At 37.7% G+C, this 288,358-nt stretch overlaps 1 protein-coding gene and 2 long non-coding RNA genes across 3 annotated transcripts; 2 read left to right on the top strand and 1 right to left on the bottom strand.

The window, feature by feature from the left end:
- The first annotated feature begins 64,148 nt into the window (after positions 1–64,148).
- Positions 64,149–217,585, top strand: LOC145543239 (uncharacterized). The gene is made up of 3 exons (XR_014080571.1): positions 64,149–64,243; positions 78,461–78,565; positions 214,809–217,585. It is a non-coding gene; the product is annotated as an uncharacterized LOC145543239 (long non-coding RNA).
- Positions 68,627–73,043, bottom strand: GK2 (glycerol kinase 2). The gene has a single exon (XM_081584010.1). The coding sequence runs from the start codon at positions 70,609–70,611 to the stop codon at positions 68,821–68,823; it is 1,791 nt and encodes a 596-aa protein (XP_081440136.1). The 5' UTR covers positions 70,612–73,043; the 3' UTR covers positions 68,627–68,820.
- Positions 98,725–104,366, top strand: LOC145543240 (uncharacterized). Its single transcript, XR_014080572.1, has 2 exons — positions 98,725–100,386; positions 101,343–104,366. It is a non-coding gene; the product is annotated as an uncharacterized LOC145543240 (long non-coding RNA).
- Positions 217,586–288,358: the final 70,773 nt, after the last annotated feature.

Below are 288,358 nucleotides of genomic sequence, written 5' to 3'. Positions count from 1 at the left end.
TGGGTGTTCTTTGGAAAGACTGATGTTGAAGCTGAAATCCAATACTTTGGCCACCTGATGCGAAGAGCTGACTCATTGGAAAAGACCCTGATGCTGGGAAAGATTGAAGGCAGGAGGAGAGGGGGATGACAGAGGATGAGATGGCTGTTTGGCATCACTGACTCAATGGAAATGGGTTTGGGTGGACTTAGGGAGTTAGTGATGGACAGGGAGGCTGGCGAGCTGTGGTTCATGGGGTCGCAAAGAGTCAGACACGACTGAGCGACTGAACTGAACTTTAATAATGCAAAAAGTCACATTTTATTAGTACCACTTGGCATGTAACATGACTATAAGCCTTACAATTATCTGTGTACCTTATACAATCTTCCTTTCCCATTTCCTGGCATATTATTACCTGGAACCTCAAACATCAGAATGTATTCTGTTGTGAATAGGTAGTCTCTTTTCTTATAGGTCATGGTTATACTCTAACTCATCTAGAAAATGTGTGCAGCATTCTTTCCAATAAGGATTCACACTCCTTTACTAGTTAAAGTAATCTAGAGCCATGTGGTTTGTGTAACATAGCTTGAAAAGCTACTATTTTTTGTTGTAATTTAATTATTAATTGTGCTTTATTGATGAATTTTTAAGGTTTATTATAATATTTTAGGTCTTTGATGTTTTAAATGACCCTATGCATTGAAAAATTACTCCTTGGTATTACTTCTGCTCAGAAATTTCTCTTTTATGTTATACCTCAATCTGTGAACAGGGATATGTGTTTTTAGACGACATGACTCTAAAAGCATAATGCAGAGAGTCATATGGTTCTTTACAATAGGTTCTTCCTAAAAAACATGGACTACCAGAATTTGAGTTCCTTGTGTTCTTCTGTAGGAACACTGTATCTTTACTGGACTTGCTAAAGTATAGGCTTGAAAAATGGGGCAGGTGTGACAAAATAGACCAACTAAGAAGAACTCAAAACTCACATGTCAATTATATATCTATCACTTGTATTGTCATTACTTTGTTTGGGGCTTCCTTGCTGGCTCAGTGGTAAAGAATCTGCCTGCCAATGCAGGAGTTGCGGGTTAGATCCCTGGGTCAGAAGATCCCCTGGAGAAGGAAATGGCAACCCATTCCAGTATTCTTGCTTGAGAAATCCCATGGACAGAGGAGCGTGGTGGGTTACAGTCCATAGAGTTGCAAAGAGTCAGACACAACTTAGCAACTGAGCACACATATACATACTTTCATTTACCTTTTTCATTCCACTGGCCATGAAAGCAAGAAGAAGATCTTTGGGCCCGTACAAATGTGAGAAGAGGAGGCACCCTATGAGTCAGTAAATTTTGTTTGTTATTTTGTTTAATCTTGAATCTGAGAGATAACAACACAAAGTGTTCAGAGGCAACTAGTTGGACTCAGAAAGGGAGAGTGGCAGTTGCTTTGGCTATAGTGTGAGCCAAAGCATTTCCCTGTGTAAGTCATTTAGAGAACAAAACCCTTTATGGCAGCAATAAGATAATGTATAGTAATAGCAGTAGTAGTAATGTTCAGTTGTGTTTGAATCTTTGGGACCCCCATGGACTGTAGCCTGCCGGGTTCTTCTGTCCATGCGATTTCCCAGGTAAGAATATGGGAGTGTGTTGCCATTTCTGCCTCCTCCAGAGGATCTTCCAGACCCAGGTGTCACAACTGCATCTCTTGCATTGGTGGGCAGATTCTTTACCACTAGCGCCACTTGGGAAGCCATGATAATATATAACAGATCATAAATGAACAAATAAATGTTTTTATACTTACTGAGGTGATGAACTCTTGTTTCCTTCATTGTCCATAACAATAAATAAGACCAGAAATGATCAATTCAGTCATGTGGGTAAGCAAGAATAGACAGTATGGAAGAATTTTTACTTTCCCATATTGCTGCGTATTCTAAACCCACCTTTTCCTGGCCATTGACAGGGCATATCTACCTAAAGTATGAGGTCAATAATTTTTGGAAAATAAGGTTTTGCAGTTAATACTGGGTTTGAACAATGGGCAGGGACTGTAGGACACTCATGAAACTCCACTTGTATTGAAATGGTAACAAAGAGATTGAGTTTAGTATGAGTCCAGCCTTCTCTATTTGCAGAGAAGAATAAAATTGCATGTTTTGTTAGACTAACATTAGAACGTGTCTTTAGAAATGCTGTGACTGTGTGGGGAACAGCTAAGTCAAAGAGATCTGGGCAGAACTGACTCATTCTAATGAGTGGGCCATTCTTTGTCTTCATGAAGCTGTATTCACACCTAAAATAGTTTCTTTTTCCTCACAACAAAAAATATATAGACTTATCATTACCAAGAAGACAGTTCTAGGGTTCTCTATAAGATCTGTTTAAAGCAGGAAAAAGACTATTTGGCTTCTTGTGACAAAGGTCATGGCTCTGGGATGTATATTTAATCAGGATGCAGTAGAAGCTTTGGGCTTCCCAGGTGGCACAGTGGTAAAGAATCCACCTGCCAATGCAGGAGATGCGAGAGATGTGGGTTTGATCCCTGGGTCGGGAAGATCCCCTGGAGGAGGAAATGGCAACTCACTCCAGTATTCTTGCCTGAGAAATCCCATGGATAGAGGAGACTGGTGGACTACAGTCCATGGGGGCACAAAGAGTTGGACATGACTGAACACTCAGGTACACACAAATAGAAGATTTGTATAGAAGCATATTCGATATGCTATGTAAGCAATAGCTAGCTATATCTAAGAGGGTGGACATTTGTGAAATTCAAGTGAGTCTTGGGACACTGAGATTAGTTTTTATCCTAAAAGATGATCTCACTCCTATTGGTATAAATATGTCATGTCCTAAGTAATGCATCTGAGACAGGTGTCACCATGCATTTTTAAAGGCTTTGTAACATACGGTCTACAAAAGTGGTAAGATTTCAGTGAAGGAGTGGCTAACAGGTCATCAACATCTTGAATAAGGGCAGAGTTTCCAGTATATAAAATGTTATCCAAATCCCTTTCCGAATGTGGAAGATCAAACAAAACCTTTCAACATCGTCTCAAGGAATTTGGGCCAATGTGAATTGCAGGTCTATATGGTTCTTGGCTTATACTGTAAAAGAAAGCAAATTAGAATAAAGTTCCACAGCTGTAAAATATTCACTAGTATGTAGGAAGCAGGACAGGATAGCAAGGGGAAAGGGTTGGGAATGATGGAAAAAGTGCTTGAAGATCTGTAACATTAAGACTATTTCAGTTAGGTTTCTTGCAATGCCAAGTGGACAGAAATGTTAGGGATTCTTTTTAGGCATTTTCTTAAAGTAAGCAGATGATTCAGCATTGTAATTGATTTGAACTGTGATATGTAAGCAATGCTTGTAATGATAGATGTGTATACAGGCAAGAAGCCTGGGAAGACTTCAGACAAACATAGCACTTGCTTTGATTTTTTCTCATCTTTTCAGATTTGGCTCAAATATCCTCTCTTTTATCGATTCCTATCCTCCTGGAAAAATGAACTACTTTCTTATTTGTGTGCTCCTCTCAATCTTATCTATGTTTTATGTGTATCATTTATTTTTAGTTTCTGTCTTCTTTGTTTCTCAAGGACATGACCCTGTCTTATGGAAATAGTTTTCTAGGAACTAGCAAATTATCTGCCGCATAGTAGGTCTTGAGTGGATGCTTATATAATGAATATGTAATTAGAGGTATAAATATATTAAGACAGGCTAAGTAAATCTTTTCTTTGTGCAGTCTAAATAAATTGTATGATTATAGTACATATTTTTGTGTAATGACATCCATTATTGTTGCTTAAGTGTGTAATGAGAAAATATGACAGTACTTATGCTGCATCAGTTTCTATACTTAGCATTATTTTCTCTAACCAACTACATTATGTAACAAATGCTCTAATGTCTAGGCTACTCAGAGATATGCAGATCACTTTCATTATGTAAAAGAAAAGTAAATTGAACATAATTTAGCAATCAGTTTACAGCTCTAGATTTCTCTTTCATGCTTTGGGAAGTGGGTTGGTCATTGTCTATTGTACTAATATTCATCTTGACCCCTTACCCATAAACCATGTGTCTCAGACTTACTTTCCATCTAGCTTCCAGATAGATTTGGTCCATAGGTGACCTGGAAAGGGGTAGGTGGAGGGAGGTGGGAGAGAGGAAGGATAGGAGAAGCCAGGGTATTTTTCCCCTACTAGCTGATCCTTGGGTGCCATCTTCCTGCAGTAGCTGGTTTCCTCTGGGCTTTCAGCTCCCTGCTAGACAGCCTCTGATCTTCTATCAGGCAATCATGGCTTCTAGTCTAGGGTAATAAGACTTCCCTCTTTATCCCTCCAGCTCCAGAATTGGTAGTGGTTTCTTGCCTTTGCTGATCTTTTGATTGCTTCACCATCCCCTGTTGGCTTCTCAGCTCTTCCCATTACTCACTACCATGCATTGAATCACCTCAACTTAAATTACCTGGAGTGGTTTGCTGGCTGGTCCCTGACTGACAGAAATTGTAGCAATCGACTATGTTTTTAATGTAAATTTAAATTTTATGTTATTTTTCTCAGTCTGACATGTATTAGCTAAATACTGAAGCCACTTAGAATGTTAATAAGGTGAAATACTCGGGGATAGTCATGGATTCACTGTTCTCAGATATGAGATGGGAGGACCTCTTTAGATTAATAGAATTCCTGCTGGCAGAGGTACTAGAAACTTATTCTATTGGTTCCATATTATTACCATGTAAGTGTCCCAGTTGTCTCTAAGTACCATTAGGAAGTCAAGCACTATAAGGGTTTGGAGATTGTCAGACGTCGCTTGTAGTTAGTATTGTGTCAGCAGCAATTTGTATGCAAACTCATAAACATCATTCGATGGAAATAGAAGTAGGAGTGAAGAGTGGCAGTAGAGAAGGAGTAATGACTAGAGACTAGCAGATTCATCTGAAGAAAAGAACTCTTTAAGAAATCATGCTGGACATAGTGAGAAGAAGCTTGACTTTCATTCTTGATTCAAATATTTCTTTAGCTGTGATTTTGGTCAGGCCACAGGAGATTTTTCTATTCTCCTCTAGAGGATAGAAATCTGTATATCAACCCTGTTACTTTATTTTGAGAATGAAATGGGATAATGTATGTGAGACCTTCTTGCAGTAGAGTATATGAAATAAGTTATTTTGAAGCCCTGAAAGTCCTGGCTGATAGATACACTTGAGGATAACAAAAATTTGAGGCAGGATGAAGGAAATACAGCAGATGCAGAATGGCAGACATTATGAATAGGTTTCAAAATAATTAGAATAAGAAAAGTAATACTGGACTGACAAAAAAAAAAAGCATGGGAATACTAGTCTGTAGGTTTTGAAAGGATACAAGAGAAAAATCTAATTTATCTCACATTTTCCCATTTAAATCTAGTAATATGTTCCATTGTTCATTATAGAACTAGCCTTTTTTAAAACCTCACTGACATATTTTATTCCTTGATCCCTTTGGAGCAGTGGATGCAACAAAATGCTCTCATCTGTATTGTGAAGCAGGAAGTAGAGTGATTAAGTAAGAGAAATAAAACTACTTGAGAAATTAGTCATAGAATTTTACAGAGAACTGAGGATGCCAAACTCCTACATAAATTGCTTTTGGTTTCCTGGTATACAACTTGTTGCCAACATTTATAAATGTCATCGCTTTGTAATCTCCATGCTGCATGGTTTGGTAACTTTGAAAGTAGCTGATTTAATTATTATTGTGTGTATTGTGTGTATGTGTGCATGCAAGAATTCAGCTATTTAAAGATGGAGTTCTTCCACAAACTCAAAGGCTAATAAGCCTTCTCAGTAATTATCTATGGGGACATCTCAGTTTTATTTTTCTAATGTTTCTTTCAAAAAGAAATTTTAACAACCATGCCAAGTGTAGTTTTATCATTAGGTTGAGCCACATGGTATGTTGAATCTTGTCTAGTTCTAAAATTCTGTGACTTTTAGTCTAGTACAGATGAGTTTTGCTGGTGGAGTAGGCTAGCGGGAGTCAAAGAGAAGAGGGATGATGTGGTGACATGAAATTGTGATATGAAATGAATTCATTAAATGAAAATAATTTCTTCCAACCTATCAGCAATAACTATTCAAATGTCTGCACCGAAAGGGGAAAACTGATAGATTCTCTTTTTCTCCGTGTTAGTGAAAATTCTTTGTAGTAAATAATCTGCTGTATTTTTCAAACCACAGCAGTAACATATAAACAGTACCACCCTATTTACAACCATTTCTGTAGTTCTAGGCTACAATTAATTTGTGAAGTAGAATATGTTAGAAGTGTTCAATAATTTAGGAATTCTTTCTAACTGATTATGATAATTAACACTTTGTGAAATCTGATTAAACATCACTTTGTTATAAGTGATGAGTGTGTAAGAGACATGAGTATATCTACACAAAGCCTTACTGAAAAGTGTTGTTCCCAATATAACTCTAGGACTAATAATTGGCTTTAGATACTGTTGTCATCAAATTCAAGACTAGCTTTGGAGGAGCAGAATTAGATTTGGAAAAACTAGTGTAAAATCAGAGAACTGGCTTACCTTTCAATATTTCACCAGCAAAAATCATAATTTCAGGTTTGATGAAGCTTCTCAGGACTCTTTGGTAATTTCCCTGATCCACCATTCAAGATGTGTAAGCAAAACAGCTCAATATTAGGAACATAGGTTGTATGTTTCAACTGGACAAATAATTCATCCATAATCAATTACAAGTTTAACAATGGTTTATGATTCAGTTTCTCATTAATTCAAGAAATGTGAAGCATATTTAGAATTTTTTCTCTCCCTCAACTTTCTACCTCTGTGTCTTCCTCTCTCACTGTTATTAGCACTTGGGTTTTCTTGGCTTCACTCCCCCAACACAGCACAGATTGAACATGCAAAGCACACAACACAGAAGAAAGATGACACCTGGGTCACTAGTCTCCTGGCTCACTTTGCTGATCTGCCTCAACTGCCATCACTAATTAGGTTGAAGAGATGATGACGGCCATAGCTGTTACTGCTGTTGCTGTATTTAAATGCACTTGGAGAGCCATACATAATTTTTTTCCACTTGATGAAATTATTACTCAATTTCTAATCTAGGAAGACAAGAGATTAACTTTCTAGAATTTGGGCATCTTTTTAAAGGATTATGTACTCAATAGTGAGTTATGTCTTTCATTATAAAGGAGTGTTTATAACATATCTGCAGTTTGATAGATAACAAGATAAACACTCAGGTACTCACTGCAGAATCTAAGAAATAGGCTAATGCTAATACCATTGAAACCACTTTTACAGCCCTCTCAAACATCTTCCTTCCCCAGAAGCAATCTCAACCTTAAGTATATAACATGAACAATTCCTCATTGATATCTGTCCTTAAATGACATATTATTTGATTTTTCCTATTTTAATAATTGTATTAGTAAAGTAGTAGTGTGTATACTTCTGATTTGCAATTTTTTTGCTCAACAAGTTTTTGAGACTCATCCGTGCTGGTGTATTTTATTTAATTTTATCATGGTCTACTGTAATAGGCTTCCCTGGTGGCTCAGATGGTAAAGAATCCACCTGCAATGCAGGAGACCCAGGTTCGATCCCTGGGTCAGAAAGACCCCTAGGAGAAGAGAATGGCAACCCACTCCAGTATTCTTGCCTGGAGAATTCCATGGACAGCGGAGCCTGGCTGGGTCCCATATCTTTTGGGACCATGGGATCCCAAAGAGTCGGACATGACTGAGCGACTAACACTTTCACTTTTTCACACTGTAACATTGTAAATTGTAACAAAGCATTAATTTATTAATTCATTTGCATTAATTTATTCATTTGCCACCCATGGACATTTGAGTTATTTCAAGATTTTTGTTGTTTCTTGCTATTACAAGCTGTTATTTTTCTACAACTGCGTAAGAAATGTCCACAAACTTAGAGATGTAAAACAGCATAATTTGTCACAGTTTGTGAGCCTGAAGTCTGGGCACAGCCTGGCCCAGTTGGTTTTCTTTGCTTAGGATCTCATAAAGGCAAAATAAAGATGTAGGTGATAGCTGCAGTCTCGGAGGCACACTGTCCTCTTCCAAGCTCATTTCAGTTGTTACAATCTAGTTCTTTGCAGTTGTTAGACTGAGGTCTCCACTTTCTTGCTGCCTGCGAACTACAGACCTTTATCAGGTACAAGGACCACCCCCCTTTCCCTGGGATGTGAACCGTTCAACAATATGGCATTTTGCTTGTTTAAAGCCAGCGAAATTAATATCTTTAGTTTTGAATCTTTTCTACCTCTTGTCAAGGCTCCCTGATTAGGTCAGACTTACCAAGAGTGGCATTCATTTGGATTAACTCAAAGTTAAATAATCAGAGACATTAATTACTTCTGTGAAAGACTTTCTGTCATATCACATAACATAACCATGGAAGTGATATATCATCATATTCACTAGTTCTACTCACACTTAAGGTAAGTGCTTTATACAGGAAACCAGAGAATGGAAATCTTGGGGGCCATTTTAGAATTCTGCCTACCACACAAACAATTCTGTACATGAATCATCTTGAATATGTCTCCTTGAATATTTTCTACAGAAAAATAAATTTTCTGTAATTGTAGACTTTTTTTTATGTTTTCTAACTCTTCTAAGTTTAGCTGAACTGTTTCAAAATGGTTTTACCATATGGGGCTCCATTAAGAGAATTTCTTTTTGTATACATGCTCAGTAATAATTCAAATTTACCAACTGAGCTATCAGAGTTATGTTTTGGTTTTTTGGCCCCAAGACATGTGAGATCTTAGCTCCCTGACCAGCGATCGAATCTATACCCTCTGCATGGGAAGGCAAAGTCTTAACCCCTGAACCACCAGGGAAGACCCCCTAGATCATTTTTTTAATTGATATTATAATTCATAAATTACATTTACTAAATCTTTCTTACTAAAAACTTTTATGTATTAATAATATTCAGTGAACTCACTAGATTATCTTACTCTTTTAGTAATTTGTAGGTTTAAAAATTTTTTCTATGAGGACAAATGTGTCATTTAACTAATAAAGACAAAATTTCCCCCTTTTCTGTTCTGTTTGATATTGCCTTTTCATATCTTATTGAGCAGGGTAGGTCCTCCATACAATGTTGAGTAGAAGTAGTAATAAGCATTATCTTTATGATTTTGGAAGTCAAGCTTTTTTTAACACTGAGCCATCGAATATGATGCTTACTATATTTGGGTGGATATCCTTTATCCTTGTCCTTGTCTTCACAAACTGATGTAAAATTTTAAAGAAATTCTAACAAAACTTCAATAGGGACTTGGAGGAATTTGACAAGATGATTGTTAAATGTATGTGAACAAACAAAAGATTCAGAATAACCAAGGTACCACTGAAGAAAAAGAAAAATATGGGGGAACATGACTTACTAGATACCAAAACTACTCATCAGAGATAAGGAGGGCCACTTTATAATGATAAAAGATCAATTCATCAATAGGACAACAAAACAGAATTTCACAGGTTTATGCAACTAACAACAGAGCTCCAAAATACACGAAGCAAAAACTGATAGAGAACTGAGATAGTTCTGTTATAACTGAAGATTCACTGTCTGATCTCAGTAACTGATGAAACATACAGACAGCAAATCAGTAAGTATATAGAACACTTGAACAACTGCTGCTAGCAATCAATTTTAATTAATTTATAGAACAATTTATCCTCAAACAGCAGAATTATAGTGTACATGGTATAGTTACCAAAATAGGCCATGTTCTGGGCCATAAAACAACTCAATACATTTAAGAAGATTTAAATTGTACAATGTATATTCTCCGACCATAGTCAAATTAAGGCAGAAATAAGTCACAGAAGATAACTAGAAAATACCCAAATATTTGGAAACTGTACAGGATATTTCTAAATGTCTTATGGGTCAAGGAAAATATTACAAAGGCCATTAGGTAGTATTTTGAATTGAAAGTTTTGCTACTTAAAAAAACAGAGATGTCAATGATATTTGTAATGTTATTGCTAGATTGGGTGGTGGGTTCACAAGTATTTGCTTTGTAATTCGTTAAGGCTTTAACATATGTTACATATATACTTAAGTTTATTAAAATTTTACAATTAAATGATAAATGTAAGCTTGTCTAAAATAAACATGTGGAGGATACTCTGAAGAAAGACTGTATAGACACAATTTAAAGTGAATTTGGGCTAGATATATCCATACGATAAATTCCAAGCTTTAAATAAAAGAGAACGTTAAATCGCAGGCTACATTACATGAAATCACTTGGTTGTTAATTGTTGCTGCTTTACTTCTAGAAACATTTGACCTTGAATAACATTTAAGAACATACCACATCCCATGTTGCAAGTTCAGGTTCTCTATAGCCTTTGTTAAAGAATAGAAAAGGAACATATGTGCTCTGTGCAGTTGCTTGTATCATTAGAAAAAAAAAAAAATCCACAGCATCTGCAATTCCTTGTTTAATTAGATCCTGAAGCAATGGCTGCAGCTGAGCCATTTATTGCTTCTGCAAACCGAAGCCAAAATAGGGAAGATGTTTTTCTGGAGATCACTTTTGAAAGGGAAATATGATGGTAACAGCATAGGTGGGACAACTCTGAGTAAAGAACTTAGACTGACCTCTGCTGTAAGGGAAACAATTACAGAGAGATGGCAAGTTCAACATCTGGTAGCAAGGCATATGGGAGTGGGGACCAAAACTTACAGTGACATAAAAGCAGGAAAAATTCAGATTTTACTACAGTGACCAAATTATCAGTAAATGTCAGCTCCTGTTTCAGTTTTTATCTTAATGTGAATAAACACTTTCATTCTTAAGCCATATTTCAATTTAATATAAGCTATTTTTTGGAATCGTGTGTATAAAAAATTTTCCTGAGATATGCTCAATACAGGCTTCCCAGGTAGTGCTAGTGGTAAAGAACCTGCCTGCCAGTGCAGGAGACATAAGAGATGTGGGTTCGATCCCTGGGTGGGGAAGACCCTCTGGAGAACGAGATGGATAACCCACTCCAGTATTCTTGCCTGGAGAATCCCATGGACAGAGGAGCCTGGAGAGCTATGGTCCATGGGATCCCAAAGAGTCGTACTCGACTGAAGGGACTTAGGACAGACAGATGCTCAATACAAACACAGATTGAATCATTGTGAGTTTATTAGATTTTCCCCTTGAAATTAATGGTTACATGTTTTCTGTTATTAATAATTTAAAATTATTTTTGGATAAAAAATACAGTCTTCAAATCTAGGTTGGCCCAAAATTTCATTGAGATTTTTCTGTAAGGACAAACAAAAAACCTGAACAAACATTTTGGCCAACCCAAGAGCTACTCTTTCCCCAGGCAACTATTTACCATAACAAAATGTTTGTTGCTCAAAGTTGTTATATGCATTTTCTCAGTCCTTGAAGATTAAAGTGTAAATAATCCTTCCTTCTCAATGTTGACAAGCTTGTTTCTTAGATTCAAAGCTTGCTTTTTAGAAAAGATTATATCATAAAGATCGTACAGAGTGTTTTCACTATTGGCTGTAAAATATGTCTTTAAAAACTTTTAATTTTCACGGTCCCTCAGAAAAACGACACTTTTATAATATTAAATGGGACCAGGAAAGCATGTCAGATTTATAAAACTGTTTGTTCCCACAAAACTATAAGAGTGGAAGGCTTTTAAAAAGGGCTGGCATAAGGCACTTCATTATTTTGAATGCCCGATTAACGTTCATAGTTTTCCGTTGCTCACTTTTATGTGGGGGTTGGTCTGAAAAGCAGTATATTATGCAATGGTTTTGTCATGTATCAGGGATGATATTAACAGTCTAATGCTAAACAGGTTCTGAGGAAATGAAGAGGGAAAAAAATGACTTACTATATTTACCCTGAAACAAGATTCAATCTGCCACTGTATTTAATGCTATATTTTTCATTATCTCACAAGCATATGTTGAAACCGCTACAGATGATGAAGTTAGCTGCTGGGCAGAGTTATCATCAATGCTTTCCATCTTTATTTTAATAAGAGGAAGGAGCAAATTGTTTGTGACCTTTGTCAAGGGCTTCCTGGAAGATAGGATACCTAGCCGCAAAATCACTAGCCTGGAGCCCTACTGAATATTCAAAACCACCGTTCCTAGAATAACACGTCTTATAACAAAGCTGCGTGTTGTCTCTGATAGAGTCTTGTCTTGAACAAAAGGTCCAGAAGCTAAAGGTAAAATATCTTTTCTTTTTTCCTTCTTTAAAAATAATACAAGTGTAATATTTGTTAGTGGTTTTGTTGGGTCTGTAAGGAGAACCCATTTCCCTAAGGTCAACACATCCTTAAAAATCATGATGCCTGCTACCACTCAGGACACTGGAATCTTATTTAACCTTGACACGTTTTTAAAGCCAAGCCTCTGAGGTTAGATGGAATCACCATATCTAAATAGCAATACATAGTAGCATCTATTGAGGGCTTACCATGGTTGCTGTGCTAAGCTCTTTACTTGGTTATCTCATATAATCCTTACTCTGGAGATAAATCCTGTGCTTATCTCTGTTTTATAGATTGGTAAACTGGACAGAGAAAGACCAAGTAAACTTGCCTAAGGTTACCCAGTCATTGTTGGAGATCAGACAATGAAGCTGAGACTCAGGGCATCTGATTCTGGGTGCCTCATTACTATGCTACTGGAGAAGGAAATGGCAACCCACTCCAGTGCTCTTGCCTGGAGAATCCCAGGGACGACGGAGCCTGGTGGGCTGCCGTCTATGGAGTCACACAGAGTCGGACATGACTGTAGTGACTTAGCAGCAGCAGCAGCAGCATTACTATGCTATACTGAAGGCACCTGAATTTCCTAAATTGCTGTCTTTTAGGATGATCACAGTTATTATTTAAACAATATATGTGGTGTTTCTGTCAATTAAAGGATCAAAGAGTGTGAGGAGTCTTTGGCTTCTGTGGCATACACCCAATAATCCCACTAAATTTGAAAGAGCAATGGATAACCTATGTTTCCATGTAGGACTACTGCATTGCCATCGTATAGTTATCATAACCCACCTCTATCTTGACGATGTTTTAGTCGTATATTTAGTCCTATCTGGAGACCAAAATATCTTAAAAAATGACATTCATTTTATTGCCATGGACTAAATGTCTCCTCATCTTTGGGAAGTGATTAGATTTGATGAGGTCATGAGAGTAGAATCCTTATGATGAAATTATTGTCCTTGTGAACTAAGTCTCTGTGTTTCTCCCTCCCTCTCTCTCTCTCTCTCTCTCTCTGTATCATGTAAGGAGGCAGCTGTCTGCAAGACAAAAAGATGACCCTCACTAGACAATGAATCTACTAGCACATTGATTTTAGACTTCTCAGCCTCCAGAACTAAGAGAAATAAATGTTTGCTCTTTGAGCCACACATCCTATGTTATTCTGTTATAGCAGTCTGAACTGAATAAGACAAATGCCATTCACTTTATTGTCATCACACAAGCGAGAAAGTCTGAGCTAATATAAGCAGGAATTTACAGAACTGACTCATTGGAAAAGACCCTGATGCTGGGACAGATTGAAGGCAAAAGGAGAAGAGGATAGCAGAGGATGAGATGGTTGGATAGCTTCACCAACTCAATGCACATGAACTTGGGCAAACTCTGGGAGAAAGTGAGGGACAGGGAGGCCTGGCGTGCTGCAGTCCATGGGATCGCAAAGAGTCAGACACAACTGAGCAACTGAACAACAACCACAGGCTAACACTAAGAGCTCTGAATGAGGCGTCCCTAAGACATGACTTGGTTTCTTCTTTCATTGAAGAGCCATGTATTGCTTACTCAATTTCCTTATGAATTGATTTCTTAAAAAACCAAAGAAGATCACTTTTCATTTAGAGAGGAAATCATAGTAATTTCTTTTTTAAATATTCACATAAAATATCCTTTTAAATGCGCTAAACACTTCCATATCACTATTTCATAGAAACTCCACTCTCTCATTATTAAATAGATATTTCAAGAATTATATTATGAACCAGTGCCTTGAATTTGCCCAAACTAAATGACTAAAGCCCCTGACACTGAATTTCAATCATATAATTTTATGTACGTACATCTGTTAGTTGAAAAATTGAATATACACTGTCAAAATTTTTTAAACTGAAAGCTGTTTTGTAACATATTTTAAATGGAAAAAATGGAATACAGTGTTATTCTCCTAGCTTGTTTCATTCTTGTTTGTTTTTTTTTTTAGCTTTAGCAAAGAATTCTTGTCACAACATTAAAGAAATATGGACAGTCTTCAGCAATGAAATTGATAATGAACAAAAATGAAAATAAAACCATGGTTAATCATAAAAGATAGAGTGAGAAGAGCAAAATTAGGGTTTGGAAGTGATGAAAATCTTTAAGCAGCAACTTTTTAAGAGTTATATAATTAGAACAACATTGTCTAGTCCAACATGACAATCCTTTAAGTGATGACATATCAATGCTGCCTACTGATTCAGGTCCTCTTTTCAGGGTTAGTCCTGAATGGCTTGACCTAATTTGAACATGGCATTGCTTTTTAGCTGTCAAATATCTCAGATCAATTTTTTTTTTATTGATAATTTATTCAGTTCTGAACTGGCCTGGCCTCTTAGGGGCTACACACGAATTTTTCTTCCAGTGACCTCACTCTCAGGAGCACATTCGTGGAAGAACAGGAAAAATATCTGCCCTGATATGAACTGGCTTGTAGGGTGGCATGCGCACATGCTTTGCCTTGGACTGATGATCAGGACTCAAACAGATGTGATAGGAATTCTCATTACTGTTTCATCAATTGATGTTGATTGATTTAATACTGTGTGGCTGCTATAAGAAGTTTGCAAGGGAAAATATGTTTTTGAAGATAATAATATTCATAGACTCAAAACTTTCTTAAGAAAAATTTGAGAGAAGAAATGTTACCTGAAAGTGGTCTCCTACTTGTATGTCTTCTTTTTTTTTTAAATTGAAGTATAGTTGACTTACAATATCAGTTTTAGTTGTGTGTGTGTATACAAATATATGTGTGTATATATATATATGTGTCTGTGTGTGTATATATATATCACAATGTTTTATACATTCATCTGCCTTCTTGTGTTATCATATACTTAACTAACTCTGTCTTTTGCTGTTGGGATTGTAGTCTGTTGACACTATGTTAGAAACCATTATTAAAGAAGTAAAAGTGATGTAAAGGAAAAGGAGTGGAATTTGGAGTGAGGAAGACTGATTCCAGGCTATCCAATGGGAAAGCACAGAAAAACCTCTCTCTGAGATATTCATGGTTAGATGTCTGCAAAACAGAGCTCTTAATCCCTATTTCACAACATACTTTTTAACATTAGAAAAAAATACATTAAAGACAGCATAGATTTTAATAGACATTGAGTAATCAACTAATGCTTGAGAATGTTTTAATCTAGATACAAATGTATTTATTCTTATTTTATACATGTAATTCTGACTTCCTGTAATATACTGAAACCATTGCTAATCCTAAAATGAGGGTCACACCTATTCATTCATTCATTCACATTTCATATTCAGAATATATGAAAAGTATGCATAGGAACACCCACATCCATATTTGCCTCTAAATTAAGATGCTTTATGGAGTCCCTGATCCCTTTAGTTTTTTTCTCTTCTATGTCCACAAATTCTAGGATAAGACATTTTGATTCAGAGCCTCTATTCCATGACATTTGTTTGGATGATTAAATTGGTATAGCAGCACTAATAATGCTATCTGCCAAATGGTTCTGCATTCCTTTGTCTTCTCTGATTATGCCATTGTTGGCTAAAGAATCAGGGAAGAAACTTCTAAAATTCGATTTTCTTTTGTAGAAGCTGATTGGCTGTATTCCAAGGGAACAAAGCCAGATTGTCTTTGGAAATTGAAACCAAAACCCTGGACTTGAGATCAGAGACCTTAGTGCTACCATTCATTAATACTGTTTTGATATCCAGCTCTTGAAAAATCCTCTGTATGAACAATTGGGGAGTCTAGCAAAATAGTTTTGACATTTTGCTAACATTAGTGCTTCAACACTGAACCATCTGCTGGAGAGTTCTGAGTCTGAATGAAAGGTGTAAACCTGGATTAGCATCGATATGGTTTTCTATCAAGTTTGGCTTATTCTCATCTCACTGGATGTTTTCCAGCTCCCTTTGGAAGCCAAGATTGCCACTGTAGAGTGTAATGCCATATGTTAAGATTCATATGACATATTACCTAAAAGTCATGAATTATCATACCGTGTCTCTTTATGGAGCTGTGATTAGAAATGTTTATGTAAATGCACCTCCAAAGAAAAATGGTACCCACTGTTAGGTAACATAATGCATGGTAAAAATGACAAGATTCTCTGACTCAGTATATCTTGAAAATAGTCTAATCCTGAGATAATGAAATATCAAAATCACAGTCTTATCCTAAATGTACTGATCTTAAAGGGGAGAGGATAGATCAGAGAAGTCCTTGGGAATAAGCCAGAAACTTCTCTGCAACAATAGAATCACCAAGAATAATGATTCTAAATGACTCTAAAAGCTAAATTACATGTCTGGTGTGTGTGTGTGTGTGTATGCACGTGCTCCATTGGTGTGTGTGTGTGTGTGTATGTGTGTGTGTGTGTGTGTGTGTGTGTATGCACGTGCCCCATTGTGTCCGAAAATTCTTTGCAACCCCCTGGACTGTAGCCTGCCAGGTTTCTCTGCCCACGTGATTCTCCAGGGCAGAATACTGGAGTGGATCACCATATCCTACTCCAGGGGATCTTCTCAAGACGGGGATCAAACCCAAGTTTCTTGCATCTCCTGCATTGGCAGGCTGATTCTTTACCATTGTGCCACCTGGGAAGCCTTAGCTTTATGTCTGAGGGCAAGTTAAAAATTTCAGAACATACTGTGTTACACAAGAAAACATAAAGATGAATGTTTTGTTCTGTTAAATATTTCAAAATGTTATATTTATATATGTGTGTGTATATATATATACACACATATTTATCCACACATACAAATGTACACATAGTATTTTCTAGTTGTTAATAAAAGATTCTGCATGTTATAAGTAGACCTTGGCACTTTTCTCTAATGCTATTCAAGAAATGGACAAATGGAGCTCATCTTCGGATCTAAAAATATGACACATTATTTTGACTTCTAAGACTTTGGAGCTAATAGCTGTGTATTTCTTTGTGCACAATTAGAAAGTAACTATGTCAAACTACTATTGCTACTAGTAGAAACAACAAACTTGGAAAGCTTCAATCATATCTCCTATTCTAGTCCCTTGCGGTGAAACTTGTTAAGACATAAGGATTAGACTAACTTTGGGCATAGAGAATGCTTCTATATTCTAACCAATGTTCTATATTTTATATTTTAACTAATTAATGTTCATAGACATTTACTGACAGACCTACATTTATACTTTTCTTAGGGCATCTGGAATAGTATAGTTTTTTGATTAATGCCAAATGTTAAAATACCAATCATTGTAAGAGACAAAGATAAGTCTTTGAGAACAAAAAATCAGGCTTGTTTAACCTCTGGATGTATGACATTAATTTTTTTTCTATACATGAATTAATCATGAAGGATTAATTAAGGTTGGTAATTCTCTATATCAGCTGTAGGAGAGAGATACATTTCTGAGGAGTTGGTCGCTCAGTTGTGTCTGACTTTTTGCAACCCTATGGACTATAGCCCACCAGGCTCCTCTGTTCATGGAGTTCTCTAGGCAAGAATACTGGAGTGGGTAGCCAATACCCTTCTTCAGGGGATCTTCCCAACCCAGGGATTGAACCCAGGTATCCTGCATTGCAGGCAAATTCTTAACCATTTGAGCCAGCTGTAGGAGAAATACACATTTCTATACATAACAATAAGTAGTTAATTTTGTCCATAACATTTTCTAGGTATATTTTAAGTGACCTAATATATTTGACATTCAAATGTAAGGAATGTTCCCACATATAAGTAGTCCAAATTATAAAAGTCCCAAATCTTTAGGGAATTGTATGGAGCAAGATATTCGTATACAAACATGCATAAAAATACGCGCATTTTACGTAGTTACAAAATGAATAGCTACCCCAAAACTTGCTGGCCCATATTTTCTTCGCTCCAGTCAGACTTAGTGGGCATATACTCAAGGTTCAGTGTCACTGTGGGATCAGCATGATCGGCTGTCACTGGTTTCCCTGACATCTGTCCCTACAGTGAGACAAGCTGCAGCATGAATTATTGAAGACATACGCATGCAGATCTGTGTCATGATCACGCCAAATAATACACGTTGCCACACTCAAGAGCTGAAAGTAGTCATGGTCGACATCGTCTTTAACCTTTTTGACAATCTGCTACTGGGTTTCAAATTTAAAAGAGAATCACATCATTACGTTTCATGATTGGCTTTTCAGGTTAAAAAAAAAAAAATCATCTCCCCCGCCCCACCAAAGAGTTTTTATCTGCTCTCTTCAGCAGATATTTGCCAAATAGTTCGAACACGCACATTTTGTGAAATCTTTCTGTTTCATCAGATGATTAATATTCTATAGTTAAATGATAAAAACAGAATTAGTCTCCTCATTTGTAAAGAGATTTCAATTTGGCAGATTAGTAGATGTTTCTTCACTAACAAGGTGTCTTTAATAGGGGGATCTTGAAGCAGCTTACAAAAAATAATGCCTGTATCGGTCAGCTTTTCTAAAATTAATGTGGAATTTAAACAAGAACTTGGTTGATATGCTTATCCAACATGAAATATACTCCAGAATAACAGCTCAAGGGTCCATCAGTTGAATATTTTGTACTACCGTGAGGCAGTGCTATTATAATACAACTCCCCAAATCCTCACAAAATTATATCTAGCACTCAAATTTTTATCTATTATTTGTTATAGCTTTATGTTTATCTATTAAAGGCTGAATGATATATAAATATTTACAATTCTGGAGCAAATGTTATTGCTATATTACTAATGATTTTACTGTTTAATTGAATGATTCAAATATAACTCATGTTATATTTGAACAAGTTGCTTAATCCCTCTGTGTCTGTTTCATTGTTATTAAATGGCATACTTGCCTGCTCGGCAGAGTTGTTATATAGGTAGAATAAACCAGTAGATATAAAAATGCACTTCACAAACTGAGAACACTGCTATTATATTTAATATTTATAATAGCTGTTTATAAGCTAAAGCTGTTATGACGTTCCTCCAGAGATATTTATTTGCATTTCAAAAAGAGGATCTCGGAAATGTCCCAATAATTCTAGCTACTCTGTCTTACTTTCTACTCCATTCTTATTTCTGTTTCTAAGTTGATTGTCAACCACTCAGGAACTTGTATGGTGTCTGTGGCTCTCAGAAATAAATTTCTGGAATGGTGCTTGCGTGCGTGCGTGCTTAGCAACTTCAGTCGTGTCCGACTCTCTGCGACCCTATGGGCCATGGCCTGCCAGGCTCCTCTGTCCATGGGATTCTCCAGGCAAGAATACTGGAGTGGGGTGCCATTTCCTTCTCCTGGAATGGTGCTTAGAAGAATGGAATTGGATATCATTGGGAGAAAATTCCTATTGGTTCTCTCATGTTTCTGCACATCTTTTGAGAAGAAGAACTGACTGCCTTTCTTCTGAACTATTATTCAAAATATGTTTCCACAGTGAACAGACTTGGAAGATAACATTTTCCTCCAGAGCAGTGGACATACATACTAACTGTCCAGTGTGAAATATTTGGGTTTTCTGAGCTCAGAATTCCTATCTATAATGTGTCACACTGCACATGAAGGTATCATCTGGCCCTTTTGTTGTGGTCCCACTGGAACTGGGGTTCAGCACAAATGATAATTCTATGACTACTGCTGTTGTTGTAATAAACCATCCTTTGTCTTTGACCTAGGATTCTTTTGCTAGTATGCCTGAAATTGTAGTGAGCTAACTTGTTAGACTGTAAGGACAGTAAAATCTCAGACCCTTCACAATGCTTGGTAGATACTTCTAGGAAAAAATCCCTACTGTGTCCCTGTTCCAAAGTATTTATCTCTTTCATGATGAGAGATTGAGCGGCCAGGGGAACAGGTAAGCAGGGAAACTGACTTTGAAATAAAGGAATTACAAGGCAAGAAAGAAAGAATGGAGACAAGTCCACTACTCATTCCTGCTGATGCCAGGTTGTCAATAAAGGAAAGCTTAAATGTAGTGTAAACCTGATGATATTGGAAATAGCTGTTTCTTGTGGACAGATATGGATAATAAATTCCTGAATCTGTACCTTTAACCTGTCTTCACCCATCACACAGCCATGCCTTCTGACCATAAACCAAAACAGCTCCGATACAGTTCACAGCTGTTGTCCTGAAAGTTGTTTGTTCCCCTTACAACTTTCTAACATCCAGTTCCTAGATCTTGACATTATTATCTAGTAAATTCCCTGTTTCTTCAGTTTGAACTTGGTATTTCTGACTGTGAACATCAGCATACTTTGGTTAAGAAGGGATCTTTCATTTCTTTCTTGGATAAAAGGGTAAAAATTGTTGAGTTTTGTTGTGTTTTCTTGTTTTGTTTTTTGATAGCTGGTATATTTTTCTTTCTCTCTGCGATTCTCTCTCTCTCTCCCTTTTTAATGGTAAAAATACCACAAAGTTTCTTTGGACAAATCATTTTCCCCTTATTATCGACATCATGGATGCATCAGATCAATTCGTTCCAAGTTCCTTTGGTGAAGTTAATAAGCATATTTTACCCTTCTCTCCACACAGGGGTTTCCTTTGTGGCTCAGCTGGTAAAGAATCCGTCTGCAATGCAGGAATCCTGGGTTTGATCGCTGGGTTGGGAAGATCCCCTGGAGAAGGGGAAGGCTACCCACTCCAGTATTCTGGCCTGGAGAATTCCATGAACTGTATAGTCCATGGGATCACAAAGAGTCGGGCATGACTGAGTGACTTGCACTTTCACTTTCTTTCACCCTTCTCTACACTGATTTCCAGATGGACACATAACTTAACCTGTCCATTAATCTCAAGTATTTTACTGGTTAGTCTAAGTAGGATCTTGATGGATCTGAACAAGGAGACGCAGTTTTGGTTGCTGCAGCAGCCGTAAACAGACATGAAGGGACAGAGGAGACAAATAGAAAGAGGTTTCTTGTCACGTAATTTTTCATTCCGGATCAAGGCTGATTGTTTGATGCTATTGATGGACTTTTCATTCAAATAATATCATAGCATTCCTTTTTGGGGCGATTAGGTTCTCTGATAAAAGCAATGGAAAGTATCCTAGGAAAGAAAATATATACTGCCCTGGATTAAATCCTTTAGGACTCGGTTGTTAATATTGGCAGAATCATTGTTCTGGTTGTGCTTATATAGATCCTTCTAAAGTGGTATTTACAATATTCTGGAGAAAGATTTTTTTAAAAAATGGAAATAAAAAAAGAATGTTGGTAAAAACTTGTTTGGGAATGCAAGTTGACCCAGGCAATTCATGGTGCCTCTGCCTGGTTTGAGTAAAATTTTGAGGCCAATTAAGTTGGTCCTATGAATTCAGTATCTTTTTTTATGTGTTCTCTTTGTCTGTTAGAATTATGGAACATTTGTCTCCTGATATCTTGCTTAGTTGCCAGGAACCTTATATGCTTTCTTTTCAGATCCCTGTCCAATCCTGTTTCAAAAATTTCACTCACACTGAAGTGTTGGTTTGTGTGTGTGTGTGTGTGCGCGTGCATGAACTCCTTGGAGAATATGCCAAAAATCGATGAGTCCTTTGCCCCCAAATGTTCACACAAATGCATTTAAACAAAAATGAGCATATAGTTTAAGAGGGTTTATTATTTTTCTAAATTTTGTCTAGATTCAGGGGTCCTAGGTTAAGGGTCCATTCATTAAGTTATAAATAACAGATAATAGCTTTATGTGTTAACCCCTACCCCAAATACTTTTATGAAGCAACAGTTAAAAATCTTAAATAAAAGGTACGGTTCTAATTGTGTGACTCTGTGCACTAGTGGTTGGTTTTAGGTAATTTGGGTGAAGGCATCTTCCTGTCTTTCCTGAAACTGCATTGGGCCAAGACCTTATGTACTTTATTCTCACTGGTCTAGCTGAATAAACTGAGCATTAATGGGAATCAGGGAGCTAGTTTCTAATCATTATACTAGAGTAATAGTCTAGTAATAGTAGTAATAGTAATGCAGTAATGTAATAATGTGCTACATTAAGAATGTAATAATGCTGCCTCTGCAGCCAGCAGGTTTGACAGTTGTCTACAGGGAGTAACTATCTCATTGTGCTCCATTATTCCCAGGGCTAGTTTCAGACTGAATAAACATTGGAGAAGGTTAGTTTCCTCTCAAGCTCAAAGAGCTGAGGCACACAGTTAATTAAATTAAAAAAATCATAATGCACTTCTAAGTACTTGACTGGAGTGTGTGAATTACCAAAATCACATTAAGTAAGGTTACTAAGATTGCAAAAAACTGTTTTGTGCCAGGATAAGAGAAAAAGATTTGGATCTACCTTACTCTATATGTCTTCATATGTCTTATAATCCAGGGTGCTGTGCTGTGCTTAGTCATTCAGTCGTGTCTGACTCATTGCAGCCCTGTGGACTGCAGCCTGCCAGGCTCTTCTGTCCATAGGGATTCTTCAGGCAAGAATGTTGGAGTGGGTTGCCATTTCCTTCTCCAGGGAATCTTCCTGACCCAGGGGTCAAACCTGAGTTTCCCACATTGCAGGCAAACTCTTTACCATCTGAGCCACCAGGAAATCCCTGAACTACCAGGGGAGCCCATAATCCAGGGTATGCATCTGCAACTATAAAATTTCTTTTTGAGTCTATCATATATGGCTCACTTTCAATATTATTTACACACAGCTCCAGTGTAGTTCATTTCTGAATATTGAGGCAATTTGGGCTACGTTTGGATTTCTGAGGGCAGGATAAAGAAAACTGAGAGGGAAAAATATTTATAAAGAATTCATAGTCTCATTTAAAGGTGACTGAATGAGGAAAGCATTGTTTTTCAAAAAATCTGTAGTTCTCTGCTCTAAGCCAATTATAAAAAGGACATATAGAAAATACTTGCATTGTTTGCAGTTGATATACTTGTCCCCCCAATGTTAACTTATTTATGAGTATGCAAATTTTATGCAAAATTAGGATACTCCCTGGGGGTATAGCATTCTTCTGTCAGCAAGCTATTCCAAAAACAGATGTTTTAATATAGTTCTTTAGGATTTGATGAGGGAAATTATGAAGTGCTATGTGAAGTCAGTTTTTGTAATTTGAAAAATTTTCAAAAGCATATTGATGTAGTCTTCCTTAGAGCAGATAAACAAGTCCTCTTTTACTAGTAGCCAGAACACAAAAGGATTTAGTATGGAAAAAAATAATAATAAAGATGTGCCATCTGAAAGGACTTTTCAGAATTCAGGCATTTCTTTTCTTTTACAACTATGATTATATTCAGCTTTTGGGGTGTTCTGTACCAAAATTCCGTACTAATTTGAGCTTTGTGAGAATGGATTATTTGTTAAACATACTCCAGACAATAGTTTAGCTTGCATAAAGAAAGTTAGAATTACAGATTCTTCATAATTTTCAGAGATTGAGAATGTTTGTATAATTACTGTTAGTTTAACAATAGAATAAAATCATTTCTTTAAAATGGAACAGAAAGCCCACTGATTTGATATCTCTTTCTCTAGACCTCACTTAATTATGAAAATAAACAAAAAGCTTTTCTCATTTCATCTTACAGAAATTTGTGAAGTAGTGGCTTGACATATGGCATGTCAGGTGTGAGGGACAGTTGCCACTTCACCTTCTATTCCCATTTCCCACCCATCCATTCCCTACTTCTCCAGCTAATTTCTTAAAGGTACAGAAATATGTTTGTTCAATAAGAAGAATTAGGTCAAATACACCAAAGTTGCTAATTTTTGTGAGCTTCTTTGGCATGAAATATATAACGTTGTATTGGTATCATTTGTAGCCATAAATCCTGATAAAACAATGAAGACTCTTTTCAAGAGCTATAGCACAGTAGGCTTGTGAGAAGGACCTTTTCCCCCCAATGATATATTTCTGTTTAAAAAGAAAAAAATCTGGGCTTTTGGCTCTCAATACCAATTTGCATACTGTTTTGCATATATTTACATATGACATTCCCGAGCCCCTAATTCCAAATATGCAAAATAAAATAAAATTAAATAGGGTGCATGACTACAGTTGAATTCCAACTCGATGGGAAAGGCATGGCACACATACACACACACACACACACAATATGTAACAGATTTAAAAATCAATCATTCTAATTTCATTCCAGATGAAGAGGAAGTAACCCTGAAGCTGAAGATGGCTATGCCTCAGCTCTTCTTGGCAAAGGGTTTGCCTGGGACTCCTTTGGCTTATCTTGCCTTTCTGGTCCTCCTAGTCACACCTATTAGAGGTCACATCATTATCATTATCATCAGTCTGCATTTTTAACATTTGTACATCTACATAGGTGATGCCTTTTGATGTTCACATAAACCCTCTAAGGGAAACAAAAAGAAATTGTTCTTAATTCAGAAATGTAGAACCTGAGGGCAGGAGAGGTTAAATCATTTCCCTAGAAGTATATTTACAGCAAGCTGCAGTGAAAGTGAAAGTCGTTCAATCATGTCCCACTCTGGGACCCCATGGATCATAGCCTGTCAGGCTCCCCTGTCCATGGGATTCTGCAGGCAAGAATACTGGAGTGGGTAGCCATTTCGTTCTCCAGGGGATCTCCCTAACCCAAGGATCGAACCCAGGTCTTCCACTTTGCAGGTGGATTCTTTACCAGCTGAGCAAGCAGCAGAGTTGGAGGGGTGGAAATCTGAGATAGTCTATAGTTTACTCCAAATTTAATGTTCTTTCCTCTACTCCAAGATGCTTTCCTTGTCTCCTCTATCCTAGTTTTATAAATTAGATCATAGCTGCTTAGTCTTTCTTTTTGTATTTATTATCCCTTTCCCCAGGCTCTTCTGGGGCTCTCTTATCTAGCCTTTTTTCCTCCATCACCTCAGATCCTTAATATTTTAATTTTTTCTCCATTTCACTTCTTTGACTTGTTTTAAGAAAAAGAGCTTATAAACTCATCTGTGTTTCAATGTTGGAAGTTCTATGATTTAACTACACTACAAAGTAATCTTACTTCAGCAAACCTAACTAACACGTATTTGTAAATTTATTGAGAATCTATTATAGGCCAAGCACTTCTCTAGATTATGGGTACAAGAGCACAGAACAGAAGAACAAAAATGTATTGCCCTCGTGGAACTTAAATTTCGGGGTCAGGTGAAGTGGAGATGGAGAAGGAAAAGGCAACCCACTCCACTATTTTGCCTGAAGAATCCCACAGACAGAGGAACCTGGAGAGCTACAGTCCATGGGATTGCAAAGAGTCAGACACGACTGAGCAATTTAGGCAATAAATAAATTATACAGCATATTAAATGATTATAATGCTATAGAAAAAAAGAAAGAAGAAAGAAGATAGGGAATACCAGATTTTGGTTGGGAGAGATTGGTTCAATTTTAAATAAGGTATTCAAGGAATGCCTTAATGAGCAAGTGACATTTAAGTGATGACATGGGGAGGTTGGAAGTGAGCTTTCTGAACATCTGGGTGAAGATTCTTCTGGTCAGATACAAGAGCAAACAAAATTTCTGAAACAGGAGTAAAACTAGCATATTTAAAGAACAACAAGGAAACCATGGTGGCCATTGAGAGGACTCGTGCTTTTACTCTGAGATGGAAAGCTATTGGAGAACGGAATAAAGGGGTATAATGACTTGTCTTACCACTTATGCCAGATTGAAAAAAAAACTGGCCACAGCATGCTGTAAGACCTCCCAGCTAGAGGTGGAATCTTGTCAGTCAGGGTCTTGTGAGGAGACAGAAATCATATTAGTTACTTGAAAGAACTGTATATGATGAAATGCTTATAATCAGGTACAAAAGCGTAACATAGTCACTGAAAGGATAAAGAAGATAATTTTAAATTGTCACCCAAAGAGGAAAGCATCTGTACCCTGTAGGGCTGGGGAAAAAAGGAAGAGGTTGGAATATTTCAACTACTTCAAAGTTAGAGGAGGTATATCATGGAGTTGAAAAAAATCGGACCTCTAGATTGAGAACTGGTATCTCTGAGGGAGATACTGGAGATAACAGAGATAGCTGGTATCTCTGAGGGATCATGACAAGACTGGTGATAAATACTGTGAAAACTGCTCATTGGATTGGGTTCCTCTTATGGGAAAGAGCTGCTTCCAGGGGTGAAGAAGTGATGATGGGGTGATGCTTACATGGACCACAAGCAGGGAGGACCCAAGTATGGAGAAGCTACTTCCTTCTTCCTCTGGCTTTGCAGTCTCGCTCTAGCAACCTCTCTCCCCTATTGACCAAATCCAGCATCATCATCTGGTAGATTCCAACTCCATCATCACAATGTGGAGTATACAAGAATGAGCTTGAATCTGAGAAAAAAACTGCCATCAACACAACTCTCTTTCTTCATCCTTGAAGCAGGGCTGGCTACCTGACTTTCTTGACTGATAAAATTTAGCGAGTTGCATTATTTGATCTTCGAGGGTAATCTCAAGAGGCAGCTTTTGCTTTTACTCACTTCGGTTGCTACATGGAGATCACCATGTACTGAAGCCACTCTAAAGTCTTGGAGGATGAGAAGCCACATGAAGGAGAGCCAAGACATCACAGAGCCCATCTTGGATCTGTCAGATCCCATTGGGAACGAGAGGTATGTGCTCAGCTATATTGCCAGATTGCTACAAATGAGGCCTGCTACACACTTTCTGTTATCCCTCTAATGAAGAGTAGTGTCTAATGCAGTGGTCTTGTCTCTAGCTCACCATCATATGATGGGTGCAGGAGAAACAGATATCTTAATAACATGAATAATTTGTCTTTTTAGTAAACAGATCTCTGGATCACAAGGAATGCAGCTAAGGAGTCATGTCTATACCTGGACCAGGTGCATATTGTAATGCAGTGGAGTTTGAGCCTGTTGCTATAACAGGATGAGAACTGGAGGAGAGGGGTGAGCAATTTATTGTTTTTTTTACCTATGTAAGGAATGGAAATCACTGTAACCAGAAGGTAAACTGTGATCAACTGAAAAACATGGCTGCATTATTTTGTATCTTTTTTCATTGAAATGTGTGGTCTAGCTAGTCCAGACTACTGGAGAATGAAAGGCTGTGTAGAAAACTGAGGTTCTCTAGTCAATAGCCATGTCAGACCTATAAGTAAGGCTCTCTTGGATCTTCTAGCCCAACTTAGCCTCCAGACAAATGCAGCTGCAGGAGTAAGCCCAGATGAAACCATCAGAGGAGCAGCTCAGCTAACCTGCAGAACCAGGAGAAATAAATAATTCATCATTGTTTTAAGTCACTAAGTTTTGGGATGATTTGATTCACAATGGCAGCTCTAGCTATTTTGTTCAAGGTTGTCTATAAGCGGCAAGAGTGGGGAAAATGGTGGCTCAGACAGTAAAGGATCCTCCTGCAATGAGGGAGACCCAGGTTCGATCTCTGGGTTGGGGAGATTCCCTAGAGAAGGGAATGGCTACTCACTCCAGTATTCTTGTCTGGAGAATTCTATGGACAGAGGAGCCCAGCAGGTTATAGTCCATGGGGTTGCAAAGAATCGGACATTACTGAGTGACTAACACACAACACAGCCACTGGAGAAGGTAGACAGCTTCCAGGTGCTTCCGTGGTAAAGAACCTACATGCCAGTGCAGAAGACGCAGAAGAGGAAGGAGATGTGGGTTCGATCTCTGGGTTGGGAAGATCCCTGGAGGAGGAAATGGCAACCCACTCGGGTATTCTTGCCTGAAGAATCCCATGGGCGAAAGAGCCTGGTGGGCCACAGTCCATGGGGGTCTCAAAAGAGTCAGACACTACTAAGTGACTGAGTGCTCACGCATGCACTGAGAAGGTAGAGAAGCCTAAAGACAAACCAAACATAATGTCTTCCCTCAAGCTGAAACTACACATTTATTTTGAAAGATGTAGACCAGACTTCGACTTTCCTGGTGGTACAGTGAAAAAGAATCTGCTTGCCAATGCAGGGGACACGGATTTGATCCCTGGTCTGGGAAGATTCCACATGCTGTAGGCAACTAAAGCCTGTGCTCCACAACTACTGAGCCCATGCTATAGGGCCCAGGAGCCACAACTCCTGAGACCTGCGTACCCTAGAGCCAGTACTCAGCATCAAGAGAAGCCACTTCAGTGAGAGGCCCACGCAGCATAACGAAGTGTAGCTGCCGCTTTTTGCAAGTAGAAAAAGCTTGTGTACAGCAATGAAGACCCAGCGCAACCAAGTATATATAAGTAATTTAATTAAAAATATATATATATACAAGACTTACAGCAAAGAAACAAATCTATGATGGTAAATATTAAGGCGACAAAATATGAATAAGAAAAGGTGATTTTTAAAGCCAGGATCATTACCAATGACTCAAAATCATACAATGCATAAACTATGCCTATAGCCTGCAGAATAATAACATAATAATAATATCACTTATAAAGAATACAAATAAAGTATAAGCATTCCAAAAAATCAAAGCAAAATATGTGTCATTTAAATGTATTAACTCATTTAATCCTCACAATAACCTTATATGAATGAATATACTATTATTCCCATTTTATAAGTGAAGAAATATGAGGTTAACTAACTATATCATAGCTAGTAAGAGTTGGAGCTGGAGTTCAGACTCAAGTAGGCATGAAATTATAGAGTCTATGCTCTGAACCACTCACTATGCTATATACTCTAAAACCAAAGATCAAGTTTGGGGAAAGTCTCAGTTGAGTAACTGACTTTTATTGAATTTTTATTTTTATTGGATTTCTATTAAGCATATTACATTTTATTGGATTCTTGATGTATAGTTACAATCTCTTTATTTATTGTCCTTAAAAATTGTCATTTTATATAGTTAAATCTTAAGTTCAGTCTACCTATGATGGATTGAAAAAGTGAGGAAAATTTTTCTAAAGCAGATGATACTTGAGTTAGGTATTATAGAAAGAACAAGAGAAAAATATCTCTCAAACCTCTGTGCATGTCCAAATCCTATCTAGATTTTAAATCCAATATAGAGATTCTTTTCCATAAAGAAGTTCTGATTTTTTCCACGTTAAAGTAAATGCTTTTCCTCTGAATTTCCTGAACAATTAATATGTCTCTTAGAGTATATTTGCTGTCATATCCAACATTTATTTGCTTAGAGATATGCTGTATCTCTTTCTGAATGGAATCCAGGTCTGATTTATGTTTGTATTTCTTTTGTTGACAGTGGGATGAGTGGATAGATGGGTGGGAGAATGAATGTATGATTGGATGGATGGCTGGTTGAATGAACAAATCTCATGCCTTTGAATGAATTCACACCCTTAACCCATGTTTTCAACATCCCTAAGGGAATATTTTCTGTGAAAATGTTTTCCTAATGTGTTAAGATAAATTATTCTCTTAGTCTTGTCTGACTCTTTGTGATCCTGTGGACTGTGGCCCTCTAGGGTCCTCTGTCCATGGAATTCTCCAGGGAAGAATACTGGAATGGGTAGCCATTCCCTTCTCCAGGCAATCTTCCCAAAGCAAGGATCAAATCTGGGTCTTCTCCACTGCAGGTGGATTCTTTACCATCTGAGCCACCAGAGAAGCCCAAGATGAATTAATGGGAAGTTACTGAAACGTATCCTAAGATTTTGCATGTAGAAGGAATATGCCATATTATTTGGCTTGATTACTTATCTTTTCACAGTAACTACTTAGTAATTATTCTCTTCTATTTCAAAATTAAGCTTCCCTCATAGCTCAGTCAGTAAAGAATCTACCTGAAATGCAGGAGATCTGGGTTTTATTCCTGGGTCAGGAAGATCCTCTGGAGAAGGAGATGGCTACCCATTCCAGTATTCTTGCCTGGAGAATCCCATGGACAGAGGAGCCTGGCAGGCTACAGTCCATAGGGTAGCAAGAGTTGGACACAACTTAGCGATTAAACCACTGCCCATATCAAAATTGCCATTACTTATCCATAATGGCAATTTTGATAAGTAACGACAATATTATATACATATGTGTGTGTGTATATATATATATATATATATATATACATATACATATGTTATATATATATATAGTCAGTTTGTTTTTTGGCATCTATTTGAGTGCCCATATGTAAGGCACTATTTTACTGAAAGGCAAGGGATTATTTCTTCCTAATTTCTAAGTGTAGATACCACTTCAGATATTTTAAAAAGGTAAAAGAGTTACCCAGGACTATCATATAATTTTCAGGGTCCATTATAAAATGAAAATATGAGCCACTTGTTAAAAAATTATTAATTTTTCCAGATGGTGACAGGAGAGCTTTCAACCAAGTTTAGGGCCCTCCTAAGTGAATATGTAAGGGTACAGGTGGTTTCATACTCATGAAGCCGGCCCTGGCATTACCCATAGTCTTTTCATTTGTAGCCTCAACAAACAGCTCTTTTATCACATAGGAAGAGTGAAAGATCTATCTTCCCAGTTAGGGGAAGAAACTTTCCCACTTCCCACTTCCCACTGAGGGGAAGAAACATTTGATGATAATCACAAAGTGTCACCAAACATGCACGTTGGGGGTGATTGCATATATGCTCTGGTTTGAAATATTAGGACTTTACCAAATTCATTTCTATTGAGTTGATGCCAGGGACTGGAGTTGCTAAGTCATGGGTATTCTTATATTCAGCTCCAATAGATATTGTCAAATGGTTTTTCAGAGTCATACAAATTTATACTTCCCAGCAGCATGTGAGAGTTCTGATTGCTCCATATCCTTGCCAACACTTGATATTAAAGCCTTTTTCATTTTAGCTGTTCTGATATGTGTGTATTAGTATCACATTGTGGTTTTAATGTTCATTTCTTAGATGACTTATACAATTGAACATTTCTCCACATGTTTGGGCTTTCAGTCTTTTTGTTGAAGTGTCTGTATAAGTCTTTTGAACACTATTCTACTGTGTTGCCAATATTTTTCTTATTTACTTATAAGAAGTCTTTATATATCTGTAGATATGGGCCCTTTCTTGGATATATGTGTTAATATCTTCTCCTCTCTTTGGGTTGCCTTTTTATTCTCTTAATGGTGCTTTTTGATGAATACTCATTCATATTTTTAAAACATATCTTTTTAATGATTTTTATTTAAAAAGTCATTTATTTTTAATTGGAGGATAATTGCCTTACAATATTGTGTTGGTTTCTGCCATACATCAACATAAATAAGCCATAAGTATACATATGTCCTCTCCCTCTTGAACCTCCCTCCCACCTCCCACCCCCATCCCACCCTGGTAGGTTGTCACAGAGCACCAGTCTGAGCTCCCTGTGTCATACAGAAAATTTCCACTGGCTATCTATTTTACATATGGTAATGTATGTGTTTCTATTCTGCTCTCTTGATTCATCGCATCCTTTCCTTCCCCCACTGTGTCCACAAGTCTGTTCTCTGTATCTGTGTCTCCATTGCTGCCCTGCAAATATATTCATCAGTTCCATCTTTCTAGATTCTACATATATATGCATTAATATATGTTTGTGTGACTAACTTCTCTCTGTATAATAGGCTCTAGGTTCATCCACATCATTAGAACTGACTCCAATGCATTCCTTTTTATGGCTGAATAATATTCATATATATATATGTACCATATCTTTACCCATTCATCTCTCGATGGACATCTAGGTTGCTTCCATGTCCTAGCTATTGTAAATAGTGCTGCAATGAACATTGGGTTACATGTGTCTTTTTCAACTATGATTTCCTCAGGGTATAGGACCAGTGGTGGGACTGTTGGGTCATATGGTAGTTTTATTCCTAGTTTTTTAAGGAATCTCTATACTACAGTTTCTATAGTGGTTTCTACAGTAGTTAAATCAATTTACATTCCCTCCAACTCCAGTGTTTATTGTTTGTAGATTTTTTGATGATGGTCATTCTGACTTGTGTAAGGTGATACCTCATTGTAGTTTTGATTTGCATTTCTCTGATAATGAGCGATGCTGAGCATCTTTTCATAAAACATATCTCCTAATGGAATATTATATATAAAAAAGAACCTAAAAGGACAAAAAGACTACAAAAACATAAATTAATATTTGTGCAAATGATACTGAATGATGAAGCTAAAAGTAATAGAAATGTATAGCTAAACAGCAAGAATAATACTGATCATTCATTAAAAGCAAAATCGAAGAATTCTCTATGGAAATTGTGGAACTCTGACTATTTGCACATGTAAGCACAGTAGGAGCTTTGTGATGTTGCCAAATGCTGTGTGACAGCAGACTTCTTAGCAGCATACTAAACTATCAGTAAATTCTAATAACACTCTACATGAATACTAAAGTTTAATAACACTTATTTTTTTTTTTGAATGTGGGATGCTTGAATCTCAAGCCAGTTTATTGCCATTTCTAGTGGTTCTACTTATTAAGAAGGTTATTAATATTTAGACCTTTTCATTCTTACGAGTCTCTAAGACAGGTCTGATTAATTCTGGATAATGAATAACAAATGCAAGTTTCTTTCTGGCTTTTTATCTACATTCAAATTTGCCTGTGGTCAACTATAACTCTCAGACTTTTTTCTTCTACAAAAACTTGTGTTAACCAGTCTCCTCTAAATATATTTGTATTATCGCTTATTGTCCCCTAACATAATACAAACTTATATACCTTTCATAGACATCTATATTTTGTCTTCAAAGGGTATAATTTTGTTTTCTGGCTGTTTGTCTTCATTTATTCATTTTTTCATCTATTCATTCTATAAATTCTATAAATATAAAACATTTTATAAATATTAGTTGTGCATCTGCTAGATATTAGGAAATCAGCTGTGAACCAAATAGACAAAAATCCTTGCTTACATGAAGTTTGCATTCCAATGGAAGAGAGACAGATAGGATTGTATCTATCTACCTACCTACTACCTACCTATCTGTCTACCTACCATCTATATAGAGAGCATTGAATGATAAGAGATATCATGGAGAAAAATAATTTGGGGAATGGGGATGGATAGTAGGAATTGTTTGCAGTTTTCATTATTGTGGTCAGAAAAGACCTCATTGGGAAGGTAATTTTTCCGTAGAGTCCTGAGAAATGAGGGAGGAATCCTAGTTACATACAGACAAGGGGACTGAGAGTGCACAGACCTGGAGACAGGGGAGCACTTAGACGGAGCTGGCATCAATGTTGTTGTTGTTTTTGATGACTGCAAGTTGACACTGAGATATAGCATCCTTGTAATCAAAGTCACAATTTGGCAGTTAGCAGGCGTGACCCAGGAACTATGACTGGAAATAGGTCTGAAAATAAAATCACTTACCTGAGAGACATATTGTGCAGCTCTGATCATTAGAAATTAAAGACAGCACATTTATTAGATGTTGAAAGAGTTCTATGATGATTTTGAGATAATTTGAGATTGTAGGCAAAGTTGTGACCTGTGATTGGAAATGAGAAATAAATTGTATCTGCCTTTATATACACACACGCAGATTGGGGGATTACTTTATTTCCTGGGCATTGAGTTATTCATCGTCTAAAATTAAGAAAGTAATTGTATCAAGGACTGTTAAGAATTCATTGCATTAATATCCCAAAGTGCACAAAGGAGGCAAAAAGCCCTATGCTGACTGTGGTGACCTAGACACAGACAGATGGATGTTACCAGACATTTTAGATCCCAAAGTTCTTCTCTTAGTGTTATTTTTCATATCTTTATTATTTGGATAAACGGATAAACTATTAACAAAATTAAGTATTTATTCAATTGATATAATTGAGTATGTTAACAAATATGACATTCATAAAGAAAGAATAAGACTATTGGTCAGGACTCTATAAATGACTTATATCACCTTGAAGTTGAGATTTTTGAAAATTATCATGTCCATATCACTGATATTAATCTAGCTCACAGCAACTTTTCACTATTCTTCTAAAAGCATAATGATTTTCTGAGAATTTCAAAAAAATATTTCCATAAATGTTTGCAGGAGTGATTATGAAAAATGTCAGAAGTACTACAGTGATTACTTAAATATACCATGATGAAAATCAGTTAGCAAGAGTTATTAGAACAGTTTGGAAAAAATCCACCTGCCTAAACAGAAAAACAAGGCATCAGATTCACTAAAGTCATTGTTCTTTTCTTTATTGAATTCATTGAATATTGAATTCTTATTTTATTAATAGTCCAATAATTCTCAACAAATTGTATGTGTTGTCATTTACCTATGAAGGTATATTTTTTACTGCTAGTATTTTTCTAGATTCTGCCTTCCTTCTTTTTTCCCCTCCTATTCTCCCTCCCAGCCTCATTTCTTTCTTTTCTGCCTTTTTCTATTATGTGTTTATATCTTTATCTTTGCAACACACCTGATTTGTCTAACCTCCAGGAGAGTTGGACCATAAACTAGGCTGAGCACTGAAGAATTGATGCTTTCAAATTGTGGTGCTAGAGATGACTCTTGAGAGTCCCTTAGACAAAAGGAGAGCAAACCAGTCAATCCTAAAGGAAATCAACCCTGAATATTCATTGGAAGGACTGATGCTAAAGCTGAAGCTCCAATACTTTGGCAACCTGATGCAAAGAGCCGACTCATTGGAAGAGACGCTGATGCTGGGAAAGATCGAAAGCGGGAGGAGAAAGGGACAACAGAGGATGAGATGGTTGGATGGCATCACCGACAATCGATATGAGTTTGAGCAAACTCTGGGAGACAGTGAAGGACAGGGACGTCTGGCCTGCTGCAGTCCATCAGGTTGCAAATAGTCAGACATGACTTAACAATTAAACAACAACCATCAGGGCAGCTATATGAATACCGGTCTCTTAACATACACACACTTCAGCATTGTGTGCTTAGCAATATTATATGATATCCCAAGAGCAGTATCCCACAGGAGGTGGCTAGGCAGTTAGTATCCTTTAACTAACTGATAATTGTGTGAACAATAAATTTCACTTTTTTTTTCCATCCCAAACAATAAGTTTACCTTTCTACTTGATCAGACATGACAGCTTCTTTTAAGCTACTATGAACCTTCTCAAAATTAAATCTGAGTTTTGATGATAAAATTTCTTGTTTTTGGAATATGAAAAAATATCTTGCCAAGCAGAATAATATTTGGTGTATGATGTTAACAGTTTTCAAAGTGATTTCTCTTTTAATATTCTTAGTTATTTACATGCAATTTTATTATTTGGAGTTACTTTTGAAAATCAAATTAACTTTCCATTATGTTTATTCGATTACACGGTATATCCCTAACACTTTAAATGAAAATACAAACAAACAAAACAACCCAGGGATTTGGATGCTTATACATTAATAAAAAAGTAGATTTAACTAGCTTATTCATTTAACAAATTTTTATTGAGCACCTATGTTGTGGTCTTTTAATGGACTGGAACTTGGGGGTACAGAGTCGACCGATAAGAAAAGAAGGAAGAAAAGGCTGATATTCCCTGGTTTACACAGTATGCCAATATAACTCTAGGACAAAGAGCTAACACCGTCTACATAGGCTCAGGGCGCCCTCTCGAAGAGGTCTTGAAAGCCCGGGCAAATAAGTAGACACGGTGGACACCTGTGCTCCGTGGAAACAGCCTGAAACGGAGAGAGCGAGAGCAAGAGGGAGAGTGAGAGAGAGAGAGAGAGAGAGAGAATGAGGAAATGAGGAAAGACACGGTGACCATTGCTCTGGTGGAACAAAGGCATTTATTCAACATATGGTGGCATATATATACTCTCTTACCAGATAGCCCTTTTTAGCAGAGATAGGGATCAAAAGTCTAACAAGTCATCTAGAAAGCCGGAGGTTAGAATTATTCTCTAGAGAGGGGGTTGTAACAGTTACTTTACATATCAGAAAGGAGGAGACTTGTAAATGGCTGCTGTTCACCACATGGAATTTCCATATGAATGAGATACATGAATTTCTACTATCCCCGAAAGCTGGCTTGCCAGCTCTCTGGCACCTGTATTCAGGTGCCGTTAAGGAACATAGAATTCATGCAAGACTGAAAACAGCACGCAGGAAGCCTCCTATTAAATGTATCCTGACACACCTACAGACATGATTCTTGTCCTCCTTGAACTTACAATAGCGTATGGAGAAACAGACTGCTGTGATATGAGCAAAGACACAAATATATAATCACAAATTGTGCTGTGTGGTGGGAGGGAAAAGAAAAAGCTTCTTTTTCTATGGGTTGGAGAGGACTTCTTTTAAATCTAATGGGTGAAAGTCTCCAAAGAGCTGAGACCTGAAGCCAGTCACTCTGAAGAATATTCCAGGCAAAGGACCAGGGTCTGCAGAGACCCCAAGGCAAGAAAAATCTTACAACATTTTGCAACATTAGCAAGGAAGATTCACATTTCTATTTCACCCATGATGTTAGACATATCTGAAGTAGCTAAAGGACTAATTTGCCTTCATGAATCCTTTTTTTCATGGCTGATACTATTTAAAAAGTCAGTGTGGCCTCCAGTGTTGGTGACTCTAGTTCATGACTTCATACTTGTTTTAGATATTTTCCACCACTGATATTGGGGCATCCCAGGTGGCTCAGTGGTAGAGAACCTGCCTGCCAATGCAGGAGATGTGGGTTCGATCCCTGGGTCGGGAAGATTTCCTGGAGAAGGAAATGGCTACCCACTCCAGTATTCTTGCCTGGAAAATCTCATGGACAGAAGGAGTCTGGTGGACTACAGTCCATAGGGTTGCAAAAAAGTAGGACATGACTTAGCAACTAAAAGAACAACTACCATTGATATTAAGTTAAACTAAATGAAATCACCATTTTCAGTGATTCAAATCAGATGACTGCTGGCAATTTCACTTGGTTTGGTTTGCATATTACCATTTGTTATGTGGATCCTCAAAGATCTCTAGTAGTAACTAGATTTTTTGGAGAATATATTGAAGATCATAGATTTATTTTGGATATTATTTGCAATCTCAGTTTTTGAAAGTATTGATGTTTCAGAGAAAAGGCTCTCTATGGAAATATTTTTACCTAATTGCAGATCATGAAATTACGGAAGGGAATTATGCATACTTTTCATATTTTTGTTACACCAGTGCATCAAAATTCCAGCATTAAAACATTTAAAAAACATAGACTGTTTTGAAATATTTTTACTATTTCCAAATATGATATTTTTAATGCAGTATAAAATATTTTTGAAGTTCTATGGTATTAATTAGTTCAAAATTATTATTTTCCTTCATTTCTCTCCTATTTCCACTATATGTTATTATTTCCTTATTTATACCCTAGAAATCGTCTCACTATAAGTATACCGTAATCATGTAGGGAGCTATTGAAAGATAGATTTTGAATTTCAGTTTCATATAATTGGTATCAACTGAATCAGAATCTTTAAAGCTTGAAAAAACTTCTTCGGCCGTAAAAAAGAACGAAATAATGTCATTTGCAGCAACATGGATTGACCTAGAGATTGTTATACTAAGTGAAGTAAGTCAGAAAAAGTAAAACAAATACCATATGATATCACTTATATGTGGAACATAAAATATAACACAAATGTACTTATCTATGAAGCAGAGATCAGACTTGTTGTTACCAAGTGGGAGGGGCTATGGAGGAGAGATGGATTGGAAGGTTGGGATTAGCAGATGCAAGCTATTATATATAAAATTAATAAACAATAAGATCCTACTGTATAGCACAGGGAACTATATTCATAGCCTATTATAAACCATAATGGAAAAGAATATGAAAAGTATACATAATGTATATATGCATAAACAAATCACTTTGCTGTGTAGTAGAAATCAACACAACATTGTAAATCAGCTATACTTCAAAAAAAGAAGTTGAAAAACAAACACAAAAAAATTTCTCCAACCAAATAAATCATAGATATCTGTATATTGGCTTTTATTTATTTACATATTTAACACTTCTGCTCTGTCACTGAAGAATTTATGCAAGATAGGATTACAAACAATAGCAGCTATAGATGACAGCAAAAAAGCTTGCTTTACCACCTCAAAATGTAAAGATATTTGTATGTTTGCATTTATAAAAATAAAAACATGCTATATTATGGAATGTATATTTCTAAAACTAAGTGCCTGAAAGTTAAATTCTCAAAAAAAAAAAAGGAATAATTCTTCCCAAACAGAGAAATTCTTTGCAGTCAATTTTACTGTTATATACCAACAATTAAAAAAAAAAAACTGGAATACAATTATAGCAATAATTGTAGTGTGGTTTGTAGTGGATGCACTTTGTAAAGTTTGTAGTGGATGCACATTGCAAAGTGCTTTCATGTACATTCTTGGATTTTTGTTGCATTATTTACATTTAGACTAATTCTTGTTTGTATTCAGTTTACTTTCTTATTTGCTTATGAAATCATTCATAGTTTTATTAAACTTATGTTCATATTAAATTTCTTTGGCTAACAGACATTGTTAACGTTTGACCAAATCTCAACTGAGAAAATGAGTTTTAGGTTAAAGTAGATAAAGGATATTGTGATTTCTACTTCTGACTATAGAAAACTTAACCTTTATTTGCAGTCTCTATGTTTGGCTGGGGAAGGCCATGTTGTCAATGAAAACATTCAGAATTCACCTAAAATGAATTCTCAGAAAGCTGTAACTTTGGAATGTGATGGCCACCTTTCATCAGCCAAGAAAAGCGCAACAGCTAAGGTTTTTATAATGATTAACATAAGCAAACAAACAAAAAACCAAAAAAGTATAAACCTATGATTGCATCTTCTCTCAGGAAGTCCTGGTGGTAATACATGAATCATGGGTACAAGACTCATTGATTCACGTGTTGTTGTTGTTCAGCCGCTAAGTCATGTCTGACTCTTTGTGACCCCATGGACTGTAGACTGCCAGGCTCCTCTGTCATCCTCTACCTCTCGCAGTTTGCTCAAATTCATGTCCATTGAGTTGGTGATGCTATCAAACCATCTCATCCTTTCCACCTCCTTCTCCTTTTGCCCTCAACATTTCCTGGCATCAGGGTCTTTTCCAATGAGTTGATTCTTTGCATCAGGTGGTCAAAGTACTAATAGAGATTTATAATAATAGGGAGTTCCACCTCACCAACTTTTTCTTAAGACACGATCTTTCCTTTCTTTAGGGATCATTTCCAGTGGCAGTTGAATCAGCAGTGCAAGTCAGTCTTAGGATTTAGTTGATCCTGCACCATAGAGATTTTTTTCTGAAAGGTACTCAAGACTTTCATTGTCTTAACAAATGTCTTCCCCTCATTTTAGTTTCATATGTTGTGGGCTCTCTTAATGAGAATATCTTTTCCTTGTAATAGTTATTCACTTAAAAAGCCTTCAAAATATTAACCAGTCGCTGAAGGTTCTTTGAGGAAAAATATGACTGCTCGTGTAAACAATTAATGGTTGTTAAGCATGGCAGTGTATATTATGACAAACAACACATGCTACATTATGCCAGCTGGTGTAATGATGTGATAATGGCTGACTCATTAACTCTGGCACACAGTTTACGATGCCCTTCTATGACAGGATTAATTGATTCACACATACATTAAAACAAAAATAACTACACTGAAATTCAGCTGGAAGCCTGGCTCCTCATTTGTCATAAACCCTGCCATTGGTGACAGCTGACAATGACCCTAATGCTGAATGGGTTGAGGTTCCCTTACTGACCTCACCTTTGATTCTGACCAAGAGCAAGGGCCTTGGAAGCACACCAGAATGCTTTAAGGTACAGGCTTTCCCTAGAAAAGAGTTCATGTAAGAGCAGAATATGTACACGCACATGGTATAACAGTGAAATGGTTCAATATATTTTTTCTAAAGCAAATTGAGCAACAAAACAACCATTATTAAAGGGTGTCTTATCTATTAGAAATCTAGTTTTGACGCTTCTCTCAAATTATTAGATATTTAAAGAATTTCTTTCAGATACTTAATCAAATACTTCTCAGAGTGCTTTCTGGAACTGTAATGAATTCTGACTTATATTAGGCAGCAATAAACAGAGCACTCACCAGGGTGCTAACTTTTCTCCTTTCCTCAGCTGTCAATTTTATGTCTTCATTGAATGTGAGAATTGGCAATGCTTAAAAATTGAGCCAAGGCAAGTCTTCTCACCTAAAAGCTGTAAATGTAGTAACAGTCTTATTAAATTAGAAGGCTCACTCATTTTAATGTAAAATCTACATTTATTATTATTTGAGGGCACTTTCAACTCAGAACTAAATTATTTCACTAAATGATTTTTTTTTTCAACTGAGACTTTATATACTCAATTTAATTATTTCTAGTTGGGGTGTTCCTGGTAACTCAGATGGTAAAGAATCTGCTTGCAATGCGGGAGACCTGGGTTTCATTAAATTAAAACTAAATTGTATAATATAATTCTCATTTCAGAAGTGCCTTAGACATACTGCATTTATTATTATTATTGGTATTGTTATTATTTCTAGCAATTATGGCATAAATGTTGGAGGATATAGAAAACGCAGGAGTTTACCTGCATATATTTTATCCAGTATACTGAAACCTAAAATGTAATAGAGGAAAAATGTGCTAACTTAAAGAATTATAATTCCTCTGATTATTTTCATTAATTTTATTCATTTTGCCATTTTTGTTTTCAGACATAAAGGAGGCATGTCCCATCTTTACATTGAGACTAAATAATCTTCTAGCTGGTCAAGTAACAAAGTGATTGGTTAAGGTTAATGAGAGTTAAAGCCTAAAGAGATGCCCAGGAGTCATTTTGGAAGAAAAAAATGGCACAATCAACTTACCTTTCCTTTTACCTTGCTAATTTCCTTTATAGACTTAAGGCAGTAATTCCAAACTTTTTCATTATCAAGGGCTATGTTTTTTCCATAGATCACTTTTTATAAATTTTTGTATCTTTATTATAAAACCCATGTCTAATGGCAACAACTTAGAAGATTCAATGAAAACATAAAGAAAAAAATTAGGGATTATCCATAATTTCACAACCCAGAGATAACCACAATTAACAAACTAACATATTTCTTGTCAGAGTTGCTTTATATATAGATTATACATTTTTTCTAAAATTGAGATATTATAAATATGATTTTGTATCTATTTTTCTTTCTTCTTACAATTACATCCTGAACACTTTATATTTTATTAAATGTTTCAAAACCAATATTTTTCATGGCTTTTAACATTTGCTTCAGTACCTCAGTATTGCTGGACGTTTACATTGATTTTAAACTTTCTTTATAATAAGATATGCTGTAGTGAATATAGGTCCTATTTTTTGAAAAGTTTGGTCTATAAAACAAATTAAATTTGTCAACAAATAATTTAGATGCTACACCATTTGAAAGTTAATCAAAGTCATAGTAATTGTGGTCCAGATTTTTGTTCCCCCAAATTAGTAACATTTCATCCAAAGTAGACAGGAAAGGTTATGTTTATTTGTTACTACATAATTTGTCAGGAAAGCTCATGATCTACCTTTCATGTGTTGATGTAAGAAAAACTTCCCTGAGATCTACAAACTGACAACTACCATGCTAGCTGATTAACACTTAGTCACACTTTACAGGATAAGTAGAATTGATAGCTAGTTTTATTTATTCTCTGTACCTTAAGATTAAGAAAATATGTTCTTCCAAAGAGGTGAGTATGATTATGTAAATCGCAGCAGTAAGAAGAGAATTCACTGAAGAATTTTTTTAATGATAAGTAGATAGGTAGATATAAAGACAGGTAGATTATTGGCTGTGCCTTTCAAACTGGGATATTTATTTTGTGGCAAGAACTGTGGCTAGCTCGAGGTCAGAAATGTGCTGACTTGCATCTTTGTGTGCTGTTTCTGCTTCTTGAAGCTTCTCAGTGTTTGGTTGGTATGCTTAGTAGTCTGTAGTATATCAGTGGTACCTTTCTTATTTCATTGAGATCAGTGTGTTTTCTCTGTATTTCATACTTTTAGTTTATGATTTTGTTTTGTGTGTATGTGTATGTCATTTGTCTTTTTGTTTGTAACTGTTATTTCTAGTGGAGTTTGACTAATAAAATTGAGCAAAATGTCTTAATATATAATCTTTAAAATACTTTTTTAAATGTAAAAGATAGATTGGCTTATCAAAGCTGGTATAGTTGTAATGTCTATGTTTCTGGTCCTTCAGTTTGCAATTCCTGGTCTAAAATAGATCTTGGTTGAGAAAAGAAGGGTGAGTGATGAAGTTGTCACTGCTAGAAATGTGAAAGAGTAAGGGGGAAGAAGAAATCCATGAGGACCAAGTTGCGATGGATATACAGTGATTTCCTGCGTGCCACAGGCTGCAAGGACACCAAAGGGAAATGTTGCCACCATATGAGAAAATCTATATTAAGGGAAAGTTTTGGGGCCAACAAGCTCAGTAGAATCTGTTGGCAACTTCAGCTTCTCTGCAATTCCCTCATGGCCACAACACTTTACAATCTCCTGTAAATGACCTGTCCCATTTCTTCAAACTTGATTAATAATCAAAAAGAAATGTGAAGGAAGAAGGAGAAGGAGAAGATGGATAAGGAGAAGAATAATAAGTAGTAGAAGAAGGAGGAGGAGGGGGAGGGGGAGGGGGACAGAAACATATACAAAGCAAATGAAGCACTAACATTAAATGAGATAATTAGCATCAAGGGCTTAGAACTATGTCTGCAAATAACAAATATTCACCAAGTGTTAGACATACATTGCAAAGTGAGTATGCAAAAATCACAGACAACCCTCTGACAAACAATCATCTATACTCTCTCTCAAATAGAGAGATAGATAGATAGATAGATATTGCTTCTATGGCCTTTGTGTTTGTGTTCCATTAAAAAATTCATATATTGAAATCCTATTGCCCAGTGTGGTGGTATTAGGAGGCAGGGCCTTTGGGACCTCATATTGCTGTGGTTTTTCAGTCGCTCATTCGTGTCCGACTCTTTGCAATCCCATGGACTGCAGCACGCCAGGCTTCCCTGTCCTTCACCATCTCCCAGAGCTTGATCAAACTCATGTCCATTGAGTTGGTGATGCCATCCAACCATCTCATCCCCTTCTCATTGTCCCCTTCTCCTCCTGCCTTCAATCTCTCCCAGCATCAGGGTCTTTTCTAATGAGTCGGTTCTTTACATCAAGTGGCCAAAGTATTGGACCTTCAGCTTTAGCATCAGTCCTTCCAATGGATATTCAGAGTTGATTTCCTTTAGGATTTACTGGTTTGATCTCCTTGCAGTCCAAGGGACTCTCAAGAATCTTATCCAACACCACAATTAGAAAGCATCAATTCTTCAGTGCTCAGCCTTCTTTATGGCTCAGCTTTCACATCCATGCATGACTACTGGAAAAGCAATAGCTTTGATTATATGGATCTTTGCTGGCAAAATAATGTCTCTGATATTTAATATGCTGTCTACGTTTGTTATAGCTTCTCTTCCAAGGAGCAAGCATCTTTTAATTTCATGGCTGCAGTCACCATCTGCAGTGATTTTGGAGACCAAGAAAATAAAGTCTGTCATCGTTTCCATTGTTTCCCCATCTATTTGCCATGAAGTGATGGGACCAGATGCCATGATCTTAGTTTTTCTGAACGTTGAGTTTTAGGCCAGCTTTTTCACTCTCCTTTTTCACCTTCACCAAGAGGCTTTTTAGTTCCTCTTTGCTGTCTGGCATAAGGATGTTGTTATCTGAATATCTGAGGTTATTGATATTTCTCCCTGCAATCTTGATTCCAGTTTGTGCTTCATCCAGACTGGCATTTCACATGATGTACTCTGCATGTAAGTTAAATAAGCAGGGTGACAATATATAGCCTTGACATACTCCTTTCCCAATTTTGAACCAGTCCATTGTTCCATGTCCAGTTCTAAGTGTTGTTTCTTGATCTGCATACAGGTTTCTCAGGAGGCAAATAAGGTACCTAATATTAGAGCCTCCATAAAAGGGACCCTAGAGAACTCTCATTCCTTCCCTTTCTGCCACATGAGGGTATAAAAAGTTTGCAGTCTTGCAACCCACAAGAGGACCCTTACTAGACCATGCAAGCACCATTATCTGGGACTCCTAGTTTCCATAACTGTGATAAATAAAGTTCTATTGTTTATAAGCTACCCCGTCTGTGATATTTTTTAATAGCAGCCTGAACAGACTAAAATATATATATTATATATACATACCTACACAGAGAAAGAGAGCTGAAAAAGGAGACACAATGTTACAAAGGCGATAAAAAAGCAACAAAAAAAGATGAAAAGTTATGCCGCTGCTGCTAAGTCTCTTCAGGCGTGTCCGACTCTATGCGACCCCATAGACGGCAGCCCACCAGGCTCCGACATCCCTGGGATTCTCCAGGCAAGAATACTGGAGTGGGTTGCCATTTCCTTCTCCAATGCATGAAAGTGAAAAGGGAAAGTGAAGTCTCTCAGTTGAATCCAACTCTGTGCGACCCCGTGGACTGCAGCCTACCAGGCTCCTCCATCCATGGATTTTCCAGGCAAGAGTACTGGAGTGGGTTGCCATTGCATTCTCCAGAAAACTTATGAGGCAGAGCTTAAAATAGAAATGGAAGCCAAAATAAACATGACTAAAGATATGAAAGTATGTTGGAAATACCAAAAAACTAGAATAAATGGGACTTGGAAAATGTGTTGACACAAAGCATGGGCGGACTTGAAGAACTCGCTGAAAACATAATTGAGACAAGAAAGCTTTATCATACATGAGCTATCTTGCAAGCATCAGAAAACTGGAGTAAACACTAATATTACAATGTCAAGGACTCAAAAGGCTTGAAGGGAATAGACTTGAGGAAGTCACTCAAAACACAGTTGGCAAGAATAAGAACATGAAAATCACTGTAAAGTTGAAAATAAAAATACAAATCCATTGATAGGGATCCAATGAATGTATAGTTGATACCCCAGAAGAAGAGGACAAAATAAGTAAAGACAAGCTGTCAAACAAACAAATTCTTAAAAAACTCTAATTTGCAGATAAAACAATATACAATGCCCTTAGGAAAAACTGATATCTAGTGTTGTACACCAAATTGTATTTTGGTAAATTTAATAACCTAAAAGAATAAAGAAAAAAGTCATGAAAGCATTATAGCAAATGGAAAGTTGCAAAGCAAGTCAGGTAAGACAAATAAATGTGATTGGTCTGAGACTTTACTCAATGCTCCATTCAATGCTATAAGACAAAGAAGTACATACAAAGTTTTGAGGAAAAAGAAGGTATAACTCAAGAACTTCATACCTAGCCAATATATCCTTTAAGTTTAAATGAAAAGAGAGATATTATCAAGAATGCAAAAACTTATAACAAGGAGTCTGTTATTTAAAGTAAAAGAATAAAAAAAAGAAGGATATGTTTCTATGACAAAATTCAGCTGCCAAAAGATGGATGAATTACTTCAGGCATAGAGATGCTGTGATTGATAGACTACTGAAAACTGTGGGAATTATGTACAAGTTATAAAATTTGGCACTGTAAAACTGATAATACACCTAACAAACAGTTGGGATGAGACTCTGGGAGGTGAAAAGCACCTATAAGTTTGCTAAATCCCTTTTCTCCAAACATCCAGTCAAAAGATACCAAGACGGGCATACCAGACCAGCTGACCTGCCTCTTGAGAAACCTGTATGTAGGTCAGGAAGCAACAGTTAGAACTGGACATGGAACAACAGACTGGTTCCAAATAGGAAAAGGAGTACGTCAAGGCTGTATATTGTCACCCTGCCTATTTAACTTATATGCAGAGTACATCATGAGAAACGCTGGGCTGGAGGAAGCACAAGCTGGAATCAAGATTGCCGGGAGAAATATCAATAACCTCAGATATGCAGATGACACCACCTTTATGGCAGAAAGTGAAGAACTGAAGAGCCTCTTGATGAAAGTGAAAGAGGAGAGTGAAAAAGTTGGCTTAAAGCTCAACATTCAGAAAACTAAGATCATGGCATCCGGTCCCCTCACTTCATGGGAAATAGATGGGGAAACAGTGGAAACAGTGGCTGACTTTATTTTTCTGGGCTCCAAAATCACTGCAGATGGTGACTGCAGCCATGAAATTAAAAGATAGTTACTCCTTGGAAGGAAAATTATGACCAACCTACACAGCATATTAAAAATCAGAGACATTATTTTGCCAACAAAGGTCCATCTAGTCAAGGCTATGGTTTTTCCAGTGGTCATGTATGGATGTGAGAGTTGGACTATAAAGAAAGCTGAGTGCCAAAGAATTGATGCTTTTGAACTGTGGTGTTGGAAAAGACTCTTGAGAGTCCCTCAGACTGCAAGGAGATCCAACCAGTCCATCCTAAAGGAGATAAGTCCTGGGTGTTCATTGGAAGGACTGATGTTGAAGCTGAAACTCCAATACTTTGGCCACCTGATGCGAAGAGCTGACACATTTGAAAAAACCCTGATGCTGGGAAAGATTGAGGGCAGGAGAAGAAGGGGACGACAGAGGATGAGATGGTTGGATGGACATGGGTTGATGGACATGGGTTTGGGTGGACTCCAGGAGTTGGTGATGGACAGGGAGGCCTGGCATGCTGCGGTTCATGGGGTTGCAAAGAGTTGGACAGGACTGAGTGACTGAACTGAACTGAACTGAAAGCTTGAACTTGCAGTTAAAACAAAACATCAACTCTGATCTCTTACATAATAGTCTTTCCTTGAGAGAAATCTTTTGGAAATTGAAAAGTTTTGTCATGGAGAAACATCTGAATCTCATCATCTCTCCAGTTGCCCTTAATTGTTTTTCCACTACAATTCAAATTAAGTGAATTTCATACAGATCAAGTGCTCACAATTGCCCAGCGCTTACCCTCTGTTTTGTCTTGATTAAACTTTAGTCAGGCCTCTCTCTTTCCTGTCAGTTCTAGTCATTACTCATCTCCAAGCCTGAGTGAACACTAAAAACCAGTGTGCTAAGTCACTTCAGTTGTGTCAGTCCTTTCGTGACCCTATGGACCACAGCCTGCCAGGATGCTCTGTCCATGGGATTCTCCAGGTATGAATACTGGAGTGAGTTGCCATTTCCTTCTCCAGGGATCAAACCTGCATCTCCTCTTATGTCTCCTGTATTAGCAGGCAGGTTACCACCAGTGCCACCTTATCAGCCTATTCCAAGAACTGGCTGACCACAGCAGGGCACTTTTCCTATCAGACCCCCTGGTCATTTCCACTTGTTTGCCCAGCTTCCTCTTAAAAATTCCTGCTAATATTTCCTTATTCTCTGTGTTCATTTTTTTAAACCTTCAGTCACAAGTTATCATAAACTAGATGACTTAAAACAACAGAAATTTGTTCTCTTACAGTTGTGGAGGCCGGAAGTTTGAAAGTTCTTCAAGGTGTCAGCAAGGCCATGTTCCCTTTGAGACTCTATGTGCCTAGCTTCTGGGGGTGGCCATTAATCACGGGCATTTTTTGGTTTGTAGCTACATGACTCCAACCTCTGCCTCCAGCTTTACATGACATTCTTCCCTCCTATTTTCACACAGTCTTCATACTGGCATGTTGGATTTAGAGCCCATCCTCCTCCAGTATGACTTCATCTGAACTCTCTGAAGTAGCTCTGTTTCCAAATAAGGTCACATGCTGAGGTATTGGGGATTAGGATTTCAATATATCTTTTTGGAAGACACAGTTCAACTCTTAACACTTCTCCTTACCTTATGAAAGAAAAGACTTTGTTTGTTGTTGAGATGCTTGAAGATTTCTGAGATTGGAAGCTATTTCAATAGGCTTTCTTCTAAACAAAGCTTCTCATTATGTAAATCCAGATTTGTGTTTATTTGACAATATTTTATGGTGATATAGTATGATTTCATGTTTAAATAAAAACTGTTCAATCACCTTTCTATTAATCCATGCAGGATTAATATTCAAGAAAATTTTTTGTTTTCAACGATAATGTGTTGTTTTCACAAAACACATAAAAGTTATTTTTTTGGACTAAAACCCTTAAAGAAAACAAGTATTTTCTTCCTCTTTCTTACATAAAAGACAGAAAGAAAGACAGCTGGCGGTGAAATGCTTAGCAAGTTACTGGCAATATAAAACTGGAGCCTACATCATAATTGGCTAATTGAGAAAGGGCTGACTTTAAAATTAGACACTATTCATATGTAAATTAAAAATTCAGCCAATCATCTCTATGATTGACTTTGGTTTAATAACAGTAAACCCAAATCTGTGAGTCTAATAATCTACACTGTATAGAAGACATCAGAATGTTTTACTCTTTGTCCAAATATTTGTTACTATATAAACTTTTGGTTTTAAAATGATTTCCTTTAGAATTTATAATATATTGTGAGAAGTCAAGTTAGAATACAGAAATCTTGAGGAGCACAGAAATGAGCCTTTAACATACAGTCTTTGGAAAGAAGTAATATTAAACAGAAGTGGACATAGAATGGACTGGTTCAAAATTGGGAAAGGAATACATCAAGGCTGTATATTGTCATCCTGCTTATTCAACTTATATGCAAAGTACATCATGTGAAATGCCAGGCTGGATGAATCAAAAGCTAGAATCAAGATTGCAGGGAGAAATATCAACAATCTCATATATGCAGATGGTAACTACCCTAATGGTAGAAAGTGAAGAGGTGGTAAGATCCTTTTGATGAAGGTGAAACAGGGGAGTGAAAAGGCTGACTTAAAATTCAACATTCAAAAAACTAAGACATGGCATCTGGTCCCATCACTTCATGGCAAATAGATGGGTAAAAAGTGGAAGCAGTAACAGATTTTATTTTCTTGGTCTCCAAAATCACTGCAGATGGTGACTGCAGCCATAAAATTAAAAGATGCTTGCTTCTTGGAAGAAAAGCTATGACAAACCTAGACAGTGTATTAAAAAGCAGAGACATTACTTTGCCAACAAAGGTCCATCTAGTCAAAGCTATAGTTTTTCCAGTAGTCATTTCTGAATCTGAGAGCTGGGCCATAAAGAAGGCTGAGCATCGAAGAATTGATGATTTCAAAATGTGGTGCTGGAGAAGACTCTTGAGAGTCCCTTGGACAGCAAGGAGATCAAACCAGTAAATCCTAAAGGAAATCAGTCCTGAATATCCATTGGAAGGACAGATGTTGCAGCTGAAGCTCCAATACTTTGGCCACCTGATGAGAAGTGCCAACTCATTAGAAAAGACCCCAATGCTGGGAAAGATTAAAGTCAAAGGGAGAAGAGGGTGGCAGATGATGGTTGGATGGCATCACTGTCTCAATGGACAGGAGTTCGAGCAAACTCCAGGAGATAGTGAAGGACAGGGAATCCTGGCATGCTGCAGTCTATGGGGTCGCAAAGAGTCAGACACAATCTGAGTTCTTTACATATTATGCCATACTGACTAGTGGCTTATTTATGAAGAAAACAGCTTAAAATGTGTATTTTGTGAGACAAAACAAGAATTCTAGTACTACATGTCTGCCCAGTATGACATCATCCTGCAATGTTATACTTTATTCATTAATACATTCATTCACTCATCCTGCAACATTCACCAAGATATTTATTGCCTGCTACTCTGTGCCTCAAACTGCACTAAACATTGGTTCAAACACACAATTAAAACACTACAAATAAGAAATTAGAGGAAGATCGTGTGATTAGAACACAGAGGATGAGGGGGCTGTAGGTGGGAGATGAAGCAGGACCGGATCATGTTAACTCTTGAAGGTTATGTTGAAAGTTTTGGTATTTATCCTAAGAACAGTGAACCAGAAGTTAGGAGACATGATTAAATTTGAATTTTATCTTGTGTTATCACTCTGGTTCTAAAGTGGAGAAGACCTAAAGCACAAGAAGATCATAGTTAGGAGGGTATTAAAGTAAATATCTTTAAAAAGGGAGGGAATTAAAAAAAATATCTGGTGAGAAACTGATAGTTTGAAGTAAGTTATTGGTAGCAGAACTAGAAATATGTGAATGGATTTAGGAAATGTTTATGATCTAAGATTGGCAAGGTTTTATGAAAATTGATGAATGGTCTAGACAGCAATGAATTTGTGGTAGAATGAGGGAGAGATGTCAAACAAGACTATCAAATATCTGAATTTGGAGGCTGCATCTTCACACAAACAACTATAATAGAAAATATTATAAAAGGATCACGTGAGGGAGTAAAGCTATTGGATTGTGTCTAATCTTTTAATCCATCTTTCTCCCATACCCAAAGTTTGCAATACTTTATTGTTTCTATCATTTTTTGCTAGATTTTCTCCATTATAAAAATAATCCAGGCTATTGCTTTTAATAAAGGAAAGAAAGAGAACTATAGAAAAAGACAAAGCAATTATTTATTCTATCAATTTTAATTAAAAAAATTGTAAAAAATATTGGCTAGATAGTATATGAATATTTTACTTGAGATTTAAGTCTTTATGAGAGTATATCTGCTTTCAATCTAACTTTCTTAAAGGAGTCTAAAGAGTAAATCCAGGATAAATTTAAGATGTATTGGCTAAAAGTTAGAAAAAGCTCTAGTTAACCTTAAAATTGGTTAACACTCATTATATTAGAATTTTCTAGTCAGTTGGAGCAAGAGGGACTACCATGAGTTATATTCTCTATTTATTCACATCTATTTTTCACACCATATATATTTGATTGCAGCTGGCATTCTGAGAGGTTATCATGATTGTTTCAGGAGGAGATGACATAGTGGGATGCATGAAGATTTTTTTCTAGGTTTTAATGTGAGAGAATTTATTCTTTGGGATTTTAAATTGCAGACAAGACCCCTGCTATAATGTTTCACTGTTCAATAGCTTCAGCTTTATTAGGTAATACTGACTTTTCCAAATATGATATTTTATACACAATGGTTCTTTAATGTAATCACAAACTGTGTCATTAAGGAAATGTGCTGTGTCTTGAATAAGGAAATTCAGACAAAAATAAATACAGATATAACAAACAAATCATATAATCATCATTCTTCTGTTCTATGGCTGACCAGAGTTTGAGCAATTTCATTGACCTTTTAGCTATAAATTGAGAAAGACTAACAGAAAGCTTATTCAGTGATAGGTATAATTCTTCAAAACATGCAATGTTTACAGTGGTTAAACGTTAGTGTCTTTAGAATTATAGGTGTAGGTGTTATTTTTCAAACTGTGTCTCATATCTGATTTAAAATACTTCCAATTTTCTGACGGGTATTCAGTTCTATAAGGTATTGAATACATTGCAATAGGTGTGTGGGGTCACTAAATGATATTTCATATACATTGTTGATATGCTGAGAAATATGAGTATTATTCTTAAAATCTGAATTAAAAGAGTTTCTCAGAGACATGTAAGAGTTTGGATATTATTTCTGTTGAAGAAAGAATATAAAAACTTTAAACAGGAGGAAAATATTCATCTTCTACTTCAGTTGAGTTCAGGTCAGTCGCTCAGTCATGTCCAACTCCTTGTGACCCCATGGACTGCAGCATTCCAGACTTCCCTGTCCATCCTTTTAAAGGAACACATTTTAGCTGCTAATCTCTACTATAAGTGAACGAAAAGGAAAAAAAAATTGAGAAAGCTCTTACCTTAAAGAAGTTTGTAGTCTAGTAGACAAAAGAGGCAATCAAACACATAATTAAGATGGAATTTATTAATTTCTCCTCGAGGCATGTACAACATTTTAGGAGAACTCCAAAGAGGTGGCCAAAATTCAGCCTGGGAAGGAACACCTATTAATAGCCAGGAGTCTTTTCAGTTGCATGTGATAGGATTTCAACTTGGGCTTAGCCAGACCTGGATTTATTTGCTCACATGACTGAGCAATTGCTGTTGCATCTACTTGGGATGGAGTACTCCTGTCAAGTACTGGGAATTGTGGAGAGATGGAAATGGGTGACACCTTCCGTTTTAGTAGACCTGAGGGATGTGCAAGTATTTTGCTTCAGTCTCTCTCTTGCCCTGTTGAGAAGGAATTTCAGAGCCCAAAAGCAAGGGATGGAAAACCCAGGAAGCAGATGTCCTTCCCATGAGTTGAGTCTCAGAAGTAGTCCCGGATAGTAAAGAGACTACTTACCTACAGACGAAAGGGTACAAATGAGATTGTGTAAAGACCAGTGGGCAGTGTATATATGCCAATCCTAATCTCCCAATCTGTCCCACCCTCCCAAACAGGTAGCTAGTTGTGTGGCACAGGGAGCTCAGCTCGATGCTCTGTGGTCACCTAGAGGGGAGGGATGTGTGGGTAGGAGGGTGGCCTAAGAGGGAGGGGATATATGTATACAAATAGCTGATTCACTTTGTTGTACAGCAGAAACTAACACAACACTGTAAAGCAGTTATATTCCAATTAAAAAAAAAAAAAGCAGTGGGCAAAGCAATGGCATTCTTGTGAATCAACACCCTTCATCATGTTTTGCTCTAAGACAGTAACCTCAGCATGAAGCCTGGAACAGCCCTGTGATGACCAGAGGCTAAGGGCTTGGGGGGTCGGCATTTCATTAGACATCTTCAAGAAATGATAGTTACTTGAATTACTGTACCTTTGATTTTATCCCCATTCTGATGTGGTTTCCCTGGTGGTTCAGTTGGTAAAGAACACGCCTGCAATGCAGGAGACCCGGGTTCGATCCCTGGGTCAGGAAGATCCCCTGGAGAAAGAAATGGCAACCCACTCCAGTATTTTTGCCTGGAGAAGTCCATGGACAGAGGATCCTGGTGGGCTATAGTCCAGGGGTCACAAAAACACAACTGAGCATCTCAGCATATTATACCATAGCAGTCTGATATAGCCTCAGGGGAAGTAGCTATCACATTTTTACACTTATTTACTTATGCTGCACGATAATGCATTCTGCAAAAGTAAAGTATCTTATTCATCTTTGTACCCCCACTGCATAATGGACACAATACCTGGCACACATTGGACACTCAGTGCATGACAGTTAGAGTCAATGAATCTAGTAAGGTCACAGCAGTATCTAAAGTTTTCTATCCTGTGGTTATTTGGATTTATTGGAGATCCTGTAGAATTTTCTATTTGTAGAAATAGAAGTACTTAAAAATTATGCGGTTTCCCTGGTGGCTCAGTTGATAAGGTATCCACCTGCAATGCAGGAAACCCAGGTTCAATCCCTGGGTAGGGAATACCCCCTGGAGAAGGAAATGGCAACCCACTCCAGTAGTCTTGCCTGGAGAATCCCATGGACAGAGGAGCCTGGTGGGCCACAGTCCATGGGGCCATAAACAGTGGGATACAACTGAGTGTCTGAGCATATTATCATCAAAAACTGTACTTCTATAATATTTCTGCTTTGTGTGTTGTGTTAGTCGCTCAGTCGTGTCCGACTCTTTGCACCCCATGGACTGTAGCCCACCAGGCTCCTCTGTCCATGGAATTCTCCAGGCAAGAATACTGGAGTGGGTTGCCATTTCCTTCTCCAATTTCTGCTTTAAGAGGTAGCAAATCAGAAGCAAGCTATAATTCGAGATGGACCAGAATATATCTGGGAATAAAAACAATACATTTCATATCTCTGCCTACTCATTTAGGGCATTTAAACAAAAAAAACCTCCAGTTCAACAAATTTTTCTGTTGCGTATTTTAAAACTGGCCCTGTGATTACATTGTAGAAGAGAATCAACAGGAAAAATGTCTTTTCATATAGTTTATATATTCTGTTTAAAACATTCATGAAAAATAATAACCTCTGAAATACCAGCACATTAGAAAAGGTCAAGATTAAAATGCCATATTTGTTGGACATTTGACATGTTTTATTTTCTGTTGGCTGATATTCATCTTTAAAAATGTCCATTTTGATAGCAGGTCTAATATCAAATGCATTTTTTTTCCTGGCAGAGTTTTCTACATTTTCTCTCATTATAAAGGTTCTGTATCCAGACAAGGGCAATTCTTTTGAGGACACATAAGGCAGAAGCTTGTAATGCGGTTACTTGTCCAAAGAGTTCTTGGCTCTGTCGTGTTGAAAATAACAGAAATGAATTTGGACATCCCAAACCCAGTCAGATATGACTAGGAAGACAATGAAAGGAACAGATGGGTATCTTTGCAAAGCAACAGTTTCAGAGCCACACTTGGGGTCATGCCCATATCTTTTCAGGAGCTGTGAGAAAGGGAATAGACAAGGGTAAGGGAGAGGGACTTAAATCTCTCTCTGGTGAGAAATCTATCTTCAGAGTCTTAAAGATTCTGGAAACTAAAATGCATAGTATTCAGATTTATTATGCGGAGAATATTGACATTTTGAACTATTGCTAAATGGATAATACACCACATTTAAAGGCATACAAGCTAACTAGCTTTAGAATGTATATTTCAGTACATAAAATGCAAGTTCTTTATTATTAGGATATGTTTTCCTAGAAAAGAAGACAAAGAATCATTGAACCAGCACAACGAACCCTATGTCTTAATATTGCTTTGGGTACATGCTAATGAGGATCCTACCATGGGCCATTCAATCGTTCTCCTTTGTTGTTCTCTGATTTTTCATAATCAGCCATATTTTCATATCAATGCAACTAAACGTGTATGCCAATATAACACAAGAGTGGTGAGAGAAGTTCACTTGATCTATAGTTGATTGGTTTCAAAAGTTTTCAGGGCAGCTGTAGCCACTATGGAGAACAGTATAGAGGTTTCTTAAAGAAGTAAAAATAGAGTTACCATATGATCCTGCAATATCATTCCTGAGCATATGTCTAGAGAAAACTCTAATTAGAAAACATAAAGGAACACTGGGGAATGTTCATAGCATCACTATTTGCAATAGCCTAGACATGGAAGCAACCTAAGTGTCCACTGACAGATGAATAGATAAAGAAGAAGCAGTTCATATACATGATGCAATATTACTCATCTATAAGGAAGAATGAAACATTGCCATTTGTAGCAACATGGATGGACCAATAAATTGTCATTCTAAGTAAAGGGAGTCAGACAGAGAAAGACAGATATCATATGATACCACTTATACAGGCGATCTAAAAAATGATACAAATGAACTTATTTACAAAACAGAAACAGACTTGCAGACATACAAAACAAACTTATGGGGACGTTTCCTATGAAAGGGGATGGTGGTGGTGAGGGATAGATTAGGAGTTTGGTATTAACAGACACAAACTACTACATATAAATACATAAACAACAAGGTTCTACTCTATAACAAAGGGAACTCTATTCAATGTAATAAACAATCATGAAAATGAATTTACATACATAAATAAATATATATATGTATATAACTGGATCACCTTGCTGTACACTAGAAACTAAGACAACATTGTAAAGCAACTACAATTTAAAAAAAAATGTGTTTGGCAAATCAAATGCCTGTAAACCTTGTTATTTGGGGAATAGAACATTTCAGTAAAAACAATGATAACCAAAGGGCATATATGAATTTGGAGAGGGGAAATAATTTACTTAGAAACTGTCGACATAATGATAATTTGTAAGTTATATGTTACATAAGAAGTGTGATGCAGTGTGTGGTATTGGAAGTTACTTAACTCAGATCTAGATGGTTGATAACCACAGAAAAGCAAAGAATTTTTTTTTTGGTGAAATATACATAATATTAAACTTCCTGTTTTAACTATTTTAAGTGTTCAATTCAGTGGCATTAAGTACATTCACATTGTTGTACAACAGTTGATACTGTACAACTCTAGAACTTTTTCTTTATCCCAAACTGAACTCTGTGCCCATTAAACAATGTTTTCATTACTCCCTTTCCCCAGCCTCTAGTAACCACTATTTTCTGCTTTCTATTTCTACAAATGTTGACTCTCATATGATTCTTATATAAGTAGTGTTAGTCGCTTAGTCGTGCCCAACTCTTTGCGACCCCATGGACTGCAGCCCACCAGTCCATGGGAGTTTTCAGGCACGGGTACTGGAGTGGGTTATATAAGTAGAGCTATACAATATTTTTAATTTTGTGTCTCACTTATTTCACTTAGCATAATGTTTTCAAGTTTCATCTATACTGTAGCATGTATCAGAATTCCATCCCCAATTGCACTGAATGATATTCCACGGCATGGACATACTGCATCTGTTTATTCATCCATCTGTCACTGGACATTTAGGTTGTTTCCTGGTTTAGGTACTGTGAATACTGCTGCTATGAACATTGGTGTACATCCATCTATTCGAGTCTCTGCTTTCAGAGATTCTTTTGGGTATGTTCCTAGAAGTGGCATTGCTGGATCATACAGTAATTCTATGTTTGATTTTTTGAGGAAACATTATACTATTTTCCACAGCACCTGCACCATTTGACACTCCTACCAGCAGTGCATAAGTGTTCCAGTTTCTCTACATCCTTGCCAATACTTTTTCTTTTCTGTTTTCCTTGATAATAGCCATCTTAATGAGTGAGAAATGACATCTTTTTGCAGTTTTCATTTTCATTTCCCTAGTGATCAGCAGTGTTGAGCACCTTTTCATGTGCTCATTGGCCATTTGTATATCTTTTTTGGATAATTGTCTGTTAAGCCTAATTTTTAATTGGGTTGTTTTTTTGGGGGGGTTTGTTTTTATTAAGTGGTAGTTTTATATATTCCAGATATTAATTCCTTATCAGATATATTATTTGCAAATATTTTCTTCCATTTTATGTATTATCTTTTCACTCTTGACAGTGTCATTTGATACAAAGGAGTTTTCAATTTTGGTAAGTCTCAATTAATTTATTTTTTTAATTTTGTGCCTATGCTTTTGGTGTTATATCCAAGAAATTATTGCCAAGTCCAATGTAAGAGTCTTTTAAAATGTATTCTCATAGTCTAGAAATCTTTATTATATAAAATCTCTTTCCATTCTTTAGTTGCACTTTTCACACCCTCTTATCACACAAAGGAAAAATAGGACTATTATCTAGGTTGTCAAGTAATACTTAGTTTATAAGCCTATGCTTATAATACACATAATTAAACCTGTGCTGGTTTATGATTAGTCTTTCCCTTTTTTGGGAACTCTTTTGAGATTTGATTTTAAAAGTATAGAAACCAAAGAATCACCCAACTCTTCTGTCCTATTTGACAACAGTTATACTGAAAGTACTAATAGCAAACTCTTAAGTGGGACTTTCCTGGTAGTTCAGCTGGTAAAGAATCCACCTGCAATTCAGGAGACCCTGGTTCGATTCTTCGGTTGGGAAGATCCCCTGGAGAATGGGCAGGCTATCTACTCCAGTATTCATGGTTTCCCTGGTGGCTCAGATGGTAAAGAATCCTCCCACAATGCAGCAGACCGGGGTTTGATCCCTGGATTGGGAAGATCCCCTGGAGAATGACATGGCAACCCAGTCCAGTAGTCTTCCCTGGAGAATCACCATGGACAGAGGAGGCTGGTAGGCTACAGTCCATGGGTCACAAAGAGCTGGATACGACTGAGTGACTAATCACAAGTGGGACTTACCTACATCCAAAAATTAGTGTAAGCTCTTTGCAAACATTAATTTATTTGCTCCTCAAACAATTCATTTATTCCTCACAACTATCATTATCATTATCACCATCCTCATCCTCATCTTCATTTTAGAGTTGAAGAAACAGAAGTATAGAAAGGTTGAGTAACTTGGCAAAGGTCACACGGTAAGTGATAGAGCCCAGATCTGAAGCTAGAAGTCCATGCCCTTACTGCTACTCCATGTACTCCATGCACACTTCCAATAATGAGAGTTAGCAGTCTAGGAGGGATAGACATGAGAGTTTTATCATGGTATTTACCTCAATATAAACCTTCTGTGAACCTCTAGCTCCCAAAGGGTGAAAAAAAGACCTAGGTTCTTCTCATGATATTCAAGGTTCTTCAAAATCTGGCTCCAGCTTTTATTCCCCTCTTTTCCCTAACGTTATCACACTCTGCTTAAACAGATAAGCTTAAAAACTGTGAGGCTTGTCTCTGATGCCATTACTTATATCATTTCCCACAAGTGGGTTTATTTTCATCTCACCATACTTATCTATTGACATTCTATCCATCTTAGAAGTCTGGTTCACATCTTAGAAGGCTGATCCTGCCATAATTATTTTTCTTTTAATTTCAAATACAGCTGTCCTTTCCCTTCTGTATCACCTACTGCATATGCAGTCCATTCATTTGCACATTCATTCATTCACTAAATAGTACTTTTCAAATATTGCTGTACTTCATGGCCATTTCTGAATATGACATACTGCCAATAGCAGATTTTTAAATCTTGGAAAGCAGATACTGTATAGTTCCCACTGTTATATTTCCCATGGTACCTAGCATAGGAGGAACTTAATAAATATAGATTCACTCACTGATTAGCTGAGTTATATGACCAAACTTAGGCTGGCAATCTGATTTTTATGAGATTATTACTATAAGGATAAGCTCTCTTTATTTAGAAGCTTCTGTTGTGATCAGTGAGAAACTAAGGATTAGAAAAAACTCACATATGACATAACTATTATATTCCAAACTAAATGTCAAACTGTGCACGAGTGCTCAGTCATTCAGTCGTGACCGACTCTTTGCAACCCCACTGACTGTAGCCTGCTAGGCTCCTCTGTCCATGGCATTTCCCAGGCAAGAAAGCTGGAGCCGGTTGCCATTTCCTTTTCCAGCGGATCAAACCCTTCTCTGAAATCTCCTACTTTGGCAGGCCGATTCGTTACCACTAGTGCCACCTGGGAAGCCCCTAAGGATTTTTTTCTAAATTAAGGAAAGTTGATAAATCTGACAGTAGAGTTGTTTTTAGAACAATGCAGTAGGGTTAAGTGAAATGGATTAATGAAAAGCAATACACTGACTAGTATGATTTAAAATGGAAATAACTAAATATTTAGAAGTTTTTGAAAAATCATAATGAAATAATTGATTTCTAAGAGAGGTTAATGACCATACTTCTCAGACCTTTAAATCTCATCAAGAATCCCTTTTTTCATCCCTAAATAATGAATATAACATCTTTTTAAGATGAAAGAATGATATACATCTTGCAAAGGGGAAAACACCATAAACAGTCTTATTTTACATCTCTAATTTTTTTCTGCCTAGAAAAAGTGCAGTGATTTCTCTTTAACTTGGCAGCTTCCAGTAAAACTGACTGAGTTACATGGTCAGTGAAAAAATAAGACCAGTGAAGTGAAACTAGAAGAACAAGTAGAAGACAGAACAAAAGTATTCAAATCTTAAATGCCAGGCTACTTAGCTTACCTGTGAAATGACTGCAATGGGCACATTTAAAGCGATAAGGTAAAATGGACAGATTTTTGTTTTCAAGAGACATGTAGCTCAGATATGCAGATGACACCACCCTTATGGCAGAAAGTAAAGTGGAACTGAAGAACATCTTGATGAAAGTGAAAGAGGAGAGTGAAAGAGCTGGCTTAAAACTCAACATTCAAAAAACTAAGATCATGGCATCTGGTCCCATCACTTCATGGTAAATAGATGGGGGAACAATGGAAACAGTGACAGATTTCACTTTCTTGGGCTCCAAAATCACTGCAGATGGTGACTGCAGCCATGAAATTAAAAGATGCTTGCTCCTTGAAAGAAGAGCTATGACCAACCTAGACAGTATATTAAAAAGCAGAGACATTACTTTGCCAACAAAGGTCCGTCTAGTCAAAGCCATGGTTTTTCCAATAGTCATGTATGGATGTGAGAGTTGTACTATAAAGACAGCTGAGTGCTGAAGAACTGATGCCTCGGAAATGTGGTGTTGGAGAAGACTCTTGAGAGTCCCTTGGACTGCAAGGAGATCAAACCAGTCCATCCTAAAGGAAATCAGTCCTGAATGTTCATTGGAAGGACTGATGCTGAAGCTGAAACTCCAATACTTTGGCCACCTGATGCGAAGAGCTGACTCATTGGAAAAGACCCTGATGCTGGGAAAGATTGAAGGCAGGAGGAGATGGGGTCCACAGAGGATGAGATGGTTGGATGGCATCACCTACTCGGTGGACATGAGTTTGAGCAATCTCTGGAAGCTCGTGATGGACAGGGAAGCCCGGAATGCTGCAGTCCATGGGGTCGCAAAGAGTCGGACACGACTGAGCAACTGAACTGTAGATTTGTTGACACCACAGCCACAGGGCAGCGCCGAAAAGCCCAAGCGGCGGCGAAGGTCTGAGGGGTCATGTGGCCCTTGCTGGCCACCGTAGGGCACTGAGCCAGGGGCTCTGAGGTCTAGTCCATCCATTTCAAACACTAACCCAGAGTCAGGTGTGCTGCGGGTCCAGCCTGGTGGGTGACTTCTATGCGGTTCCAAAACCCCAGACCATCTCTGAAATGAGAGTTGACTTGTCTAGACTCTGGTCTTTGGAGATGCGAACAGAAATACGTAGCTGGAAATCAGACGTGAGCAGCTGGTGAACAAGGTCGCAGCAGAATTTGAAGGGCCCTTGAGGCTTGAATTGTTGCCTTGACAATCCGGATCCACAGTTATTAGGAACCCGTGTGGCAAGGTCGAAGATCAGAGCCCATAAACATTGGTTGATGTTGAGCTAGAGGAAGAAGCTCAAGGAACGTTCCTAAGCACTGCCAGGGGGTTACTGAGAGAACAAGAGCTGGAGATCTGCTTCTCTTTCCTCTTTGTGCCTCCAAACAGCTCCTCCCTAGACGTAAGAAGATCAGGGGTCTCCTTATGGGGGTTGGTGTGGGAGGCTTTCCAAACAGTCAATTATGTAAAATAGAGGTGGGAAAGGAACAGGAAGAACCACAGTGAAAATGTAGAGGGTAAATTTGAGAGATGGGACAGGAAAAGTTAGGTTGTGTGATGCTAAGTCACTTTAGTCGTGTCCAACTCTTCATGACACCACGAACTGTACCCTGCCAGGGTCCTCTGTCCATGGGATTCTCCAGGAAGAATAATGGAGTGAGAAGCCATGCACTCCTCCAGGGGATCTTCCTGACCCAGCAACTGAACCTGGGTCACTTATGTCTCCTGCATTGGCAGGCATGTTCTTTACCACTAGTGCCACCTGGGAAGCCCAAAAGTGAGGTTTAGTCAGTTCAGTCGCTCAGTCATGTCCAACTCTTTGCTACCGCGTGGACTTTAGCATACCAGGCTTCACTGTCCATCACTAACTCCCGGAGCTTGCTCAAACTCACTTGAGTCAGTGATGCCATCCAACTATCACATCCTCTGTCATCCCCTTCTCCTCCCACCTTCAATCTTTCCCAGCATCAGGGTCTTTTCCAATGAGTCAGCTCTTCTCATCAGGTGGCCAAAGTATTGGAATTTCAGCTTCAGCATCAGTCCTTCCAATGAACATTCAAGATTGATTTCCTTTAGGATTGACTGGTTGGATCTCCTTGCAGTCCAAGGGACTCTCAAGAGTCTTCTCCAACACCACAGTTCAAAGGCATCAATTCTTGAGTGCTCAGCTTTCTTTATGGTCCAACTCTCACATCCATACATGACTACTGGGAAAAGCATAACTTTGACTATACAGACCTTTGTCAGCAAAGTGATGTTTCTGCTTTTTAATACGATGTCTTAGGTTGGTCATAGCTTTTCTTCCAAGGAGCAAAATCTTTTAATTTTATGGCTACAGTCACCATGTGATTTTGGAGCCCAAGAAAATAAAGTTGATACTGTTTCCATTGTATCCCCATCTATTTGCCATAAAGTGATGGGACCGGATGCCATGATGTTCATTTTTTTTGAGTGTTGAGTTTTAAGCCAGCTTTTTCACTCTCTTCTTTCATTTTCATCAAGAGGCTCTTCACTTTCTGCCATAAGGGTGGTGTCACTGAATATCTGAGGTTATTGATGTTTCTCCTGGCAATCTTGATTCCAGCTTGTGTTTCATAAATCTGGCACTGTTAGTGGTCATGCCTTGACTGAAAGAGTGTGAAGGAAGAAACTGAGAGAAGAGGCCTTTTAAAATCAGTTCCAGTGAGGTGGTTCCCTGGGAATTCTGAATGTTGATGGGAACATGCTAAGGAATTGCCACTGCATTTCTAAATATTTCTAAATCTGGTCTAGAGAAAACCAACAGTTTTTATGTTTAAAATTGAAATCTTTAAAGAAAATTTGGCATATGTGTAGAAGAAATTTTGCCTAGAGTCTAATTCCGACATTTCCAGGTCCAAAACAGCCCTGAAACCTTGGATTGTCACCACCTCTGGAACCCAGTTTCTAAATATTTATAATTAGGGGCCTGACATACAAGATCTCTAATCTCTAGCTGAAATTCATTAGGGATCCTTTTTAAATTTAAAGGTTTTTCTCTCTGCATGCATGCCAAGTGGCTTCAGTTGTGTCCGACTCTTTGTGATCCCATGGACTGTAGCCTGTCAGACTCCTCTGTCCATGGGATTCCCCTGATAAGAATACTGGAGTGGGTTGCTGTGCCCTCCTTCAGGGCATCTTCCCCATCCAGGGGGAACCCATGTCTCTTACGTCTGTCTTCTGCTTTGGCAGGCAGGTTCTTTACCACTAGCACCATCTGTGAAGCCCTTTTCTCTGTAAGCCTTAGGTTATCTTCTTATAGCCATCTCTAACATCTGGAAATTGCAAAGTAAACATTTCCATTCTCTAATGACATGACAAAACAGTTCAGTTCAGTTCAGTCGCTCAGTCGTGTCCGACTCTTTGCGACCCCATGAATTGCAGCACGCCAGGCCTCTCTGTCCATCACCAACTCCCGGAGTCTACCCAAACCCATGTCCATTGAGTCAGTGATGCCATCCAACCATCTCATCCTCTGTCGTCCCCTTCTCCTCCCGCCCCCAATCCTACCCAGCATTAGGGTCTTTTCCAATGAGTCAACCCTTTGCATGAGGTGGCCAAAGTATTGGAGTTTCAGCTTCAACATCAGACCTTCCAATGAACACCCAGGATTGATCTCTTTTAGGATGGATTGATTGGATCTCCTTGCAGTCCAAGGGACTCTCAAGAGTCTTCTCCAACACCACAGCTCAAAAGCATCAATTCTGCGGCGCTCAGCTTTCTTCACCGTCCAACTCTCACATCCGTACATGACCACTGGAAAAACCATAGCCTTGACTAGACGGACTTTTGTTGGCAAAGTAATGTCTCTGCTTTTAAATATGCTATCTAGGTTGGTCATAACCTTCCTTCCAAGGAGTAAGCGTCTCTTAATTTCATGGCTGCAGTCACCATCAGCAGTGATTCTGGAGCCCAAAAAAATAAAGTCTGACACTGTTTCCACTGTTTCCCCATCTATTTCCCATGGAGTGATGGGACCAGATGCCATGATCTTAGTTTTCTGAACGTTGAGCTTTAAGCCAACTTTTTCACTCTCCTCCTTCACCTTCATCAAGAGGCTCTTTAGTTCCTCTTCACTCTCTGCCATAAGGGTGGTGTCATCCGCATATCTGAGGTTATTGATATTTCTCCCGACAATCTTGATTCCAGCTTGTGTTTCTTCCAGCCCAGCGTTTCTCAAGACCTGAGGAAATGCTGTAGAAACTCTTTTGTAAAGGTTTATACCCTTTTTGTCCATGTTCTTTTTATTTGTAGGCATTGTATAGTTTATATATATATGCATACACACACATACATACACATTGGGGCTAGTATGAGAAGGTAAAACTGTAGTGAACTTACAGTGACAAATGGAAGAGGAACAGACATATAAACAGGCAAAGAATGTATTGACAGCAATAGAGCTGAAGTGTAGAAGCTGTGAGGGGATGAATGAAAGAAAAATGATGTTCCAAGTACTCATCCAGGCAAACATTTGGTACATGATTTGTTTTTGATACAGTTGTAATGAAATTCCATTCTTCTCTGTGGAACAACAGGCCAGATCTTTAGCACATTGCTGCCTGGTGCCCAGTGGGCAGCGAGTGCCTGATTGCCAGTACCACTTTTTAGCGCAAGTTCATCTGCAGGATATTAAACAGATTGCCATCCTTTTGATATTTGTGAATATGAGTAGTAAATACCATATTGATATGACTCAATGGATTTGTTTCAGGAAAAAGAAAAAGACAAAGAGGAGGGCGAAGAAAGGAAGAGAAGGTGGAAGGAAAAGAAATTCACGTTACTCCCTGAGATGAAGGGATGAATTAGGTAAGTCAGTTGTTTGGAGGTGAGTAGCACACTCTGTACTTAAAAAGGAATGGTACCTCTTCCAGTTCACTCCCAATTTAATGAGTAAGGGAATGGCTCTCCAAAGAGTCTGCAAACATTTTTTTTTCAGAAATAGCAAATAGCAAATGAAGAATAGCAAATGTGTTTTATTACAGTTCAGAATTTTCCAGAATGTGCCTAGCTTAAGTGGCCATAAACAGGGTATCTGTGTATGAATATGTGAGTATGCACCAAATTATTTGCTATGTTTATAAGAAATTCATAAATTATTATTAGCTTTACTTTCCATTTTATAAAAAGTCATAACAGAGTTGTTTGAGGTAGACAAAGTTCAAGTAAAGCCTTACCAACTGGATAAAGCTAAAGGAACATTAGAGTATAAAAATTAGATGGTAATTTTACTCCCACCATCTTTTTAATGGCATCTAGTAAGTTATTTAAGTTTTTCACTTCTTTTATGTTAAAAGATGTTGAGTTAGGTTCTCTCTCAAGCCCTGTCCACCCACAGGCTTTACATCATACAGGTGGTCTCGGAGTTTTCACTGGGAACATTGTTTTTGAAAATAGTAAATTCTAGGCAAGTTATCATATTCTCCTGATGAATTATCTCCTAAATTCTAAAGCTATACCCTTTTTGGATTGGGAAAGTGATTTTCTTATTCTTTATCTCACTATTCTCAACTGTGTGAGATGGTATTGTATTTACTCTAGACTTTGCTGCAAAATTACTCTCGGGAATCTTATTAGTTCTGAATGAAAAGAAAACAGCATGGAAACACATTTTCCATATCTAATGGTCATAGAGTAGGTTTATAATGTTCCACCTAAATAGGGATTGTTTAATGTAACGTTTATACTGATGTATTGAGAACAAGGGCTTACCAGTGAGTGAATCAACAGCTTCCCTTTTAGTTTATGGGTATCAATATCAAAACAATCATATAAATACCAGATATTAGTCACAGACAGATAATAATTAGGAGTATTACCAGGTGAGGAGGGGAAGATGCGTATCCCTCTAAGTCTGATGTCCATTGCTGTCACTCCTAGAGCTGCTTGCACATGGGTACCACACAGGATGTCTCCAGTTTTGAAAACTCATGGACTGTAGCCTGCCAGGCTCCTCTGTCCATGGGATTCTCCAGGAAGGACTTCTGGAGTGGGTTGCCATTTCCTCCTCCAGGGGATCTTCCTGTCTCTAGATGTTGACAGGAAGATTCTTTACCACTAAGCCACAGGGTAGCCCTCACAACCTGTGCCTTTGGAAAACAGTATCAGAATTAGATGTTTTTCATTCTCCTGGTTAGTGTTTGAGCTCCTGCTCTCCCACTCACACATATGCCTGACATTAAATGATGACTTGCTGTTTCATAACATGCATGTGAGGAGACTCCATCATCATAATTTAACCATGTAGTTCTGCTTAGTGGCAATATAGAGAAATTATTCATTAGCTAATTTTATGATAGAATATACAGAAGCTCCTTTATAGCCTTGAGACAAAGTACTATAATTTATCAATACCATATAGGTTAAATTATGAAAATGGGACTTATAAATCCAAAGGTATTAAAAAAAAAAAGCTGATAACCACATGAGTATAACACTCAGAAGTGAGAAAGAATGAGATACTGAGTTTGAGGACTTTTAGCCTGATTTTCTTGTGGCATCTTTGTTTGTGACTTTTCATAAGGTCATTTGCAGCAGGTCCCAGACTGAGAATTATGAGCAGATAAATGAAATGGGAAATTAATTTGGTTTAAATGATACTAGACATTATCATGTACTTCTCCAGCCTAATCACACAAATGACTTCAAATAAAGCTGATAGACCTTCTAGAGACAGAAAGTAGCACACCCCATGCTAGCAGACTGTAGAAGCAGAGGGTACATCAGTATGCTTAATAGAAAACAGCCAAGATCAACTAACTGAGCAAACTTTGGTTATATTCCTTCAGAATTTGAGGTAATTTTTTTTCTTTTTTAAAACTTTTTTTGAGGTATAATTGATGTATAATAATCTGCACATATTTAAAGTGTTCAATTTTGACATAGTCACATTTTATATGTCACCATAATTAATGAACATATTCACTCCTTCCTGTTTTGCTTTGTGGCCCTTTTAATCATTTTTCTTACCCGCTTCTGCCCACTCTTCATTCCGTTCCTCCCCACCCCCCCACCCCCGCCTTCTATTTTCTATACCACTGATTATTGTACTCTATTTTATTTTCTTATACTTTGTATTGAATTTGTTATTCTATTTCCAGTTTCTTAAGATTGAAGCTGAGGTCACTGATTTGAAACTTTATCTCTCTTCTAGGCCTTTAGTCCTAGAAATTTCTAAGTGCTGCTTTAGTGATATGTCAAATTTAGTTATGGTGTATCTTCATTTTCATTATGTTCCAAATATTTTTTATTTTTCTTCTTTATCTTTTCACCTTGGGGATTATTTAAAAGTTTTCAACTTAGTGTCCAAGTATTTGGACATTTAGAAAAACATTTTATTGATTTATAATTCCAGTGTTCTCACATGGCATACTTTATGTGAAATCTTTCTAAATTTATTGAAGCTTGGTTGATGGCCTAAATAAGATATGTCTTGGTTAATATTTCATAGGCACTTGAAATGAATATGTATTCTCTTACTGTAGGGTGTTATGGTATATGAATGTCAATTAAATTATTTGATAGTATAATATTGTTCAAATCTATAGTATTGTTCAAATCATTGGTTTTTCTACTTGTTCTGTCAAATGATGAAGAGATATTGAAATCTCTTACTATAATTGTAGATTTATCCACTTTTTTCTTTCAGTCCTATCAGATTTTGCTTTATGTATTTTGAAGCTTTATTAGGTATATAAATATTTAGGATTGTTATATATCTTTAATGAATTGACCTTTTATCACTGCAAAATGACTTCATCTATCACTGGTAATATTTTTTGCTTTGAAATTTACTTTGTTATTAATAGTCACTTCAGCTTTCTTTACATTAATATGAGCATGGTATATTTTTTAAATCCTTTTTCTTTTTTGACTATTTTGTTCCTCTTTTTATGAAATATGTGTTTTGGAGGCAGTATGTATTTGAGTCTTCTTTATATGACAATCTTGCTTTCTAATTGAGGTGTTTAAACCATTTATATTTAATGTTCTTATTGGTATGGTTAGGTTTAAATATATTTTCCTGTTATTATTTTTCATTTTTCTATCTTTTCTTTATTTCTTTTTCATTTCTTTTTTGCCTTCTTTTAGGTCAAATGAATATTTTTATAGTTCTGGCCTATGCACTAAATTTAATTCTTTTTGTTTTGTTATTTTAGGATTTAGAGTAGTAACAGTGTAACTTCAAATGATATTATATTACTTCCCGTATATTACACGAACCTTACAATATTTTACGTTTCCATTTATCTACTTCCAACTTGCTTGCTATTTTTGTTTTATATATGCTTAACTCCATAGTGTATTATTAGTTTTGTCTGAACAATCAGTTCTTTCTTTTCTGCTAGAAAATAATGCTTCCTGTAGTATTCCACAGTTTTCCCCTTTTGTTTCTGACATATATCTAGCTAAGGCAATTAAATTAAAAGGAAATTGTAGGAAATATTGTTGAAACCATAATATACTGTTTTATATCAATATAAAACACATACTAAAATAATAAATACTAGTTCTTTAAAAACCTTTCTACTGATAATAGTATGTGTATTCATTGCTCTAAATATATATGTATATATGTTTACCCTAAAATATTTATTGTGGTGGTCCACATAAGACTACCCTTCTTATAAATTTCATCAGTGGGTTCTCTATATGAAGAATATAAGCATATATGTTATACATACCAAGTAGAGTACATAAAAATGGAGATATGAAAAGAAAAAGTAAAACATGCCTTTTCCCTATATAATCTACACAGAAAAGTAGTGTAATTGGTGAGGCATGTAAAATGTCTGAAGAATTCTGACAAATATCTTTTAGGAAAATATCTAGGCTATGAGAATGCTACATTTCTATTATAAAAACTAGTGTTTCCCTTAAACATTCATTAAAGGTATTGTAGTTGCCCTAATATGTGCAAAAGAGGACTTCGGGATCCATTATAAACAGCAACAGTTACAAGATGTCCCTCAGTTTTAACAGGGTAGTTACACCTCTTAATCAAATGTGTGTAGCACAGAGAGCCAAATCCTAGTCCTAAGGGTTAGAAAATGTATGATGAAAAATTCCATAGACAGAATCTCAGTATTCTGTATTTTAGAGGGAGTGAAGTAGGATTTTATGACAGTGGAGGGGTTGACTCCTAGTGGTTGGCCTGACCTTAACTGCCGATGTTAAGAAATACACCAAATATTTCTGCAGCATTTTCTGCTATAATTTATTTATTTCCAGCCAAAGGTCTACTTCTAGGGTTCTCATAAATCATGAAGTTAAGTGTTCAATAAATGAAGTCAGAGTCTATTATAGCGTCATCACACTAAGAGTCAGAATTGCTCAATATTTTTCATTTTGTGAAAAGCTCACATCTCAAGAGTCCATGCTTGGTATTATGAAAATATACTTGAGATGTATCTTGCTCCAATTAACATTATCATGCTAGTCACTATAAAAAAACCCAAAGGCAGACTAGAAAAGTTATTAGATTCACTACTTTCAGAAGGCTGACCTGTAACCCAACCCATTGACTTCATCACAGCTTTCTTCCATGTAGAATAACGAATTTCACTTTCTGTGGCTTTGATCTGTGGTTCAAACTGTTCTATCATGATGGTTGACAAATCCTCGGGTTTAAGGCTCCAGACGTTCACCCCTTCTGCAGCTCCTGCTGCCATGGCAGCTCCCAGTGCCATTGTTTCAGGCATGGAGGCTTTTATTACTGGAATATGCAGAATGTCTGCTTGCAGTTGCATAAGAACTTTGTTGTTCGTCATTTCTCCATCCACCTGCAAATGACTGAGTGGAATTCCACAGTCACGGTTCATGGCATCCAGAATCTCTCGGGTTTGGAAACAAATAGCTTCCAATGCGGCAAAAGCAATATGACTCTTATTGGTGAACTGAGTGAGCCCACAGATGATCCCTCTCGCAGTGGGCTCCCAATAAGGTGCGTATAATCCTGAAAAGGCTGGGATGAAGTAGCAGCCATAAGAAGTACCTGCTTCTTTAGCAAGTTTTTCACTTTCTTCTGAGGTTTTTATAATTCCAAGATTGTCTTTCAGCCAGTGAATAACAGCACCGCCTATGGCCACAGAACCTTCCAGTGCATAAAAAACGGGCTTGTTTTTGCCTAGCTTGTAAGCCACTGTGGTCAGGAGGCCACATTCAGAAAACACGCATTTATGACCTGTATTACATAGTAAGAAGCAGCCTGTCCCATATGTGTTTTTGGCTTGTCCTTCCTGGAAGCACATTTGTCCTACTAATGCAGCAGACTGGTCCCCCAAGCATCCAGATATTGGCACACCTGCCAGGGCCCCAGTTTTCATTCGTCCATAGATCTCAGAAGAACTCCAGATATTTGGAAGAATGTCCATCGGGATTTCAAAAAAATCACACAGCTCTTTATCCCATTCTAAAGAATGGATGTTGAAGAGCATCGTCCTACTTGCATTTGTTACATCTGTGCAATGGATACCTCCATCAACTCCTCCCGTCAGACTCCAGATAAGCCATGAATCAATAGTACCAAAAAGAGCTCTGCCTTCTTCAACAGCCTTTTGAGCTTTTCTCACATTGTCAAGAATCCAGCGAAGTTTCACTGCGCTGAAGTAAGTGCTAAGTGGAAGACCTGTCTTGGACTTGACGAAGTTATTATTTCCTGGAATTTTTTTACTAAGAGTCTCAACAGTAGACTGGGTTCTTACATCAAGCCACATCACAGCGTTATAGAGCGGCTCACCGGTTAATTTGTCCCAGACCACGGTGGTTTCCCTCTGATTGCTGACACCAATAGCCTTTATGTTGGATATATCAATATTCAGTGCTTGAAGTTTCTCACATGTTTTCTCTATACATTCATTAACAGACTGAAGAATTTGCTTAGGGTCTTGTTCTATCCATCCTTCTTTTGGGAACTCTTGGGTTAATTCCACTCGATGGTGACTAAGTACTTCTGATGTTTTCGAACTGAAAACCATAAAATTAGAGTAGTCCGTACCCTGGACCACTGCCCCCACCAACGGCCCCCTAGCTGCTGTTTTCGGAGCGGCCATGAAACCAGTGGGTCGGCTCAGCTGCTCTGGTGCCGTTTCTCGTTTCCCTGGTGATGGAAGCGTTGGTCGGGGAGGGGCACGCAGGACGTCAACAGCGTCAGGCTCATCATAAGGCGCCGGCGCCATTGACTGCCCGCTGCTCAAGGTAACCTTTGCCCTCAGACCAGCGCTGTCTCTTCTCACTTGATTCCTTTGGCCCAGGCTCCACCACCAGCCTCTCAATTATCTTTTAAGGAGATTTAAGCTCTGAAGAGCCAGATATTTACCCACAGAATTACCGTACTTGTGCTCATCACTGTATTGCGTGGATCCACATTTCTGTTACCATTTTCTTTCTGCCTGTAAGATTTCCCTCATTATATCTTGTAATGTGGGTTTGTTGGAAATGCATTTTTTATTATTTTTGAATATCTTAAGAGGATTTAATCTAGTATTTAAAGATATTTTCTATGGGTATAGAATTCTTAGCTATTTTTTTTTCTTAAATTTCAGTGCCTTGAAACTGTTGCTCCACCCTCTTTTGTGTTGTTTCAGGTGTAAAATTCATTGTTGAGCTTACTTTTAAAATGTCTGAAGCCCATAGGCCACAGCGAGAGATGCTTCAGGCCACAATTAAGACCCGATCCAACCAAATATATTTGGGCTTCCTCCTAGCTCGGGTGGTAAAGAATCCGCCTGCAATGCAGGAGACTCGGGTTCTATTCCTAGGTCAGGAAGATCCCCTGGAGTAGAAAATGACAACCCACTCCAGTATTCTTGCTTGGAGAATCCCCATGGACAGAGGAACCTCGAGGGCTACAGTCCACTGCATTGCTAAGAGTAGACACGTCTGAGTGACTAAGCACAGTTCTTCTCTTACTGTCTTTAAGAGTTGTTTTCTCTTTATCAATGGTTTTGGTCAGTTTTATGATGATATTACTTAGTATAGTTTTCTTATTTTCTGTGCTTGCAGCTCATTGAACTACTCGGGTCTATGGGATTATGTATTTCATCAAATCTGTAAAACGTGGGGCCATTATTTCTATAAATATGCTGTATTTTCCCTTTCTTCTCTGCTTTAGGGACTCCCATGACATATATTGGTGTTATTCCAGAGTTTACTGATGCTCTACTCATTATTATATTCTCCTTCTGTAGTTCATTTTAGAGAGTTGCCCCTGCTATGTTTTCAAATTTACTAGTCTTTTCTTCTCTTGTTTAATCTGCTGCTAATTCATCAAGTGTATTTTTCACCTCACACGCTGTAGTTTTCATCCCTAGAAGTTCAATTGGATTTTTAAAAATATTTACTTAGGTTTTTGAACACATGGAATACAGTTAGAATAAATTTAATTTCAGTTTCTGCTAATCCTAACATCTGTGTCAGTTCTGGTTCAATTTTGACTGATTAATTTTTATCCTCATTATATCTTGTATTTCTCTGCTTCTTTGCATGCTTGATAATTTTTGATTAGGTGCCAAACATTGTGAATTGTTTGGATTGGATTGGTTGGTTTGCTGGTTATTTCTGTGTTCTTATAGGCCTCGAGCTTTGTTTTGGGATGCAGTTAAGTTACATGGAAACAGTTTGATTCTTTTGAATCTTGTCTTTTAGATTTGCTACTAATAGGTGGAGTAGGACAGTACTTAATCTGGGGCAAGTTATTCCCCTTACCTCTGATAAGATCCTTCAGGGTACTCTAACCAAGGCCCATGAAAAATATTTTTTTGGCTGGTGGAAATAGTCCCTATTCCCAGTCATGGGTAAATGCTGGATACTGTTACCTTTAGTCTTTTAATATGCACCTTTCCCCAGTCTTATGTAGTTTCTTTATACACATGTGCACTGATCAATACTCAACTGAATACTCAAAGCGGACACTCTGAAGGTCTCCAGAGTTCTCCTCCTGTGTAACTCTTTTCTTTCCAGTACCATGTCCTGCAGCTCTAGCTGCCTTTTTCTCTCTGAATGCTCAGCTGTATCTCCTTACTACAGAGTTTACACTGAGCTTCACCTGGGTTTCCCGTCTCAGTGCTGTGGCCTCAAATTTATCTCAAGTAAATAGGCTGGGGAAGTCATAGTATTCATGCTATTTGTTTCTTGCCTCTCAGAGATCACTATCCTTCATGGCTTGGTAGTCAGCATCTTATAAACTGTTGTTATGTAATTTTTGACTTATACGAACTGTTACAAGTATTTTATTCATTTTTAATTGTTTCAGATGATAAATGAAGATAAATCTAATCTCTATTACACCATCATTACAAGAGTGGAAGTCCACTTAATAGAAGCTTAAAGTTTCAGATCAATTATAAAGTTGGTGAATAAATATTTATATGTTCATTAATTTAAATTTACAAAATGTCCAATCCCTGGTGGCTCAGAAGGTAGAGAGTCTGCCTGCAATGCAGGAGACTTGAGTTCGATCCCTTGATCAGAAAGATCCCCTGGAGAAGAAAATGGCAACCCACTCCAGTATTCTTGCCTGGAAAATCCCACTGACAGAGGGAGGGGGACCTCTGGGAGGCTACAATCCATAGAGTCACAAACAGTCGGACACAACTGAGCGACTTCACTTTCAATCCATGAATGACAGTTTTTTGCATTGGGCCACAGGCTATACTTTCAAGTTAGCTCAGGGATGCAACTCATTTATTCTTAGTGAATCCAACAGAACTAATAGAAAATACCATAAAAATCAGCAGCAATATTGTTATTTTACTATTTTAACTGGATCACATATTTCTTTTAAGTAAACTCTTTTAAGGAAATCAGAAAAACAAAATTAGCAACCAGACTTAATTTGAATAGTAGGGGATTGAAATAATCAGAAGGTGGTACAGATTTTCCTGATAATATATTTGTTAAGTTTTAAAAATTAACCAGAGCTTTTCTAAGCAAAAATGTAGAGACAACACTAGTATGCTTATTTACCATACAATGTTTTAATTCACATGGAACAGATTAAAAATTAAAATTTTTTCTTCCTAAATATTTGGCAATAGTAGACCTTCTGTATATAGATTAATACATTCAATAAAAAAAATTTGACCCAAAGTCTCTTCTCTACTTTTTCTCTCTCCTACCACTTCAGTATATACACACAAATGTCTCAGTTATATTAGTTTTTGAGCATGGAATACTTTAAGCATTTTGTGTTTAAGTAACATATATAAAGTCATAAGTTCTGTCTGTAAAGAACTTTGTTTGCATACTAGTTCCACTGTTAATAAATTATAGCCACTAAATAATCAGATAATAAGTATCTCAAATTAGTTTAGAAAGAAAAGTTAACCAGATTAGTTTAACTTTCTTAGAGTAGTTATAAACTATTGCTGCATTTAACCAAAGCTGACTAGCAATGCTTTTTGTTTGCTTAAACTAACTCCACTATTTTTTCATTAAAAACATAAAAACTTGATTATTAGTCTGTAATAGCCTCCATACATTTTAGTTTAAACACCTCTGAAATGCTCATTGGCACAACCTTATTTTTGAGGATGTTATACTTTACTAGGAAATTATTTCACTTTGCATCATCTTCCATACAAATGCAGCTCCTGTAATGGTGGACATACTATTCAGAATAGTCCCCTCAAACCAGATATGTCTTGAAAAAGTCTTTTGATGTAAGATTGCTACAATTAGAGTTGTTAAATGAATTGACTTCCTATTATTTATTTACCTTTAAGGTCACTCTTCAATAGTGTATGCTCAGTCACTTCAGTCATGTCCTACTCTTTGCAGTCCCGTGGACTGTAGCCTGCCAGGCTCCTCTACCCATGGAATTCTCCAGGCAAGAATACTGGAGTTGGTTGCCTTCTCCTTCTTTACTTCTGTAGTGCAGTTACTTCTTAATATAAAATCTTTTAAATGATGTCCATGCTGTAAAGTTTAAAATTTATTTGTTCATCCAGTAACATGACAACTGTCTTATGAGAGGCTGCTACATATGGGCTCTTTTTTAGACAATATTATAGTGACACAGGAAACATTCTTCCTAACCTTATTACAACATCTAAGTTAAGAATAATCTTAGCTACTTGTCTATGTTGGCATATCTTCCTTTGTACAAATCTTTTTTAGAGAGCCATTCATTTAATTATTATTTTTCCCCAGTCAAGCCCACTAAATTATAAGTTCAATGAAGGCAGGTATTTTGGCTATTTTATTCAATCATGTATCTTCAGCATTTAGAACAGTGCCTGACCCTAAGCAAAAACTCAAGAAATACTTATTGAATGACTTAATGAGCACCACTATATATGGTTCTCACTTTAATTATCATAAACTCAAATTAATTTTAATTTTGATTGCTGGACGGTTGTTGGTTATTCATTTTGAAATCTAACATAATAAGGTAGATTGATGAATAGATAAAAACAGGTAAATGAAAAGATATATAGTAAAATTAGTATTATAACATATTAATTGTAGAATCTGTGTGGTAGACAAATGGTGTTGGTTCTTTCAACTTTTCTATGTTTGCCGATTTTTATAACAAAGTATTAATCTTCCCTCTTAGCTCAGTTGGTAAAGAATCTGTCTGCAATGCAGGAGACCTGGGTTCGATTCCTGGATCAGGAAGATCCCCTGGAGAAGGAAATGGCAACCCACTCCAGTATTCCAGTATTCTTGCCTGGAGAATCCCATGGACAGAGGAGCCTGGTAGAATATAGTCCACGGGGTCCCAAGAGTTGGACATGACTTATCAAGTAAACCACCACCATAACAAATTAGGGAAATGTAATACAAATAAAAAGCTGCAAAACAGTTAATAGAGATCTGTTTCATACAGGTTCTTTGTTTGGAGGGATAGTTGAAGGAAATAAAAGAGTCAATGCCAAGTTTATGTTAATCTGAGAGATTCTGTGGTGGCATAATCTACTTATAGTTGTTTGTCTCAAGGAAACTTAATTGTGAAATATTTTTTGTTAAAATATTAGCACTTTATTGTAGGAATTTTCTTCTGCTTTTTATAAACCTTGCAAATCTTAGGAAGCCAGCTACAGGTTTAACACTTTGTTTGGTTTTAACAGGAAATAACAGGCATTGAAGAGTGCTCATTGAAGAGTACCCTTTTCAGTCTCTAATGAATGAGAATCCATTCTGGAAGTTTTGGTTTTACTGAATTTGCATGTATCTCATCTTGCATTTGAGAGTGTGCACCCTGATGGTGAGGATGCTGAATTATATCGATTGTGGCTAGGAAATTTAACATTTTTTAGGTTGTGTCATAACCAATGCATCATCACAGTTGGTAATCTTCAAAACACTGACGCATTTTTCTACATGCTGTTCCCAAATGTGCTGGACCAGCTGTTGAGAGCCACACCATCCAATCGCCTGGAAGACCTCTTCTTGGACCACAGATCACCTAACATACTATACCTCTTTGTTCTAAGAAAGAATGGAAAAATTAAAGCAGGCTACCGTGGTTTATTACTCATGTTTTCTCTGTTAAGCATGGGCTATGGGAGTCACTGCATCCACATTAGGAGGTCTTGGCATTCTAGGTAAGCACTCATAACAGACAAGCCAGTGGGTTTAATATTCACAGCTATGAAAGTGATTGTATGAATGCGTGAATCTTGAAATTTTTGATTGTGTGTATGTGTATGTGTGTGTGTTCTTTGTCATTTTCCCAGTGAAAATTGCCCTGACACTGATCTCAATGTTAATGTATTCCTGCTTACATTTGACTTTGGAATATGTTATGGCTAATTATCATTACACAGGATGAAAGATCAGAGCCCTGAGTGAGGTGCTTGGGTTTAGGAACAAAGGGAGGCCAATTCAGCAACCTGGCTGTAGGCCCAACAATTGTAATCAAACATCTTGAAACTGGTGGGGTCTTTGCCTCTATTTTTTTTTTCCTTTTTCTTCCTCACTTTTTGAAATGGGATAGTGGAAGGGAGTTAAGGGTTTGAAGGGGCTGAAATTTCCCCTTGAACATGATGTCAATATGTTGGCATGTCTCCTTTTATTAAGATGCCATCCAACTGATAACAAGTCCTGCTGTGTTTTACCAACATAAAAAATTAGACTGGAGACCAAGGAGCGGCAGGTGGCTTTTGGCACCAAGAAATAATCACACTTGATGTGGAAAGTAAAGTAAAAGGAGCCATCTGTTCACTGCAGGAGGACGTGAAAAATCACATTAACATATTGTCACTAACATCATGAAATACACAGTTAATAATAAATTTAGTTATCATGGCAAGTCGTGTTGGATACTTTCTCTGAAAATGTAGAATGTGAAAGATTCTCTGTCTTGCACACCCCATCTTTTCTTTTTTTGGGGGGGGGAGAAAAAAATAGACATTAAATCTTTACCTGGGATGTGTGTGTATGTGACAGAGTTGAAGGGAAGAAAGTGTTTCATTTTAAAGCCTGGCTGTCACTGATTGTTGCTGACTAAGTGAGCAAGAGTCTTTCATGCAGATGGAATAAATAACTTGTTTGATTCTGTCCACTTGTCACCTACCATGTTCTTCTATAGCCTGTTACCTGGATGGAGAAAAAGAGATGTAGGCGAGAAATTGTTTGTTTTGATTATGTCACTTGCACAAGACCCAGAGCTTGCAAACCCTTCTATGAAAGGCACAGAGGTGGCGGAGTGCTGCCTGAGAGGAGAATCAGAGGCTGTGACCTTCTCCTGAATGTCTAGTGGGCATCTGAATCTGCCTTTCGTCAGTAAAGTGTTCTGCTGCCTACTGTCAGAGTGGATTTTATGTGTGATGCCTATACATATTTTACAAGAGAACAAATGTATTAAAGCACCATGATGGCAAAGTTTTCTTGCACTTTTTTTGTGCATGTGTTGTTTACATATGTCAACAAAATAAAGAAGCTGCAGGGGCTTGAGGTCAAACTAAATTTGAGCAAATTGGTGTTATTGTTGCTGAGTCATTGTTAGAGCTGCCTTGTGTTTACACACCTTTTGCTGTAGCAGTGTGCTATCTGGCCTCTTATAATCATTGTTCACTATCACTGCAAATCTGTGACTCAAATCCACATTATTAGCATTATTAATCTGATGATCTCAGTCTCACTATTTACAAAATTATACTTGTCATATAATAGAATTCTAATGAATAACTTGACCAAGAGTATTTCTCTAGGTATGGTTGTTTGTTTATATCCAATCGTTATCACTTTTGCTAGAGAGCAGCAATATATATAGATAATTTTAAGAACATCTGTATGTAATTGTGTAAAGAAAATTAGAATAAAAATCCAGATTTTAGTTCCAGCTCTGACTCTAACTAGCTTTAGGATATTTTGCAAGTTAAATTATCTCCTAGGCCCCTTTTTCATTAGGGATAAAATTTAGGAACTCTAAAAAGGAACTTATCCCTTCTAAAATTTAAAGATTTTAGAATATGTTATCCAGTGAAACTTGATTTTTATTATAAGTTAATAGGAAACGGTGTACATGAGCAGTCATTTTGGTCATACATGTGCGTGCTAAGTTGCTTCAGTCGTGTCCAACTCTGTGTGACCCCATGGACTGTAGCCTTCCAGACTCCTCTGTCCATGGGATTCTCCAGGCAGGAATACCCGAGCGGGTTGCCATTTCTTCCTCCAGGGATCTTCCTAACCTAGGGATAGAACCTGTATCTCTTACCTTTCTTGCACTGGCAGGCAGGTTCTTTACCATTCGCTCCACCTGGGAAGTCCTTGGTCATACATATTTACTCATAAAACCTGAATGACCCTGGAAGGTAATGTGTGAATTTGGGTTGCCAGCTTTTATCCATTCAGTTGTGATGGCATTTGGAGAGAGATCTGCTTTGTTGGGAGGGAGGTGGTTGGTGGACTTGTTGTCTGTTACATATGTGATAGTCTATCACCAAAGCTAAATGTTACCCTGTATTCTTGACTTAGGTATAGACTCTGCCTCCTCACATAAGTCATCAGCATGTTTCATGAATGGAGACTTTTATCCCTCAGATATGTTTCTTAAAAATGATACAATTTCTGTTATTTCAGTTAGATGATCTGGACACAGAATCCACTTAATGCTCTCCGCTTGGATCACATGCTAGTTCACCTTCCTGGACATCCTTCCTTCTCTCCTATACCACCTACCAAAAGGTAAACTCATTTTTCTTCTTCATGGAAACCTTTCTGACCCCTTAGCCTTAGTTTAGTCCCCCTGTACCTTATACTTCTCTTTTTCTAACAGCCATTGCTCTTGAATTAATTGTTTGCTGTATGACATCTCTTCTGAACGATAAGCCTCAGGAAGACAGCCCCCTGTCTCTCTATTATGGTCACCAATATATGCCAGGCATTATTGCTGTTTAGTCACGAAGTTATGTCTGACACTTTGTGATCCCCATGAACTGCAGCACATCAGGCTTCCCTATCCTTTACCATCTCCCATAGTTTGCTCAAACTCATCGAATTGGTAATGCCATCCAACCATCTCATCCTCTGTTGCCCCCTTTTCCGTCTGCCCTCAGTTTTTCCCAGCATCAGCATCTTTCCCAATGAACTGCTTCTTCATACCAGGTGGCCAAAGTATTGGAGCTTCAGCCTCAGCATCAGTCCTTCCAATGAATATTCAGGGTTGATTTCCTTTAGGATTGAGTGGTGTGATCTCCTTGCAGTCCAAGAGACTCTCAAGAGTCTTCTTCAGCACCACAATTTGAAAGCATATAGAGTATTTAATAAGTATCATTTTATTGATTGATAGTTGGTTACTCAGGTTTTATCAGGTTTAAGGGAATGAGTTTTTGGCATTAGCATTATCCTGTATTTATCCTGAAAGTCTCTGACACACTTTAGGGTGCTGTTCCAGGGGTTATCTGTGCCTATGGAGACACAGATAGAGCTAGTCACTCTTTTAGTGTCCTTCTGGAGCAATTAGAATGTCTAAAGGACAACCTAGCCTGGACATCAAAATAGTTCATGGCTCCTCCAAGGCTCTTGGATTCATTTTTATAATAGCCTGAAAATATATTATTAGAAAGTTGAACTATGTACTTAATAAATTCTCAGCTGGTCATGGAGCTGATCCAGTAGTCTGACTCTTCCAAAGCATTTAAATCTTACCTGGGCAAGCATTCTTCAGTAGACTGGAATCCATCATTTTATCAAATCTTATTTGGCTTGGGAGAAACAAATAAGTTTAATTTTATGGACCTGAAAATTACCAGAGAAATATGTTTTATAATATCAAGTAGAAACTATATATCTCTTCATGTGTTACCTTGCCATAATGTTTAGAATGAAATGAATTTGCCAAGTGACTAAGTATGTGAAATGATAAAATGAGTTGCTAGTGTTCTCCCAAATTATTGTTAGAACTGATATTTAGATAGAGTCATCCATTTATTACATGGAAAATACATGCTTAACTCATATATTTATCATTTTAATACATATTTACTGAAACATGATTATCATTAATAAATAATATCAATAGTAGGAAACATACTTACTACTCTATTGCTTTATTAACTGAAAACCTGATAAAAAAGAGCCACCAGGAAGGAAAGTGAATAATCTTTCCTGTGACAGTCATCTAAAAAGGTAGATAAAACCAGGAAATCATAGTGAATGATAATTATACTCTCCAGAAAGTTGCCAAATGTTTAGATTAGGCTGGGACTATTTTACCACAATGCATAAAAATTACCTTAGACCCTCAGAGGCAGTCATACACACTGACAAGCATTTTCAGAATTGACAGTCTCCCTTACCCAGTCGATATTTCATTCCCTGCATGCTGGGCTTCTTTGCGGTTGTTGAAAACCAAGGCAGATGGGCACTCCAGTCAGCCTGAGGGGACAGGAATAGCGCACTTCAGAGCCCCGGGTGCCGTGAGATACCTTCCTTTCATCAGACAGGCTAATAGACCCACGGAGGCCAGGAATTCAGTGGTATCCTAGAGGGTATTGCAGGTGGTCATCATTGAAGTGCCTGGTAGGCTTCCTGCTGACCACTGATTTCACCGAGAGTGTTGAAAATATAGCTCTTTCACTGTGACAGCCAGGCTTTGACATGAAATAGCATATTAGAGAAACTCTGATGGTTTTGCAGTATGGAAAACATTCAGAGGTTGATGCTGAAGAAGCATTCTCATGTTTCTCTCTCTCTTTATTGTGGTAAGAACACTTAATGTGATATTTACCTTCTTAGCAAATTTTTAAGTGTAAAATGCTGTATTGTTATCTTAAGGTACAATGTTGTAAGATCTGTAGAACTCATTCATCTTGCATAACTGAACTTTTATACACACTGATCCAACTCCGCATTTCCCTCTCCCCTCAGCCCCTAGAAACCACCATCCTGTTCTTTGCTTCTATGAGTTTGACTGTATTTGATAACCTGTATTGGTGGAATCATGCAGTATTTGTCTTTCTGTGACTGGTTTCTTTTCTGTTTTTGTTGGCACATCTTTAGTAATCCCATCTGTCAATAAATGGCCTTTGTTCTTCCTTCTCTGAACTTCTGAGGCATGCAGTGACTCTTGATATAGCACTGTCCATTCTTTTTCTTTGATTACAGTGTAAGCTACCTAAGAAGACAAGATTGTTTGAGTCATTCTATAGTCTTAGTAGTGCCTTGCACATAAGAATAATAGTTTATACTTTTGCAGTTCTTTTCCCTTCCTTCATTATTCAAGAACTGTTTACCAGGTATCAACTATTTAATAATTGTTGAGATAGCCTTGGGATAAAATTGTAAACTAGACAGACATGGTCCTTGTCCTGTGAGGTTCTAGTGGTGAAGCAGGCAAAAACTGAGTAAATGAAGGTAAGCGAATTGCAAATTGTAATAAGTGTTAATAAGTGGTTAAAACTGACTATAACTAGGGGTGGGAGAAGTGACTGGGTTTTCTGTTTTTCTTGCTATTTTTCTTTACCATTTTTATCTTAGCTGTCCTGTCTTCCAAGTCAAATATTCCCAATTTCTTCTTTCAGATGGAGGTATGTCTATAGGATAAAAACTATGCAAGGCTAACTACTGTTTTTATTTTCTCTTTCCACTATACCTCTCCTGGGTGTGTATAAGGAGATTGCCTGCAAGTAAGAAAGAGGCCACGGCTTTTCAGTAACCAGATGCAGTGTGCCCTGCCGAGTACCACACATTCATATAGTATAATTCCAAACAGAATCACATTCTAATGTACTGTGGGTTAGGACTTCAACATATGAATTGAGGAGGGGCCACAAACCCATATGTGTGTGTGTGCTCAGTCATGTCTGAGTCTTTGTGACCCTGTGGATTGTAGCCTGCCAGGCTTCTCAGTACGTGGGATTTTCCAGGCAAGAGTACTGGAGTGGGTTGCCATTGCCTTCTCCGATTACTGTGGCTAGAATTCCAAAACTACGTTGAATAAAAGTGGTGAGAGTGGGCATCCTTGTCTTGTTCCTGATCTTAAAGGAAATGCTTTCAGCTTTTTTACTCTTGAGTATTATGTTGGACATGAGTTTCAGCAAACTTCAGGGGGTAGTGAAGTGAAGGACAGGGAAACCTGGTGTGCTGCAGTCCATGAGGTCACAAAGAGTCAGACACAACTGAGCGACTGAAAAACAGCAACAAATTATGTTAGCTGTGGGTTTGTCATATATGGGCTTTATGTTGAGATGTGTTTCTTTTATGCTCACTTTCTGGAGAGTTTTTGTTATAAATAATCATTGAATTTTGTACAAAGCTTTTTCTGCAAGTATTAAAATGATCATGTGGTTTTTGTTCTTTAGTTTGCTAATGTGGTATATTATACTGATTTATTTGCAGATATTAAAAAATCCTCGCATCCCTGGGATAAATCCCATTTGATCATAGTGTATGGTCTTTTAATGTAATGTTGGATGAAGTTTGATAATATTTTGTTTAAGTTTTTTGTATATGTGTTCATCAGTGATACTGCCCTGTAATTTTGTTTGTATGTGAGATACCTTTGTCTGGTTTTGGTATCAGGGTAATGCTGATTGCATAGAATGAGTTCAGAAGTGTTCCTTCATCTGCAATCTTTTGAATATTTTGAGAAGGATAGGTGTTAACTATTCTCTAAAATAATGAAATTAGGAATACTCTAATACCATATACAAAAATAAACTCAAAGGAGATAAAAGTAAAAATTAAGAAATGGGGCTAATTAGACTTAATCCAATAGTCATGTATGGATATACTGCTGCTGCTGCTGCTGCTGCTGCTAAGTTGGGTCAGTCATGTCCAACTCTGTGCGACCCCATAGACGGCAGCCTATCAGGCTCCTCTCTCCATGGGATTTTCCAGGCAAGAATACTGGAGTGGAGTGCCATTGCCTTCTCTGATATGGATATGAGAGTTGGACTATAAAGAAAGCTGAGCACCAAAGAATTGATGCTTTTGAACTGTGGTGTTGGAGAAGACTCTTGAGAGTTCCTTGGACTGCAAGGAAATCCAATGAGTCCATCCTAAAGGAAATCAGTCCGAATATTCATTGGAAAGACTGATGCTAAAGCTGAAATGCCAATACTTTGGCCACCTGATGGAAAGAACTGACTGATTTGAAAAGACCCTGGTGCTGGGAAAGATTGAAGGTGGGAGGAGAAGGGGATGACAGAGGATGAGATGGTTGGATGGCATCACCGACTTGATGGACATGAGTTTGAGTAAACTCTGGGAGTTAGTGATGGACAGGGAGGCTTGGCATGCTGCAGTCCATGGGGTCGCAAAGACACTACTGAGCGGCTGAACTGAACTGATGACCAATAAAGGGTTAATATTCAACATGTATAAACAAGTCATACAACTCAACATCAAAAAAACAAACAACCTGATCAAAAAATGGGCAGAAGAACTGAATTGATATTTTTCCAAAGAGTAAATACACATAGCCAACAAGCACATGAAAAGATGCTCAATATCACTGATCGTTAGAGAAATGCAACTCAAAACCACAATGAGACATCACCTCATACTTGTCAGAATGTCTATCATAAAAAAGATCACAGATAACAAATATTGACAAGGATGTAAAAAATGGGAACCCTTGTACACTGTTGGTGGAAATGTAAATTGGTGTAGCTGATGTGGAAGACAGTATGGAGGTTTCTCAAAAAGCTAAAAATAGGACTATTCTGTGACACAACAGTTCCACTCATGGGAAGAACAAAAAACACTAATTCAAAAATATACATTTGCCCCAGTGTTTATAGCAGCATTGTTTACAGTAGCCAAGATATGGTAACAACCTAAGTGTCCATCAGCAGAAGAATGGATAAAAAAATATTGGTACATATATACAACGGAATATTACTCGGCCATAAAAAGGAATGAAGTTTTGCCATTTTTAGCAATATGGATGGACTTGCAGGGCATTAGGCTAAGTAAAGTAAATCAGACAGAGAAAGACAAATACTGTATGATATCACTTACATGTGAAATCTAAAAAATACAGCAAGCTAGTGAGTAAAACAAAGATGAAGCAGACTCACAGATATAGAGAACAGCATTACCAGTGGGGGAAGGGAAGGAGAGAGGGACAATATAGGGGTAGGAGAGTAAGAGGTATAAACTATTAAGTATAAAATATGCTACGAAGATATATTGTATAACACAGGGAATATAGGCATTATTTTATAACTGTAAATGGAACATAACTTTAAAAGTTGTGAGTGACTGTATTGTACACCTGTAATGTATAATGTTTGCATCAACTATATGATTGATAAAATTTTTTAAAATGAACATGTAATTTTTTTTCAAAAAAAGAAAAAGTAGGAAGCTCTGTATAAGCCTAGGATAGAAGAACAAATGGAAGAAGGAATACCGGCAGAGACAGGAATGGGCTGATGGAAGCTGGAACCACATACAGCCTGGAAACAATGACGCCCCCAAAGAAGAATGGGTGCTGCCAGAGACAGTGCTCAAGACAGAGAGAGAGGGAAGAATACTCGGTTTCCTCCCTTCTTCTTACTCTCCATTTTTCTGCCAGTGCCCCTTAATGGACAACCCTGGACAGGAGCCTGGAAATTACAGCTTGCTGGGCTCTGTCCTGCATTACATACAAAACAGTAGGAAGGGAGGGAGGGAATCTGAGGCGAGAAAAGCTCAAGCTTGGCAGTGTGCTAAAACATAGAACATTATAAAGTGATTCAAAATGGTCCTTCAAATTAATGAAGGCAGATTCACATATTTATATTTATGGTTAATGACTGTTATATAAATCTACCCACGACTGCCCAGACAAGACGTACTTTATTTCCTTCTTGTGATTTCTTCCAAAATATTTCTTTTCTTCTTTGCCTGGAAGATCCATTCCCCCCTCCCACCCCACAATCTGTGCATTTCTAAATTCTAAACACTGTGTAAAGCCTTGCTTAAATTCTCCTTGAAGTCTCCCAAGTTATTCTCTCCTCTTCTTAATATTGGTCTCTGGACACTTAGAAGTTTTCCATCTATATGAGCAACTATTTATATACTCAGCAGTTTTTAAGATCAGGGCCTGTAGTCTTTATTTCATGTAGTTTTTAATATTGTGGCTTGCATATCATTAAGGATCAATAAGTTTATCTAGTGAATAGTTGTATTTAAGAAAACTCATAATACTGGCATTATTCCCAATTCATATTTATAATCTTGCTATCTTTTCTATAATTTTTCCATTATCTTTACCATTCTGTACAACAAAGCCAATAAAAAACAAGCTTTTTTTTTTTTTCTTTTTGACTCCGTTTTTGAGGGAAGATGTATTTCATTTTATGATTGTGTAGATGAGAATTCTCAAGCTTCCCAGGTGGTACAGTGGTAAGGAATCCGCCTGCCAATGTGGGTCAGGAAGATCTCCTGGAGGAGGAAATGGCAACCCACTCCAGTATTCTTGCCTGAAAAATCCCAGGAACAGAGGAGCCCGGTGGGCTACAGTTCATGGGGTCGCCAAGAGTGGGACATGACTGAGCAACTGAGCACACACACACCCAGATGGGAATGCTTTGTCTGGGGTTCAGAGAAATTGCCATCTTGTCTCATCTGAATATCAAAAGGTACATGAGATTTTGAATGCATATTCTAAGTTAATAGATCTTTTCTATTATTTTACCCCCTTTTCTGCATGGTCAATTTTGTAGATCTTGAAATAAATCTTTTCCTTCCACTAACATGTATAGACTATGAGCCTACCACAGGCATTTGAAATATGTCAGGAAACAAAACAGACAATTTTGAATAACAGTAAACATAAAAGGCAAATTGTAAGTTCACTGAAGGTGATATATAATATGAGGGAAAAACTCATATATATATATATATATACATACATATATATATATAAACAGTCACTTTGCTGAAATTAACAAAACATTGTAAATCAATTACACTTCAATAAAATTAAAAAAAAAAACTCACCTTGGTTGAGGTGATAGGATGTGGTTGAACTTTGGATGCATTTTGAAGGTGGAGCTGGTAGGATATGTTAATGGATTAGATGTGAACTATGAGGGAAAAGGGAGGAATCAAAGATGACTTAGAATTTGGGGCTGAGAAACTGGAAGGGTGGAGTTGTCATCAAGAGAGGAAGGGTAGACTTCAGGTAAGCAGTTATGGGAGCTTCATTCTAGACATGTTGACTTTCAGGTATTAGTTAGACATGAAAATAGGCAGCTGGGTTTACAAGTTCGATGCTCAGAAGGGAGGCATAGGATGAAAAATGTGCTTTGGCCTGTTAAGAGGTGCACAGATGGTATATCAAGTCTTGAAACTAAGTGAGATCTTCTAGAGAATGAATGGAGATGAGGGAGAGAAATGATGCAAAGACTGAACCTTGGGGCTCTAATATGGATAGGTTTGGGACAAGAGAAGGAAGTAGAATGTGAATTTTAAAAGTTAGGGGAAAAACCAAGAGAGTGTGGTATTCTGAAAGCTCAGTGAAAAGCAGATCATCTACTTTGTCTAATACTGTGGAGAGGCCAATAAAGATAAATTAATAAAATGCAGCTTGGTAAATATTTCAGTAAACTCAGAAGTGAAATTCTCTCTTTTAACTAAATAACTGATGTGACTGTAGGACCTGTCAATCAGTGTGAAACTGCTAATAGACCTTTCTGTTAAAGAATGAGAAAAATCAGATCTGCAGTTCTGATTTTAGAATCTATTAGCAGTATCTAAGGACTGATGCTGAAACTGAAGCTCTAATACTTTGGCTACCTGATGCGAAGAACCGACTCATTGGAAATGACCCTGATGCTACGAAAGGTTGCAGGCAAGAGGAGAAGAGGACAACAGAGGACAAGATGATTGGATGGCATCACTGGTTCAATGAACAGGAGTTTGAACATACTCTGGGAGATGGTGAAGGACAGGGAAGCCTGGCGTGCTGCAGTCCATGGCGTCGCAAAGAGTAGTACACGACTTAGCAACCGAACAACAGCAAGTGATACGCTATAGAAGTTTTAAAACAAAATAGAAAATTGTTCAACCTTAAGAAAGCTAATTAAAAATAATCAGAGTAATCTTGATAGACAAAATTTGTTTTCAATTAAAAAAATTGGCAAGAGAAATATGTTTGAGATCCAGTGCTGTTTTTACATAGTGACTTAATACATATCAAGTGATGCTGAATATTTGCAGAACATCTGGTAAGAGCAGGTAGCAGCTTCCTTTTCAATATGTTTTAAATGGCAATTGATAAAGCCAGAAAGTAATTTTAGTGTTCATTTAAAATTGACTTTGCAAAGAAGCAGTTTTATTTTATTTGTTCTAACTGCTTGAGTTAGTTTCCTCACTTCAAAATTTCCTTAAATAAGTTTGATAGAAAATGTTAAATTACATTTCATCATTGTGAAACAAAACCTCAGCTATCTCGCTTTCTTACTGAAACTTTCTGTTGTCAACAGCTCACCTGTCCTTTATTCTTAATGGCTCCATTATTTGACCCCATGAAGATTGTAATTACTGTGATTTCTGTATGTTCTCAAAGTCAAACAGACCTCCTTTTGTTTCTCTCTTTCTTCTCCAGCCTGAATCTTATGACTGATAATCTACACTATACTTTGACTGGCTGTATCAATCTGGCCTCAGTTAAGAAAACAGAGCCACAGTAGATATTTAAAATACATTGACAGTGTTAATCGCTCAGTCGTGTCCTGCTCTTTGTGACCTCATGGACTGTAGCCCACCAGGCTCCTCTGTCCATGGGATTCTCCTGGCAAGAATACTGGACTGGGTTGCCATCCCCTTCTCCAGGGGATCTTCCCGACCCAGGGATCAATCCCAGGTCTCCTGCATTGCAGGCAGATTCTTTACAATCTGAGCCACCAGAGAAGCCCTAAAACACATTGAATTTAATATAAATAATTAATGACATGTGATGGACGAGCACAAAACCTAACAGAGGATGGTGAGAAAAGTTCAGACATTGGCAAAAACAAGAAATTGCTACCATCCCCAGGGTGAAAGAGAAAGCTCAAAAAGGTACCATTTCCATAGTGCAGAGGTGGAAGCTTACTGAAGGGAGCTAGGATTCTGGTGAGGGCCGCTTGGGGGCCACTGGTGTCAGTGAGAGAGAATATGTGCAGAGAGCTGGAAGAGATGTAACTGTTTTCAGAAAGACATATCAAAGCAGAGTAACGGGGATTAAATAGCCCTGATGTATCTATCATTGAATCTGGTTATAAAAAAGGAAACCACAGAAATTATGATTATTGTGATCATCATCATGATCATTATTTACAAGTACACAAAATTTGTGAATGAGCAGGGTATGGCAAGACAAGGCTTTAAACTATAAGCCTGTATATTAGGAAAGGCCCAGTGAATCAAAGGCAAAGCTGTGAATAAGGAATCTTCAATTCTTAAATAGATCTCTACAGATAAAGCTTTATTTTAACACAACCATGATTTTAAATTGGCAAGTTGTCTATGGTTGACTCCACATACAAAAGCAGAGTTGAGTAACTGTAAAAGAGACCAGATAACCCACCGAGGCCCTGTCTTTACTATTTGGCTAATCACAGGAAAATTTTGCCCACCTCTGCTTTATCAGTTCAGTTCAGTCGTTCAGTCGTGTCTGACTCTTTGTGACCCCATGGACTGCAGCACACCAGGCTTCTATGTCCATCACCAACTCCTGGAGCTTACTCAAGCTCATGTCCATAGAGTCGGTGATGCCATCCAACCATCTCATCCTCTGTCATCCCCTTCTCCTCTCTCCTTCAATCTTTCCCAGCATCAGGGTCTCTTCCAATGAGTCAGTTCTTCCCATCAGGTTGCCAAAGTATTGGAGTTTCAGCTTCAGCATCAGTCCTTCCAATGAACATTCAGGACTGATTTCCTTTAGGATGAACTGGTTGGATCTCCTTACAGCCCAAGGGATTCTCAAGAGTCTTCTCCACAGTTCAAAAGCATCAATTCTTCCGGCACTCAGCTTCTTTTATAGTCCAACTCTCACATCCATACATGACTACTGGAAAAACCATAGCCTTGACTAGACGGACCTTTGTTGGCAATGTAATGTCTCTGCTTTTTAATATGCTGTCTAGCTTGGTCATAGCTTTTCTTCCAAGGAGCAGGCGTCTTTTAATTCCTTGGCGCAGTCACCATTTACAGTGATTTGGGAGTCAAAAAAAATAAAGTCTCTCACTGTTTCCATTGTTTCCCTACCTATTTGCCATGAACTGATGGGAAATGATGCCATGACCTTAGTTTTCTGAATGTTGAGTTTTAAGCCAACTTTTCCACTCTCATCTTTCACCTTCATCAAGAAGCTTTTTAGTTTTTCTTCACTTTCTGCCATAAGGGTGGTGTCATCTGCATATCTGAGGTTATTAATAGTTCTCCCAGCAATTTTGATTGCAGATTGTGCTTCATCCAGCCCAGCATTTCTCATGATGTACGCTGCATATAAGTTAAATAAATAGGTTGACAGTATACAGCCTTGACGTGCTCCTTTCCCAATTTGGAACCAGTCTGTTGGGGCTTCCCCAGTGGCTCAGTGGTAAAGAATTCGCCTGCAATGCAGGAGATGCCTCTGCTTTATACCCACTCAGAAATCATACTGGTAGAAATCATACAGCCATGCTGATTCATACTCACTTTTAAGGCCATGAGTTTTTTTCCTCAATGTATGTATTTTATTGAAGTGTAGTTAACTTACATGTTTTCAGTGCATAGCAAAGTGATTCAGTTTTATATATACACATATTATTTTTGAAATTATTTTCCATTGTAGGTTATTACCTAGACAGCATATTAAAAAGCAGAGACATTACTTTGCCAACAAAGATCTGTCTAGTCAGTTCAGTTCAGTTTAGTCTGTCAGTCGTGTGCGACTCTTTGTGACCCGTGAACTGCAGCACGCCAGGCTTCCCTGTCCATCACCAACTCCCTGAGTCCACCCAAACCCATGTCCATTGAGTCAGTGATACCATCCAACCATCTCATCCTCTATCGTCCCCTTCTCCTCCTGCCCTCAATCTTTCCTAGCATCAGGGTCTTTTCCAATGAGTCAGCTCTTCGCATCAGGTGGCCAAGGTATTGCAGTTTCAGCTTCAACATCAGACCTTCCAGTGAACACCCAGGACTGATCTCCTTTAGGATGGACTGGTTGATCTCCTTGCAGTCCAAGGGACTCTCAAGAGTCTTCTCCAACACCTCAGTTCAAAAGCATCAATTCTTCGGCACTCAGCTTTCTTTATAGTCCAACTCTCACATCCATACATGACCACTGGAAACACCATAGCCTTGACTAGATGTACATTTGTTGGCAAAGTAATGTCTCTGCTTTTAAATACGCTATCTAGGTTGGTCATAACTTTCCTTCCAAGGAGTAAGCGTCGTTTAATTTCATAGCTGCAATCACCATCTGCTGTGATTTTGGAGCCCAAAAAAAGATATTACAGAGTAGTGAACAGGAACTTTTAAATTTGGCCAGCTAGACTCTGATTCTACCTTTACTCTTACTGATTATGTAACCATTACCAGTTTCTTTTCATCTTTATCACTCTTAGCATCGTTCTCTGCAAAAATAACTATTCATAGAATTTTTGTAAGCATTAACTAAAATCCTACATGTAAACACTTGGTGCAGTGCCTAGCATTTAGTGTATTTAATATAGTTTAGATATCTTCAAAGTATCACTAAATTTTTACCACCACCACTTCAACCTCTAAAAAATTTAATCCTCTCTCAACCTAAAATGAAAAAAAGCAGTCCCTTCATTCCTGTGCCACCTTTTGTTACTACTGTTTTAAACTTCCCCCTTTTCCTTGAAATCCAACCCACAAGTAGTCTTACTGTTTTACTATTTTAATCTTTTCATTTTACTCTTTATTTTCTCCTTTAACTGGTCTTCTGAAAATGCTCTTGGAAAGATCAACAATGATGTCTTAATTCACAAATCCACTCATACTCCCCAGTCTGTATTATTTTATCTCTCTGGAGCATTCAGTCTTGTTAATTGCTTACTCCTTTTGAGAGTTTCCTATCCCTGGTTTCCAGCACATTACATTTTCTGATTTCTCAGATGATTTTTTTCCCCCTCTTTCTTGAGTATTTCCTCATCTATCCATGCTTGAGGTTTTATCTGTCCTCACTGCTCATGTCATACAATGTATTTACTGGGTGATTTTCTCCAGTTTCAGGGTTTCTAATTGATATTCATATGCATACAAAACTGTAACTACAACCCAGATCTTGTCCAAGGTCAAGCATAATATAACTGCCTCCTTGTTGTACTTTCATATCAGTATGATCTACTTTTAGGTTCAATATATCCAAAGATTTGGAGAAGGCAATGGCACCCCACTCCAGTACTCTTGCCTGGAAAATCCCATGGACGGAGGAGCCTGGTAGACTGCAGTCCATGGGGTCGCTAAGAGTCGGACATGACTGAAGCGACTTAGCATAGCATCCAAAGATTTATATTCTTTCTAAACCTGATGCTCTTTCTTCATTTTTTAGCACAATCATGGCTAGAATCACTCGGTCAGAAAGTTCTGAGTCATTCTTAACTCTTCCTTTTCCTGTATTATAAAATATATATATAATAGTGTAATAATTTTGAGGTAAGTGTTATTATTGAGGCAAGTACTGTTATTATCCGCATTTTATAGATGAAGAAACTGAGACACAGAGAGGTTATATAATTTGTTCAGTCAGGATCACACAGTAGGTAGGGGGAGCTTATATTGGAACTTGGGCAATCTGGTTTCAGAGCCCACGTTCTTAGTCATCTAATTAAAGTGGCTCTCCAAAGGTATTTAACTAATATTTACTGTATAAATGAATTAAAAATACATTTCTACAATATAAGTAGTCACTTAACATGTTATAAACCCCAAAGTTTATGCTTTGGGGTATCTGAAAATATAGATACCATTAGTAGATTCTGTATGGGGCTTCCCTGGTAGCTCAGACGGTAAAGAATCTGCCTGCAATGCGGGAGACCCAGGTTCGATCCCTGGGTTAGAAAGATCCCTTGGAGAAGGGAATGGCAACCTAGTCCAGTCTTCTTGCCTGGAGAATTCCATGGACAGAGTGGCCTGGTGGGCTACAGTTCATGGGGTTGCAAAGAGTCGGACATGTCTGAGTGACTAACACTTACACAGTAGTTTCTAGTAAACTTTTTTTTAAATTTCAGAATAAATTTTAGAAAAATGAATGAGTAATTTTAAAATTTGCCTATTAAAAGATATTTATTCTTGATTTTTCCTCTTATATTTGGGAGAAAACTCATTATTATGAGTTTCTGCATCTGCATTCTTACTTTTCCCATACCTGCACTTCTTGGCCCAAGCTGATGATTTCTTTATGAAGATGCTAAGGGAAGCATTATCATTCTTATTGCAAAAATGAATTAACAGAGGATCAGAGAAGTTCTAGGGACTTATTCAAGTTCAGATAACCTATGTGATTCTTCTTTCCACTAAGCACATTAAAGATAAGACACTGAGATTAAAACCCGTAGGGAAATGTACATTAGATATATCTTGGTGGAATTGCCTACAATAAATAAATCTGATAAAAGGAATTCTAACGCATCTACAAAACAAGTAAATATTTAGAGCTCTGCCCCCCTTTTAAGCAATATTCTAAATTATTTCCTTTTTTTCTGCAAATTCTTTGGAAAATTCTTTAGTTCCATCATGCATCCATTTATAGACGTGCTGTCATTCAGCTCACTTGGATGGTCATTTTTTACAACGTTCTCCATAAAGTACCCTGACAAGAAAAAAATATAAGCTCTTTCACATAGGGAGAGGTACAGCTGGGAGAATCTAGCCCACTGGTATTTCTGGGATACTTACTTGCATGATACAGTAAATACAGTCAATGCATGGAGAGACACAATGTAAACTGTTACTTTGAAATGCTTGCTTTTGGCACAACTTCCTCACAGGCGTTTTACAATTTACAAAGCAGTATGGAGTAATGTTGACAACTTCTGTGTTTACAAATTCACTGGTTTCTCTTTACTTAAGGCAGGATTTTTGGTTTTGGCAACTTTTCAGATGTTCGTCATTTCTTTCCAATGTTTTTGCATCTATTAGTCTTTATTAACATAGATATTATTTTATCTCAAGCTGAATGGGCCTCATTAAGGGCATATGACTTAAGAGAGGAAATATTTCTTATCCAGCTGGATCTGATGTATGGTTCTAGCAAAATGCATTTAATACATCAAAGGAAGGATTTTATGTTAGTGATGACTGAAGAGCAGTCAAGTGTGAATTGTGATTTTAAATGATAATCTTCATCTTTTTCAAAGTGAAGTACTGAGAGAGCTTTTGAAAACAGTTTCTTTGTCACTTTTAAGAAATGAAGACTTAATGAAAAGAGATCTAAAGCTGTTATCACATCAGTGTTAAGAAATACCTCTTTTAGCAATTTTTTTAAAGATTCCTGCGATAAAGATCTCTAGGATGGTTAAAATGTTGCCACACCTGTAAACTGAAAGAAGGATTAAGTATTTAGTAATTACTATTCTTATGATAAAAGTACTAGCAAGAATAACAACTCTCTTATGCTGTGGGCTTATTCTGTGTCAGACAGTAGTCTAAAAGCTTCATGTAGATTACTCATTTAACCCTCAAAACACCTTTATGATGTTTTTATAATCCCCATTTTACAAATATTAAAACCAGAACACAGAAAGTTTAAGTAATTTGCCCAAAGAGATACAGCTAATAAGTGGCAAAGTTTGGAGTTCAACCCAGAAGATTGTGCTAATTAAGTGTGAACTGTGAACTATTCATTGTGCTGTAGTTATGGGTTATTGCCCTTAAGGGTTTACGTCGTCCAGTAAAGAAAAGGTTGAAGGCAGTGTGTATATAACAATGTAAGTTCTACAGCAATCTCTGTTGATTTCCAAATAAATGGAGGGAAGTATCCAATTCATAGATCAGTTAGTGGAATATCATTATTTTCCTTAAATTTATATATAGATTCCTATAGGTTATTTTGAAGAAATAGACAGCCATTCACAAGATTTGTTTCTTATGGTTTTCAGTGACATTGCTGTGTTCCTAAGAAAAGAAAGAAAGAAAGTGAAATTGCTCAGTCGTGTCCGACTCTTTGTGACCCCATGGACTGTAGCCTACCAGGCTCCTCCATCCATGGGATTTTCCAGGCAAGAGTACTGGCCATTTCCTTCTCCAGGAGATCTTCGCAACCCAGGGATTGAACCCGGGTCTTCCGCATTGTAGGCAAACACTTTACTATCTGAGCCACCAGGGACGTCTTATGTTCCCAGGTGAATGACAAATGTCAACATTTTGTGTGTGTGTGAAACTTACATGTTCCTTATCAGCCTTCCTTAGTAAAAGATATAGTTCTAATTTTTCATTACAATGAATTCTGGGTTTTTTGAGTCCATGACTGCTGGAGTTTGATATGGAATGTAAATGCTTGCCAAAAAGAATGTTTGTAGATTTAAACTTACAGTAATCACCAAACTACTGTAGCAAAAGGATATATATTATATCCATGTTCTATAGAAATTTCGGCAGTGATGGAAATGTTCTGTACCACATTGACCAAGACTGTAGGTTGTTAGCTAGATGTGGCACTTGAGATGGGGCTAAGTGATTGGGAAACTGTTTTTTTAACTTAATTTTAATTAATTTAAATTTAAATAATCATGGCTAGCAACTCTGTTGGGCTGCACAACTCTATACTCTCAACAACCATCTTACTCAACCTTTATTTGCTCTACACATGGTAGTCACAGGCCAGTTGCATACACGAGAAACCAGTACCTTTCCCCTGACTTGATCTACTTATGACCTGATAGCTTTCTGCTTCTTTCAGGTTGAGACCTGGGCCACAGAACAACTGGATAGAATGCTAAGTGAACATATATCTGTTGCAGCTGTGTCAAACACTTTTCCCACTACCATCCAAGATCAGAAGGCATTAGCTGTCCCTGATGTTAGAGTTACAACTTAAACTCTTTTTCTGTGAGTAGTCAGTATATTGTCCTTGAAAGGGAGCTCTTTGCTATATTGCATGTAGAAAACGGTGGAGATTCTAGTTACTACTGTATACCTTTTAAATTTAATGATAGTGTTGCTGAACATGCCTCTCACAAACTGTCATGGCAAGAGCTGGAATTATAAACCATCTTGCTTCATTTTATGCATCTATTAATAACTACTTATTTTTGAAAATAAAAAATTCAGGAAAAATACTAACCTGGCTGGATGCCTAGATAGTACAGTATAATCTGGGACTGTCCCAGCAAAATGGAAATATATGGCTAAAGGATAAGACATTGTCTTGCTTCAAACAAAAATTCAGTTGTGGATACATAAGGAATTTATAATTGGGATAAAAATTCTAGAAATTTAAAATCTTAAAAGAGGTGAAATGCACTTAAATTACTGCTTTTTGGGTAAAATCTGCTACCAAATTATCATCTGTTCACTCAAAATAGAGTGAAAAAATTAAACTTATGTGAAATTCACAGTTGAAAATAATTTGTTTCTTATAAGACAACAGTTTCTATTAAAAGTGAAGCCAAGTCTTTCATCTGTGATTAAAAGAAAATTTCTGGAGTTTCTGGAAATCAGAGCAAAAAAGAAAAGCTATTAAATATTTATACTTGTGAATACATAGTTTATTCCTGAAAAGTATTCAATTTTTAAACTAAATATTTGAAATACTAAAGAAGGAAATCTTTTAAGACATAAGTTTTTAATGAAATCAGTGTATCCTTAGCTTATTTGGTAATATGTAATGAAACAAGCAACTGATCCTGCAATAAAATAATAGTTGCTATATAAAACTATCAATTAAATTGATATTTTTGAGTTTTATTGATTTTTTTATCACATATCTCAGTCCACCTTGCCTAGTTATAAAATGCATCTTCAGCAAATATATCTGTGTAAACTCATCTGCCTAAAATGAAAGTTCTAACACCATCAAATTAGTGGAAAATTTAATGGAATTTAAGCAAAAATTAAGAAGAAAAATGAGTGAGCATTATACATACTTAGTCATTTTCATCTTGTGAATTTAATAGTGATGAAGATTTGTAGTGAATTTAAAGAAGTCTAAGATGCTATCACTATTTTTATGGAAGTCACATATTACTGAAAAGATAGGCAAGTTTACAAAATATCTAGGTAGAGCAAAAGCATTAATTGCAGGGGCCTGCACTTGTCTAACACACATTGTACCCATTCTGCATTATTGGTGATGATGGCAGAGATCCGAGAGGTAAACAATTGTATTGGAAGCTTCTTGAACACTCAAATGGCCAGGGAGTCAAGGTGTGTGGATACTAATTTCCAAATTTGAATTTATCTTAGTTTAAAATTGCTTTATAGTAAACAAAACATTGTAGGAAATCTTTACAAAAATACAAGAACAAATGACAACTTCAAAACTGTTTTTTCTTCTGAAAAGAAAAAAATATGAAAGACAGATAACAGATTAAAGAATATTTTTAAATACATTTTATTAGAATAACAAGAATGTGCTTATATTTAAATTTTATTTTGCTATTTTAATTTACATACAATGTATTTGGAACCACCATTTAATTGGGAAAATGATTTTTTGAGAAGTATGTATTCAAGAATTTTGTGATCTTAAGATGACTTAATCTATAAACTTGAGATATCATATGATTTAACATAAAACTTAATTTTATCTTACTTATGGATATCTTAAGTTCATCAAAGCTGCTTAGTCATCTCAGTACTGTGTTCATGCTGTATCACTTTCAAAGTCATACTGCTTTCACCCTTCAGTTATTATATATTGCTTAGATTTGGCTAATTACTTCACCTTTGTTCCAACCCTGCTTCGTTGCATTCATATTATAAAGTTTGGAACTAAAGTCAAGGTTTCTTCTGCTCTTAGACTCCTTGGAATGCTAACATCTTATTTATTTTTATTTGGCATTTGAAACTGATAGCATTTTTAATTTCAAAACCTACTATTTCAAAGATGTTTTATTTTTAAATCATTTTTTCCATTAATTGGAATATCCTAAATCACTTTAAAAAATAGCTACAGGTTCATCATACCTTTCCTGAAATGAAAACAGTTGCAAGTTATTTTGACATGTACTTTGTGCTTTTTGTGTCTCTGAAGGTAGCATCTCTTATCCTTTTTAAAAATGGATCGATTGATTGATTGATTAATTTGGATCTTGTGTCTCTTGTTTTGTTTCTTAAAATTTTTATTGGAGAATAGTCAACTTACAGTGACTTACAGTGTTGTGTTTCAGGTGTACAGCAAAGTGAATCAGACACTCAGACACATACACACATATCCATTCTTTCCCAGACTCTCCCTCCCCATAGATTATTACAGAATACTGATTAGAGTTCCATGTGTTACACTGTCTAAGTCCTTATTAGTTATCTGTTTTATACATAGTATTGTGCATAAGGGGCTTCCCTGGTAGCTCAGTGGTAAAGAATCTGCCTGCAATGCAGGAGACACAGGAGATGTGAGTTTGGTCTCTGGGTTGGGAAGATCCCCTAATGGCAACCCACTCCAGTATTCTTGCTTGGACAATTGCATGGACAGAGGAGCCTGGCAGGTTACACTCCACAAAGTTGCAAAGAATCAGACATGACTGAGCAACTGAGAACACATACACACACACACACATACACACACACACACAGTGTGCATATGCCAATCCCAATCACCCAGTTAGTCACTTTCTGCCATGTTTTCCCTTTGGTTACCATAAGTTTAATTTCAAGATCTGGAAATCTGTTTCTGTTTTTTACTTAAGGTCATTTGTATCATTTTTAATAGATTCCGTATCTAAGCGATATCAAATGATATTTATCTTTCTCTGTCTGACTTCACTCAGTATGATAATCTGTAGGTCCAGCCATGTTGCTGCAAATAGCATTGTTTCATTCTTTTTTTATGGCTAATAGTCTATTGTGTGTATGTGTGTGTGTATGTGTGTGTATGTGTGTGTGTGTTTGTGTGTATACAATGTATGTATATACATTATCCATTCCTCTGTTGATAGACATTTAGATTGTTTCCATGTCTTTTTTATGGCTTAGTAATAGTCCATTTTGTGTGTGTGTGTGTGTTTGTGTATACATCACATCTTCTTTATCCATTCTCGTTACTTCTGTTGATGGATGTTTAGGTTACTTCCATGTCTTGGCTGTTATAAATAGTTGCAGCATTGCAACTATTGGGACATAGAACATTGGAGGTGCGGGTATCTTTTTGAATTATGGTTTTCTCCAGATATATGCCCAGAGGTGGGATTGCTGGGTCATATGGTATAGTTTTTCTCTGATTTCTTTACAAACCTCTAATTCTCCACCAAAATTATCAACCATTTCATGTTATAGAAAATGTTTGCTCTCTTCAAAAGTTTTGTAAAATAAAAGCTAGCTATTTTATAAAGAAGATCATCATGGGACCTCTTGGGAAAAATATATCTACTATGATAATACCTGAGAAGTTTTATATCGTGGTACTATAAGAGTACCTGTTGACAGAAAACATTATTTGTAAAACAAAAGGTACTACTGAAATGCAAGATTCTGATTGGTCATTGCCTTTGTAATACCACTCTCATTCTTAACCACGTTCTTAATATAATTTCTAAAAGTTTTTTTCCTGCTACATTTCTCATTCAGTTTTTTGGATGAACTTGTTTTGTAATCAAATGGCAATTTTGGTAACATTATCTGGTGTTTGGCCAACAGGGAAATTTTGTGTGTATCTAGTCCTATCTAAGTGTTCAGATACCTGTTTCTGAAACTTTAATAATTCTATGATGATATTTGCACTATATCCATATTTAGAAGAAAATTATTTTTCATATCCTGAGTGATAAGACACTTTGATGAAAAACTGTGAAAAGATTTATTTGATTACCCTTGTACTTAAATGGGTTGCTAGGTTGGTAACTAGGATAATTTGCTGTTTGTAAGTTAGCTCAAGAAAGAGCATACCTTCAATGCATGCTTTCCTGCTCTCAAAATATCCTGTCAGAAGACCTCGCTGAAATTAATGGCTTCGAACTGATGCTAAGCTTTCAGGGATGCTGCAGTGATTTATTGAGTGGTGCCAGTCTCTGTCTTCGTTGGGTGGAGAGCACTTGTCTTCACGTAACAGGGCTAATATTACTTCAAGCTGTTGTCAGTTGACTTGGTAAAATTGCTTAGCTACACTCCCCATGCAGTTAGCTAGTGATGATTACCCTTAAGTATTCACAGAGCAGAAGCCCTGGGGAAACACAAATTAGCCACCCGCAAGGAAGATGTTCCAGCCTCTCAAACAGTCTCCTGAAGTCTCCGGGCTGTAATGAGGACTAAGCCCCAGTGACAAGGCCTGCTTGGCGCTGTGCTACCGCATCAAGGTTCAGCAATTTTCAAGGAGAAAGTGATTGGAGTCAGGCCCAGGACTGCACGGAGTCTACTAATCACCACACAGAGACTTCGGGTGCTCTGAAGCCATGGGAAGGAATCGGCTCCTATGAGCTAGAGGAGACATGGGCATATGTTATTGAGGAGTCAGGGAGGAGGAAATCTGCTTAAATATTTATAGATTCAGGGTATATTGAGATCCCTTCAGTCCTTGTGTAGTTAGAACCTTGATCTCTTTCTTTTAATTGAAACAAAAAGTATAGCTTCACCCCACCTGGCTAGTGACTTTCCTAATATCCGTTTCTGTTTATAGCTCCCCTCCTCTTGCTCCTCCATTTAGAGAGCAGAGATCAGTTTGACAATAAAGAAAGGATGGCACGAGGTGTGTGTGGTGTGTGGGGGTAATGTTTAGGTCTGTCAGTTTGTGGCTTCACAGCAGGAATGTGACTGGATCTACATTAGAGATGAGTACCCTTTATCAAGTCTCCACAATGAGAACTTTGGGGATTCAAAAGCTAATGGAAGCAGCACAGATAATCCTCCCTTGTTCCCTAATAATTGTAAAAGGTAGGAGAAAGAAATGTATGCATTCTGAAAATGTTTGCTAGGGGAAAATTGAGACTTGATCCATCTCTCAATTCTTGGCAACAGAAGGAAGTGGTCGGAGCTTCCTCTGGCTAAAAATTGAAACAGTGAAATTGAGGTCCATGAAGAAGGACCATGAATACCCACTAATGTCTAAAATAAACTTGGACCCTTTATTTATAGCAAGCAAAGGGAAAATTTCACTTCCACACGGCAAAGTAAGGATTTCTAACTACTTGGCATGTAGTGGAATTCTTCCCTTGATGGCAGTTCTAACCTGTTCTTCTGTTGGCACCACAGCAAATATGACTCAATTGTTAATTTCATGTCAAAGTCCCCAAGAAAGCCAGGAAGTTTTGCATATGAGAAATAAATATGAGAATTTTTTCTGTACCACAAATTTTGGAGCTTTTATATTATCTCCATTTGGAAAGTTGGGTATAAATGTATTGGGAGCAATATGCTAGAAGTGGCTATATTATCCATGTGGTATTGGTATACTTAAAGGATTTTGATTATAGTGCTACAATGTAAGGGGAATATAAAACAAAAGCAGAGTAACATAGGCACAAAGTGAAAGTACTGAGTTTTTTGGTCAATGAGAAGTAAAGAAGAGAAAATAATTTCTAGATAGGATATTTACTAATACTGAATAGTAAATATTAATATTTTGGTAAGTAAAATCCTTATTAATAAAGTTCAGCAGGTATCCTTTGTTGCAGCTTTGCAGAAAATCAGATTCCTGAGTGTGTTTGAAAATTTATGCAAAGAATCCCATAATGTCAAATTTTCTCGGGACATCTTGCTCTCAACTACATTTTTTGATTGTGCTATCCTGAGTTTTTAAATTTTATACATGGAAATATCTTTCAGGAGTGAAATATTTTGTTCTAATTTTATGAAATATATTTTACACTAATTAAGTCAAACCGGTTTTACTCAGAGCCTTAAAATCTGATTTTATCACCCTTCTGCAAAATGTTAAGTTTGAAAGATGTTCTTCAGGGTACTTTTAAAGAAAAATGACACTGCATGCAGTTAAAAAGGCAAGGATGACTTTATTGAAGACCATGATGATTGCACTGGGTCAAAAATATCTCAATAGAAGAGAGAGATTGAACTCAACTCCTTTGAAACAAAAAGCAGAAAAGTTTATAAGTCTGGGGGTAAGCTAATGGAAAAGTCCTGGAGAATATTGGGGGGGGGGGTTGGTCAAAGTGTTTAGGTCATCTATGCTTGCTAGTTAGTACTTATACATTTCTGATCTCCCACAATGATGACAGATAGGAGCCCTATCTTTCTTTATGATTACATTTCAAAGGGATGGGGGCTTCCCAGGTGGTGCTACTGGTGAGGAACCCACCTGCCAATGCAGGACTTGTAAGAGCCCTGGGTTCGATCTCCGAGTTGGGAAGATCCGCTGGAGGAGAGCATGGCAACCCACTCCTGGAGGATCCCATGGACAGAGGAGCCTGGTGGGCTACAGTCCATGGGGACTGTACTACTCTTAAAAGAGTCAGTCATGACTTTGAGACTAAAAAAGAACAACAAAAGACTGTTATTATTTCTCATTCTAATATCTTCTTGGTTTTTCATCACACATCATGCTAGTTCACTTATAACTAAAGGTAAACTAAAAGGAAGTTATAAGATTGCTATCGGGGCTTCTTTTTTTTTTTTTCTAAGGAGTGTCAAGTCAGCCAGTTACTATGCTTTTTACTCTTTCACCAAAACTTGTAAAAAGAGTAGCAGTGAATAGCACTAATAGCTACTTTATTGTATTCTAAATGGCTTCTTTTCTGCCTTATATTTACATTTAATAACAACAGCAGCTTAGGGTATGCATCAAAGTTCTATCTTCCTCAACACTGTTATTGTTCCTAAGAATGCTGAAAAATCTTATATTTTATATAGATCCTGTTAAAGACGTACGTACGTTTATCAGTGAGGTTTTCTTCACATAATCCTTGAACTTGACTATATTTAATAGGTCTTAATTAAGACCTATTGTTACCCATGTGTGTGTGTGGGTGGTGTGTAGGGGGTTAATTAACCACACAGGTCAGGCTGTTATTTTCATTTTAATTTAATGTGGAAGAACTGATGTTGAAGCTGAAACTCCAATACTTTGGCCACCTGATGCGAAGAGCTGACTCATGGGAAAAGACCCTGATGCTGGGAAAGATTGAGGGCAGGAGGAGAAGGGGACAACAGAGGGTGAGATGGCTGAATGGCATCACAGACTCAATGGACATGGGTTTGGGTAGACTCAGGGAGTTGGTGATGGACAGGGAGGCCTGGCATGCTGCGGTTCATGGGGTTGCAAAGAGTCAGACACGACTGAGTGACTGAACTGAACTGATTGATCAATTAGTTGGTTGCTTTTTGGTACATATAAGAGGGTCTGAGAATAAAACTTTCAACAGTATCATATCTGAACTCTCAACTAAGGCTCTCCTCATTTATTTCTACTGTTGATATTGCCTAATTACTTTGGTCTACTGATACATACTGTGTGATTATCTACAGAAATGGGTGAAAGTATTTATTACACTATTTAGAAAGCAGAGAGAAAAAAGATTTTTGAGGAGGCACTATGCTGAATATCAAATACCCGATTCATATAAACCTTTAAAATGAAAACAAAAATAGTAAGGATTAAGTTGGTGCATGCTTTTTTTCATATATTCTAGTACAATAGACAATAGCATCAGACTATTTTTCATCTATTATGGCAGACAGTTATAGGCAAAACTGTTTGAATTTTTCTCAAAGCAAGAGCTAGCCACCCACATGAAATGCTTCTCTCCCACGAAGTACAGGATGTTGTATGGGTTGTTGTTAATTTCCTATGTTCTGACTGTGAATGGGTGAGTTGAGTGAGTGAATCAGTGCTGATGCTCAAAGACTTTCCAGCCTAAGAAGTTCTTAGGCTATTTAACATGTTCCATGTAATCCACTTAATTGCACACATAAGCTTGTCAGGAGAACTTCCAGTGAAAGGAATCAATAATGTATTCAGAGCACAGTTGGAAGACACTGATAATGGAGGTTTCAGCTTTCCAGAGTATGCTGGCTAATTCACTTGTGAGTCTTGGTGGCCTGGTCAATAATTAGGCCAATAGCTTCTGGAGCTTGCTGGTCAGGATTTGAGACTCTGATTAAGTGATAGTGGGAGTAAATTAGAAGTCCAACTGTCATATATTACAGCATAAATTATAATGAGGGAATCTTCTAGTCTAGTCAGTTAATTATGAAACCCATAGCCTTATCTCCAGAAATACTCATTAATGTCCAAAAGTATTACATAAAAAAGCATAAGGTGACTTTTTACATTCTATAAAACATATATGTAAATGTTGAGCAAACTCCCAAATGAAAAGTAGGCCATGCATTGCTTTACTGCACTTATTGAGACTGCTTTTTATACTTTTTCATTCTTGCCATTTAAAAAGAGAGTTGTCCCCATGATGTTGGACTACTGTCTTTATCTCTCTCTGTTGTCCCTTGCTCTTTCTCTCTCTATTCTTCTCTTCTACCACATCTAATTCCAGTTGTTTTGGTATAAAGAAAAACATTTTTACCTCTATGTTAGCTTACATTGAAATTTTCTCACTGTCTAGAAATATTTAGGAAAAGTATCACAGAAGATAATTAGAAAGGCATTAGAAATATGGAAGGCCAATGTAATATAAATTATATTTGTATGTGGTCCTAATAATAATATGTATTCAAATTCCCAATGTAAGGCAATGAATTAGATGTTTACTGATTGTTCCAGATTGATTTGTGTAAGGGAACAAAACTCTCACAAAAATTGCCTTTTTGTTATTGAAGATTTTATTTATATTTACATAAATGTAAATTTCAGTTGATTTGGGCTTATGTTAAAGAAAAGGAACTCGTCGCATCCACAGGTATTTGTGAGGTATCACATGTACAGAGCACGCAAGGTCACTGCTTCTGTCACATGCTAGCAGGGTGAGATACAGGAAATAATACGTACAAGCGTACACGGATTCATAAATACATACTGCATAAATAAGTTAATAGGAGAATCTCGGATCATAAAACATGTTAATATCAAGAAACAAGTAATGAGGGGTATGGGATCAACTTTTGGTAGAAAAGTCGGAGAAACCCTCTATAAAGAACTGACATTATGACCTGAGATTTCAGTGATGAGAAGGAGCCAACCATAAAAAGATCCAGTTCCCATACAAAGGCTCTGAGGAGGGAGCAGGATGACCATCAAGATGATGGGAAAGAGTGATGGGATTACAAGGTCAGAAATACAAACCAGTTCCCAACTTAAATAAGCTTGTAGAATTCTGTAAAGGGTTTCTCTTGTCAATTAACAGTGCTAACACATATAGAGATTCAATAAGTACTCATTAAATGAACAAATGGATAAGAAACAAATCTCTTAAGTGACAGTAGTATATAGTTCTGAAGTTTCTGATGGACTTAATATTGTTAACAACTGACCATTCTTGTCAAGAAAGAAAAATAATGCAAATCTGACATTATGATGCATATGTGTGTGCATGCTAAGTCACTTCAGTCATGTCTGACTCTTTGCAGCCTCATGGACTGTAGCCCACCAGGTTCTCTTGTCACTGGGGGTTCTCCAGGCAAGAATACTGGAGTGGGTTGCCATGCCCTTCTCCAGGGGATCTTCCTGACCCAGGAATCAAACCTGTGTGTCTTATGGCTCTCGTATTGGCAGGCAAATTCTTTACCAGTAGCACCACCTGAGAAGCCTGATGTTATGATACCATACTTAATTATCTGTGTTCCAATCCACTAAGTAAGAATTATATTATAGAAAATTTATCACTTGCTTGAAAATGAAATTTTAAAATTATGTAATACATGTAAAAAAAAGAATCATAGAATCAGCAAATATGAAGCCTAAAAGAAACATCAGAAATCATCTAAACTCTCTTGCTGCTTGAGATTTGGTTTAAGGACTAGCAGTATCAGCAACACCCTGGAGCTTAAAAGAAATGTAGAATCTCACAACTCCCAGCCCTACCTCACAAATGGGAATTTACACTGAAGCAAGATCCTAAAGTGATTGATTTTCAGACGCATTAAAGTATGAGTGTTACTGTTCTAGAAGGGTAATTTCCTAATCCTAGATTTCTCAGTCCTTAAGGGCAATCACTTGGAGTAAGAATTTTTTATTTTTAGGTAACTGGGTCCCAACCCCTGAATAGTAAAATCCTGGATTAGTAACATAGAAATTAAACAAAGATGTCTAGTTTATTCTAATTTCTTCATTTGTAGGGTTGCTAAATTTAGGAAATAATGCAACATACTTACATTAAAAATTATTTGCTGTTTATCTGAAATTCAAATTTAATTCAGCATTGTGCATTTCATCCGGCAGTTTTGTTCACTTAACATATTACCAGAGCTCCAATTTAAATACCTTTTATAAAAATCCCATTACTAAACATATATGAGCAAGGATTCAAGCTGAGGTCTCTGGAGTGCAAGAGTTCTTTGTCAACTATAGATGCATAAACTCTAAGGCATTGATACCTTTGTCAATTAAATGATAATTTTATTCATGTTGTTAATGTGTTGATAGTCTTATGAAGCCCAGCAATGTAAATCAGCTATCATAGATGTCACAGAAAAGAGAAAAGTGTGTCTCTAAATTCATGAAAACCAAACAAAATTTCTTACAATATGGTTATTTCCTCCTGAATAAACAAGTAGTTTCACTTAAAGAGAAAAGTCAATTACTGGAGGTTTGTTGTTTTTAATCTTTCTTTAATAATACCTGTAACTTGGGGTTTTCTGTTAACTTATTGATAAATTTGAACATAAATTAGCCATAACCATATCACCAGAAGACAATCACTCTAATGATGAAGCATGTTATCTGCCAAATAGCTTTCCCTATAAATATTTCTTGTTTTTCATAGTTGTAATAATATTGAACCATAATGTTATATTGTGCTTTTGGGCTTCACATTATATCATAAGAACTTTTCTTATTATTACAAGTAATGCTTCATTTATCATTGATAAATATCTAATTGAGTATATATGCCCCAATTTTTTTTTCACCTCAATTTTTCTGAGTTTGGGAAGTACTGTACAAATTCCAGCCCTTCATTAATTACACTGTAGAGGACTCATAGCAAAGCAGAAGAAAATATGGCCTCTCTATTCATCTAGGCTCTTATCACCTCTTCAAACTTGGGAGAACCAAAGAGAGCGCCCCCCTGGGAAAGGGCAAGGCCTCGGTTCCTGAGCAGTGACCCCAGCTTCCTGTTATTTGAAAAATAACAGAATTTAAACTAGCCCCTACATATAAGAACTCTGAAAGTTCAGTGAAATTGAACCACAGCTGTCACTTCTGTGTGAGTAAGACTAAATTTAATTTGTTGGGTGGAAAGAGTTAAATGAACTTTAACTGAAAAGCTCTCTTTCTCTTCCTCTCAGGGTAGAAAATAGCCAAGGGCAACAGCGGATGACTAATGTGTAGAATATTGCAATTAGTATAGCAAGGTACTTACAGGGATCAAATTAAAAAATTCATTAACGTACGCACTTAATTAAGAAACACTTTTCAGTTTACATGATAAATTATGACACCTATTAAATCTTCCAGTACAAGCTGTAATGGCTTCTTTGCTCCCGGGTAGAGAACTATCGCCTTTGAGGTCCTCTGAAACTCCCCAAGGACCAGAAGCATTAGTTACAAGTGTATTAAAAACAATGCTTTCCTCCTGCAAGGTGCTTGAGCATCTTTATTGGAAACTAATTTAAACTTAAAAAAGCACCAGGGAGCAGGAGGCTATCATGCTGCAAGCCAAGGATAACAAACATTGAATGACCTTGAAAAGGATATAGGCTTTGCTCCCCAACATTCCCAAAAAGGAAGTGGCAGGAATGAGATCTGTTTTTTGTTTGCTTTTGAATCTTTTGTTTTGTCTCTGTCCTTCTCTCTTTAAGAATAAATGTTACCAATGGAGGAAGAACATATTGGAAATAAATTACATAAGTCAGTGGTAAATATGCTTTTTCTGTTTTCATTCAGTGGGAAGAACTAGAGGAGAAGAAGGAAGGAAGAGAGTAAGGGAGGTTGGGAGGGATGAAAATAACCTCAAGAATAAATGTGTAAGGCAATCAGATATACTACCCTGAATCTAGTGGTATCTAGGCCTTTATTTACTGTAGAAAGTATGGATCTATAGTGATAATAAAACTACATTTCTATTATTTTCTTCAGAATCTCTCCTTTGTCTTTTTAAATTTTCTTTATAATCCTGTAATTAGCAGAGCAGGTGAAGACAGCTAGAGAATCAAATTGCTTTTTCAGAGTCAAACATGTTCATGCTATCTGACACAGTTCTCTTTTCTCCAGACTACAAAGTCTTTACAATGAAGATCAATGCTTTAATGGACCCAGATACCACTTGATGGGCTTCCCAAGTGGCTCAGTGGTAAAGAATCTGCCTGCCAATGCAGGAGACGTGGGTACAATCCATGGGTTGGGAATATCCCCTGGAGAAGGAAATGGCAACCCACTCCAGTATTCTTGCCTGGAGAATCCCATGGACAGAAGAGCCTTGCAGGCTACAATCCATTTAATTGCAAAAGAGTCAGACATGACTTAGCGACTAAACACACACATACCACTTGATTGTTTGGACACATTTATTTTTCTGCTCTATTTTACCTCATTGTGTCCCAACTGGTAGTGCTAGATAGAGAACTCCAACCATCGACTCACCTCTCTGGTTTCCGTGAGGCACTTGAACCATTCTCATTTGTAGAAAGGGGGATTCCAGGGAGGAAGTTGTGGAGCAGAAGTCATAAGAATCTGGGGCAGAGGAGGCACCACTGACAGAGCAGAGCCTCTCCTGGCTCAATTCTCCCTGAACCTATCCCCACCTGAAGTTGTTTTGGGGTCATAGATTCAATTACCTAGCAGCCCCAACTTCTGACTTATAACCTGTGGACCGTACTGTCTTTATATCTTCTCTTCACCACTGTTTATCACTCTTTAATTTGTTATTCTTATGTCTATTATAGAAGCAATATGAAAACAACCTTAAAGAAAATTTTAGAAAAAAAGAGTAAAATAAGCTCTAGCACAATTTAAAAAATGTATTTTCTTATTTTAATTGGAGGATAATTACTTTACAATATTGTAAATGTGATGACTTCTGCCCTACATCAACATAAATTGACCATAGGCATACTTATGGCTCCTCCCTCCTAAACCCCTCTCCCACTTCCCTCCCCATCCCATCCCTCCAAGTTGGCACAGAGCACCAGCTTTGGATTCTCTGCATCATACATGAAACCCCCACTGGCTGTTTTACATGTGGTAATGTATATGTTTCAACGCTACTCAATTAAAACATCCCACCCTCTCCTTCTCCCGCTGTATACAGAAGTCAGTTCTTTATGTCTATGTTCCCTTTGCTGCCCTGCACATAGGATCTTCAGCACTGTCTTTATTTTAGCACAGTTATTTTCATTTATACATCTAAACAGAAGCTACTTCAGCCTGCATTAGCACAATCTGCAGTTACCAAGTGCTATAGCAAGAATTTTAACAGATGAGTAAAGTGGGAGATAAGAGGTACAAGGAAGGAAGTAAAACTTGAAATGGTTCCCATGATTCTGATCCTTCTCTCCTGGTTGAGACCTGGTGTATAACAGATGCATGGCTTTTAAACTTTTGTGAACTAAAACCCAGAGTAAAAACAAACAAATAAAATGTGACATTGATTTACACACACATAGGTAAGTGCATATTGCCATGTTCTGAGTAAGAGACAAGTGTGTGTCTACCACCCACTGAGACAAGGCTCTGCCTCTGTGGCATGGCCTTTGGTTTATAACCGCGGCAGAGGCCACAGCTATCTGACTCCAAGACTGTGGAAATAGAGTGAGCCATTCTTCTTCTTGTTATTGTTCAATCGCTAAGTCATGTCTGACTCTTTACGACCCCAGGGGCTGCAGCACACGGGGCTTCCCTGTCCTTCAGTATCTCCTGGAGTTTGTTCAAATTCACGTCCATTGAGTCGGTGATGATATCTAACTGTCTCATCCTCTGTTTCCCCCTTCTCTTCCTGCCCTCAATCTTTTCCAGCATCAGGGTCTTTTCCACTGAGTTGGCTGTTTGAATCAGGTGGCCTAAGTATTGGAGCTTGAGCTTCAGCATCAGTTCCTCCCAATGAATATTCAGGGTTGGTTTCCTTTAGGATATAGGGTTTGATCTCTTTGAGTCCAAGGGACTCTAAAGAGTCTTCTCCAGCCCCACAATTCCAAAGCATTGATTCTTCGGTGCTCATCCTTCTTATGGTCCAACTCTCACATCCCTACATGACTACCAGAAAAATGATAGCTTTTACTATATGGACCTTTTTCAACAAAGTGATGTCTCTGCTTTTTAATATGCTGTCCCTGGTGTCTCAGACATTAAAGAATCCTCCTGCAATGCAGGAAACCTGGGTTCGATCTCTGGGTTGGGAAGATCCCCTGGAGGAGGGCATGGCAACCCACTCCAGTATTTTTGCCTGGAGAATCCCCATGAACAGAGGAGCCTGGTGGGCTGCAGTCCATGGGGTCGCAAAGAGTCAGACACTACTGAGCGACTAAGCACAGCACACAGGTTTGTCATAGCTTTCCTTCCCAGGAGCAAATGTCTTTTAATTTTGTGGCTGCAGAAACTGTCTACAGTGATTTTGGAGCCTAAGAAAATAAAATCTGTCACTGCTTCCACTTTTTCCCTTCTATTTGCCATGAATTGATGGGACTGGATGCCATGATCTTAGTTTTTTGAATGTTGAGCTTTAAGCCAGCTCTTTCCCTCTCCTCTTTCACCCTCATCAAGAGGTTCTTTACTTCCTCTTCACTTTCTGCCTTTAGAATGGTATCATCTGCATATCTGAGGTTATTGATATTTTTCCTGACCATCTTGATTTCAACTTGTGAGTCATCTAGCTCAGCATTTTGCATGATGTACTCAGCATATAAGTTAAATAAACAGGGTGACAGTGCATAGCCTTGTCATACCTCTTTCCCAATTGTTCCATGTAAGGTCCTAACTGTTGCTTCTTAACCCACATACAGGTTTCTCAGGAGACAGGTAAGGTGGTCTGGTATTCCCATCTCTTTTAGAATTTTCCACATTATTTTGTGATACACATAGTCAAAGGCTTTCACATAGTCAATGAAGCAGATGTTTTGGAATTCCTTTGCTTTCTCTGTGATCCAACAAATGTTGACAATTTGATCTCTGGTTCCTCTGCCTTTTGCAAGCCCAGCTTGTACATTTGGAAATTCCCGGTTCACATACTGCTGAAACTTAGCTTAAAGAATTTTTAGCATAACCTTACTAGCATGTGAAATGAGTGCATTCCAATCCCCTATGATGAAAAGGACATCTTTTTTTGGTGTTAGTTCTAGAAAGTCTTGTAGGTCTTCATAGAACCAATCAATTTCAGCTTCTTTGGTATCAGTGTTTGGGGCATAGACTCGGATTACTGTGACGTTGAATTACTTGCCATGGAAATGAGCTGAGATCATTCTGTCATTTTTGAGATTGCACCCAAGGACTGCATTTCAGACTCTTTTGTTGACTATGAGGCCTACTCCATTTCTAAGGGATTCTTGCCCACAGTAGTAGAGATAATGGTCATCTGAATTAAATTCGTCCATTCCCGTCCATTTCAGTTCACTGATTGCTAAGATGTAGATGTTCACTCTTGCCATTTCCTGCTTGACCACATCCAATTTACCTTGGTTCGTAAACCTAACATTCCTGGTTCCTATGCAATATTGTTCTTTACAGCATCAGACTTTACTTTCACCACCAGACATATCCACAGCTGAGCATCATTTCTGCTTTGACCCAGCCACTTCATTCTTTCTGAAACTATTAACAGTTGCCCTCCGCGTTTCCCCAGAGCTCATCTTAGGATGGCCCTAGCCAGAATGCAAGGCCAGTGTTCAAGCTGAAGAAGTCAGCCTGGCACAGTCTGTTTCCTGAGCCACTTAGTTCTGCTTGCCCTCTAACAGTATCTGAATATTGCCTACAATCAGAATGACCTCCTTGTTTCCACCATTGAAGTCCAGTCCTTCAAGTCCACCTCCTGAAGTGTAATCCAGTCCTTCAAGAAGAATATCATTTCCCAACTGCTCAAAATATTCAGAAAGAGTTAGCAAATGAAGTTGTTATTTCTACTGTTGCGTCTGACCCTGAATATGTAATTGGTATTATTACCTTCCTCTTCAAGTGCCCATCAAAGGTTTTCTTACCCCAGGCCAGCACTTCAATGGGTCAGAGTTACTGGCTTGAAGGAATAAACCCCAATTTGTATTCTCAAAGGTCTTTTTGGTAATCTTGTCTAGCTTTGGTTGCTACAGTTACTTTTACTGTAATCACTGGGAATGAAACAGCAAAATGTTTTAAAAGCACTTATATTTTGGTCATACTCCTCCTTGTTTCCATTGGGTAGCAGCAGCCCTAGCTTGTTATGATAACCCATGTAGATTATCCCCACCAGTACAATAATTCCATTTTTTGGCTGCCAGTCCACTACCAGCTAATGGAGCCCAGAATGACCCAAATAATTAGAAGCTTCCTTGAAGCTCCGATACTTTGGCCACCTGATGCAAAGAACTGACACATTGGAAAAGACCATGATGAGAAAGATTGGAAGCAGGAGGAGAAGGGGATGGCAGAGGATGAGATGGTTGGATGGGATCACTGATTTGATGGACCTGAGTTTGAGCAAGCTGCGGGAGTTGGTGATGGACAGGGAATCCTGGCGTGCTGGCAGTCCATGGGGTTGCAAAGAGTCGGACACAACTGAGCGACTGAAATGAACTGAACTGATGTTAAATGGAACCTTTCCTTGTGATTCCAGCAGAACGAATATTTCCAGGAACCCAAATCTCTAAGCAGACAGTACCTGAGCTTTGGGTGCAAGAAACAAATTCTGCAGGTGAGATAATGGGAGTAATAATGACATGGGACCAATCAAACTTCGTTTCTTGGTTCTTACATATTTTAGTGTTTGGTGTGCAGGCAGTACCACTCTACTGGCAGAAAGTGAAGAGGAACTAAAGAGCCTCTTGATAAGGCTGAAAGAGGAGAGCAAAGAAGCTGGCTTGAAACTCAGTATTCAAAAAACTGAGATCGTGGCATCTAGTGCCATCACTTCATGGCAAATAGAAGTAGTGACAGAGTTTATTTTCTTGGGCTCTGAAATTAGAAAACGCTTGCTCCTTGGAAGGAAAGCTGTGACAAACCTCGATAGTGTATTTAAAAGCGGAGCCATCACTGTGCTGACAAAGCTCTGTATAGTCAAAGCTATGGTTTTTCCAGTAGTCATGTGGGGATGTGAGAGTTGGAACATAAACAAGGCTGAGTATCGAAGAAATGATGCCTTTGAACTGTGGTGCTGGAGAAGACTCTTGAGAATCCCTTGGACTTCAAGGAGATCAAACTGGTCAATCCTAAAGGAAATCAACTCTGAATATTCATTGGAAGGAGTGATACTGATGCTGAAGCTCCAATACTTTGGCCAACTGATGCGAAGAACCCACTCATTGGAAGACACCCTGATGCTGGGAAAGGTTGAAGGCAAAAGGAGAAGGGGGCAACAGAGGATGAGATGGTTGGATGGCATCACTGACTCAATGGACATGAATTTGAGCAAACTTCGGAGATAGTGAAGGACAGGGAAGTCTGGTGTTCTGCAGTTCATGGAGTTGCAAGCTGCATGGTTCTGCAGTTCACGACTTAGCGACTGAACAACAATGTTATCAAAAGCAGTAGCCCTCACACACATTTCTTATAATTATTATTTCCCTCAAACTGATTGCCTTAGTTTGGATTTTCCCAGAAGCAGACCCTGAGACCAGCACTGAGTGCTCTGATCCTACTCAGAAAGTACGTGTTATACCAGTAAGAAAATGTATAAAATAAAAGATGCATTATTCAGCCAACTAACACAGTAGGCATTTGGAGCTTAATCCCACAGGCAGCCTTTGGAAAACTTCAAAACCTGTGCCTCAAAATTAGTCCACCCATGGACAAGGGAGCTGAGGTAGTTACATGCCAGCTCCCAAGAGTCTTTAGTTGAAGGTTTCTGGTGGAAGGGTTAATTCCTTGACACTTTGAATCTGCTATGTGGTATTGAGGCTTTCTATTATTCTAGGAGAAAAGCATTTAGAATCACTGGTGTAGCTATTGTCTCTTAAAAGACAGCAGAGAACCCTCAGACAGAAAAGCTAAGGGTGAGATGCTGATGGTGTTTGGTAGACTTTATAGATATCTATGCTTTATAGATATATTTAGATGTCTGATGTACTTTGTAGGTAAGAAGGAAAAGATGAGAGAGGATGGGAAGAAATAGCCTCCTTTGGGAGATAGCTTAATGTTACCTATAACGCAATTCTGGAAATAAACTAATATTTTCATTTTTATTTTTAAATAAAATTTTTAAAATTAAATTATTAAAAAAAATTTCACACCCTGATCCCTCTGTTTATTTTACAGCATTGGAATAATGTTATTTTCAATAGCACTATATGTGACTATATAAGAAAGATACATGGGTGAGATTTGCTCATGTATTACTAAGTTTTACTGACTTTCTTTTGCTGCAGAGTGAAAATTCCAAATAAAATTATTCAATTTCAAAGTCAGATATTTTTATGGAGTCTGTTTGCTCCAATGGTATCTGGTGTTTTAAAATACAAAAGAGATACGGATTTTAAAGGATCTTGAAACTTTTAAAATAAATCATTGAGTGGAAATGTCAGTACGAGGCTATCTTTTGTCTGGTGACAAGGTATTCAGTCATAGATCATCCTTATTAGTGATTTTCTTTGCAGATTGTTTTTTGGTGAAATAAGATCCCTTATGAATGCTCCCAAACAGCCTGTAATGGCTGCTAATCACCCAAGTGTCAGAGCTTATAGCTTCAATATATCTTCCTCAAACTACATCAGAAGACAGTAACAATTTCAAGAAATAGTGCTTAAAACTGCCATCAAATAAATTCTCAGTCCCATTTCACCTAAATGCACATTTCTATTTATGACAGAGGAGGGCAGTTGTCCTTAGTCATGAAGAAATTCTCATTGAAATCTGACTTTCAACTTTTTCTAAAATAAAAAAAAAAGGAGTCTTTATTGGTAAAGTGTGGTTCAAGTAAGATGGTGTGATCTCTGGGCAGAACGCTGAAAGGTCTTCTCTCAGCTTTTGTGGGTGTGTTGTTGTGTTAACTTTGCACAACAAAGTTGTGTTGTGTTACTTTGTGAGTGCTAAGTTGCTTCAGTCATGTCCGACTCTTTGCAACCCCATGGACTGTAGCCCGCCAGACTCCTCTGTCCATGGGATTCTCCAGGCAAAAATACTGGAGTGTGTTGCCATACCCTCCTCCAGGGATTCTTCCAGACAAAGGGAATCGGACCCACATCTCATGTCTCCTGCATTGGCAGGCAGACCCTTTGAAAAGCCCAGGTGTTACCTTGGGCTGAGTGTTTTTCTGCTCCTATACCACTGTTTCTTCCCTGATCAACAGAATTAGTGTTTTCTGCTCCAGTTTGTCAGTTCCTGCTTCTATTTCGATTGTCTCTGTAGTCACTGGCTTGATCTCACGCTAGCTGTGGTTTTCCACTTACATTTGTGATTGAAGATAGTTGCTTTCCTCACAGAAGTAAATAAAGATTCTTGGAATGAACTTCTGCTGGGTTTCTTACCAGTGCCTTAATCCTGGGGCTTGCTTTGGCCTGAGCTGAGATACTTGAATCTGTGGTTTCCTTCATTGTTCTGCAACATGATATTGAGCATTCTAGTTGTTGTGTGTGGGATTTTATTTCTCTCATCTTCACTCTTGCCTATCTATGGACTGACTTGCCTGCATTTTGGTTTTTTTAGCTATTATTTTTGTTGTTGTTATTGTTGACGTGTAATTGATTTACAATGCTGTGTTAGTTTCAGGTGTACAGCAAAGTGATTTAGTTATACATACATATTAATATATATATTCTTTTTTCAGATTACAATATGTTGAATATAGTTCCTGGTGCTATAGCTCTTTGTTGTTTATCTATTTTATACATAGTATTGTGTAACTGTTAATCCCGAACTCCTAACAACAGGTGGCTTTATTTTGCCTCTTGTTCACTCGAGCTGTGTGAAAGAAACAATCCTGAGTGTGTGTGTATGCTCAGTCATTGTTGACTCTTTGAAACCCCATGGACTGTAGCCTGCCAGGCTCCTCTGTCCATGGAATTTTCTAGTCAAGAATACTGTCCAGGGGATCTTTCTGACCCAGGAATCAAACCCACATCTCCAAGTCTCCTGTGTCTCCTGCATTGGTGGGCAGATTCTTTACCACTTAGCCACCTGGGAACCCATTTAAATATCCTTTCTAGTTCTTATCCTGGGGTACCTTGAATTTAAATGCCAGAGTTGTTGAATTATTTCTGATTTCCAAGGACTATATTAAAATGAAATGCCTTTTCAAACTACCATGGGAATATTTAGATGTCAAGGCTCTGGGAAAGATGGATCTTAAACATGAACAATGCAAATCAACAGTACTTCTCTCCAAGACTGAGATAACTTAATGATATAGCAAGAGAAACAGACAAAATGAACCACTTTGGTCTTTTTTCCCCCAAATACACACTACATAAAATCAAAGTGTCATACCATTTTTTCTCAAAACTTCCCACTATAACAAAAATGAATTGCAAAATCAAATAATGGTCAACCCCAGGGTATAATGGTTTCCAGTGTTCGTTTATCTTGAATAGAAATTGACACACATATCACTTTGAAAAATTATGATTTATGTCACTAGTTCATTTTTTTCCTTCCACTACCATTACCCAAGACTGCCTTCTGTTTGAGGGCAAACCCAGTACCAAACACCTGTGTGGCAGCTACGGTCTCTGCTTCCCTTTCAGATGATGTTAGCCTGATCCATCTGCAGGATGAGTCTGTGTGCCAATTCTGATTATTCAGGTGGGACTAGACTCTTTAGAAATTTGCAAGAATCTAAGAAACATTAAAGAAGTAGCTTTTATTCTCCCACCAGCTTTCTTTGATCTAAGTGTCTTGTCATTTTATTTCCTGTCTTATCTCTGATAGGAGTGGCCTTGCATATCACGGAGGCTTTCCTTGATCCAGGGCCAGCCAGTCCTTGTGGGGTAATTAATTGGCAGATTGATTGGCGAAAACCCAGCCCAAATTTTTGTAGGTGATTTTTGGCACAGGTAATTGTCTACTTGTGAATAATTTTTAAAATTGTGATTAGCAGAAGGTAAGTGATATTTTGATTCTGAACCAGCTTACGAATAGCTACATAAAATTAAAATGCCAAGAGGTTTAACTTTTTAATTTTTGATTAATCTACATTCTGAGACAAGGAAAACTGTTTTTGAGTATTTAAGATGCTTATGGTATACCGTGACAATGCTGCAATTTTTACTTCAAATATGGAAGTTTTATTATTTCTCTTCTTTTGCTAACAATGAAGTGATAGCATGGAAACATTTTTGTGGGCTTATTAATTTATTTAAAAACTATTTATTGAAACCCTACAATATACAAACAATGATATGAGGAGTAATTGGAGCTTATTCTTTGATGCATAGAATATTATCTATAAAGTCACAGATGACAAAGGCTTACAAAATTAATTTAATCAAGAAGCAACTATTAAACTCATTGAATTGTACAGTTAATTTGCATGCATTTTACTGTATATAAATTTCATTTTACTATATATACATTATACTTCAATAAACCTAACTTTAAATAAGAGAAGAATATGAGCATCTATAAAATGACCAAAACCATGCTGATCACTGGAGCTAAAGAAATGATGCAGATTTAGTCCCAGTTTTCAAAAGCTCACCATCAAATAAAGACTATAGTGATTCATATGAAAGGTAACCACTTGGCAGTACAAAACGCAGCAACAGAAGTGTGTTAAAGGAAGAGGATATAGTATATAATGAGCATTCAACTAATTTTTGGAAGATAGAGAGATGTGTAAGGAGAAAAAATTTAAAAGTAAACTTCTTGAAGTATGTAAATCATCTCACTCACTCATGTCTTACTTTTGACAGGCCACTTCCAGAACATCTTCCCTGAATCTTTTAAATGGGCCAATAGCCCTTCTCACAGAATTCTGGGCATGGTAGTGCCATGGAATTTTTGATTTTACCATGCTTTATTTGAGTATTAGTTTCTCCAGAAGAAATTTCCATGCCTGGCCTAAGAAAATTGATCCACATGTATTTACTTACTTGAACTAAACTGAATAGAAATGGTAGCAAAGGTGGATAATCAAGGAGCTTTTTGGGTTTGGGGGGAATGGAACTTATAGCAGAGAGGATTGTTGGTCCTGAAATAAACTGTGTTCAGGCAACCATAAATAATTGGATAGTGTCCAGGGCAGGGGCCAGGAGTAGAAGAAGGAAAATAATTTGAAGAGACAAAACTGGAGAATATACAAGGGCGGGGGTTCTTTCTTTTAAGAAAGTTATTAGTATTTTTTTTTTAACCTGTAAGTGCTCAGAGTCATTGAAGAATTTTAGACAGTGCTGTAACATGATCAGGTTCATCTTTGAGATCATTCACTCTCCTAAGAATGACATTTAGAGGATAATATGGAAGCAGGAATTTGGTCAGGAGGTAATGAAGTAATTAAAGCAGGAGGTAATGTGGGCTGTAACTAGGACAGAGATAATAGGAATGCTGGACAAAGTTTGGATACAAGAGACAGAATTGTCCAGCCTTTGATGACTAGTCAGTTATGGTTGTTAAAGAAGAGAAATTATCACAGGATAATAATGCATTTCATTTTGCACATGCTATGTTTGAAGCAGAGATTCTAGTAAGCAATTAGATACATGAGTTTTAGATTCAGAATGAAACAGTGCAAATAATAAGGGTCTGAGATCTTAACTAGAGAAGACATAGAGTGAGAAGAGAAGAGAACAGAAGACAAACTCTTAATTAAGCATCATGTCAATTTATTATGTCTACAAAAGGGAATCTAGTGGAAGAAATTCAAGGTGTTTGGAGATGAAGAAAGAGAAGCAAACAGAATGACAGTGAAAAATCAACTTAGAGTAGCCCAAATATCTTCTCACAGTTTTTATGGCTCAGGAATATGAGCTCTATCAATAACCTCAGATATGCAGATGACACCACCCTTATGGCAGAAAGTGAAGAAGAACTAAAGAGCCTCTTGATGAAAGTGAAAGAGGAGAATGGAAAAAGTTGGCTTAAAGCTCAACATTCAGAAAACTAAAATCATGGCATCCGGTCCCATCACTTCATGGCAAATAGATGGGGAAACAGTGGCTGACTTTATTTTTTTGGGCTCCAAAATCACTGCAGATGGTGATTGCAGCCATGAAATTAAAAGATGCTTGCTCCTTGGAAGGAAAGTTATGACCAACCTATACAGCATATTAAAAAGCAGAGACATTACTTTGTCAGCAAAGGTTCATCTAGTCAAGGCTATGGTTTTTCCAGTGGGGTCATGTATGGATGTGAGAGTTGGACTACAAAGAAAGCTGAGTGCCAAAGAATTGATGCTTTTGAACTGTGGTGTTGGAGAAGACTCTTGAGAGTCCCTTGGACTGTAAGGAGATCCAACCAGTCCATCCTAAAGGAGATCAGTCCTGGGTGTTCATTGGAAAGACTGATGTTGAAGCTGAAACTCCAATACTTTGGCCACCTGATGTGAGGAGCAGACTCATTTGAAAAGACTCCGATGCTGGGAAAGATTGAGGGCAGGAGAAGAAGGGGATGACAGAGGATGAGATGGTTGGATGGCATCACTGACTCAATGGACATGGGTTTGCGTGGACTCCAGGAGTTGGTGATGGACAGGGAGGCCTGGCGTGCTGCGGTTCATAGGGTCGCAAAGGGTCGGACACAACTGAGCGACTGAAGTGAAGTGATCATGAGCTCGGCTTCTCTGTATTTTCTTCGTAGTGGCTAACAAGGTTTCTGTCAAGGTGTCGACGAGGACTGAGTTTCATATGAAAGCTCAGCTGGGGAAGAATTCACTTCCAAACTCACATGATTGTTGGCAGGATTTATTTCCTCGTGGGTTATTGGAATGAGGACCTCACTTCTTTACTGACTGTTAGCCAGAAGTTGCTGTCATTTCCTTGCCACTTGGGCCTCTTTAACATTGCAGCTTGTTTCTTCAAATCATGGGGGCCATAACAGCAATATAGAGAGTTTGCTAGCAAGACAGAAAGCACAGTCTTTTGAAACCTAATGAGGGAAGTGACATCCTGTTACCTTTTCAGTATCCTGTTGGGTAGCACAACGTCACCCTGGGAGGAGGAGATCACACAAGGGCACCAATACCAGAAGGTGGGGATCATTGGGGGTGGAAAGAAAGAAAGATAGCACTAAGTCATGTCTGACTCTTGTGACCCTATGGACTGTAGCCTGCCAGGCTCCTCTGTCCGTGGGATTCTCCATGCAAGAATGTTGGAGTGGGTTGCCATTTCCTTCTCCAGGGGATCTTCCCAACCCAGGAAATGAACCCAGGTCTCCTGTATTGCTGGCAGATTCTTTACCAACGGAGCTATGCAGGAAGCCAATTGGGGGTGGGCATCTTACAAATCTGGTTACCAAAGTGTTGACATTTTGCAAGACAGTGTTTAGAAGAGTTTGAGTGGAATACTGCTGCAGAAACCAGATCCCAATGTTGAGAAACAAATACCCAGTAAGCAAGTGGATACAGATGTGTAGACACCTGTCTTAAGAAGCCTGACTGATGAAGGAGAAAGTCAGGAGATTGGAACAAGGAAAGGCTTTCTAAGAGTAGTATAGAATTGGATGGGCCTGTAAGATGATGTGCTTCTTTCAGGGCTCAGAGGTAAAGAATCTGCCTGCAGTGCAGGAGCTGCACAAGATTTGGGTTCGATCCCTGGGTTGGGAAGACCCCTGGAGGAGGGCACGGCAACCCACTCCAGTATTCTTGCCTGGAGAATCCCATGGACAGAGGAGCCTGGTGGGACTATGGTCCATAGGGTCTCAATAAACAGGCAGAGGATCATCTTTTCTTCAGCAATAGAAAGCAAATAATTGTAGTCAATGTAGGTAAATTTGTAAGGGGAGAACTTTGACGTGAGTCATGCCTGGTAACTTCAAATTTCCTGCTGAGGTAGGAAGAGAGGTGAGAAATAATCTGTTTTGTTCTAAGGCTCAGAGATGTGCATAATGTCGAGGAGGGTAACAGTTAAGAACAGCAACTGGGCTGGTTGGGGGAAGGTAAGAATAACTGAAGATGGTACCTAGTTACATCTGAGTGTATTTCCTATGTATAAGCTGTGTGTAACATGTAATAGTCAATAAGACTTTAACCTTTTGACTATGAGAATGGCATGATGAAGAAACTGTTTAAAGAATAACCTGGCCATGCTGTAAATAGCTAAGTTAGAGATGGGAGACCTTGGACTTATGAACATTGAAGGACCTGTGGCTGTAATTCAGGCAAGAGATAGTAAGTTTCCAGGCCCAGATGGGAAGGTTAAGAAAAGTGATATTTAAACAAAGAAACAAAAAAACCAAAAATGATAATTTCATAGTAACACTGGAGTGAGATAGATGATCACTTTGGTAGTATGAGGATGAGAAAGAGGAGGCATATATTGATAGATTGAAATGATAAGTAGTCAGTGCCTAAGTACTGAGCTCTGTGTCTCTAAAAAAGTAACTTTGTTGATTTTAGAGATCCTGGCTCCTCTGTCCATGGAATTTTCCAGGCAAGAATACTAGAGTTGGTTGCCATTTCCTTCTCCAGGTTATCTTCCCAACCCAGGGACCAAACCTGTGTCTCCTGCATTGCAGGCAGATTCTTTAGTGACTAAGCCACTAGGGAAACCCTTAACATCCTTCAGCTGTCTTATTCTGTTACCTCAACCAGCTATTACTCTAATAAAACAAAAAGTACACACAGATTGCAATTTAAAAGATAAAATTCATTCACCAATAAATAAGGGAGTTTTTTTGAATATACAGGTATCATAAAACTTAGGTTACCAGAATATTCTTAAATGTGAGATTGTCTCAGGATAAGGGGAAAATTGAATATTTCCAGAGCGATTTTATAAGAGAACCAACTAGCCTGCCATGATACATGGGAACTAAGAGTTCAACTCATTATGAAACCCGTTGTCACATAAGCATTGTTGTTGCTCAGTCGCTCAGTCGTGTCTGACTTTTTGCAAACCCATGGACAGCAGCATGTCAGGTTTCCCTGTCCTTCACTATCTCCTAGAACTTGCTCAAACTCATGACCATTGAGTCAATGATACTATCCAACCATTTCATCCTCTGTTTTCCCCTTCTCCTCCTGCCTTCAATCTTTCCCAGCATCAGGGTCTTTTCCAATGAGTTGGCTCTTCCCATTAGGTGGCCAAAGTATTGGAGCTTCAGCATCAGTCCTTCCAATGAATATCCAGTGTTGACTTCTTTTAGGATTGACTGGTTTGATCTCCCTGCTGTCCAAGGGACTCCCAAGAGTCTTCTCCAGCATCACAATTCAAAGGCATCAATTCTTCGGTGCTCAACCGTTTTTATTGTCCAGCTCTCACATCTGTACATGACTACTGGAAGAACGATAGCCTTGACTAGATGGACCTTTGTCAGCAATGTCTCTGCTTTTTAATATGCTGTCTAGGTTGGTCATAGCTTTTCTTTTTTTTTTTTTATTTTAGTTAGGGGCTAATTACTTTACAATATTGTAGTAGTTTTTGCCATACATTGACATGAATCAGCCATGGGTTTACATGTGTTCCCCATCCTGAACCCCCCTCCCACCTCCCTCCCCATCCCATCCCTCTAGGTCATCCCATTGCCCCAGCCCAGAGCATTTGTCTCATGCATCGAACATGGAATGGTGTTCTGTTTCACATATGATAATATACATGTTTCAATGCTATTGTCCCAGAACGTCCCACCCTCACCTTCTCCCTCAGAGTCCCTAAGACTGTTCTATGCATCTGTGTCTCTTATTCTGTCTTGCATATAGGGTTATCGTTACCATCTTTCAAATTCCATATATATGCATTAGTATACATAGCTTTTCTTTCAAGGAGCAAGAGTCTTTTAGTTTCGTGGGTGCAGTCACCTTCCACAGTGATTTTGGAGCCCAAGAAAATAAAGTCTGTCACTGTTTCCATTTTTTCCCCAGCTATTTGCCATGAAACGGTAGGACTGGATGCCATGATCTTTGTTTTTTGAATGTTGAGTTTAAAGCCAACTTTTTCACTCTAGTCTTTCACTGTCGTCGAGAGACTCTTTAATTGCTCTTCACTTTCTGCCATAAGGGTGGTGTCATCTGCATATCTGAGGTTATTGATATTTCTCCTGGCAGTCTTGATTCCAGCTTGTGCTTCATCCAGCCCAACTTTTCACATGATGTACTCTGCATTTAAGTTAAACAGGGTGACAATATACAGCTTTGACATACTCCATTCCCAGTTTAGAAGCAGTCTGTTGTTCCATGTCTGGTTCTAACTGTTGCTTCTTGACAGGTTGAGTGTTTTAGCCTAGTTCAGGACACAACAAGCATGGAACACAAGTAGGGTAGTTTTGATTTTTAATAGATTAGGAAGAAAGATAGAATCATTGAAAGATGCAAAATGAAAATATAGAGAAACTTACAATCCATAGGTATCTGAAAAACTAATTTAAATTTGCACTAGCCAACATTTAAGCATCAACCGCTTAAACTTTCATTTTCTGTAAGTGGGCTGGACTGCCTGGTGGCAGGTCAAAATTGTAAATGCCAAGCCCGCACCTCCAAACTATTCCAAGGCTGCCATAGACTGAATGCTTAATTTATGGTTAACGCATGATTAAGTGTTAAATGGCAGTCAGAGGGACTTTCTGAGATTATCTGATTAGCTTTTAGCACCCAGAGATCTCTTCTCAGTGGAATTTGTGTTCTGTAATTAAGACCCAGTAGTATAAATGTCTGGTGGAGAATTTTGATTCATGTAACAACAACACACTCACCAATGGCAACTTATCAGCATTTAAGAAAGGATTTGAATATCTAGTGAGTTTTTCTTGAAGAAAACCTTTTATTATTATTAATTATATAAAATTTAATGTCTGACTTTGGAACTACAAACGAAATGTCTTCATTTTGTTGTTTAAAAAGTAGAACATTAAAATGCATTTGATTATTTAAAAATGACTGTTTTTAAGTAGATGTGTGTTTATGCCTGGCTCCAGTTGCTACTGAGCTATTCCAGGAATGCATTATGTCAGAAACCTCCAAGTTTGAATGATCAAAACTAGGATATATAATTGGAGTTAATTTTTACATAATTTATTTGGATTTTACATACAAGAATTTACATATCAGGAATTAGATATTTCAGTTGTGTAACAACTAAATTATAAATTTTAGAGGTAAAAAAATACCGGAAGTTTCCTTTCTGTATGTTTTTATCAAAACATATTTTTAGGATGTTTGTAGCCTTCCTTGAAGAGAATTTTATGGGTAAACAAAGTTCAGCTTGTCTTTTTTTCTGAATGATTAATGTTGCCATATATTGTATGTCATAAAGAAGGCTGCTTTATCAGACATTCATCTACAGAGCCCTACATGGAACTCATTTGGGACACAATTATTTGTTCAGCTCCTGTAGTTTACAGATGAAATAACTAAAGCCTTGGAAAGGGAAAATGATTTTCACACGGCCATGTATTTATTTAGTGACAGATGCAAAAGGCATAGCAACAAAGTTTTGAGTTTCATTCCTATTGTCTTACTTCTCCATACTAAGAGTGGATCTCTCAAATATTCTAATAAACAATGTCTTTTGATAAGTGTATACTAATCTTCTAAATTAGTTGTTCAGGTTAAGTCTCTTTGAAATTCAAAAGTCAGTATCAAGCCATGGGTTTCCTGTTAGATGACACATCTACCACAATCATTTCAAATTACTTTTTGTCATAAAATAGAGCTTAAGCAGCTTTTCAGTTAAAAGGAAATGAATTATTTATTAAGGAGATGATATATTTTTATGAGATGACTCATGAAAGCCTTGGTTTAAATAATATATGTGGTATACCTTTTTTAAAACTGAAAGGAAAATAAATTGCCTATAAATATATAAACAATAAACTGCCTTTAAAATACTTCTCTGTTTTGTGCTTTTCCACCTTTCAATTGAATCTGTAATAATACAATTCTGTTATGTTCCTAAATATTAATACAAACATCTGCTCGAAGAACAATCCTTTCTTAATCATCTCACTTGCAGGAACACATATTAACACATATTGACAGGTTTGTTGGCTGGAGCAATGCCATATGACCTTTCTGTAGTATACAGAATGCTGGGTGTTGGCCAGTGGGTGTTGGTTTGAAAAGAAGGCAAAGAAAAGCATTTAACTTTTCATTTCAAGTTAAAGGAAAAAAGCTTTATATTTCAAGGAGGTCAGAACAGTCAACCAAAACACTGATGTGTGAGCTTGCCACCACCATTCTTTGTCCATCAATACAATAACCTATTTCCAAAGTATCAAAATAATATCTGAAAAATACTTTACTAAACAGATCATCTGCCTTTGTCATCTTTAATATGATCATGATTTCTCAGTTCTTTCAGTGAGACTTCTAAATCACTTCATACTTTCACAAATCTTGCCAGCATTATCACACACAGAAATTGTTACATTCTCTTGCCTCTATTTAGTAAAGGTTGATAATTTAATTCCTAGGTTAATAAGTTAATTCCTTCTCTCTCTAAAAAGAATTCTTTCAAAATCCTTTTGCCAATTAAAATTTTTCTTGTTCTAAATTTATGAACTTACTTTTATTTTTCAAAGATGCTAATTATCTTCTCTTTTGCAGTTATAGCCTAATAACCAGTTAATTTTGTTCTGAAATTTCAGGAATGTGTTGTTCTTGGAATAGTCTTGGGTTTTTGCAAAGCACAGGTGGATAAAGTGTAGACCTCATGCTGCTGCTGCTTCTGTTACTGCACTTAAACAGAAATACTAAATACAGCAATTAGAAAAAAGCCGTCAAATAAAAATGAATAATTAAAATTATCAAAAGTTTATAAAACTTACTAAGCTTTGTAAATTATATAAAAATGACCAAATTCCTACTTTAATTCAAAATATGCTCACACTAGTTATAATAAAGCACCAGGCTTTTTTTTTTTTTTTTTTAGCACAGTCTTTGTTCTTGGCCAGAGCGTGATATGAGTTGTCCCTTAACCCCATCCATTAGGATGTGAATAAAGGAACATAAAAGGAATCTGATGAAGGATGTTAAAGTGAATTACCTTAAGGGATCTGAATTGTATTTGCTTATTCATGATTCTGTGCCAAATAAAAAAGATATAACAATTAAACATCCCAGAAAACTGTGACTGCAGATATTAACCATAGAAGAAAAGATGTACATTTTGAGAATATACTAAAACTCCCTGTATTTCTGCATATAGCCTGTAAAGCAAAATTTATAAAAACTATACCTAAAATAATTTTATACATTATTATCATCACTACTCCAGTGGAACAGAAATTATTTCAGAGTGTACTTTTCTTTCTTCCCTTCTCTTCTCCATGAACATTCCCTTTCTCCCCATCCCCCTTTTCTTTTTATCCTGTCTTTCATATTTTCCTCACTCCGTCTTCACTTCTCTGATTTCCTTCTCCATTCCTCTTTCCTTCCTCTTCCCCAAAGACTCATCACTTCCTCTCAGAGTCCTACTTCAAACAGAAAATTGTCATCTCCAGATAGGTACATAAGTAGATGCAAAATTCTATGAATTTTTTTGGAATTTCTTTAAGATCAGTCAGTTCTTGGATGTGTTAGGATAAAGCTGGGACATTAACTGAACAGATGTCAATTAGATTTCTAGTGAGTTCCCTGCAGCTTCCAGATTCTCTTTCCTCTTAAAAAAAAACTTAGAAAAGGACTTTATTGGATAGTTCACTAAAAAGGAAGCAAAAAGGAAGATAAAAAGGATTATTAATTATAAAAAGATGTTCCATGTTACTTGTGACTAAAGAAATGCAAAAGAAACCATTAGTAAGGTGCATTTTAAATATCCAGTATCAACTGTATATCTTTAAGCAATAGATATATTTAAAAAGAAGAAAAAAGTAACTTCATTTTGTATAACTGTTCTTGACATAAAGTACGGCTGTTGGAACAACTGACTTTTATATCCCCCCAAAGTTATGTTGAAATCTAATCCTCAGTGTGTTGGTATTAGGGAAGTGGGACTTTGGAGAGGTGATTGGGTCATGAGGATCAAGTTGTTGGGAATGGGATTAGGGTCCTTATAAAAGAGACCCCAGAAATCTCCCTCGTCTCTTCCACCATGTGAGGACACTGGGAGGAGAGACTCATCTATGAACCATGAAACGGATTCTCACCAGACGCTGAATCTCTTGGTGCTTTGATCTTGGACTTACTAGCCTTCAGAACTGTGAGAAATAAACATTTGCTATTTATAATCCAGTTTATGGTATTTGTTTTGTATCAGCTCAGATGGACTAAGATGGGCTTCCCTTGTGGCTCAGCTGGTAAAAAATCTGCCTGCAATGTGGGAGACCTGGGTTCAATCCCTGGTTTGGGAAGATCCCCTGGTGAAGCGAAAGGCTACCCACTCCAATATTCTGGTCTGGAGAATTCCATGGACTGTATAGTCCATGGGGTTGCAAAGAGTCAGACACAACTGAGCGACTTTCATTTTCTTTCTTTCATATGGACTAAGACAAGTACTTTAGTACATATAAAGCACAAAATCATTTTGAGACTGCAGGGCATCTGAGAATCACCTACTCCATAAATTCTTTCTGTATTTATGATATAAAAATAATTACTTTCCTTTCTGATAACTGGTAATACTCTGTATCCTTACTCTGTATCCTTACTTTGAGAGCTTTCATTTCTACTGTGTGTGTCTTATCTCTTTCAGTTGCTGGATTCTAAGAGGCAGAGAAGCTTCCACATTACCCAGCATGGGCCCTCTTTGTCTTTATGGGTCCTCAATAATATATTGAATGAATTACAAGAGATCATTAAAGACTAAGGAAGAGATCAGTGTGTAAACTGGACTTTGAGCCTAAGGTTTAGTGGAGTTCAAACTTACATATCTAAAAGGTGCTGCCGAATGTTGCTTATGCATAGAAAGTTTCACCTACCAAGGACTGACTCAATATGGGGAATCCCCAAATTAATTGCCTCTTTATATCTAAAGATTGAGAACCCTGGAAAAAGAATAAGTACATTTTTTCTGGAAAGAATCACTATAATGTCATCATTCATTCATAATTGAACCCAATTTAACTTACTAGATTAATCTAGGCAGAAGGAGGCCAGGCTAGTTTACTTTGAGGAGTATGGACAAAATTGGGTGAAAGACCAGGAAAGATCCATGGTTTATCTCAGTGTTGGAGAGGATATGGTGAATTTTCAGGACACTGAGATGAGCATGGGGAAGAAGTTGAAACGGGCTCTGCCTTTGAGTTAATGCATGACATAGTAAGGGTTATTCATTAGAGGTAGCGTGTGACCCAAAGGGAAGAGTTAGGAAAGAACATATGATCAACTTAATTTCACAAAAAAAATGTCTTATGTTTTGGGTTATGAGCATAATTTCTTATGCTGGGAAGAAAAAGGGGTCAGAGAACTGTTCTTATCTAGACTCTGATGGCCTCTGAGGTTTTATGGAGCTTATTATCCTGTATCTCTTTCCATCTGTGAAAATAAAATAATATATACTGTCTATCTTGCTAAAGAGTGACATGTAACTACAGATGTTATTATTAGAATTAGTGAGTTTTAAAGTACAAAGCTGTATTAATAACTAACCAAACTTTTAAAAATTTTATTTATTTTTAATTGAAGGACAATTGCTTTACAGTCTTGTGTTGGTTTCTGCCAAACATCAACTTGAATCAGCCATAGGTATACATAGGTCCCCTCCCTCTTGAGTCTCCCTCCCACTTCCCTCCCCACCCCATCCCTCTAGATTGTTACGGAACCCTGGTTGAGTTCCCTGAGACATACAGCAAATTCACACTTTTTTAAAATTGTTATTCTATTTTTAATTGGAGGATAATTATAATATTGTGATGGTTTCTGCCATGCATCAACATGAATCAGCCATAGTTATACATATGTCCCCTCACTCTTAAACCTCCCTCCAATCTCCCTCCCCATCCCACCCCTCTAGGCTGTCACAGAGCACCAGCATTGGGTTCCCTGTGTCAAAATAAACATACTTTTAAAAATTGTGGCAAAATATACACAACATAAAATTTACCACTGTAATCATTTTTAAGTGCCTGGTTCAGTGGCAACAAATATGTTTGCATTGTCGTGCAACCATCACCACCATCCATCGCTAGAACTCTTCCATTTTTCTAAATTGGAACTTGTACCCACAAAGTAATGACTTCTCATATCTGCCTCCCCTAACCTCAGCAACCACCATTCTTCTTTTAGTCTCTATGAGTCTGCCCACTCTTATGAGGTACCTCATATAAGTGGAATCAACCACATTTAGTCCTTTGGTGTCTGACTTATTTTACTTGACATAATGTCTTCAAAGTCTATCCATTCTGTAGCATGGATCAGAATTTCATTTATTGAAGAAAATAATTTCTATTGTGTGTATATACCACATTTTATGTATATATTCATCTCAGTTCAGTTCAGTTCAGTCGCTCAGTCGTGTCCGACTCTTTGCGACCCCATGAATTGCAGCACGCCAGCCCTCCCTATCCATCACCAACTCCCGGAGTCCACCCAAACCCATGTCCATCGAGTCAGTGATGCCATCCAACCATCTCATCCTCTGTCGTCCCCTTCTCCTCTTGCCCCTAATCCTTCCCAGCATCAGGGTCTTTTCCAATGAGTCAAATCTTAGAATGAAGTGGCCAAAGTATTGGAGTTTCAGCTTCAACATCAGACCTTCCAATGAACACCCAGGATTGATCTCTTTTAGGATGGATTGATTGGATCTCCTTGCAGTCCAAGGGACTCTCAAGAGTCTTCTCCAACACCACAGTTCAAAAGCATCAATTCTTTGGCGCTCAGCTTTCTTCACCGTCCAACTGTCACATCCATACATGACCACTGGAAAAACCATAGCCTTGACTAGACAGACTTTTGTTGGCAAAGTAATGTCTCTGCTTTTAAATATGCTATCTAGGTTGGCCATAACCTTCCTTCCAAGGAGTAAGCGTCTTTTAATTTCATGGCTGCAGTCACCATCAGCAGTGATTCTGGAGCCCCAAAAAATAAAGTCTGACACTGTTTCCACTGTTTCCCCATCTATTTCCCATGAAGTGATGGGACCAGATGCCATGATCTTAGTTTTCTGAACGTTGAGCTTTAAGCCAACTTTTTCACTCTCCTCTTTCACCTTCATCAAGAGGCTCTTTAGTTCTTCTTCACTTTCTGCCATAAGGGTGGTGTCATCCGAATATCTGAGGTTATTGATATTTCTCCCGGCAATCTTGATTCCAGCTTGTGTTTCTTCCAGCCCAGCGTTTCTCATGATGTACTCTGCATATAAGTTAAATAAGCAGGGTGACAATATACAGCGTTGACGTACTCCTTTTCCTATTTGGAACCAGTCATATATTCATCTACCAATGGGCATTTGAGTTGTTTCCAACTTTTGGCAATTGTAAATAATGCTGCTGCTGAGAACATCACCATACTAAACACACTCTATATTTTTAGAAGAATTAATATTTTAGTTAATAAAACATACTGAATTGAACGGGTTTGGTAGAAATAAGTATAAATTATTCAAATGGATTTTAGATAATATCACTAATAAGCACCAGATTTAGTTTCCAAGATTTTTTGAAAATGCAAATTGAGTGTTTGAACAGCCCAAGTGATAGTGGCACTTAGGCTATTGTAACATAACATTTGGGCTCCATCATGTACAAATTATATAAAAACATCAAATGCCAGAAACTGAGTTTTTCTAATTCTCTTTATTCCTCTTAAAAATTATTTTTGAAGATTTTTTTTCCTAATCCTCTTTGTACGCTTTCATTCAGCAAGTTTCTTGCTCCTCTCAGGGCCTTACATTAAAAGCTTGGAGCATGAAGAGAGAACATGTGACTGCATAATGTGATGTTTAAAGTAAGATTTTCATAAGTGAATGTTTGGTTCAGAACAAAATCTCTACTTTCTGATGGATAGAAATATATCTCTGAAGACTGATGTAGTGTTTGGTCAAGTTATGATTTACTCACTTCTTGGGGAACAGTTGGAAGTGACGGGTGGAGTAAGGGAAACTTCAGAGAGAATAGGGCATGGAAATCAGAATGAAGCAATTCTCTGTCTTTAGTGAAGAAAAGAACAAGAAAGCAATATGTGGAAGGGATAACATTCTTTTGTGGAATCATTTGGTGCCTTTCAAGTAGTTTCCAGAATCATTACCACAACTTGGCCAGGTTGACAAAATTGAGATATGAAACAAAGGAAGAAGACCATGCCTTATTAGGCATGACTTGTTTTCTTCTGTGATAATAGAGAAATATGTGTCAAAAAAGAATAAAGAATCTGTAGTGTATTTACTGAATCCTCCATTTACTCAAAATTGAGACAACTTGATCTAATATTAAAAATGGAATTAGTGGAGAAAGAGAATTATGCTTTCTGTTTCTGAATTGAACTTTCCAAATGCTCCTCTACATGCTTTCTCTAATCAGAGGCAGATCTAGGAAAATTCTAGACTAAATGAAATGAAGCACAGAAAGTGTGCTCAATTTTTCAAATATTTTCAATAGATCTCTGTGTCCTGCTGAGCTGGATGGAGGCTTGATTCTGGAATTAAAATCTTAACTTGCCGTCTTGATTTGTGACCTCACCACCCGGGTAGCTCAGTGGTAAAGAATCCCCCTGCTAGTGCAGGAGATGGGGTTCTATCTCTGGGCTGGGAAGATTCCCTGGAGGAGGAAATGGCAACCCACTCCAGTATTCTCGCCTGGAGAACCCATGGACAGAGGAGCCTGGCGGGCTACAGTCCATGGGGTTACAAAGAGTCAGACACTACTGAGCCACTGAGCACTCACACAGGTTACATTACATGACCTTGCATGCTAGAGAAATCATGTACTGTATGTTGATATTTTTGAGGTTACTCAGCTGTTTTAGAGATGGTTAAATAGTTTTTCTACATTGTGGCATCAAAATTAACCAAAAGGTTCTTGAGCTTTTTGAGTAAGTTTTATGCTGACTCATGTTGGCCTCTTCTCAAAACTCTTTATTGAATTCTTCAGAGCAAAACAAAATTTTAAGTGTACTTTCAGGCATTTGGGGAATTGACTTTTTATACAGTGTTTCTGCAGTTCTTTAATCAGCCAGGACACTTCCCTCTGGGTGATAAATATGTTAGTATGCTTTTACAGAGACGATAAATCAGGAACAATGATAATAGTAAAAAAAAAAAAAGCCATGTCCATAAGTAACTTTAGATTGTAGTTTATGTAATGACATCACACCTCTTCTTTAACTAAAGCACAGGGGTCTCATTTACCTGCTAGTCTGATAAACACTGAACATTTTTTCAGGGTGGAATTTAATATAGGCACATAATATATGACATTTGCATTCAAAAGAGATGATGAAGAGAAGATGAAGAACTGATAAACAAATGATATGATAATATATGCCATATAATAGGGAAGACAGAGCATGGACAGATGACAGAACTGCATTTCTTTGTTAGACATAGTTCTGTGAATTTTGCTGCAAGTACATTTCCAGACAGTGGAGACAGATCAAAACTCAACTGGTGACAAAGAGCTTACTGCTCAGGTTTTAGTGTCTTCATTCCATGAATATTTATCACAGCAACACCACCTAGAACACAATCATTTGCTGTACATGGCATGGTAGTTAAAAAGTCCATACATTTTTCTGCTTTGAGGCTTACTGTTTTGTGACTTAAAACGTCTATGTGCCTGAATAAATGCTGCCTTTAGTTAGGTTGAGATGAGGAACAACTTTTGACTTTTATAAGAACATTTTATGACTTTAAAGATGGTTGCTCCCTTTTACTAAGTCAGTTTAAACTTGAAATCAATTTAACCTTTAATTGTTAAATTAAATTGAACAATTGTTAAATTAAATTGTTAAATTAATTCCCTTTCTAATCTGATATACTTATTTTTTTCTAAGGTATCCGTATTGATATTTACATATTACAATTCACATGCAGTTATTTTTTCATCTCTTCCACAAAGCATCCAAACTTGATCTAGAGACCAGATTTGACTTAGTCAATCAAAAACCCTAAGGATGTTTGATGTAGTTGTTATAAATAAAAGCTATATAAATTTGCTCCACAGAAACTGTTTTGAAATTAGAACTCACAAATATGAAGTGACAAGATCTGTGTTGATTCGTGCATATCAATATATGATTTATAAATATGTATTAACAAAATATCTGTCACGTTATCAGCTTTCATGTTTATCTCAAAAGCAGTGACCACTACAATTCTAATTGCCATTTATTTCCAAATATTCATAATCACATTGTGTTGCCAAATTGGTTATTATAGAATTGGCTGATTTCTGTAGTGGTAATAAGACACAATCATAATTAAGGAGATTGTCCAATATAGGAATTTCTTCAGTCCTTATGGAGAATTATTTATAGTAATTAATTATAAATTATACTAAATAGTTAACATTGTTTTTTTGAAGTTAGAGTTGAGAAAATGTGATATTGCATTGAAAACAAGACTATTCTTCTTAAGTTTCCTGATTATTCTCTCTTCTCAGGGCCAAACCTTTCATTAGATCAGTTTTTAAAAACTGCAGTGACACACTGCTATATTCTAAATGGATAGCCAACAAGGACCTAGTGTATAGCTCAGGGAACTGTGATCAATGTTATGTGGCATCCTGGATGAGAGTAGAGTCTGGGGGAGAATGGACACATGTATGTGTATGGCTGAGCCCCTTCGTTATTCACTTGAAACTGTTACAACATTGTTAATCATCTATACCCCAATACAAAATAAAAAGTTAAAAAAATTGTAGTGAAAACTACAATTAAATCATGTTTTAAATCTTATGTGATGATGATAATTGTATCCTCTCCTCAATATGTTAACTTATTAAACAAATGTTAACGTATACCTGAAAGAGTGGACTTGTGAATGTTAAAATAATCAAGAAACTAAAATTCCTTAAAATAAAGATGTCCTAAGTTAGGTATATAGTAAGCCCCATGACAGCAGGAACTGTTTATCCTATTCACTTTTAGATTCTCACTGCCTAGTACAAGATCTGACACTTAATAGGCAGATAATAAATACTGCTGCTGGTGCTGCTAAGTTGCTTCAGTCGTGTCCGACTCTGCGCGACCCCATAGATGGCAGCCCACCAGGCTCCACCGTCCCTGGGATTCTCCAGGCAAGAACACTGGAGTGGGTTTCCATTTCCTTCTCCAGTGCATGAAAGTGAAAGTGAAGTCACTCAGTCGTGTCCGACTCTTCGCGACCCCATGGACTGCAGCCTACCAGGCTCCTCTATCCATGGGATTTTCCAGGCAAGAGTACCGGAGTGGGGTGCCATTGCCTTCTCCAATAAGTACTAGTTCAATGAAATAGAACAGATAATTTTATCAAAATTCTTGTTTCATTTACTTCCCATTGCTATATACCTCTGTTGTTTTGTTCATAGTTTCTTCTTTCTTGAATTCACTTTTGTTATTTCTTTACGTGGCTAACACTCATCCTTCACAAGTTTACATGATTTGGATCACTTTATCCAAACAGTTTCCTAGCTCCCCACAGATGAGCAAAGCGTTCCCAAGGCTTAATACTTTATCTTATACAGTTTGCCTGATTCTCTCGATCAAGATTAGTTTCCTAATCTTTGAATATCTAGCATTTAGCACAATGTCTAGCACATAAAAGGAACTAAAAAAAAATATTCATTGAACTTGAATATCTTTAAAGACCAAAGAACAGCTGTATCTTTTTGAGATGGAGAGTTTTCATTGTTTGTTAGTGTTCAGTTACTTTTCACCGATATAATTTTGTTATATCTCACATTAAGATGTTTCAGTGTTCCCACCAATGGAAATGAATAGAACAGCAAACTCTACTACTTAAAGATATTTTACCTGTTTGCTTACATGTGCCCATGTGACTACAATTACATAAAACATATTAGGTAAGACTGTCTTTTTCCATATTTGAAAGGGAACTTTGCTATTTTTTCCAATTTTAGGGGATACACAAATCATAAAATTATTCACACAATTTCTGTTAATTGCAAATGGTCTGAGTAGAATGGGTTTTGAATAAAAATTAGAATGACTATGAATGTTAACTTGGTAGCTTGGTAGAAACTTGCAGTCTTAAAAATATGACCAACTGAATATCAGTACTCCCAAAGAAAGAGGGAAGTGAGAGAAACCAGAAAGAATTAACATTTATTCTCATCACTTTATTCTCAGCACTTTGCTCTCATCATATCTGACCCCATATCTTTCTCCTTTAAGCAAAATGGAATCTTTATCGTGACACAATTTATGAATAAAAGATAGAAAATAATTTGCTTGTTAAATGTATTTTAAGATGAGGAGGTTTTATAAAACAGCTGTGTATTAGTTAATCAAGTTTTTTTTTTTAATTTTTATTCTCATGAAGACAGAACAAATTATGATCTATAACAGATAATGGCTAAATCATAGAAAGCCATCTAGGCTATGGATCAGTGACCAGCCTGTGTGTTAGCTGTCACCTTTATTTACAGCTAACATGGCCCCAAATCGTACAATTTTGGAGACATCTAATTTTATGTTTTGATTCTTCTCCTCTGTTGGCATTATAGAAAAAAGATAAATTCTTTAAAATCCCAACCACAAATATTCCTAAAACATTGCCTGCCTTGACCACTTCCTGGAAAGATGCTATGTACTGGAAACATTGTATTTAATTGCATTTTGGTAAACTAAATCACTGTGTCCCTGCATTAGAGATTCATTTTTTAAATAATAGGATACCTCCATTTTGAAAGTGATTTTATATCCCCTTCTCTTGAAACTTGCTCTAAAACCACAAGGAAAACAGTATACAGAAATGAGGGGCATTTGTAACACAAGCAGATTGGAAAAGTAATAACTGATTTATCAGAATCAGGGAACATCTGATACCAACCAGGGTTCTTGGCCTTCCCGAATTAATAGAAACTGACTAGAAACCAGACAAGAAGTGAAGGCAAGGCTTCATTGGGGCCCCTGCTGCAGCAGAGGGGAGCAAGAACAACAGTTTCCCTCGGCTTGATGGCTGAGGCAAGCTTGTTCCTTACATGTGGTGAGATTAAGGATGTGTCTAGTGTTTGAGCCAAAGAGGGGGCTTACATGTTCTGCCCACCCCGCTGCTGGTGTTAAGTGCTCAGTAACCTGCTTTTGCTTCTGACACCCTGTTTTTGCTCCAGGGTCTTCAGGAGTGGCAGCTGGGTTTTTTAGTCTTTTTGCATCTTTTGTCCATAATTTGCCCCAACTGTGCATGCATGGAGTTATTTTTAGTCCCTTTGAGTTTGTGATTGCAGCCATGAAATTAAAAGATGCATACTTCTTGGAAAGAAAGTTATGACCAACCTACACAGCATGTTAAAAAGCAGAGACATTACTTTGTCAACAAAGGTCCATCTAGTCAAGGCTGTGGTTTTTCCAGTAGTCATGTATGGATGTGAGAGTTGGACTATAAAGAAAGCTGAGAGCCAAAGAATTGATGCTTTTGAACTGTGGTGTTGGAAAAGACTCTTGAGAGTCCCTTGGACTGTAAGGAGATCCAACCAGTCTATCCTAAAGGAGATCAGTCCTGAATATTCATTGGAAGGACTGATGCTGAAGCTGAAACTGCAATACTTTGGCCACCTGATGTGAAGAGCTGACTCATTTGAAAAGACTCTGATGCTGAGAAAGATTGAGGGCAGGAGGAAAAGGGGATGACAGAAGGTGAGATGGTTGAATGACATCACTGACTCAATGGACATGAGTTTGGGTGGACTCTGGGAGTTGGTGATGGACAGGGAGGCCTGGTGTGCTGCGGTTCATGGGGTCGCAAAGAGTCGGACACGACTGGGTGACTGAACTGAACTGAATTGAGTTTCTTTGTATGTTGTTGCTGGAGTAGAGTTGTGCCCAGCTGCAAGCGTTGCAGCAAAGCATCCCAGGTCCCAGCCTGTTTCACAAGCCCCATGAGTGCCCCTAGCTAGTGAGGCACTTGTCAAAATGCAAGTGATTCTCTAGAATCATTCCAAAATAAGCTTGGGAATTGGAAGAACCTGGTACCAGGGGAGGTGGGAGTGGAGAAGAGATCAGATCAAAGATATTATTTCAGAGTCCATCTAAGGGGGGGCTTCCCAGGTGGCTCAGTGGTAAAGAATCCGCCTGCCCATGCAGAAGATGCAAGAGACGTGGGTTCGATCCCTGGGTCAGGAAGATCCCCTGCAGAAGGAAATGGCAACCCACCCCAGTATTCTTGCCTAGAGAATTCCATGGACAGAGGAACCTGGTGGGCATCCATAGGGTTGCAAAGAGTCTGATATGACTGAAGCGACTGAGCATACACACATACACACAAACTAAGGAGTAATAAAACATCTAGGTTTTTGCCCTCCTTACTCCTTCCTTCTTTCCCCAGCCAAGTAATGAGGCAGTTAACCCTCATCCACCTCTATGGAAACAGATAATCTGTTTTCTGGAGAAACTGAATCAGAAAGGATCTAGGCATGTAACATATGAGGCATTCTTTTAATAAAAATGAAACGAGTTGTTTAGCGATGTTTTAACCAATGAGTGATTGTATAGCTTCATATTTTTGTTTGTCTTAGAGGGGAAAATGTAAAACATGTAAATTTATTAATATGAGGCACTGGTTCAAATAAATCCATTTCTTACGTATTTTATTTCAGGGAAACCTTGACTTTCAGTTTTCTATTGAATTTTAATACATATACAGAATACATACACAGAAAAGTACACAAATAAGAAATGAAAATGTTAATGTGCTCTTTGTGTAACCAGCACCTCCATGAAACATGAAGATATAGAATACTGTCAGCACTGGGGATCGGGTAGGTGGGGGGACTCCTCACAGACAGTCCTAACTCCCAAGGCAAATGCATGTGATTAATTGCTGTTGTTCTTGTTCAGTCGCTAAGTCATGTCCAACTCTTTGCTACCCCATGGATTGCAGCATGCCAGGCTCCCCTTTCTTTCACTGTCTCCTGAAATTTGTTCAAATTCATGTGATTAATAGCATAGTGGGGTGGTTTTTGTTTTTGTTTTTTGCATTTTCTTGTGATAAAAAAAAAACAAACATGTAACATAAAATCTACCATCTTAACCATTTTTTAAGTGCCCTGTTTAGTAATAAGTGTTAGCTTCATGAACTTCAAGTCTAGTTCGCTTCCGAGATTCAGAAATGACTCAGCCATTATTTTTTAAGCTTTCCAGCCCATTCTCTTCTCTTCTTCTAGGACTCCAGTCATCACACATCATTTCTCTTGATGTTCTCAGGGTTTATCCATGTTGTAGCATGTGACAGGTTTTCCTTCCTTAAAATTCCACTCTAGGTTTTTTTCATTCCTTTCATTCTTTTTTCTTATTGCTCTTCTGATTGAATATTACATCAATCTGTCTTCTAGTACACTGATTGTTTTTCTTCTTCTATGTGGTCAAGCCTGATTTGGAGCTCTCTATTGAATTCTTGAGTTCAGTCAGTTTATTTTTCAACTCCAGAATTCCTGTTTGTTTCTTCTCTAATATTTTCTATTTCTTGAATTCTCACGTTACTGTTTTTATGGTGGTGTTTTCCTGACACCATTAAATTGCTCATCTGGTTTCTTTTGTAGCTGCTCTACTTATTATTGCTGTACTTATCCTTTGAGATAAGTTTCAGAAATGCCACTGACTGAAACCCAGCTCTGGGTGGTCCATCCCACAGCCTCCATCACTGGGTGATACTCCCGCTACCGTGCTGCAACATGCTTATGGCATAGCTGAAAAAGTGAAAATGAAAGTGTTAGTCACTCAACCATGTCCGACTCTTTGCAACCCCATAGACTGTAGCCCATGAGCCTCCTCTGTCCATGTAATTCTCCAGGCAAGAATGCTGGAGTGGGTAGCCATGCCCTTCTCCAGGAGATCTTCCTGACTCAGGGCATACCTGCTGGCTATTCATTCTCAAATGTCTTCTGCACCAATATTCAAAGGGATAGGATATTTTTCATATCTCTTTCATGTTTCCTAAAGTCAGGGACTACCTTTAGCTTTTTAAAAATTGCTGCGATGCTATTTTTAGTCTATAGAAAGCCCTCTTCTATTTAATCTCCATGATGGAGATAGGGCTCATGTCCCTTTTGCTTTGGGATTTCCAAATTTACTTGGATGTCTTTATTTATCCCCATATGTATGCTTCCATGTGTGTGTGGGCACACACAAGCAGACAAACATTTTTGTCCCCAGGAGAATACCAAGGAGAATGACCCATAATTACATTCATCTCACACGCTAGTAAAGTAATGTTCAAAAATCTCCAAGCCAGGCTTCAGCAATACGTGAACCGTGAACTTCCAGATGTTCAAGCTGGCAGAGGAACTAGAGATCAAATTGCCAACATCTGCTGGATCATTGAAAAAGCAAGAGATTTCCAGAAAAAAATCTATTTCTGCTTTATTGACTATGCCAAAGCCTTGGACTGTGTTGATCACAATAAACTGTTGAAAATTCTGAAAGAGATGGGAATACCAGACCACCTGACCTGCCTCTTGAGAAACCTGTATGCAGGTCAGGAAACAACAGTTAGAACTAGACATGGAACAACAGACCGGTTCCAAATAGGAAAAGGAGTACGTCAAGGCTGTATATTGTCACCCTACTTATTTAACTTATATGCAGAGTACATCATGAGAAATAGTGGGCGGGAAGAAGCACAAGCTGGAATCAAGATTGCTGGGAGAAATATCAATAATCTCAGATATGCAGATGACACCACTTTTATGGCAGAAAGTGAAGAGGAACTAAAGAGCCTCTTGATGAAAGTGAGAGAGGAGAGTGAAAAAGTTGGCTCAAAGCTCAACATTCAGAAAACTAAGATCATGGCATCTTGTCCCATCACTTCATGGGAAATGGATGGGGAAACAGTGAAAACAGTGTCAGACTTTATTTTTTGGGCTCCAAAATCACTGCAGATGGTGATTTCAGCCATGAAATTAAAAGACGCTTACTCCTTGGAAAGTTATGACCAACCTAGATAGCATAGTAAAAAGCAGAGACATTACTTTGCCAACAAAGGTCCATCTAGTCAAGGCTATGGTTTTTCCTGTAGTCATGTATGGATGTGAGAGTTGGACTGTGAAGAAAGCTGAGTGCCACAGAATTGATGCTTTTGAACTGTGGTGTTGGAGAAGACTCTTGAGAGTCCCTTGGACTACAAGGAGATCCAACCATTCCATCCTAAAGGAGATCAGCCCTGGATGTTCATTGGAAGGACTGATGTTGAGGCTGAATCTCCAATACTTAGGCCACCTGATGCAAAGAGTTGACTCATTGGAAAAGACCCTGATGCTGGGAAGGATTGAGGGCAGAAGGAGAAGGGGACGATGGAGGATGAGATGGCTGGATGGCATCACCAACTCGATGGACATGAATTTGGGTAAACTCTGGGAGTTGGTGATGGACAGGGAGGCCTGGCATGCTGCGATTCATGGGGTCGCAAAGAGTCAGACACGACTGAGTGACTGAACTGAACTGAGCATCTATATGGTCTGGCTTGCCTCTTGTTTATCCATTTTCCTTTTCTGAATACATAAATATATTTTTCTTAATCATGCTACTCATCCTGCATTTTCTCTTTGGCTATGATCAACAAGTAAAAAAATAAATCTTAGTGATTTCAGCTGCTCTAGATCTGACTATCAATATTAAATAAAAATTGGAGGAAGTAAAAATAAAAACCCCTAGGTGCAAGAGGTGCTTACTATTAGAAATCTAGTTTTCAAGGCTAATGTTTCTTACAAATGAGTTATGAAAGAAGATTTAGTGGTGAGTTTTTGTTCTCTGCTATGTCTTTGCTCTCAAGGAAAGCCATCGCTGCCTCGGCTTGTGTGTGAATTTTGAAATAGAATGTGACACAACTATGTATGTGTGGGGACATCAAAAGTTATTGGAAAGAAATTTTTAGATAATACCTCAGAGGTTATATTCTTCTATATACACTCAACATCTATTTTTCCCTGAATGTATGTATGTATCTATTTTATATGTTTGTCTACTTATCATCTATTTAAATCAGTAAGATGCTCTGTGAAGATAGTGGTCACTTTGTGTATTGTTAATTGCTGTGTTTCTTACATAGAACAATCCCTGGCACAGTGTTAGGTACAATTAAGTTATAATAAATGATTACATTCATATATTTTTATGTTAACTAGGAGAAATAGTTTTTAATTCAGTATCGAATGAATAATAATGAATAGTAATAAATATCATTGAATAGTCAGCTATAGCATTACATGCAGGTATAGTATTCCACCGTATGAACATACTGTAGTTTTAAAAAATAACTTATTTGTTGTTTTCATTTTGAAACTATAGATAATGCAGAAGAATATTCTTGAAGGTCATGCTTTATTCAACTATTCAAAGATCCCTATAATAAACTTCTAGAAGTGGAATTGGTAGATCATCTTTCATTTTTGGTTTTGATCCAGGGAAGCCTGGCGTGCAGCAGTCCATGGGGTCAGACATGACTGAGTGACTGAACTGAACTGAAATATTTCAAAAAATCTGTATAAAAATATGTACAAATTTGCTCTCCAGCTGGCCTGTTTACTACTCATAATTACCAGATATTAACAATTCAGAACAAAAAAGCTTTGACATTTTATGGGTGAAAATAATATACTTTTATTTAAACTTCTTTAACTGTTAGTAAGTTTGAGTATTTGGAGTCAATTTTTGAATAAGATTTCTGTTCTTTTCTCTACATATTGATTTCCTTACTTTTGTTCCTTTGAAATAATTTTCTTTTATATTTTTCCTAGAAAATAATCTATTTTATCAACAAATTTATATTTACTGGCAAACAGTCATATTAAAAGTTATCTTTTTAATTTTTAAATTTCCATTAACCGTACACTTAAATATCATTTGTTTTGTGGATTGTTATATTCCTTCTATCTCTTCTCTCTCATAGCGTTATATCAGCCTGCTTTATTGACCCTTAAATAATATAGCTCTTGGGTTTATTGATAAAGTCTACTTTTTATTTTTTTTTAAATCTATTTATCTTTATTAGTTTTTTAAATTTCAGTTTTCTTGAGTTTTAAAAATTTCACTGTTATTGAGTGTTAAATGTTTGTTTCTACATTATTGAGACTTGTCTTACTATTTGTCTAAATTTTCATGTTGAATTTTCCATTTGTCTCTAGTCTTTTTTGAACAATATTGTAATCATTTATGACTAGGAATTTTACTATGAATAGAGTCTTAGCTATATGTCATTAGAGGAAATATTATTTTTTAAATTGTGTTTAGTATCTGCATTGTATGTCTCTTCTATCTAAGAATTCTTTAGGTAGGAGTGTGCCATTTTAAAATCTTGAAATGGTTTTGTATTTTCATTTAAATTTTTAAAAATTAATTTGTAGCTTAATTAAATTGTAGTCTGTGACAGTGATTTGTATAAATGTCCCTTTGGAACATATTAACACTTATTTAATTTGCCTGACTCAAATTTTAATATTAAAGACTTTTATCATGTCTTGCCTAATTTGTTCTAAACATTCACAGTCATTTTTTGCTTTTTACTTCTTGCTGTCTTAATATTCAGCTTTTCTATTTTCCATTCTGCAAATTTTTATCTTGAATTTGATTGTATATTATTATTGCTATTCTTGGTTTCTTTATATTTATATGATATACTTTTGCAATTTAAAAAATTTAGTACTTCTATGTCATTTACCCTTTGATTGTTTTCTGTTAAAAAGACTTAAAAAAAAAACCTTTCAGTTTGAGTGTCTTTACCTTTAACTGAGCTGTTAAAGCTTTTTACATTAATTATGACAATGTTACTATTTTTACTTTTATCTTGTCAGAGATTTCTGTTCTGCTTCTGTTTCCTTTGACGTAGTGGTAAAGAATCTGCCTGCCAATGCAGGTGACACAGAAGATGCAAGTTCGATCCCTGGGTCAGGAAGATCCCTTGGAGGAGGAAATGGCAATCCACTCCAGTATTCTTGCCTGCCTGGAAAATCCCATGGACAGAGAAGCCTGGTGGGCTACAGTCCATTGGGTCACAAAGAGTTGGACAGGCTGGTTAACTGAGCACTATTACACCTTTCCACCTGCTGTCTAAAGTATATACTACATTTAAATTTATTTTTTTCTATAGAGATTTGGGAAGCATGCACAGAAAGCCTGCTTTGCTTAACTCTAAGTGTTTTAAAACTTACTTGAATCCGTTTTTCTCTTGTCATCAGTGAAGATAGCAAAACTGTAACTATTATTATTCATGCCCCTGATTCAGATGATATATTTACCATGCTTTTCTGGTTTCTAACTATCCCTCACATTATAGTTTTGCTGATATTAATCTCAGATTTTGAGTCTAGTTTATTAATTATTAAGTTAATATTATGTACTTTATTTTGGTAGTACTGTGTTTGAATTCTAAATGACTTTTCTTATTTATATTTATTTCTTAGTTGATTTAAGTATATACTTAAGTAAATTTTTTTTTCACAAAGAATTTTGGGTTGCATTGTGATTCTAACATATCTGAAAATATTTATAGACCTATGATCTCAATCTCTTCCCCTTCAAAACTCTGTAAGCAATTTTCTTAGCATTTAATTTTGGAACGAAAAAGTCTAATCTGAATTCATTCTGCTTTTTGTCTCTTTATGGTTCATGGAATTATGGGGCCCAATGACTAAGAAAAGTATACCTAACTGCAGATGTTTACTTTAGCAATAGTAATTTTCACACGTTTTCCTGATTTTATATCATTTGTAGGAAAGGATGAAACTTTATTCTACCCATCATACCATCCATGTAACAAAAACTAATTAACAAAAAAATAACAACAAAAAGATTAATTAACAAGAAAAAAAAAGTTTATTAATGTGTACCATGCAATTAACACATGGGAGTACCCTAGAGATGAGTAACTCAGGGAGCCGGCTTAGAATTCTGTCTTATAGAGAAACTTCAGCAAAGATCAGTAAATTTATAGAGAAATGACAGCACAAAGGTTCAGGTTTCTAAGGGCGGCAGACTATGGGAAGGTAACTATATTGAAACAAAGTAAAAAAGGAGTAAGATTTGTTTGCACATTTCTTCCCTAGGAAAGGAAAATTATATCCTGTCATTAGGCATAAAAAGAGGAGGGTAGAGGGTGCTTTTCCTGCATTTGCCATTTCTTAATTGCCTTCAGCTCAAAATAATTTTTATGTCAAAGACGTATATTTTGGGGTGACATATTCTGGATTTCTTCAGTTCCTTTCACAATATTGCCCTTCTCATGTTAATCTTTTTCATGGGGATGGCAGCAGAATTTATCATGGCAGCTCTTTGCTCATTTCATTCATCTGCTCATACAGGAAGCCTGATGACCACGTAGGCTCTCTGGTTGTCTTGCCCATCTACCTGATGGATAATTTACCATTAGTCTTGGAGTTGAAGGACCCGACATTGTGTCATGTCCACTACTTTTCTCAAATGCTGATCTTCTATGAAGAGGAAAATAGTGACTTGGTTCTCTAGCTTTCTGAAAAATCTTCCATGTGAGTGTAAGATCCAGCAGAGATTCTTTAAATTCCCTACATGTGAGTGATGCTCTTCATAGCTTCCAGAGATGATGCAAGCTTTCTCTTGTTTTGATATTTACCTGTTTCCAAGGGGAAAAATGTAGGAATTGTGCTCAGATCTTCAGTCTACTAATAATTCCAGCACTTTGGGGCTTATATTTTTGAGTCTGATAAAATTTGGGCAGGGAAGAAGAAAAGCTGCATTTCATGTTTTTGGGGAGAAAGAAGCCAGACAGAAATGATATCCAGGATGTTTAAGGGGTCAGATGGTACACCATTAGTATGTAAAACCTTGCTTCACATGAATGGCTGGCAGTGTGAATGAGAGAGAGAGAGAAACCTTCTCTTCGACCCAGCATTTTTGCTGCTTGGAGGAAACCTTTCAACCAAACCCTTTTGAGTCTGATCCTCTTCGTTTTGCTGGCTAGCTGTATGATGTCTTGCACAGTGCATCCTCCCTTTTTTTTTTCCTGTGGCTCTTTGACACCCCCACCTCCCTGCCAGCCTGGTGTGGCTGATCAAGCTGTTCAAACAACTGGAAGACATCAGAAGTTAAACACTCATTATTTTAATTTGATGCTAATCATGTGTTAATGAGACTAATCCTTGCAATGATTCAGGTAATTTGCTTAATGGCTGCCCAGAGTACAGATTACAGCAATCAGTCACGTCTGATAAGATGTCTGTTGTGGAGAAGGCTGTCAGGTGAATGAGGTGGGAAAAGACTCCGGAGTAAGGGTCTGATGTCAGGCATGTTCTGAGTTGGAAGGTGGGGAATGAGGAAAGAAGACAGCTTGGAAACCCAAATATCAACCGGAAATGAGAATCCTAAGTTTAGGAAGAAGTTGGTGTTGACAAACTCTCTCCTCTTACAATGACACACATGGAAATAAGCGTGAACGTTTGAGGAGAATTGGATACACTGTTCGTTTTGTTCTAGAGAAATGATTAACTCAGTATAATATCTATCAGTGGTAGGCATATTCCTCTGCTGAGTTAAAATCTCTTAACAAAATGTCAAAGAAAGAAAGAAAGAAAATGAATTCACTCAGAGCAAGGAAGAGTTTTTCCTCTCATACATAGGAAATACAGGCTAAAAACAAACACCTAAACTGAAACCTTATGGACTGAAGTTCTAGAACATTCTATTCTAGAAGTTCTATTGCATTCAAGTATTGTGGTCCACAAGGCCATATGCTATAATCACTGATGTGCTCAGAATAATCAGTAAGTGTTAGGTTTGGGGCATCTTGCCCTCTACAACATTGCTAGGTTGAATCATGGCATATTTTTTTCTCTTAAAATGAAGGAATTTAATAAATGTCTAAATACAGACATATAGAAATAGCAGAGCATTTGTAAACTAGCAGTTTCAAAAATGCTGCTAATTACTTGCTTTGGTTTAACTTCGACATGGGCTTCTTAGGTGGCACTAGTGATAAAGAATCTGCCTGCCAATGCAGGAGACATAAGAGATGCAAGTTTGATTCCTGGGTTGAGAAGATTCCCTGGAGGAGGGCATGGCAATCCACTCCAGTATTCTTGCTTGGAGAACCCCATGGACAGAGGAGCCTGGCAGGCTACAGTCCATAGTGTCGCAAAGAGTTGGACAGTACTGAAGTGACTTAGCACAGCACAATTCTATTCACGAGGGCTCCACCCTCATGACTTAATCACTGCCCAGAGGCCCCACTTCCAAATACCATCACAATGAGGTTTAGATTTCCACTTGTAAATTTGGTGAGGGTGGGCGCACAAACATTCAATCCCTAGCAATTATCTTCCAAGAGCTCTTTGTTTACTAGGAGAAGAGGGACAAGGATCATTCTGAGAAACAAAGGATGCAAATACAAGTAATAGACTAGGAGAAATATTTGAAAGCTATTTATCTCATGAAGGACTTGCATATAAAACATATAAAGAATTCTCAAAAGTCAAAAGTAAGAAATGAGATATTTATATAGAAACAGGAAAAGTTTATGTAAAAACAGGAAAAAAACATGAAAAGTAATTTCCCTGAAGAGGATATAGTGTTGACAAATAAGTACAGGAAAATATATTCAGCTTCATTAGCTGTTAGGGAAATGCAAATTAAAACCACAGGGACATATTCCTGCAAACCAATTAGAATGGCTAAAATAAAAAATTGTTGACAACATTAAATGTTGGCAGGGGTACAGAGAAACTAGATAAACTTGTGTAAATGTAAAATGGCAGAGCCACTATAGAAAAAATCGGAAAGTTTCTCAAAAACTAAACATGCAATTGCCATAAAATCTGGCAATTATACTCCTGGTTATTGATTCCAGAGAAATGTAAACTAAGATAAAAATCTGTACACTGATGCTTATAACAACTTGATTCAGGATGCATAAAACCAGATGTCCTTCAATGGATGAATACTTAAATAAGCTATGGTACATCCATACCATGGCATATGACTCAGCAATGATGTTACAATAACCTTGATACGTCTCCAGAGAGTAATGATGACCTAAAAGAAAGCCGATGTAATTTATGTTATGATACTGTTTATATACTATACTATACTATACTATACTATACTATACTATATAGTATTTATATGCTATTGTTGAAATTATAAAATTAGAGAAATATAGAACAGATTGGTGATTACCAGGGATTGAGGGGATTTGGTGAGAGAGAAGTAGGTGTGGATGTGAAAGTATGACCAGAAGAATCCTGTGATGATGGAAGTTTCTGTAGTGTCTTGACCCCATAAATATCAGTATCCTGGTTGTGATGTTGTATTGTAGTTTTTTAAGATATTATCATTGAATATCATTATCATATTGTTGAAGACTTCCCTGGTGGCTCAGATGGTAAAGCGTCTGCCTACGACGCGGGAGACCTGGGTTCAATCCCTGGGTTGGGAAGATCTCCTGGAGAAGGAAATGGCACCCCACTCCAGAATTCTTGCCTGGAAAATCCCATGGATGAAGGAACCTGGTAGGCTACAGTCCATGGGGTTGCAAAGAGTTGAACACGACTGAGTGACTTCACTTTCACTTTTCAAGATATTATCATTGGGAAAACCTAGGGAAAGGTAAATGTGATTTCCTCTAAATTATTGCTTGGAACTACATGTGAATCTACAGTTATTTCAAAATAAAAATTTTAGTCTAAGAAAAAAAAGCTTGTTTCCAACAGATCTCAAATTTACTCTCAACTCCTAAAACACAAACTCATTTTCTATGGAATGTTTGCATTTTGGTAAGTTGAAGTAAAGTGTTAAATATCCAACAAACAGTTCTCCGGGAACATTTGTGTTCTAGACTGATCATTGACTATTTTATTACACTTCTATTTCCATTGTTCAATGCTTCTAAATAATACTTGAAATGTTAAAAATGCTCCCTCTTTGGAACAGCCATTACATCCAGACATCACTCTTTCTTTATGGTTTACGCATATTTTAACATTGTAAACAGGATGAAATTCTACATGTTTTTCACACATGTATTATATACCATATTGACATTAAATGTCTTTAAGAGCTCCAATTCAAATCCTCTTTTACCTGCCAGTTATAAGATGTAAGTTTTTCTATGTTCTGGTAAAAGTTAGGGCAGAATTCCAACTTTTTCAAAGTTTGGCAATTTGGTTTCATTAGGGAATTATTAAACAATTTGGGGGCAATTTCCCTCACATGTTCCCTCACATTTTCCTCACATGTAATGGAAAATTTTACTATTCAGTGTTCTTTCCAACTTCTATTCCTAAGTATCCCTTACTTATTTTACCCTTTCCTCTCATGTACTGTTTCCTTCTCTTTCTTGTACTTTTACTCTTCTTAATTTTTTCTTCATTATTACTCTTTATCTCAAAAATATATCAAAAGGAAAGACTCACTAGATCCCACAGAAACAACTCAAAATGTCCCTGAGAGTGTTAAAGGCTGTAGATCTAAGTCAGAAGTACTGTGTTTCCCAATTAATTTTAAGGAAAAGTTTTACAAGATGTCTCAGAATGATTGTCTTTCTCCATACAGTTTGTGCCAGTAGGCTAAAGATAGAGAATGGACCTCAGAGGACATTTGTGGTCAAATACATTTACCTAACCCCAAGACACATGACTGTCTTTATTTTTAGACCGATGATTTCAGAAATACCACTTCTGTTTTGAATCTATTTCATATGGCCAATTTTGCTCATTCATGTGTGTTTAAACTTGAGGTTTGTGCAGTGTGTATTTGAAAATCAACCTGGCATATCTCCTGGAAAAGAAGGGATGACTCCTTTCCAGAGAAGAAAAGAGAGAGCCTGACATTTTCTGCTGAAGGTCTTTGGCACTAGACAGAAATTTATATTAGTATCAAACTGCTGTAGCTCTGAAAGGCTTTTAGTCCCCACCTTCCTTTTAGAAGACACATTGTCAGCTTAAAATTAATTACTAAAATGTGAAACAAATCAAAAGACAAAACAAATCAGGCTGTTAAGACAAACATTAAAAATCAAATTATGCTCTCAAAATAGGCAATTTACAGCTTGGAAGGGTAATTGGCAAACCTGAAATGCATACAAATAGTTGAAATTACTGACTCAAGTGGTATATTACCTATTGGAGGATATAATGTGACAATGACTCTTGAAGAAGGGTAGAGATTCTATCATTTTTCATGATTTACCAGCAAAATATGGTATAATACTCTGTTTAAAAGAGTCTGAAGGAGGATTAAATTGAAGAAAGAGCTTTGGCTGAAAGAGAAATGGATGTTGAAGCTATATGTCAGGAAGAAGCATGGATTGGTTTTAAATTTTTACAGTCTGGTGTTAAATGAACACTTTCTCTGGAGGCAACCGCTGACCACAGTGTTTCAGTAAATCATTTAAATAGATTTACCTTACTGGTTTTGGAAAATAGAACAAGAAGCACCCAATCTGACAGCTGAGCTATCAAATGTGGTGTTTAAAATCATCTCAGGGATAAAGTTCCAGTAACATTTACATGTTTTTTCACCAAATCCCACTTCAAGTTCTAAAACAAAGAAGTCATTTTATGCAAATCTAGGCACTTTCATATTTGCAACATATTCCTTTGTACATTGGGGAAAAAAATAAAACAATTGTTCTCTTGAAATGGCAATATTTACCATTTTGACAGCAGCAATGTGAAGCAGGAGACAGCAGTCAAAGATGGCACAGAGCATGATTTTAAGTATCAGGACCAGGGCCAATCTCTGTGTGTTTCTGATAGATATTATTTTTCTTTGGGGCCTCCTACCTATTCTGTTAGCTCTAGTCCACTATTATCTTCTAACTTTGGATTTTTTTTTTTACCGTGTCATTGAATATCCCCTTCTCAGGGCATACATTTTCCTACCCTGCAGACAGATTAAAGTCACAATCAGATTTTCTCGGCTTGGGCTTGTCAATAGTCTTATGATTAGTAAGGTCACTAGTTTTCATATGTGTTTGACATAACCTAGACCAGAAGAGAGTTTTTTTTTTTTAACAGCTTTGTTGAGATATGACTAACATGCAATAAATTGTCCATAGTTTAAAGATACTGTTTAAAAAGTTTTGACAAATGTTTATATCTGTGAAACAATCATTACAGTCCAGATAAGAATGTATCATATCACTCTCAAATTTTCCTGGTATCTCTTTCAAATCCTTTCTTTTCATTCTTCTCACTCCTTCTCACCAGGAAGCCACCAAGAAAATCTTTATTGCTGTAGATTAATTTGTTGTTTCTACAGTTCTGGGGCTTCCCTGGTGGCTCAGATGGTAAAGAATCTGCCTGCAGTACATGAGACCCAGGTTCATTCCCTGGGTCAGGAAGATCCCCTGGAGAAGAGAATGGCAACCCACTACAGTATTCTTGCTTAGAGAATCCCATGGGCAGAGCAGCCTGGAGGGCTACAGTCTGTGGGGTCACAAAGAGTTGGACACAACTGAGTGACTAAGCACATCACATCATGTCTAGAGTCTTATATAAACAGAACCATACAGTGGATGGACTTAAGGTGGCGCTAGTGGTAAAGAACCTGCCTGCCAATGCAGGAGACATAAGAGATGCAGGTTAGTTCCCTGGGTCAGGAAGATCCCCTGGAAGAGGACACAGCAACCCAGTCTAGTATTTTTGCCTGAAGAATCCCATGTAAAGAGGAGCCTCGAAGGCTGCAGTCCACAGGGTCACAGAGAGTCGGACCTGACTAAAGTAACTTAGCACACACACATACAGTGGATGCTCGTGTCTTTTCTGGATTCTTTCAGTCAGCATAATTATTTTGAGATTTATCTATGTTGTTTCGTGTATCATTGCTCATTTCTTTTTATTGAATAGCATTTTGTTTTATGAAAACACCATAGTTTGTCCATCTGTTCTTCTGTCAATGTATACTTGAGTTTTTTCCAGTTTGGGACTGTTAAAAATAAAGCTGCTATGAACATTTATGTACAGTTCTTTCTATTGATGTATGCTTTCTATTCTCTCGGAAAATATTTAGAAGTGGAATGATTGTATCATATAGTAGTTATGTTTTTAACTTTTTAAGAAACTGACAAACTGTTTTCCAAAGTTTTTACCATTTTACATTTCCATCAGCAGTGTATGGAAGTTCAAATTTCTCCATATCTTCTCCAAGACTTAGTATGATTAGTTTTTAAAATTTTAGCCATTTTAATTGGTGTGTGGTGGTAGTTTGTAAAAGTCCCTCAGTTGTGTCTGACTCTTTGTGACCCCATGGACTACACAGTCCTTGGAGTTCTCCAGGTCAGAATACTTGAATACTGGAGTGGGCAGCTGTTCCTTTCTCCAGGGGCTCTTCCCAAAGCAGAGATCGAACCCAGGTCTCCTGCATTGCAGGCAGATTCTTTTCCAGCTGAGCCACCAGGGAAGCCCATGAATACTGGAGTGGGTAGCCTATCCCTTCTTCAGCAGATCTTCCAGACCCAGGAGTTGAACCAGGGTATCCTACATTGCAGGTGGATTCTTTTTACCAGCTGAGCCACCAGGGAAACCCGTGATGGTAGTTTAGTGTTGCTGTAATTTGCATTTTTTCTACTGATTAATCATTTTGAACAGCTTTTCATGTTCGTATTTGACATTCTTAAATTTTCTTTAGTAACATGGCTGTTAAATCTGTGGCCCATTTTAAAATTGGATTGTTGTCTTATTGTTGAGTTTTGAGAGTTCTTTATATATTCTGGAAGCATGTTCTTTTATCATATATATGCTTTGCAAATATTTTCTTTCATTCTCTGGCTTGCTTTTCGTTCTCCTAAAGCTACTTCTCAAGAGCAGAAATTATTAATTGTGATGAGATCCAAAATATCAATTTAATTTTTCTGCATCACTCTTTTTGCATAATATTAAAAAAATTTACCCAAAGTGAAATTTCTCAGATGACTCTAGTGGTAAAGAATCCGCCTGCCAGTTAGGACCTGAGTTCAATCCCTGGATAAGGAAGATCCCCTGGAGAAGGTAATGGCATGCCACTCCACTATTTTTGCCTGGAAAATTGCATGGACAAAGGAGCCTGGGAGGCTACAGTCCATGGGGTTGCAAAGAGTTGGACATGCCTGAGCAACTGAGCACAAAAACCAAAACAAAGGCACAAAGATTTTTTACTTAAGTTTTCTTCTCAAAATTTTATCATTTGCAGTTTTACATTCAAGTCCATAATTTGTTTTTAGTTAATTTGTGTGTGTGGTATAAGGTAAAATTTGAAGATTTTTTTCTTTTTGTTTATGGATGATAAACAGACTGTCCTTTTCTCCCCAAATTGCTTTCTTAGCAGAGTTCCTGATGAGAAGTCACAGCCAAAAAATATTCACTAAATAATATCCATATTATAGCTAAATTTTACATAGAGTATAAAATAAGTGTTTATAGGTCTACTGTGTAAGAATAAGTTTAACTTGACCATCAAAAACTTCAGCAAATGTCCTCTAGCATAATCAGCACTTGGAAAATGTTTGTGGAAAAGTGAATGAATAAATGCACAAATAACTGGCCTAGTAGAATGTGTAGGTCATTTTTCTTGGTTCTGCTGTCTAAACCTATAATTCCTTTGTTTTCTTATAACTGCTTATTTCAATTGACATGGTACTTGGAGTTTATCAAGTTTTTCCATAGGGACTGAGAATCTAGGGTTTCTATAGAATTTAATCACTTTCTTTGTAATTATTGACCCCATATTTTACAATGTTCCTAAGCATGTCCCCCAGCAAGATTGAGTCCTAGTTGCCAATGATGACAAAAAGCTAACTAGTATATATGTATGGATTTATTTTATCCTTCCTTCCTCACTTTTCCTATTCCTTCTATTTTGCTTCTTGGATCAGTCCAAAATAAACTACCTTAATGTAAGTTCTGGTCCTTAGGATCTGTTTTGTGTCTACCCGAAGCAACAGTTAGAACTGGACATGGAACAACAGACTGGTTCCAAATAGGAAAAGGAGTATGTCAAGGCTGTATATTGTCACCCTGCTTATTTAACATTTATGCAGAGTACATCATGAGAAACGCTGGGCTGGAAGAAGCACAAGCTGGAATCAAGATTGCTGGGAGAAATATCAATAACCTCAGATATGCAGATGACACCACGCTTATAGCAGAAAGTGAGAAGGAACTGAAGAGCCTCTTGATGAAAGTGAAAGAGGAGAGTGAAAAAGTGGACTTAAAGCTCAACATTCAGAAAACTAAGATCATGGCATCTGGTCCCATCACTTCATGGGAAATAGATGGGGAAACAGTGGAAACAGTGTCAGACTTTATTTTTGGGGGCTCCAAAATCACTGCAGGTGGTGACTGCAGCCATGAAATTAAAAGACACTTACTCCTTGGAAGGAAAGTTATGACCAAGCTAGACAGCATATTAAAAAGCAGAGACATTACTTTGCCAACAAATGTCCATCTAGTCAAGGCTATGGTTTTTCCAACAGTCATGTAGGGATGTGAGAGTTGGACTGTGAAGAAAGCTGAGCACTGAAGAATTGATGCTTTTGAACTGTGGTGTTGGAGAAGACTCTTGAGAGTCCCTTGGACTTCAAGGAGATCCAACCAGTCCATCCTAAAGGAGATCAGTCCTGGGTGTTCACTGGAAGGACTGATGTTGAGGCTGAAACTCCAATACTTTGGCCACCTCATTCTAAGATTTGACTCATTGGAAAAGACCCTGATGCTGGGAAGGATTGGGGGCAGGAGGAGAAGGGGACAACAGAGGATGAGATGGCTGGATGGCATCACCGACTCAATGGACATGAGTTTGGGTAAACTCTGGGAGTTGGTGATGGACAGGGGGGCCTGGCGTGCTGGGATTCATGGGGTCGCAAAGAGTCAGGCACAACTGAGAGACTGAACTGAAGTGAAGTGAAAGTTCATGGATGAATTACTGGCAAAATTTTTCTGAAAAGCTGCCAAATCCTGACTATGAATTAAAGGATTTAATTGATTGGCAAGCTGACGAAAACCTAGCTTAACTTTGATTTTGTAATATTGATTTTAGACAAAGTTAAAAATAGTCTTTTATACAAACAATGATACTTAAAATGTTTTATCTGTATTGAATATGAATCTTTGAAACATGTTGCTGTTGTTCGGTTGCTAAGTAGTGTCTGATGCTTTGCTACCCCTTATACTGCAGTATGGCTTCCCTGTTAGCTCAGGTGGTAAAGGATCTGCTTGCAATGTGGGCGACCTAGGTTTGATCCCTGGGTCGGGGAGATCCCCTGGAGAAGGAACTGGCAACCCACTCCACTACTCTTGCTTGGAGACTCCCAAGGACGGAGGAGCCTAGCAGACTACAGTTCATGGGGTTGCAGAGTCAGACATGACTGAACAACTAACACACACACTGCAGCATTCCAGGCTCCTCTGTCTTCCACTGTCTCCCGGAGTTTGCTCAAAATCATGTCCATTGAGTCGGTGATGCATCTAACAGTCTTATCCTCTGCCACCCCTTATCCTCTTGCCTTCAATCTTTCCTCGCATCAGGATCTTTTCCAGTGAGTCGGCTCTTTGCATCGGGTGGCCAAAGTATTGGAGCTTCAGTTTCAGCATCAGTCCTTCCAATGAATATTCAGTGTTGATTTCCTTTAGGATTTACTGGTTTGATCTCCTTTCCGTCCAAGGGACTCTCAAGACTCTCAAGTCTCAAGGGTCTTCTCCAACACCACAGTTCAAAAGCATCAATTCTTTGATGCCCAAGCTTCTTTATGGTCCAACTCTCACATCCATACATGACTACTGGAAAAACCATAGTTTTGGCTATACAGAGCTTGGTTGGCAAAGTGATGTCTCTGCTTTTTAATATACTGTCTAGGTTTGTCATAGCCTTTTTTCCAAGAAGCAAGTGTCTTATGATGTCATGGCTTTGGGCACCATCCGCAGGGATTTTGGAGCCCAAGAAAATAAAATCTGTCACTTCTATTTGTTATTTTCCCCTTTCTATTTGCCATGAAATGATGGGATCAGATGCCATGATCTTAGTTTTTTTTTTTTTTTTATAAATTTATTTATTTTAGTTGGGGGCTAATTACTTTACAATATTGTAATAGTTTTTGCCATTATCCTCAATGGTGAAAAATTGAAAGCATTTCCCCTAAAGTCAGGAACAAGGCAAGGATGCCCACTTTCACCACTACTATTCAACATAGTTTTGGAAGTTTTGGCCACAGCAATCAGAGCTGAAAAAGAAATAAAAGGAATACAGATAGGAAAAGAAGAAGTAAAACTCTCACTGTTTGCAGATGACATGATCCTCTACATAGAAAACCCTAGAGACTCTACTAGAAAATTACTAGAGTTGATCAATGAATATAGTAAAGTTGCAGGATATAAAATTAACACACAGAAATCCCTTGCATTCCTATACTCCAATAATGAGAAAACAGAAAGAGAAATTAAGGAAACAATACCATTCACCATTGCAACAAAAAGAATAAAATACTTAGGAATATATCTACCTAAAGAAACAAAAGACTTATATATAGAAAACTATAAAACACTGATGAAAGAAATCAAAGAGGACACAAACAGATGGAGAAATATACCGTGTTCATGGATTGGAAGAATTAATATAGTGAAAATGAGTATACTACCCAAAGCAATCTATAGATTCAATGCAATCCCTATCAAGCTACCAATGGTATTTTTCACAGAACTAGAACAAATCATCTCACAATTTGTATGATCTTAGTTTTTTGAATGTTGAGTTACAAGCCAGCTTTTTCACTCTCCTCTTTCACCCTCATCAAGAGGCTCTTTAGTTACTCTTCACTTTCTGCCCTTAGAGTGGCATCATCTGCATATTTGATGTTGATATTGTCTAAGACTCAGAAATATTAAGAATTATAAAGCAAGTAGCAATATAGGATTTTCACACCAAAGAGAATTTTGTTTTTAATCTTACCATTTTTAGTCTTATTATTTTTTATTTAGAACTTATCCTGTTTTTTTTTTTTTAATTTAAGTAGAGTTGATATGCAATATTATATAGGATGCATGCATGCTCAGTCTCTTCAGTCATGTCTGACTCTTTGCGACCCCATGGACTGTAGCCCACTGGGCTTCTCTGTCCATGGGGATTCTCCAGGCAAGAATATTGGGGTAGGTTGTCATTTCCTACTCCAATTATATAGGATACAGGTAGGGCTTCCCAGTGTAAGCTCAGCTGGTAAAGAATCTGCCTGCAGTGCAGGAGACCCCAGTTTGATTCCTGGTCAGCAAGATCTCCTAGAGAAGGGATAGGCTACCAACTCCAGTATTCATGGGCTTCCCTTGTAGCTCAGATGGTAAAAAATCCACCTGCAGTGCAGGAGACCTGGGTTCAATCCCTGGATTGGGAAGATCCCCTGGAGGAGGACATGACAACCCACTCCAGTATTCTTGCCTAGAGAATCCCCATGGACAGAAGAACCTCGTGGACTACAGTCCAAAGGGTCACAAAGTGTTGGGCATGACTGAGTGACTAAGCACAGCACATAAAAATAGTGATTCACAATTTTTAAAGATTATATTTCACTTATAGTTGTTATAAAATATTGGCTATATTTATGTTATTTTAAGACTAGAGAAGATGCATATCAACTATACTTAAATACAAAAGAAAAAAATGATAAGTTCTCAACAAAAGAATAATACTAAAATGTAAGATTAAGAACAAAATTCTCTTTAGTGTGAAGATGTTATATCGTTATTTGCTTTATTTTTCTTATTATTTCTGGGTCATAAACAATATCTTGAACAAATTCTATAGATACAGACTTTAACAAAAACCAAGTTTAAAAAAAACATTGAATGGAATAGCATAGAAACTAACAGATAACAGATATAACGCATATTGGGTCTCCCCAGTGGCTCAGAGGTAAAGACTCCACCTGCAATGCAGGAGCTGCGGGTTCGATCCCTGAGTCAAGAAGATTCCTTGGAGGAGGGCATGGCAACCCACTCCAGTATTCTTGCCTGGAGAATCCCACAGACAGAAGAGCCTGGTGGGCTTCAGTCCATAGGATCACAAAGAGTCAGACACGACTGAAGCAACTAAGCACAGCACAGCACATAGCACATAGTAAATTGCTTATATATTTGTAGTTTTGCTTTAATGCTTTAATGTGTAATATCTATTACATAGTTTGAATTTCTTAAACTTATGGCTGATTTTCATGCCCACATTATGGTTTTTACATTGACTTTGCTGAAGAGACAAGATTTGATTTCTTGTATCATCTGCCTATCCCTGTAATATAATAATGCTCCCCAAACTGGGATTTCAACTTATCTCCACTTGGGTCTTATGGTTTAATTATAACTATTGATTTTTTGAATGTGGTTTTGCTCATTTTATATTCTTTTTTATTTAGCTGATAACGTTGTCATTGGTTCGTTCACTCCTCAGTTTTTCCAATTATTTTTATGTACTTTGTGTTTAATCAATTAACTTTCCAAGCTGTAAATTATCCATTTTGAGATTGTAATTTGTTTTTAATGTATGTCTTAACACCATGATTTGTTTCATGTTTATAATTAATTTTGAGCTTTGAAAATAAAATTGCATGACAAATCATTGTGGGCAAAGCCACCGCCACAGACAGCAAAGATGAAATTTGTCATATAAGCAAACTTTCTTTTTATTTTGATGATTTTTAGGAAAGTTTTATCAGTTAAAAAATACTGAGATCAAATCATGTTGGTCAAGATAAATAAATAGCAAGCACATTTGTATATTAAAGCAACACTATTCATATCTACAGCACATACCACACAGTGATTCACAATTTTGGGCTTCCCTGTTGGCTCAGATGGTAAAGAATCTGCGTGCAATGCAGGAGACTTGGGTTTGATCCCTGGGTTGGGAAGATCCCCTGGAGGAGGACATGGCAACCCACTCCAGTATTCTTGCCTGGCGAATCCCTATGGACAGAGGAGCCTGGTGGGATACAATCCAAGGGGTCGCAAAGAAATGAGCACGACTGAGCAACTAAGCACACATTAATATCTAAGTAATTGGAATGATTGATGATAAAGCTGAAGCTCCTTTACTTTGGCTACTTGATGCAAAGGGCCAACTCATTGGAAAAGACCCTAATGCTGGGAAAGATTGAGGGTAAGAGGAGAAGGTCGTGACAGAGGATGAGTTGGTTGGATGGCATCACTGACTCAATGGACATGAGTTTGAGCAAACTCCAGGAGACAGTGAAGGACAGGGAAGCCTGGCGTGCTGCAGTTCATGAGGTCGCAAAGAGTCAGGCGCCACTTCCTGACTGAACAACAACAACAATTGTATGCGCTGTATCAGTTATTTGTTACTGTATAACAAACCACTCCAAAACTTAGATGCTTAGAACAGTAACAATCTATTATTTTTCATAAGTCTGTGGGTCAGATGGGTGGGCTGTGGTACTTACTATTCACGGCTGGGCCTGGCTGATCTTGACTGGCTTTGCCCATATTTCTATGTTAAACTGACAGGTTATCTTGGTGGATTGACTTCCAGGAGTTGACTGATCATTGGCTGAGGCAGTGACACCACTGTGCTGCATCTCTCTTAATATCCAGCAGGCTAGCCAGGGCTTGCTCATATGGCATTTACCAGGTTTGAAGGCAGAATCAAGAGTAGAATCATAGAAAACCCTTTGAAACCTGGTCTTAGAATTAGCCCCTAATTTCCTCCACATTCTGTTGGCCGAATGAAGTTACAAGGACAGCTCAGATACAAAGGGTGGAGAAATAGAATTCTCTTGATGAAAAGAGTGGCGGGTTATTTTGTAAGGGACTCAATTCAGGGAGGGGGAAAAATTGTGGCCATTGTTTCAATCTTCTCTTTTCAAATAAGTGTGATCCCCCAACCAACCTTTCAGTTTTCAAGCTTTTCAAGAATATTCTTTTCCTACCTCCTATCTCTGTCTCATTCACAAAGTATATCTTTGAAAATTGATATTTTGTGCCTGCAGATGTATTATTTATTATTTTTAATATTTCAGAGATACCTATGTTATTGTTACTTATATTTTCCTTGTGAATATTATGGCAGTCAGAACAGTACATAATAAGAAAGTTTTAATAAATAACTTTGTGACCTTTTTGAGATAATAAACACATGTTAATATCTAATATGGAACTAAAATTTGTCATGTAAACTTGAAACTTGTACACTCTCAGATTTAGATTTCATTGATTCAAATGTCACTCCATCACTTATTGCCTGCATAATCTTGGGCAAATTTTTTCTCCTTTTTGTGTCTGAATTTACTCATCTTTAAAATGGATTATAATAGTATTTGCCATATACTTTTGTTTTAGGGATTAAATTTGGTAAATATGTTAAACACTGAGAACAGTGCCTAACATATAGAAATACTCAATATATGAAAGATATTCTTCTGATTATTAATGAAAGGACTATTATTGCCTATCAAGTGATCATCCCTTTTTATTTTATGTTTTGTGGTTTCTGTAGCAGAATGTAACTCATTAGGGGAAAAAATGTTTTGGAATTCAGAAACAGTACTGACTGGGAAAATTAGACTCATAAAATGTTCAATTTATATTTCCAAATTGAAATGTAAACAATTAAATTCAGTGCCACAGATACCATACCATTTCCTGTTGTGTGAGTCCTTGTGATAAATGCTACTGATATAAGGAGAAGTGATACATGGTTCCAGCTCTAAACGAGCAGAAAGATGCCCCATAATCTCCTTTCCACAGGGTACCAGATTGAACATAGTATTTCTTTTTAGAGTGGTTCTTGGGTATATTTTATGGTCATATGTGAATAGCACTATTTTAGATTACTTTTTTTTCCTGTTGCCAGTAGGGGAGAAAGGTGACATTGTAAAATCTGGGATAGGTTGTTACGTGGGAGCTGAAGGTGGGCTGTGTGTTGAACAGATTGCAAGAAACTTTTTGGATCCTCTGAGGAATGTTTCCCCAGATATCTGTGGTACATGGCAATGAAGGGAAAGGATTTAGGAGTAAGAAAGAGTACCAGCCAGTCAGCAGGAAGGACAGTGAGAGACAGAGTGAGAATAAACATCTGAATTTAAGTTGGGAAGGGAGTAGAAGGAGGGCTGGTTGATGATAGAGATGTGTTCTGTTTTCTAGAAAATGAATAAGAGAAATATAGTGTGCTGACTCTTATATGTGTATATTAACTTCAGAGAAAACTACAGAATATCTCCAAGAAAATCTAGGAAAGCAAAGTTAAGGGCTAACTGAGTTATTCTAAACCACAGAATAATTAAGAGGGTTTTTCAGATTTCTTGAACTTTCTAAAACACTGATCCTCCCAAGTGTTCATTTAGTAATTGTTATTAATCATAACTACACTATGTTATTAATATGATCAATGAAATACATTAAATTTCTTTTATTTTTTAATTTTATTTTTTGGCTGCACCATGCAGCATATGGGATGCTATTTCTCCAACCAGGATTTGAACCCACACCCACTGCCTTGGAAATGTGGAGTCCCAATCACTGGACCACAAGGGACATCCAACACATTAAATTTCTATAGCAGTCCTAGGTTACAAACCAGGTGCCCAGTATCCTAGTTTGATGCCAGGTTGTTTCCCAGTTAAGATCAACTGTAGATTTCCCCAAAGAAAAAGAGCATATAGGCTTCTGTTGGGAGGTGTGGGTTCCACCACCAATTCTAAGGGTAAAAGAAGCCCAAGGTTTAGAAACATATGGAGATATTATGTTCAATAATAGATAACCATTTCCCACATATGTGATATTATGATTTTTCAACAACTTCAATCACAAGAGAAACAAAATCTAAAGTATTACACCTATATTTGAAAGGATTGACATGCATATGTGTATCTTCTTATTTTTGCTCTATTTTTAATAATAAACTTGAAACAAAAATTGTATCACAAGAAAATAATAGTTGCCTTATTTAGTCACTTTTAAAATAGTTCACTCACTAAGTCAGAGCTTTATTTAAATGTCTTTAAGTGGGCTTTTTAAATGAGATATTTTTGATGTGAGAATTTGATAGCATATTATATATTTGACAGGGTGGTAGCATATTTAGGGGCATTAGAAGGTGATTTTTAATAAGATCTATACTATTATGTTCAGTCATTTCAGTTCAGTCGCTCAGTCATGTCCAACTCTGCGACCCCATGGACTGCAGCACGCCAGGCTTCCCTTTTCGTCACCAACTCAGGAGCTTGTTCAAACTCATGTCCATCGAGTCAGTGATGCCATCCAACCATCTCATACTCTGTCATTCCCTTCTCCTCCTGCCTTCAATCTTTCCCATTAACTATTATGTTAATATCCCTTAAGATTCCATTAGGAAAAACTTTTAAAAATGGATAAGAAATAGAGGATGGTAGGGGAAAGTTGAGAGAGATTGAGAGAGGCTAGCTATCCAATTTTAGCTTGTAGATATACAATTTATAGTTTTATTTTGATAAAATGCCATCTTTAGTACTCAATTTTTCTTTCAACAACAACCAAAGATAGTGTTCACTTTGCTATAATTCTCCTCACTTGCCTTATCTACGTTATCTTTCTCTACCACACATTTATGTCAGGCAGCTTAGACTTACTACAAAATAGAAATACATTTCTTAGCAGCTGTTACCATAATTCTAAAAATACACTTTTTTCTTACAGAATTTCAAACCTTCTGGGCTTCTTCCCAGTGCTAAATCCTATCGACTGGATTTACTAGGATGAGGGGAGAAAGAAGTGTTATATTTTAAGATAATTTCTTTTCTAAACACCCAGAAAGGTAATAATTCTGGCATTTTACAAAGCATGTCAATTAGCTTCCTCACTGTTTTCTCCCAAATGTTTGTTCTCCAGTTTTATCTTAGCTTTTCACCTTGCATATTCATGGTTTCATTATTGGGGATCATGAACTCACTGGAAAGCACATATTCAGAACTAAAAAGTTGTGGATGTCTTTGCACAGGACAAATAGCAGTCTCAGTTCTGCTTGGGGTATGCTAAGCTGAGCTTCTGATCAGGCTCCCAAGAGAGAGTAATTTCTGCCCAGGAAAAGCTCAGCCTCTCCTAGAGTTTAATGTTATACCACTAAGCCTAGCATATTGTTTTGCTTTTCCAAAATAGCAAGTGTTTTCCTAATTACCTAACTATGACGTAATGATAAGTCCTAGGAAATAGCATCCTTCTGGACACTTTCTCTGACAGCCAGCAATTGCACAATGGCAGGATTGTGGAGAAATGAAAGAAGACTCTCACCTCCACCTCACCTCAACAAAACTCTTTCCCCAACACACACACACACACACACACACACACACACACACACACACACACACACACACACACACACCCCATTCTGGTTATACCTATGGCATGCACCCTTATTGGACTTCTATTCTTACAGGATGCAGATAATTGGACTTTAGGTAGTTGGCAATTAAACTCCTTTTCAAAGAGCTTTCTTTTTCTCTCTTCACTCTCCATCAGTTAATCTGAACTTTTTGTTGTTGTTATGCTAAAAGGCAGATAAGGGGGAAAAAATGTTTCTCAGCTCTGTTTAATCACTGGCAAACCAGCATTGGAACTCCTGCTTCATGAAGACTGCCAAAAACACGACCTAGTTATTGCTCCTTTTTGTGGCATCTTACCGTGTGGTTTGTGGCACTTTGAAACACAAATTCACAGTTACCAGAAGTTAGGTTTATCGCTGTTGCAAAGCCACTGAGTTCTGATCCAGAAGCTCACAAACTGGTGCATGCCCACGCAGACCTAGCCTGTCCAGATAGACTGAACAGGAGGAAAAATGCAGTGCCAAGAAGGAAGAAACTGGGTCCTAATTAATCAGAAACAAATAAGTCATTTTAATGGTGATGTTGAAGGAGATAGAAATGTCTTCTTATGGGAACCCTATGTTCCACCAGGATGACACTGTGAGATTATTATTCTGCCAGTTTATTGTCACTGAGTTGTGGAATAGTGAAAAACAGATGAGTCATTTGGAGTGTGTTCTTATTTTTTGTTTTTATATTTTAATGCACTTCAAGATGTGAGACAGCTTCACGGTTTCTTTTATTTTTCTTTTTCCTTACACTCATTTTCAAAATGATCCCTGATTAGCAGATGGGTGGATATGGAATAAACATCCATTTTATCTGCAGAAATCACTTATATAAAGGTGACAAATTGCACTCAGCACGCAAAAAAGTTCGGGAGACTTTAAAGTGGGGAAGTCTAGCTCATTGCCAAAATTTTCTTTTAATAAAGAGATTTGACTGTCACTAGGACTATTTTGTTCAGTAAATATTTATTAGGCATTTGCACTTTTCTGTTTTGGTTGCTCATTTTATTTCTGCTGCCTGAAATCTTCTTCACCCTCTGCCTTCCCCTGAAGACCAAACCCTAGTATCATCTATGTGCTAAAGCTTTAACTGCCTTTCTCTCCCAACCTCTCAGTCCATCTGTCTCTTTTCACCAAAATACTTCACTGCTTTATTTTCTCATCCATCTTAAAAACATATCCCATTCTACCATTCTGAAATCTTCTCCACCTTTGAGAGTTAGGCTCCTCTTAGTCACCTCTGTGTGTATGTGTGTGTGTGTGTGATGTGTGTGTGTGTGTGTTTACAGTGTACTGAATCTAGTAGTGGCTTAAGAAAATATTATATTGAATTTTTGATCAGTGTTCTGTTTCTAGCTTTTCAGCACCTTGTTGAACACTCTGGCATGCTAAAAATGCATCACATATTTTCCTTGCAAACAGTTTAAAATTTGCATTTTTAATGAGTCAGAGATGATGGAATTGTGACAGGACATGAAATTATTTGGTGGGTTCAGAATGAAGCTATTAATAGCTTGTCATATAATTTATTGCTAAGTGGCTATAGGACCTTCACTAAGTAATAAAGAAGTTGGGAATTTTCAAAGGAAATAATATCATATGATGATGGATATTTCTGATGGACTAGAAATAACAACTTTCAGAGAGCTTTTTTAGCAAAGAGACTTTACCACAAATGGTATAAAAGAGTCAACCTCTCTCCTCCTTCTTTTTATACTACGTTCTGGGATTGATTGTTTTTTATTCTTATTTTTTGTCAGAGAACTATATTAGGACAATATGGACAACAATAGTGGAGAATTTCCTGGGAAAATCTGGAAATTTTTTTATTAGTGTTTCACTTGCGTTAGCTTTCAGAGTATCCAGAAGAAAAAATAACCATTTCAGAAAAAAAAAGAAAAGAATTATATTTGGAGAAAGAGATAATAGGAATTATCTGAAATTAGAGAATAAAAAGTACAGTATGAAAAACTTAAAACTGGACAGGTTTGTTTAAGAAGAAAAACAAATGAATGATTGGATCTTCCTTAGGATTTGTTTGGTGGAAATATTTTTGTGACTTCCTTGCATAGGATATTAACTGGCATTCAACCTAATATGTCTTTTCAACTGCCAAATAGAATCTATGAGTAATTTCTATTTTGGTTTCTATAATATTTATGAATTTTGGCAACTTTATTGCCAGGCTCACAAATAAATGGTTGTTAAATAACAAGATAAGTATATTAAAATGAAAAGCATTTTAAAATAAGCTCTCTGTTCCCTTAATACTTACACTATATTATCAATTTATTGTACTTATTTTTATATATTCATTTGTGTTTTTTATAAATCTATCTCCCTGTCTATCTGTAATTTATCTCTTTATATAACATACTCAGTATACAGTATACAAAGCAGATGCTGAGTTCTAGTACATTTTATATCATAAAGTGATGCTCAATAAGTATTAAGTTAAACAAGTAAATATTGAAGAGTATTGAGTTTAGACAGACCTAAATATAATTTCACATCAGAAGATGAGCTATGTGGAAAAAAATGAATGAGATCTGGGGTGACAGTCTCAATTTTCCTAATAAACAAATACTTGCATTATAACAGTTTTTAAGGGGCAGTAAAGATAAGTGTTTTACCTTTTTTTAATTAACATGAACTAAAATCTTGAAAGAAAACTACATGGATGAAATTATCAACTCTCCACATCTGTTTCCTGGATTTCTAATCTAATCATTCAATGGTTTAATGTGAAACACAAGACCTATCTCTAGTTTAGTTTGTATCCTGAGTTAGATTTCTTCAGCTGTCTAGGAGATAACGCAACTTTGGCTCTACCGTAGTGGTATATTTTCCTTACATTCGTTCAAAAGGACTCTAGTGATCTCACTCCAGCTAGGAGACATTTGTTATTGCAGTTGCAAGCTGAGAACTACAGTTTAATAATCAATAACTGGCAGAGGAAAATAATTTTTTTAAATCTCCAAATAAATGATTTAACTAAGAAAAAGAAGCCAAAAAAATGACAAAATAAATCCCAGAATAACTTAGAGTTAAAAAATAAAATGAACACGTCTCAAGTAGTATGTTTAAACTTGGAGTAGAATTGAGAAGACCTTACTTGCTTCTTGTTCTTGGGCATGTCATGGGCCTTGGTATGACTATCCTGTTCTGTTTTCAAATGCAGGTACATAGCAACACATAGGGGACATTATATCAGCATGGCGATTTGTTTAATATCTTTCTTATAGTAGCATACTTTTTGTATAGTGTCTTGGGTTTAGGATACCAAGAGAACATGTGATAATAAAAGCACAACTAAAATCTGTTCCAGAGTCTTGTGCTGAGTTCTATGTAATTTGTTCCCAGAAGATATGATACTAGTAAGAAATTCTGATGGTATATTAGTAAAAAATAATGAATAGTCTTAATATAAAACCTTTACCATGCCCACAAGTGGACCCCAGAGGGTTGATAAGACTCACAGTCCTTGTTCCTCTGTATCAATTCTCTCCAGATATTCCCTAGAGTTTTAGGATAAATCACACAGATTAGAATGAATGGCATAGCACATACGACTCAGGCAAATTATTGTGAAACACTGTGCCCACTAGAGCCACATGATGAGGGAAATCGAGAATTGGAATTAAATCATGCTTGAATTTTATAGGTATTGATTATTGGATGAAGAGTTATTGTTCAAATTGCTGTTGTGGATTCAAACATAGGTTCCACAAACTCGGACTTTTATACACCTAAAATAATTCTACAGTCATCTACAGAAAAAGGACTAAGCATATCTGAACAAAAACTGTCTCGAAGATTTCCATTAGAAAAAGAGTATTAATGTTTAGCTCCAGATTGCCGACCTCCAAAGGAAACGAAAATTGCGAGCACTTTGTTTTGCTAGGCTCCCTGGGCCTGATCGTCAGTTTTGCCTTGAAGACGTTTCCTATCATGATTTGAGGTATTCTTTCTTCCTTTGTCTATAGTGTGTGTGTGTGTGTGTGTGTGTAACACTGGTGAGTGCACAGAGGGACTATAGGTATATATGCATAACATATATATAAGTATGCAATTTCAGAGTGTACTTTTAGGAGATTTAGAACCAAAACAAGAAGAGATAGCTAATACATGGTTGGAGTGGCGGTGTTGGAGTGTAGGGAGGATAGTGAACTAGGAAGAGGAGAAAGCAGAAAATTACCCAGTGGAAAGCAGCATTTATGTGGGAGGGGTGTGTGAAAACAAGTACTGACCATTGTGGTTGGTTTTAACTATATTATGGCTCCTCTGCTTCGATCAATCATAGTTGTCTTATGAGAATGGAGCGATCAAGACCAAGATGCGTTTGTGGCATGTACTCTGAAGCAGTTTTACTGTCAGGAAAGTCGTGTTCTACACAGGAAATATCTGACATGTCATGTCCATATTCATCTCATGGTTGGCTTTTGAAGGCTAAACTACATGAGAATTTGTTCAAAAGCATTAGTAGTAGCAATATGTTTACTTTTTTCAGGAAGTAGAGATGTTGATTTATTCTGAGTAGAGTTCTGAAGACTTCTGAAGTAATTGTCCTGCTGTGAACCTGCAGTTTGGAGGCAAGACCACATCCTTGTGGGTGGGAATAAAGTGGGATTTACCCTGGAAGGAGAAGATATTCCCATCATCTACCACCTAGAACTGGGATAGATTAAAGAATAGGATGCAGGATCAGGTCCCACCCAGGGTAGGTGAATTCTCCTTTCAGTCAATATATTTAATGTTTTACTTTTCTCTCCACCCCCAGTCTCCCCACAGCACACATTCCTAGTTTACCACGTTGAGTTCTGAGTGGACAGAATGGTACAAATGCTCTTCCCTCTACTCTGATAAGAAAACCATGTCTGATAATGTAGGGACATTCTACAGATATAGGGAATCTGAACTTTGTTCATCCTGCCTGACCCTTTGTTCCTTGGCTAATGTATATTTTTTACTGAAGCATAGTTTCAACATTTTTTTTAACAGAAGCAGTGTTTCAGGTGTACAGCAAAGTGATTCAGCTGTATGTATGCATTCTGTTGTTGTCATTTAGTCTCTAAGTGTTGTCTGACTCTTTTGCGACCTCACGGACTATAGCCCAAGCTCCTCTGTCCATAGGTTTTCTCAGGCAAGAATATTGGAGTGGGTTGCCATTTCCTTCTCTAGGGGATCTTCTAGAGCCAGGGATCAAACCTGCATCTCCTGCATTGCAGGTGGATACTTTACCACTGGGCCACTTGGGAAGCCCATAACCTATAATGGAATAGAATCTGAAAGAAAATATGTATATATTCATACATATCATATGTGATATATACATATATATTCTTTTCCAGATTCTATTCCATTATAGGTTATTACAAGATATTGATTATAATTCCCTGTACTATTGACTGATTTTATAAATATTCTCCAGACCCTGCAACTTCCCATTCTGTCTGATAATACAAAACCAAGAAATAACCACTTCTGCTTCTCTGGTTTTGAAGTCCACTCAATAAATAGCATCACCACTCTTTCTCTGCCGTCTGGACTTTGGAAGAGCAATGGGTATTATACACTTGGATTGACCAAGGCGTAAGTGACTGGAGTCATTTCCAAGAACATATTTCCCTTACTCCACATCACACTAGCAGTACATTCTTTGTTAGGACTTGGAAGAAATACCTGATGTAAAACTAGAAACTATAATAATTTTTGTAAGAGCACTATAATTGGTATTCAGTCAATTTAAGAATTCTATATAGGCACAGAATAAGAATGAACAGTCATAAGTAAAGAATAATGTATAATCCTTTGATACTAGTGCACTTTATTTTGCATGAAAATATCTCCACAGTAACAAAGGCTGTTATGTTAATGGTGCAGCTGGAAAAGAAGTCACATACATATTTTCTCCCTAAATTATTTGTAGTTCAGCATTCTCTACACTACTCAATTGTTTGTTTTGGGGGGGGTTACTTCTCATTTGTAGTTTATTGATCTTTATGTCTATTTTTTTAATTATTTTTTATTGAAGGATAATTGCTTTACAGAATTTTGCTGTTTTCTGTCAAACCTCAAATGAATCAGCCATAAGTATACATATATCCCTGCCCTTTTACACTACTCAATTGTTTTTTGAATGCTTTCTTATCAAAAGTAACATTGTTCAAGGCCGTGCTATAAAGCATGCCCTAATGCCTTCAGAGATCTTAAAATCTATTCCTGCAAGAGTTGTATTCAATGATCACTTAGAAAGGTCAACTGATCACCTCTGTTATAGAGGATTCTCTGGAGAAAGCAACTGCACTGATCCCAATCTTCACCAGCTTATGTACTGTTCTTATTTTTTCAAACAATTTCACATATGTCATTTTTTTATTTGTTTCAGGATTCCTGTGGTGTAAGCAGGATAAATATCTTAAGAGAGAAACAGATACCCAGAACATTTAAAATATCAAGGTTTACAACTAATTAGCAGAAAAGGTGGCGCTAGGCAGAGAGAACCTGCCAGCCAGTGCAGGAGATGTAAGAGATGAAGGTTCGATCCTTGGGTCGAGAAGATCATGGCAACCCACTCCACTATTCTTGACTTGAGAACTTCATGGACAGAAGAGTCTGGCAGACTACAGTCCATGGGATTGCATAGGGCCAGACATGACTGGAGTGACTTGGCAAAGCATTAATAACAGAAAGGAGGTAGCCTCACTGGGCTAGAATTTTTTCCACTGTTTTAGTTTATCTCGCATCAATAACATTTATTTGGGTAGAGAATAAACTATAAAAAGTTTATTTTGAATATACATAGACCTAAATATATTAAAAAAAAAAAAATGTATGGGAAGCTAAAGATCAAGCAGCTAGAAGTAGCTTTGTCTACATACCCAGTAATCTGTTGTTGGTCTAGGTAGTTGTACCAAAATTATCTTTAGTGTAGATACATAAGAGTGTCCTATTTTTATGGTACAGTTGTGAGAGAGATCTGAAAGTGTTAATCATTGAAATTATGTAATAAAATGCAATGATTGATTTAACCAAGACAATTCTTTCATAATTTTTTCAGAACTGTTCAATCGCCCCCCAAAATAGAGTTTGGTCAAAGTTCCCAGTGGGCATAACAAGCATGTGCTCAAGTCATCAACAAAGTAGGGACACTAGAAAATTTTTTTTAAGAATTTAATATTTCAAAAAGAAAAGATGAATTAGAAACTTATGTGGGAGAAACAGAGTGCTGAGTAACTTCTTCACACTTATTTTCTCTTTTAGTGTTAATTTATTTTTCATATATAATTTTATTTATTTATTTTTAGCTGTGCTGGGTCTTCATTGCTATGCAGGTTTTCTCTAGTTGTGGCAAGCAGGAGCTACTCTCTAGCTGTAGTGCACAGGTTTCTCATTGCAGTGGCTTCTCTTCTTGTGGAGCATGGGCTCTAGGGAATGTGGGCTTCAGTAGTTGCAGCATGTGGATTCATTAGTTCTGGCTCTGGGACTCTAGAGCACAGGCTGCATAGGTGTGGCACATGGGCTTAGTTGCTCTGCAGCATATGGAATCTTCCTGGATCAGGGAACGAACCTGTGTCTCCTGCATTGGCAGGTGGACTCTTTATCACTGAGCCACCAGGAAAGCCCAGTTTTAATTTCTTAATTAACCGTTTTGTGGTGGGTAGTGCTTCTTGGTCTCTTCCATCTTTGTGTTTTTCTATGGGTCCTAATATCACCCTGCAAACAGTTTGGATACATAAGTCTCATGGAAGACATCAGGTGCAAAGAGGAGTCCAGGAATAGTCAAACATGCAAAACTAGAAAAGTGAGGCACAGAAGCAGGCAGAGATCATGGTAAATAGGCATTGGCCTGAATGCTTATATGTGAATGGACTCTAGCAAGACCGATCTCTTTTTCAGTCCCAACTTTATCAAGCACAGTTCTGTGACCTTGGGAAGCTTACCTAATGCCCTTCAGTCAGATTCCTCATCTGTAAAATGAGAAATAACTTAAAGGATCCTATTAAGAATTAAATAAAATGATGTACATAAAGCAGTTCATTCTTGGGACATAGTAACTGCTCAATGCAGCTTATCTACCAAGTTTATCACTACTAAGGCCTACCACATTCTGTCTCCATGCCCTGTATGCCCCAGAAGACAGAGTTTTCTCTTATTTTTAAGCTTATTAATATTTAAAATAAATCTCCTGAGTTGGAGGGAAAAAGTTTACAAATAAATCACCTTCTATCAGCAATTGTTCTTTATAAAATTCATTTATTTATTTATAACGTATTTGGCTGCATTGAGTCTTAGTTGCAGCATGCAGTATCTTCATTGCATCATGCAAGATCTTTCGTTGAGGCACACGGACTCTCAGGTTGTGGCCTGTGGCTCAGTAGTTTCAGCACGTGGGCTTGGTTGCCCTTTGGCATGTGGGATCTTAGTTCCCAGACCAGGTATTGAACTCACGTCGTCTGCATTTCAAGGAAGATATTTAACCACTGGACCACTAGGGAAGTCCCCAGCAATTGTTTATCAATTGGAATTATGCTACCTTATCATTTGCTTATTTATATGTAAATGCTTACTAGTGTTCATATCCCTCCATTATTTTCACATATGTAACTATTGTTTATCTGCGGAGTTGGGGGCATAAATCATTATAAAAGAAAATCCAGAAATTAGCACTCAATCCATCCTGTAGTTAATAGTTTTAATCTCACTCCCCCAATAATATCTTCTGTAGGGTATAGCTGCTATCAAGGAAAATATGGTTTCTGCTCTCACTGAGTTTATATTGGAGCTAATTAATAATCCATACATCTACCTTTAGCTCAGTCACAAACAGCATCGTTTGCAGGCTTCTGAAAAATAATGGTCAAAAAAAGCACCTACTAGAAGTTCAGTCTTCTGATTATTTTTGCAATTTTTATTTCCAAAATGTAGGAAAGTTAACATAGTTTCAAAGATTTCCCTGTCTCTCTTTTTTTCCTTCAGAAATCTTTTCTGGCAGTTACAAGTTCAGAACGCTTTTGTGCATTCCAAGCAGTCTTGCCCAGATTCTGCCACCTGTTCCATCATTCTGGGTATACTTAGGGTATAGTTCTTTTCCATATGGGCAGTGTAATTCCATTAAGTAGCAATCCAGCACAGTTACTTTTTTTTTTTTAACGTTAAACCTCGAGAGTTAATCGTCCATCTGTGTGTAATCATCAATTCCATTAAGCCTTATGGCCTTGTCAGATTATCAAACATTTTAAACAGTACTCCTTTCTTCACAGGAAGCACATTGGATAATTAAGGGCATGATGAAATCTAAGATTTTGAGTCTGACTCCAAGGACCAACAGTAGTTTGTGTTAATCCTGGGTCAGATTTTAACTCCACTAGATCACTGAGTTTTGATTATGACAGCAAGAGACTCAGTGATATCAGGTCAGTCAGATTTCTGAGCAAAGAAGATACGATGTTCAGACGTTCAGAGGGTGAAAATGAATCAAATGTTTCACTGGTTTTGTGCAAGGCTTATCTTCAAGTTTCTGGTCACAATGACTAAATCACAACAGGTATTGATGAGAACCATCCTCAGGCATAGGTAGTGTGTGAAACAAACCAGGAGCTTTCTCTTGTTGTTTTTAAAAGATTTCTGTTGCTTTTTCTTCTGTCAGAGACAAGATTATCAAAATCCAGATACTTTCACTGAGGAACTTTATAGAAGGAAGTAGTGTGGATGGATTTCTTAACAAACAGAATTTGAAGTTTGGTTTTTTGAATGGAGTGAAAAATACTAATAACTGTCCACAAAATATTACCTATTTTCAGTATTTTTGTCCTTATTCTGTTAATCAAGTATGAATGACAGTGAATCCAATGAACAGAGGTAGGGAAAATTAAAATCAAGAATTCTGCACTCTAGGTCACAAAGTACAAGGGTAGTGGTTGATGGGGATCTTAAGAGGGTTATTTTCTCATTCTTTTGATGTGATTTTGAATATAGCACTTATAATCAGCATATCAAAAAACCTTCCATTAAAATAATACAATGAAAACACAGCCAGTAGGCTGCTGGAGACATGATTTGTTGTACAGTTGACTGACTGTAAGTTTTTTTTTAATTTTTTTAAATTTTTTGTCTTCTCCAGCCTAAATCTTAGAGACCATCTAGTTCTGTTTTCTGTTTCATTTATTTCCATTTGAAAATATTTCCAGTTTGGGTCCACCCAAATCCTAAGAATCTAGTTTCTATTAGATTGTATATTGTACTTCCAAAAACAGCACAAAGACTTTCTCAGAGATCTGGAGGGTGTCTGGACCCAGGCAAAGCAGGCTTTGTATGGTCTGCTGGCTGGAGAACTAGGCACACAGAGGGAGAATCTTGGCCTTTGTGGAACAGCAGGTCTGGACAGCTTAGTCCACTGCACAGCCAACTTTAGAAGCCCCGACGGAGCAAATCTGGCCCAGAAGGCTGCACATATTTTTGCCTGGATAGACCCCTTCATGTCCAACAGGAGCCTCTGCAGCGATGATGCAGTCCTCCATATTGCTCACACAAAGCTACAGTATGGGACAGGAAGTCTGGCTTTTTAACCCTCTGGCTGCTGCACATGACTGTTTGGCTAGCAAAGCAGAGAAATGTCGACAGCCTAAGGTTTAAATGATTAGTAACAGGTTTTTGAGTGATTTTCCCAGAATGTGCTAGCATAAATAGAGGACTGTGAAAGTGTGATTTGAGGGATTTTTTTTTTCTTCCTTTTGGTATTGTGATTTGTTTGTTTCCATTTCTTTTCATGACACATTCCCTTTTATGACTGTATACACCCAAGCCCAATATCCAAATGCAGACTGAAGGGAAGGTGTCCACCTCCCACTGCTTCTTCATCAGAGTCAGAAAAGACTGTTAGAACATTGTAGTAATGAGAGATTTGAGGGCCTTTCTTTTTTTAATGAATGATAAGACACTTAGATGACTTCCCTGGTGGCTCAGATGGGAAAGAATCTGCCTGCAGTGCAGGAAACCCAGGTTTGATCCCTGGGTTGGGAAGATTCCCAGGAGAAGGAAATGGCAACCCACTTCAGGATTCTTACCTGGGAAATCCCATGGACAGAGGAGCCTGGTGGACTACAGTCCATGGGGTCACAAATACATAAGAAGCAGTGGTGTTCTTTGCCTTCTAAATTTTCTTTTCCATATTTGTTGTTGACACCTTTAGAGAAAGATGAAACTGACAGGTATGCATGTCCAAGTGGCTCTTTCAATGTTACTTGCACATTGTAATAAAAGGGTAAAAAAAATGACATCTAATCAGTAGAACTGTCACCAACTAATACAAAGCTTTGGGCTTAGTTTATTGAAATAAATCAAATTATCTCAACTCAAGCTAACACAGATAGCCTAAAATGGATCATGACAACCTTCTGTTGGAAATACAGTTCTGTTCAGTAATAAAACAGTTTTCAAATAACTATTGTTTTAAATATGTATGAATGAGTCAGCTATTAGCTCATACTTGTGTTATGTTATGGATGAAAGACAGAAAGTATGCCTCGCCATGGCTCAGTATGTATGTTTTGCTGGAAAGTAAGCTATTCTACTTTTTAGCAAGAAAGAAAAATGAAATATCAAACTACGGGAACCTCTAAGACTTATATAAGTGAATGAAAGAGACCAACAAGCCTCTAATTCATACTTAACAACTGTTCTTATCTACGTAGCATTTTATGTGTATTCAGTCTCTGTAAGTCTGCTAGTAGCAGTGTCCTACTCCCAAAAAGTACCATGGTTAAACAATATAGAACAGGAGAAAACTGTGCTTTCTTTCAGCGTAGGCAGAGGTGCCTTCTCTCCCAACTTGAAGCCGTCTTTGTAGCCTGTGTTCCCATGTACGTGGTTCAATTTCTCACTTCCTTTTACAGATAATCTTTTTGAGAGATACATCCAGTTCACTGACTTTAGTTTCACATTCAATCTGTCTTGCACCCACCACTGTACTGAAAACAATTCATACTAAAGTCCCCTAAAACCTTTAGACTGCTAAATCCAACAGACATGTTGCTCTTTCCTGTCCAGTGTGACCTCTCCTCTTCCCATTTTGTTATTCTTGACACTCGCCTTACTTCTTTGGCTTCTGTTATGCTCCTTTTTTCTTGGCCTCTTATTTAATCTTCCCCAAATTTCTTTTTGGAATTCTTCCCCTCCACCTAGTTTTTAATTTTCACATTCCTGCTGATTATACTACCTTGATCTTTTTCTCTTCTCACCTGCGATGCTCTGATCTGAGCTATGGCACTAGCTGTGTGAATGACAACCCCCTTGGTGAAAATCCCCAAATTAGTTAAGACTCTTTTGGATATAAATCACAGAAATAAAACATAAGCAAGCATAAGACATAAAACTCTAAATTTATGGGCTCACATGACTAAAACATTCAAGTGAAGGTTACCTAAAGGCTTGGCTGGATCCAGTAGTTCAAAAATATCAGCAGACTTCTGTCTTTCTTAATTTGTTAGCCTCTTTGCCCCTCTGCATTGGCTTCATTTGCAGACTTTACCTGTATGAGGACAAAGCTGGCCATTAATTGCTCCAGACTTTGTTCTTACAGCTAATGAGCCTCATGAAGAGAACATGAGTCCCTCTCCCCAGAATCCTTACTAATACTAGTACAAATACCAGTACTTAGTTTTGTTTTCTTGTTGGCTTGGCTTGGATTATGTAGGCAAGTTAATGAAGTAAAGAACACAAAAGAAAGAACAGATTTAAAGCAAACATAAAACCTCTATTGAACTCCCAAATCTATATATTTCTTCTATATCATTATTCTAAGATCCAGACCAATATATTTATCTTCATGAATATGGTGGTGGTGGTTTAGTCACTAAGTCATGTCTGACTCTTGTGACCCCATGAACTGTAACCAGGGGTCTTCTGTCCATGAGATTCTCCAGGCAAGAATACTGGAGTGGGTTGCCATAGGTATTTCAAAATCACATGCCCAGGATTAAATCAGGATTCCTTATACTCCTACCCCCAAATGTGTTTCTTTTATTGTTTTCAGTAGTGCCACCAGTACCTAAAGAATCATCCAAAGCAGAAACATAGAAAATTTTAAACTTCTACTTTTCAGTTCTGTCTTATAAAACCCCATGAAATATACTTACATTTGGTTTTTCTTCTACAAATTTATTGCTACTACACCATTTCAGAAATATATTAAAAATCTAAAAATCTACACTAAAAATCTCCTAAGTGGGCTTACCTCCCTCTACTTTATTTTCCATATTGCTACTTCATTATCTTTCTAATACATAGAAATGGTAAATAGAGTTATTTTACTTATCTGCTTTAAGCAAACTCATCTGCCAGATGAGTTTTTCTCCATACTTGTTCTCTCTCACTTCACACTCAAACCCAAAACTTAAGCCAAACTAAGCTAAGGTTTTCCAAATGTGTCATTCTATTCTTGCTTGAGTATCTTTGAACACAGAATTCCTTTGTCCCAGAATAACCTTCCTATCTCATCTTTTTAAACTTATCTCACAGGATCTATTTTAAATACCTTTAAGCGGAGTTGAAAATTTCCCCGTTCAACTATGAACCGTGTATGTGATTCTGTTACCTATTGAAATGTATTTGTTTACGTTATTGTTCTCTAAGAACTCCTGAGGGAGGAGGATACTTTATTAGAGCTATTGGACTTCTTACAGGTTTGTTGAATTCTATCCAAGGATAATCACAATGTCTGGAATAGTGTGTGAAAACAAATTTGTGTTGAGTGAATTCATGCAGGCATGAGTGAATGAATGAATGTGATGGTAAATTTCAACAATCAGATTCTGAAAACAATGACTACTACCCAAAAGGTAATGAGAGATTTCATTTTTTTAGTCAAAATTTAGAGTAAAACCTTTAATTTATGATATGAATATTTTAAACAATATTCATAGTTCAGGACTTTTACAAATGTTTCAAGTACATTCACATCAAAAGCACAACCTGTCTTTGCATTGGAGGCCCAAACAGATATCATTGACATTGGGACTACAGTGCTAATTTGATGGAGAAACTGAGGAGCAGTGTGATTATATGTCCACCCCAGGTTCAAGGAGCATGTTTGAAGGAGAACTAGATCAAAGAAGTTTCTGTTCCCCTGGTCCTTTAAAAGAATAAATGAGAATTGTTCTCCAGGATCAACAGAGAAGGCCAGAGCATCCCATTTTAATCAATTATAAAAGTTCGCCTTCTCCAATCAAAGAAAGGTATTAGTGAAATGAATGAGAGTAATTAAATCTAATTTAGTCATGCAAATGAGTTTAATTAAAAGAAATCTACCCTTTAATAACTTCAGGGGAAAATGCAGTTCCTTATGGAGTTTGAAATTTAGTTAAGCTCACAAGACACAATAGCTGAACTGATGAGACCACACTGTTGTAATCTGCTTGTGTAAATATTGACACATGTAGCATTTAGTTTGTCTCACAGTGATAATACTTGCTCTAGGCTTCTGATGAAATCTGGCATTTATAATTATTAAAAGATGCTTGTTAAAAATGCTCTTATCCATCGTGTTAATTCTATGAATAAGACTGCTAATACACTGACCTCCAGGAAAAATCTCTTTCTAAACTAGAGTTTAAGAAAATAATATAAATTCAACACTTACTGAGAGTTCACTCTATAAAAAATATTGAGCCAGGTAAAAAGCAGCATAGCATTCCTGTCTTGAGGATGCTTACAGTCCAGTATCTGTCATGTCTTCTGTCTGTAATAATTATAGACAGAATTGTCCAGGATGAAAATACAAAACCTGGATGCCGAAAGAGAAGATTAAACAAAATCCCATGGGAGGACATAGAATGGAACATTTATTTGGAATGACTGAGAGGAAGCTGGAAACTCTTCCTAATGAAGGGGAATTTGAGCTATCCTTAGAGATAGATGGGATTTTGACAGCATAAAATATGGTGAGGAGAGAGATAGACTCATCAATCACAAAATTTGAACAGCCTGAAAGAAGACAAAGTTGATGCTTTCTGTAGGGCTTTGTTAGTCTGGTGGGCTTAAATTACAATCTACATGACAAAAATTTTAGAAAATGAGGTCCTTCACCTAGCCAGATGTCAGACTTGGGGAGACGTCAGATGCCATACTCAGCATCAGGATGTTTATCTGCAGACTTTACAGAAATTACAGAGGTTTTTGAACAAAGGAGTGGCCTGTCTATGTTTGTCTCTTGTAATGAAAACTCTGGTTAAGGGCGAATAACAATTTATAATTGAGAAATAATAAAGAAAAAGAAATTGTAGGAGTTTGTTGAATAATCTGAATGAGAGGCAAGGAGGCTGTGGTTTGGGGAAATGGAATGCAGAAGAAGGGACGGATCCCAAGGCTTTATCAACCTATGAATTTAACTGTGGGTGTCAGGGTGGACAGTGATGTTCTCAACCAATTTAGGGAGTACAGAAAGGGAGGAAGAGATATGCAGTGAGATCTACCCACACCACTGTGAATAAAATGCAACTCTCAGCCTCCCCCAATCCTCTACCTCTATTCTACTCTTTCTTTTTTCTATGCTTCCATAATTGTATATAATTTACTTCTTTCTTAAATGTATGACTTTCATCTTACTAATAAATAAACATTCCACCAATGCCGGGATTTTTACCTTGTAGTTTATTAATGAATCTTGAAAGTCTACCTTTAAATGTATCTTAAATGTCTAATGAATAGTAGAATCTGGCACATACTATGTTGAAAAGTGGGCTTCCTTTGGTGGCTCAGACGGTAAAGAATCTGACTGCAATGTACGACCCCTGGGTTCGATCCCTGGATCAGGAAGATCCCCTGGAGAAGGTAATGGCAACCCACTCTAGTATTCTGGAGAATCCTATGGATAGAGGAGGCTGGCAGACTACAGTCCATGGGGTTGCAAAGAATTGGACATGACTGAGTGACTAAAAAATTAAATATATACAATGAATATGGTATAACTGATTATTTCTAAGTCTATCCCACATTTAATTTATCATTTATCATTTTCTTCTTCCACAATGATTCTGGGGACCTGTTAAATTTGGAGGCAGTGAGATAGAAAAATCTGTGTATCTGAATGACTACTTAGAGCAGAGTCTACCACTGCCCCACCCCCCCACCCCAGTCATCAGTATCATTGAGCTGTTAAATAAGTAAGCTCTGAAATTGTGTTTTTTGAACTACTGAGAGTTCAGACTTTGTTACTGCAGCCCACCCTAACTTAACTAATAAAAACTGACACAGTGCTGAGCATGAAAGAGGTAACAGTTGCCAAATTAAGTCACAGGATTTTTACCACAAATATCCTTCAGGTCTGAAAATCTTGGATTGTCCTCGGTTAGTTGGTTTCCGCATGCCAGTAGTGAGTCAGTGAAGCTTAGGTGCCCTGATTTGTTCAGCTGACCCAGTCTGCATGTGAACGTGATTTTAGGCAGCTTCCACATGGAAGGAGATACTCATCAAGGGAACAATCTTGTGATTCACAGCTTGTCTTTTGAGAAGATTGAAGGAAATAGTGTCATTTATCATAGGTAATTCCAATATGGCTCACACTATCAATCTCCCTGACAATCTCCTCAAAAACTCAAAGTCCAATCTGTGGCTGGAAACTGTCCAGGTGATAAGCATCAGGATGCTGCGGACCAGGCCTGCTACACCACCTGCTCTAAAGTCAGATGTACCATCTGCAGTGAACACAATCCAGCTTATGAAAAGGAATCCAGCAGTATAGCAATGTTACAGTATGCAAGTAAGGAGGGACTCGATTCATCTCTTTATTTGAATGAAGCAATTATGCAATTATGGGAATAATTGTTCTCTTCCTTTGCAACATGTGTAGAAAAGCCTGACCAACTTTTGGCAAATTAAAATGTTGACATTCTTGGTGGATAAGAAGTTTAGATATGGATAATAAATGCTTTGTAAATTGATTATCTTGGACACTAATTTAGAGCATTTATAATATTTTTCTTTAATGCCTGCTATGGGATAAACAGATAGGAATATATTTTTAGTTTAAATGACTCAGCAACCTTTTCTGTGCTATTTTTATCTTTGAAAACTATGCCTTTCTCCTGCCTCTGACTTTAACATGCATTCTAAAAATACCTATTTTCTCCTTACATAACTTTGCCTTTCTCATCAGAATATTTGGTTAAGGAACCACCTCAATCCGAGTCAATCATAGTATTCTAAATCCTTAGCTACAGTGATTGGTCAAGAACTGGCCACATGACCCCAGCTGAGCCAATCAAAGTCCTTTTCCAGATTTGAATATATAGGAAAGATATTTTTCCTGGTTGTGAAACTGTAAGAATTTAAGTCTAGGAGTGTCAGCTGCATTGTTTATGCCAGCTTAGGAAACCCCAGACAGAAAATAGAGATACTCCTGAAAGGAGAAATGAAGAGCTTTGCCAACTCTGGTTCTTCTTTTATTTGAGACTGACTTCCCTTCTGCTTTTCTTATAGTTTGGTTCTATGATTTCTATATCTGGTCATACAAACCAATAAATTCCTTTTGGCTCAAGTTTAAGATAAGCATTTAGTCTTTTGTAAGCATCAGTCTAATTAATAAAACCATTGAGGAATTTTTCTAATCAATTTTATTGTGGTGTAATTACAATAAGATATATATACTTCAAATGTACATTTTAATGAGCTCAACTGTTTTGTATACCGATATAACCCTCATCACCACTAAAATATAGAAAATAGAAAATATATGGTTTGTGACATTATCAACATGGTTAAATCATCTTCTACCATCTTTCCTGCAAAGAATAGTGATTTTGACAGTCACCCACATAGAAGAGGTCTTTCATGGTAGTCCAGGAGTCCAGTGGAGATGTTATAATGACCTATTGGAACAAAAACTGAGATTAGATTCATTGAAGAAGATAAGAAGAATAGGGTCACTTTACACACATCACTCATTCCCCAAGATGGCACAGCTCAGTGCCAAGAGAGACCTTCATGGACCATGATTTCTCTGACAGGGAGAAGTGAGAATGCCTGGTTTGCTGATGCAAGACTCTGACAAAGAGTCCCTTTTTTTTCTCACACCATCTAGAGTCCTGAGCTGTGAGCTGTATGATCAGTAGCAATGAGTGGCTGGGAGAACAGCAGTTAGGGCTCTGAGTGAAACACATCAAGGGGAAGTGGACACTACTGATTCCTTCAAAGACCCCCAGGAAGAAGCCTGCTCACAAACCAGCAGATGCACTGCCTGAAGATCTCATCAGCTGTCCCACAGGCACCCCAGTACTTCATGTGCCTCACCCACACATTCCCGCACTTCGTGGCTGCTCTCTGTGCATGTCCCTAAGGATGGAAAGAGCAGACCTTTGCAGATAGCTAATACGCATGTGCAGGAAGCCAACCCAGCTCTCCAGAAAGCACACAAACCGAGCACTCAGCACACCACCCTAGGGAAAGCCAAAGAGAAGCTATCAACATTTGTCTTGGCTTCACACAGAATCTTAATGAAATCCTGCTCACAAGAGAACAAATGTAGAGCATGCATATCCGTGGAAAAGATGTGAGAAAGATTCAGAATCCTCAGTAAGGCTGACAGCAGATATTTCTCTTCCAAATACAGTTAGTAAAGACTGGAAGAGATAATGACTTTTTCAGATGTAAAGACAGCAATGCAAGGCTTTGAAGAACTTGAGAAGTTAAGGAAACATAGCATCACATAATGAACACAATAATTTTCTAGTCGCTAACCCCAAAGAAATGGAAATCTGCAATTTTCCCAGCCAAGAATTCAAAATAATTGTTTTACTGAGCTCAATGAACTACACTAAATACAGAAGGATAGTTCACCAAAAGCAGGAATATAATATCTGAACAAAATGAGAAGTTTAAGTAAGAGATAGAAATAATAATAATAATAAAAACAACCTAACAGAAGTTCCAGAGCTGAAGAAAACAATAAAATTAAAAATGAAATAGAGAGCATCAATATCAGATTGGTTCAAGCAGAAGAAAGAATTTGTGAGGTAGAAGATAGACCATTTGGCATTATCCAGTCAGAAAACAACAACAAAAAAGAATGAAACAAGGGTGAAGTTAGCCTAAGATACATTAAGAGAAATAATTGGTGTGCTTTTGGAGTCCCAGAAGAAGAGAGGGAGAAAGTGCAGAAAGCTTATTTAAAGAAATAATGGCTGAGAATCTCCCAAATATGAAAAGACATTTCATATACAAGTTTATGAAGTTCATAGATCCACCCACAAATTCACCCAAAGTGATCTTCTTCAAGATACATTATGATAAAACTCTAAAATCAAAGATAGAAAAACTTTAAAGCAACAGAGAAAATAAAATTTCTTTCATATTAGGGAACTCCCATATGATTATGAGCAGATTCGTCAGCAAGAATCTTACAGGCCAAGAGAGAGTGGAGTAATATATCCAAAATGCTGCAAGATTAAAAAAAAAGAAAAAAACCAACTTGCAGCCAAGAGCACTTTACCCAGCAAAGCTGTCCTTCAGAGTTGAAAGAGATAAAAACTTTTCCAAACAAAACCTAAGGGGATTCATCACCATTGGATCTGCCTTACAAGAAGTGCTGAAAGGAATTCCTCAAGCTGAAATAAAAGATGATAATTAGTAATATGAAAACATATGAAAATATAAAACACAGCAGTAAAAATAGTTACATGATCAAATTTAGAATACTGTGGTGTGTTAATTACTCTAGTATACTCTAGTATAATAAAATATTAAGAATAGCTACAATTTGTTAATGTATACACTATATTAAAAGAGGCAAATTGTGACATCCAAAACATAAAATTTGAAGAGGAGGGGAGGAAAAAGGTAGTGTTTTATATGTGATCAAATTTAAATTATTAACAGCTTAAAATAAACTACTGTATCTATAATTTGTTTTATGTAAGCCTCATGATAACAACAAAGCAAAAACCTACAGTAGATACGCAAAATATAAAGAGAAGGGAATCAAAGAAAAGACACAATGGCTTGAAATGTTCCTCTGTCCACCTGCCCAAGCAATATGCCCAACTCCCAGCCATGGGCAATTGCAGATCTGTTTTCTGTCATTGTAGATTAGATTTGTTTTTTCTAGGGATTCATATGAATGAAACACATGATATACACTCTTTTGTGTTTGCATTATTGCATTTTGCCTGTTTTTGAGATTCATCCATGTTGTTGTGTGTATTATTAGTTCATTCATTTTTATTGCTTAGTAATGTTCCATTATGTTATATACCACAATTTGTTTATCCACTCACCTATTAGACATTTGGATTGTTTCCATTTGGGGGCTACCCCTGGTGGCTCAGAAGGTAAAGCATCTTCCTGCACTATGGGTTCGATCCCTGGGTGGGGAAGATCCCCTGGAGAAGGAAATGGCAACCCACTCTGGTACTCTTGCCTGGAAAATCCCACAGATGGAGGAGCCTGGTGGGGTACAGTTCATGGGGTCGCAAGGAGTTGGACACGACTGAGCGACTTCACTTTCACTTTGAATAAAGCTGTTATGAGCATTAGTCTTCGTTGAGATATGTTTTCATTTCTCTTGGGTAAATACCTAGAAATAGGATTAATGGGTAATATGATACATGTATGGTTAACTTTATAAGAAACTGCTAAACTATTTCTAAAGCAACTGCACGGTTTTGTATCCCCAACAGTAAAGTAAGAAAGTCTGAATTATCCCCATCCTTGCAGATACTCAATATAGTTAACATCTTAAATTTTAGCCATTCTAAGGTATGCTGCGTAATTTCATTGTAGTTTGCATTTTTTATTTCTTGATGTCTATTGATATTGAGTCTCTTTTTGTGTGCTTATGGGATACTTGTATATTTTCCTTTATCATGTATATGTTCAGATGGTTAGCTTATTTTTATTGGGTTAATTTTCTTATTGAGTTTTAAGAGTTCTGTATATATGTTGTATATAGTGGCTATTAGTATGTATATATTCTTTCACTCTGGGTTGGTTTTTCGTTCTCTTGGCGATGTCTTTCACACAGCAGATGTTTTTAAGCTTGATGTAGCCAGTGAGTTTTAATAGACTTTATTTGACTTTAAATAGTCTTTATTAATAGTCAGTAGTTTGGAACTAGCCACTAGGAGCAAAGAAGACACATACCATACCACCATGGCCATAGTGAGGTGAGGTGATGGGAAGAACACTCTGATGCAAGAGATGTCTTCTGGAGAGAGCCAGGTGTCAGTTAGAGTTAGTAAGGGAAGGGAAGAGTAAGAGAAAAAAAAAGAGTATAGGCAAATATTTAGATATAGAGAAGAGACTCTTTGAGAAGTCTGGACCCAATTTGTCTTATTCCTCACTCTGAGAAAAAGCAAGCCATAAATTACTAATTATGAATCTAAACCCAGAGAGCCACTGTGCTAGCCACTTCTTCCTTAAAGATTTTATTTCCTTTCTTAAGTTCCTTTCAGCTTCTGGTTTTTCTTGAACAATCTGGGCATGTCCTCACCTTAGGACTTTTGCACATGATTATATCCTAAATCCTCTCAGTGCAAAGAAATGTACCCACCTACTATTATATCTCAGTGTTTAGCATATCACTTTCTGATCACCACTCCTGTATTTCCAGTCTTCATCTTAAAGAATTCCAACTTCTACAGTCTTTCATTTCCAATGTGAACCACAATTGATTGTTTTACAAACTTGTTATTATTTCTCACTCTTTTATGTATTTACTTCCCTCTTTATCTAGTTAATATTTGTGGGAAAATCACTAAAATTGTTCCTTTGTATGTACTCCCAATTACCTTGCCCAGTCTCCCTTCATTGTGCTCCACATTATACTTACCTGGAAAAACACTCACTCTAAATAACTATATTATCTTCTTCCTCATGGTTTCAAAGCTTTGCACAGGACTCAGCATCTCAGTGAAGCCTATCCTGGCCACTCGGCTTCCTCTTCACACCATCAAATTTGGTACTCCTGATTCTCTTCACCTATTATGTTTTTTCCATCACTTTTATGATCCAACATATTCATTAGTTTGCTTATTTATTAGGTTATTGATTATTGTCTCTCTCCCCTCTTCCTCCAGAGACTATAACCTCTTATAAGGACAGAGATCTTTGTTATTTTGTTCACTACTGTATCCCTAGTCCTTAAAGCATTACCTGGTCAGCTCTTAATAAGTATTTGTTGACTAAATAAATTGAGGCAATAATGGGAGTGATTGGAGGTGATGGTATGTTAAGGAATCTTTGTATTATGCCAAGGCATGAGAGTGAGGTAAAGGAATTTTTGAGTGAAGAGTAGATGATGCCAAGAAAATACTGGGGTGCTTAGCTAAACGGATGAGATGAAGGCACAAATTATAGATAGTGAGATTGGGAGTAAGAGTTTGCAGTTAGTGGACCACTCAGGAACCGTGTTTGCCAACCACAGGAATATGGGAGGAGATGCGTTCTTTATTGCCAAGTGTGGCACATAATGAAGGCTGCTCTGAAAAGATATTGTGCATCTTACTGTGTATTTTTACTACATGAAATGATTTGAAACCATTATAGATATTTTAGTACCAGGGATGGAATGACTTACAATGATATCAATTGGCTAGGAAACCAGGTTGATTTTTTTTTTTTTTTTTTTTTTGCTGTACTGCTTGGTTTGGAGGCTCTTAGTTCTCCAACCATGGATTGAACCCATGCCCTTGGCAGTGAAAGCATGGCATCCTAACCACTGGACTGCCAAAGATTTCCCCAGGTTGATTTTTTTAAAACCCTATCGAATTTTTGAGTAAAACAGAGTATACAGCTTGAGTACATTGATGTATTTATTATAAATAATAATAATAAAAACATTAGCATTGATAAGCTTTGAGAAAGGATATATTTTAATAGGAGTATGAATAGAATGAAATAAAGGAATGAAGAAAAACAGAAATACTCAATACAATGTTGTCATTAGCTATAATAACTGAGATGTGTTCCCACAGGGAAAAAAACAGTAATAATAAACTAAAAAAGGGGATTAAATAATACACAATGAATTCCTAGGACTATTGGAAGGAATTTCAGACCTTTATTTCATTTTATGATAATATCATTCTTTTATTTGTATGTGTGTGTGTGTGTGTGTGAAGTCACTTCAGTCATGTCTGACTCTTTGTGACCCTATGGACTATAGCCTGCCACGCTCCTCTGTCCATGGGATTCTCCAGGCAAGAATACTGGAGTGGATTGCCCTCCTCCAGGAGATCTTCCTGACCCACGATCAAACCTGCATCTCTTATGTCTTCTGCATTGGCAGGTGGGGCTTTTTTTGTTTGTTTGTTTGTTTTTTACCACTAGAGCCACCTAAAAAGCATGAAATGACTTGACCTTTGCAGAAGACCCAGAGGAGAAAAACAATACTTAGTGAAGTTTAATTCATCACCCATACTTCCCTTATTAGAAAATGGTAGGCTTAAGATTTTTATCCAGGTCAATTGAGTTAAGTCTGATATTCTTTCCACTTTATCTAGAATAGAAGCATACGGATAGTAGGTGCCGTGCTAAATATAGGTCCCGATGTAGTTTTTTGGAGAGATTTGGATCAGTAGCTACTATAGTATAATTAAAGCCTGAGGTAGTGTATTTGGCTGATATTATGGTGAGTCATTATTTTTCCAAAGAAAGCATAGTTGGTTAACAGGTACATGAGAAGAAGGTCAACATCACTAATCAGGAGGCAAATGCAAATCAAAACCACCTCATACCTAGGTATTAGAATGGCTGTTATCAAAAAGAGAAGAAATAACAAATGTTGATGAGGATGTGGAGCAAAGGAAACCGTTGTAACACTGTTAGTGGAAATATAAATCAGTGCAGCCACTATGAAAAACATTATGGAGGTTCCTCAAAAAATTAAAAACAGAACTACTGTATGATACACCAGAGCCACCTCTTGGTATTTATCTGAAGAAAATGAAAGCATTAATTCAAAAATAATTTGCCCCCTCCTCATGTCCATTGTATCATTATTTTCAATAGCCAAGATATGGAAATAACTGAAGTGTCCACACGTGGAAGAGTGGATAAATATGATGAGTGTGTATTCACTGAAATACTATTCAGCCATAAAAAGGAATGAAACTTTGCCATTTGCCACAATGTGGATGCAACTTGAGGACATGTTTAGTGAAGTAAGTCAGACAGAGAAAGACAAATGCCATATTATCTTGATTATATGTGGAATTTAAACAACAACAAACCAACCTTTGGGTGCAGAGAAGAGACTGGTGTTCACCAAAGGTGGGTGATTGGGGATGGGTGAAGATGCTCAAAAGATACAAACTTCCAGTTGTAAAATAAGTGAGGATGCAATGTACAAAATGATGACTATAGTTAATAATGACTGTGTGTTTACTCAGTGGCTCAGCCATGTCCAGCTCTTTGCAACCACATGGACTGTAGCTCACTAGGCTTCTCTCTCTATGGAATTTTCCATGCAAGTATATTGGAGTGGGTTAATATTTCCTACTCCATGGGATCTTTCCCACTCAGTGGTCAAACTCATATCTCCTGCATTGGCAGGTGGATTCTTTACCACTGTGCCACCTTGGAAGCCCCTATAGTTAATAATGAAAGCAAGCAAGGTGAAAGTGAAAGTCGCTCAGTCGTGTCCGACTCTTTGAGACCCCATGGACTATACAGTCGTCCATGGAATTCTCCAGGTCAGAATACTAGAGTGGGTAGCCGTTCCCTTCTCCGGGGAATCTTCCCAACCTAGGGATCGAACCCAGGTCTCCCACACTGCAGGCGGATTCTTTACCAGCTAAGCCACAATAGTTAATAATAGTGTCATACGTATTTGGAAGTTGCTAAGAGAGTAAATCTTAAAAATCTTCATCACAAGAAAAAAAAAATTTTTATGTAACTGTGTATATTGACAGATGTTAACTTGACTTATGGTGATCATTTTGCAATATGTAAAAATATCAAATATTACATTATACATGTGAAACTAATATAATAATATTATATGTCAATTATACCTCAAAAAGAAACTCAGTGAGTCAAAAGTCCAGATTTATTCCAGGGGATGAAAGTGATCCATGTTTGAAAGTGATTATTTCTAACCCTAAACTTTTTAAAATGAACTGCTACCTCTTGGAATCTTTTTCTTTTTTAAGTCAGTCTTAGTCTCTTTAGCCTGGAGAAAGAAATGGCAACCCACTCCAGTATTCTTGCCTGGTAAAACCCAATGGACAGAGGAGCCTGGTGGGCTCCAGTCCATGGGGTTGCAAGAATTGGACACGACTTAGCGACTGAATGACCGTCTCTTTCAAGCTTAAGAGTCTGCTGTCATTTTCTCATCTCTCTCTCATTATCTGTGAAGAATTCTATATCTTCTGGCCTCTAATGTGTCCCTACAGAGGTGCCTGTATCTCCAGGATATTTGACTGAGGGCATTGGGGAATAGGGGTTTCCCTTGTGGCTCAGATGTTGAAGAATCTGCCTGCAATGCAGGAGACCTGGGTTCAGTCCCTGGGTTGGGAAGATCCCCTGGAGAAGGGCATGGCAACCCACTCCAGTATTCTTGCCTGGAGAATCCCGTGGACAGAGGAGCCTGACGGGGGTTGACATGACAGTGACTAACAGATACACACACTGGGGAATAGGGACTACTCAGCTTCTTCTTTACAAGATGTTTTATCTGAGCTTTCCTAGGTCAGTAATAATAACGTAACTTCTTCACCCTTTCAGTCTCCCTCAGAATTTGGACATTTTCCCCTTTCCTAGAAATGCCCATGATTTATACTCACAGGCCCTGAAACTGAAATTTTCCTCTTTGCCTGTTTATTTACACTATACTTGGGCATTTACTATAGCATCTTGTTCGCTAGCATATGAGAAAAAATAGGTACAAAATAACTTACAATTTTTATTTTGGAGCTTCCAGTTTTGTCAAAGGGAATCATTTTAATCATTCTGTTATATGTATATATAAATACAATTTTATAGAGAGCAGGCTTATAAATATATATTTATAGAGAATAGGTTTAATTAAATAAAATTGTCTAAGCCTTAATGATCAGGTTTTCTCTTTATTTCTTTGTGTTGGCTCTCAAAGTTATGCCATGTTACCTCCCATGCTTTAAATTTTGCAAACAACACTGTTCATCTCACAGAATTAGTGAAAGTCTTTCCAGATGTGGATTTGATTAATAGAAGATTACTAACTGTGGCTAATTACTGATAATGATAGTATCACAAGGCAACTTCCTCACCAAAGTCACCTTGGTCTTTCCTGGTTGCTAAAATGGAAAGAACCCCCACCCATACTCCCCTTTGCCAATCAAAATGAAAACAGAGTAATATTTAAACTTCAGTATGCTTGATAATTAATGCAGCTGCTGTAATACTAGCCTTTTAGTATAAAACAAATTGCCATTTAGGGATGTATGAGAACTTTAACCCTCCAATTCCAGTTTCACTTTGTGGATAGATAAGTCTTACAGAATTAGTGTCTGAATATTCAGAGTGATGGGTACTAACCCATCCCCTTTGGATCACTTGGAGCTAAAATTTTCATTTCAATTGTTCTGTTACCAACAAACAAAGAACAGAACCAGTATGGTATGAAAGAAGTCGGGATGTGTTCTTCCCTTTGCTACTTACTTCCTGCAGAGGTAAGGCCTTCTAGCCTTTAGTGACTTTTCTCGATGACTTCCCTCTTCTAAAGCTCATGTAGTAGGTCATATGCTGCTTCTTGTAAAAGTGACATTGAAAGGGAAATTCCAGGCTTCGCTGGTGGCTCAGTGGTGAAGAGTCCACCTAACAATGTAGGAGACACGGGTTCAATCCCTGGTCCGGGAAGATCCCATTTGCGAACAGCAAGTAAGGCTGTTCGCCAGTTATTGAGCCTGTGCTCTGGAGCCTGTGAGCCACAACTACAGAAGCCTATGAGCCCTAGAGCCCATGCTCCTCAACAAGAGAAGTCACAGCAATGAGAAGCCTGTGCACTGCAACTAAAGAGTAGCCCTTGCTTGCTGCAACTAGAGAAAGTTGGCACAGTCATGAAGACCCAACACAGCCAAATAAATAAATAAATAAATAAAATTATAAAGAAATAAAAAATTAAAAGTGAAATTTCCTGAAGTTGTGAAAATGAATAATCAGAAATTGATTGACTAACAACTTGGAGATTCCCTCTTCATATTCTAGTAGAATGGACAACAAAACGATACAGACTGAGACAAAAATATTTTAAAAGAGTGGGGCATAGTATTTAAAGTGATATTTGAAGGATGAGCATGAATCAGACAACAGTTGGGAGGTTAAGCATGGCAGGGAGAGGATTTCCAAGCAGAAAAAAATGACAGAGCAAGGAGATCTAAAAGAACATGGCAGGTTCTAAGAATTACACACGGACTATTTAGTCCATGGGATCCCGAAGAGTTGGACACAACTGAAGGACCTTCACTTTCACTTTCACTTTGCAGTTTAACATGAAAAGAACGTATGGTACATGAGGTGAACTAATTAGACAAATGTTTACCAAAATGTTCGATAAAACTTAACAAAATCAGGCTGAGGGAAAGTTGTGTAGATGTCCTCTAATCCCACACACCTTTTTTTCTTTCACTTATTGAATTGCCTACAACCAAAATGTTTCCCAGTAAAGTTCCTGTGAGACAGGCCTGGGGCTTCCCCAGTGGCACAGTGGTAATGAATCTGCCCATAATGCAGAAGACACAGGAAACACAGGTTTGATCCCTGGGTCAGGAAGATCTCCTGCAGGAGGAAATGGCAACCCACTCCAATATTCTTGCATGGGAAATTCCATGGACAGAGGAGTCTGGTGGGCTACAGTCTATTGGGTAGGTAAGAGTCGCTCGTAACTGAGCACGCATGAGACAGGCCTACTTTAATATACAGATAGCATCCATTATTTTATGAAAAATTAATTTGTTACATGTTAAAGAACTGATTTTTCGAAATGGTTAAGTATGCCTTCTTGCATAGAGAACTCTTGTTTAAATGTAGGGCAAAAGTTGTAAGGTAGACTTGTTGATATAACCCAGGTCAATTGATTACAAATTCCAAATTAATTGCAATTGAGCTAATGAGGATGTGTTAGCTTTGTAGTGGACTAGACAGGGATTCAGAAGGAAACTGACCATAGGGAAAAATTGACCTGGGTTATACTGACAAATCTGCCTTACAACTTTTATATAGAAAAACTGGAGTGCATTTAGAAAATCCTTGCAAAAGAGTTTAAAGCAGGGCTGTTCAATTTCTAGTGTCCATAGGAATGAATCACCTGGGACTTTGTTAATAATACAGATTCTGATGCAATGTATCTGGGTTTAGCTTTGGGATGGAGAACTTCTAACAAGGTCCCTGGTGATGCTGATGCTCTTGGTCCTTGGACCACACTCCTGGCAAGAAGGGTAGGACATTTTCTGATCATAAATCCTTCTCTGGTCTCTCAGAAGTAAGAGAAACAAGGGTTATTAGAAAAACTCTATTATATCGGTGCCATATCCCTCTGTTGAGTCAGCCTTCACTGACTTATAATCAACTTTCATCTACTTATAATGAGAGAGAAGTACACTTAAGTCTTCAGAAGTAAATCACCGCATTTTCCAAATCAGCTTCTGGATACTTAAATTTACATCAAAAGCCAAATAATTTGCACATATAAGATGTCCAAACATCCCAGTTTGCCAGGGGGACTGGTCCCATGCCTCAGCAACCTCTCCATCTTGGCCAAACTGGGATGGTTCACCATCATTTGGAAAATACATTTGCATTATGAGAATTGACATGCCTTTTTAAAGTGTCACCTTAATATCTATGAAAACATCATTTAAAAAAATTAAAATGCCATACTGAGAAATAATTTGTTTTGTAATGTAGAAGATGAAAGAAGGTAAATAATCTCTTTTATGACAATATGACCTAAAACTTACTTGCTGTTAACTCTGTGGCTTTTCTTGCTCTTCCAGTTCTTAAAAACTTAGACTAAAGAGAAAATATTGACTTTAACATAGAAAGTCAGCTTTGTTTTTCACTCTTTTATCTATTTATCTTTGCTTTACTTTGTCTACCTCCTGAGCTTCCCACACTGTTTTCTGATATATTATTACAGTTATTCAAAATATTAATGGAACAGAGTATCTTCTTTTAAGTTATGAATGCAATCAATTTTGAGTCTTTAATTGTAATTTTTTCCATAATATTCTTTTAATTTAGCCTAATATAATGGCACATCAACCAGTAATAGGTACATTAAATTGAATCATGATGCTCATATACACATTTTATGACACAATCAAATATCCTAATGCATTAATTCATATCAATCAGTTAATAAAATCAAATAGGAAACATTTCTCTATTGCTGCTAACTGTACTTATCCCATTTGCTAGACAAGATGTCTAAAAGATCTCAACCACTTGACTCTCAGGGCTTTTCTACTTAGATGTCTGGGATTTGACTGTTACTCTGGGTTTTACTAAGTTGATTGGTTGGTAGATAAATTAAGGATATGCCCAAAATTCCACTTATATGCATCAAGTCTTCCTGAAGTGAAATCATTCTTGCCAAAATTGTAACACATGAAATGATACCCATATTGTGCACAATCTGATGGAAAAAGTTGTAATGGCCCCCCAGAGTTACCTGAAATCTTGTGATTCATGACACACTATTAGGAAGTCATTATGTTTAGTGCACTAAGTAGTAATCCACAAAGCTGAAAAAGTTAAAGGGGAATAGTCAAAAAGCAAATTATTTGATTAATTAACAGTAAATACTTTTTGGGTTACTGTTTTTAACCTGGAACCATAGTAGATGTTGTTAGAGATGCTGGTATGTACACTATATGTTATCTTACCTCAAAGAGTCAAGCAGTTCCTTGCCTTTTTTTAGTAAAACACAACTAATATAAACTGAAACAATTAAAAGGCAATTAAGTACTCATCTATAAAGAGTTGTAAGCTACAAATTCAGTAGGATTTTATGTTCAATGTGTTGCCTTTTTCCTTTTCCTTTTTTTTTTTTTTTAAATGTAGTATGTGTTTGGTGCTAAGCAAAGTACATTGTATTCTACTTTAGTTGGAGGCTTAGTTCAAACTAAAGCTTAAGGCAAGAAGGGGATTCGTTGGAAGAAAACTGGAGACTATAATGACAATGGCTGCTGCTGCTGCTGCTGCTGCTGCTGCGTCGCTTCAGTCGTGTCCGACTCTGTGCGACCCGATAGACAGCAGCCCACCAGGCTCCCCCGTCCCTGGGATTCTCCAGGCAAGAACAGTGGAGTGGGTTGCCATTTCCTTCTCCAGTGCATGAAAGTGCAAAGTGAAAGTGAAGTCGCTCAGTCGTGTCCGACTCTTAGCGACCCCATGGACTGCAGCCTACCAGGCTCCTCCATCCATGGGATTTTCCAGGCAGGAGCACTGGAGTGGGGTGCCATTGCCTTCTCCGATAATGACAATGGAGGGTTGATTAAATATACTGCAGGACGAGCAAGTATTCAGCTGGTTCTGATCTCAGGGACAATAAAAGCAGAGGCTTGAATGCCATCAAGACCTTCTCTGCTGTGTGTGTGCAAATTCTGTTTTGCCCTACCATGGGCTACCTCCAAATAGTAGGGAACATGGCTGCTGACAGCTCTTAGTTTCACATTTCATGGGTTCCACATTAGATGCTATTGTCTTTCCTTATTTGAATGCAAAACATTACACAAAAGAATTCAAATTGCCCTAACAGAGCAGGTAAAGCTCCCACAGAGTGATAAAATATGGTTCAGTAGCCTGAGTCTTCATCTTCTCCATCCAGCCCACCTCCTGGCAGGTGGAGCAGCAGTGTTTAAGACAGAAGCAGGAAATGAGTAAAACAGTATCCAGTGGGTGGTTCAGGAAGAACCCGCCTGCAATTCAGGAGACACCAGAGAGGCAGGTTCCATCCCTGGGTCGCGAAGATCCCCAGGAGGAGGAAATGGCAACCTACTCTAGTATTCTTGCCTGGAGAGTCCCACAGACAGAGGAGTCTGGTGGGCTGCAGTTCAAAGGGTCACAAACAAAGAGCTGGACACAAGTGATCGTGCAAGTACACACACATACACAGCATAATTAAAATCTGGAAGAACAGTTCTCATAAGAAGGGAATACTGTTCCCAAAAAAGTAAAAAGTGCTGGACAGTTAAAACAGAAATTCACTGTCTACACAATTCTCACGTGAAATTTCAAAAATCATTTTATTTTGTACATTTGAAAAGTAGTTGTTTTCTTTCTTCTACACATTATACTACACTGACTTTCTGAATATAAGGTGCATAACTGGTAATGTTATTAGCTTAGTTTTATCTTTGACCTTATTGAAGCTATGAGGTCTCCCCTTAATGGCCAATTCCTGTGATCAGCTGAATAATTTTTTTAGACCCTTGCCTCACCTGAATTTCAAAACCTGTCCTTGTCTCTTTTTTGGCCCCACCTGAACTGGATTTTGACATTGGTATCTTCCTTAGATGTCATGGTGAATGTATGTACCTGTTTTAAATAAAGTGTTTCTCTACCCTAGATTGTCATTTCAGGCTGGGTTCTTCATGCGTAGCTGTGTAGGCTGTCAACTGCCCAACTCCTGAGAGTGCCATTCTCCAAATGAATGGAGCTTCCTGGAATTCTGCAACATGGAGCCCCCATCTCAGGCCTGTGCGTCATTCTCACTAATTCTGCTTGGTCCAGCCTGTGGTGTTGTTCCTTCCAGCCTCCTCCATTCTATATTTCCCTCCCCTCCACTGTCTAGACTAACTGCATATTTCCAAAGGTTGAGTTTTTTCTGGTCTCTCTCAGAGTGAAAGAAATTTTATATAATAAGGTAAATTAATTGGATATGAAGATGTAAAGGATTTCTTGTCCAATATATAGTGAACTCAGAAAGCCAAGATGGTAGCTCTAATACAACCTTCACAATTACTCAAAGCACATCATCTAATTGAAGCCAGCTGGCTAACCTGGCATCTCTTCCTTGCCTTTGGACAACCATGGCTCTGCTGTGTAGACCATGTGTTATCACTCAGGGCTTCCCATAAATTTCATCTCCAAGCTCCAGCGAAGGGATTAGTGAATTATCGTGTGTGTGGAAGGACCTAGCACATACCTATTAATGACTATAATGACATTTAGAAACGGGTCATTTTCCCTTTCTCAATAAAGATAGACTTTGTGGATTTAAATCAGTAGTACTGTTTTTCCCCTCAGCGTTATGTAACCGTAACAATACTGAAGTGTAATGAATAGTTTGCTTATCTATTACTATTAATGAAATAGCTGGAAATAGCTTAGAAACAATTTTCTGCTTTTATTTAGCTGAAAAAAATGTCAGTTTCTATAGCTTCCTTTTATGCACATGAGAATGCTACTCTCTTGCAGACGTTATTATGGAGGGAGATCATTGATCATGTCCTCGGGGTAATAAATAATTACTCTACTAACGTATTGCTCTGAAAGAAACTGACATGAAGTAGTTTCAAATTAACCACTGCTAATTGCATGCATTGTTTCATACTTATTACTGCAACCTGATTAACATGCTACTGAATAGAACTGGCAGGAGAGATTCTCTCTTTCCTATTTTAACTTGTTTAGTTAAAAACTTGACTATATGTGGAATATACATTGACTTAGAAGTTTAAAAATTTAGTGCTGAGGTAAACAGAACCAGGGTGGTATATAATTAGACCAATTATAATTGGTCTCTACTAGATTTTTTATCATGAGTTTATGTTTGGAAAATGGAAAGATTTATAGATTTATAGTAGGAGAAAAATGTCCTTTGTTAAATTCATAATGTATTCTAGATTTAAAAGCTGTAAACTTCTGATTGCATCAAGTTCAATAATGTATTTGGCCTAAAAAAGAAGTTCCAACTCACAATTTAAAATTGAGTTTGTTGGGAAGAATAAAAAGATAAATTCTGGCCTTGTTACTAATTTGCCATGAAGTTCTAAATAAGTATAAAATGGAGTTTTTAAAAAATTGTATTCCTAGTTATTGTTCCAAATGATTGAGATGATAAGAAAGAGCAGATAATGTTATGCTTGTAAATGTGACGTTAATTACCTCAATGAGCATTTTTATCATAGTATCCTATTGCTCTCTCCTGAGTTCAAATGCAGATTATATACTGAAAATGATTATATACTGACAAATTTTAATAAAAGTTTCAAATCTATATTTCATGTACCTTTGTTTTATAAACACTTAAACAGTATTCTCAGTGCACTAGATTTTATTCTGTGCACTTTACAGTTACTAACTCATTCAATCTTAAGTATGACCCCCAAGTCATAGGCACTATTAGATCCCTATTTTAACAGAGAATGTTGTTGAAGTAAAGAGGTTAAGTAACTTTCTCAAGATTAGAGAGTCAATACGTGGCAGAGCTCTGATTCGAGCTCAGATTCCATAGAGTCTGGCTCCAGAAGCCACATGCTTTACTGATATACTGTGTTGTTCAGCATTTGGCCCTGGAATATTTGAACATCATGGCAATTGACAAGGTACTGATAAAATGTAGTTTTGTGAACCGTTGCTGTTCAGTTGCTCAGTTGTGTCCGACTCTTTGTAACCCCACGGATTGCACCACTCCAGGCTTCCATGTCTGCCACCATCTCCCGGAGCTTACTCAAACTCATATCCATTGAGTCAGTGATGGCATCCAACCATCTCATCCTCTGTCATCCCCTTCTCCTGCCTTCAGTCTTTCCCAGCATCAGGGTCCATCCTAATGAGTCAGCTCATCAGATCAGGTGGCCAAACTATTGGAGCTTCAGCATCAGTCCTTCAAATGGATATTCAGGGTGGATGTCCTTGCAGGCCAAGGGACTCTCAAGAGTCTTCTCCAACACCACAGTTCAAAAGCATCAATTCTTGAGCACTCAGCTTTCTTCACAGTCCAACTCTCACATCCATACATGACTACTGGAAAAACCATAGCTTTGACTAGACAGACTTTTGTTGGCAAAGTCATGTCTCTGCTTTTTAATATGCTGTCTAGGTTGGTCACAACTTCCCTTCCAAGGAGTAAGCGTCTTTTAATTTCATGGCTACAGTCACCATCTGCAGTGATTTTGGAGCCCCCCAAAATAAAGTCTGTCACTGTTTCCGCTGTTTCCCCATCTATTTGCCATGAAGTGATGGGACCAGATGCCATGATCTTAGTTTTCTGAATGTTGAGCTTTAAGTGCACTTTTTCACTCTCCTCTTTCACTTTCATCAAGAGGCTCTTTAGTTCTTCTTCACTTTCTGCCATAAGAGTGGTGTCATCTGCATATCTGAAGTTATTGATATTTCTCCCGGCAATCTTGGTTCCAGCTTATGCTTCATCCAGCCCAGCATTTCTCATGACATACTCTGCATATAAGTTAAACAAGCAGGGTGACAATATACAGCCTTGATGTATGCCTTTCCTGATTTGGTACCAGTCTGTTGTTCCATATCCAGTTCTAACTGTTGCTTCCTGACCTGCATACAGATTTCTCAAGAGGCAGGTCAAGTGGTCTGGTATTCCCATCTCTTTCAGAATTTTCCAGTTTGTGGTGATACACACGGTCAAAGACTTTGGCATAGTCAATAAAGCAGAAATAGATATTTTTTTTTCTGGAATCCTCTTGCTTTTTCGATGATAAAATGGATGTTGGCAATTTGATCTCTGGTTCCTCTGCCTTTTCTAAAACCAGCTTGAACATCTGGAAGTTCACGGTTCACGTATTGCTGAAGCCTGGCTTGGAGAATTTTGAGCATTACTTTACTAGCATGTGAGATGAGTACAATTGTGTGTTAGTTTGAGCATTCTTTGGCATTGCCTTTCTTTGGGATTGGAATGAAAACTGACCTTTTCCAGTCCTGTGGCAACTGCTGAGTTTTCCAAATTTGCTGACATATTGAATGCAGCACTTTCATAGCATCATCTTTCAGGATTTAAAATAGCTCAACTGGAATTCCATCACCTCCACTAGTTTTGTTCATAGTGATGCTTCCTAAGGCCCACTTGACTTCACATTCCAGGATGTCTGGCTCTAGGTGAGTGATCACACCATTGTGGTTATGTGAGTCATTAAGATCTTTTTTGTATTGTTCTTCTGTGTATTCTTGCCACCTCTTCTTAATATCTTCTGCTTCTGTTAGGTCCATTCCCGTTTCTGTCTTTATTGTACCTATCTTTGCATGAAATGTTCCCTTGGTATCTCTAATTTTCTTGAAGAGATCTCTAGTTTCCCCATTCCATTATTTTCCTTTATTTCTTTGCGTTGATCACTTAGGAAGTCTTTCTTATGTCTCCTTTGTATTCCTTGAAACTCTGCATTCAGATGGATATATCTTTCCTTTTCTCCTTTGCTTTTCACTTCTTTTCCTTTCTTAGCTATTTGTAAGGCCTCCTCACACAACCGTTTTGCCTTTTTGCCTTTCTTTTTGCAAAAGTTTTGTGAATGGTGGCATTGAAATTGATTCTTTTGTTGCTGTAACTTTAAAATGTTGGCCTGGGCTGTAATGTATAGCTGATACTCTTCCCTAATTGTAGACTTTTCATATACCTATGGACTCCTGGCCTTTCTTTAAATCTTTGTGCCTATCTTCATTCTATGACCAAGCAGTTGCTCAACACTCTCAACCCTAGAAGTTCACCTACAATCAGTAGTATCCTGTAGGCCCCTCATTCTAGCTTGGACTATGTATCCTTTAGCAGCTCTGAGTTGAATGGCCTCACACTGATAGCCAGAAATCAGCCATGGCAGAAGTGTTTACAGCAGGGAAACTAGAAAATGCGTTATCCCCCATCCCTTGCTCCACCCTGTTGGAGCTCTAGTTTACTTCCACAACACTGCCTACAATATACTACCATTATGTTCCAGCATGAGCATATCCCAAAGCAGTCAAGTTTTCATGCATCTTTACTTCATGCTCCCTTATGGCGTTAGGAAGTCAACATTCATGAGACTGAGCTGAGCCTGGACCCCACAGGAGAACTAAAAATGGACAAAGCTCAGCGATGAGACTATAAGGGAGTCCTCTTAGGCAAGGGAAAGCACTGTATTGCACCTGTGCTTTCCCTTATGGTTCTGCACTTATGGCAGACATTGCTAATCAATCATGACATGGCAGAGCCTGGTCCCAGCCCCCAGAATCCTTCTCAACATAGTGCTCTAGAGCCTAGACAGCCACTGCCAACCACTCAGATTTGGTATATGACATGAAATTATTTACCATCCCTCTTAGAATCAGAAATTCTCTTCTCTATGATTTTTCCACACAGTATAATTTATATTGTGTCTCCAAGCTATAGAAAGAGCTTTAAAATGACTTCAAGGGGAAACTAGGTTGTTCTGATGCTTAAATATTTACAGCTTAAAATCGAGCTGTTATTCTGGCTGATGAATCAGTTATATACTACTTTACAAGATATTTTGACATTTATAATTTACTAAAGACTTATACTCATGGACTAATATTTATCTATGATCAAAGGTATATGTTTGATGTCAATATCCCCTGGCTAATCAATAGAATTGTATGTATTCTTTGTTAGTGGAAAACAATCCAATCTTAATGTTGTCTGTCTTGGTGATTCAAAAGAGAGAACTTAGTCTTACCACAGACCAAAATTTTATCATTAAAACATTCTCTGAAAATAGAAAAAGTCTAAAAAAACGTATTATACATTTTCTCTTCATCCTCCTCTTTCCCATTCCAAGATCGAATTTTTAGAAAAAACACCTTTAGTTTTTTATGGCTTGGAGAAGGAAATGGCAGGGATGTGATACATTATTTCAAGATATATGATGATTTCTAGAGCTTGAGTAGTTTTGAGGTGAGGAAGGATCACTTGCCTGTCATACAACAAAAACTATCTGTAAATTATGAGATTGGGCTACCTATATCTGATATCAGTAAAGTCACTTAATAGCTCCATATATAGTGAAGACAGCTTATCTCAAGAAATTACTGTCCAGCCATGTGAAAATGGCATCATTGTTGTTGTTGTTTAGTCGCTAAGTCATGTCTGACTCTTTTGTGACTCCATGGACTGTAGCCCGCCAAGCTCCTCTGCCCATGGGATTTCCCAGGCAAGAATACTGGAGTGGGTTGCCATTCCCTTAAGGGAATCTTCCCAGTCCAGGGATCCAAGCCGTGTCTCATGCATCAGCAGGTGGATTCTTCACCACTGAGCCACCAGATAGACTGAAAATGGCATACGCATTTGCAAAATTCCCAAATAATATGAGACTATGTATCAATGCAAAATAAGAAGTTTATAACAACAGCTGTTCAAGAACAGCAAAGAAAGCTGAAGGTAAATGGAGGAGATCTTTAAGAGCAAGATCCTGAAGTATAAGTGAAAAATCAAATGGTTGAAGAGGAGTTAGAATGAAGGGAATTTGAGAGGACCTGCATGAGCCAAGGCCCAGAGCAAGGACTTGGCATGCCTTACTGAGTAAACAAACATCCATCAGAACACAGGCGTGTGCAGTAGGGGACGGTGGTCGTAAAGAATGAATGACTTTGAATGCCAAACAAAGAGCTTGGGCTTTGTTTAGAATTATATCTTGAGATTGGCCTCATCTCAGTCTATAAAGTCATTACAGTTTATCTCATGTTTTGTAAGCAGAGGCATACTCATCTAGCTAAGAATCCTTGCTTTGCAAGGATAAATTTCTTATCTCGTATTATAGGAATGGCAAAACAAGGACAGAATTTAGAGTTAAGAAGACCTGGATTTGAATTCTGGGAGTGCCACTTACTAACTCTCTGAACCTTCGTTTCTCCCCGAGGAGATTATTACGTAGCTACAGAGGCCAGGGAGGTGTGATAATTATGATTAGTCATGTTTCTTCCTTCCTACTACAGTTTTGCAATCAGTTGAGGGAGCAACACAGGCTTTAGAGAGAAGAGGATCAAAGTATGGGCTTCACTGGCAGCGCATCTGAATAACCAAGCAAGGTTTAGATCTCTGGCACAATAGAAAGAAAGAAAGTGAAGTTGCTCAGTCATGTCTGACTCTTTGCGACCCTGTGGACTGTAGCCTGCCAGGCTCCTCCATCCATGGGATTTTCCAAGCAAGAATACTAGAGTGGTTGCCATTTCTTCCTGCAGGGGATCTTCCCAACCTAGGAATCAACCTCGGGTCTCCCGCATTGCAGGCAAATTTCTTACTGTCTGAGCCACCAGGGAAGACCTGACATAGTAGAGTTTCTGCTAATCCTGAACTGAAGGGGTGACAGTATCCATTAATTATCAGAGATCTGACTGTTTTCATCAGTATGTGAGACAGATATCTTTGGAAACTACCAGAAATATTTAAGTGATGGGATAAAGCATTTCCCAGGTTTGACTTTGGCAAGAGTAATTGGAGTAGAGGGCATGAAACAGCATATTACTATCAAAATGCCCCCATTTTTAAACTCCTTGCTAGAGTGGCCAGTGGAAATATAAGACACCCCAAACAGCAAGTGAAATTATCACAGAGGTAGATAGCCTGGTAGGGTCACAAAGGAGAGAGAAAAATCAGTTGTACTTGGAAGCAAGAATGAGCAGGAAAGGTTTCAAAGCCTGGGTGGTTCAACAAGGCAGGAGAAACGGGTTCTATTCTGTCTGTCTAAGAGCATGCAAGTGAATTCTTGGATCTGGCTGCTGAGAAAATATATGAGTCATAACCTAGAATCAGCTGGATATAAGAGGTTTCCACCAGCAGTCCATGAAAACCAATGCTTTTAAGCTACTCTTGGGCCATGACAACAATCAGCAAGATGTTTAAACAGTTGATTCCATTGTCAGCACAGTCAGTTTTTAACTATATCACAAAAACTGGCCTGTGGATGCAGCCCTAGATCATTCCAACCCTGCCAGAAATTCCCTTTCTGTTACAAATTTCTGCCCCAGTGGGGTTTTCGTAGCTTTGGCATTTTCGTTATGGATCAGTGAATCAGCTAGCCTACAGGCCAAGGAGAGAGAAAAAAAATTAAACCTCCTAAATAAAAGTCAACCCAGTTAGAATGTCTTCATCTATTTTTCAGTGGGAGAAAAATATAGCTGGGCTCACAGACTTCTATCAAAAGCAAACATCACTAGTTGGACAGGTTTTTTGTTTTTCTGACTCTCGAGTTTTGGAGGGCATAACAAGACACAGCCTCAGCAGCATCACTTTGAAGATTTAGTTAGTTATTTTGCAAAGCTTGGGTAGTGACACTTCTGCAAAATGCACAAGCACATGAGCAAACAGAGATGTGTGAATTCAGGAAAGCAGCCAAATGCACATCAGAGCTGAGGAATGTCACAGTGAAATGAAGGAAACTTGTAAACACCTATCAGTATTTTTAGGTAGAGAAATGTTCTAACATATTGCCAGTGGGTGCTGCCTATGCGTTCCTTTCCCAAGCTTTAAAATCAACTGATATTAAAGGTGATTTGAAAACAATGAAAAATGACAGCTTTATTAATCTGGATGGTGTGTGTAAGAGAATGTGTGCATGCGGGTGCACAACGTGTGACTGGCTGCATGGACAGACTGCATTTATAATGTGTGTCTTGTATAGACGAGGGCGCCCTCTACTGATTAGAAATGATATTAAAGGTAAACTGTAGTGAGTCGCTTCTAGTGTATCGCTTGTGTATCTTCCAAAAAGCCAGACATTTTGTTTACTTCTTTTTTTGACCTTGAAAGATTTTTTTTTAAAGGAACTATAGATGCCAGTCATGCAATTCTACTTTCGGTAAAAATCCTTCAGCTGTTAATATTTAAAAGCTCATCTACATTTACTCTTCAACCTTTTAATATAAAGATGCTTTTGCTGTAACACAATTAAACCACAAATGTCTACATGACTATAATGAAAATGTGTGACAGAGATCAAAAAAGCATTTGTCTGCTACAGTACTTTGGTTTACCAGACATTATTTTTCCCTGTTGGCTGTATTATTTGACACATTTTTCCCAAACAGGAAAGACAGTTTTCAGGGTGACAGTTGGAACTGATTCTTATGAGCATATTTAAATGGACTATATTTTAATATACATAATTAAATCATATTACTCTGATCAGCCTAATTATACACTAAGACCCATATGTAGTTAAATATAATATGGTTATATATTAATAGCTCTTTTTGTGTTTATATATCTGATTTCGAATTTTGTGTTTTTGCAAAACATAGTTTAACCCTTTAATCATTTAAATCAATGGAAGAAAATGAAATATAATCAGAAATACTGTTCAGTTATTTTCAACAAGCCTGGCCGAACAATATTATGGGATAGTCTTACATCTGAAATGTTGATTACTAGATTGTTTATTATTAGATTGCTAATCACTCAGGCCTTTAACAAAGATTAACATTTTTCTTAGAAATTTACTGAAAATTTCTTTTTTTATGAAGTTAAAAAGAATCCTTTGTGAAATCAGTATTTTTCTTAGAAGTAAACTCTCAGCTTGACACCATGTGTTGGTAAAGATATACATCTGGAGTTAACATGGCAAGATAACTAAGATGTGAGAGTGATGGAGTTTCAACATCAGTCACCTTTTGACCACCGGCATTGATTTTGCTTCTCTGTTGATGCCCCCTTCCTCTCCCTTGATCCATCATGCCTTCTGTGATTCCAGTGTGAAAGGATAACCTTTGCCTTTCTTTCCTTGGAGGAAGAAATGTGAAAAGATAAACCAGGTAAATCTCAGATAATCGATTTACCCTATCTAATAACAGACCCTATTTATGGAATGCCTAACTATGCCAATTTCTTCCCCCCAAATAACCCAAACCTCATTAGAAACCCGCAAGGCAAATGTCATTGCCTCAGTTTGTTGGTTGTTGTTCTTTTGCTAGCAAATGATAAATCTTATTCAAACGAAGTTAAGAAGAAGAGGGGGACTCTGTTAGAAAGACACTGGAATGTCTCACAGAATCCAAAGGTCAGGTAGTGCCACTTTCACGGGTTCATTATATGTTAATTAAGGTTAAAAACTCACAGTCTTTACTTTTAAGTTTTAAACTGAATTTAGATACTCTGTTCATTTCTGATCCTGATTTTTATTTTCTTTATGACAGAAAATCATTGTTGCTGTTTTTCCTCATTTTCCCACATATATCTGAGTAAAAAACAAATGTCAAATTAATTCATAAGCCAGCTAAATAGTTTTCATAAACCTGCTACCTAGCTTGTAATACTTTCAGACTAAGGGAATGCACAGTAACCAACTCTAACAAGTATGATAGAGTTTCACATTGGGTTTTTATTTCTGTCACTTGTCTGATGCTTCAACAAAGCCCTGGCAGAGCCCCCTGGCACCTCCACCCTGTCCTCCTCCCACGGTAGAGGGCTGGTCCTTGCACTGACTAGGGAACTGGCCATAGAAGTAGGCTTGTGCCTGTCCTCATAGTTGAAGCATATCTCCACTTTGCCAATGGAGCAAATGGTGACTGAATCTCAATGCTCCTAACCTTGTGTAACTGCCACCATCCTTGGAACCTACCTTTCAGTCTAGCTTGTCTGCTGGACTCTGAGATTCTGCTCCAGTGTCCAACTCCATATAGGAATCCCCTGAACAGCAAGCCTGACTGATCATTCAATCTCCAGACGGAGAGCAGGCATCGGGGTGCCTGGATTAGAATATGAGATAGTGAGGGTGAGGATAAGGTAGGAGAAGATCCCTCAGGAAATCTCATTTCTTTCCTCTCCTAAGGAGGTCATTTGGCATGGGGAGACCATGATGATAGGTAGACTGGGGTTGAGCTGTGTTGGCAAGAGCAGTCTGGTGCATGCAATCTTTTGACCCCTGCTAGGCCACATAAGGGGCTTCCCACGTCTGCTCGTGATAAAGAATCCACCTGCCAGTGCAGAAGACACAAGACACGCAGGTTTGATTCCTGAATTGAGAAGATCCCTTGGAGGAGGAAATTGTGCCCCACTCCAGTATTCTTGCTTGGGAAATCCCATGGACAGAGGAGCCTGGCGGGCTACAGCCCTGAGGTCATGAAAGAGTCGGATATGACTTGAAGACTAAACAGCAACACCACCACCAACAAAGCCACATAGAACGGACCTAGGGGCTCAAACACTTCCTCACCAAGACATAAAGGGTTCACACAGCCTGTGCTGGACTTGTTGCCTACTGTGTGAATATCTTTCCCTGTTTTCAAGCTCAGTATATGCTCCTTTTTCTACTTAAGTGTCTTTGTCAGTCTGGCACCTCCACAAGCCTACTGCTATACTGTCCTCCGTGGGGACTGAGTGGGGTCCTTCCACTGTGGCTTGAGAGGAGATAAGTAGACCAGTTATTACAGGGAGAGACTCTCCCCTGACCATAGGGGATGCCCGTTATTGGAGCTAATCTTGTTCTAGCTCTCATCTTTGAAGTAAAGCATTGTTCCATCCAGTGCTTGACTGTGTTGGTTTTCCTGGGCGACTTTAATACCAGTAAACAACGGGCAGAAGTGTTTGGACTTCTGTTCCTAGTAGTCAGCATAGTGATGATCTTTGCCATCCTCCATGTAGTTGGAGTCCTCTCTGAGATTGCTGACCAGTTGCAGGGTGTTCTGACAGCAAGGTGGTTCTGCAATTCACTTACAGCAAAGACCTGCTTTTGTTAGATTATTCTTCTATCACCAAATGAGAGCAAGATCTTGTTGTACAGTTTGTTGGAACCAGACACATTCACGTAGTCTATGTGTACAGTATTACTCAGAACGCAGCCACAGGCAGGATGCATGTTCATGGTACCCCTTGGAGCTGTGCAGGAACAAAACTGCTATTCTTAGGGTTTACCTGTTCCTGGAGATGGGTTATGCAGGGTCTGTGATCTGTTCAATGATCAGAAATGGATACATAATATTTAGACACAGATATAAAATATGTGCAGGCAGAGGGAATTTAATCAGACTGAAAAAGGAATGATTGGCCATTACTTCTTGGAGGGAATCATTTAGTATGCTACATTTCAAATGAGTTAATTTAGCTGTCAAGGAAAAAAAAAAATCCATGGAATAGTATGCTCATGTACACTCAGCAAAGTAACAGTATTATTCTGATGTAGAAGCTGTTATTGTTCGGTCGCTAAGTCACATCTGACCCCATGGACTGTGGCATGCCAGGCTTCCGTGTCCTTCACTGTCTACAGGAGTTTGCTCAAACTTATGTCCATTGTGTCATTGATGCTATCCAACCATCTCATCCTCTGTTGTCTCCTTCTTCTCTTGCCCAGTGAGCCGGCTCTTCACATCAGGTGGCCAAAGTATTGGAGCTTCAGCTTCAGCATCAGTCCTTTTAACGAATATTCAGGACTGAGTTCCTTTAGGATTGACTGGTTTGATCTCATTGCTGACCAAGGGACTCTCAAGAGTCTTCTCCAGCACCACAATTTGAAAGCATCAATTCTTCGACACTCAGCCTTCTTTATGGCCCAGCTCTCACATCCATACATGGCTGCTGGAAAACTAACTTTGACTATACAGACCTTTGTTGGCAAAGTGATGTCTCTGCTTTTTAATATGCTGTCTAGGTTTGTCATAGCTTTCCTTCCAAGGAACAAGCATCATTTAATTTCATGGCTGCAGTCACCATCAGCAGTCATTTTGGAGACCAAGAAAATGAAATCTGTTACTGTTTCCATTGTTACCCCATCTATTTGCCATGAAATGATGGGACTGGATGCCATGATTTTAGTTTTTTGAATGTTGAGTTTTAAGCCAGCTTTTTCACTCTCTTCTTTCACCCTCATCAAGAGGGTCTTTTGTTTCTCTTTGCTTTCTGCCATTAGAGGGATATTATTTGCATATCTGAAGCTGTTGATATTTCTCCCAGCAATCTTGATTCCAGCTTGTGCTTCAGCCAACCTGGCATTTCACATGAAGTACTCTGCATATAAGTTAAACAAGCAAGCAGGGTGACAATATACAGCCTTGGCAAACTCATTTCTCAATTTTGAACCAGTCCATTGTTCCATGTCTGGTTCTAACTGTTGCTTCTTGTCCTGTGTACAAATTTCTCAGGAAGCAGGTAAGGTGATCTGTTATTCCCATCTCTTTGAAAATTTTCAACAGTTTTTTTGTGAGTCACACAGTCAAAGGCTTTAATCTAGTCAATGAGGCAGAAGTAGATATTTTTGCTGAAATTCCCTTGCTTTCTGTGAGCCAACAGATCTCTGGTTCCTCTGCCTCTTCTAAATCCAGCTTGTATGTCTGGAAGTTCTTGGTTCACAAACAGCTGAAGCCTAGCTTGAAGGACTTTGAGCCATATCTTGCTAGCATGTGAGATGAGCACATTTGTGTGATAGTTTGAATGTTGTTTGGCATTGCCCTTCTTTGGGATTGGAATGAAAACAGACTTTTCCTGGCCCGTGGCCACTGCTGAGTTTTCCAAATTTGCTGGCATATTGAGTGCAACACTTAACAGCATCATCCTTTGGGATGTGAAATAGCTCAGCTGGAATTCCATCACCTCCACTAACTTTGTTCATAGTAATGTTTCCTAAGGCCCACTTGACTTCGCACTCCAGTGTGTCTGGTACTAGGTGAGTGCTCACACCATCATGGTTATCCAGGTCATTAAGACTATTTTTGTATAGTTCTTCTCTATATTCTTACCACCTCTTCTTAATCTCTTCTGCTTCTCTTAGTTCCTTGCCGTCTCTTTCTTTTATTGTGCCCATCCTTGCATGAAATATACCCTTGGTATCTCCAGTTTTCTTGAAGAGATCTCTAGTCTTTCCCATTCTATTTTTTCCTCTATTTCTTTTTATTATTCATGTAAGAAGCTATTGTGCTGTGCTATGCTGTTCTAAGTTGCTTCAGTCTTGTCCAACTCTTTGTGACCCTATGAACTGTAGCCTGCCAGACTCCTCTGTACAAGGGATTCTCCAGGCAAGAATACTGGAGTTGGTTGACATGCCCTCCTCCAGAGAATCTTCCTGCGATTCCAGGGATGGAACCCTTGTCTCTTACATCTCTTGCATTGGCAGATGGGTCCTTTACCACTCACACCACCTGGGAAACCCTCAGAAGCTGTTACTCCTCATCATTAATAACTACTAAGTAAGTAAACTGATTTTTTTTCAGGTATTGAGTTTTGTACTGAATAAAAAGAGGCAGGTACTCTGTACCTTTATATGACTTTGTGGCTTGTAATAAGACTGGGTTCTAATGTTTTCTCTTTGTTCCTCATAATAGCACTGTTTTGTAATAGTTTTCAAAATGCAAGACTCTGGAAACTTTATAGTTGACTTCCCTGAAAGCACACTGTCTCATGGGCTCACTGGACTGAAAATGTAGTTCTGGCTGAAGAGCACAGCCAGCACCTGGCTAAAATGCACCCTGTCCAGGAAAGGCCTGGGCTGAGCCATTCCGCTGAGCATGTCACTGCACTAGTCACCTCCCCAGTCTAGGGAGGTTAAGAATATATTTTCATCATGTAGCAATTTGGTCTCACTGGGCTCTGTTGGAAAATAACCATCTATTGCTTCTGGAAAACTCTTAGATGTTTTATTGACACTTGAAGCCCTATTTCATTTCCTGAGAATTCATTCCCTTGAAAACCTGATGGCTCTTGAAATTTCAACATATAAAAAAATACACTTAAAATGTGATACCCAGGGAGGTTTATGATTAAATAAAGTTTTGCAAATAATATAGCCCAGTGCCTGGAACATAGGAAACACTCAGTAGACATTATCAATATTGTCATAATGCTTCTAAGTTTAGTATCCAAGTGAGATTTTGCCAATTGTTCTTCAATTACACACAGAATCCATGTCAGTGTCAAGTAAATTCAACTAGTCTAGGTGTCAGCATAGATAATTGTAAAATGATGTGGAAGTTTAAAATCCAAAGTTGGTAATTACTCTTCTAACGGAAGGACTTAATGAGTGACTGTGAACTCAGTCATCTGCGTAACAGCTGTGTCAGTGTTTAGGATGCTCTGCAAAGATTTGAATTCATGGCCCCACAATTTGGAGTCATGAACTGGATTCAATCCCAGTTGTCCTGTTTAGTGGTTCTTTGCCTTGACATGATTCACAGTTGCCGCACAATCTGGATTCTCTACTTTTCCTGAACTACTCTTTCTCAAAAAAAGATTCTCCAAAGACTTTTTATGGCCAGAAAGCAGAGCAGCGGTTGAGAATGTGGAATTTAACATCTGATGGATCTAGTGGAGTTCCATTTCTAATACTCACTAGCTATGTGACCTTGGGAAAGTTCCCAAACCTCTATAAAACTCAGTTTCTTCTTCTGGAAAATGAAAGTAAAGTTAGTATTAGCGTCATAGTTGGCTGTGAAGATTTGACAGCTTAGTAAAGAAATGTTTAGAGCACAGCACTTGCAATGCCCTTGAGTTTTGAGAAATTATTAGTTCTAACATTTAGTATTATCATAATTATTTTATTTTATTTTTGGCCACACCACACAGCTTTCAGGATCTTAGTTCCCTGACCAGGGATTGAACTCCAGCCCTGAGCAGTGGAAGTGCAGAGTCCTAACCACGGGACTGCCAGGGAATTCCGAAATATTATTTTTAATGTTATTTTTCTCAGTTTTCTTACCTCTAAAAATGAAAAACTATATCAATTTTGGCTATGCTATAGGTTGTTGTATCAAATTAGGCAATATGGTATGTAAAACCAGGTATATAAAAAGAAAATAAATTATTTTCTTGGGCAGAAAAATACTTGGAAAGGAAAACGGTGTCAAGTGCTAAGGCTTAAAGACTATCTTGCTAAAAGACATGTTAATCTTAAAGTTCTTAAGTCTACTACTATGAGAGTAAAAACGTAAAACTGGGACTATAGTTAATTTTACTCAGCTATTGCAGCCTGTCAAGGACAAAGCTACATTATCTTAGATCAATTGGTTAATTTAGTTAAACTTCTTGGTGTCATATATACAAAGTAGCCATTTCAGTTAAAATTTCCTTTTTCAATTAACAGATGGGACACTGTATTTTATGCTATTGTTCTCAGTATTCTCCAGATAGGAAGGCTGCTGTTTCTAAATATCCAATATCTTTTAAGATTCTCTGAAAATTAAAAATCTGAAAGTCTGTTAACCTGTGGTAATATTCCTTGAAGCCTACATACCTAAACATGTCTTGTTTTTCATAGACAGATTTGCATATTCTTTATATTCCTCTAGGCAGATTGCCAGGTTTTCGTCCTTGAATTTGTAATATAGGGTCTGGTCACTCTGGAGAGTTGTTTAACACTATGTTATGTAGTTCTGGAATAGTTTGGGGAGTTTTTACAAAGATATTTTCCTAAAGTTACTAGGTAGATTATTCTATCTTTTCTTTCAAAATGATTAGAACTCTTGATACAAATGCAAAACAATATGCATAATATATGTTCATATTGAGACTCATCTGAAAATATTTAGTACAGCTTATTGAAATGGTGTTCAAATTCAGGGTTGTTTTTTTTTTTTTTCTGTTAAACTGGTCAATTGAATTGAATCTTAAGTGAAAAATACAAATACATAACAAATGCACACAGAATGAGAAATGAATAAGTTGGGTATAAGGATTGGAATTAAAATTAGCATCCTCTCATCTCTTGAAAGTGAAAATTGCTCAGTCATGTCTGACTCTTTGTGATTCCACAGACTATACAGTCCATGGAATTCTCCAGGCCAGAATACTGGAGTGGGCAGCCCTTCCCTTCTCCAGGGGATCTTCCCAACCCAGGGATTGAACCCAGGTCTCCCGAATTGCAGGCAGATTCTTTACCAGCTGAACCACAAGGGAAGCCCAAGAATACTGGAGTGGGTAGCCTATCCCGTCTCCAGGGGATCTTCCTGATCCAGGAATTGAACCGAAGTCTCTTGCATGGCAGGCTGATATTTTACCAACTGAGCTATCAGGGAAGCCCTATCTCATCTCTTGTGTGACCTTAAACGAAATATTTTCTAAGAACCTATCCTTAATTCTCTTCTTTTTTCCATAATGCTTTCTATGAGAGATTGTATCCACTATTTTTGCTTTAAATTCTATTCTTACTCTCAGTGACTTTGCTTTTCTACCTTTCTTTTGAAGTTCATATCTGAATTTCCAGGTAGCCACTAGAAAATTCTACCAGTATGTTCTATATGACCATTGTTGAACTATCCTATTCACTCTCTTCTATGTATCTGTTCTTTTTTATATTTCCTACATTATTGAATGTCATATGATACACCTAAATCTCTAAAGTGAAAAAAAAACAAAGAAATGTTATCAGCTTTTCCTTCTCACCCATTTCCACAGCTAAGTATCTCTGAAGAACTGTCAATCCTGTTAGCTGAATCACTGTTTTAGTCCAGTTGCTCTCCATTTCTTTTATACTGCACATTATCTCTGTGTCTCAACTCTCCCTCTCCTCCAGTATAACCACATAAATGTGGTTCATAAAATATATATCTCCTCATGTTACATGCTTAAAATCCTTCCTTGGGCTCCTATGACCATTAAAATCCAAATCCTCTTGTGCCAGACAAGGGCTGTAATGATCAAGCCTCATTCTGTCTTTACAGACTTACAGTTGCCCCTGTGTTCATTTTTATAGTCTATGTGATGCACTTTATTTGGTATCTCTTCTTACTTTCAGTATTAAGTGGACAGACTCTCGCTGGTTCTCTAATATTCTGCCCAAATATTTCTGTGAAGTGTTTTCCTGACATTCTTTTTTCCCATTTCCCTCTGGGGTTGTATGATGTCACAGCCCTGTTGTGTGTGTGCGTGTTGTATGCATGTGTTTATAGCTGTAATTTTCCCTTATAGATTTGTCTCTGTTATTAAAATGAGAAACTTTGCCATGTATGTCTTTAAAATTCCTATACTTGGTTGATCATGTAGCACATGTCATTATCTATTTTGAAACAATGAATTAGCAATGAAGTGGCCAGCCACTCTAGACTTGAAGATGAATTTTAGAGGGCCTGAAAGCTACCTCGACCATTTCTTGTTTAAAATGAGTGTTTCTTCACAAATTGCTTTTCCATGTGGTCATTATTGTATTAAATACACCAGTCAAATGTGTTTTGATTCACAAGCCAATCAAATTTAGTCAGACTCATTGTTTTTGTCATTGGCAAGAACAGACTTTAAATTTTTTCCTAGGAATATTTTACATCCAGAAATTATGATCTCCAGAAATAAAGTTTCTTACATCATTTAACATTGATTCTCTTCCATATAAGTCTTGACTGAGTTTGGTTTCCAACTATGGGCTTCATGTTCAAAGCTAGAAGGAACACTAGGTTCAAACTACAAAATAAGTGAATGAATCTGGAGGGGTGATTACCAGGGTGGTGTATGTGTGTGTTTGTGAGTATTTGTATCTGTGTGTAATGTGTATTCTGATGGTCCACGTCTGGTATTAACAGGGCTCATAAAGACATCTTCTACAGCATCTTTTAGGTGGCCAAACAATGTTTTACTGTCTCTGCCTGAAAACTATGAAAAGTTGTCTCTTTTGCACATCAGTACAGGATGTGACAAAATTGGTTTGGGTTACTGTTACTTAGTTACTTCTCATAACACGCCTATTCTCAAATCATTCAGTTCAAGCCCAGAGCTATTGTTCCTGGTACTTGACTATAAAATTATGTATATAACACATGGAGAAAGATGTTACCCACAAGGCTTTTTAAAAAATAGATCCTCAGTTTTAACACTTGTCAGAAGTATTGGCACTTATCACATGGTTCATTGCTATTTAAATAAGGCACTTATGTCTGTGTCCATATACTATAAATGTGACTTGACCCAGAAAACTATTCCTCCTGGAGAATATGTGTAATATCAGCCCAAAAAGCACTTGGATACTTTGTTGTGACAAGACTCAAATCTTGGGGCAAGATTTGAAACCAGAGCCGTGCATTTCCACCGGTCAGTAATTCCCAGACACATTTTTAGATGACGCACAGAGAACTGCCTTCAGCCTCAGCCCTTTTCCATTTGGCTAATTTTTCTGCACCTGTTAAAATCGTCCTGCGTGCCGAGCGGTTGCAGAATCATGACTCTGTGCGTGATTAAAACATGGATCTGTCCCACCAGACTGCCTGCCTTTATTTTCCACTGCCCAGGGTGCACTAAAATGGACTAAATGCTCAGTGGTAAGAGGTATTATGATATAGATGGGTGCTACTCTGCTAAGAGGAAACTCTGAGTCTCTGGTATAGTTCTGTGCTTGTAACGGCTGCTGTAGCAGGAATGAGTTCAGCCACAAATAACAGAAAATCTAAGAGTGGTTTAAAAAGGAGAGGTTTTACTTTTCTTGCACAACCAGAAGCCTGGGGGTAGGCAGTCCAGACCGGCACCACAGGGACCCGGAATCTCATTCCATTGAGATCTTTACACACTGTCTTTTGTCCTCAGAGTTTTCAGATCATGATCACCAGATGGCTATTGCTCTTCCAGGCTTCAGGCTTCAAGTCTCAGCCTTGAAGAAGGGGCAGGAGAAAAGGGCAAAATGTCTTTCTCCGCATGTATCTCTGTCTTTCTAATTAGGAAGGAAGAGACAGTCTGTCCTGAGACTTCTACGTACATCTCACTGGCCTGATTGGGATACATGGCCATCCCTAGCTTCAGGGGATATAGAGAGAAGGAGAGGAGATTTTTAGTCTCAAACGTAGTCAGGATCTGTTAGTAAGGAAGAGTAGGATAGTGTGTTTTGGGGTGGGCACAGCTGCTTGATGTTCCAGTGTGTCCAATAGCTCCCATTAGCAGGTCTTCAGATCTATTCTCCATCCTTCTCCACCCTGCTCTCTGCCCCAGAGCTTGATCCTTATGACTTCATTCATTTTGATGGCATCACTGACTCAACGGACATGAGTTTGAGCAAACTCTGGGAGATAGTGAAGGACAGGGAAGCCTAGTGTGCTGCAGTCCATGGGGTTGCAAAGAGTTGGACACGACTGAGAGACTGAACAACAACTTTCTTATGTCAGGTTCTCTAGAGTGGGAGTGTGGGGCAGATGGGGAATGAGAAAGAGTCTCATAAGAACATGGTTTCATGTGAAATCTAGCTTGATATGATCCCAGGGGGAGCATTGGAGCATATATTATGACACAGGATCTTTTCAACCTTGAGGCAAGGGAGCAGGGTTTGTGTAGCACTTCCCCAGTCAGTCATAGACGATGTGTAACTTAGGTAAGGTGACCTCAATCACCTAAGGGTAATCCCTTTAAGAAGAGAACAGGGGTAAGCCTTTATCAGAAACACCTGGAGCCACTGGGAACGGACACACCAACCAAATCTTTGAGGCGGATTTCAGTGTTGTAACCAACAGCTTCTATGTGACCTTCTGGCTTCCCTTGGATTTGGCCAGTGGGAAGGTAGAGCAGGTTGTCAGCAAGAGGGAAGAGAGGAAGGTCAAGGTGTTTATTCCCTTGGCTTCCTCCCTGCTGAGTTTCTTCCTAAGAACTGTCCACTATATAAGAAAACATCAACTCAAGACTGATAAAGCAACTAGATTCTATGTAGAACAGACACAAGGCGCACTAGAAGAATTAAGCTAAACAAAAAATTCTCAAGAAGTGAATCATGGGCTTTCACAGATAATAAAAATAATTGTAAATTTGTTCTCTTCACCATTGTTGGGTATGGAAAAACCAAAACAGCTATTTCAGTTTTTAAGTGATTGTTTTTTTTTAGTTTAGAAAAGCATTTTCACCCTAAACTGTATAATAAGAAACTGCATATAAAACAAGAGACATTCCTTAAAATGTATAGGAGAAATAAGGTCTTGGAAATATTTTCATGACTGTGAAGAAGATTCACATATAAATAATTCCCAAAGAGATTTCTAGAAAGACTGTTTTCCAGACATTGTACATCAAGTATAGCCATGACTGAAGAGAGAGCTGAAAAAACAATTAGCAATGTACTACATTTAAAATCTCAAAATAATATCCTGATATTGCACATATTTAAAGCAGAACTTTAATACTGTGTGGACCTGTTTATTGCTTTAAGAAGAGGTAAAATTGCTGTATAGCTGATAGTAATTCATATGCTACATTTAAAATATTTTGCAATAACTTCTGTGATAATTTATTATATATGATCTCATTATAGTGTTAAAAGTGATTCGTAAAATTCATGGTTAATTTCCAAATATAAGGAATGCCTTTGAAATGTCATAAAAAGTTCAGGTGCAACTTTCAGAGAAATGAAGATTCTATGAGTAGCAATTAATTAATATGATCCATCAAAGAGCTACAGTATCTTGAGAAAGAATGGCTAGTCTGTTGTTGCTGTAAATAGGGTCCAAATTATGTGAAAATATTGATTATAAAATATCAATATATTTGCCTGAAATGAAGGCAAAATAAATTTTATCAAAAACATATAATATTTAATGAATCATGTATCTCTTAATTTTATTATCTGTTCTAGCACAACAGGCCTAAAGAGAGCATTCAGACAAGATCAATAATAATTCAAGGATTTCCCTGATGGCCCAGTGGTTAAGAATATGCCAGGGGACACGGGTTCAGTCCCTGGTCTGGGAAGATTCCACATGCCATGGGGCAACTAAGCCTATGCACCACCGTTACTGAGCCCATGTGCTGTAGAGTGCATTGTCCACCACAAGAAAAGCCACTGAAATGAGAAGCCCACCCACTGCAGCTAGAGAAAGCCCTCATGCAACCAAAAATAAATAAATAATTTAAAATAATAACAATTCAACTAAGCTATCTTTGATACTTTGCTGATTTGGAGACATATAAAAAAGAATAGCTGTATTACAAGTGTACATATGTGTGTATGTATACACACACACACACACACACACATATATATTGATCCCATTTCTATTAAGATTCTATATATATATATACATATATGTATATATGCTGCTGCTGCTGCTGCTGCTAAGTCGCTTCAGTCGTGTCCGACTCTGTGCGACCCCATAGTCGGCAGCCCACCAGGCTCCGCCGTCCCTGGGATTCTCCAGGCAAGAATACTAGAGTGGATTGCCATTTCCTTCTCCAGTGCATGAAAGGGAAAAGTGAAAGTGAAGTCGCTCAGTCGTGTCCGACTCTTAGCCACCCCATGGACTGCAGCCTACCAGGCTCCTCCATCCGTGGGATTTTCCAGGCAAGAGTACTGGAGTGGGGTGCCATTGCCTTCTCTGATATGTATATATACATATATATAATATATATCCCATTTCTATTAAGGTTCACTTATCAAGGTAGGAGGACAGAACATGTTTTATTGATGAATTATTAGCTTGATGAAGAAACTTTAAAAATTAGACATGTGTTATATCATCCTCCATTTTCTCTTTTGCTCCAGGCCCGCAAACGCTAGAGGCAGCACCTTCCTCTCTTTGCTATTCAAGGCAGGTTTGAACACTTGACCTCTGCCAGCACTCTGTGAAGTTTCAGCCACTGCAGTAAATTTTGTTTTGTCAACAGTGAAATAAGTATGGTCTTGCCTGGAGAATCCCAGGGACGGCGGAGCCTGGAGGGCTGCCGTCTATGGGGTCGCACAGAGTCAGACGTGACTGAAGTGACTTAGAGCAGCCACAGCAGAACTTATTTAACAAGGTAGTTAAGTTTTCTCTATTTCAGTAGCTTGAATAATTGAAATAATACTGTATAGACTTAGAGTAAAGGCTTTAAGGTCCAATATGAATTTAAATATGACCCCATCAGTTATTATCTAAGTAGATAAGGTCAAGTTCATTCTTTTGTCTTCAATTTCCATCTCTTAAATAAAGATAATTTTGTTACTTCTTTGGGTTGTTGTGAAGGCTAATAGTCTTTAGCCCAGTAAATAGGTCTTCTATAGTAAGCTGTTACCTGTTGTCATTGTTATCATGCCAACAAAGTGCATAGCTAGGCAGCACACACAGCAGACCTGTCAGGGCAACATCCTGGGAAGAAATCTTGGTGACGGGGACAACAGCAGATGTGTGGGACTCTGGTCATCCGTACACTCCTGGGCAGACCCAGAAGTCTACCCAAGCCAAGTCTATCCAAGTCTTCCAACCCTGGAAGAAAGACGCTGTCTTGTAGATCATGAGGGCTTTTCAACAGCATGATTATAGAACATCCACCCATTGCCTGACCTGAACACGGGCTGGGATGTGATACCAGGGTGTTGTGCAGAGACCTTTGCCCCAGTCTTACTTTGCCAGCAGATGAGTCCACAGCTGGGGAGTAAGAGTAGCAGCCCCAGCTCTGGTTCCATCAGGGGACTAGGTCCCAGTGGAGCCGAATGACTGGGTCCCAGTGGAGTTCAATGATTCCAGCTGGCTGGAGTCCCCCAGCCAGGATTGCTGGGGGGCTTGCCACATCTGCATTTCTGTTCAGTGAAGCTCTGCTCCTTACCTGATGTGATGAGGAGGGTGGCGGACAGGGCTGTGGCAAATTTTCTCGGAGCTGTGCAGGTGGTCAGTTTCTCCTGTTGGAGGCCAGCCTGCTGGGGACCACTCTTTTATCCCTCAAATATTATTAATAATACATGTATCTAGTTTAATGATGATAAGATGAGTTTATGTTTCATTGGCCACCACTTCCACTTTAAGACTGTCTCTAAACTTGAATAATAATTCTCACTGATAGATTTATAATCCATGTAAGTGTGTGTGAGAGGGCTTCCTTAATACAGGGATATGTTTAATTTTAGTATTTAGATGATCTTTAAAAAGCAAAGTCCAGTTGTAAGTGTATGCATTTTATGAGAAGAGAAAAGAAGTCACAAATAATTATAACAAAAATATCTTACAAAGAAAGGAAGATGGTCATGTGTTTCATTATGCATTTATAGCAGAATAAAAAATTATCCTAAAATGCCATATTTTGAGATATTAATAGAAAAATGATCTGATTATGGATTTTGCGTTTTCATTCTCTCTTCACATAAAAACTCTGTACAACTAATTCATCATACATACAAACACACACAATATCATTCAAGGAACTGGTCTTCTATGTGTCAAAATTCCACCCCAAATTGCAAATACAAACCCTTAGCCAACAAGAGTTTATTTATAAGACTCAGATACCCTGTTCACTGTGTCATCTCTAGCAGCCAGCTGCAAACCACTAATGACACAGAAGGGAAATGAAAAAGAATCAGTGTGGAATAGCTTAACAACACTGCATTGCAAACTGATGACATGTATGTGTTGTTCCCTTAGAGAGTGTAATAAATGTGGTTGAAAATTCCTCGTGCTCTGGTCCTAGGAGATGCCAAAACAGAATCCTCATGCTCATTTTTTTCTTGATGTTTGTGAAATTGTTAGCCTGCTTTTGTCAAAGAGAAAAGCTAGAGTTTTGTTGTAGGATATTCGGTTATCTTCCTGTGAAAAATGTTAGCTTCATTTTAGTGCTTCAAAGAATAGGGAGTTAATATTGGATGATTTGCTTCTTTATGGAACTCGGACACATAGTCTGAGAGTCTGTTCCAGGTCCACAGAATGCTCTTGTTCCTGGCACAATCCAATGTTGTTCCTGAAGCAACACAATCTTCCCTTGACCAAGTCAGAACTGATATGATGGAGAAATTGTGGAGGATTCAACTTTATACATCTAAGCATCATTGCTGCACCCCTAGTGTGTTTCATCCTAGGGCAGAAGTCATTGGGGGATGCTGCCGGTCTTGGATAAGTGAACATAAGCAGGATGAGCTGTTGTTGGACAGCATCACCAGGACTAGAACTTAACAGTGGTGGTGGTGGTGTTGGTTTAGTTGTTAAGTCATGCCTGACTCTTGCGACTCCATGGACTGTAGCCCACCAGTCTCCTCTGTCCATTAGATTTTCCAGGCAAGAGTACTGGAATGGATTGCCCTTTTCTTCTCCAAGGGATCTTCCTGACCCAGGGATCGAACCTGGGTCTCCCTTACTACAGGTGGTCTCCTTCATTATAGGCAGATTCTTTACCGACTGAGCCACCAAGGAAGCCCTGAACTTAACTCCTCCCAGTTTGGCTACATTGCATCTTAGTTGGATCATGTGGGATCTTTTGTTGAAGTGACGGACTCTCTAGTTGTGGCGCACGGGCCCAGTGGTTGTGCCGTCTAGGCTTAGTTGCTCCTGGGCATGTGGGATGGTAGTTCCCCAAGCACAGATTGAACCCATGTCCTCTGCATTGCAAGACAGATGCTTGACCACTGGACCACCAGGGAAGTCCCAACACTATCGCTGTTAATCATTTGTCCTGATTCAACGTATCTCCTCCCAGTCTTTTGCCTCATCTTCTTACTGACCCTCTTGCTTCATCTTATGCTGCCTAAAGAACATTGACTTTTTGTACTGTTGTTTGGATTTCCCTGATGGCTCAGATGGTAAAGAATCCACCTGCAATGCAGGAGACTGGGGTTGGGTCCCTGGATCGGGAAGATCCCCTAGCGAAAGAAATGGCTACCCACTCTAGTATTCTTGCCTGGAGAATTCCATGGACAGGGGATCCTGGTTGTCTACAGTAGATGGGTTGCAAAGAGTCAGACACAACTGACACTTTCACTGTTCTTCATTGCCCTTTCAGTTTATAATATCTGATCCTGGCCACTCCCTCTTCCTCTTTCACTCATGAACTATGTTTTGCCCTCCAAGTCCTGGCTTTGAGTCCTGATTTGCATCCCACTGTCCCAGTCACAGCACTGCCTGCTTGCACTGACAGTGCTCTGCTGGGACAAGGAGACTTAATACCTCAGTGTCTTACTATCTCACCTATTTGAGTCTCTCATTCAGAGCAATTTTTATAAATTATAAAATTCTTACAAGAGTTAGGTAAATATTTAAGTAGGGATGAAATGAAGTCCAAGAATTTTCTCTTTCTTGCTCATGATCTGCCTTACACTATTAGAAATGAAATGGGCTTAAGATCCAGAGGGCAACCCTACACAGCCTCTAAAAATGAAAATAAATATTAGGAATTTTAATGTTTATAATCATTGTTAATAAAAGTAGAGTATATTCATTTCAAAGCACAGCCTATCCTAACAATTACTTTTTTTTTTATAACAATTGACATTACAACAAAGTGTATTTTGACATTGAACAAGGAATTATTTTTAAAAATGTGTGTGAGAGTAAGGACAAATCAAAATAGCATAAGGAACAGATACTTATTTATACGTATAGGTTAGCAGGGAACTACAGGCCCAGAGAAAGATTTCTGAAAGGACCAACACACTTGTAAACACTTACATGAAATTTCAGTTATTCTAGGAGAGGACATCCACATTGAATTCCTGAAGAAATCAATAAAATGGCACTATTGGGCTTACCTGGTGGCTAAGTGGTAAAGAATCTGCTTGCCAATGCAGGAGACATGGGTTTGATCCCTGATCTGGGAAGATCCCACATGCGACAGAACAACTAAGCCCATGCATCGTAACTGTTGAGTCTGTGCTCTAGAGGCCAGGAGCCACAACTACCGAACCCATGTGCTGAAATTGCTGAAGCTCACGTGCCCTAGAGGCTCTGCTCTGCAACAAGAGAAGCCACTACAATGAGAAGTGCACACACCACAACTAGAGAGTGGCCCCTGTTTGCTGCAACTAGAGAAAGCCTGCAAGCAGCAGTGAAGACCCAGTGCAGTCAAAAAATAATTTAAATAAATAAATAAAATAAGGATGGTGAGATCTATTTTTCTGGGTTATTATGAACATCGCCGAAAACAGATTGATTATATTCTTTGCAGCCAAAGGTGGACAAGCTCTATATAGTCACCAAAAACAAGACCAGGAGTTGGCTGTGGCTCGGATCACAAACTCCTTATTGCCAAATTCAGACTTAAATTGAAGAGAGTAGGGAAAACCACTAGACCATTCAGGTATGACCTAAATCAAATCCCTTATGATTATACAGTGGAAGTGAGAAATAGATTTAAAGGACTAGATCTGATAGAGTGCCTGATGAAATGTGGACGGAGGTTCATGACATTGTACAGGAGACAAAGATCAAGAACATCCCCAAGAAAAACAAATGCAAAAAAGCAAAATGACTGTCTGAGGAGGCCTTACAAATAGCTGTGAAAAGAAGGGAAGGGAAAAGCAAAGGAGGAAAGGAAAGAAATACCCTTTTGATTGCAGAGTTCCAAAGAATAGCAAGGAGAGATAAGACAACCTTCCTCAGTGATCGGTGCAAAGAAATAGAGGAAAACAATGGAATGGAAAGACTAGAGATCTCTTCAAGAATATTAGAGATATCAAGGGAATATTTCATGCAAAGATGGGCTCAATAAAGGACACAAATGGTATTGACCTAACATAAGCAGAAGATATTAAAAAGAGGTGGCAAGAATACACAGAAGAACTGTACAGAAAAGATCTTCACGACCCAGATAACCATGATGGTGTGATCACTCACACTCACCTAGAGCCAGACATCAGAATGTGAAGTCAAGTAGGCCTTAGGAAGCATCACTACAAACAAAGCTAGTGGAGGTGATGGAATTCCAGTTGAGCTATTTCAAATCCTGAAAGATGATGCTGTGAAAGTGCTGCACTAAATATGCCAGCAAATTTGGAAAACTCAGCTGTAGCCACAGGACTGGAAAAGAACAGTTTTCATTCCAATCCCAAAGAAAGGCAATGCCAAAGAATGCTCAAACTACTGCACAATTGCACTCATCTCACACGCTAGTAAAGTAGTGCTCATAATTCTCCAAGCCATGCTTCAACAGTACGTGAACTGTGAACTTTCAGATGTTCAAGCTGGTTTTAGAAAAGGCAGAGGAACCAGAGATCAAATTGCCAACATCCATTTTATCATCAAAAAAGCAAGAGAGTTCCAGAAAAACATCTATTTCTGCTTTATTGACTATGCCAAAGCCTTTGATTGTGCGCATCACAACAAACTGTGGAAAATTCTGAAAGAGATGGGAATACCAGACCACCTGATCTGCCTCTTGAGAAACCTCTATGTAGGCAGGGCAACAGTCAGAACTGGATTTGGAATAATGGACTGGTTTCAAATTGGGAAAGGAGTACATCAAGGCTGTATATTGTCACCCTGCTTATTTAACTTATATGCAGAGTACATCATGAGAAATGCTGGGCTGGATGAAGCACAAGCTGGAATCAAGATTGCCAGGAGGAATATCAGTAACCTCAGATATGCAGATAACACCACCCTCATGGCAGAAAGCAAAGAACTAAAGAGCCTCTTGATGAAAGTGAAAGAGGAGAGTGAAAAAGTTGGCTAAAGCTCAACATTCAGAAAACTAAGATCATGGCATCCGGTCCCATCACTTCATGGCAAATAGATGGGGAAACGGTGGAAACAGTGGCTGACTTTATTTTTCTGGGCTCCAAAATCACTGAGATGATGATTGCAGCCATGAAATTAAAAGACACTTACTCGTTTATTTTTCCGGAATTCAGCTGCAGGAGTTGCTTGTATATTTTTGAGATTAATTGTTTGTCTGTTGCTTCATTTGCTATTATTTTCTCCCATTCTGAAGGCTGTCTTTTCACCTTGCTTATAGTTTCCTTTGTTGTGCAAAAGCTTTTAATTTTCATTAGGTCCCATTTGTTTATTTTTGCTTTTATTTCCAATATTCTGGGAGGTGGGTCATGAGGGATCCTGCTGTGATTTATGTTGGAGAGTGTTTTGCCTATGTTTTCCTCTAGGAGTTTTATAGTTTCTGGTCTTACGTTCAGATCTTTAATCCATTTTGAGTTTATTTTTGTGTATGGTGTTAGAAAGTGTTCTAGTTTCATTCTTTTACAAGTAGTTGACGTTTTCCAGCACCACTTGTTAAAGAGATTGTCTTTTCTCCATTGGATATTCTTGCCTCCTTTGTCGAAGATAAGGTGTCCATATGTGCGTGGATTTATCTCTGGGCTTTCTGTTTTGTTCCAACCACAATGAGGTACCATTTCACGCCAGTCAGAGTGGCTGCTATCCAAAAGTCTACAAGCAATAAATGCTGGAGAGGGTATGGAGAAAAGGGAACCCTCTTACACTGTTGGTGGGAATGCAAACTAGTACAGCCACTATGGAGAACAGTGTGGAGATTCCTTAAAAAACTGGGAATAGAACTGCCATATGACCCAGCAATCCCACTGCTGGGCATACACACCGAGGAAACCAGAATTGAAAGAGACACATGTACCCCAGTGTTCATTGCAGCACTGTGTATAATAGCCAGGGCATGGAAGCACCATAGATGTCCATCAGCAGACGAATGGATAAGGAAGCTGTGGTACATATATACAATGGAATATTACTCAGCCATTAAAAAGAATACATTTGAATCAGTTCTATTGAGATGGATGAAACTGGAGCCCATTATACAGAGTGAAGTAAGCCAGAAAGAAAAACACCAATACAGTATACAATGCATATATATGGAATTTGAAAGATGGTAACGATAACCCTATATGTGAGACAGAATAAGAGACACAGATGCATAGAACAGTCTTGACTGTGAGGGAGAAGGTGAGGGTGGGGCGTTCTGGGAGAATAGCATTGAAACATGTATATTATCATATGTGAAACAGAACACCATTCCAGGTTTGATGCATGAGACAAATGCTCAGGGCTGGGGCAATGGGATGACCCAGAGGGATGGGATGGGGAGGGAGGTGGGAGGGGGGTTCAGGATGGGGAACACATGTAAACCCATGGCTGATTCATGTCAATGTATGGCAAAAACCACTACAATATTGTAAAGTAATTAGCCCCCAACTAAAATAAATAAATTTATTAAAAAAAAAAAAAGACACTTACTCCTTGGAAGGAAAATTATGACTAACCTAGACAGCATATTAAAAAGCAGAGACATTACTTTACCGACGAAGGTCAGTCTAGTCAAAGCTATGGTTTTTCCAGTAGTCATGTATGGATGTGAGAGTTGGACTGTGAAGAAAGCTGAGTGCCCAAGCATTGATGCTTTTGAACTGTGGTGTTGGAGAAGACTCTTGAGAGTCCCTTGGACTGCAAGGAGATCCAACCAGTCCATCCTAAAGGAAATCAGTCCTGAGTATTCATTGAAAAGACTGATGCTGAAGTTGAAACTCCAATACTTTGGCCACTTGATGCGAAATACTGACTCATTTGAAAAGACCCTGATGCTGCGAAAGATTAAGGGCAGGAGGAGAAGGGGATGACAGAGGATGAGATGGTTGGATGGCATCACTGATTCAATGGACATGAAAATGAAAGTGAAAGTGAAGTTGCTCAGTCATGTCCGACTCTTTTCGAGCCCATGGACTGTAGCCCTGCAGGCTCCTTGGTCCATGGGGTTTTCCAGGCATGAATGCTGGAGTGGGTTGCCATTTTCTTCTCCAGGGGGTCTTCCCAACCCAGGTATGGAACCCGGGTCTCCCTCATTGTAGGCAGACGCTTTACAGTCTGAGCTACTCATGTCAATGGACATGAGTTTGAGTAAACTCTGGGAGTTGGTGATGAACAAGGAGGCCTGGCGTGCTGCAGTTCATGGAGTCACCAAGAGTCAGACACAACTGAGCAACTGAACTGAACTGAACTGATGAATATCGATTAACTAGTATATGTGCTAGTTGCCTAGTAGATGTGCATTTTTAATGTAGTTTTTATTATTCCTGGCAAAGGACTTTTACTCACCTCATATAAGATAATATGAGAGAATAGAAATTTTCTAGATAGTAAAATTTCATCCCTGAAGCCAATCTTTTGATGAGCTGTTCTCAAGTCTCTTAGAATGCCAACAATTCCTTTTTGTTTCTTGGGAAACTCAGAAAATACTTATGAACAATTTAATGAAAGGATGAATGGAAAGATAAAGAGAAAGCTATATACTTACATGTTATATGAAAAAATTTTCACTCAGTATATGCATGAAATACGTTTTTCCATCCTAAATTTTGTCATAGTGGCATCCAGAAAATGGAACTCTTGTGATTTTGTAGGGTTGCTTTTTGGCTCCAGACTAATAAGGGGACAACAGAGGATGAGATGGTTGGATGGCATGACTGACTCAGTGGACATGAGTTTGAACAAACTCTGGGAGATGGTGAAGGACAGAGAAGCCTGGTGTGCTGCAGTCCATGGGGTCACAGAGTTGGACACGATTGAGCTGAGCGACTCAACAGCAACAAATAATTTCTTTATAGTTGTTTTTCCTTTTTCAGTCTAAGGCCTCTGTACATGTCTATAAACAAATCAAATTACCTACACATTAGCAAATGTTGTGTCCTTGAATGATTCTAAGTTGAGAATCTTGGTAATGAAATCTTGTGCATAGGAGGGTATTTAGCTTAACAACTGTGGCATTCTATTACATATTTGGGTTTATTTTTTTCCCTTAAGTCTCCTTTTCTCCTAAAATAATATTTCTAGCTAACTTTATGATTCTTAATTATCATTCTTTGTAAGCAAGGCAAGTCAATGATGAGCTGAAATAAAAAAGTGTTCATTTTAAGCAAAGAAATGAACTGTAATTGCTAAAATGTGTCCCTAGTTTGTTAGTGTCATTGACAACAGGACCAACCAAAATGATACAATTTATACATGTGTGTGCCTACATTAGAATCATGACAATCATTAATTTGTGTAAGTGGTGGATATCCCCAAATCAAAACTATGTTAAATATCCAAATGTGGCCAAATATGTGCAGATTGGGGCTATGACATATACTTTTATGAGTCTGGAGATCTAATTTATGAACATTGTTACAAGATTTTTAATGGAGTGAAAATGAAGTCAGATTAAACTTCTTCCTAATGATATTAAAGTTGCAATGACAACACATAGACTAATAAATGTTATCTTTTAAGTAATTAATGTCCCATCAAAGCCCTTTTAATTCAAATCAAATTGTAATTGGAAACGTTTTGGACACTGAAGAAAATTGTAGTTACTCAGAATATAGAACACACATTTGATTCAATATCCAAATTTTAAGCACTTAGTTTCTGAAAAAGCACTGCATCCATTGCTGAAGAATACAAGAGATTGGAATAAGGTAAAGTCTTTAAAATCCAGGGATTCACAAAATACTGAGGTGTTATCGTGAAATATACCATCATTTTATGTAACACAAAGAAGTAGAAAAAACAAAACTGCCAAGCAATTTTAAGATGTCATTGCATTGGCTTTAAGACGCTGACCTGTTTCAGAGATGTTAAGTGTGAAAAGCTATTTACCCTAGAATTGGTGAAATATTGTGTTTGAGAACTCTAACACAAGCTACGCAGTAATAAGAGCTGTAGAAAAGGTGCAACATACGCTGAGAACAAAGAGGGAAATATTAATTTTGACCAGATCAGAGAAGGCTTATAAAGAAGAAACAGGTGTATGAGTCCTTGAGAGAGGACTAGAGTTTAGACATGTGCAGAATGGTGGGATGAGACAGCATTCTCAAAAGAGCACACAGCTGCCTAAAGGTTTGGAGAACCACAGGAATCACATAAAAATAGGCCACCTGGGAAATAATCAGAAACAAGTAAAACATGTGAAAAATTAGAAATTTTGATGGGGTATTGAGAGATAATAGAGGTGCTGGGCCATATGAAAAATTTCAAAGGATTTGGCTAAAAACCCATTATCTGACTCTCCTGAGCACACCAAATTGTTAAAAGGTTGAAAAATTGATCATAGGAAGACTAAAGACGAAAATTTCTTTGGAGGGGCTTGTACTGGGGGACTTCTCCTCCATGTAGGAAATTTATTGAGAGGCCTTTAATGGGACCCCTCAGAGGGCTTCAATTGTGTACCGTATAGTTCAGGATGTGGTGGCCTAGTTCTAGACTCTGCCCAATGGTCTATGTAGCCAAGTGGAGAGTTACATCTGGGATAAGCCAGTCAGATGCTTATCCATTTGAAGGACCAGACATGGAAATTTAGATAGGGTCATTATTTTCAAACGGATCCTGCCCAGAAGGTGGCCTTACAAAGTAGACTCTAGCTGTGAGAAACTGTGGGAGAGCCCGGGGCGCTGAAAGGACATTGGGGTAGGCAGCTGAAGGAGAGCCCCTGCTTACATGAGGAAATTTACATTCAAAGGAAGAAGCAGCTTTAGACACTGATCAGGACCAGGGAGCATCAGCCATTTGATCTTAGTGTTAGTCAGGTCAGCACTTCCTTCCTTTACCTCCCTTTCCTACTCCAGGTCTGAGCTCAACGTGGCCAGAAACAGCAGTTGACTGATGAAAGAGGAGGTGAATGATACAAAAGGATAATTTCTTCTCCCTTTTCTCCTGGAAGCAGTAGTTTTTCCCAGGACCCAGCTTAGAGGACGTAAAGAAATTTAACTTAACATTAAATTTAGAGTTTTGATTGGTATATTCAACTGGCAGATTTAGTCACTGGCTTCAGATTATATTTATAACTTAAAGAGAGTAAAGGAAAGAATAGATTCAAGTGGGAAAAAAAAAAAGGTCCTGAGATTGTCTGTGTTTGTATTTGGGGCAGGAGAAGGAATACTCATACTGATCAGTTTTAAAGAGATGGTGAAAGAAAAAAAGCAAGCTTACAGTCCATTAATTCTGATGTTCAACAGGCATATTACAGAAGGCGAGTTACAGAGGAGTTTGGACCAAATGGCTTAGCTATCAGACTAAGAATTCTGAATTTTATTCTCTAAACTGATGGAGATACATCAGAGGTTTTTGAGCAGGGGACTGAGTGATTGGATCACATCTGTTATAGTTTCAGTTCTTTGCAGTAAAGTATATATACTTCCTTACATTGTATGCTTACAGAGGGCTGTATTAGTTTTACTGGTCCTGTATAACTTTTAGTACTGAAAGTGCACATTACACTCTTTTGATGAGGTTGATCTTAAACCTAAGTAAATCACGTAAGCCGTCATAGTAATTGTGGTATCATTACAAAAGTCAGATGAAAAGACCAAATATTATAAAGAAAAGTTGCAATAACTGAACAACATATAGAACAGAAAAACAAAAGTTCATCTAAACAAAATGGATGATATAATGGTTAATGATGAGCATGGTAGTGCTGTAATGAAACGGTGAATTCATAGAGTCATGCAACTATAAGCTTTTACTTAGTGGGTTGGCTGATCTAGGCTGGGCCCAGCTGGCATAACTGAGCTCTGCTTCGTGTGTTTCTCATCTTCCTCAGGGACTGGCAGGCTATCCCAGATGTCTTATCTCACAGCTATGGTAGAGATGCAAGAACACAGGTAGAAACACAAAAGAGCTTTTATAACCTTAAGTCATGACATGCCTGCGAGTACTCCAGAGGTCAGAGAATGCCGTGCAGCCAAATCTAAGTTAAACAGTGAGGAAATAGCTCAAATTTTCAGTGTAAGTAACTGCAGAGTCACTTAATTGGGCCATGGGCTGCCCAGACATTTAGTCGGATATTATTCTGGGTGTCTATGTGGGTGTTTCTGGATGACCTTAATATTTCTTTTTTGTTTATTTATTTATTCATTTGGCTGTGTTGGATCCTAGTTGCAGCACGTAGGATCTTTGTCATGTCATTTGGATTTTTCATTGCAGAGCTTGGATTCTCTAGTTGTGGTATACAAGTTCAGTAGTTGCAGCATAAGGGCCCAGATGCCCACGGGATTTGGGATCCTAGTTCCCCAACCAGGGATTGAACCCATGTCTGCTGTATTGCCAAGGCAGATTCTTAACCACTGGACCACGAGGGAAGTCCCAACATTAATATTTGAATTGAACTCTTACACATGACAAAGGAGTTGAACAGAAAAAGGGTGAAGAATCCAAGCCATTAAAGTGATCTACCCAGGTGAAAAAACAAAAAAAGATAGAGAATGTTCAAAATACAATACACAGACACACACATGCAGGCACATACATGTATGCTATCAACTACCTTGTATTATCAATGATACCAGCAGTAGTATTTCTATATTTGATACCCATTAGACAAGATGGGTGGCTTGAGCCCTTCTTTGTGAAAAGCCAAATGAAAGTTGAGAAGGAAACCTTCTGTTCTTCAATAGTAGCCAAATTAAGGCAAGTTCAGGCAGGTAAGAGTGGAGACAAAGGATATTTTTGTGTTTTGTTTTTTTTTCCCTATATTCATGTCTAGCTCTCACCAAACCCTCCTCTAAGAAACTAGGTCTTATTCATTGAATCTGCAGCCTGTAATTTCTGATTAAACATGGGTCAGTGGCCCCTGAAATAATACCAAGACCCTCTGACCCTTAGTTCCACCTGCCACTAAAAGGTCATCTTTCCCACCAAAGAGTATCTCTCTTCTGCAGTTTCCTATCTGAGTAAATCACACTACCATTCTCCAAGATGCCCTAGCCTAAACCTGAAAATTACCTTTGTCACCTCCATTTTCTTATCTCACCACAGTCCATTAATCACAAACAAGTCAGCGCCCCCTTCTAAACATCTCTTCCATCCATTCACTCCTCTCCACCACACTGCACCCCCACCATCTCCCCAAACTCAGCCCCTGCATCCTTCTAATCCATTCTCCTGACCGAAGTCAGAATTCGATTTTGTAATAGCAAAGCTAATTATGTCACTCCCTTGATTTGACCTTTCAGTGGTCTTCCAGTACTTTTCAGACAAAAAAAAAAAAACAAACAAAAAACAATAATTAATGAAACCAGGCCTTCAAAACTGCTCATTCTGGCCCCTGCCACTCTGCCGCTCTCTTCTCACACTGATCTTCTCTCAGTTGCTCCAACCTTCCTCAGGTTTCTCACCTCAGGCATGTGCCTTTCTTCCTTGGCCTGATACATTCCCTTCTGCCCCTCCTAACTGGCAAAAACATACTTATTCATCCTTCAGAATACGATCTATCCTAGACTGCTCTGGCTGTTATAAGAGTTCTGACAAAACGTGGTCCGCTGGAGAAGGGAATGGCAAACCACTTCAGCATTCTTGCCTTGAGAACCCCATGAACAGTATGAAAAAGCAAAAAGGTATGACATTGAAAGATGAACTCCCCAGGTTTGTAGGTGCCCACTATGCTACTGGAGAAGAGTGGAGAAATAGCTCCAGAAGGAATGAAGAGGCTGAAGTGAAGTGAAAACAAAGCCCAGCTGTGGATGTGTCTGGTGGTGAAAGTAAAGTCCGATGCTGTAAAAAACAATACAGCATTGGAACCTGGAATGATAGGTCCATGAATCAAGGTAAATTGGAAATGGTCAAATAGGAGACGGCAAGAGTGAACATCAACATTTTAGGAATCAGTGAACTAAAATGGACCTGAATGGGTGAATTTAATTCAGGTGACCATTATATCTACTACTGTGGCAAGAATCCCTTAGAAGTAATGGAGTAGCCTTCACAGTCAACAAAAGAGTCCAAAGTGCAGTACAGAATACTACAAGCTGGGTTTATTTTTCCACAGCTCTGGAGGCTGGAAGATCAAGGATGCCTTTCTGATGAGACCTCCATCCTTGACTTGCAGACAGCTGCCTTCTCACTGTGTCCTCAGATGGCCTTTTCTCTGGGAAGGCATACTTCTGGTCTTTTTCTTCTTATAAGGACACCAGTCCTATTGGATCAGGGGCCCACCCTTATGACCTCATTTTACCCTAATAGCCTCCTTAAAGAGTCTTTCTCCAAGTATAGTCACTCTGAGGGTTATAACTTCAACACATGAATTTAGGGGATACAATTCAGTCTGTAACACTGTCCAAATACTTCTTCCTCAAATACTCATAGGTTAATCAGAACTCTCATATATATGTTCAAAATTAGAAATAATTTTAAAGTTATTTTGTTAATCTTAGTCTCCCTAGAAATATAAGCTTCATGAGGACAGATATGTTGTGTATCTTCTTTGCCAATTTGTCACCAATGCCCAGCAGAATACCTTGCATGTAGTAAGTGTTAGTTATTCGGTCATATCTGACTCTTTGTGACCCCATGGACTGTAGTCCACCAAACTCCTCTGTCCATAGAATTCTCCAGGCAAGGATACTGGAGTGACTAACCATTCCCTTCTCCAGGGGGATCTTCTTGACCCTGGGTTCAAACCCGGGTCTCCCATATTGCAGGCAGATTCTTTACTATCTGAGCCACTGGTGCTCAGATATCTGAGCACTCAATAAATGTGTAATAAATAAATGGATTCATACTGCCATGTTTCTGTTAAAAATAGTTTGGGATGTGGGCACTGCCCATATTAACCAGAGATCATCTCAGTCCTTGGATTTTTTTTTTTTGGACCAGTTAGGTGCTGTCAAATAGTGGGTTTTGTATTCTATTTAGGCCTCCTTAGCGCCTGTCTTGGGCTCCCCTGGGGCTCAGCAGTAAAGAATCCACCTGCCAAAGCAGGAGACCTAGGTTCCATCCCTGGGTCGGAAGATCCCCTGGAGAAGGGAATGGCAACTCACTCCAGTTTTCTTGCCTGGAGAATCCCATGGACAGAGGAGCCTGGCAGGCTACAGTCCATGGGGTCCCAAAGATTTGGACAAAGCTTAGTGATTAAGCAAAAACAACAAAGCCCCTGTCTTGCAACAACTCTGTTTTTTCTCCCGCTTTTCCACAACATACCAGTGAAGGAAAGGAAGAAAAACATGCTTCTCTAAAAAAAAAAAAATCACACACAAGTGCTGCTGGATGCAGTGGTCCAAGGCTGCCAGCTGTCTTCTAGGATTCTTCCCACCTCCCACAATCCTTTGCATCCAGAGGATTAGTTTGCTGAATATCTCTTGAAACCATGTAACCATCTTCTGGGGTGGTTTCCTATTTCTCGTCACTTTTTTTCTACATTTCTGGGGTTATCCTAACTAGATTGATCTATTGCTCCTAAAATGCCAGTCCCTTTTCCCATGTTTCAAACATTGCTGTTTAGATAAAACTAATTAACACAACAAGGCCTAAATCCTGCAAATCCCTAAGAGCCTGCCCTCTGCCTACTTAGCAGTCTTATCTTGTGTTCTGTATTGCTCTTGGGATCCAGCTCACACTCTTTATGCCCGTTCATGGAGTCTTTTTAAAATCTGAGCTGTTAAAAATTTGTCCAGCCTCATCTTTCTCCAACCTGAAGTACTTCCCTTCCCCTGAGCTCCCCTTGCTCATTCTCATCTGTGGCATTCATAATGCTGTGAGGCATTCATTATCCTTTCTCAGTTATTCATTTGTCTGTTTCTGCCATTCTTTCATGTCTCTCCATAAATGGTACTTCTTCCAGAAAAACTTCTGCATTCCCCAAATTTAGGTCTGGAGTCCATTACTCTATCCTTTTTCATCTTAGCATTCATCATAAAATATCATAATTTTCTATTGACAAAGCTACTATTCTTCACTCAATCTAATTTAATTTTTCGATTGGGAGGGGTTGTTTTACTAAAATAATGTGTGCATAGCTCCTGAAGCCTATGGCAACAAAAGAAAGCCAGACTCCAGAAGTGACTAGAAATTGAAGATGGAAAACCATTGAAAACTAAGCTCACTGTCTCTTAGATACCACGGCCCCTCTTTGTCCCTGCTCTTCTCTTCGTGTCTGTATCTTCCTAAAGATCAGCTACTTTGATTTCATCAGTTCAGTTCAGTTCAGTCGCTCAGTCATGTCCGACTCTTTGCGACCCCATGAATTGCAGCACGCCAGGCCTCTCTGTCCATCACCAACTCCCGGAGTCTACCCAAACCCATGTTCATCGAGTCGGTGATGCCATCCAACCATCTAATCCTCTGTCGTCCCCTTCTCCTCCCACCCCCAATCCTACCCAGCATCAGGGTCTTTTCCAATGAGTCAACCCTTCGCATGAGGTGGCCAAAGTATTGGAGTTTCAGCTTCAACATCAGACCTTCCAATGAACACCCAGGATTGATCTCTTTTAGGATGATTTCATCACTAAGCTGTAACTCTTGACTTTCCACGTCTTCAGTTTCAATTTCACAGAGAAACGGACCAGGAGAAAATTCTGATTGGCTCAGCATGTATAGATATCCATCACTGATCTCTAACCAGGGAGGCAAATTCATATAGTATGAACTTCTGTTGGGGATTTCAGATTTAGGGATTGAAAAGCAAATCTAAGAAAAGTCAACCTTACTGTTGACCTAAACTGCCTTTGTGTGAATTAGAAAAATCTTTCTATCCCTCACCAAGGTGTACTGTTAAATGTTGAGAATGTTATTATAAAAGGTTTATAAGTAATAAATATGTGTAAAATGACTACAAATGTTAAAAATTCTCCCCAGATTTACAAGCACAAATACAGAGATATATCTAGAAACCCTGGTTGAGGTTATAATGAACTAAGCAGACACTTCAAATAGCTTTCTGTAGTCAATATTAAAAACTGAAGCTATTATTGACAATAGTACTTCCATTTTGCAAATTAATATAGTCAAATATTGCACAAAATAAAGTTAAATTTATTGTATATGATTGTAAAGAAAAAAAAGTCTTGTTTACCCCAAATATATATTGTTAAAAGGAGTTCATGGAGGTTATTTTAAAAATGCCTATGTTATACATAATTATTAAATTGGTTGTGTGTGTGCCAAGTTGCTTCAGTTGTGGTCTGACTCTTCTGCAATGCCATATACTATAGCCCACCTGGCTCTTCTGTCCTTGGGATTCTCCAGGCAACAATACTGGAGTGGGTTGCTATGCACTCTTCCAGGGGATCTTCCCAACTCAGGACTCGAACCTGCATCTCTTACGTCTCCTGCATTGGCAGGCAGGTTCTTTACCAGTTGCACCACCTGGGAAGCCCAATTATTAAGTTGAAAGATATTTTTTGTTACTAGTTTTTAATTTAAATTATCAGTCACTGGAAGGCATGCTGATTGGAATTAGAAATCTATTATATCTGAATTTTGTGGGGTCAGAGACTCTCTCCAAATCACTTAGTGACTAAATGTCACATCTAACCTCTTCCATATTGTCACCCTCTTCTCAAAGCTCTAAATTATGAAGCTTCCTTTCAATAGTCACATTTGTTTATGACCCCCACGTTCCTTGTTATGGTTTAATCTGAAGATAATTTGCTCTGTCTTCTTTGTCTGTCTAGCAGACAATGGGGTAAGGAGCAGACATGAATTAGTGTATGGAAAGGACAATGGAGTTGAGAAACCAAGTTTCTTAATGGCTGGCAGAAAAACATATGCTAGTAAATTTGAAATGTTTTGGAAAGAATGTTGAGTAATGGGTAAATGAGATGATTACCAAAGGCTTCTTTTGCCTTCTGTAAACATGACTCATATGATTACACATTCTTTAAAGAAAATAGTAGTGAGCACAATGCCGTAACAACACTCAAGTACAAAATAAAGAGACCCTAATGCTGATGTGAAGGAACAGTGCATGAAAACAAGAAAAGAGTAACTGATCAAGTGAACTTAAAGTTAAAAATGCAAATAATCAGACTAGGCTGGTTCAGGAGCTGGTGAATTCTTCTCTGAGTTTGCTCATTTTCTGTACAGCAGTCACATTATACACCAAGTTGATGTTTCTAATGCACAGACATATTTGACAGTCTTCGTAACATGCCCCTTAAATGGATTTCACTGATAAAACATGGGGAGCTGAAAATGTCCTCAAGCAGTTTGCTGGCTAAGCCTCCTGCAGTCTGAGAGTGAGAGGGTTAAGCATTGTGATCATAAACCATACAGTAATTGCTCTCAGCCCTATTAGCAGAATGTCTCTCATAGAGTGTCATCCTGCCATTCCCCATGGGTCCTGTTCACTAACCCCTTGCATTTTGACAGTTATTATCATCCAAGCACAAAACATCATCACTACAACGCAGAGCTAGCCAGGTAGTAATGTATCAACATCAACTTGGTTTCTGAGAATAATTATTAAAATGTTGATTTTAATTGGAACATGGGAAAGGAAAACCAACTTTTACATTTATTTTTAAAAGATGCTAACAACGAAATTAATTTCTGTTGAGATCAGAAGAAACAAAACTACATGTATCCCTTTCTGGGGGCAATGTTAATCACATTTACAAGAAATCAGGAGTCCTTGGACATACTTATTGTACATTCACTTTGCAAATATTGCCCATGTATCTAGCTCTCTTTAGAATTTTGTGACATGAAGCTCCCGTACTACAAAGTTCTGGGGAAACTGATTTTTCAGCACAATGAAATGTTTCTTCCTTCCTAACTCTGCTATGATCCCTGCATCACAAAATTCTCCCATTCATCAACATTGCTCATTTTTCCACTCCTTCATTTTATTACATGGAGTAACTGTCTAAACAAAGAGCTTCCTGTTTAGTGAAGTTGAATCCTCATTCCTTGACCAATCATGTAAATACTTACTACACTCAACTTTAAAAATAACTAACCAGAATTTACTTGTCCTTTTATCCCTCACTTATTGAGTGAGTGCTTATAATGTTGTAAATTTGGTAGGAGCTCTCCTAGGTGCTAGATGTACAAAGAACAACAATACACTGTCCGTGCTCTTGAAAAGCTCACTATGTAGCTATGGGTTGTAGTCTGAGGTCATGTAATGAATTAGAGCTGAGATCCTATCCCAGTGGTCTTATTCATACATATCTTCCATACCCTAAAACCGTATCATAGTCCATTTACTTACCTTCGAGTGAAAAAATGACTGTGAAATACTACAGAAAATGTATCATTAATAGAAGAGTATTCCTAATTTCAAAGTATAACTTCTAATTTAATTCAGCAGACCAGAATAATGCTATATAACACTTGACCCTAAATCTCAACAGCTTAAAGTAATAACTAAATTAGTATCATTCACAAGACTACAGGTTAACTGGGAGGTATGTCTACGCTCTGCTGGGATCCCCATGTGTTAACAATTAGCTATAGATTGGGTAAGCAGCTTTACTCATTTTGGCTAGACTCTTATCTGTTTGGGGGTAAACTGACTGACAGCTGGTCTGCAACAGCCTCAGGTCTTCATGTAGTCTTGAAGAGACAGAGATAGAGGAGTAAGCAAGCCTGACTGTTAAGAATGCAAGCAGAAATAAACACATGCATTTTGTTAAGCCTCAGCTATCATTCCATTCAAAATACGAATTTGTATTTCTCCTCTAAGCTCTTCTTAAATGCTATCTTAACCATCACAGAGTTCTGCTTCTCCTTTCTCTTTCTCTTTATTTCCTTCCTTATGTGTGTGTGCTCAGTCGTGTCTGACTCTTTGTAGCCCCAAGAACTGTAGCCCACCAGGCTTCTCTGTCCATGGGATATTCCAGGCAAGAATGCCAGAGTGGGTTGCTATTTCCTTCAGAAGATCTTCCCGACCCAGGGATCAAACCTGTGTCTCTTGCATCTCCTGATGGATTCTTGGCAGATGGATTCTTTACCAATAGCGCCACCTGGGAAGCCCTTTCTTCCTCTTAGTGGCTTATAGTAGCGCAAGGAACTCAAAGGCAAATCTACGTACAAAATAGTCACCCAAACAAATGGGACTGATGGTGGGTACACTCCTCAGTTTCAATTTTGTTAAAATAAATAATTTCTTGAGCATTTACTTCATGCCTGTCCCTGAATATATATTTTTTCTAATCTTTTACTAGTATTCACTAGTAATCCAGGAAAGTGTCCCAGGCAAGTGAAGTTGCACTGTTAGGAAGAGGTGCAGTTGGAGTTTAAGTCTCCCTCTGTCTGGCTTCACAGCTCATCTCCTCCTGTGTTAGGCAGCCACCACTTCTGCCAGGAGCTGTAGCTTTTGTGTGCCATGGTTTAATATATGTATTCCAAATGGTTTCCATTTTCCTCAAATATTTCCCACATTATCCAGACATGTAACTGAATTCCTCAGTGTTTAGTAATATCTTTGAGATAGTTCAGTTCAGTCGCTCAGTCATATACGACTCTTTGCGACCCCATGAACCGCAGCACGCCAGGCCTCCCTGTCCATCACCAAGTCCTGGAGTTTACCCAAACTCATATCCATTGAGTCGGTGATGCCATCCAACCATCTCATCCTCTGTCATCCCGTTCTACTCCTGCCTTCAATTTTTCCCAGCATCAGGGACTTTTCAAATGAGTCAGCTCTTCGCATCAGGTGGCCAAAATATTGGAGTTTCAGCTTCAACGTCAGACCTTCCAATGAACACCCAGGACTGATCTCCTTTAGGTTGGACTGGTTGGATCTCCTTGCAGTCCAAGGGACTCTCAAGAGTCTTCTCCAACACCACAGTTCAAAAGCATCAATTCTTCGGTGCTCAGCTTTCTTCATAGTCCAACTCTCATATCCATACATGACTACTGGAAAAACCATAGCCTTGACTAGATTGACCTTTGTTGGCAAAGTAATGTCTCTGCTTTTTAATAGGCTGTCTAGGTTGGTCATAACTTTCCTTCCAAGGAGTTGCTGCTGCTGCTAAGTCGCGTCAGTCGTGTCCGACTCTGTGCGACCCCATAGACAGCAGCCCACCAGGCTCCTCCGTCCCTGGGATTCTCCAGGCAAGAATACTGGAGTGGGTTGCCATTTCCTTCTCCAGTGCATGAAAGGGAAAAGTGAAAGTGAAGTCGCTCAGTCGTGTCCGACTCTTCGCGACCCCATGGGCTGCAGCCTACCAGGCTCCTCCGTCCATGGGGTTTCCCAGGCAAGAGTACTGGAGTGGGGTGCCATTGGAGTAAGTGTCTTTTAATTTCATGGCTGCAATCAACATCTGCAGTGATTTTGGAGCCCCCCAAAATAAAGTCAGCCACTGTGTCCACTGTTTCCCCATCTATTTGCCATGAAGTGATGGGACCAGATGCCATGATCTTAGCTTTCTGAATGTTGAACTTTAAGCCAACTTAAGCCCCCTATCTTTGAGATAGGTGTTTATTTTTTCCAGAAGCCCCTGTAAAGGTAATCACTAATGAATGGGATAATTTCAATGGAGAAATGAGGAAGGAGAATAGTAGTAATAATTTCTGTTTCTGGGAAAATTAGAGCAAGAAGACCCACTGAGGACTGGAAATCAGAAGAACTGAAAGAAGGGTAATCTCCAAGAGGATAGGAACTCTTTGTTAGAATTGTGTGGAGTATATAATGAGTTAAAGTTGCTCAGTCATGTCCCACTCTTTATGACCTCATGGGCTATATAAAGTCCATGGAATTCTCCAAGCCAGAATACAGGAGTGGGTAGTCATCCCCTTCTCCTGGGAATCTTCTCAACCCAGGGATTGAACCCAGGTCTCCCGCACTGCAGGCAGATTCTTGACCAGCTGAGCCACCAGGGGAGCCCAAGAATACTGGAGTCTGTAGCCTATGCCTTCTCCAGCAGATCTTTCTGACCGAGGAATCAAACTGGGGTCTCCTGCATTGCAGGCAGATTCTCTACCAGCTGAGCTACCTGGGTACTAAGTAAATAAACTTTGAATGAATGAATGAGTAAATTGGAAACAAAGAGATTCCAAAGAAAAACTTTATCCTACTTTACCATTTTGCCTAAAGGTAATGTGAGTTCCAGCCAATAAGTATTAGAGACATTTGGGAGCGTACTATGGTGGCAATTGATTATGCTGAATAACTGCTCCTTCAGCAGTACTGGTTTCAGCAGGAAGCATTTAAATATATATGTTTTTTCCTTGATACCTCTTAATCCTAATGTAAATCCTTTTGATGCTATATAATGAATACTAATCATGAATAAGAGATAGATGATGACTGTTCAAGTGCACCATAATTTGATTTGGCATATCCAAAATATTTTTGTCCCCTGCTAAGCTCTTACAATAAATGTCTAAGTGTTCCTGCCAGAAGATATCAACATGACAAATATAGCAAAACTATCCAATGCAGGTTAGGAATGACTTCCAAATGTGGAACAATTCCCAAATGTCTCTGGATAATAAAACAGCACAAATAACAAGGTGTTCTTCAGTGACTGGTATTCTTATGTCTAATTGTCGATGGCAATAGAAAATGCCACTACCTCAAAATTCCCGTCGGTCTTTATGGATGGAGCCCAGCTTGTAAGTCTGCCCAGAATCGAGTGGGAATTAATTCTTTCTAGACACCATGTGTCAACCTAATCTGTGGATTCCTTCCCTCCTGAGTTATTGGCAGAGGAAAATATAGTGCTATTTGCATTGCTTTCTTACCTGAGCCATAGTTAGTTCATGCTAGTGTTAATGTGAACAGTGACCAACAGCAGAAATGAAGATGTGATTAAAATAAGTTTAAAATTTCCTAATTTTTGAGATCCTTTGTTAAACCCTCTGCTTCTGTGATAAGACACTTTTATTTATGAGGAAATAAAAGAGAAATCTCCTGTCTCTGAAATTCTGTTGTTAGATCACTCAGTGTTTCATCTTTCCCCACCAAACTGTAGATCAACGGCTCTATGCCATCCTTGTTGTAGTCCTCTGTATAATGTAGGTACGGCATGAAACCCTGCAGACAATGCTATATGTATATTTCCATGTCTTTTCTAACGGTCATAAATAAAGACAGACTACTTCTAATGAATTATTTATCATGATTAATGGTACCACCATCTACCCAATAATCTAAATAGAAATTTAGGATTCATTCTTAGCCTTTTACTTTCCTCACCTCTCCCAACTCTACCCTAATTTACTTCCAAGAATCATTCCTATTGATTGTACTTTCTAAATATTTTCAAAATTGTGTCTCTTATTCACTCAGTCATGTCTGACTCTTTGGGACCCCATGGACTGTAGTCTGCCAGGCTCTTCTTCCCATCGAATTCTCCAGGCAGGAAAATTGGAGTGGGTTGCCATGTCCTTCTCCAGGGGATCTTCCTGACCCAGGGATCGAACCCAGGTCTTCTGCAGTGCAGGTAGATTTTTTTACTGTCTGAGCCACCAGACTAATTTTCAAAATTAGTCCCTGTCTATTCTTAATACCACTGTCTATCTTTTTGACTCCCTCTGAAGTTTCTCAGATTACTGCAGGAGCCCCCTAACTAATCTTGGCCCCACCAAACCATCCTCCATATAACAGGAAGTTTTAAAATCATATTTTAAATTCTCAAATTGTCTGACATAAATCACTTCTGTAAGAAGGAAGACCTTAACTAGCTCATTCAGTGTCACACCCCCAGTGCACAGAACGTTGCCTGACATGACGTGAGAACTCAACATTTATATGTTGAAGGAATGAGCAGATGCTTCTGAAACAGCAGAGCATGGCAGATTTACCTGGGTCTCTTCCCCGTACTGCGTACACCAACCCTCCACTGGAGTCTCCGCTAGTTCCTGACCTAGAGAACAGAGGCTGTGTTTCTTCCCATTATGTGCCGGGGCTTTCCTGACCTGTCTATTGCCAACAATCTCAGGATCAGCTCCTGCCACGCCTTTTAATTCTGTGCATTCAAGTAATGACAGACTACGAGTAGCACTGACACACTGCCTCAATATCATGCCCTGTCCATCTGAAATATATGTTACCTCCTCTTCACCCTTACCAGGCTTCCCTGGTGGCTCAGATGGTAGAGAATCTGCCTGCAGTTCAGGAGATCTGGGTTTGATCCCTGGATCAGCACGATCCCCTGCAGAAGAGAATGACTACCCATTCCAGTATTCTTGCCTGGGGAATTCCATGGACAGAGGATCCTGGCGGTTTACAGTCTAAGGGGTTTCAAAGAGTCGGACAGGATTGACTGATTAACACTTTCACTTTCACTTTTGCCCTTAGCAGGAATTCTTCTCTGACCAGACCCCTTCCATTCCCTGCAGCCACATCAACATGCATTTCTAAGGAAGAGACTCGGAATATTCTGTGCATTTAACTGTTGCTGTCTTTATTACCTTACCCTGTAACCATCTGTTCAGGCTTCGTTCACCCTCCCTCGAGTGTCATGTTTGGGGATTAGAGACCATGATTTACACACCTTTGTACCCTTAATTCACAGCACAGGGCTTGGTATAGTCAATATCAGCTTGGTGAAGGAATAAATGATGCCCAAATTAGAGGGAAAAAAAATAGCTTAAGTAAAGATTATGCTGTATCTGATGCTTCCATTGTGTTATGGCTTTAAAATTAAGATATTCTCTTGATTAAGTCTTTTGTTCCACTGAATAATGATACAAAGTATATTAACATTTCAGCAGTCAGATCACATTTTAGCATTATTATTTTTGCCTTTCTCAGAACAAACCCAAGCTTCTCTAACACTTTCTTTGCTAGCACGTGTAATCAAGGCATTAGCTTTCACCCATACCAATCAAATATTACTGATCATAATAGAAATGTAAGGAGATCACTGCTTATATTCATGACTTTATCATTCTTTGCTAAGATTGTTTGCTGGTGTTCTATCTTTAGTGAACAGAGTTCACACAAGCTCTGTCTGACCAAGTCGCTAACACCATATTTCAGATGGAATGTGAAGACTTTTGTGCCGAGCTGCTTTTTTATGTGGCTGTGAAGTCTGTCCTTTAATTAGCATTCCTATCTGTTGTTTGCAAAGCATGCTTTTTAATCCAATTTTTATATTGAAAAAAAAAGAAAACACAGGAGTATTTCTTACATAGAGACAGTGACAGAAAAATGTTTGGATCTTTTAATCAAAAGGACATGAAGCACTTAAGCTTGGACATTCATTATCTCTACATAGGTTCTGGTGGGCTTGAGACCCAAGGGTGGTGGGCTTGGGAGACAAGCACTGGGGCTGAGGCTGAAAACCCAGCAGGGTGCAAAGTGTTTCTCTTAGAAGCATGATTGCTATTTTCGTTAGAGGTAATTGATGGTCAATAGGGACTGGCTTTGTCACTTCTGCTCTTCTAAACTGAGCCTGATGGGTCTCTTGTTATCCTTGGAGATGCTACCTCTACGCCCATAGCACTTTTCAATTCATTATCCCCTTTAGACAAGTGATTGAGTCCCCCAGTAATACCTTTAATGGACGCTGTGTTGCTGAACCAGGAAAGCTTGGCATGGAAGAGACAGGTATTTATTTTTAATGGGGTCACCCTGTATCAGGTGAAACTCTTTGCTTGTGGGTCAAATGCAAGTGTCACACCGAGTGAATGTTTTGATAAGATAGGCCGGGAGTAGGGCCTGTTCGTGCTACGGTTCCTTAGCCACCTGTCTTTGAAAGTGTGCACTGCTGACAGGCTTGTAAGTCATCCCTGTTGACAACTGGTGGCTCAGAGGCAGAACCTGGCCATTTTTTTTCCCCAATGTATATATAAAGATTTTGTCTCTTTGATATTTCAGATACTGATAATTCTAGCATTTGAGCTTCTCTTTGTCTACCATGGAGCAGACTTGGGAAAAGTATTAGATTTTTCCTTGCCTTTCTCACTAGGTTTGACCTTGTTACTATGATAAAGAATCTTTGTATTGTGGAATTTATATCTTAGGAATCACATTTACCTTCTTCAAACTTCTCACCTTCAGTACTTTTAAGCATATTATTGTAAATTAAAGGCTTCCCTGGTGACTAAAGCGACTTAGCAGCAGCAGCAGCTGGTGGCTTAGACAGTAAAGAATCTGCCTGTGATGCTGGAGACCTGAGTTCAGTCCCTGAGTTGGAAAGAATTCCTGGAGGAGGGCATGGCAACCCACTCCAATATTCTTGCCTGGAGAATCTCCTCTTGCCAAAAGGAGCCTGACAGGCCACAGTCTATGGGGTCACAAAGAGTTGCACATGACTGAGTGACTGAGCACATTGTAAGTTAAATCCAGAAAGCCAACATTGTTATTCTGCCCTTCATGTTGGACACAAGCATTAGAAATCAAAAACATATTAATATCTTATTCTTTATTTTATAAAAAGCACATAGTTCATATTGCACACTGATACATTCTTAGTTTTCCTCTTTGTTCTATTTTTTAAATTCATAAGAATTACTAATCTATGTATTATATGTTTCAGTGACTCTAAGTGTCGATTAGGATTCTACTATTAAATAGCTGATTCAAGAGTGTATAAAATTTAATTTACAAATAAAATAATGGAGTGGGGTGGTAGCTTTCTCACATCTATCTTGATTTTCTGATCTTGTGTTCTTTGGGAGACTAGAAGATCTGTTATGTTACTTAGAACATAAGTGAGTCCTACAGAGACTCTATGTAGTATTTAGCTTTTTAATGTGAATGAAATTTTAACCTGCTTTATTTGGTTTCCTAACAATTTTTCCCCCAAAAAATAGTAAAATAAGGTAACTGACAAGATCTTAGAGAACAGGCTTGTTATTAGCATTATTAAAGGGCTTATGACAATGTACCTTCCTTGAACTGTCAGAATGTTGCCCATACCAGGTACTCAGTGAATGAATTCAGCAAGCTGTATGGTTCTAACAGTCTGTCCAACTCAAGCAAGACATATATCAGTACTCCCAGTATGTAGGAATGAGGGAATTTTTCTTCCCTTTAAAAGATTTTCTTAGATGATCCAGAAGGATGGGATGGGGAGGGAGGTGGGTGGGGGGTCCAGGAAGGGGAACACATGTAAACCCATGGCTGATTCATGTCAATGTATGGCAAAAACTATTACAATATTGTAAAGTAATTAGCCCCCAACTAAAATAAATAAATTTATAAAAAAAAAAAAAAAAAAGAAAAGAAAAAAACTAAAAAAAAAAAAAAAAAAGATTTTCTTAGAGAAAAAAGTTTGCCTATACAACTAAAATATAACAATGCAACTAAAATTAATGGATAAATACAAAACAGTAGGTTTATTCAGTTCAACCTGAGACATTAAAATGTATCAGGTAAGCCACCATGTTCCAGACTTTTGTCTAATTACTGAGGGTATAAATTAGACAAGCTGCTGAAAGAATCTTATAATCCAGTTGGTGAGTAAAGTCACCTGAAAAGAGCATTTTGATGTAATGTGGAAATGCAATATGCATTTACCATGCAGAGAGAGAAGGGGCCTTTGGCACAAATCCATGGGGGAAAGTTGGGCAGAAGAACCAAAGAGGGATTCCAAGAAAGATAACTTCCAATGCCTATTTTGAACAATGTGTAGGAATTTTTCTGGTTGGAAGGTAATGTTTACATATATGTATGGGTATGGGTGTGGATATGAGAGGAGGAAACAAAAGGAAGATTCAAAAAACTCGACTCAAAGAAGAAGCATATAGAGAAAGGTTATATTTTTATTAAATATGGCAATTAAACAGATTGGTGTCATATACAGAAAATCTGTTATTGCTTGACATATTTTTTCCAATCAGTTGGTTTACAACCAGTAAAGAATAATTCTTAATTCTGCAAAAGCAAATTAATTGCTAATTTATGAGGAAGACCAAATGACACATGACTCTGCTAATCAAACATAGTGTTATTACACAATCTTTTACTTTATATATAAATAATGCATTATTGTTTAAATAAATATCCAACCACATCACAGAAAAATTTGGAAAGTGAAGGAAAAATAAAGAAATTCACCACCCTATCACAATGACTACTGTCTTCCATTTTGGGGCCCTTTATGTTTCTTCATATTTTTTTTGGTGTATATACAGTAAGATTTATTATTTTTTTTTGTATAGCTCTGAATTTTGATGAGTGTATAAGTCTATGTACCTGGAGAAGGAAATGGCCACCCATTCTAGTATTCTTACCTAGAGAATTCCATGGACAGAGGAGCTTGGCTGGCTACAGTCCATGAGGTTGCAAAGAGTCAGACAAGACTGAGCATCTAACACTACACTAAGTCTACATAATAATTACCACAATCAAGATACAGAACGGTTCCATTACCCTAAAAAATAACCTTATGCTACCCTTTGGATTCAAATTCTCCCCTCAATTCTTATGCCTAGAAATTACTTATCTATTCTCTGTCCCTACAATTTTTCCTTTTCCAGAATGTCATATAAGTAGAATCATACTGTGCTCATTTGCTAATTTGTGTCCGACTCTTTGGAACCCCATGGACTGTAGCCTGCCAGGCTCCTCTGTCCATGGAATTTTCCAAGCAAGTATATTGGAATGGGCTGCCATTTCCTTCTTCAGGGGATCTTCCAGACCCAGGGATCAAACCAACATCTCCTTCACTGGCAGGTGGATTTTTTACCAATAGCGCCACATAGGAAACCCAAATAGAGTCATACAGGTTGTAGCAATTTGTACCTAGCTTCCTTCATTTAGCACAATGCATTTGAGATTTACCCATGTGGTTGTGTAGGTCAATAATTCTTTTTTTGTGTGTTGCTGAGTATTCCACTGCATGGCTCTATCACAGTTTCCCATTCACCAGTATAAGTACTTATGCATTGTTTGCAATTTTTCAGTTCAGTTCAGTTGCTCAATCGTGTCTGACTCTTGGCGACCCCATGGACCACAGCACGGCAGCCTGCCTGTCCATCACCAACTCCCGGAGTTAACTCAAACTCATGTCTATTGAGTCAGTGATGCCATCCAACCATCTCATCCTCTGTCATTCCCTTCTCCTTCCACTTTCAATCTTTCCCAGCATCAGGGTCTTTTCAAATGAGTCAGTTCTTCACCTCAGGTGGCCAAAGTATTGGAGATTGTAAATAAAGTTGCTATAAATATTCATGTACAGAGTTTTGTGTGTGTGAATATAAATTTTTATTCCTAGTAGTGGAATTGTTGGGCCATATGGTAGGTGTATGTTTAACTTTATAAGAAATAGCAAGACTGTTTTTAAAGAGACTTTAACATGTTGTATCTCCACTAGAAATGCATGAGAGTGTTAATTACTTGACTCCTCATCAGCACTTGGTATTGTCAACTTTTAAGCTATTCTCTGTGTAGTAGAGTTCTCTGTTGAATATTTGTTTTGCAAATATTATCTCTCATTTTTTCATTCCCTTGATAATATCTTTTGCAAAGCAAAAATTTTAATTCTTGTAAAATTCTGTGTATTATTATTTTTTCTTATATAGATGATACACAAGGATTTTTTTCCATTTAAAATGCCTTTTTAAATATTTGTAGCCTTGAAGTGAGTGCAATTTTTACTTTCCATTTTCATTAAACGTCAAGAGCACCTTTGATGCTATTATATACTTTCTACAATCATTATTAAAAAATAGCATATTTTTCCATAGATAAGTTCACTCATTTGGTATAGATTTATTGAATGCCTATGATATACAAAGCACTGCAGTAGCAAGCAAAACAATAGCACTACTGCTTTCATGTTAAGTTTACATTCTAGTACAACATTCTCCAAATTTACTTGATTTCTTTAAAACTCAGATTATCTAGTTCTTTCCCTTAAAATTATGATTTAATAGGTATGAGATGCGGCCCCCAAATTTTTTATGAGTACCTATAAGTTAAATTTTAAAAACTTAATCACATGAATATTAACACTATATGTTATATATATTAATATATTATATAATATAATTGTATACTGTTATATAATTATTTTAACCTTATTGAATATTTACATTGCTTTTTATTTTTTTATAATGGATAATTAAATGATAATTTCACTATTTTTAGCAAAGTCCGCCAACAGAGGGTAACAGTTGATTAGTTGCTAAGTTATGTCTAACTCTTTGGTGACCACATGGACTGTAGCCCACCATTCTCTTCTATCCATGGGATTCTCCAAGCAAAAATACTGGAGTGGGTTGCCATTTCCTCCTCCAGGGGATCTTCCTGTCCCTGGAATTGAACCCAAGTTTTGGCAGGTGAATTCTTTACCACTGGGCCACTTGAAAAGCCAGGGATAACAGTAGAGATAAACAATAATGGGCTGATAGATCCACATATATATGCACCTTGTGAAAACAAATTACATCCTGTTCAAATAAACCCTTTGGTAGCTGCTAACATCTATGTCCAAGTTGCTTGAAAAGCGGGTATTATTATCTTGTCTTTATGTGTACTCAACTTGAGCCCACATTTATAGAAATAAAATAACTGCTTCTACTCATGACTAACTCGGATGAATAGTATGAATGAAATTTATACTGTCTTCTTGAGAACTTCTTAATGTAATTTCAGAAATCTAGAGCTATAGAGGGAGAAGGAAATGACAACCCACTCCAGTATTCTTGCCTAGAGAATCCCATGGGCAGAGGAGGCTGGTGGGCTACAGCCCATGGGGGTCGCACAGAGTCGAACACGACTGAAGTGACTTAGCATGCATGCATGCATTGGAGAGGGAAATGGCAACCCACTCCAGTATTCTTGCCTGGAGAATCCCAGGAACAGAGGAGCCTGGTGGGCTGCCGTCAATGAGGTCTCACAGAGTTGGACACGACTGAAGCGACCTAGCAGCAGCAGCAGCAGCAGAGCTGTAAAGAGGAATAAAATACTGTGAGGGGTCTATATAATAGAAAAAGAAAGAAGAACATCTTAGCCAGGCAACTGATGTTTTTTCAACAAAAGTTGTATCCCAGCTCTACTGTGTTTGGTTTTTCAAGCCTGTGACTCTATATTCACTTTCAGAGGTGGGAGAGCAGAATACCCAGAAAGTAGACAAAATACACGTGATTATTGTGATTGGGTCCAAATATGAGGAGTTGAAATGACATATTAATATAAACCCAATTCCTTCACTGGCCTTAGCACTCCTTCAGGCGTTGTCAAGGTAGTACATTTATGACATGATTATCTGCTTTCTGAGACTCCTTAATTGGCTTTAAAGAAGAATGTAACTATGGAGAATAAGGAAAATTTTATTTAAACAAGAGATTGTTGGTCTCTTCCCACATATATGCACAGTGAATCTAAAAAGAAACAATTTTCAGAACTTTAGGATTAGTGAAATTAAGTATTCAAATAAATGTTAAGAAAAGTCCACTACACTTGTTCCTTGGAAGGAAAGCTATGACAAGCCTAGATAGCATATTCAAAAGCAGAGATATCACTTTGTCGATAGAGGTCTATATAGTCAAAGCTCAGTAGTCATATACAGATGTGAGAGTTGGAATGTAAAGAAGGCTGAGAACAGAAGAATTCATGCGTTCGAACTGTCGCGCTGGAGAAGACTCTTGAGAGTCTCTTGGACAGCAAGGAGATCAAACTAACCAATCCTAAAGGAAATCAACCCTGAATATTCATTGGAAGGATTGATGCTGAAGCTGAAGCTCTAATACTTTGGCTACCTAACACAAAGAGCTGACTCATTGGAAAAGACTCTGGTGCTAGGAAAGATTGAAGGCAAAAAGAGAAGGGAGGCGGCAGAAGATGAGATGGTTGGATAACAATACCGAATCAATGAACATGAATTTTAGCAAACTCCGGGAAATAGTGAAGGACAGAGGAGCTGGGAATGCTGCAGTCCATGGGGTCACAAAGAGTCACACATGACTTAGCAACTGAAAAACAATAAAGTACATTACAAGTATCTTCTATTCATTACGAACTTTGAAAAGATGTAAAGTTTTGAGAAGTGGTAGTTCTACATAAAGAACATGTCTATTATGAAAAAATACAATCTCAGTACCTGGTTTTTGGATGGTAAGTACTACATCCTACATGCTGTAAGTTTTTAAATAATTATTTTCACCAACTTAGCAGAAATCTCTCAAGTTCAACCTTTTGGAAAGCACAAAAATATTTCAAGATTTAAATTTGAGAATTTCAGTCTTCTACCCATTTTTTCAGGTTTGAAGACCCAGCCCATTTATTCAACAAATACCAACTAGTTTGTAAGAATATAAGAGATACTCAACTCACCAGAAGAAAAAGGAGAAAAGAACTCACCTTTACTATAGTCTGGGTATAAGCAATTTTGCATGGTTCCTCTCATGTGAGCTTACTATAATCTTTTAAAATTGGCATAAACACTTAAGAGATGAAAAAAGATAAGTCAGGCAAACACCAAGGTCAATCTTTTAAACCTGACATCTTATAACCTCCCAAGCTAGTAGAAAAGTGATTCTTTTTTGATGAAGTGTGATCATATGACCTCATGGGTATGTTATAAATTGACGTCAGAAATAAAATTTTCCATAGTCACATCATTATAATATTCTTTGTTAACCTTTAAAAGGCACTGAGGTAATGCACATAATATTTAATGTATTTGCACAATGAATGTGTCTAAATGGTTAGCCATAACACTTTAGAAAAGGAATATGATCGCCTTATTGAAGCATTTGCCCACAAATGAATCAATTAATTTCTGTCTCTCTTTAAACGTTTATCAACCAAATAGTATAAAACTGGTGTTTTAATCCACATTATCACTTTAAAAAAACTCAAACAGAATTTTGTGATTCCTGATTTATAAATGAGAAGACTAAGTCTCAGAGACGTGAAAGTGGTTCTGGCAGTCAGTGGTGGAGTCAGAATTTCCTCTAGATCAGCTTAAATTAAAGTATGTGACATTGCCTTTGTACAGTTTCTCATCTAGATGGTTAACAAATTGCTCAACCTGCATGCATCTTACACTACCCCCTTAAATTGTTGCATTTCATCTCAGTGGACGTCCTGCCAATTCCACCTGAAGCTTACTTTTTTTCCCCTTTTTTTATACTTGGCTCATCAGGCCTCTCCAGGTTGGTATCTGAGAAAAATTCTCCCAGTTTTACTTTAATTGGTGTTGGCAACATGTGGTCTCTGATAAAAAGCATATTTTCTTTCGAGATTGCAATCATCAGTTGGGCTCATATTTCTTGGCCCCGCCATCAAGCTGAACTTATTTGGAAAAAGAAACAGCAGCTTGTGGGTTACTAAATGCCAGAGAGCTGAACTTAAAAAAAGAGAGAGAAAAAGTCACACAGGAAAACAATTTTAAAATACATTTAGAAAGCTTCTGTGTGTATTTGTGTGTGTGTGTGTGTGTGCACACGTGCAAAGGCTAACATCAATCACTTGGTTCAGGTATTAATATATATGCAGAACTAGTCTGTGTATGCAAAACTCTTAAAGGGCATGATTTTTACCCATAGCCTATTTATTCCAAACATAGCTAAATGAGGAGACCAAATATAGAAAGTAGTGCTCCAGGGGCCCTACGGCCTATATAGAATTTAAACTCAAATGATTTGCAAAATCACTACTAAGACAGCTTGCTCATACTGTCAGCGTGCCAACACCAGAAGCTTGTGGTGTATTTTTGTCTTGGCAGATGTACATTCTGTTATAAAGGTCTGTTCATCTGATGCCTTTCTTGTTTTCAGGTAATGCTCAGCGCCTTCTTGCAGTGGGGGGCGGTGCAGGGTCGGGTTGGGGGGTAGTGCTGTGAGCCTGTGTGGCTTCCCCCCATCTTGCAGGAGAAGCAGTCCACACCCTGACTCTGACCATGGGGCTGGTGTCCTGGTTTACCTCCCTTGGGAGTTGGTTTCTGCTCCGCCAGACTACAGGTCACCTGTATTCTCCTTTCTTCCTTTTTTATATGATTCAATTGGATTTCCAATATTTGTCAGGGCAGAGGGACATAAACCAGTATTAGATAATATCAACAATGATAGCATTTCTTTAAAAGTCACCTTAGGTTTGAGGAGTTTTGAGAGTTGTTTTTTTTTTTAAGATTAAAACATGATTTCCCAAACTGATTAGCATAGTTTTTAAGGCACTCTCAAGTGTTTGTTAGGCTTCCATGCTGGTCTCCATATGCCTCTTTTCAATTACATGTGCCGCCACAAGGATGGCTAAACGAAACACTTCTTTAAAAGCAGAAAGCAAACTGTTAGGCTTTGTGCGGTGTAACTAGAGTGCCACATCTCTTAACTGCCCCGATTTCATCACCAAACTGCTAAATGTTCTGTTTGCAGAAATAGCCATTAAAATGAATCTTAAATTGAGATACTCTGTGGGAATTAAAAGGGGAGATAGGGGAATTGGAAGGGATTAAAAGAATATGAGTTAGAATTCAGACCATAGTTGTCCTAGAGGTTGTCTGTGGAGAGAATTTTTATTACTGATGGTAATGAAGTAATAATAAGAATAATAATAGTTCTATCTAATGTTTATTGAGCACTTATTATATTAGGCATGATTCTAAGATCTTAACGTTGTCAATTTGTTAACTCCGTTAATTAATCATCAAAAAATCTATAAATCTGTATTATAATCTTACATATTAGGAAACTGAGGCAGAGAATTAGTTTTTCCTCAGGGTAAGCAGCTGAGATCAAGTCCAGGTAGTGTGACTCCAGAATTTACATCTTATTTTAAGGTTACTTGGAGAACCAAATGCAAGGATTGCATTAGGAAGAACTTTCTTCATCTGTTCTTATGTTCTTGTACTCTGGGTTGTGTTACTAGATTGTGAGTTCTCAATTATCACCCACTAGAGTGCCTGTCATATAACCAGTTCTCAGGAAATGTTTGTGGAATGATTGAATAAATGAATGAATGATATCTTACTTTCTGGGAAGTGACATAAGTAAGCCAATTACAGTGCAAAACAAGACATCAGTTGGACAAAACAAACAAACAAAAACCAACTTGTGAAATAGCTATTCAGCTCCTCATTAACTCTTTTCTTTTTCCAGCTTTATTGAGATACAATTGACATAGTATGTTGTGTGAGCTTAGAGTATATGATGTGATGATCTGATGCACACATATTTTTAGGAATGCTTTTCCACAATAAGTTTAGTTAACATACCCCTCACCTTACATAATTGCCATTTTGCTGCTGCTGTTGTTGTTAAGGTGAGAACCTTTAAGTTCTACTCTCATAGCAACTTTCAAGTATACAATATAGTATTGTTAACGATAGTCACCATGCTGTACATTAGATCCCTAGAACTTACTCATTTTATAACTGAGAGTCTGTACCCTTTGACCAACATCTCCCCATTTCTCCCGCCCCTCAGCACCTGGCAATCACCATTGTGCTCTCTGTTTCTCTGAGTTCAATGTCTTTAGATTCCACATACAAGTAAGATCTCACAGTAGTTGTCTTTCTCTGTCTGACTCACTTTACTTAGTATATGCCCTCAACTTCTATCCATGTTGTAAATGTCAGGATTTCCTTCTTTCTCCTGGATAAATAATATTTCACTTTATATAGTTAAATATCTATCTATCTGTATATACACCTCATTTTCTTTGCCCCTTCATCTGTTTACAGATATTTTTTTTTCAAGTCTTGGCTGTTATGAATAGTGTTGCAATGAATACGAAAGTGCAGATATCTCTTTGAAATAGTGATTTCATCTCCTTTCTATATAGATCTAGAAGTGGAATTGCTGAATCATATGGTAGTTCTATTTATAGTTTCTTGAGGAAACTTCATACTGTTTTCCATATTAGCTGCATCAGTTTACATTCCCACCAATGGTACACAAGAGTTCCCTTTTCTCCACATCCTCACTTGCCTTTTTGAATAATAGTCATTTTAGCAAGTGTGAGGTGATATCTCATTGTGGTTTTGATCTGCACTTTCCTGATGATTAGTGATGTTGAGGACCTTTTCATATACTTACTGGGCACTGGCCATTTGTATGTCATCTTTGGAAAAATATCTGTTCAGGTTTCCTGCCCATTTTTAAATCAGTTTTTTTTTTTTTTTGGCTATTGACTTGTAAAAGTTCCATATATACTTTGAATATTAACCCTATATTCTATATCTGATTTGGAAATATTTTCACCCATTCTGTGGGTTGCATTTTCATTTTGTCAATAGTTTCTTTTGCTGTTCAGAAGTTTTAGATTGATGTAGTCCCACTTGTTGATTTTTGCTTTTATTGCTCATACTTTAGATGTCATATTTTTCAAAATTATTGCCAAGACTGACATTAAGGAGCTTTTTACCTATATTTTCTCTTAGAAATTTTGTGAGTTTAGATCTTACATTTAAGCCTTTAATCACTTTAGAGTTATTTTGTGTGAGCAGTATAAGATAGGGATACATTTTCATTCATGTAGATACCCAGTTTTTCCAACACCATTTATTGAAGATACTACTTATTTTCCCTTGTGTATTCTTGGCTTCCTTGTCAAATGTTAATTGATCATGTATGTGTGGGCTTGTTTCTCGGCTCTCAATTCCGTTCCATTACTCTATGTGTCTGTTTTTAATGCCAGTACCATACTGTTTTGATTACTATAGTTTTGTAATATAGTTTGAAGCAAAGAAGTGTGGTGACTCCAGCTTTGTTCTTTATGATTGCTTTGGCTGCTTGGGATCTTTTTCATTTCCGAATGAATTTTAGGATTTTTTTTTTCTATACCTGTGAAAAATGCCCCTGGAATTTTGATAGGACTTTGAGGTAGTAGCAGCATTTTTTTATAGTATTAACTTTTCTGACTCATAAACATGGGCTATTTTCCCTTATATTTGTGTCTTTTTCAATTTCTTTTATCAATGTCTTATAGCTCTCGATGAACAGATCTTTCACTTCCTTGGTTAAATTTATTCTTAAGTACTTTATTGCTTTTGATGTATTATAAATGAGATTCATTTCTCTACTTTTTTTTCAGATAGTTCATTGTTAGTGTTTTAAAAAGCAGCTGATTTTTGTTATAAAATACTACTTTTTTAGATTGCACAGCATTGCAACATGGTAGAAAACACATACACACTAATTTCAGAGCCAGCTCAAGTTCTAGTCTTAGCTACAAGGCAGTCACAAACTCACCATGTGATTGTATTTGGTTGCTTCAATTTGGACTTCAGTTTCTCTTTGGTAAATAAGAGTATTTGTTTAAAAGCAACCCTTTCTTTTTTAACTTTTAATTTTGTATTGGAGTATAGCTGATTAACAATGTTGTGATAATTTCAGGTGGGCAGCAAAGGGACTCAGCCATACATATACATGTATCTATTCTCCACCAGACTCCCCTCCCATCCAGGCTGCCACATCACATTGAGCAGAATTCCCTGTGCTATACAATAGTTCCTTGTTGGTTATTCAATTAAAATAGAGCAGCTTCTTCTAATTCTGAGGTTCTATAATATTTTTAGACAATTGATTTTAGAACTTACAATTTTTTTTTTAGGAAAATGCTTTCTTGCTATCCATGGAATGGCTCTAATATATCTGTTTGCAAGCATGGAAAATGTTACTTTCACAAATGCTATTAGAGGTGCATAATCTGTAAGAGAGAAGGAAGGAAATAAATAAAGTGAAGAAAGTTGTTTAAAGTATAGTGGAAGTTGTTGAGTTCAGTAATGTTTAGTATGTACTAGAAAATCCATAAAATAGGGGTATGTAAAAATTATTAAGTTTCTACAACACATGCAATCTTTTGGAATCACCATCAAATTGCTTGTCTTTTTTTAAAAAATGCTGTGCATGTACAGCATAATAAAAAGAACAACATATGAAAAAAAAATGCTGTGCATATTTAAGTAATTATAAAATCAGTATTTATTATTGGGGTTTTTGGGCTGCACTGTCTCTCCATTGCTGCACACAGGCTTTCTCTAGTTGTAGCAAATGGGGACTGCTCTTCCTTGGGTATGAGGGCTTCTCATTGCAGTAGCTTCTCTTGTGGAGCCTGGGCCATAAAGCACACAAACTTCAATAATTGTGGCACACGGGCTTAGTTGCACTGTGCCATGTGGGATCTCCCCAGGCCAGGGATCAAACCTGTGTCTCCTGCATTGACAGGTGGATTCTTAACCACTGGACCACCAAGGAAGCCCCAAATGAATAATATTTTAAACATATTAGACACATTGGTTATTTAATGGAAGTAAATAAATATAGAGAGGACTCCTTTGATAAATACATTCTCAAACTTTAAAAATTCATTTAAAAGAATTTCTCCTTAGCAGTTCAAGTTGCAATTCAGCATAATACAAAATCCACAGGTGCCATATCTATAGAAAACATGGGAACAAACCAGAGATGGTTTTACTTATTTCTGGAATAGGATTTTGAGTTACAAGTATACTGGTCACAGGAATCAGAGGAAATCCAGACACATAGAAAAATCAGATTTATACATATGATAAATTATTTTAAGGGTTCTCTGAACACCAATGCCATCATCCATCAATGTGAAGCTGCTTCTACAAATGTGCATGAATTTCTTGAAAGGATTTATAATCCAGCCAATACGGTACATTTTGAATGTGTTACAGAAAGGACAGATTTACAGGAGACAATCTGCCTTCATGATGATTGCATATTGTGGCATTTCTAGTCCATATGGATCAGTAAGACTTGGATAGCAGGCATTTGACCTTCAAAATCATGTAAATGTGAAACCAGACTTCTACTCTTACAGCTGGGACCGTCAGTGGGACTTCTTCAGCTTATTCTGGAGGCACTGATTAAAACATAATTTGACTTCTAAAAATTATTGAGATGTTATTTTAATGCTTATTTCCCCCCCAGTGGAGAATGACTGAGTCTTTTCCTCCCCTCACCCACATTCCCTCTGGCTAACCTTCACTCATTAGCACCCAGAACTCAAATACTGATCATTTAAGAGAGAACTTGCTAACTCAGAGCCACAGGCTAACTATAAACAAGACTTCAAACCTTTTTGTTCATGCCATAGTTAATCCCCAGTAATAACTCCTGAAAACCTTTGAAAAGGTCTCAGAGTGGCTTTCTGTCAGAGGCCTTAGGAAACTACATTTTCTCACTGCAAAACCTTGATCATGCCAGATATAATCAGACTGTTTATCTGGCAATGTTAATTTTCTGGGTTTACAGTATAACAATTCTCCAAGATTATTGGAACAGAATCACAAGAAGTTATATCTGTTAATCTGCCAAAAATTTTTTGTGTGTTTAAAAAATTCAGTGCAAAATGGTATCACATTTTCTAGAGTGCAGACGAGACTGTGCTTGAATAAATGCATTTTGCCAAAGCAAAAGTAATGTAAAAAAAAAATCTCAAGATTGAGAGAAGCAATTTCAACAGTTTCCCTCTTTGTGAAACCTTCAGGGAGAGGCAGACTAGAAGATATGTAAGCATCTTTGTGACCACACTCTGCCAAGCTGAAGATAGCAAGCAAAACTTTATTGTAAAAGGTGAAAAAATTTGAATCTCAGCAGTATCTTGGCTTCTAAAGGGGCAAAATCTTCCCATTCAAGCAAGTCTAACCACCCCAATTACTCTAAAATCTTCTATAAAAGAGTAACTTACAAGCCTTTGGTCTATACAGACCTTGGGCTTTTGGCTCTAAGCCTTAAGGAACTTACTTGTTTGCTATTTTGTGTACTCCTCCTTCTATAAGGTTGTGCTTCTAGCAACTCATTTTGAACTTATTATGAATTCTTTATTGATAAACAACATCTCTTCTTATACCATCTGGCTTTGTGGTTCAGTTGCTAAATCCTGTCCAACTCTTTGCAACCCCATGGACTGCAGCACGACAGGCTTCCCTGTCCTTCACTATTTCCTGGAGTTTGCTCAGACTTATGTCCATTGAGTAAGTGATGCCATCCAACCATTTCATCCTCTGTCTCCCTGTTCTCCTCCTGCCCTCAATCTCTCCCAGTATCAGGGTCTTTTCCAATGAACTGGCTTTTTGCATCAGGTGGCCAAAGTATTGGAGCTTCAACTTCAAGTATTATCTCATAACTCAATTTAACCATTTCCAAATGCAAATTCCTTTCTCTCCTATAATTTTTAGTAGATGCAAAGTTTAGTGTCTCCAACTGCTTATATTAGGGCAATGTTTTCCATTTGCTTCTGAAAGGTGTAAATATCCAGTGTACTCAGAATCCAAAGCTCCCAATAGTAACATCTGGCTTTATTAATGGAATATATTATGTGCAGCATATAGATATAAACCCTTTCTATGCATTTGTTCATTTATTTCTCATAGCAACCCCATGAAGTAGGTGCTCTGATTATCCTAATTTTGCAGATATAGAAAATGAAGTCTAGAAAAGTCAGACAGCTGCCAACTATTTATCTTTTGTCACATTTGGCATCATGAATCAGAGTTTGAAACCAAACAGTCATTCCCAAGAGCTGGCAGTCTTTATTATTTGCTTATAAAGAGAGAAAGTGGATAATGCACTGATAAATATTTATTCTCATTGTTTATGGACTTGCTCAAGTGCTATATTCAACCAAAAAGTTCAATAGGAAATCAAAAATCTTCATAAATTATGAAGTCACACAATTAGGTAAAAATAATAATAATAATAATGATAACAGCCTGTACTATTTTGATTGCTGTAGCTTTGTAGTATATTTTGAAGTCAGGGAGCCTGATTCTTCCAGCTCCATTTTTACTTTTCAAGATGCTTTGGCTATTCTGGGTCTTTTGTGCTTCCATACAAAGTTTTAAATGTGTTGTTCTAGTTCTGTGAAAAATTCCATTGATAATTTGATAGAGATTGCATTTAATCTATAGATTGCCTTGGTTAGTATAATCATTTTAACAATATTGATTCTTCTAATCGAAGAACAAAGCATATCTTTCCATATGTTTGTGTCATCTTCAGTTGCTTTCATCAGAGTCATAGTTTTCAGAGTACAGGTCTTTTGCCTCCTTTAGTTCAGTTGCTCAGTCGTGTCCAGCTCTTTGCAACCCCATGGACTGCAGCACGCTAGACTTCCCTGTCCATCACCAACTCCCAGAGTTTATTCAAACTCATGTCCATCAAGTTGGTGATGCCATCCAACCATCTCATCCTCTGTTGTCCCCTTCTCCTCCCACCTTCCATCTTTCCCAGCATCAGGGTCTTTTCCAATGAGTCTGCTCTTCACATCGGGTGGCCAAAGTATTGGAGTTTCAGCTTCAGCATCAGACCTTCCAACGAATATTCAGGATGGATTTCCTTTAGGATTGACTCGTTGTATCTCCTTCAGTCCAAGGGACTCTCAAGGGTCTTCTCCAACAGCACAGTTCAAAAGCATCAGTTCTTCAACACTCAGCTTTCTTTATAGTACAACTCTCACATCCATACATGACTACTGGAAAAACCATATCTTTGAGTAGATGGACCTTTGTATGATCCCAGAGGAATGATTTGCTTGTTCTGTGTGTCATCCATATTCTACATCTCCTTTAAAATTGCATAAATCATTTATACAAATACACACACACACACATATCCTTGAAATTACAGACACCAGGAACTGGGAATGTGATTGATGGAAATGACTAGTCATAGGCAAGTCATATTCTCATATGAGGCCTCAGTTTCTCCCACTATAAAATAAAAAGTTAGAATCCATAAGTTCTAAGATCCCTTCTTGGCCTGACATTCTAAGACCTTATGATAAATCTTTAGTGATAGTGATTATAATTGTAGTTTAGGATGTTGTTTTTATTTATAAAATTAGATATATATAATCATAACTCAGAACAAGAAGGGCACATACTGCTAATCATGTTTCTTTGTAAAATAAATAAATAAATAAAACACCATATCTGAAAGCTTCCCTTCTAGCATATAAAGACCACTACAGAATTTATTATAAAGCCAAGTGAAAGTGAAGTCACTCAGTCATGTTTGAATCTTTGCAACCCCATGGACTGTAGCCCGCCAGGTTCCTCCATCCAAGAAGGGTATATAATTTCCACTTTGGAAGAACCAGTGTGTCACATTCAAAAAAGACTTTTGTAAAAGAGAAATTGGAGATTGCTTCTTGTAAGAGTTTCTTTTCTACTTTTACTGTAACTTACTCTTTGTATACTGTATCAGCCTAAAATGGTCTTTCCTACCACACATATATGGGCTTCCCAGGTGGCTCAGTTGTAAAGAATCTGCCTGCCAAGCAGAAGATGCAGGCTTGATCCCTGGGTCACGAAGATCCCCTGGAGAAAGAAATGACAACCCGCTCCAGTATTCTTGCCTGGAAAGTTCCATGGACTGTGAAGCCTGTCAAGCTACACAGTCCATGGGGTTGCAAAGAGCTGGACATGCCTTAACAACTAAACAACAACTATACACATACACTTAACATTCTGGGGAGAATTGAGGACATTGTAAATATTTTGGGAGTTGCAAATATTCCTTTAAGAAAAGCAGACATGAACACAACATTTAGTAAACAATTTCTCTGTGTTCCATGTCCCTGTGTTTGAAGTCCAGTCATGTTAAATTTTCTTAGAGATCTTTGTGATCCTCAGAAAAGGTATAAAGGAGTTTAGCAAAGAACAAAAGAAAGTTTAGTATGAAAAGAGCAAAGGTATTTTTTTCCCTTAGAAATACATCTTCAGGCTTTGGGCAAGGTGAAGAAATCCCTTGAAATAATATTCAAGATTTTTTTTTGCATCTGCATATAGAAAGAGCCATCATTGTCTCAAAGGGATCTCTACACACTAAACAAAGTGTCTGTTAATAATGAAAATAATCAGGTGATTGCTGAGAGGCTAGGATTCAGGGAGCGAAACTTCTTGTTAACGATAAAAATATTTGTTCTACTATTACCCCTTACCCTTACTTCCAATGTCACTGGATCCACTTCCTTGCAAAGGTTCTGATCTAACTTCTACTCATAACTGTGGTTTAGTCACTAAGTCATGTCTGACTCTTGTGACCTCATGGACTATAGCCTGCCAGGCTCCTCTGTCCATGGGATTTCCAGGCAAGAATACTGGAGTGCGTTGCCATTTCCTCCTCCAAGGGATCTTTCTGACCCAGGGATCAAACTCCTGTATCCTGCATTGCAGGCAGATTCTTTACCGATTGAGCCGTCAGGGAAGCCATGCACTTTAGATGGGAAGAGATCAAAACAGAAAAATTAAAACCAATTTCTCCTTACAGAAAGAAAATTAAATTTTTTTTGAAAGACAGAATTTTGTGTTGGGCAGAATCCTTTAATAGTGAGGTGATGAGCTGATAAACTGCTTGTTTGCTCTCAGATCCATCTTTTTGTTTCCCCAGCTCTGCCTTTCAGGAACCTCTGTCTTCTAGACTCTTTTGTTCTCTTGCAAATCAAGGCCTTGGTAGAAGACTAGAGGGTGAGGACAGGAAGTCAGAGCATCCTCCACCCTCTCCTAGGGCATTTCCACAGGTGGCTGGCCTCCTGCATGTGCTAGTCTCTCCTGGGCAGTGCTCTCTGTGAGTGACTCTTCACAGGGTTCCAGCTCCTGCTAAATGGCCCTGACTTCTGGGTTCTGGAAATACCACCTCTTTTGTCCCTCCAGCTTCAGGGGTGGTCCTTTCCATTGCTGCTGATCTTTGATTTGTCTTACCATCCCCTTACTTTCAGATCTTCCATAACCCGTGTAACTCTGAATTAAATGTCTTCATTTGAGAGATCTACAGTGGCTTCTGTTTTCCTGATTGGCTCTGATTGTTGTAGCTGGTTGCAGACATGCTGTTTCTGGTGCAGGCAACAAAGGGAATAAAAACAAGTATCCTGAAAAGCAAATAGACCTGAAATACTCGCTAGTGGTAAGGAACCCACCTGTCAATGCAGACATAAGAGACATGGTTTTGATCCCTGGTTTGGGAAGATCTCCTGGAGGAGGGCACAGCAACTTACTCCAGTATTCTTGCCTGGAGAATCCCATGGACAGAGGAGCCTGGCAGGCTATGGTCCATAGGGTCGCAAAGAGTTGGACACGACTGAAGCGACTTGGCATGCACACTAGTACAAGGACACTATGGACAGTTTCCATGACTCACGACTCACTTACCTCAAGATGTATTAGGATACCTGATATCTCTCTTTGTCGTTCTCACTTTCAAATGATGTTGTTGCTGCATTTTGCACTGTGAAATCTGCAAGTCTTTTCATGTCAAGTTATATAATCGCAGAATAATTTAAAAACATAAATCGCCCAAGGTTGAATTAAGTTCTTTTTAACTGCTTTGAAGTGAAGGAACTGTGACATGAGTGCAGGTTTCACTTTATAAATGCACAATTTCAGCCAAGGAAAATATGTAGATAAATAGATCTATAGGCTTTCTACATTTTCCACTGTGAGGTTCAGTGGTTGAGCAGCAGTCTGGAACTCAGAAGCCTTTGAAATATCCTCTCTTCTGCCCCTCATGTTCAGTGACCTTGAGGAAGTCACTAAATTGGAAGCAACTCTGTTTCTGGAGGGAATGATTGAGTGTCTGGGACAACAACTCATTTTGCGATAAAACAGGTTTCAGAGATGTTCAGTGCTAGGAAAACTTAACAAACAAATAGCATTGGAATGTGTCCATGGGCGTGAAGAAGCTCTCTAGAGAATTCCCTCTATTATCATAAGCAGTCCTGTTTAGTCATCTATGTTTACATCGATGCGTGGGGATTTATATTTCTAACACCCATTCCCATTAGCTCCGTAGGCCCCCTAGAGAGGAATTCATTTTACAAATTCAAAACAATTGCTTAATTTTCATTTGAGTTAAATTCTCCATCATTTCCCTCGGCAGTAAATGTCAGCTGGTTAGTGCAGAAAACATTGAGACTTGGGTTAAAAGGATTTGCAAGCATGCAATTAGGAATTGACTAAAACAGTGTTCTATTTCTGTGTTGAGTTAGAGCACCCACTGCCATCTTCATTACCACATGCCAGATTTCCTAGCAAAAGGTTACCATTCCTCACTTAAAGGGGCATTTTATCCCTAGGCCTGACCTTGTTTGTAAGAAAGCAGAACATCACAGTATTCACTCTGGAAATCTCATAAATGTGATCACAGCGTAGTCTGATTCAAGTCGCCATTAGAACAAGATGGTGAAATACTCACCACGTGTTTTACCCTTTCCTCTTCTGTGTCTTTGACAGCCATTGACAATCACTCGTGACACTTTTTTCTCATTAATTCTTCTTAATTCATTGTTTCAGGAAGCCTTCACCAATTGGTTGAAGCTATCATAATTGATGTAATTATTCTTTTTTTAAAAAAACTTTTAAATTTTATATTGGAATGTAGCTTATTAGCAATGCTGTGATAATTTCAAGTGGACAGGGAAGGGACTCAGCCATCCACATAGACGTATCCATTCTTCCCCAGACTCCCCTCCCATCCAGGCTGCCACATAACATTGAACAGAGTTTCCTGGGCTAGACATGCAATTATTCTTTAAACCTGCTTTGGAAATATAATATGAGCCCTTTAACACAGGGTTGACATCAGGTATTTATCTTAATATGAAGCTCTTGGACAATTTTAGCAAGTTAATGTATTTCAGAAAATATCATCTCTGGATTAAAAAAAAAATTTAATGGAAGAGAATACTGTGAAATTTGCTGGAAGTAAATAGTATTCCAAACTCCAGTGTGTAAATTTTCTCTAGGAACAAGAAAAAAATGAAATCTAAAGGCAACCAGAGCACAACCGAGAAGATAGCTTTTATTTCATAGAGATAGGTTTCTAAGACCTGGAAGGGACATCATTTGTGCATATCTAAATTAGAGCTGGGATATGCACAGTTAGTGGGTATTTAGTGATGGTGAGGAGAAGAGAGAGATGTTTTCCCTTGGAAAAAAATAGATATCATCTCACCTAATTTTTGCTTTCTAAGTTTAAGGAGACTTTTTTTTTTTGGTGTGAGGAGTGATGCCTAAGTTTAAAATTGTAACCTGTTGCTTTGGAAGTTTTTAGCAACAACTTATCTGTAGAATTGATTCAAATAAATATTTATTGAGCAATTACTGCATTCAAGACACTGTGTTTGGTAGTTTCACTCTTCACATATAAAATACGATAATAATACTTGTCTTGATGACTTCACAAGATTGCTGGGAGGACTAATAAATGTTTATAAAAGTATTCTTGGAATATCAAGTGCTGTTTTTACTCTGTGTGCTATGTGCTAAGTCACTTCAGTTGTGTCCGACTCTTTGTGACCGTATGGACCATAGCCTGTCAGGATCCTCTGTCCATGGGATTCTCTAGGCAAGAATACTGGAGTGGGTTGCCGTACCCTCCATCCAGGGGGTCTTCCCCACCCAGGGATCAAATCTGCCTCTCTTACTTCTCCTGCATTGGCAGGCAGATTCTTTACCACTAGCACCACCTGGGAAGCCCCTATTTTTACCATAGTCATATTTTAACCATAATTATATTTACACAAGGAGGGAAAAACTTAAATAATTATTACTCCTTAATGTGGAAATGTGAGGAAAGGAAAAATCATTAAGGGATTGCATGAGATTACTTAGAACAATGTGGAATTTTAGGAGTATCATACGTATTTCAATACCTAGCACAATATTTGGCTCATAGAGATTGCACAGTAAATACTGAATAAATGAACAAATGTTTGAATAAAAAATGAGACTTTTTGCCTTTGCCTTTGCCTTGCCTGTAATTTTGTCTGTCTAGTCTCTCTCTTTTTTCTGGAGAAGGCGATGGCACCCCACTCCAGTACTCTTGCCTGGAAAATCCCATGGACGGAGGAGCCTGGTAGGCTGCAGTCCATGGTGTCTGGAAGAGTCGGACACGACCGAGCGACTACACTTTCACTTTTCACTTTCAAACATTGGAGAAGGAAATGGCCACCCACTCCAGTGTTCTTGCCTGGAGAATCCCAGGGACAGGGGAGCCTGGTGGGCTGCCATCCATGGGGTCGCACAGAGTCGGATACGACTGAAGTGACTTAGCAGCAGTCTCTTTTTTCATGTTACCTGGACTTTAAGCTTGCTGTGTTTTCTGGGTCTTTATCAACTAAAGTTTTATGAGAGCAAGAAGACTTTGCTGACTCCTTTCCTTCCATCAAGCCATTATGTTCCCATAGGCACTTGCAAAAATCTCATCTTCCAGCTTCTATTCACGGCATGACCATCTTCACAAATGTTTTCATCTGCCGCCAAAGCTTCAATTCTCATTTTTATTTGAGAGACATTTAATCTAAATTTCTAGCTCTGACCCACATTTACAATGATCTACTGGATATTTCCTCATCTAGATCCTCTCTCGGAGAAGGCAATGGCAACCACTCCAGTACTCTTGCCTGGAAAATCCCATGGACGGAGGAGCCTGATAGGCTGCAGTCCATGGGGACGCTAAGAGTCGGACACGACTGAGTGATTTCACTTTCACTTTTCACTATCATGCATTGGAGAAGGAAATGGCAGTCCACTCCAGTATTCTTGCCTGGAGAATCCCAGGGACAGCAGAGCCTGGTGGGCTGCCATCTATGGGGTCGCACAGAGTCGGACACGACTGAAGTGACTTAGCAGCAGCAGCAGCAGATCCTCTCTTCTCTGGCTCCTCTCACCACTTCATATCAATCATAAAGCTAATAGTTCAGCCAAGAATCTTGCAGTGATCATCATTTTGTTTTTCTCTTTTCTCCAACCATCCTCTGCTCACACTTAATACCTAGTTCTGTACCACAGGGACTTACCTGGTGACTCAGACAGTAGAGAATCTGCCCGCAATGCGGGAAACCCGGATTTGATCCCTGAGTCAGGAATATCCCCTGGAGAAGGGCATGGCAATCCATCCAGTATTCTTGGAGAATCCCATGGACAGAAGAGCCTAGCAGGCTACAGTCCATGGGCTCGCTAAGAGTCAGACACTACTGAGTGACTAACACTTTCACGTTTTTTTCATACCACAGAGAGTTCTGTATCTCCATTCCTGCAAACCTATACATTCCGCCTTCTGTGTTCACTGCGGCTTCTTTGGGGCTGGTAACTAACCTCTTTGAACGTTGGACTTTGGTCATAGCTTTTTCATCACTTTCTCCAACATTGCATCTCCAAGCCTTTTCTACTACAGTTTAAAAACCTATTTGTAACAAGGTTAGCTCTCTGAAATAAAATCTGCTCGAGTAACCTCTTGTCACCGTGCTCTATGTCCTGCTGGAATCTTCAGAGCTGTAAATCATCTGTAGAATAAAGTGCAGACTCCTGAATGTGTCTTTCAAAGCCCTCCCTAGTCTGACTCTACCTTCATTTTAGCCTCATCTCTTGGTTCACTTTCAGTTACTCTGGGTGCTAAGTTGCTTCAGTTGTGTCTGGCTCTTTGTGATCCCATGGACTGTAGCCCTCCAGGCTCCTCTGTCCATGGAATTCTCCAGGCAAGAATACTGGAGTGGGTTGCCATTTCCTCCTCCAGGGGACCTTCCTGACCAAGAGATCGAACCCGTGTCTCTTACATCTCCTGCATTGGCAGAAGGGTTCTTTACCACTAGCTCCACCTGGGGAGCCCTCAGTCATTCTAGGCTTCAGTAATTTCAGAACTACTTATTCTTCCTACAGCACGTCTGTCTCTGTGCCTGTGTTCAAGATTTTTCATCCTCCTGAAATCACTCTCTTTTTCAGTGTAATCAAATTCATATATGCGCTTGAAGGTCCAAGCACAAATCTTTCCTTGATCTTCCCTTTAGATTCTGAAAATGACTGTCAGTCAACTGTTCATTCCTTGGAGTTATTATTTTCTTGAAGTATCTATATCATGCTTTGCATTAATATATGAAAAGTTGTATGTTCTTCCCTCTCCCCCCACTGGAATATAAGCTCTTGGATAGCAGTGATTAATGCATTATTAATCTATGATCACTGTCCCACCTCTAAATATCAGACACATATATAACAATTTCTCATTAATTTAAAAAATTTTTATTTTATCATTTTAAAATGAATTAATTAATTTACTTTTTTGCCATACTGAGAGACATGTGGAATCTTAGTTCCCTGACCAGGGGTGGAAGCAGTGCCCCTTGCAGTACAAGTGAGGAGTCTTAACCACTGGACTTCCAGGGAAGTCCAAATTTTTATTGAATTGAAGTTTTGTGGGAAAAAGTACTCTGAAATGTTATTAACAATTAAAAATTAATAATATATGAGGGAAATTAGCCTTGATTTATTTGCTATTGAGTCAAAATAAATTAATTCGTGGAGAAAAACTATCGGGGCAATGTATAAAGATCTATTTAACTTTACCTTACATTTCTGTTTCATACATATCTGTTATATATGTGTAAGAAAATTTAGTGCTAGTGGTAAAGAATCTGCCTGCCAATGCAGGAGATGTAAGAAATGCAGGTTCAATCCCTGAGCCAGGAAGATCCCATGGAGGAAGAAAGTGGCAACCCACTCCAGAATTCTTACCTGGAGAATCCTATGGACAGAGGAGCCTGTGGTTACAAGGAGTCTGACATGACTGAGCGTCTGAGTACAGCAGTACATATCTTTATGCTTTCAGTCTAATTGATACAGGTCAAGTAAAGAAGATAAAATTAGCTAATTCTGAGCAATAACTATAATAGTTGGGAAAGGAAAGATATTGTCAAATGACAATGATGACTATGTTTAACACCAAAAAGGATTTTTGTAGGATTAGTGGTTTTGGATAAATTTCTTATAGATGAATTTCTGTTTAATTATGTAATAAAACTATTCATTGTAGGGTCTGAACAATGCTTTTAAGGTGAAGAGAAAAAATAACTTTCTCTGAATTAAGTATTATTAAGGAAATTCAACATAAAGAACACCAAGTGAATTGTATGATTTGTCTTAAACTGACCTCAGAATTATACAACATTATGCAAATATGAAATATTTGCCAAATTACTGAGAATCGATGATTGAGAAAACTTCTCAGACTCAGCTCAAAATATGGGTCATTCCAAGTCTAAAAATAGAAAGCTTTCATCCAGCAGGCATGTATCTTTATACATATATTATCTGAATGCAATAGTAGACATAAAAATAGAAACTAGTTCAATTATTTAAAGATCAGCAAAGTAACAGAAGGTAATAGCCATTCTACTGAATAGTGAAATACCTTCAATTTAAAAGTTTATCACATCCTAATCAAAATTGAGAATTGCAACTGTTGAAAAATTTCACTAACTTTAATATTTAAGTGTCCTTTAACCCAGGAAAGTCTAGAGATACTTTTTATAAACTTTCAAAAAATATTTCTTGATACAACACAAGTATCAGAAACCAAATTTCCAGAAGAGCAATTAAAAGAAAATAGAGTGGTGTGATTAGCAGAAAAGAGCTAAGAAAATAATTTTGCTACTTAGACATGAAGATTCGGATAAGTTTATTCCAAAATAATATTGTTTTTAGTAAAGGTCTATTCAGTAAGGGTGACACTGAGGGGCACACGTTCCTTGTCCCTCTTGCTACAGCTTCCTAAATATTCTAATAAGTCAAGTAAACTGCCGGGACAAACAACTCAGCTAGGAATGTGTCTGGAGATTCTGAATCTGCCTTCCTTAATCAACTTCCTTTCCTGAATATGAGTTGCAATAATGAGTCAATTAACGTCCTCAAATGCCAATGAGATGCAAAAGAGATTGGTAGTGGTGGTGGCAGCAATGCGCTTCGGGAGCTGTTCCAGCGTCTGGAATTTAACGAGAATCACACACTGAGCTCACAACGGATTATTTATCTCATGCAAACGTGACTGGCTGGCACTTTCTGATGAAGCCTTCCATGTGCCCATGCCCCGCCCCCCACCCCCCCAAGAAAGTAGGCAAGACAAATCTAACCTTATTATCAAGAAATTCCCTTTGGTTTGCAGCTATTACTCGTAAGACTTAACTTAGAACCTGACTCAGAGGAAAAGATGTGCTTTTGATAATTTTCCCTATCAGTGTTTTGTATTGATACTTTACACATATTCAGAAATTATTACCTTTTTGGTATATGCTAATAAGTAATTAGCAATCTATTTCCAAATTATAGCCTCTAACTGCTGTTCCTTCAAGGAACATTTAAATAGCTTTCTTTATTGTCTCATGTCTGCCAAGTACTTTAAATATGTTACTGTTTATCAAAACATTTTTTGTTTTCTTCCATAGTCTTTTTATTGAGATATAATTGACATCGTATTGTATTAGTTTCAGGTTTATAACAATGATTTGATACATATGTATATTTCAAAATGATTACCAAAATAAATGTAATTAGTGTTCATTACCACAGATGGTTGCAGTTGGTTTTTTTTTTTTCAGTTAAGTATTATTGTTTTCTTCCCATTTTACAAGGAGTAGAACTGAGGCTTAGAGAGAAGTTTATGCAACTACTAAATAGCAGTGGCAAACTGAAATCAGACCTATCAACCTTCATGCCCATGTTCTTTGCACCATGAAATAATGCTCTCAACTGTGTGGGATTTGATTTCCTACTTAACTGTTTACATGCAATATAAGGGGATATATATTAAAACTCCAGATTTCAAAACAACAATTCTCTCTCTTTTAATTTTACTAAAACTCCTTCAGGTTTAATAAGTATTAAATGCTTCAGTGCAATTTACCTCTCAGATTTTTTTTTTAGTTTCCTCATTTTAAAAGCCTGGACAGCTGGCTGACCACTTGGCAAACACAAGACCCCCAAAGTAAAATGATAACTCTGGCCGCATGGCCACTTTTCCCTGACAGATTGGAACCCCTCACTGGCCATATTTTAATGTAAAAACTGAACCACTGAAATTCAGTCATATGCTTTCTTCCCAGGGAGTCGAGAAGTGTCTTTCTGAGGAGCACGTAGGCATCCGTCATAAAATCTGCCATGCCAGAGTGACCAATTTAAAACTTGCTCTTCTGAAAATTCATCTTCTCTAATTGTAGCACTAACCAGAGTGGTCAGAAAAAATTATGGAAATTTAGTGAATTTCCATAAAAGTCAAGCTATCTTCAAGTTAAACAGGTTTAAAAAAAAGCTATCCAGAGATATTGGCTTTGTTTGCACAAATCATCAGTGCTATTTTAGCAATGTCTTATGTGGTCTTGTGACTTGATACATGCTTATTAGTTCCTGTTCATTGTTCATATCTAATGCAGTGCCTTATGTGGTTTTGTGACTTGAGACATGGTTAGTTCCTGATCATGGTTTATATCTAAGTTATGAAAAATTCTTATATTTTGAAATGAGACTCCTTTTATCCTAATAATCCTTTTTGCAAAGGCTGATGCTTGTCTATTTAGCAGAAATTCTAGAATGATTCTCCCTCATTAAGATGCATTCTGTAAGGTAAACTGCATTTGAAATGCAGTTAAAAGATGTGTGTGTCATTATCTATGCTCCCTTTACATGTTTGATTATGAAAAAGGGTAAAACATGATGACCTTTCATTCATCAAATGTCTTCTCTATCAAATAAGGGCCGATGCAACAGGAAGCTGTGGTCTAGCTACCTTTCCTAACCAAACATAGAGGGCTGTGTTAACAAATACTCAGTGAACCTTCACCCTCTGCAGTATAGCAGCTTAGGGGCTGAAAACATCACTATTTTTTAATGTTGGAATCATATGATGTTGGCTCCTTCAAAAACAAAATACCTAACAGGAATTTCAGTTTCAATATTTTAAAAATTAAAGCCAAACTTGAACTTTGGGAACCCCTGCAGAAGAATTCGCAAACAAGATTGCACATAAGCAGTTCTTAAGGAAAAAAAGAGTGCTATGCCTTTGGAATCCAATATAAAACAAAACGGTTTAGCTATTTCTGGACCTTGTGAAATGATACACAGAAAAATAAATCCACAAAGGAATTTTACAGTAAGTCATTGCTGCAAACAAATCACATTTTCACCTGCTCCAGTTACTTTCAAGATTATATTTTAAATTACAGAGCACAAGCAAAGTGAACTGAGGAAAAGATCCTCTTGTATTTCAGTGATGTGGCCTGGGGGTGGTAGCTAAATGACTCTTTACACACATTACTGAATAATCTATACACTCAAATAATTAAAAGCAACAATCCCAGTTTACTCGTAAAAAGTTCTTCCAGAGTCCCCTTCAGAGTAGTTACAGATGTTCCTCTGCTTCCAATCTAAATGAACTTCAATAAAATATATTTTACAACCCTCCTTGGTACATTTAGATTCCTAATGAATGTCAAAAAAAATTCCCTGTCTTTCAACCCCATTTAAACAAATCGGAAACTAAGTTCTTTACCTTTTCCAGGAATAATTGAATAGTTACATCTAAGAAAAACTTTTAATAAAAACTCTTATATCCAGTCAAGTTCCCTATAGCTCTTATAATTTGGCCCTGTAAGAATATGCTTTTAAGCAAGGTTCTTAATTTATGAGATCATATAAAGATTGGCATTGAGGGAACCTGAAGGGTTGCATTGGGGTTGACTTCCATTGTAGATTTAAAGTACTTGGTGATATTAGACTAACACTTGTGGGAAATGCTTCCTAATCAAATCCTGAATTTCCAATGTCTGAATTTCTTAATAAACTCAAGTAAAAATCTCACTAAACTAAGAAAGAGGTTTACACAATCTCACTGGAATAATGACACTGCTTAAACTTGAACCAAACTGCAGCAGTTAATTACCATAGCCATCTCCTCTATGTGCTCAAAAAAGTTCAATATGGGACCTTTTGATAATATATTCAGTAGAATCTCACATCATGCAAACTGGCTTTTTCCCAAATTCTGCCATCTGATCTGTTTTCTGCTGGTGCCTTTCATTCTCTCATAAGGCAGGTGGTCAGAATTGAGCAGACAAGTAGTCACTTCATGGTCAAAAAGACACTTATATTATGATAAATTGACCCCATGACTGTCAAATGTTTTTTACTGTTTCTGGAGCACAATGAACATTTTTTTTTACATGTACACTAATTTGGCAATTAACACAATAAGATATTTATTAATAAAAGGTATGATATAGATTCTGATAATAAAGAAACCATCTAAAAAATATACATTCAACAGAGAATATTGCAAAGTTCCATTCTTTCCAGAATCTTCATTTTTTTCTCAGTAAGAAAAGGCTCAGTATATAATGTTTTTCAAAGGACTCTGATGCTTGAATTATCGAGAATTAAAACCATGAAAGCCAGAAACATTATCATATCAGTGAGCTTGTAATTTATGAAAACAAAAACCTCTCCTGTGAATTAAGTAGAAGATACATCAGCAATGGGGATCATTTGAAATGTTTTACTCAGTATTTCTCAAGTCACAGGAGGAGTTGGCCATTGGCGGAAATAATCAGTGGAGAGTTGGAATGCATCTCTAAGATTCTGAATAGACTACCAACTCTCTCAAAGGTCAATTTGAATGTACTGTTTTAAAGCTTCTCAAGATAAATTTTTTTCTTGGTGACATCATTTTTCTGCCACATACAATTGAAGCATAAGGTCTCGTTCACAAAATGTATAATCATTCAGGATTATTGTCTAAAATTGTAAAAATATTTAAATTGCAGCCATGTAACTAAAATGCAGCCATAATTGCTTGCCAATTAGGTGCCAGATAACGACTTGGGCTGGCCAGCCTTTCATCACTAGCTCAGACTCCCTCATGACAGACACAGCAGTGATGGAGGCTAGACTTCCTTGGAGCAAAGATTGCCTGAAGAGTATTCACCTTGTGGATTTGCTCTTTCATTTCATAAGGAGACCAATAGATAATTACAGACTTTAAAGCTGGGTTTCTTTAAAAAAAAAAAAAAAAAAAAAAAGGATGTTTTCTAATCCTTTCAACATATACTCTGTCAGTCACTTTGGGCTTCTTGCTGTGGTTTGGAACACCGAGCCCACTGCTGTCTCAGGGCCTTTGCACTTGCTTTCCCCTCCACTTTCCATGCCCTTCCCACAATTTCAGGATGCTTCCTTCCCTCTCTCACTTCTATTTCTTTAATTCCATTTTTGTGTTATTTTGTTTTTTGGTCATAATATGCTTTACTTTTTTTTGTTGTTAAAGAATTGTCACTTACAATGTTGTGCTAGTTTCTACTGTACAATGCAGTGAATCAACTGTATATATACATATATTCCCTCCCTCTCACCTCCACCCCCACCCACATCCCACCCATTTAAGTCATCACGTAGTATGGAGCTGAGCTTTCTGTGCTTTATAGCAAGTTCCCACTAGCTACCTGTTTTATACATGGTACTGTACATATGTCAATCCTAATCTCCCAATTTGTCCCACCCTCCCCTCCCCCCTGTAAATCCACTACTGGGCATACACCCTAAGAAAATCGTAATTCAAAAGAACAAATGTACCCCAATGTTCATTACAGCACTGTTTACAATAACCAGGAAAAAGAAACAACCTAAATGTCCAGTGACAGATGAATGGATAAAGAATATGTGGTACATATATGCAATGGAATATTACTCAATCATAAAAACGAACAAAATTGGGTCATTTGTAAAGATATGGACAGACCTTCCTCACTTCTTTCATGTTTCCATTCAAATGTCTCTTCATGAGAGAAGCCTTCCTTGCCCACACATTTTAATATACTAAATACTCCTCTTCCAAAATTCGTCACTTTCTTGCCCTTTATACAGCTTAATTTTTCCTCTGGGCTTTTAATACCATGTTGTATATTATACCTTTATTATATTATTGGTTCACTGTTTCTCCCACTAAAACTGAAGGTCCACAAGAGCAGGAACTTTGCTTAGTTTTGTTCATTAGTGTAACCAGCAGCTGTTATTACACTTGGCATATATTGATGCTCAATAAACATTTGTTTAATGAATGAATAAAATCAACCTCAGAGAAACTATTATGACTCTCCTATATGAATCTCATGACAGAAGCATATATCTTTAAAATTTTTTCAATGATATATTTTTAAAGGATGTATGTGTTTGAATATTTTAATTTTTAATTCTAGTGGTTGACTTTGAGGACTTCTGTTTTACTTGTAAGGTGAGCTGCTCTTGGTACTAAATAGAGAGATTTGTTCTTCAAACTATGACCTCATAATTCCCGTGAGATTGTTCATATGACCCTGGGTGATTGGGATGATAATCCCGTTATCAGGGCCCCATCTGTTAGCTTTGGTTAATTGGACCCCATTATCAAACAAATCAAAAGATTTGATATTTTTCTAATTTTTTTACTTTCTAAATACAAGTCCTAAACCTACAAGAGCTATAAAGAAAAACCATGACAGAGGATTGTCAAAATTTTCAGAGTTCTCTTATACATGTTAGATGCGTCCCTATTCAACTTGAGGGGATTAGGCAGTTTCTAAAGACTTTAATGTGTAGGAGTTTGGAAGAGGGCTGTTTTTATAATTAAAATGTTTGAAGAACCTGCATTAGTATTCTGCTGATGGTGTGATCAGGGCATATCTTAGAGTGACTTCCCCTTACTTCCTCTTTTTCACTTCACATTCACACAAGTTAGTGGGAAAATAGTTTAGAACATTACCTGTACTTTTTAAATACTTCAAGCAGTACACTCATCAGCAATGCTAGATTCCTTGGTCACCTAATAAATACCACATTATATATTTAGTATAGAACTGGATGTATCATAGTTCGGTATGGATTTGTGTTTGAATATTGCAATTGTCAGTTATCAGCTGTATGACTTTAAGTAAATTCCATCATTTTTTCTGTAAAATGGATATAACAGTTACCTTACAAGTTTACTGTGAGAATTTAATAAGAATATTTTTTAATTCATCATGATATGCAAATTTCACATGAGCAGTCTTTGAACATATTTAATTTGTTTTACTTTCCTTTGAAGGAAAGTTACTTGGAGAACCTTCAAAAGCCTACTCTTTTTTGATAATAATGCCAATATTAATATTAACATTTTTATTATGTTATATTATTGGCAGATATTTACTGGCTACTTATTGTATGCAAAGTGCTATGCTAAGTAAAATATATAATTTATCTCCTTTAAAACTCATAACTACAGCATGATATAAGTATTATTTTATATTTCTCATTTCAGGTTGAGAACACTGAAATTTGTAAAGGTCAAAGAATTTACTCAAGGTCACAGAGGTCCAAAATGACAAAGCAGGGATCTGAGTTTAGCTCTATCTGATATTAAATCACATCCTTTTAACTGCTATGCTAAGCTACCTATTTTATTGTCTTTGACAGTATAGTGTTTGAAGGCATAAAGATACTGGATTGGCCAAAAAGCTCGTTTGGGTTTTTCCATAACAGCATATGGAAAAACCCAACTGAACTTGTTGATTAGCCCAATATATAACTATTGTATATGGATATACAACATATATTGCATTGTATGTATACTATATGTATTTCATTTCATTCAATTAAAAAGAAAATTCATTGGTTACTTAATGTGTGACTTTGTTAGAGTCTGTCATATATGTTACTATGAATATAGTATAATCTTTGACTTCAAGGAGCTCTGTGTGTGTGAATATATTCTCTTTTCTTTAGATATTTTTTTGATGTAAATCATTTTTTAAGTTTTTATTGAATTTGTTGCAGTATTGCTTCTGTTTTATGTTTTGTATTTATTTGGCTGCAAGGTATGTGGAATCTTAGCTCCCTAACCAGGCATTGAACCCACGACTCCTGCATTGGAAGGCAAATTCTTAACCACTGGACTGCCGGGGAAGTCCCTGAATATATTCTTTAGGCACCTATAAATGTCAGAATGAATCATTGAACTGAGGTTTAAAAATGTTTTAATATACAAAATTTGTTAATGGAAAATTATTCCTAGAAGTCAAACCAGGAATGCCACCAAAAATGTTATTCTTTATAAAGCAAAAGACAATAGGGAATAAGCACATCAAATACACTATGAGGGAGTAAACTCTGAAGGAATATTAGGGACAAAATAATATTTTTAATGATAATGATCTCCATATATAAGCACAGAGTCCTAGAATGTTAGAGTTAAAATGGAAGTTCACGACCTATGCTGGTTTCTTGTACTTAATGTGGTGGGTCTTTGATAAACAAATCAATGGCATATATATTCCAATTTTTCAATTAACAGATAAAAAGAGCACTAAAGTCATGAAGGAACAAGGGCACATTTCACATATTAAGTTAAACCTCAGCCCACTAGGATTTGTGATGGTGACATATATAAACATTTATTGGTAAATGGCAAGCATTAAAACATGTGTCTATATAATTCAGTCTACCTTCCATGAGCTTAAAGTGACTCACCTGAGAAAAAGGGACTTGTGAGCCCCTGTTTCTTCTAAGTCCATGTGCAAAAATTACCATTTATGGAACCACCATTTTACTAGAATAGGCCATGAGTGAAAAGAACATTTAAACTCAATCTCATCAATTTAAGTTTATTTTTGTAAGAGACACAGATTGCATCAGACAGACAAATTGGTGACCTGGAATGAATTTCTCCATCCTTTTGTTATTTATTTAATTTTTCGGGGGGCTATGCCATGCCGCTTTGTGGGATCTCAGTTCCCCCACCAGGGATGGAACTAGGGCCACCCTGCAGTGAAAGCACTGAGTCCTAACCATGAGACCACTAGGAAACTCGCATCTCTTTGTTTTTGTTTTTGTTCAGTCGCTCAGTCATGTCCAACTCTGCAACTCCATGGACTGCAGCACGCCAGGCCTCCCTGTCCTTCACTGTGTCTCAGAGTTTGCTCAAACTCACGTCCATTGAGTCAGTGTTGCCATCCAACCATCTCATCCTCTGTCATTCCCTTCTCTTCTTGCCCTCAGTCTTTCTCAGCATCAGAGTCTTTGTTCCTATGGGCAATTAAATGACACAGAATCATAACTTTGGGGTTTTCAATAAAGAACACTTAGAAGTACCTGGGATTGGTCACTTTGAGGTTTGGTAGTAATTTATTGTTTATGTTGCAGATCACACTCATTCCTCAACTGGCCTATTCAATACCTTCCCCTCAGGTCATCATCACTGTCCCTACTTCTCATGTTCATGGCAGATATTACTAATTTACTATGGCCTTCTTTGCCGTTGAACCTAAAAATGGTCTCAGAATTCTTATTAATACGGTATTCTAAGTAACCAATACCAGTTGATTAGTCTTTTTACATGTGATGAAAGCTATTTTCCCTTGCAGGTACAACAGGAAAAACTGAGGGTATTGTACTAGAATGTTCAATCCCAGTAATTACTGCATAATTCTGGACATGACATTTAACCTCCCAATGTTTCTGTTTCATTGGCTATATATGGAGAAAATAATGACTTGTATAATAATTACTTTTTCAAAGTTATAGGATGGTTATAAGGATATTATATATGTGAACATCCTTGGACAGAAATAAAAACCTCAAGAATACCTATAGCAAGGTAAGTTATTGTCATTACCTAAGTATGAAGAAGTCGCTGATGATATTCAAAAGCAAACTTTCCCCCATTTTTGCTTCTTTTACCTCTATGGCCTTCTTTTTCTTACCTATAAACTGTCAGTAGTATTATATGTAGAATTATTATGAGGTTTAAACATAAATGTATGCAAAAAGCCCTAGTATAGCTTTTGGCAGAATTCAAACTCACTAATGTCATTATTATCCTCCTCACTCGCTAGCTCTCTGGCCAGTGCTAGCAAAGTTATAGCTGAGTTGGCCCTGAGCCCTTAGCATAAATGAGCATGTTTAGGCCATATCAATAGAGAAACCAGAAGGATCTAACGCATTATAACTATGGTTGCTCAGTCCCTTCAGTCTTGTATGGCTCTTTGCGACCCCATGTACTGTAGCCCACAAGGCTCCTCTGTCCATAGGATTCTCCAGGCAAAAATACTAGAGTGAGTTGCCATGCCCTTCTCCAGGGAATCTTCCTGACCTGGGATCGAACCCACATTTCCTGCACTGCAGGTGGATTCTTTACCACTGAGCCACCAGGGAAGCCCCTGACTGTAGTTAACAATACTGTACTATATACTTGTATATCCTGTATTATATATTTGTACTGTACTATATACTTGTATATACTGTTTTATATACTTACTGTATTATACACTTGTTAACAATACTGCATTAATACACTATTGTTGTTTAGTTACTAAATCGTGTCTGACTCTTTTGCAACCCTGTGGGCTGTAGTCTGCCAGGCTTCTCTGCCCATGGATTTCCCAGGCAAGAATACTGGAGTGGGTTGCCATTTCTTTCTCCAGGGGTTCCACCTGACCCAGGGATCAAATCTACATCTCCTGCATTGGCAGGTGGATTCTTTACCACTGAGCCACCAGGGAAGCCCTTTTAGTACAATACTGTATTATATACTATATTAGTATATATACAGTTGCTAAGAGAGTAGATCTTAAATGTTCTCACCACAAAAAAGAAATGGTAATTATGTGACGTGATGGAGGTGTTGACTAACCCTTCTGTGGTAGTCATTTCATGGTATATAAGTGTATCAAATTATCATACTCTATACCTTAAAATAAACATGAGAAATGCTGGGCTGGAAGAAGCACAAGCTGGAGTCAAGATTGCTGGGAGAAATGTCAATAACCTCAGATATGCAGAAGACACCACCCTTATGGCTGAAAGTGAAGAGGAACTAAAAAGCCTCTTGATGAAAGTTAAAGAGGAGAGTGAAAAAGTTGGCTTAAAGCTCAACATTCAGAAAACTAAGATCATGGCATCCAGTCCCATCGCTTCATGGGAAATAGGTGGGGAAACAGTGGTAACAGTGTCAGACTTTATTTTGGGGGGCTCCAAATCACTGCAGATGGTGATTGCAGCCATGAAATTAAAAGACGCTTACTTCTTGGAAGGAAAGTTATGACCAACCTAGATAGCATATTAAAAAGCAGAGACATTACTTTGCCAACAAAGGTCAGTCTAATCAAGACTATGGTTTTTCCAGTAGTCATGTATGGATGTGAGAGTTGGACTACAAAGAAAGCTGAGCACCAAAGAATTTATGTTTTTGAACTGTGGTGTTGGAAAAGACTCTTGAGAGTCCCTTGGACTGCAAGGAAATCCAACCAGTCTATCCTAAAGGAGATCAGTCCTGGGTGTTCATTGGAAGGACTGATGTTGAAGCTGAAACTCCAATACTTTGGCCACCTCATGCGAAGAGTTGACTCATTGGAAAAGACCCTGATGCTGGGAGGAATTGGGGGCAGGAGGAGAAGGGGATGACAGAGGATGAGATGGCTGGATGGCATCATCAACTCGATGGACATGAGTTTGGGTAAACTCCGGGAGTTGGTGATGGACAGGGAGGCCTGGAGTGCTGTGATTCATGGGGTCGCAAAGAGTCGGACATGACTGAGTGACTGAACTGAACTGAACTGATACCTCAAAATTATGCAACGTTATATGTCAATGTATACTAATAAAGCTAGGGGGAAAAAGTAACAAACCAAGAAATAAAATCTGGTGATGTTCTGATGGTGATGGATGTGACTGGTTATATTAGTTTGATGATTCACTCCAGAAAAAGCAGATGAGATGAGAAATGGGGTGCATGTGTGCTGAGAAATGCGGGTGAGATGAAGTCAGTGGTAATCCAAAGGGCTCCAACTCCATAATGATGAAAACATGATGTTGACATCATCATCACCAGAGCTAGTGTGTACTGTGGTCTTACTAACTGGCAGACACTACATATATAATATGTAATATAAAATTCATGTAATTGTTACATCTATTATCTTACTTAACCTGTTAGCAATCAATTCTAAAAAATCCTGTTTACAGACATGAAAACTGAGACCTGGAAAAGTTAAATAGTTTTCCCAAAGCCAAAACTTGGAAAGGACAGAACTGAAATTGAAATCAGACGTAACTAATTCTTAGTCACATAATTAATATAAAAACCAAGCTGAGGTTCACTAATCCAGGAAATTTCTTAGTGGGAGAAAAATAAAGTGGAAGAATGAGGACAGAAGACCTTTTGGAGCAGAGTTACAACATAAAATACAGAATGCTCATTTAGGCTTGAAATTCAAGATAATATTTTAGTATAAATGTGTGCCAAATATCATATTTTTAGCTTTGATACATGTATATATCGTGAAATGCTTGACATAGTAATGTTAGTTAGCATATCCTTTACTTCACATAATTGCCATTTTGTTGTTGGTGGTGGTGAGGTGACAACAGTAAAGCTCTCTCATAGCAACTTTCAAGAATATGTTGCATTATTGTTAGCTATAATCACCATCTGTATATTCGATCCCCGGAACTTTTTCATCTCATACCTGAACATTTATACCCTTTGACCAACATCTTCCCATTTCCTCCACTCCTGAGCCTCTGAAAACTACCTTCTGCTGTTTCTATGGGTTTGATGTTTTTATATTCTATATTTTAATTGAGACTGAGCAAACTTGGGCTGCCCTGGTAGCTCAGCTGGTAAAGAATCTGCCTGCAATGGAGGACACCCCAGTTCATTTCCTGGATTGGGAGGATCCCTCGGAGCAGTGTATGGCAACCCACTCCAGTATTGCCTAGAGAATCCCCCATGGACAGAGGAGCCTGGTAGGCTACAGTCCGTGGGGTCTCAGAGTCGGACATGACTGAGTGACTAAGCACACAAACTCTGGGAGATTGTTAAGGACAGGGAAGCCTGGCATGCTGTAGTCCATGGGGTCACAAAGATTCAGACATGACTGAGTGACTGAACAACAACAACAATTAAGATCATGCAGTATTTGTCTTTCCCTATCTGACTTATTACCTCTACCATAATGGACCCCAACGGGATCCATCCATACTGTTGCAAATGATAGGATTTCCTTCTTCTTTGTGACTGAATAATAGTTCATTGTGTGTGTGTGTATCATCACATTTTCATTATCCATTCATCCATCCCCAGCCACTTAGGCTGTTTCTATGTGTTGACTACTGTAAATAACGCAACAGCAAATATAGGAGTTGCAGATATCTCTTTGAGACAGTGATTTTATCTCATTCAGATATATACCCAGAAGTGGGGTGGCTGGATTATATGATAATACTGTTTTTAATTTGTTGAGAAATCTCTATACTCTTTTCTATAGTTGTTGCACCAACTTATATTTCTATCAGCAGTGCACCAGGATCTTTTTTCTCCACATCCTCACCAGTATTTGTTATTTCTTTGCTTTTGGATGACACCATTCTAACAGGTGTGAGGTCATTCTCATTGTAGTTTTGATTTGCATTTCCCTGATAATTAGTGATGTTGATTAGCATCTTTTAATATACTTGTTGATCATGTGGAAGTCTTCTTTGGAAAAGTGTCTATTTAAGTCCCCTGCCCATTTTTAAATCAGATTTTTGTTGTTCTTATTGAGTTGTGTGAGTTCCTTATATATTGTGGATATCAACTCCTTTTCATATCTCTGATTTGGGAATATTTCCTCCCACTCCCAAGGTTACCTTTTCATTTTGTTGATTGGTTTTCTTGCTGTGCAGAAGGTTTTTGTTTGATATAGACCCAATTGTTGATTTTTGCTTATGTGCTTATACTTTTAGCATCATGTACAAAAAAATCATTGCTAAGACTAATGTTAAGGTGCTTTGCCCCTATGATTTCTCCTACAAATATTATGGTTGCATATCTTATGTTTAAGTCCATAATCCATTTGAGTTATTTTTTCATGAGTGGTGTGAGATAGGGGTCAAATTTCAATCATTTGTGAGTGGATATTCAGTTTTCCCAGCGCATTTTATATTTTTGGTTCCTTTTTCAGATATTAGTTGACTCTACATGCATGAGTTTATTTCTGAGCTGTTGAATATGCTCCACTGCTCTATATATTCCTTTTATACCAACATCATACTGTTTTGATTACTGTAGCTTTGTTATGTAGTTTGAAGTCAGGAAGTGTGATGCTTCCAACTTGATTCTTTCTCAAGATTTCTCTGGGTGCTTGGAGTCTTTTTTGATTCCATAGTAAATACTATAATTATTTTTTCTGTTTCTGTGTAAAATAATACTGAAATGTTGATAAGGAATGCTTTGAATCTATATTTGGTTTTGGATAGGCAGTCTTTTTAATAGTATTAATTCTTCTGATTTATGAACACTGAGTATCTTTCCATCTATTTGTATCTGCTCATTTTCTTTCATCAATATCTTACAGTTTTTGGTGCATAGAGCTTTCATTTCCTTTGTTAAAATTACTAGTAAGTATTTTACTCTTTTTAATGCCATAGGAGTCTTTTTTTTAAAACTAATATGGAAACACTTTTTAAGGGGAAACAGCAAAAAAAGAGTAAAGAAAGTATTTACTTGGTAAAACATGTACTTAAGGAACATTAGTATTGGCAAAATTCTTAATCGTGTCTTATACAGACCACTTGGTATTTTTTATTTCACAGCAAATAATATTTGTAGAAGATACAGAATTTTTCTATAGAAATGGATTTTTAATCAATTTTTTGAAATTTCTTTTAGACTGTGAAGTTTTTGAAAATCTAGTAGAAGTTACGGACTATTTCTCCAGAAAAGGTTTATACATAAGCCTGTACTGCTGTCCTAAAAAACAAGTAGTGACCATATTTAAAATCCATGCTTCAGGGGTTCAAGATGGCCATGTGGGAAAATCCTGAACTCACCTCCGCCCATGAATTCCACAAATATGCGATTACGTATGGGGTAATTCTAATCTAAACAGTGTGGTGCTGACAAAATAGACACATAAATCAATGAATTAGAATTGAGAGCTCAGAAATAAACCCACACATATGTAGCAATCAATCCACAACAAAGAAGCAAAGAACTTACAGTGGAGAAAGGATAGTCTCTTCAACAAATAGTATTGGGAAAACTGGACAGTCACATGAAAAAGAATGAAATAGACCACTATCTTACACCACACACAAACATTAACTCAAAATGGACTAAAGACTTGAATGTAAGCCCTGAAGCAATAAAATTCCTAGAGAAAACATAGTCAATAATCTCCCTGACACAGGTATTAGCAATGTTTTTGTGGTTCTGACTCCAAACACAAGGGAAACAAAAGCAAAAACAAATGGGATGACTTCAAACAAAATAGTTCCGCACATCAAAAGAAACCATCAACACAAAGAAAAGGCAGCCTACTGAATGGGTGAAGATATTTGCAAATCATATATCCAACAAGGGGTTGGTATTTAAACTATATAAAGAACCCATATGACTCAACAACAAAATAACAATCTGATTTAAAAATGGGCAGAGGATCTGCATAGACATTTTCCAAAGAAGACATACAGATGCCAACATCCACATGAAAAGATATTTGGCATTACTAATTATCAGAGAAATGCAAATCAAACCCACAAATTATGACTTCACACCTGTTAGAATGGTTATTATCGAAAGAAAAGAAATAACAAATATTGGAGAGGATGTGGAAAAAAGGAACCCTCTTACATTGTTAGAGGGACTCTAAACTGGTGCAATCAATAGTATAGAGATTTCTCAAAAATTAAAAATGAAACTATGACATGACCCAACGATTTCACTTCTGGGAATTTATCTGACAAAGACAACAATGCTAATTTGAAAAGATATATGCACCATTATGTTCACTGTAGCATTGTTACAATGGCCAAGATGTGGAAGCAACAATGTGGATGAAACTTGAGGGCATTATGCTAAATGAAATAAGCAGACAAAGAAAGTCGAATGCTGTATCATTTCACTCATATGTGGAATCTATTTTTTTTTTAAAGTGAAGAGAAAAAAGGAAACAAAAACAAACTCATAGATACAGAGAACAGATTAGTGGTTACCAAAGAGGAGGGGAACTAGGGGAATGAGTTGAAAGGGTAAAGGGAGTCAACTGTATGGTGTTGGATGGTGATCGTTTAGTGATATATTCATATGTTAAACTGTAATGCTATAATACTTCCAACCATTCAAAACAAGACAGCATGGCTTACTGAACAATGTATCTTGAAGTCAGAAAGACACGTCTCACATAGTAAGGGGCTTCCCAGGTGGCACTAGTGGTAAAGAACCTGCCTGCCAATGCAGGAGATATAAGAGACATGGGTTCAGTCCCTGGGTCAGGAAGATCCCCTGGAAGAGTAAATGGCAACCCACTCCAGTATTCTTGCCTGGAGAATCCCATGGACAGAGGAGCCTGATGGGCTGTAGTCCAGTGGTTCACAAAGAGTCAGACATGACTGAAGTGACTTTGCATGTACGCACACATAGTAGTGAGCTAGCAATTGTTTAACAGTAGGCTCTTGGAGTGGGAGAGCCATGATTTATAGCATTTGCAATTTCCATGGTATGATTACTCCCACTGTGGCTGATTCCAAGCTTACTTGTATAGCATAGCATCACTGAACACAGAGTGAGGAAAAAAAATGCATGATAGCACACCATTGTATAATATTCCATACATATGCATGCACGAACAACACATGCAAAAAAACCTCAAAAACCAAGATAAAAATGAAATTAACAAAATAATTAAAATAGGATGAGTTTTGACTACTTATTACCTTTGTATTTAATATGATTTATGCCTTTGTAAGTTTATAAAGTTTAATTTTTAATACTGGCCATGTTTAAAAGTAGCTTGCAAACTTCCTAAAAATTAATTTTACTACATTTTTTTTTGTTCTCTGGGCTATTTACATTAGGACCTTGTTGTTTTTCTGTTTTGTATATAGTAGTTTGTATCTGCTAATCCCAAACTCCTATTTTATGCCTCCTCCCCTTTCCCCTTTGGTAATCATAAGTTTGTTTTCTAATATGTATAAGTCTGTTTCTGTTCCATAAATAAGTTCATTTGTATCATATTTTAGATTTAATGTATAAGTGATATCATGTGATATTTGTTTTCCTCTTTCTGACTTACTTCACTTGGTGTGATAACCTGTAGGTCCATCCATGTTACTACAATTGGCATTATTTCATCTTTTTATGGTTGAGTAATATTCCATATGTAATATGTATATAGTCTATTTTCTTTATCCATTTATCTGTCCATGGAAATTTGTCCATGTCTTGACTATTGTAAATAGTCAGAATAGAGGTACATGTAGCTTTTCCAATTAGAGTTTTCTCTGGTTATATGCCCAAGAGTAGAATTGCTGGATCATATGGCAACTTTTTAAACTTTTTTTAAGGAACTTCCATACTGTTCTTCATAGTGGCTGTATTAATTTACATTCTACCAACAGTGTAGGAGGATTCCTTTCTATCCACACCCTCATCAGCCTTTATTGTTTGTGGACTTTTTAATGATGACCACTCTGACTGATGTGAGGTAATACCTCATTGTAGATTTGGTTTGTATTTCTCTGATCATTAGCAATGTTGAGCATCTTTTCATGTGCCTATTGTATGTCTTCTTTGGAGAAATGTCTGTTTAGGTCTTCTGCCCAGTTTATGATTGAGTTGTTTTTCTTTTTTAATTTTGTTATTGAGTGGTATGAGCTGTTTGCATATTTTGGAAATTAAACCCTGTCAGTCACATCATTTACAAATATTTTCTCCCAGTCCATAGGTTGTCTTTTTGATTTGTTTATGATCTCCTTTGTTGTGCAAAAGCTTATAAATTGGATTAAGTTCCATTTGTTTGTTTTTGCTTTTATTTCTATTGCCTTGGGAAACTTACTTAAGAAAACATTTCTACAATTTATGTCAGAGAAGGTTTTGCATATATTCTCTTCTAGGAGTTTTTATAAGATAGGTGTCCTGTCTTTAAGCCTTTCTGAGTTTATTTTTGTGCATGGTATGAAAGAGTGTTCTAACTTCATTGATTTATGTGTAACTGTTCAGCTTTCCCAATATCACTTGCTAAAGAGACTTTTTCTCCATTTTCTATTCTTGCTTCCTTTGTCAAAGATTAACTGAGTATAGGTGTGTGTTTATTTCTGCAACTGTTCTGTTGCATTTACCCATATGTCTTTTGTGCTAATACCTTGCTGTTTTGATTATGGTGGTTTTGTGGTATTGTCTGAAGCCTAGGAGTGTTATGCTGCCAGCTTTGTTCTTTTTCCTTAGTACAACTTTGGAAATTCTGGCTCTTTTGTGATTCTGTATAAACTTCAGGAGTATTTTATCTAGTTCTGTGAAATTCCCTGAAAATTTAACAAACAGCTCTCACTGGTTCAGCATGTCAGTAGCTTGCCTCCTCATGGAATCTGTAAATAAGTTTCATGGTTGTCAAAAAAAAAAAAAGTGGTAATACATGTAAAGTACTAAGAAGGCTTGGAATAGAACAAGTAATTATAAATGATTATTGTTATTAATTTAATGAGCAATTTTATGCTTCTCATTTTCATCAGTGTCCTAAGAGAATTTATATTTTAATGCAATTTTTCTATGTTACTGTTCAATAAATAAGGGAGGAGGGATGCACTTTGTTCCTTCCAGTGCCTAAGGCATGATCAGATAGTAAATTCAATTTTGAAAGGTACACTCACTACTGATAAGTTAGTCCAGCAATACATCACTATAAATGGAACTTGGCAATTTCAATACATTATACTTCAAAAGTGGTGTTTATCATATTATGATAAATTTCCCATAGAATAGTATATAATTTTCTTCAACATGTTCCAAGGGTTCACATGGATACTGAAGTTTGTTTATGTATTTTCTTTTATCTGTACTACCAGCCAACTTTAGGTGTTTAAAGAATAACTGGATCTCAATTTATGTTTATAAGCTTCTACTATAACAGTAATCCTTGCTTGGCTTTTAAAATTTATTAAATAATGTATTTTCTTGTCTTGTTCCATTTTACTCTTATCTTCCTAAATATGATATGGATATTAAAAATAGTATTATGCTGTTTCTGTGGACTATCTAACCATTCAGACACAAAGAGGGAACAGCAATGTTAGTGAATGTATCCTTTTTTTTAAGTTTCATAGATTGCCCCTTTGTTTCTCTAATATGTTGATAGACTACAGACACTGTGTTTCTCTATATCACTTTCTGAAAGCAGGATGAAACTGCCAGGACCCCTTCAAAAAGGTCAACATTTATGGAATAACCACAAATGTGATCAATCAAGTCATTCCAATGGAGCAATAACCAGTGTGACCTTAACAGACTTTGGCTTTTGGAGCCAGATCGCTTTAGTGACAGACATAACCCTGGTGGGTCGGCAGCATCCTTCACTGCTCACTCTGCCATCTGCCACTGTGGAAACTTCATCATTAAAGGCAGAGTTGTTGCTGGACAAATTTGCAAATGGTTTTGAGAGCATTATTATTGCACAGAATGTTACCATCTGTAAGTAGGCAAATCTGAATTGCAGTATATGTCTACCTAACTTTCTTTCTCTATGTATATCTTAATAGAAAATGTTCATGCGTAGATCTCAAACCTGGGAAAACTTTTTGTATTATGGAATTATAGCCTTGCAAAGGGCCTCTAGAGCTTAACTTCCTACTTTTAAGTACATCTGCATTTAAACTATCACAGATCAAAGAATATCTCTTTAATTTTGCATTTCATTGTCTCTCTTTATTTACAAAGTATTTTTGATTGTTTGATTTTTCTCAAAGCCCCATTGTTATATTACATTATTATTAGCAAATATTCACATTAACATATATATGTCTATACACATATCTTTTAAAAATATTTCAATTATATATCTGAAGTAGTACTACCTGTCTTCTTGCTATCATGGAATGTTATTAATATTATAAAAACAATATAATGAAAACATTTGACCAGAATTTCCAATTCATAAGGCAGGCACTGTTTTATATATATAAATGTATAAAATATTCATGTATATATTATTTATATATATTCATATTCTTTTTAAGTCCTACTACATAGGGTTAAGGTTGTTATAATTATAGCTATATAATTATAGTAATATGGTATTTTATATTGTTATGTTATTCATATTTTATTATTAATATTGCCATTGAATGACAAGGTAACCAAGGCACAGAAAGGTAAACTGATACTCAGGAATACACAGTTTGATAAGTGGAGATCAGGTATACTGAACTCAGTCAGTCTGGGTCCAGAATCTGTTATTTGTTTTTCTGGGTCTGCGGGAGTGGCCAAAATACAGACCATCAAAGAATGTGAGTTATGTTGAAAGGCCATAAATAGACACTAAAATGAAGAAGATATGAATAGCTAAAGACAGTGACATTTGAGCGTCAATAAGAATAATGAATGCTACTGAAACTTTCATTATGTAAAAATCCAAAAGTTCATAATGTATGAGAGAGAACCAACAAAACAAAATTTAATTCATTAACCATTTTATTTAAAAGCAAAAAGCTAAGAATAATAAACTTGTCTTGCTTTCCCTTTATGAGCTAAATTTGAAGATAACCAAATAGTCCTAGCTAATGAAGAAAAGTTCTCTACGAAGAATTCTCACTGAAATATATTAATGGAATGATAAATGAGAAAAGCATGATTTTGCAACCTCTAATAAGATGTTTGTTTTGGATCTTATCAGAAAGTGAATTTCCAAGTTGTGTCTCTAAGAAATGAGCTTTCTATAATAATAAATAGATTGTATAAATAGATTAAAGGAATCCTGGTTTGTAACCTGGAGACTTGTAACTTTTTATAGAAAACTATATTTGTGAGGATATTTGTTCTACATTGTTCATGCAAACCTTTAAAATGTTTTTCATAGAAGGTTAATTTTATTCACCAGATCTAAGATAATTTAACCACTGCATATGACCTCACTTTTCCATGGGGATTGTCTTGATCCCTGTCTGCTGTACAATGTCACGAACCTCTGTCCATAGTTCATCAGGCACTCTGTCTATCAGATCTAGTCCCTTAAATCTATTTGTCACTTTTACTGTATACTCATAAGGGATTTGATCTAGGTCATACACTTTTCCCTTTCATGCACTAGAGAAGGAAATGGCAACCCACTCCAGTGTTCTTGCCTGGAGAATCCCAGGGACAGGGGAGCCTGGTGGGCTGCCGTCTATGGGGTCGCATAGAGTGGGACACGACTGAAGCGACTTAGCAGCAGCAGCAGCAGCAGTTTGTATCTTTGGAGAAGGCGGTGGCAACCCACTCCAGTACTCTTGCCTGGAAAATCCCATGGATGGAGGAGCCTGGTAGGCTGCAGTCCATGGGGTCGCGAAGAGTCGGAGACGACTGAGCGACTTCCCTATACCTGAATGGACTAGTGGTTTTCCCTACTTTCTTCAATTTAAGTCTGAATTTGGCAATAAGCAGTTCATGATCTGAGCCACAGTCTGCACCCAGTCTTGTTTTTGCTGACTGTATAGAGCTTCTCCATCTTTGGCTGCAAAGAATATAATCAATCTGATTTCAGTGTTGACCATCTGGTGATGTCCACGTGTAGAGTCTTCTCTTGTGTTGTTGGAAGAGGGTGTTTGCTATTACCAGTGCGTTCTCTTGGCAAAACTCTATTAGCCTTTGCCCTGCTTCATTCTGTACTCCAAGGCCAAATTTGCCTGTTATGCCAGGTGTTTCTTGACTTCCTACTTTTGCATTCCAGTGCCCTATAATGAAAAGGAGATCTTTTTTGGGTGTTAGTTCTAGAAAGTCTTGTAGGTCTTCATAGAACCGTTCAACTTCAGCTTCTTCGGCATTACTGGTCGGGGCATAGACTTGGATTACTGTGATATAGAATGGTTTGCCTTGGAAACGAACAGAGATAATTCTATTGTTTTTGAGATTGCATCCAAGTACTGCCTTTTGGACTCTTTTGTTGACCATGATGGCTACTCCATTTCTTCTAAGGGATTCTTGCCCACAGTAGTAGATATAATGGTCATCTAAGTTAAATTCACCCATTCCAGTCCATCTTAGTTCGCTGATTCCTAGAATGTCGACGTTCACTCTTGCCATCTCCTGTTTGACCACTTCCAATTTGCCTTGATTCATGGACCTAACATTCCAGGTTCCTATGCAATATTGCTCTTTACAGCATCGGACTTTGCGTCTATCACCAGTCACCTCCACAGCTGGGTATCGTTTTTGCTTTGGCTCCATCCCATCATGCTTTCTGGAGTTATTTCTCCACTGATCTCCATTAGCATACAGGGCATGAACTGACCTGGGGAGTTCATCTTTCAGTGTCCTATCTTTTTGCCTTTTCATACAATCCCCATGGAAAAGAAATGCAAAAAAAGCAAAATGGCTGTCTGAGGAGGCCTTACAGATAGCTGGGAAGAGAAGAGAAGCGAAAAGCAAAGGAGAAAAGGAAAGATATTCCCATCTGAATGCAGAGTTCCAAAGAATAGCAAGGAGAGATAAGAAAGCCTTCCTCAACGATCAGTACAAAGAAATAGAGGAAAACAACAGATTGGGAAAAACTAGAGCTCTCTTCAAGAAAATTAGAGATACCAAAGGAACATTTCATGCAAAGATAGGCTCGATAAAGGACAGAAATGGTATGGACCTAACAGAAGCAGAAGATATTAAGAAGAGGTGGCAAGAATACACAGAAGAACTGTACAAAAAAGATCTTCATGACCCAGATAATCACGATGGTGTGATCACTCACCTAGAGCCAGACATCCTGGAATGTGAAGTCGAGTGGGCCTTAGAAAGCATCACTATGAACAAAGCTAGTGGAGGTGATGGAATTCCAGTTGAGCTATTTCAAATCCTGAAAGATGATGCTGTGAAAGTGCTGCACTCGATATGCCAGCAAATTTGGAAAACTCAGCAGTGGCCACAGGACTGGAAGAGGTCAGTTTTCGTTCCAATCCCAAAGAAAGGCAATGCCAAAGAATGCTCAAACTACCACACAATTGTACTCATCTCACACTCTAGTAAAGTAATGCTCAAAATTCTCCAAGCCAGGCTTCAGCAATACGTGAACTGTGAACTTCCAGATGTTCAAGCTGGATTTACAAAAGGCAGAGGAACCAGAGATCAAATTGCCAATATCTGCTGGATCATCGAAAAAGCAAGAGAGTTCCAGAAAAACATCTCTTTCTGCTTTATTGACTATGCCAAAGCCTTTGACTGTGTGGATCACAATAAACTGTGAAAAATTCTGAAAGAGATGGGAGTACCAGACCATCTGACCTGTCTCTTGAGAAACCTGTATGCAGGTCAGGAAGCAACAGTTAGAACTGGACATGGAACAACAGACTGGTTCCAGATAGGAAAAGGAGTACGTCAAGACTGTATATTGTCACCCTGCTTATTTAACTTCTATGCAGAGTACATCATGAGAAACGCTGGGCTGGAAGAAACAAAAGCTGGAATCAAGATTGCCGGGAGAAATATCAATAACCTCAGATATGCGGATGACACCACCCTTATGGCAGAAAGTGAAGAAGAACTAAAGAGCCTCTTGATGAAACTGAAAGAGGAGAGTGAAAAAGTTGGCTTAAAGCTCAACGTTCAGAAAACTAAGATCATGGCATCTGGTCCCATCACTTCATGGGAAATAGATGGGGAAACAGTGGAAACAGTGTCAGACTTTATTTTTTTGGGCTCCAAAATCACTGCTGATGGTGATTGCAGCCATGAAATTAAAAGACGCTTACTCCTTGGAAGGAAGGTTATGGCCAACCTAGATAGCATATTGAAAAGCAGAGACATTACTTTGCCAACAAAGGTCCGTCTAGTCAAGAATATGGTTTTTCCAGTGGTCATGTATGGATGTGAGAGTTGGATGGTGAAGAAAGCTGAGCACCGCAGAATTGATGTTTTTGAACTGTGGTGTTGGAGAAGACTCTTGAGAGTCCCTTGGACTGCAAGGAGATCCAATCAATCCATCCTAAAAGAGATCAATCCTGGGTGTTCATTGGAAGGACTGATGTTGAAGCTGAAACTCCAATACTTTGGCCACCTCATGCGAAGA

The sequence above is a fragment of the Giraffa tippelskirchi genome, chromosome 1 (assembly GCF_054371585.1).
Source record: "Giraffa tippelskirchi isolate mGirTip1 chromosome 1, T2T-mGirTip1v1.2.pri, whole genome shotgun sequence".
NCBI lineage: Eukaryota > Metazoa > Chordata > Mammalia > Artiodactyla > Giraffidae > Giraffa > Giraffa tippelskirchi.
This window is presented reverse-complemented; position numbering and strand designations above follow the sequence as displayed.

Coding starts and splice junctions, on each gene's coding strand:
- GK2 (XM_081584010.1), bottom strand. CDS start 70,611: ATGGCGCCGGCGCCTTATGATGAGCCTGACGCTGTTGACGTCCTGCGT.